This window comes from Oncorhynchus keta, chromosome 19 (genome assembly GCF_023373465.1).
Source record: "Oncorhynchus keta strain PuntledgeMale-10-30-2019 chromosome 19, Oket_V2, whole genome shotgun sequence".
Lineage (NCBI taxonomy): Eukaryota > Metazoa > Chordata > Actinopteri > Salmoniformes > Salmonidae > Oncorhynchus > Oncorhynchus keta.
In genome coordinates this window covers 57,085,663-57,333,898 of record NC_068439.1, presented here as the reverse complement: position 1 = coordinate 57,333,898, position 248,236 = coordinate 57,085,663, and the positions used below count along the sequence as shown (strand labels likewise).

General features: G+C 41.3%; 5 protein-coding genes across 13 annotated transcripts; 3 read left to right on the top strand and 2 right to left on the bottom strand.

The window, feature by feature from the left end:
- Positions 1-7,081: 7,081 nt before the first annotated feature.
- Positions 7,082-23,828, bottom strand: LOC118398537 (zinc finger protein 239-like). Of its 3 annotated transcripts, none has more exons than XM_035793982.2 (4): positions 23,362-23,828; positions 11,343-12,332; positions 9,933-10,805; positions 7,082-9,780 (listed from the first exon to the last, which is right to left on the bottom strand). In XM_035793982.2, the coding sequence occupies exons 2-4, from the start codon at positions 11,596-11,598 to the stop codon at positions 9,734-9,736; spliced, it is 1,176 nt and encodes a 391-aa protein (XP_035649875.1). In that variant the 5' UTR covers positions 11,599-12,332; positions 23,362-23,828; the 3' UTR covers positions 7,082-9,733. The 3 variants fall into 3 exon arrangements, with proteins under 3 accessions (XP_035649875.1, XP_035649874.1, XP_052326811.1); XM_035793981.2 differs by having other exon boundaries at positions 9,933-10,808; positions 23,362-23,823; XM_052470851.1 differs by having other exon boundaries at positions 7,082-7,230; positions 9,933-10,808; positions 23,362-23,823.
- A 5,495-nt stretch (positions 23,829-29,323) lies between these two features.
- Positions 29,324-44,106, top strand: serpina10a (serpin peptidase inhibitor, clade A (alpha-1 antiproteinase, antitrypsin), member 10a). The gene is made up of 6 exons (XM_035793980.2): positions 29,324-29,464; positions 31,909-32,220; positions 32,501-32,782; positions 33,253-33,526; positions 38,295-38,442; positions 43,007-44,106. Exons 2-6 carry the CDS (start codon positions 31,932-31,934, stop codon positions 43,190-43,192), a joined length of 1,179 nt encoding a protein of 392 aa, XP_035649873.1. The 5' UTR covers positions 29,324-29,464; positions 31,909-31,931; the 3' UTR covers positions 43,193-44,106.
- On the bottom strand, positions 43,829-168,764 carry ppp4r4 (protein phosphatase 4, regulatory subunit 4). Of its 5 annotated transcripts, none has more exons than XM_052470848.1 (25): positions 168,699-168,764; positions 165,205-165,278; positions 112,015-112,117; positions 111,656-111,803; positions 107,235-107,308; positions 104,368-104,474; positions 103,614-103,721; positions 89,179-89,300; positions 87,663-87,785; positions 79,589-79,752; positions 75,834-75,953; positions 69,921-69,998; positions 63,930-64,013; positions 62,946-63,128; positions 62,252-62,357; positions 61,802-61,949; positions 60,867-61,011; positions 58,704-58,742; positions 56,666-56,737; positions 55,456-55,519; positions 53,622-53,702; positions 53,135-53,225; positions 52,791-52,849; positions 49,862-50,075; positions 43,829-44,506 (listed from the first exon to the last, which is right to left on the bottom strand). In XM_052470848.1, the coding sequence occupies exons 4-25, from the start codon at positions 111,774-111,776 to the stop codon at positions 44,461-44,463; spliced, it is 2,349 nt and encodes a 782-aa protein (XP_052326808.1). In that variant the 5' UTR covers positions 111,777-111,803; positions 112,015-112,117; positions 165,205-165,278; positions 168,699-168,764; the 3' UTR covers positions 43,829-44,460. The 5 variants fall into 5 exon arrangements, with proteins under 5 accessions (XP_052326808.1, XP_035649869.1, XP_035649870.1 ...); XM_035793976.2 differs by lacking the exon at positions 168,699-168,764 and adding an exon at positions 167,186-168,648; XM_035793977.2 differs by lacking the exon at positions 168,699-168,764 and adding an exon at positions 167,186-168,647 and having other exon boundaries at positions 62,946-63,125.
- A 28,402-nt stretch (positions 168,765-197,166) lies between these two features.
- Positions 197,167-205,956, top strand: LOC118398534 (ankyrin repeat and SOCS box protein 2-like). Its single transcript, XM_035793975.2, has 9 exons — positions 197,167-197,380; positions 200,239-200,589; positions 201,771-201,940; positions 202,085-202,240; positions 202,476-202,721; positions 203,218-203,389; positions 203,496-204,084; positions 204,206-204,359; positions 204,701-205,956. Exons 2-9 carry the CDS (start codon positions 200,246-200,248, stop codon positions 204,835-204,837), a joined length of 1,968 nt encoding a protein of 655 aa, XP_035649868.1. The 5' UTR covers positions 197,167-197,380; positions 200,239-200,245; the 3' UTR covers positions 204,838-205,956.
- An 8,544-nt stretch (positions 205,957-214,500) lies between these two features.
- Positions 214,501-247,418, top strand: asb2a.1 (ankyrin repeat and SOCS box containing 2a, tandem duplicate 1). Of its 3 annotated transcripts, none has more exons than XM_035793973.2 (10): positions 214,501-214,657; positions 219,914-220,216; positions 227,967-228,136; positions 228,955-229,110; positions 229,613-229,858; positions 230,018-230,189; positions 235,904-235,951; positions 242,225-242,798; positions 243,044-243,197; positions 244,549-247,418. In XM_035793973.2, exons 2-10 carry the CDS (start codon positions 219,921-219,923, stop codon positions 244,704-244,706), a joined length of 1,974 nt encoding a protein of 657 aa, XP_035649866.1. In that variant the 5' UTR covers positions 214,501-214,657; positions 219,914-219,920; the 3' UTR covers positions 244,707-247,418. The 3 variants fall into 3 exon arrangements, with proteins under 3 accessions (XP_035649866.1, XP_035649865.1, XP_035649867.1); XM_035793972.2 differs by lacking the exon at positions 214,501-214,657 and adding an exon at positions 215,189-215,305; XM_035793974.2 differs by lacking the exons at positions 214,501-214,657; positions 235,904-235,951 and adding an exon at positions 215,189-215,305.
- The last annotated feature ends 818 nt before the right edge of the window (positions 247,419-248,236 follow it).

Below are 248,236 nucleotides of genomic sequence, written 5' to 3'. Positions count from 1 at the left end.
TTGGTGATTAAGATTTATTTGAAAGCGGTCTCATAAGCCAAACACTTCATCGATAGTCTTGACCACTTGGCGAATGCATTGGGTATGACATAAAAAAAACAGCCTTCATTGAGAGGGGAGGCTATGCTTGGTTTTTAATCAAATGAAACAAAATTGGGGGGAAAAAACACTTGTTTTGTATGATTCAAAATTCAAGGTTTAAGGTACAAAAAGCACACAGAAAAAGCAAATAACAAGAGCAAAAAGCACAGCTCTTGTTCCATGTGCATATGGGCACCGTGCGTCAAGGCTGGCTGCGCTTCCGCTATCAAAATCCATGCCATACCAACCGTTTTACTACTAAGACCAGAATTCAGTTGCTCTTAAATATCCCCACCAGGCGCATACTGGAAATTGGCACTTTGGCGCACTTTTAAGGACACACTTCAGATATTACCACCTCTCCCACCTCAGCGCAAGCGAGCTCATATAATGCAGTCAAATTACCAATCTTGGCTCTAGGGTTTGAAAATACACTGAACAAAAATATAAACGCAATATAAACGTAAAGTGTTGGTCCCATGTTTCACGAGATGAAATAAATGATCACAGAAATGTTCCATATGCACAAAAATCGTATATCTCTCAAATGTTGTGAACACATTTGTTTACATCCCTGTTAGTGAGCATTTCTCCTTTCTCCTATTAAGAAGCTGATTAAACAGCATGACCATTGCACAGGTGCTCCATGTGCTGGGGACAATAAAAGGCCTCTCTAAATGTGCCGTTTTGTCACACAACACAACGCCACATATAACTGGCCTCAAAATTGCAGACCGCATGTAACCACACCAGCTCAGGAGCGCCACATTCAGCTTCTTCATCTGCGTGATTGTCTGAGACCAGTCATCCATACAGCTGATGAAACTGTGGATTTGTACAACCGAATAATTTCTGCACAAACTGTCAGAAAATGTCTCGGGGAAACTCATCTTCGTGCTTGTCGTCCTCACCAGGGTCTTGATCTGACTTCAGTGGGCAAATGCTGGCCACTGGCTCGCTGAAAAGTGCACTTCACGGATTAATCCCGGTTTAAACTGTAAACAGCAGATAACAGACATCATGTACAGTTGAAGTCAGAAGTTTACATACACCTTATCCAAATACATTTAAACTAATTTCTTCACAATTCCTGACATTTAATCCTAGTAAAAATCCCCTGTATCAGGTCAATTAGGATCACCACTTTATTTTAAGAATGTGAAATGTCAGAATAATAGTTGAGATAATAATTTATTTCAGCTTTTATTTCTTTCATCACGTTCCCAGTGGGTCAGAAGTTTAAATAGACTCAATTAGTATTTGGTAGAATTGTCTTTATATGGTTTAACTTGGGTCAAATGTTTCAGGTAGCCCTCCACAAGCTTCCCACAATAAATTGGGTGAATTTTGGCCCATTCCTCCTGACAGAGCTGGTGTAACTGAGTCAGGTTTGTAGGCCTCCTTGCTCGCACAAACATTTCAGTTCTGCCCATACATTTTCTACAGGATTAAGGTCAGGGCTTTGTGATGGCCACTCCAACACCTTGACTTTGTTGTCCGTAAGTCATTTTTCCACAACTTTGAAAGTATGCTTTTTTTTCATTGTCCATTTGGAAGACCCATTTGCTGCCAAACTGTAACTTTCTGACTGATGTCTTGAGATATTGCTTCAATATATCCACATAATTTTTCATTCTCATGAAGCTATCTATTTTGTGAAGTGCACCAGTCCCTCCTGCAGCAAAGCACCCCCACAACATGATGCCGTCACCCCCGTGCTTCACCGTTGGGATGTTGTTCTTCGGCTTGCAATCCTCCACCCTTGTTCTTTCAAACATAATGATGGTCATTATGGCCAAACAGTTCTATTTTTGTTTCATCAGAACAGAGGACATTGCTCCAAAAAGTACAATCTTTGTCCCCATGTGCAGTTGCAAACCGTAGTCTGGCTTTTTTATGGTGGTTTTGGAGCAGTGGCTTCTTCCTTGCTGAACAGCCTTTCAGGTTATGTCGACATAGGACTCGTTTTACTGTGGATATAGATACTTTTGAACCTGTTTCCTCCAGCATCTTCACAAGGTCCTTTGCTTTTGTTCTGGGATTGATTTCCACTTTTCGCACCAAAGTACGTTCATCTCTAGGAGACAGAACACGTCTCCCTCCTGAGTGGTATGACAGCTGCATGGTCCCATGGTGTTTATACTTGTGTACTATTGTTTGTACAGATGAATGTGGTACCTTCAGGTGTTTGGAAATTGCTCCCAAGGATGAACCAGACTTGTGGAGGTCTACAATTTTTCTTCTGAGTTCTTGGCTGATTTATATTTATTTTCCCATGATGTCAAGCAAAGAGGCACTGAGTTTGAAGGTAGGCCTTGAAATACATCCACAGGTACACCCCCAATTGACTCAAATTATGTCAATGATCAGAATCTTCTAAAGCCATGACATCATTTGGAATTTTCCAAGCTGTTTAAAGGCACAGTCAACTTAGTGTATGTAAACTTCTGACCCACTGGAATTGTGATACAGTGAATTATAAGTGAAATAATTTGTCTGTAAATAATTGTTGGAAAAATTACTTGTGTCATGCACAAAGAAGATGTCTTAACCGACTTTCCAAAACTATAGTTTGTTAACAAGAAATTTGCGGAGTGGTTGAAAAACAGGTTTTAATGACTTCAACCTAATTGTATGTAAACTTCCAACTTCAACTGTATGACATGGTGTGGGCGAGCGGTTTGCTAATGTCCTTGTTGTGAACAGAGTGCCCCATGGTCAAGGTGGGGTTATGTTATGGGCAGGCATAACCTACGGACAACGAACACAATTGCATTTTATCAATGCCAATTTGAATGCACAGATATACCGTGACAAGATCTGAGGCCCATTGTCGTGCCATTCATCTGCCACCACCACCTCATGTTCCAGCATGATAATGCATGGCCCCATGTCGCAAGGATCCGTACACAATTCCTGGAAGCTAAAAATGTCCCAGTTCTTCCATGGCCTGCATACTCACCAGACATGTCACCCATTGAGCAAGTTTGGGATGCTCTGGATCGCCGTGTACAACAGCGTGTTCCAGTTCCGCCAATATAATGCAACTTTGCACAGCCATTGAAGAGGAGTGGGACAATATTCTACTGGCCACAATCAACAGTTTGATCTATGCAAAGGAGATATGCCGCGCTGCATGAGGCTAATGGTGGGAACAAGGGAGAGCTCGTTTTTTAAAAGTTTGTTGTTCTGAAAGTACAGTATATTGGAAAATATCTTAGTGGCTAGCTAACTTTTTAGTTTGGGTCCCATTATGTATTTGGCATCAGCTGATGGGACTGCTAGTTCAGTGATCCTGCTGTCCGAGGCCAGGTCTGAATAGCTATTTGGCGTAGCAGCTAGCCTATCAAGCTAGCTGGGTTTTCTTGAAGGTTTGAAACCAGCACGCGACGCGGTTAGCCATTGTAGCTGGGACTCCCTTTGACCTGCCCTGTCTGGAACTGTGAGGAGTAACAGCGTAACATATGTTGCTAGCAACCATGACAAAAGTCGGTGGGAGTACCGTTGAGGACAGTGATGTCTCTCACACGTAAAGGATCTTTTAAATGAACAAAAAGAGTTCTACAAGAAGTTGTTACAACAACAAGAAAATAGCTTCAAGTGTTTTGTCCAAATACCGGTGGATTCAACTAATACAAGAATGGAAGACCTGACCAGATAGGTCCAGGACCTGAAGAACAGTTTGCAGTTCGGGGAGTTGAAACAGGAGGAAAGCAAGATGGCAGCAATCTGTAAGTCATTGAGAGAGGACATCAGTTCTTTGTGTGAATCCATGATAACAATGATGGAGAAATCAGATTATCTCGAGGGACAATCCAGGCAGAAACAACATGATTGTGGACTGAGTTGCAGAATCTCCACAAGAGACCTGGACGGAGTCTGAGGACAAAGTGAGGGAAATGATCTCTGAGAAACTGAAGATGGACCACAGGAAGATTGAGGTGGAGCACGCCCACAGGACTGGAAAACCCACCACCCAGGTGAAAGGCCCAGACTGATAGTGGTCACGTTCCTGAGGTTCAAGGACAAGGTAGCTGTTATGGAAAGATCCAAGAACCTGAGAGGAACGTATATCTTCCTCAACAAGGACAGTCCTGAAGCTGTGTGCCAGAAGAGGAAGTAATTTATCCCAATCATGTAAGCTACCAGAGTGCGTAGGGACATTGCTTACATCCGCTATGACAGGCTCATTGTCCACCCTCCCTCCCAGAAGCCTGGAAGGGATGAGAGCCAAGCCTATGGGTTCGTAGCTTCAACCCCGCAGCGCATACACACACCAATTTATTAATGGACTGCTGAATGTATATATTTTTTTTATCTTGCTTCGTTTGCTCTTTTTAGTATTATGTCGATTTCTGATAAGCAACCCAGGAAAGTGCTGAAAATAGCCAATTTTAATACATGTAGCCTTAGAAATCAGATAACATTCCTCTATTAGCCACTTCTAATACTCAGATAATTAATTTGATGATACAGCAGTAGCAATACAAGGATATAACATCTATAGAAGAGACAGAAATGCTTATGGGGAGGTGTTGCTGTATATATTCCGAGCCATATCCCTGTAATGCTTAGAGAAGATCTTATGTCAAGTGTTATTGAAGTGTTGTGGTTGCAGGTTCACTTGTCACATTTAAAGCATTTTCTTTTGGGATGTTGCTATAGACCACCAAGTGCTAACAGTATCTAAATAATGTGTGTAAAATGCTTGATAGCATATGTGATGTAAACAGAGGTCTACTTCCTGGGGGACCTGAATATTGACTGGTTTTCATCAAGCTGTCCACTCAAGAGGAAGCTTCTCACTGTAACCAGTGCCTGTAATCTGGTTCAGGTTATTAATCAACCTACAAGGGTGTTCAATTCCATCTTTCATAGAATTCGATGGCTTATTCATCACAAAATCATGTGATGTTGGCAATTATTTTAATGATTACTTCTTTGGTAAAGTGGGCAACAACAGTGAGCCATCATATTCATGCATAAAAAAACATAATGAAAGAAAAGCATTGCAAGTTTGGAAAATGTTTAAAACATATTATTATCGATCAATAATGACTAAACTCCTGGCATTGACAACTTAGATGGAAATCAACTGAGGGTGGTAGCTAACTCTACAGCCACTCCTATCTGTCATATCTTTAATCTGAGCCTAGAGAAAAGTCTTTGTCCTCAGGCCTGGAGGGAAGCCAAACTCATTCCGCTACCCAAGAGTAGTAAAGCTGTCTTTACTGGTTCTAACAGCTGACCCATAAGCTTGCTGCCAGCTCTTAGCAAACTGTTGGAAAAAAATTGTGTTTGACCAAATACAATGCTATTTCTCTGTAAACAAATTAACAAGACTTTTATGAGAAGGGCACTCAATATGTACTGCACTGACACAAATGACTAATGATTGGTTGAAATAAATTTATAATAAGATTGTGGGAGCTGTACTATTAGATTTCAGTGCAGCCTTTGATATTATTGACCATAACCTGTTGTTGAAAAAACCCGTTGTTGAAAAGGGTTTTCTTTAACGGAGTTTCTCTAATGTCAAACATGTGAAGTATGGTGTACCGCAGGGCAGCTCTGTAGGCCCTCTACTCTTTTCTATTTTTTTACCAATGACCTGCCACTGGCATGAAACAAAGTATGTGTGTTCATGTATGCTGATGATTCAACCATATATGCATCAGCAACCACAGCTGATGAAGTCATTGAAACCCTTAAATAGTTGCAGTCTGTTTTGGAATGGGTGGCCAGTAATAAACTGGTCCTGAACATCTCTAAAACTAAAAGCATTGTATTTGGTACAAATCATTCCCTAAGTTTTCAACCTTAGCTGAATAAGGTAATGAATGGTGGTGGTCAACAAGTTGAGGAAACTAAATTACTTGGCATTACCTCAGATTGTAAACTGTCATGGTCAAAACATAGATTTGATGGTTGTAAAGATGGGGAAAGGTCTGTCCATAATAAAGATATTCTCTGCTTTTTTGACACCACACTCCAAAAAGAAAGTTCTACAGGCTCTAGTTTTGTCTTATCTTGATTATTGTCCAGTTGTGTTGTCGAGTGCTGCAAGGAAAGACCTAGTTAAACTGCAGCTGGCCCAGAACAGAGCGGAACATTTTGCTCTTCATTGTAATCAGAGGGCTGATATAAATACTATGCATGCCAATCTCTCTTGGCTAAGATTTGAGAGACTGACCGCATCACTTCTTATTTTTCATAAGAAACATTGTGTTGAAAATCCCAAATTGTTTGCATAGTCAACTTACAAACAGCTCTGACACACACACTTACCCCACTAGGCATGCCACCAGGGGTCTTTACACAGTCCTTAAATACAGAACAAATTCAAGAAAGCGTACAGTATTATATAGAGACATTATTGCATGGAACGCCATTCCATCTTGTATTGCTCAAATAAACAACAAAACTGAGAAAAGTAAAAAATAAAATAAAGCAACACCTCACAGCACAACGCCTCTCCCCTATTTGACCTAAAATGTATGTAGTTCTGTCCTTGTCTATTAATGTTCTGTATTATGTCATGTTTGATGTGGATCCCAGGAAGAGTAGCTGCTGCTTTTGCAACAGCTAATGGGGATCCTAATAAAATACCAAATACACCACATGCTGACTGGTTTTCTGATCTACGCCCCTACCTTCTATTTCCAGTCACGTGAAATACATTGATTACGGCCCAATTTATTTATTTCAATTGACTGATTTCCTTATAGGAACTGTGACTCAGTAAAGTCTTTGAAACCGTTGCATTCTGTCTTTATATTTATGTTCAGTGTAGAAGAGCACCGGCTTTAACAGGTTGAAATTGCTAATGAGCATGCGTTTGACAATTGCGCTGGTTTAAGGTCAGCTGAAAATAGAGCCTTAATACTTTCCTACAACTTCCAATCTCCTTTATTCCCCCCCTTTTATCATTTTCAATAAATAACTTTTCAAGCATGTTTTTAAGTAATAGAATCAATAAGAGAACCTGATCAGTAACATCTGTGCTGATTACATTGATATATTTATTCATTTGTGCGATAATGCCTAACTTGTATCTTTGACAAAGTTGCTTGCAGTTCTGATCCATCTGTTGAGGTGATTACATTTTACAATAACAATGTTGACAGGAATTTGCTTGGTTTTACACATCTGGAAAAATAATATATACAACCACATTAGTAAGATCATATGAATAAAATACAGTATAGCATCATCAATAAGCAATTACATGCAGTGAGCATTGAACTTCAGTCTGCTTACTTAGTGCAGTCCAATATTAGAAAAGTGGGATTAGTGAAAAGGTGCACACCCAATTTAGTTTCTCCCCCAAGTTGTGCACTTGTTCACTCCCCCCTCAAAGATTTAGTGCCATTGGATTGGTGCATGCACTGGCTTGAGGGAGTTCCCAACACATTCCCTATGTGCGTTTGTAACCAAGTGGCAGGTGGGAATTTACCACATACCACTGGGGAAAATCATAGATATATCTGTGCTATTGTAGCAACTGGGTGGCACAGCGGTCGAAGGCACTGCATCTCAGTGCTAGAGGCGTCACTACAGACACCCTGGATCGAAACCAGGTTGTATCACAACTGGCTGTGATTGGGAGTCCCATAGGGCGGTGCACAATTGGCCCAGCGTCGTCTGGGTTTTGCCAGTGTAGGCCCTAAATAAGAATTTGTTCTTGACTGACAGCATGGGGAGTGCAAAACGTGATTTTCCTGTGTTTTATATTTTTTCTACACTATGAGGTTGGAATAATACTGTGAAATTGTGATTATGCCATTTTAGCATAAGAGCTGTTTGAAGACAGCCTAAAATATCTGCCTGCTTTGGTGGGATGGAGTTTTGGCCTGCCTGGTGACATCAACAGGTGGCAAATTAGTTAATAGACCAATAAGAAAGAGAGTTCCAAACCTCTACCAATAACAGCTAGTTTTCCCCACCTAGACAGTCCTAGCAACATTCATTGCTTGAGAAATTGCTATTTGCTAAGAAGTTACTTTTGTTTATAGACAGTAGGGTACTTAATTGCTAACCAGAAATGTAATATTTAGATAAAAACGTCTGCATTGGACCTTTCAATGCAACAACACATTATTTATAAAAAGACATCTACTAATATGGGTTTTGAACACTAATCTGTTAACAAGCATGATAGCTGTACTGTTAGTTTATGGTTTACCCAGCTTGTTGGACATTAGCCAATCAATATTTTTCAACGAGTTCAAAACATGCGAATGCATCCAACTGGTATTTACGACTGCAAAAGTGGGAAATTCCCACCGCTCAGTTGGTTACAAACACAGCACAACACCAAGGGTGCATTCAGTTCGCTACAAAGTTTGCTCAGTTGTGTGACGGTTTCTATTGAACGACACGTTACCCCAAAACAGTGCACACCCATCTTCAACAGCCTTTGAGGTATGTTTACTCCCGTTTGGTGGGTGTGGTTAAGTGTTGCCTGATCAATATTGGTGTGTTCATCGGAAAATCATGCAGCAAACCCTATGGGATCTGCTCTCTGGGCAACCATAGTCACACGCGTTCATTGCAACAAACAAGCAACAAACTACGCACTCATCACTGTGTTAACGCTGGTTTCCGTCAAACAATACTTCTGGGAGATTACACGGAGCTCTGAGCTAAAAATAACACCCAAATAAACTATCAGACCAACTGATATGTTGTTACAGTGTTAAGCCCGCATGATACTAGACAACGAAAATGGTCATTGTCTGCGTTCCCTACTTCCATCCCAATTAAGTAATATTACCATATTTTTTTATTTTACCAGGTAAGTCAGTTAAGAACAAGTTCTTATTTTCAATGACTGCCTAGGAACAGTGTGTTAACTGCCTTGTTCAGGGGCAGATGAACAGATTTGTACCTTGTCAGCTCGGGGATTCGATTTTGCAACCTTTCGGTTACTAGTACAAAGCTCTAACCACTAGGCTATGCTGCGATATGGATTGTGGCAACACGTGATAGACAATTTAAATATCAATATAAAAAATTAAGCACTTTAATTAAATTAAGAGAACGACTTCCAAATAGAATACAAGATAATTTTATTAAAAAATGGCCTACAATACTGTTTCAAATGTGTATCCTACAGTTCAGGAAATTGTTCTTCACCTCTCGATGGAAAAAAATGCCATATTTTATTTAGACAAGTTAAATCATTAATGGATTACATAAATTGGAAACAAATTTATCCTACACCATGATTTTTCCAATCATAAAATGCGTAGGGTAGGCTACACTGCCATAGAGGATTTGCTGTGGAAAACAAGTAAATTAAATACTTTACTTGAGTTGTATGGAATGATTGTCAAATTGATTAAAATCACCTTGAATCTGCAAAAAAAAAACAGGATTCAATTGTTCTGATGATAATACCCAACAGAGGGCAAAATAGTCTTAAAATCAGAACTAAGAGTAAAGCTCAACATCCACTTTAGGGAGAGGTAATGGTGTCCAATAATGGTTGCAATTGAGATAGAGATTGAGATAGGTGTGTAGCTGTGTAGGTGATTTTAGCGCCAATTACTGGTTTAACTAAAGATCAGCTGGCGATAATCTGGTGGCCATCGATGGTTGCAATTGGCTTAAAGTTTTTAAGTGCAGTTTCCATTGAATTCAAGGTTGCTCACCGTTCTGTGGTACTGAATGCAAACCAGTCCATTCCTTTTAAATCTGTAAGGAGTGTGCAAGTGAACATTTCAGAGAGAAAATGAAATTGGGACTAAGAGTTTTGTTTGAACATGACAAAGCATTTAAGGCATCTATAGTTTCAAATGTAGGCTATCAATCCCAATCAGAGACAACCAGTTCAATAATTTACTTACTGAAATGTGCTGTCATTGCGAGTGACGTTGACTCTTTGTGAGTCCTCTGATGTGCTTTTAACGAGGGGGCTGAGGAGTAACTTTTCCCACACTGGGAGCAGGGGTAAGGCTTTTCTAGTTCATGTGTGCCCTGGTGTTGAGTTAATTGTCCCTTTTGGGTGAAACTCTTCCCGCATTGAGAGCATTGGTATGGTTTCTCTCCAGTGTGCATGAGCTGGTGTCTCTTCAGTGCCACCGAAAGAGAGAAATTCTTCCCGCAGAGCAAGCACTGGTACGGTTTCTCCCCGGTGTGTGTGCGCTGGTGTTTCTTTAAAGTCCCCTGGAGGGAGAAACTCCTTCCACAGTCAGAGCAAGTGTAAGGTTTCTCCCCCGTGTGTACGGTCTGATGACGTGTCAAGTGGTGTATATGAGTGAAACTTTTCTCACAGTTGGTGCACTGGAAAGGCTTTTCATTGCTGTGCGTGCTCTGGTGTCTTTTTAGGTTGGTAGATGAAGAGAAACTCTTCCCGCAGTCAGAGCACAGGAAAGGCCTCTCACCGGAGTGTGTGAGCTGGTGTTTCTTCAAATTGATTCTCTGAGAGAAACTCTTCCCGCACTCACCGCAACTGAACGGTTTCTCCTGCGTGTGCGTGCGCTGGTGGCTGTTGAAGTGTCCCAATTGTATGAAGCGTTTCCCACATTTGGAGCAGTGGTAAGGTCTCTCTCCGCTGTGCGTCCGCATGTGCTGCTTCAGGTTTCCGGACTCTGAGAATGTTTTGCCACACTGGGAACAGCAGTGAGGTTTCTCCACAGGAGCTCGCCAGTCTAGTTCCTGTATCAAACTTTTTCCACTCTTCGAGCCCCATTTAGTCTCGGTGCTGGGGCTAGGCCTCTCTGCTGTGAGGATGAGAATAATTTTGTAAACAAGTAAAAAATGTAGCATCAGCATAAAATAATAAATAAAATAACATATTTGCTAGAAGGTGTTATAACAACCGGTGTCAGCTCCCACTTCTCCCTTTTCCAGTTAGCATTTTTAGCAGCTGAAGCAAGTACAGAATCTTTCTAGCAAGAAAGTAACTTTTTTCAAATCTAATGCAGACACGTTCTTCAGAAAGGGATGCTGGCCATAATAGGAGTTGGATAGGAGTGTTTGGCGTTGACAAATGTTCTGAATGAAATTGGATGGAGCTCTATGGCAATACTGACTCAACAAAATCATGTTAATATAAGGGAACTAAATACAAAAAAAGTCTGCTTTGGGGAATCAACAGCCAAGTTGTGTTTAGAATCATGCTAAATTGTATTTTGAATGGAACATCCCCCTAAGAACTCAAATGAAGAACGTCATAATGACTTTTTAAACAACACTTCCAGTCCTACTGAAGAGTTGAAATGTCGTTTTTCAAGCCATCGCTTAGGACTACTTACCTCCACCCTCCTCAATTTTCACTGTGATAACCTCGTCCTCTTCTTCTTTCACTGTTGAAACTTCTTCCTCTTCTTTTTTAAATGTGAAAGTCAACACCTCTTCCTTCACTGTGAAAGCTTCATCCTCCTCCTTCACTGTGAATGCCTCCTTGTCCTTCATTGTGAAATCCTCCACCTGCACCGCTTCCTCCTCCTCTTTGACGTAAACATTCAGCCCCAGTGTCCCACTGTAATCATCCATCTTCTCTGAAGCCATACTAAAACCCTGCAGGGCTTATGCCTGTACAGCTGGGCTCAATACCTGGAGGGCTGCCGCAGTGTCTGCTGGGTCATGTTCAGTAGGCACACAATGGAAGACAGTGACCCGAAACAGAGTGAAATGTTGTTTAATAAGCTTGTTTGTGTTTCCTATTTTAAAATGTTTTTCTACAGTATGCGCTAATGAACACGATTCAGGTATTCCTTTTTCCGTTTTAGTCAGTGTCTAATTTAGAACAGGGCCCTGTTCAGCTGCAACATTACCGTATGCTCAGATAGACAAAATGTATTCTGCATAAAACTTTGTCATCTAGAAATGGGAATCGTCTAGAACCTATTCATTCCATTTCTATCTGTAAAGTTCAGAATGTTGCACATTAACTAATATTTTTATTTATTTATTTATTTTATTTCACCTTTATTTAACCAGGTAGGCTAGTTGAGAACAAGTTCTCATTTGCAACTGCGACCTGGCCAAGATAAAGTATAGTACATCACTGGTGTACGTTGGCCTCAAATCAATAACATTGGCTGATCAGTTAAGTGCAATGGAGAAAGGAAAACCCACAGACACTGCAGCTGCCATCAAGGACTGGTGTGACACCCGTGCAGGGCAGCCTACTCTGTCCATTGTTTGGTTCCAGTCTGGACGTTTCGGCAATGCATCAGACCACTATATAGGTTGCACCAGCAATTAAAACTCCCCCTGATGCACTGGACAGTGGACACCACCTAGGCAGAAGACATAACAGTTGGCATTGTTTATCAGAGTGTAAGCAAAGACATTTCAAGATATTGGACACTGTTCTGGCCGTCACTATTTACCACAGCCACAAATGGCTAAACCCCACCTATTTCTACAATGAATATTCAATTGATTTGAAACCTAACCCTAAACTTAGGTGCCAAGCTTATGGTCTCTGATTCAGTGGGATTGGGTTAAATGCGGAAGACACATTTCGGTTGAATGCATTCAGTTGTGCGACTGACTAGTATCGCCCTTTCCTTTAACCACACTGCTAAATCAAATTTAAAAAACACACTGCTAACCTTGACTAACCCTAACCTTAAATGAAGACCAAAAAGGTGAAAAAATGTTTTGAACTTTTACAATATAGTGGCTGTGGTAACTAGTTACAACCCTTTGTTCCCCCTAGTTTAACTTCCAGGCGTGACAAAGCTCACAAGCTAGGCTACATTATCAAGCACTGTTGCAATAACATCAATGTTTTGTTTCACCCTTTCCCTTTTTTCTGTGTTTTTCTGCATTAAAGTTCCCCAGTTTTCACCCCATACAGTAGGTGGTGGCATGTACCTAAAACCTTTGTTTGTGGACCACCATAATAGAGCCCCACAGTGGAGTCATAATACCCACAAAACCTAGCGGTCAAAACAGGGAAATTGGTTCCAATCGTTTTTCTACCATTCATTTTTTCCATGGGGGATTTTAGAAACACTTAAAATAAGGACTGTTTAGTGTAGGCATACCCTGGCATGATGTTTTGATAACCATGTAAATCTCTCTCAGACAAGGTACTTTTTATCAATATATTCAGCTCTATTTAATCCCAATTTGAAAATGCTACTTAGCATCAAAGTAGACATCATGCAAGACTACAAATCCCTGCAAGCTCCTGTCAGTCATCTCTGACAACTTTGTTAACAGGTCATTTAAAATTTACGTAAGACAGTTCACAGAATTGTCAATTCAAAGAAATGTAGCTAATCTATTCATTACTACATTTAGCTAACATTAGATAGTTAATCCAGAGATTCTTACCTTTGTCCTGATTTGGCAGTCTTATCTAGATCATCATGCCATTTGAAGTTGTTTATGATAGCTACATTAGCAGCTAAATATAATTTCCTTTTTGGGTGTTAAATACAGCCGAATATGTTAATGAAAGTCAACTGTGTAAATCTCTCTAGGACAAGGTATCTAAACGTCACGCCAGGGTAAGCCTACATGGAACGCAGCCCTTATTTTAAGTGTTTCTAAAAACCACTATGGGGGAAACTATGGCGGAAACTATTGGAAACCATGTTTTACCGCTAGGTTTTATGGGTATTATGACTCATACTGTGGTACTCTATACTATAGAAGACAGTGATTCTAAGAACTAGAACACAGAAGTTGAAACAATGTCGGACGGAATGGAAGACCTAGTTATCCATTTTATTTTTAACAGAAAAGTACTTTGATTTAGTTTTGTTTATTTATTTAGGTAGTTTGTATGAATACATGAACCCACATTGGTTCAGTTTTTTGGGAATCCTGTTTCCATCCCGGACAGAAGGTGCAGGCATGCACACTAAAGTGTGAACGCTAATATACCATAACAGAAGAAGCAGCAAGCTAGCTACAACGAGAGGATGAGAAGGATAAAAGGTTTCCGGAGTGGAGGAATATGGTCATATTCAAAATACAAGAACCATTTGCTATTTCAGCAGATGAAGGAGCGGAAAGAGCGTGGAGAAGGAAAGGAGCCGAGTGGAGAGGGAAGCGGTGTGGTGAGAAAGATTGGCGTCAAAGTACAAAAATGGGGGAAAAAAACATGCTTTCGGTAGCTCAGAAAACAAACCTGATGAGAGTGAGGAGGAATTACCTGCGGTGGCATATACGGGGAAGACCGCCGAGTTCAAGCCTCATCAGGATAATGACTAGGATGATTCTGATGCTGGCTCAGTGGGAGTGAGATTTTTTGAGAGAATAGATCCTTGCCTTCTGGCTGATCCATGGGGTGTCAGGGTGGGTGGAGAAGAGGTTGGGGAATGTTGAAAATCGGTGAAAGTAACTCGAAGTAGACTTGTGATTATTATTATTTTTGTTATTATATTTTTTTCTACCCCTTTTTCGTGGTACCAATTGGTAGTTACAGTCTTGTCTCATCGCTGCAACTCCCGTACGGACTCGGGAGAGGCGAATGTCGAGAGCCTTGCGTCCTCCGAAAAACAACACAACCAGGCCACACAGGTTGTTGAAACAATGCATACTTAAACCGGAAGCCAGCCGCACCAATGTGTTGGAGGTAACACAGTACACCTGGCGACCGTGTCAGCGTGCACTGCGCCAGGCCAGCCATAGGAGTTACTAGTGCGTGATGGGACAAGGGCATCCCTGCTGGCCAAACCCCCCCTGAACCCAGATGACACTGGGCCAATTGTGCACCACCCCATGACTCAAACCCAGAATCTCTTGTCATAGCTAGCACTGCGATGCAGTGCCTTAGACCACTGCGCCACTCGGGAGGCCGACTTGTGATTATTTTTTGTGTGTCTTCCATCCAGAGGGAGCGGGCGCTCCACACCACGTGCCTCGGAACAAGACCGGTGACATGCTTTGCTCTCCGGAACAGGGCGGCGTTGAAAGAAATTATAACTGGAGTGGCATTAAGTGTTGAGGAGGACCAGCTGACGATTGTACTGATAAGTAGGACACGTGACATCCCGACAACTTTGAGAAAGAAATACTATATCGAAGGTGCCTTGAGATGGCTATGCATATTCATGACAATGCTAGTAAGCATAGCATCTTTCCATTGAACACAGGCGGTTGATGTCAACACCTCATCGAATATTCAAAAAAGTAATAAAATAATTAAATGCATCCACCAATCCAAAGAGGAAGAGGCGGGAGCTTGACAGCCTACCATTCCGCTTTGTGGACAACAAAACCAACTGTTAGAGTGGAGACATACAGTACCAGTCAAAAGTTTGGACACACGTACTCATTCTTTATTTTTACTATTTTCTACATCGTAGAATAGTGAAGACATCAAAATGTTGAAATAACACATATGCAATCATGTTGTAACCAAAACAAAACAAAAAAGTGTTAAACAAATCCAAATATATTTTATAAATTTACATTCTTCAAAGTTGCCACCCTTGATGACAGCTTTGCACATTCTTGGCATTCTCTCAACCAGATTCACCAGGATTACGTTTCGAACAGTCTTGAAGGAGTTCCCACATATGCTGAGCACTTGTTGGCTGCTTTTCCTTCACTCTGTGGTCCAACTCATCTCAAACCATCTCAATTGGGTTGAGGTCAGGTGATTGTAATCTGATGCAGCACTCCATCACTCTCCTTCTTGGTCAAATAGCCCTTACACATCCTGGAGGTGTGTTGGGTCATTGTCCTGTTGAAAAACAAATGATAGTCCGACTAAGCAAAAACCAGATGGGATGGCGTATCGCTGCAGAATGATGTTGAAGTCATGCTGGTTGTGTGCCTTGAATTCTAAATAGAATCGCTGACAGTGTCACCAGCAAAGCACCCCCACACCTTCTCCTCCATGCTTCATGGTGGGAACCACACGTACAGTGGGGCAAAAAAGTATTTAGTCAGCCACCAATTGTGCATGTTCTCCCACTTAAAATGATGAGAGAGGCCTGTAATTTTCATCATAGGTACACTTCAACTGACAGACAAAATGAGAAAAAAAATCCAGAAAATCACACTGTAGGATTTTTTATGAATTTATTTGCAAATTATGGTGGAAAATAAGTATTTGGTCAATAACAAAAGTTTATCTCAATACTTTGTTATATACACTATTGGGGCAATGACAGAGGTACATTTTTTTCTGTAAGTCTTCACAAGTTTTTCACACACTGTTGCTGGTATTTTGGCCCATTCCTCCATGCCGATCTCCTCCAGAGCAGTGATGTTTTGGGGCTGTTGCTGGGCAACATGGACTTTCAACTCCCTCCAAAGATTTTCTATGGGGTTGAGATCTGGAGACTGGCTAGGCCACTCCAGGACCTTGAAATGCTTCTTACGAAGCCATTCCTTCATTGCCCAGGCGGTGTGTTTGGGATCATTGTCATGCTGAAAGACCCAGCCACGTTTCATCTTCAATGCCCTTGCAGATGGAAGGAGGTTTTCACTCAAAATCTCATGATACATGGCCCCATTCATTCTTTCCTTTACACGGATCAGTCGTCCTGGTCCCTTTGCAGAAAAACAGCCCCAAAGCATGATGTTTCCACCCCCATGCTTCACAGTAGGTATGGTGTTCTTTGGATGCAACTCAGCATTCTTTTTACCAAAAAGTTATATTTTGGTTTCATCTGACCATATGACATTCTCCCAATCTTCTTCTGGATCATCCAAATGCTCTCCAGCAAACTTCAGACGGGCCTGGACATGTACTGGCTTAAGCAGGGGGACACGTCTGGCACTGCAGGATTTGAGTCCCTGGTGGCATAGTGTGTTACTGATGGTAGGCTTTGTTACTTTGGTCCCAGCTGTCTGCAGGTCATTCACTAGGTCCCCCCCGTGTGGTTCTGGGATTTTTGCTCACTGTACTTGTGATCATTTTGCCCCCATGGGGTGAGATCTTGCGTGGAGCCCCAGTTCGAGGGAGATTATCAGTGGTCTTGTATGTCTTCCATTTCCTAATAATTGCTCCCACAGTTGATTTCTTCAAACCAAGCTGCTTACCTATTGCAGATTCAGTCTTCCCAGCCTGGTGCAGGTCTACAATTTTGTTTCTGGTGTCCTTTGACAGCTCTTTGATCTTGGCCATAGTGGAGTTTGGAGTGTGACTGTTTGAGGTTGTGGACAGGTGTCTTTTATACTGATAACAAGTTCAAACAGGTGCCATTAATACAGGTAACAAGTGGAGGACAGAGGAGCCTCTTAAAGAAGGTCTGTGAGAGCCAGAAATCTTGCTTGTTTGTAGGTGACCAAATACTTATTTTCCACCATAATTTGCAAATAAATTCATTTAAAAAAATCCTACAATGTGATTTTCTGGATTTTTTTCTCTCATTTTGTCTGTCATAGTTGAAGTGTACCTTTGATGAAAATTACAGGCCTCTCATCTTTTTAAGTGGGAGAACTTGCACAATTGATGGCTGACTAAATACTTAGTATATAAAAAAATACATACTTCTGTGTATTGATTTTAAGAAAGGCATTGGTGTTTATGGTTAGGTACAGTCATACAAACGATTCTGCTTTTTTCGCAAATGCGCTTTTGTTAAATCATCCCCGTGTTGCATTGATTATATGCAACGCAGGACACGCTAGATAAACTAGTAATATCATCAACCATGTGTAGTTAACTAGTGATTATGATTGATTGATTGTTTTTTATAAGATAAGCTTAATGCTAGCTAGAAACTTACCTTGGCTTCTACTGCATTCGCGTAACAGGCAGGCTCCTTGTGGAGTGCAATGAGAGGCAGGTGGTTAGAGCGTTGGACTAGTTAACTGTAAGGTTGCAAGATTGAATCCCCAGGGCTGACAAGGTAAAAATCTGTCGTTCTGCCCTTGAACAAGGCAGTTAACCCACCCGTTCCTAGGCCGTCATTGAAAATAAGAATGTGTTCTTAACTGACTTGCCTAGTTAAATAAAGGAGTATAAAAATAAATAGGCAAAATCGGTGTCCAAAAATACAGATTTCCGATTGTTAAGAAAACATGAAATCGGCCCCAATTAATCGGCCATTTCGATTAATAGGTCGACCTCTAGTCCAAAGGATAGATTTCCACAAGTCTAAAGTCCATTGCTTGTGTTTCTTGGCCCAAGCAAGTCTCTTCTTATTATTGGTGCCCTTTGGTAGTGGTTTCTTTGCAGCAATACGACCAGGAAGGCCTGATTCATGCAGTTTCCTCTGAGACGTGTCTGTTACTTGAACTCTGAAGCATTTATTTGGGCTACAATTTCTGAGGCTGGTAACTCTAATGAACTTGTCCTCTGCAGAAGAGGTAACTCTGGGTCTTCCTTTCCTGTGGCGGTCCTCATGAGAACCAGTTTCATCATAGCCCTTGATGGTTTTTGCGACTGCACTAGAAGAAACTTGTTGTTTCTTTGCTTATTTGAGCTGTTCTTGCAAAAATATGGACTTGGTCTTTTATCAAATAAGGTTATCTTCTGTACACCACACCTACCTTGTCACAATACAACTGATTGGCTCAAACGCAATTAGAAGGGAAGAAATTCCACAAATTACAAGGCACACCTGTTAATTGAAATGTATTCCAGGTGAATACCTAATGAAGCTGGTTGAGAGAATGCCAAGAGTGTGCAAAGCTGTCAAGGAAATGAGGTGGCTACTTTGAAGAATCTCAAATATAAATATATTTTGATTTGATTTACATTGGTTACTACATGATTCCAGTGTGTTTTTTCATAGTGTTGAGGTCTTCACTATTCCTCTACAATGTAGAAAATAGTAAAAATAAAGAAAAACCCTTGAATGAGTAAGTGTGTCCAAACTTTTGACTGGTACTGTAGGTATCTCATCATTACATCCAAATCTCTGATGAGCTTGAATTTGGCAGGTCGTGTAATGGTAGAAGGGGATGCAATGTTTGATTCTGTTGGCGCGAGTTAAGTTGGTAAGAATAACTGAACGATGTTAATAAATAAGAATGAAGCTAAAAAATCTGAAGTTAGAATTGAATTGCAGTTTCTGGTTGGAGTACGTTTCATGAATAAGGATTTTTATTTGGGAGACCCGTTTGTAGTTACGAAGAGAGTGAAGGAAGAATTGTGAAAGGTGGAGTTGGTCAGATTGATCAGGAGTAGTATGGTGCTTGCCTACGGAGCTGTGAGGGGAACGGCACCTCAGTACCTCCAGGCTCTGATCAGGCCCTACACCCAAACAAGGGCACTGCGTTCATCCACCTCTGGCCTGCTCGCCTCCCTACCACTGAGGAAGTACAGTTCCCGCTCAGCCCAGTCAAAACTGTTCGCTGCTCTGGCTCCCCAATGGTGGAACACACTCCCTCACAACGCCAGGACAGCGGAGTCAATCACCACCTTCCGGAGACACCTGAAACCCCACCTCTTTAAGGAATACCTAGGATAGGATAAAGTAATCCTTCTCACCCCCCTTAAAAGATTTAGATGCACTATTGTAAAGTGGCTGTTCCACTGGATGTCATAAGGTGAATGCACCAATTTGTAAGTCGCTCTGGATAAGAGCGTCTGCTAAATGACTTAAATGTAAATGTAAATGTTGGTGTTTCATGTGTATTGAATAAGCAAAAGGAGAAAGCTCTGTGGCTCTTTAAACTTTCAATGTACAAAGTGGAGAGTTATGATTTTTAGAGTAAGGCACCGAAGAAAGGTGTCATATCTGGTGTCTCACTGGATCGAAGCTTCATGGTTTAGGGACAACATGCCGGGAATAGTTGGGGCACGTTGATTAACACGTACTGTGAATGGAAAGAAGGAAAGGCTTTCTGTACTGTATATGAAGTTGTATACGTACAAAAGCCAATACAATATAATTTTTCAAGTAAGGCCATGTGTCAAGTATTTGCAGACGGAATATCAGTTTGAGTCTGAGGATGCACGATGCTGCAATTGTGATGGGAATCATGTTCCAGAGAAGGAGGTCAAAGTAGTAAGGATCAAGGCTGTCGAGTAGGTCTGTGAAAATTGTTGAAGGAGAGAGTAGACGTGAAAGAGACGTGGAGACGTCAGAGATAGCCAGACTTGTAAATGGGCTATGGAACAGAAGTTGTGTTTATGAGAAACGCCATCAGTGTGTGCTTTGCAAGCAATGTAGAGGATGAAGGCGCGGCAAGAGCGAGGTGAACGGATAGACATGGTTATGGACAGTGAGGAAGGAGAGCCGAGTGTAGTGGGAAGATGTGTGTTGAGGAAGAATGGTGTCAGACATGATAAAGAAGAATCTGGACCAGTAGGAGTGGAATTTTGGGAGGAAGTGGATCACTTGCCTTTTGGCAGATCCATTTGTGGTTTCATGGTGGGTGAGAAAGGATTTGGGTGAAGTTGAATCCGTGAAGGTAACCTGCAGTGGACTTGTGATATTTGTTTGTGTTTCTTCTGACTAGAGGGCGAAGGCACTCCGTGTCACACAACTTGGGTCTAGATCTGTTTCTTGCTTTGCTCTTAGGAACAGGGCACCATTGAAAGGAGTGATTTATGGGGTAGCGTCATGTGTGGAGGTGGTACAATTGAAGTTGAAAATTCTTGTTGTTTGTGATGCCCACTGTTTGGTACGACGCAGACCCGGTGGGGAGCATGGTGAAACAGTCATTGTCAGTCCTTTTGAGTTGAGTCTCTACCAGACAAAGTCATATTAGGATATATCAGTTATACTGTTAGAGCTTTTGTGACGAATCCACTGAGGTGTTTCAGGTTTATGGCCATCTTGCAGCAGTGTGTAGGAGGGAGATGTGGGAAGTGTGCTGGAGGGCATGGGACAGACGATTGTGTAGTTTAGGTGGATAAAGTTGCGTCAATTATAGGGGTGCTCATGTTGCTGGGGATCGGAAGTGTCCGGTGCAAGACAGGCAGATTTATGTGGACAGAGTCAAAGTAGTGCAGAGGGTGTCGCATGCAGAGGTTGGATCAATGGTGAGGGATCCTGAGAGGACCCCTGTGAGTAGTAGATCTGTGCCTGTACAGAGGGATAGGGTAAGGAGTGAGTTATGCTTCAGTAAGCTTGGCTTCTTAGATGTCATAGCAATGGTTAGCAACTGTATCGCAGAAATGGAGCATAAATCACAGAAAATATATGTGGTGGCAGCTGCAGAGAAGTGTTTGGGTATTTGAGATTTGACTTCAGAAGTGTTACGGGGTGTGTTGAGGGGTGGTGTCCCATCCTCGCAGGCTGTTGGCATGGGCAGGAGCAGATAGGGTCAAAGTAGTGGAATGGGGTAGTGGGTTTTTAATCAGCGTAGGTGGCAACTGCAGAGAAGTACCTGGGTGTATGAGATTTTACTGCAGAAGAGTTAATGTGGTAAACGTGGTATGTGGTAAATAGTGGTAAACACACTACATGACCAAAAATTGGTGGACGCCTGCTTGTCAAACATCTCATTCCAAAATCATGGGCATTAATATGGAGTTGGTCCCCCCCTTTGCTACTATAACAGCCTCTACTTTTCTGGGAAGGCGTTCCACTAGACGTTGGAACATTGCTGCGGGGACTTCCAATCTGCCACAAGACCATTAGTGAGGTCGGGCACTAATGTTGGGCAATTAGGCCTGGCTGAGGTCAGGGCTCTGTGAAGGCCAGTCAAGTTCTTCCACACCAATCTCGATAAACCATTTCTGTACGGACCTCGCTTTGTCGTTTTGAAACAGGAAGGGGCCTTCCCCAAACTGTTGCCACAAAGTTGGAAGCACAGAATTGTCTAGAATGTCATTGTATGCTGTACTATTAAGATTTCCCTTCACTAGAACTAAAGGGCCTAGCCAAAAACAATGAAGAACAGCCCCAGACCATTATTCCTCCTCCACCAAACTTTACAGTTGTCACTATGCATTCAGGCCGGTAGTGTTCTCTTGGCATCTGCCAAACCCAGATTCGTCCGTCGGACTGCCAGATGGTGAAGCGTGATTAATTTACTCCAGAGAAAGCATTTCCACTGCTCCAGAGTCAAATGGCTGCGGCAGGGTAGCCTAGTGGTTATAGCATTGGACTAGTAACCGAAAGGTTGCAAAGGTTGCAAGTTCAAATCCCCGAGCTGACAAGGTACAAAATCTGTCGTTCTGCCCCTGAACAGGCAGTTAACCCACTGTTCCTAGGCCGTCATTGAAAATAAGAATTTGTTCTTAACTGACTTGCCTAGTAAAAAAAAAAATAATAATAATAAATTCCAGTTGATGTTTGGCATGGCGAATGGCGATTTTAGGCTTGTGTGCTGCTGCTCGGCCATGGAAACCCATTTCATGAAGCTCCCGGTTAACAGTTATTGTGCTGACATTGCTTCCAGAGGCACTTTGGAACTCAGTAGTGAGTGCTACAACAGAGGACAGATTTTTATGCACCATGCACTTCAACACTTGGTGGTCACGTTCAGTGTGGCCTACCACTTCGCTGCTGAGCCGTTGTTGCACCTAGATGTTTCCACTCCACAATAACAACAGTTACAGCTGAACGAGGCAGCTCTAGCAGGGCAGAAATTTGATGAACTGACTTGTTGGAAAGGTGGCATCCCATGACGATGCCACGTTGAAAGTCACTGAGCTCTTCAGTAAGGCCATTCCACTGACAATGTTTGTCTATGGAGAGTGCATGGCTGTGTGCTCGATTTTATACACCTGTCAGCAACGGGTGTGGCTGAAATAGCCAAATCCACTAATTTGAAAGGGTGACCACATACTTTTGTATATATAGTGTAGGTGTTAAGATTAGTTGGTGGTGCATTTTTTTCCTTCTCCTTTTAGGAACAGGAATAATGAAGAGATTTTCATGTAGGCAGGCCGTAACTGGCCTCACACTTCAGTACAGTAGGTGGCAGTGTATGCACTATGAAGATGGATTGGATCCACCAACCCAATCCCAAAGAAGAAGAAAAAACAGCAAATATAATACTTGGCCTATGCAGTGGTAGTGGAGGGTAAAAACACTTTTACTCACCTTTTTATTTTGCGCTACAGTTTACACACCTTTTGCGGAAAAATGCATTAAAAGTACAGCAAGTGTTACTGTTTCACCGCGACCGACAAATCAGAGTTTACCACCTATTAGTTATTTACCACTACACTACATCGGGCCTATATTGATTTCCAAAACGAATAAAACATCGATATCAAGCTAACAAATCTAACGTTAGCTAGTTAGTTAGCTAAATAACTCGTCTAGCAAGGACACAATCAGTTTACTATCCAACTTAACCGCATTTACCATTGAGTTAGCTAGCAACAGTTCATGTTTCTAGCTAGCTAACGTTAGCAACCTAGCCAAGTAACGTTAGCTAGCTTGCTAAATTGTTAACGTTACACAAGTAAAACTACTCACAAATGAAGGAAACGTTACTTACTTGAGCAAACAAACGTTGTATTCCAATCTACTACATGAACAGATAACTAAAAATGCTCAAATATCTACTGAATGGGTGTCGCTAATATAAAGAATAGTGAGGAGGAGCTCCGCGGAACCTTAGTGTCCGGAAGTAATTTAGCCATTCATTGTTGTCATTGCGATTTGTGCAGTTGCTATTTTCTCGAGTTTTCTCGTGCCAATTAAATCGTTACATTCCTGGATTACGCATTATATGAATAAAGGCCGATTTAATGAACAAATAAGAGAGTCAGTTAAAAAAGGTTAAGGATACATGACTGTGTACATATATGGTTGTGTTGGGAAAATCCCTAAATATGCCATCGAGCCAAGCGGGGAGAGGCTGCCCGTTGTCCCAGTTACAAGACGAGTCAGATAAATTCAGCCAGTGCTTAGGAGGTACCAGAACAAAAAGTGTGCACGCACGAGAGGAAAATAATAAACTCAACAACAAAGCATTGTATGCATGTCATCGCATTTGAGCCTGTGTAGACTATGTGATTTTAACAGAAGTACCGTGAATTTTGGTTAGTCTTGTTCATCCAAAACATATTTTGTTTTGGGGGATATTTTACTAATACCGTACAGTAGGTGGCGGCAATACACCGAGTGTAGTCTGCCAATAAAACGAAAAAAATATATAAGAATAAATAGCTCATTGTACGTGCATATTGCAGTAGGGCGTAACAGAAGTTGTACACATGGGGAAACCTTTTTAGTAGCCTTCGGTCAGGGAGAAATATGGCCTATATTATACAATGATGCTTCATTTTACATGACTGGAGACTTTGGCAGAATCGTTAATATTGCACAAATGATTGAAATAACACTGACAAACTGAGAATCTGAGGCTGAATGTCGTCAGCATGCTGTTCACTTAAAGATTTGCCGCTCGTTCCCAACTGTAGGCTATGCAATCCACAGCTAGGCAATTTTTCATTTTTTTAAGCTAATGATCCTCTGTGGCTAAATTATAGGCCTTCTCATGGTGTAGTAGGCTATTCTGAATTGTTACATTTCTTTCTGAACAGTCAGCAGTAATTATATAACTTTGGCAAATGTATTCAATTTATCAGGGGTGCTGCAGCTCCTCCAGAACCTAAAATAATGCTAATTTAATCATTCTCTTATTTGTTTAAAATGCAGTGGTAAACATTGGATTCATGGTGATTTACATATCTTACAGTCTTGTACCCTTAAACCTTTTAAAACGGACTATAGTATTTGTTGATTAAATTTGACTTTATTTATATAATGAGTAATCCAGTAATGTCACGAGTTAATTGACACATGAATACTCTAGAAAATAGCAACTCTACAGATCCAATTAATACAATGAATATCTAAATTACTTCCACTCCTCAGCACTCTATTTCCAAATGTTCGGTGGTGATAAAAACGACTTTATATTGAAGGAGTGCCTTTGATTCCACGGCCTGCACATGCGTAGTTCGGCCTGAGACGCCCGTTAGACGCGAAGACTTGTTCATGTGCATGAGCTTAGCTAGCCAACATCGCTTACAAGTGTGATTGGGGATTTCGATTGGAGAAGCAGTTTTAGCATATCTTCATACTGTACTGTCTTTGGTGGTACCTTCACCTATTGCGTTTTCAAACCGGTCTTTTATACTGGATAGCTAGTAGCCAATAGCTAGCTTTTGGGAAAGACAATTCCACAGGCTTTTGGAACGAAAGAACAGTTTAATAGTATTGTTTTTATTTAACAAAAATGTGTCAGTTTGTCACTTTCATGAGGTTGGAGTGATAATATTTTCAACAGCTTAAGCCATTGGCTCGAACCTAGATTGTGCCTTTAGATTTCGAGAAAATTAACATCTAAAGAAAAGTGGTTGATTTCTAAAACCCCAAACCCCGCCCTGATTGCTGCAGTCCTAACACGTTATGTTTGCTCCTCAGCCCTCTTCCCAACCACTTTCTCTCCCGGGAAACCCAGTCAAAACCGGATGCAGTTTGATTTGTACATTTATTTGGTTATTAACTACAAATCAATACATAAAGCACACGAGGGAACACAAGCATACATAGATGACAAACAATGGACAATCGAGCTCGGGGGTACAGTATCACATTACAATTACACAAGGACCTTAATAAGGGACATACATATACTTACAATTCTAACAGCTTTTTTTGTTAGTAGAGTACTTAACTGTCTTAAAATACAGTTCAATTTCTTTTTGTAGGGTAAGATAATGTTTTTTTGTTTGTAAATTTACATTTCTGTATATGAAATTTGGCCAAAAGAATAATGCAATTAATTACATAAAAATGTTTCAGCTTATTTCTATCACATGTAAAGAATCCAAGCAGTACATCTCTCCACAATAGTGTAAAATCTTCATAAATGTGTTCAATTATAAATCTACTGATGTCTTGCCACAATTTTCTTACATGAATACAATGCCAACAAGTAGGTATGTGTGTGGCAACATCCAAACTTTTTACCAACATATATTATCAATAAATCCATACAACATCCTGCTGAAACAAGGTTCGTAGCGCTCTGTTGTTGAATGGACCAAAAGAGAAACAAATCTTTCCTACTGATGAGTCAACAGGGTCAATAGAAGGTAGGCTCTGAGGGTCAGGTCTTGACACATTCCTGAATAACAGAGCAACACCTGAGGGAATGGCATCTAAAACAATTGCAAAATATTTAGGTGTTACAGGGACCTTGTAAAGTGATAAGAATTCCTTATAACTGAGTAAAAGACCCTCTGCATTTACCAGTTAGCTCACCAATCGGATATTATTTCAGAACCAATATTCTAAAAACAAATAAGTATTTTTATACAGTATATCCCGATTATTCCATATATAATATCTGTGTGGAGAAACATTGTGTTTATAAATTAAGGACCATGACAAGAAAACCTGCCGATGAAAAGCAGAAAGTTTCACTGGAATTTTGTCAATATTATAAGTATAATTGCAAAACAACATGAAGTTAAGGACACCAAAAGTAGAGAAGACACAATGAGGAATAAAATTCCAGATAGAAGTGGGTCTTCTTAGGAATTGTTTTATCCAATTGATCTTAAAGGTATTATTTTAAGTAGTAAAGTCCAGAAAATTCAGTCCACCTTTGTCATAAGTGTTCATTACAACAGTTTTTCTAATGTAATGGGTACGCTTTCTCCAAAGAAAGTTGAAAAGCATCTGGTCTATCTCCTTGCTTATTTTACTGTCAAGATATAAAGAGAGAGCGCCATATGTTAGTCTAGAGATACCTTCGGCCCTGGTTATTAGGACTCTACTTTTTAAAGCTAAGTCCCTCTATAGCCATTGATTTAGCTTCTTCTGGGTATTTTTAATAATAGGGTTAAAATTTAGTAAGCCTCTAGAGTTTTGATCCTTTGTAATGGTTATGCGTAAATATGTAAGTTCTTACCATAATATGAAGATGTCACACAATATTTGACAGCTATGAGTTCACAGTTATTAATGTTAAGATATAGACCAGACGCTTTGGAATAGGATTGTATCACATTGATCGATATGGGAATTTGGTTAGCGTCTTTCAGAAAAAGTGTAGTATCATCAGCCTTATAATAATTTCTTTACCACCTATGGAAATACCTTGTACAGGACTATTATTTAAAGAATTCGCAAGAAGTTGGGTGATTAATAAAAACAGGTACGGGGAGATAGGACAACCTTGCCTAAATCCTCTCGTTAACTCAAATCTAGGCGAGGTGCCATATTTCAATTTGATAGAGCTGTTTCCCATTTGCATAGAGTCTTAATAGCCTTACAGAAAATAATCCCCAAAGCCAAGTCTCTCAAGGGAGTGGAAGAGAAACTGATGCTCTACTGTGTCAAATGCTTTATAAAAATCTAATAATAATATGAAGCTATCCTCAGTTATTAGGTCTGAGTAGTCAAGTACAGTGCCTTGCGAAAGTATTCTGCCCCCTTGAACTTTGCGAACTTTTGCCACATTTCAGGCTTCAAACATAAAGATATAAAACTGTATTTTTTGTGAAGAATAAACAACAAGTGGGACACAATCATGAAGTGGAACGGCATTTATTGGATATTTCAAACTTTTTTAACAAATCAAAAACTGAAAAATTGGGCGTGCAAAATTATTCAGCCCCCTTAAGTTAATACTTTGTAGCGCCACCTTTTGCTGCGATTACAGCTGTAAGTCGCTTGGGGTATGTCTCTATCAGTTTTGCACATCGAGAGACTGACATTTTTTCCCATTCCTCCTTGCAAAACAGCTCGAGCTCAGTGAGGTTGGATGGAGAGCAAAATTATTCGGCCTTGTGAAGTTGATATGACTCACAATTCAACGCAAACTGTTGTCACGTGTCAAACTTCATTTTGGGAATGTCAGACAAAATTTTGACATTAGTTTGCTTATATAGGACGTTGCTTCTCCGATCATCACTCCCCTTGCTTATATATATATCGTAGTGATGAGCCTATAACACTTCGCTCGCTTTATACACATAATGTTTTGAATTCTGAAATGTATTTGAATAAATTACCAAACTATAAAACTATCTAGCCAGCTATGGGTAACTGTAGTTAGCTAGGTACATTCATAGCTTTAGGTTGGTTGTTTTTAAACTCAACTTCAAGATTTCCACCAAGGACGTTGCTTCTCCGATCATCACTCCCCTCGCTTGAGCAAGGGACATTTAAGGTACACTCGGAGGTAAAACGTCATTCAATGGCTAAGAGCTGTCTACTTTGAATATGGACTGCAACCAATGAGTCAGATATTTCACCGGATGTATAAATGTGAAGCATCCGGTTGGCGTTTCCGTTCATTACCAAATATGTTTATGATAGGAAGCACAGTGGACGGAAGTGGGAGAAGATGGATCGAGATGGACTTTGGCCTATATTCTGCACATTTTCTCATCGACAAAACATTTGATCTCCATACAGTTTTCTGTTTCCAAACTAAAATCTGTACCAAACAGAGTGGACTGCATTTTATAGACATTACACTTTGCCAAAGTTGAAAAAAAAAAATGATAGTCCTGCGCACTAGGAATAATTTTCTCCCCATTAGAAATGACAGGGTCTGGTTTATCCTGGCGTTGTTATAAAAATATTTGATACCACTGTGAAGCAGGCAAGAATAACTATGTACTTCCGGGTCATGGATATTTGGAATCCTTCAGAATAAATGTCGCGTCCTGTTTACTTTGTAAAATAATAATTAGTGCGAAAATGATGGAAAATGTGCACAATTATTTATATATTTCATACTAGTTATCATACAAAGAATAATTAAAAGTATTTCTATAAGATAATATGTTTATTTGTTTAAGCCTAATTGGTCAACATTGTTTGTTGTCTGTGTACTCCTATCATTTATTGCGCCGTACAAAATTATCTGTAGCTTGTGTCACAGTAAAAGGGAGTCCATTCTACTCAGGAGCACTCCTAGTTTCCAAATCCACAGAGTTTACACCAAGAGGAGTGTCGCTGCTCATTTGGCAGCCCATAAAGAGTGACCAATCAGCTTAAATTCAATAATTTTTTCATACTGCAAATACATATTGCACCATGCACAATTATGTGTACGTTGTGTCTCCATAAAAGGAGTGTCCATTTTACTACGTCCAATATGAATGGGCTAATTAACAATGGGATTGAAAGTGTTTTCTAAAGTTGATTATTATAATTATAATGTTATTTATAATATTGTTATTACTGTTTTATTAACAGTATCATTCAAAATCATGTTTTATTTGTATTACTGTTGTTACCTTGATAACTATCTAGTAATCATCACTTTTAATGCTGTTAAAAATATTGTCAATAGTATAATATTATTGGTGTTATAAAGGAGATTCACTTTATTCCTGTTTTCATATTGTTAAACTGCTAACATTTCCTCATACATTTGTACGAATTCCTACTCTTTGTATTCTTCTTTGCATTACTTTTACTTTGAAGGAAAATCGCTGAGTTCATGGCCTTATTCTTGCTCGGTCTTGTTAATTCCTGCCTGCGGAACAGAGGTCTTCACAGACGTATTTTTTTGTTATCTGTGACGTTATCCTGATCAATTTCCAGGCAGGCTTTTTAGTGCAAAAGTAAGTATTCTATCATCCTTTCTATTTTAAAATATGAGTTGCTATTCAGTGTCGCATCATATTGGGTGAAGAAACCCCACTCGTTACACCCATGCTATTGAAATTGCCTACGCATAATAATATTATTGCCAGGTCTCTTGCCATAACTCAAATTAATGTACATTTTAAAGCTAGATTAGGGTTCCATTTTATTTTATACAACGATATCACGATGTTTTGATGCACTCTTGCGTAATAGCCGCCTATTTGTCTATTCTTGAATGGTTTAAATGGTTGTGGAATGTGCACATAAATAGCACACCAGCTCCCAAGATCAGGGCCATAATCTGTTAAATATCCCCCAAAATCAATTCAAAAAGGTACTTTAATAAAGGTCAACAAGCCTGATACAACCTACCAGCCCATCCTATTTTTGTCTCAGTAGCTTGGTTTCCATCAATGATTTGTATATACACTAGATGACTGATAGGGGGCGCTGTGTTGAAGCCACCACGCCTCCATCTTGGCACTCTTTGGAAGCAATAAAAATGCATTTATTAATGTCTTCATTCGTTTTTGCCACATGTATTATATTACAGACACCTTAATGCATACTTTAAAATTATGTTATGTGTTGCTAAGCATACACAACAATATATAAAGATATTTTCCTTAAAGTCTATATATTTGAGATGACTAATGGTATATGTCATTTTGTCCTTAAAACATTTAATTTAAATAATGTTCATTCCTATGGAGGACCTTTCCTACTGGGGAATGCCAATATGGCTGACTAACTGGTGGCTTCAAAGCCTCAGTAGTCCTTTGTAGCTCAGTTGGTAGAGAATGGCACTTGTAAAGCCAGGGTAAGGGGTTTAATTCCCAGTACCACCCATACTTAAAATGTATGCACGCATGACTGCAAGTTGCTTTTGATAAAAGCGTCTGCTAAATGGCATATATTATTATTATTATATTAATGTCCAATACATAGCACAGTATCCATCTGATTGGAGATACAATTTCATACAAATATTCTAAAATCAGCATAGAGAAAATAGTCTTGACACAACTGTGGGAAGCATTGGAGTCAACATGGGTCAGCATCCCTGTGGAATGCTTTTGACACCTTGTAGAGTTTATGCGCCAACGAATTGAGGTTGTTCTGAGGGAAAAAGAGTGCAACTCAATATTAGGAAGTTGTTCCTAATTTTTTGTATGGAGGTTGGAATAATACTGTCAAATTGTGAAAATGGATAATGCCCTTTAAGTATAAGAGACATTTATTTTACGGCCTGCCTGGTGACATCAGCAGATGGTAAATTTAGTTAATAGACGAATAAGAAAGAGTTCCAAATCTCTCTGCCAATAACAGCTAGTTTTCAGTTTCCCCTTCCCCACTCAGACCACTCTCAGACATTCCTAGCAAAATTCATAATTGAGAAAATCCTCTTTGCAAAGAATCATTTTTTAAATATATTTTTTTAACATTTTAATTTAAAAGAATCACAGTAAGGTACTTAATTGTTACCCAGAAGTGACTGGATATTCTTTAAAAAAGGCTGCATTGGACCTTGTCGGGAAGAGTGAGGTGTGCCCAACTACAGAAGTGGGAGTGCACGCTCTGGCAGTCTTCCTAACTGCTCCACTTGAGCGAGGTCCAGCCTGCAGTCTTGTGTCAGTCAGTTGATTAGGGAATGCCTTGCAGGTGTGCTGATTTAGTAATCCTGCACAGGTGTGTTGGGTGAGCATAGCTGTGGCGCAGTCTTTGGCTGGCCTGGTGCTGAAGATAGTTTAGCAATGTGGAAGGCTGCACTGAGTGCCACTGTTCACTGTGCTGCAGCCAGTGCCGCTGTCCATAGTGATGCACTGGGAGTCCTTCAGCCACGCCCATGCCCATGTCTTTCACAGTGCCACAGACCTTTGAAGAAAAATGAAGGATTTCAGCACACAAAGAAAATAATGCAGTTAAACAGGACAGACTTAGGTACAAGGTACGCATTAAAAAAGTATCAACTGAAACGCAAGTGAACTCCATTGAGATTTATGAAGTGGAGTTTACTCAGCTACTCTGGACACTGACAGTTGTTTATCCCATACTATACACAGGATCCTAGTTGCGGTCCCAAAGCTACTGTAGCACTGTCTGCATTGCCCATCAAATAAATGTATCATTTGTAATATGTAGGTACTTTACTGTCCTAATAACATATTGTAATTTTAATAGCCTAGTACATAATTACATAAATATTAAAAAGATAGTGGACCCCAAAATCAAAAATGTTCAGATAATTCTCAGCTCAATTTTAGACTATTTGTTTTGTATGAAAATGTCAGGCAACCTTTGATTTTGGAGTGTACTATACCTTTAACGCTAGACTAATTAAATGTTTATGTGTTAGTGTTGAACTTAACTTGCTGAGGACACTTTGCTTAAAACATGTATATTTTGTTTCCATTGCGAGCTGAGAAAAGCGGAGGAAGAACCATGACGTCCAGACTCCTCCCCCTCCTGGCGTGCATCCCACTCCTCGCCATGCCACTTTTGGCACAGGAGCCCAGCGCTGGGGAAATCCAGGACCTGAGCACCAGAAATGCTGACTTTGCCGCCCGGCTGTACCGTGCCATTGCTAGCACCACTGATGACAACGTCCTTCTCTCCCCATTCACCGTATCTCTGGGTTTAGCTGCATTGATGAATGGCGCCAACGGCTCTACACGCGAGCAACTCCTTCAGGGCCTGAGTCTGAATGCTCTCGACCACCTAAGGATCCCAGGTATTTAGCCCTAGAGAATAGAGATGCAGACCAGTAAGTGGGAGGGTGGTGGTGGGTTCAAATCCCAGGCTAGAGGAGGAAACAAACCAGTTACCGAAGAGTTCCTGGTATCAGATTATTTTGCCGTTGTGCCCTTGAGCATGGCACTTCACCTCAAAAAAGTTACATTGCTCTGCGGCTGACCCTGTATTGTTTCCATAATTGTTCTGTTTGTTTGTGTTTGTCTGAAATATAAAAAAAAAAAATACAAATGTACATTTTCAATTGTTTTCTATGCCAGAACTGTTCCAGAGTGTCCGGGATAGCATGGCCCAGAGTGGGTTTGTGAACCAGGGTATCGGCATCCTTCCCCGCCAGCAGTTCAAAGTGGACTCGACCTACCGAGACGTTGTGCAGACCAAGTATGGAGGAAATGTCCAGGGGCTGGACTATAGCGACGGGGCTGCCAAGGACACCATCAACCAGTTTTTCTACACCTACACCAGGGAGCAGGTGAAGGAGGTGGTCAGTGCCATCGACCCTCAGACCCAGATGATGCTAATCACTGCCATTTTCTTTCAAGGTGAGGAGTAGGCACAGGGGTTCAGTAGAACATGGTGCTTGCAACTCCAGGGTAATGTGTTCGATTACCTGGAACACCATACGCAAAAAAGTTGTTTTGGATAAAAGCGTCTGCTAAATGGCAAATGTTATTATTGTTGTTATTATTATATTATACAGTATTTTACACCTGTATTTTATGACCTTTTGTAAACATAACCATGCCCCCAGGCTGAAGTGTCTGAGAATGAGATTATTGTAAGCACAGTCTGTTTATAAACATATCTTTCCAGGTGACATGTACTGCCATGGTGCATATAACAAGGCACCTCGCATCTACAAATGCTCTGTTTGCACTGCTTTTTGTGGGTGATGCTGTGCTGCTCCCAGCCTTGTTCGTGTGTAAGTGAGGTTGGGTATTGTGACATCAACACGTATATCAGTTGTGACAGCAACATGATGTTTGATTCCCTTTTCTGTTTCTCTCACCAGGCCAGTTTGCCCTCACCTTCAATACCAGCTTCACCCAGGACGAGCGCTTCTACGTGAACAAGTACAAAATTGCCATGGTTCCCATGATGTTCCGCTCCGACAAGTACCACCTGGCTTACGACCGCTCTCTCAAGCTGGGTGTCCTGAAGCTGCCCATGACGGGCGGCGCCGCCATGCTGGTGCTTCTGCCCGACGAGGATGTGGACTACACGTCCATCGACGAGGAGATCACGGGAGAACGCTTCCAAGGCTGGCTCAAACAACTCAAGAAGACGTAGGTTGAATTGGACTACAACATTGGAATGGGTTGCTTATATGAGGTTCATGGGTCGTTCAACCTAACAATGCATCAGATTGTGCTGACACCGTTTCTGTAGTTAAAAATAAGATTAGTATTCCTGAAACATTATTTTGTTGAAATTTAATTTGATCTGAGAAATTAAGCTATTTGATTGCACCCAATTTTGCCATTTTCATTTCTAGGATTCAAATCATTTTCAATAAATATAGTACCTAACTTCCAATTTGGACCAAAATTCTTCCTAACTTTGGTAGAGTTCTATTTTCGTCTGGTGTTAAGTCAGCGCAATTTTCAAAGGCACGCTAGTTTGTGATTTTGACCTGATAAAGCCAGCGCTCTTCAATTTTCAAACCCTAGTGCCAGGATTGGTAATTTACCTGTCTTATACAAGCGCGCTGATGTGGGAGGGGTGGCAATATCTGAGGTGTATCCTTAAAAATGTGCTCCAAAGTACCAATTTCAGTATGCGCTGGTGGGGATGTTTAAGACCAACCGAAAGCAGGTCTTAGCGGCAACGTGGTTAGTTATGCCATGGATTTTGACTACAGAAGCTCCGCCTATCCAGCTGTGATACACAGTGCCCATATGCACATGGAACAAAGATGTGCTTTTTGTGTCCGTAAACCGTATTTAGAAACAGAAAACACAAACAATGTTTTTTGTTGTTATGCCCAATGCATTCACCAAGTAGTCAAGACTATCAATATGTGAGACCGCTTTAAAATTAATCTTAATCACCAAAGCTTTAATAAAATATATAGATTGTCAGCAGCAAAAGAGTGATTAGACATCCTCCTTTCTATCTATGGAGGTTATTTAGCCAGGTCTTGTTATTATTTTGGTTGTGCGTAAAAACCCCTCCATGTAGGCTATACAGTGCATTCGGAAAGTATTTAGACTTTTTCCACATTTTGTTGCGTTGCAGCCTTATTCTAAAATGGATGATTTTTTTTTTGTCCTCAATCTACACACAATAACCCATAATGATGAAGCAAAACAGATTATAAAACCCCCCTGAAATATCACATTTACATTAGTATTCAGACCCTTTACTCAGTACTTTGTTGAAGCACCTTTGGCAGAGATTACAGCCTCGAGTCTACTTCGTTATGAAGCTTGGCACACTGGTATTTGGGGAGTTTCTCCAATTCTTCACGGCAGATCCTCAAGCTCTGTCAGGTTGGATGGGGAGCGTCGCTGCACAGCTATTTTTCAATCGGGTTCAAATCCGGGCACTGGCTGGGCCAGTCAAGGACATTCAGAGACATGTTCCGAAGCCACTTCTATGTTATCTTGGCTGTGTGCTTAGGTTCATTGTCCTGTTGGAAGGTGAACCTTCACCCCAGTCGGAGGTCCTGAGCGCTCTAGAGCAGGTTTTCATCAAGGATCTCTCTGTACATTGCACTGTTCATCTTTCCCTTGATTCTGACTAGTCTCCCAGTCCCTGCCGCTGAAAAACATCCCCACAGCATGATGCTGCCACTGCAATGCTTCACCATAGGCATGGTGCCAGGTTTCCTCCAGAAGTAATGCTTGGCATTCAGGCCATAGAGTTTAATATTGGTTTCATCAGACCAGAGAATCTTGTATCTCATGGTCTTAAAGTCCTTTAGGTGCCTTTTGACAAACTCCAAGTGGGCTTTCATGTGTCTTTTACTGAGGAGTGGCTTCCTTCTGACCACTCTACCATAAAGGCCTGATTGGTGGAGTGCAGCAGAGATGGTTGTCCTTCTGGAAGGTTCTATCATTCCCACAGAGGAACTCTGGACGTCTGTCAGAGTGACCATCAGGTTCTTGCTCACCTCCATGACCAATGCCCTTCTCCCCACCGATTACGCAGTTAGGCTGGGTCGGCCAGCTCAAACTTATTTTATTTAAGAATGATGGAGGCCACTGTGTTCTTGGCGACTTTCAATGTTGCAGACATTTTTTGGTACCCTTCCCCAGATCTGTGCCTCAACGCAATCCTGTCTCAGAGCTCTACTGACAATTCCTTCCATCTCGTGGCTTGGTTTTTGCTCTGACATGCACTGTCAACTGTGGGACCCTATATACAGTGGGGAGAACAAGTATTTGATACACTGCCGATTTTGCAGGTTTTCCTACTTACAAAGCATGTAAGAGGTCTGTAATTTTTATCATAGGTACAATTCAACTGTGAGAGATGGAATCTAAAACATAAATCCAGAAAATCACATTGTATGATTTTTAAGTAATTAATTTGCATTTTATTGCATGACATAAGTATTTGATCACCTACCAACCAGTAAGAATTCCGGCTCTCACAGACCTGTTCGTTTTTCTTTAAGAAGCCCGACCGGTTCTCCACTCATTACCTGTATTAACTGCACCCTGTTTGAACTCGTTACCTGTATAAAAGACACCTGTCCACACACTCAATCAAACAGACCTCAACCTCTCCACAATGGCCAAGACCAGAGAGCTGTGTAAGGACATCAGGGATAAAATTGTAGACCTGCACAAGGCTGGGATGGGATACAGGACAATGGGCAAGCAGCTTGGTGAGAAGGCAACAACTGTTGGCGCAATAATTAGAAAATGGAAGAAGTTCAAGATGATGGTCAATCACCCTTGGTCCTTGGCTCCAGGCAAGATCTCACCTCGTGGGGCATCAATGATGTAAGTCGCTCTGGATAAGAGCGTCTGCTAAATGACTTAAATGTAAATGTAAATGTAAATCATGAGGAAGGTGAGGGATCAGCCCAGAACTACACGGCAGGACCTGGTCAATGACCTGAAGAGAGCTGGGACCACAGTCTCAAAGAAAACCATTAGTAACACACTACGCCGTCATGGATTAAAATCCTGCAGCGTACGCAAGGTCCCCCTGCTCAAGCCAGCGCATGTCCAGGCCGTCTGAAGTTTGCCAATGACCATCTGGATGATCCAGAGGAGGAATGGGAGAGGGTCATGTGGTCTGATGAGACACAAATAGATATTTTTGGTCTAAACCCGCCGTGTTTGGAGGAAGAAGAAGGATGAGTACAATGCCAAGAACACCATCCCAACCGTGAAGCATGGAGGTGGAAACATCATTCTTTGGGGATGCTTTGCTGCAAAGGGGACAGGACGACTGCACCGTATTGATAGGAGGATGGATGGGGCCATGTATCGCGAGATCTTGGCCAACAACCTCCTTCCCTCAATAAGAGCATTGGAGATGGGTCGTGGCTGGGTCTTCCAGCATGATAATGACCCGAAACACACAGCCAGGGCAACTAAGGAGTGGCTCCGTAAGAAGCATCTCAAGGTCCTGGAGTGGCCTAGCCAGTCTCCAGACCTGAACCCAATAGAACATCTTTGGAGGGAGCTGAAAGTCCGTATTGCCCAGCAACAGCCCCGAAACCTGAAGGATCTGGAGAAGGTCTGTATGGAGGAGTGGTCCAAAACCCCTGCTGTAGTGTGTACAAACCTGGTCAAGAACTACAGGAAACGTATGATAAAATGAGAATTAATTACTTAAAAATCATACAATGTGACTTTCTGGATTTTTGTTTTAGATTCCGTCTCTCACAGTTAAAGTACCTATGATAAAAATTACAGACCTCTACGTGCTTTGTAAGTAGGAAAACCTGCAAAATCAGCAGTGTATCAAATTCTTGTTCTCCCCACTGTAGACAGGTATGTATCTTTACAAATCAATGTCCAATCAATTGAATTTACCACAGGTGGACTCCAATCAAGTTGTAGAAACATCTCAAGGGTGATCATTGGAAACAGGATGCACCTGAGCTCAATTTCGAGTCTCGTAGCAAAGGGTCTGAATTATTATGTAAATAAGGTATTTCTGTTTTTGTATTTTTATACATTTGCAAACATTTCGAAAAACCTATTTTCGCCGTGTCATTATGGCATATTGTGTGTAGATTAGACATTTTTATTTAATGAAATTTAGAATAAGGCTGTAACGTAGCAAAATGTGGAAAAAACAAGCCGTAGTAGGCCACCCTTACTCTACGATAACAAAAGTGGTTCAACACTAAAGCACCTGGTGTCTTTCTTATCCTGGTGATGCATTAAGCTAAGTGTCCTATCCATAAAAGGTTTCTAAATGGTCTACTCATGCATACTCCACTTGGCTTGTATCCGTCACCATTTCCAGAGTGCCACTTGTCCGGTTACCAGAGGAGTGCTCCTTCAAGCACAGGCTATTCAGATAATTTCAGTCCTATAACGCCTTATCAATGGTAGGCCTAGGCTATATTTTGCTTATTGAGAACGTGCCTCACACATACAATACCATTTACGGGAGCTTATAGTATTTTTTTATTTGAGAAGTGCAATGCGTAAAGGCCTATACTCGTTGAAGCCAAATGGGTTTTGTTACTGTAGTTTATGCTATTTAGTAAACTGTAGTATGAATCTACAATGGACTAGGATGAGAATATTCTGTGCCGCCAGCCGAATTGGAGTTGATGAAAAAGTTAGGCATAAATATCACCCCAACAAAAATGCTAACCTCCCGTTATTGGTAATGGTGCGAGGTTAGCATGTTTTGGGGGCATGAAAATACCCTCAAATAAAAGGTGTCAGTCGCCTCCATATGAAACATTTGATCTCAAATCCAAAATGCTGGAGAATAGAGCCAATGGTGATACAGCAAATGCTGGAGTATATATTATAATAATTTACTAATTTCCTTTAAAGAATTTCAAACACTCAACCATTGGCCATATGACCCATTCCTAATGATTATGATGTTACTTCCTGTGCTTTGCAGAAGGCTGGAGGTGCAGCTGCCTAGATTTATACTGGAGCAGTCATACTCCCTGCAGAAGGTCCTGCCAGGCCTCGGGATCAGCGAGGTCTTCCAGGACAGCGCTGACTTCTCTGGCATCGGTGGGGAAACGGGCCTGAGGCTCTCTGAGGTCAGTGTGTGTGTGTGTGTGTGAGCTGGTGTTTCTCCATTAGTGTGTGTGTGCATCTGTCATTGAGTGTGCATATCTGTGTGTTGTTCATCAGTGTGTATGTGTTTCTCCCTCATGTACGTGTCTGTCAGTGTGTCTCCATAAGTGCGTCCACCACTGTGTGTTTGTATGTCACTTGACGGCCTCTTGCTCAAGTGTTAGACTGAGATAATGGAGGAGTGATAGATACCCACTGTGGGGTGGGTGGGGGACTAAAAATAATTTGAGATGCATCCCACTTCCTGCGGTGTTTTGAATGTCCACCTGTGGTTACTTTACACTGCTTGGGTTAATTGTCTCTGTGAAAGGGAAGACAGGAATAGGCATCTTGCTGAAGGCCTGCATTTCGTGGTGTCCTTATTGTCTAAGCAAGGTCTCTTGGTAACTTGTGACCACTGAGAACGACTTTTTGCTAACAGAAAATGAAAATCTTCATAATATTCCCAAAGCAATATGTCTCATCAGAGCCTCAAGTGAATACAAGTGAGTTGCTACAAAATCATCATAAAATGATTAAAATAAAAATATATTATGTGATAATGTATATCAGTGCATTCCCAAAGTTAAATTGGCAAACCGATTTCTTTGGTAACATTATTCTCAGACTGTCATGCATTCATTCACAGTAAAGACAAAGCCTTCCAGAGTAAGTCAGGTCAAGATTAGTACATTTAAAAAGGTTAGTATGTTTTAAAAAGGTTAGTACGTTTTAAAAAGGTTAGTACGTTTAAAAAGGTTAGTACATTTTTTAAAAAACATTTCAAAAGGTTAGTACGTTTAAAAAGGTTAGTACATTTCAAAAGGTTAGTGCATTCACATCCGGTAAGCGTGTGAACATCTGGTATGACACGAGGGAGAGCTCGGTTTGTTGTATTGAACATTTTGAAAGTCTAAAAAAGATGTGGTTACTAGCTACCTTTTTGAAGTTGAATCCTGTGATGCGGTTAGCCGTAGTTAAAGTATTTACTCCTCTAGACTTTTTCCACATTTTGTTGTGTTACAAAGTGGGGTTAAAATTGATTTAATTGTCTTTTTTTGTCAACAATCTACACAAAAAAGTCTATAGTCAAAGTGAAAGTAAAAATGTCATTGATTTTACAAACTATAGAAACACCTTTGGCAGCAATTATTTTCTTTTTGAGTGAGTCTCACCTGGATTGTGCAATATTTGCCCATTATTATTCTTACAATCCTTCAAGTTCTATCAAGTTGGTTGTTGATCATCGCTAGACAGCCATTTAAATCTTGCCATAGATGTTCAAATAGATTTAAGTAAAAACTTTAATGAGGCCACTCAAGAACATTCAACGTCGTCTTGGTAAGCAACTCTAGTGTAGATTTGGCTGTGTGTTTTAGGGTTATTGTCCTACTGAAAGGTGAATTATTCTCTGTGTCTGTTGGAAATCTGACTAAACCAGGTTTTCCTCTAGGATTTTGGCTGTGCTTAGCTACATTCCGTTTCTTGTCATCCTGAAAAACTCCCCAATTCTTGCCGATGGCAAGCATACCCATAACATGATGCTGCCACCACCATGCTTTAAATTATGGAGACTGGTACACAGTGATGGGTTGTGCTGGATTTGCCCCAAATATAACACTTTGTATTTAGGACAAAAAGTAAATTCCTTTGCCACATTTTTTACAGTATTACTTTAGTGCCCTGTTGCCAACAGGATGTGTCTTTTGTGATATTTAAGTTTGTCATTAAGGTTAGTGTTTTGTAGTAACTATAATATTGTTGTCCCATCCTCAGTTTTCTCCTATCACAACCATTAACTATTTAAAAATCACCATTGGCCTCATGGTGAAATCCCTGAGTGGTTGTCTTTTTCTCCGGCCACTTAGTTCGGAAGGAGGTCTGTATCTTTGTAGTGACTGTTGAATATCCACTTGTATTGATCATATCTTCACTAATGCTGAAGAGCTTTGCTCCAAAGCAATATCAGTTTCCATTCCCGGCTGTAGTGACCATAAAATTGTGGATTTAACAAGGAAATCCAAAGTGCCAAATGTTGGGCCTAAAGTCATTTATAAGAGATAATACAAAATGTTTCCTCAGGATTTGTTTGTGGAAGACAATGTATGTTGGTTTGATGTGTATGAGGAAGTGAATCCAGATGCAGCACTGCAAGTTTTTGTAAAAGTATTACTGCCAATTGTTTATAAGCATGCACCTGTTAAGTAACTAACTTTGAGAAATGTTATAGCCCCCTGGATTGATGATGAATTGCAAAATTGTATGGTTCAAAGAAATTCTGCAAAAGAGGTGGCAAACACGTCGGGCTGCTCAGCTGATTGGTTGACATACTGTAAATTGAGAAATGTGACTAAACTTAACAAAAAGAAGAATATATTATATTACCAAACACAGATAAATGACATAAAACACAATGGAAAAAAACTTTGATATACCTTAAATAATATCATGGGTGGAAAACCCAATTAATCTTCATTGAAGTTGATGGTTCATTTATAACAAAATCTTTCGATATTGCCAGTCATTTCGATGACTATTTACAGACTCCACACTGACTGAGGAGTAGTATTAAGGATCTTCCTTCTCTCAAGCGACACGCATCTTTTTATTGCTGAATTACTGAATTGCTATTTCATTAGTGATACTCAGTAGTGAAATGACAACATTGAACCATCATACAGTATTTTTGTACAAAATATCTAATGAAAGAGAAAGATTGCTGTTTTGAATTTGGTCAAGTTAGTGTGGGAGAGGTGGAAAAACTATTGTTATCAATAATGATAAGCCACCAGGTATAGACAACCTTGATGGGAAACTATTGTTATCAATAGTTATCAATGGGGTGGCAGGGTAGCCTAGTGGTTAGAGCGTTGGACTAGTAACCTAAAGGTTGCAAGTTCAAATCCCCGGCTGACAAGGTACAAATCTGTCGTTAAGCCCCTGAACAGGCATAAAGGTGTGTGTTTAACTATACTTGTGGGGACCAGAAGACCCCACAAGTATAGTAAACCAAATTCAAATTGACAAACGGGACATTTTTGTTAGTCCCCACAAGGTCAAATGCTATTTCTAGGAGGTTAAGGTTCGAATTACTGTTAGGTATAGAATTAGGTTTTGGGGTTAAGGTTAGGGTAAGGGAAAATAGGATTTTGAATGGGACTGAATTGTGTGTCCCCACAAGGTTAGTTATACAAGACTGTGTATCTGTCCACAGGTGTGGAAGGAAGCTAAAGTAATTCCACTGCCTAAAAAATAGTAAAGCACCCTTTGCTGGCTCTAACAGCCCCCCAATCAGTTTTCTGTCTGTTCTTATTAAAATGATGGCAAGGATTGTGTTTTGCCAAATACAATGCTATTTTTACATCAACACATAGCCTTCAATTCATTACAGTTTCATCTCTTAACAAAAGGAAAAGAAACCAATGAATACATTTACCCAATAAATGTATGTAAAATGTAGTTTCCCCAACCCTGACTTTGAATACCAGTGCTCGAAGACCTAAACCAACTGGAGTTGTACCTAAAGGGTGGGACCATTGAGCAAGTTGAGGAAGCTGAACTCCTAGGTATAACATTGGATGGTCAAGTCATACTGACAAAGTTGTTGTGAAGATTGGGAGGGGTATGTCTGTTATAAAAAGATGTCATGCATTTTTTTACACAAACCAACTGTAGTAGTTGTTCTGGTCTTGTCCCATCTTGATTACTGTCCTGTAATATGGTCAAGTACAGCGAAGAAAGACCTAGCAAAGCTGCAGCTGGCTTAAAACAGAGCAGCACACCTTTAGGTGCCTTTTGGCAAACTCCAAGAGGGCTGTCATGCACCTTTTACTGAGGAGTGCCTTCTGACCTCATGGCTTGGTTTTTTGCTCTGACATGCACTGTCAACTGTGGGACCTTATATAGACAGGTGTGTGCTTTCAAAATCATGTCCAATCAATTGAATGTACCACAGGTGGACTCTAATCAAGTTGTATAAACATCATGGATGATCAATGGAAACAGGATGCACCTGAGCTCAATTTTGAGTCTCATAGCAAAGGGTCTGAATACTTATGTAAATAAGGTATTTCTAATACATTTGCCAATTTCGCTTTGTCATTATGGAGTATTGTGTGTAGATTGACGAAAAAAAAAAAGAATTTTTTTTAAAATAAGGCTGTAACGTAACAAAATGTGGAAAAAGTCAAGGGGTCTGAATACTTTCCAAATGCACTGTATGTTGTTGTGTTTTACATTTGTGTGACTTTCCTTGTCTATCAGTGTTTTGTTACTTGTTATGTTTTTTGTGGACCCAAAAGCTAATGGGGGATCTAAATAAACAAGGGAGCTGCATTTTCTAAAGGCCATCATTAGGCTTCCATCAGCCAGTTGTCTATTAGCGCTATCATGCCAACGTCATGACAATGGCAATTGGCTTGACCAGGATACTGGACAGCAATGGAGTAGGCAAGAGCACAAACAGATCTGGGGCCAGTTAGCAGCATTATTCACTTTCCTGACATCTTAACCATACAATCCTTTCTTAGCTTTATTCTGTGGTTTCAGGTTGTGCACAAGGCGGCCATCACCGTGGATGAGACCAGCAGCACCGGGAATGTTCATGCCCCGAACATCTTCGCTAGTCTACCTCCTCGGCTCACCGTCAACCGGCCTTTCCTCTTCCTCATTTACCACCAGGCCACCAGCAGCATTCTCTTCATGGGCAGGGTGATCGACCCCACCAAGAAGTAACTGCAACCATAACCATTGTGTCATAGGTGTTTGTGGTTGAGTAATAACACTGTAACTAATGGTCTTGTCTGCCTGTATTGTCCTCTAATAAACACTCAAGTTGCAGGGCACCATAGGAGTCTGTGTAGATAATATTAATGCATCCATTTGGTGAACTATAGGTCATATTCAGATATAGTGACACTTGAGGTCAGATTGCAATTGGACAAAATGTCTAGTTTTCAGTATTTGCATACCAATATGCTGAGCAGTTATGTAATTGCCTTCATCTTAAGTACTACTCTCCTTCTCTGTTTTGCTCCCTCCCTTTACGAGGCTTAATTTGTCATTTTAAAAGGCGCTGAACATGTTTTGCCTGCTGTACTCTAAAATTATAACATTTGCACTATGTAACCTAAAGGGACCAATTGTGTTTAAAACAGAACAAAGGACTAACAAACTCTGTGGTGTTTTCCGGGACACAGATTAAGCCTAGTCCTGGACTGAAAATTACTTTAGGAGATTCACCATTGAACATGCTTTTTAGTCCAGGACTAGGGTCAATCTGTGTCAGAGAGAATCTGCCCCAAAAAGTCATTCACTGACTTATGCTTTATATTAGAATAAGAAAGTAAGTAAATTGAGCTCATTATCATGTCACATATTCAACACAGGTTTATTGATTGGGTGGTGAGGGTTGGCATGGGTGGATCACTCAGGCGCTTCAGAGGCACCAGGCACAATCTCATTGGTGGGATGGAGAAATTCCGGTACCAATCACAAGTGTTGGATCATATAGTCATAAAAACTGCTTTGTTTTCTTCAATAGCCATTTGGGAAAATATAAAACATAAGAGAAGAGACTTTTCAAAGCATGCTATAATACAGAAAAAAATTGCCAATAAATAAAGGTACAAATAAAATGCATACTGTTACATATTTTGTTTGTAATTACTAATTGTTTGTGAAATGGAACGAGTTACGAGTATTTGTGGAATAAGGCAGAGATGGGTTCGATGTCAGTTCTGTTTCCCATTGGCGTAATTAAGACTCCGGACGTCTTTCCCCCGCAAGCCAATGTTGAAGTGTTTATTAGGGTTTGTTTGTCATTTGGAACCTGAAGCAGGGGGAGGACAGATGCACACTTTTGACAACTTGAGATAGATGAAGGAGGATGACCATCAGAGCAGGGGTGTAGTGATCGTGGCCACCCGGTTCTTCACAATGCCTTGACCTCAAGGTCATCGCCGGGGACTAAGGGGTCTGTCATCGCCCCCATATAGCCAGCTTCACTCCCTCCCCGACTGCATACCGAAAGAGTTGGACTTCCTTTGTCTGGAAAACAGAACAGAATACAGGAGGTGCAGGTAAGCATTGGGTAAACAAGTTAATAAGTAGTAAACAAGGAGTGACCTATGCCAAATCGACACCTAGCTCCCGCCCCTACATATGAGTTGGGCAATTTCTCCTGGCAAAGGCTGGTATGAGTGCAGGTTCTGATTATTTGAATCGGGGGTGTTAAAGCTGAGAGGATGAGGTGTATGCAATATGGTACAAATTCCACCTGGCCAATCTCATCCCAAAATCATGGGCATTGTTATGGAGTTGGTCCACCCTTTGCTATAACAGACTCCACACTTCTGGGAAGGCTTTCCACTAGAATTTGGAACATTGCTATGGGGACTTGCTTCCATTCAGCCACAAGCACTAGTAACGTTGGGCACTGATGTTGGGTGATTAAGCCTGGCTCACAGTCGGCGCTCCAATTCATTCCAACGGTGTTTGATGCGGTTGAGGTCAGGGCTCTGTGCATAACACTCAAGTTCTTCCACACCATATACAGTCATGGCCAAAAGTTGAGAATGACACACATATTAATTTTTGTCAGATGTTACTATGGAATACTGAAGTATAATTACAAGTATTTCATACGTGTCAAAGGCTTTTATTGACAATTACATGAAGTTGACACAAATAGTCAATATTTGCAGTGTTGACACTTCTTTTTCAAGACCTCTGCAATCCGCCCTGGCATGCTATCTATTAACTTCTGGCCCACATCCTGACTGATGGCAGCCCCTTCTTGCATAATCAATGCTCACCATGAAAATGTGAAAATGTATATCTGTGTCATTCTCACGACTGTAGATTGCAAAATAGTTGGGAAGAGATTTTTAATGATTCCATGGCACATGTTTTAGGAACTTATACACAAAATGCTGCCGGATTCAAAACTTAGAATTTCTCAATTTAAATTATACCAAATTCTTGCAACCAATTGTTTTGGTACTGTCCATATGTAGCTTGTTTTTGGTCACAGGTTCAGGAATGGCTGAAGAATTGCAACATTTACCTGGAGCTAACTCTGGAAATAACACTGCTCTGTGATTTGAAAAGTCAGTCAATTTATCAATAATATAACACTTTTAACAAAAAATGTCTCTTTAATTTACAATCTGTAGGAACTATGAGAATAGAAAGGTTCAGAATTGTTGTGAAATATCATCAACATTGAAAAATATATGGCAACTAGAAATCTAAACTGGATGGTGTTCAGAGATAGATGGGTGGGGTTGAGTGGAGAATGTGTTTTCACTGCACCAGAATTCAATGGCGGTGAGCTTTACACCCCTCCAACTGATGCTTGGCATTGTGGTGATTTTAGGCTTGTGTGTGCGGCTGTTTGGCTATGGAAACTCATTTAATGAAGCTGCTCGACAAACAGTTTTTGTGCTGACGTTGCTTCCAGAGGCACTTTAGTACTCACTAGTGAGTGTTGCAACTGAGGACAGATGATTCTTACACTTGCCGGTTCCATTCTGTGAGCTTGTGTGGCCTACCACATCGCGGCTGAGCTGTTGTTGCTCCTAGATATTTCCACTTCACTATGACAGCACTTACAGTTGACCAAGGTAGCTCTAGTAGGGCAGAAATTTGACGAACTGACTTGTTGGAAAGGTGGCATCCTATGACGCTGCTACTTTGAAAGTCACTGAGCTCTTCATTTTAAGGCCATTCTACTGACAATGTTTGTCTATGGAGATTGCATGTCTGTGTGCTCGATTTTATACACCTGTCAGCAACGGATGTGGCTGAAATAGCCAAATTCACTAATTTGAAGGGCTGTCCACATATATTATAAACTCAGCAAAAAAGGAAACGCCCCTTTATCAGGATCCTGTCTTTCAAAGATAATTCGTAAAAATCCAAATAACTTCACAGATCTTCATTGTAAACAGTTTTGTGTATAATATAACACTGTTTCCCATGCTTGTTCAATGAACCATAAACAATTAATGAACATGCACCTGTGGAACGTTCATTAAGACACTAACAGCTTAAAAACGGTAGGCAATTAAGGTCACAGTTATAAAAACTTAGGACACTAAAGAGGCCTTTCTACTGACTCTGAAAAACACCAAAAGAAAGATGCCCAGGGTCCCTGGTCATCTGCGGAAACGTGCCTTAGGCATGCTGCAAGGAGACAGATGTGGCCAGGGCAATAAATTGCAATGTACGTACTGTGAGACGCCTAAGACAGCACTACAGGGAGACAGGACGGACAGCTGATCGTCCTCGCAGTGGCAGACCACGTGTAACAACACCTGCTCAGGATCGGGTACATCTGAACATCACACCTACAGGACAGGTACAGGATCGAAACAACAACTGCCCGAGTTACACCAGGGACGCACAATCCCTCCATCAGTGCTCAGACTGTCCACAATAGGCTGAGAGAGGCTAGACTGAGGGAGGCCCTCACCAGACATCACCGGCAACAACGTCGCCTATGGGCACAAACCCACCGTCGCTGGACCAGACGGGACTGGCAAAAATTGCTCAGCACTGACGAGTCATGGTTTTGTCTTACCAGGGGTGATGGTCGGATTCGCGTTTATCGACGAAGTAATGAGCGTTACACCGAGGCGTGTACTCTGGAGCGGGATCGATTTGGAGGTGGAGGGTCCGTCATGTCCACCGAAAAGCCAAGATCTCAATCCCATTGAGCACGTCTGGGACCTGTTGGATCGGAGGGTGAGGGCTAGGGCCATTCCCCCCAGAAATGTCCGGGAACTCGCAGGTGCCTTGGTGGAAGAGTGGGGTAACATCTCACAGCAAGAACTGGCAAATCTGGTGCAGTCCATGAAGAGGAGATGCACTGCAGTACTTAATGCAGCTGGTGGTCACACCAGATACTGACTGTTACTTTTGATTTTGACCCCCCCTTTGTTCAGGGACACATTATTCAATTTCTGTTAGTCACATGTCTGTGGAACTTGTTCAGTTGTTGAATCTGGTTATGTTCATACAAATATTTACACATCTTAAGTTTGCTGAAAATAAACGCAGTTGACCGTGAGAGGACATTTCTTTTTTTTGCTGAGTTTATATACAAAAGTATCTACACAAGTACTGAGGGTACTGGGCATGGGTCGATTTGGGATTGGAAAGTTCGCTTCACTGGAGTTCCTAAAAGTCACTTAGACTGATATCAAAGGTCACGTTGAAAGATGTGCCGTTGAAGATTGTTTGGATTGTTTAAATGCATTTCCAAAAAGTCACTGACAATTTGTGTACTCATCATAAGTTAAATAATGCATGTGTCAGATGGAGTCTATTGCAATTTCCAAAATGCATTACCATTTTGGTTTGGATTTGGTATTTGTGTGGATAGACTCACAAAGTGTAACTATAGGTGTGAGTGCAGATATCTGCTATATTGACAGAATCGTGGGGATTGTGTAATCATCCAAAAAGACAACAGTTCAACAGAGTCATGTTCATTAGGGCACGCATGGGAAATCTTTCAAAAATGTTTTTCAACATAAACAAAAAGTCCACATAAACCATCCCTGTTTCAGTCTGATTTTCCCCCAATTTGGTGCCTAATGAACACAACCCTGGTAATAACTGACTAACTGCAATAAGGCAGGACATTCTTTTTGGCCACACTTTACATGACATAGGCTTTAGACCAGAGGAACTACAGTACAAGTGGAATAACCCATATATTTATCCTGCCTTCTAAGAACATGCTGATGTGCAGTACTTACCACATTTGCCCTCACTTGTTTGTCTTTGCGCTCACATTTTGCCTTGTAAAACAGAATTGGGGGTGGTAAGTGCTGTTACCTGCCTTTACTTCTAATCACATAAGTTAAAGTTATTCCTAATAAACTTATACTACTAAACCTGAAATGATGCCCATGTAATGTAAAGGTTTGTGTTGCCTTGTTTTATAAAGCATCTGTATAGTGGACTTGGTGGAAGATGAGCGTCAATGCTTAGCCCCCCCCCCCCTACCCTTTCATGTATATCTAAATGGATAAATTGGGTGTTAGCATTAGCAATATGAAAACAGATTAATCTTGCCCTGTGACTGACTAGGTTGAAATGATCGCCATATTTCTTACACCTATCCCATCCTTTCAGATCTTCACAAGCGCCAAGGGGAAGTGGTCACCAACCATGGTCCTGGAGCGTTAAAGGGTCCAGCACAGCACTGGCATACCTGATTCTACTAACCAACTGCTTATCCAAGGTAAATCAGGCGTATCAGGTCCACCTTGTAGCTCTCTAGGGCAGTGCTCTCCTATGCTGGTCCTGGGGACCAACAGTGTACTTCGTAGGCTTTTTCTCCAGCACCTACATACCTGATTTTACTTATCTCCAAAGCCAAATCAAATCAAATGTATTTATATAGCCCTTCGTACATCAGCTGATATCTCAAAGTGCTGTACAGAAACCCAGCCTAAAACCCCAAACAGCAAGCAATGCAGGTGTAGAAGCACCACTTGATTAGGCAAATCAGGTTTGTTAGTGTTGGGCGAGAACAAAAGCCTGTAATCCATATGGGTCTCTCCTTGGACCAGGCTTAGTGACCACTGGCCTAGAGGGTTGACTAGACCAGAGGCTGTAGGGGGTGGACTTTGAGTAACCCTATTTCACTGTTACATCACTATGTAAACAACGACTGTATAAGCGGGGTAAACAGTTGCAAGTTACATTTTTAGCACCATAAAATACTAAAAGTGAACTGGTTTGTCCCAACTCTGTTGCTCTAAAATGCATTCATTTAATGTTTTATCTCTTTCCTCAGAGTTAAGTTGTTCACAGGAATGTCTCGCTTGCTAAATAGTAACAACTCGCTACTCTTTGGAACCTGGGGTGTATTTGCTTCACTGCAGTTCCAAAAAGTCACTTAAGACTAATATCAAAGAAGTCACGCTGAAAGATATGCCGTTCAAGTTGGTTTTGATTGTGTCAATGCAAAAAAATCACTGACATAATTTGTGTACTCAGAGGTAAAATAATGCATTGGTTTGGGATGGTGTCTATTGCAATTTCCAAAATCCATTTACTTTGGTTTGGATTTGGTATTGTTGTGGATTCAAATCATGAAGGAGCCAACAAGCTATAGGTGTGAGTGCAGATATCTAAACTTGATGAACTAATATCTCCTATTGAACATGGGGTGTATGCATTAGTTCACACCGTAGAAAAACGTTTTTCAACGAAAACCAGAGTTTCATATTGGACAAGTTCAGGTTGCCCCCTCCCCGTTTCGGTCTGTTTGGTTCCTAGTGAACACATCCCTGGCGGGCACACAGTTTTTCAAACGGTGATGCCGTAGTAAAATAGGGTTATTGGAATTGGACGGAGGACGATGAGTGCTGAGAGAGGACCTACATGGAGAGTTTTCTGGACTGGGTGTCCTTGCTCCCGTTGGTGGAGCGGTGGTCCAGGGTGCTGCTGCGGTGCTGGTGTTGGTGCGGGTGGTCCACCAAGGTGTTGGTGGTGTTGCTGCGGATCAGGACGGGCATGGAGGAAGCCGAGGGAGTTGGAGACAGCACCGACGACGCTGCTGCCACGCTGAAGTGGTGCGACCGCAGAGCCTCGTCCGCTGCAACACACACACAGGAAGTGATGAGGTGACTGATGATGTGACAGACTAAGTGATGAGGTAACCACAGGAAGTGACACAGTGGAAAATTTGGATTTAAAATAATTGTTTATTTATTCATGCTAATTTAGTTGACAGGGAGAGAGCACATGCTCCAGGGCTCTCCAAATCAGGGGTTTGGAAGGTCACCTGAGTCTGTATGTATTTAGGGAATAGTTCACTCCAAAAATTAGATAGGGCTGATCTTTTCTGTAATTTGGCATTGACATCTGTACATTTGTCCTCATGTTTATAATCTGATGGGCTGGAATGTGGACACCATACCGATTGAGGTTTACAAATGGTTATCAAGGAATTGTGTTCATATTTCTGTATTTATTTATTTAATATCGGCACTAAAATCAGATGAGTTGCACTAAAATAGGAGTTGCACTTACAAGAATGACCCAGCTTTTTGGGGTATTGCATTACTTTAACAGAAGGATCACACATGGTTACATTTAATTTAATTTGTTGTAATATTCTAGGAAGGTTCTCCGAATGATTTGACATTGGGAATGTTCTCAAAAAGTTCAAAGAACTTTAAGAAACAATGTTCTTCTGAGGGAATGTTTCAGTACTTTCAGGATAACGTTTCCAACATGGTTCTTTTTGAAGTCATGTTCTCAAATTGTTCAGAGAACTTTAAGAAACAACATTCTTCTGTGGGAATTTCAGTACTGCCACAGAACATTTCACTAAAAGTTCCCATGTTTAATGTAATATTTTTTACTACATTCTGGGAACATTCCAAAAAATTGTGTGACTTAAGCGATGTTCTCAGAACGTTCAGAGAATGTATATTTCATGTCAGTTCTTACCAATATTCTGGGAATGTTCTAAAATATGATATTCTACACATTGACGTCAAACTTTAAAGGTCCAATGCAGCTGTTTTTATCTGAATATAAAATAGTTTTGGGGTAAACTTACTGTGATTGTTTTCAATTGAAATGGTCAAAAATAACATTTTGCTAGGACTGTCTGGGAGTGGTCTTAGATGGGAGGGGAAAACTGAAAACTAGCTGTTATTGGAAGAGGTTTGGAATTCTTTCTTCCTGGTGATATCACTAGGCAGGCCAAAACACCATCCCACCAAAACAGCCTGAAATATCAGGCAGTCTTTTCAAACAGCTCTTACACTAAAAGGGCATTATTAATTTTCACAATTTCACAGTACTATTCTAACCTCATATTGTGGAAATATATATAAAAACACAGGAAATCACATTCTTGACTGCACTGGGCCTTTAGATTTTGTTCTCACAACATCAAAACTTTCCATAAAAACCACAAGAAAACGTTTGTACAGTGTTAATAGAATGTTATTTAAAAACAATACCATTCCCTTTCTCAGCTTCAACAAAACTCTATCCTACAGTATATCTTGTTAAGTGTGTTCAGGTGCTTTGGTCGTGCCCACTAATTGGCCACACCTGAACTTAATGAGTGAATAAACAAAAATGAACAGCTTTGTATGCGTAACAAAACATGGCACGCTGGTGCCAACCTGGTGGCGCAGGGGACTAATTCCATGGATAGAGAAGATAAGATCATAGAATCAAATCTCACTGATGCTGTGCAGTGGTGTAAAGTACTTAAGTAAAAATAATATAAACTACTACTTAAATATTTTTTTTAGGGTATCTGTACTTTACTATTTATATTTTCACTTCACTACATTCCTAAAGAAAATTATGCACTTTTTACTCCTTACATTTTCTCCGACACCCAAAAGTAATCGTTAAATTTTGAAGAGAATATCCCTGGTCATCTCTACTACCTCTGACCTGGCGGACTCACTAAACACAAATGCTTTGTTTCTGAATGATGTCTGAGGGTTGGAGTGTGCCCCTGGCAATCTACAAATGAGAAAAACACGAACAATTGTGCCATCTTGTTTTCTTAATATATGGAGTTTGAAATTATGTATACTTTTATTTTGATACTAAAGTACATTTTTGCAATTACATTTACTTTTGATACTGTAGTATATTTAAAACCAAATACTTTTAGAACTAAAACTAAATACTTTTACTCAAGTAGTATTTTACTGGGTGACTTTTACTTGAGTGATTTCCTATTAAGGTATCTTTACTTTGACTCAAGTATAATTATTGGGTACTTTTCCCACCACTGATGAAAAATGTACGTGTTTGAATGATTAATGCCAAAGAAAATAAATGTATGTGTGTTTAGAGTTTAAAAACGTTGACACAAAATAAATATTTTTTTAGTGAAAGAAAAAACTAGTTTTTTAGTTTAAAAAAAAACTTTAAATTTTGTTCTTAGTGTTAAGAAAATGTTCAATAATAACCATAAAACTTTTATAACATGTAGAGAACGTTCTCAGAATGTTATTTCAAATAACCTACAATTTCCATTCTCAGAGCCTCAATAAAACCTCCCAGGAAAAACTTTAAAGTAACTAGAGTAAAACATTCTCAGAACCTCCCTGCAAACTAAAAACAAACTGTTGTTTTTAGGTCGCTTTTGTTGTCAGAATGTACTTTTTTGTTTTACCGGTTAAGAAATGTAGTGCTTTGTTCCCGGAACCAATCTGAAACCAACAACAAAGGTTGGTTCCCACAACTTCCAAGGAACTAGCTGGGAAAAATAGGATGATTTGCACTAAAATAGGATGAGCAATGCACTAAAATAGGAATACTTGATTACCATTCATAGGAAGCAAGTTCTTCCCTTTTCCAGGACAGCTTCCTGAATCCTTGACCTTTCTGGGGAGGAAAACCAAGAAGGAAGAACGTGTCAAGACAATAACAAGTGGCTAAAACATATACGTGGTCCCATAAATATAAATGTTACTGGAATGTGTGTGTGCGTGCGAGATGTATTTTCTTAAAATAACAATCGAAAAGCATAGCTGTTCCTATAAAGAGTATTTCTTTAAAATAAATCCATACATTTATGTTTGATTAAATATATTATATCAAAATATATTTCAGCAAAATTATATAGTGATGTTTTGGGTTAGGGATATGGTTGGACAGGGTACTACTTACAGAGTTTTGTCTGGATTAGCCATCTTGGGTGTAGTAGGGTGGCTGCTAAGCGACCGACTCCGTGCCAGTTTGGCCTTCCTCAACTCTTTACCTGTAGATTCATCATCACCATGATCAAACACTATCTCCACCAAGTTGAACAGGATAGCTTACTGGCTCATATGCTTTTTGTCTTGATTCACTCAGTTGAAAGCGCTTTGTCGTGTGCAACAATCTGCTACTGTTGCTGTGGGAACAGAGTTATCAAAACCCTTACAGTTATGCTAGAATGGCATACATTTCTATCCATGGTCAAGGAAGTGCTTTGGTAACACTTTACAATAAATTAAATCTTCAAAAATGTGTGTTTACAAATAATAAAATACAAATGTATTAATTGTTCATAGAGTTAATAAATGCTTATAAGGTGTTGCCAGTGTTTCTCTCTCCCACGTTGACACATTTCCCAATTGGAAAAATAAAGATATTGATTGATTCCCAATCTTACCGGAGGAGGTGGACAAAGTGGCCCCGGACGTGGATCCAGACAGGCCCTTGGTCCCTGACAACCCTGTCTTACTGTCCCTCCCTGCCAACACAGCCACCCACACAGTCACAACATGTCACAGGGCACCATGTCTCAATGAATTTGAGATCTGTGTATTATCTATAATACAGTTGAAATCAGAAGTTAACATACACCTTAGCTAAATACATTTAAACTCAAGTTTCGAAATTCCTGACATTTAATCATGTCTTAGGTCAGTTAGGATCACCACTTTATTTTAAGAATGTGAAATGTAGAAATAATAGTAGAGAGAATGATTTATTTCAGTTTTTATTTATTTCATCACATTCCCAGTGGGTCAGAAGTTTACATACATTCAGTTAGTATTTCGTAGCATTGCCTTGCAATTGTTAAACTTGGGTCAAACGTTTCGGGTAGCCTTCCATAAGCTTCCCACAATAAGTTGGGTGAATTTTGGCCCGTTCCTCCTGACAGAGCTGGTGTAACTGAGTCAGGTTTGTAGGTCTCCTTGCTCGCACACACTTTTTCAGTTCTGCCCACACATTTTCTATAGGATTTAGAGCTTTGTGATGGCCACTCCAATACATTGGCTTTGATGTCCTTAAACCATTTTGCCACAACTCTGGAAGTATGCTTGGGGAAGTATGCTTTGGAAGACCCATTTGCGACCAAGCTTTAACTTCCTGACTGATGTCTTGAGATGTTGCTTCAATATATCAACATAATTTTTCAGCCTCATGATGCCATCTATTTTGTGAAGTGCACCAGTCCCTCCTGCAGCAAAGCACCCCCACAACATGATGCTGCCACCTGCGTGCTTCACGGTTGGGATGGTGTTCTTCGGCTTGCAAGCCTCCCCCTTTTTCCTCCAAACATAACGATGGGTATTATGGATAAACAGTTATATTTTTGTTTCATCAGACCAGAGGACATTTCTCCAAAAAGTATGATCTTTGTCCCTATGTGTAGTTACAAACCGTAGTCTGGCTTTTTTATGTCGGTTTTGGAGTAGTGGCTTCTTCCTTGCTGAGCGGCCTTTCAGGTCATGTCGATATAGGACTAGTTTTACTGTGGATATAGATACTTTTGTACCGGTTTCCTCCAGCATCTTCACAACGTCCTTTGCCGTTGTTCTGGGATTGATTTGCACCTTTCACACCAAAGTACGTATTTCTAGGAGACAGAACGCGTCTCCTTCCTGAGCAGTATGGCGGCTGAGTGGTCCCATGTTGTTTATACGTGCGTACTATTGTTTGTACAGATGAACGTGGTACCTTCAGGCGTTTGGAAATTGTTCCCAAGGATGAACCAGACTTGTGGAGGTCTACAATTTTATTTCTGAGGTCTTGGCTGATTACTTTTGATTTTCCCATGATGTCAAGCAAAAGCACTGAGTTTGAAGGTAGGCCTTGAAATAGATCCACAGGTACACCTTCAATTGACTCAAATGATGTCAATTAGCCTATCAGAAGCTTCTAAAGCCATGACATCATTTTATGGAATTTTCCAAGCTGTTTAAAGGCACAGTCAACTTAGTATATGTAAACTTCTTGACACACTGGATTTGTGATACAGTGAATTATAAGTGAAATAATCTGTCTGTAAACAATTGTTGGAAAAATTTACTTGTGTCATGCACAAAGTAGATGTCCTAACCGACTTGCCAAAACTATAGTTTGTTAACAAGAAACTTGTGGAGTGTTTGAAAAAAACGAGTTTTAATGACTCCAACCTAAGTGTATGTAAACTTCCGACATCAACTGTATATTAGTAAGAATCTCAAAGCAGATGTGTGATGTGTGTGGGAACGTACGTTTCTTTTCTGTGTGTTTTTCACTGGTGAGCTTGGCTTCGCTCTGCTGTCGCTCTAGCTGTTCCTGTGGTGGACGAGAGTAGCGACTCAAAGGGTTAAAAAAAAAGAAACAACGGCAGTTATTGCAATCTGTAAAATGTAAACACAACTGTGACATATTCATCATATTAGAGGTCTTGTTTTGACACAATAACATTATGGTAGCTAGCAAAATAGTGTTGATGCAGTTGCTAACTAACTGTAAATAGCTGTAGCAAGCTATCAAACTAACTTGGCTAATGGTGGGGCCAACTATTTATTATACTGTATTAATATATTTATTTATAGTTAACTAGCTAGATACTGCACCACTCTTTACTAGCAAACACAATGCTAATAAAATTATAGGTTACTAATTACCTTAGGTTATAGATTAAAATTGTTTTACATGTTGACATTTGAAGTTTCTTTGTGCCTTGTACAACCAAGCCCATATATCCCCCTTCAAAAGACCCCTTCCTTGCTGCTTACTGCTATATTTACAACTAAGAATTGTGACAAAATAAACTATCACAACAACCAGGAATAGATACCAAGGCCAAGGACACACACACACACACACACACACACACACACACACACACACACACACACACACACACACACACACACACACACACACACACACACACACACACACACACACACACACACACACACACACACACACACACACACGAGAGGGTCACCTCTGAAAAAGTTTGAATACCACTGGACTAGAGCAGGGTGCTAGAGGAATTGAATAACAGGACATCAATCCATCTCTTTATAAATAAAGAGAGTCAAAAAAGCTTTCTGAAGAAAGGAATGAAAATAGAATCTTTGAAAAGGTTAATTCATGCACGGGTATGGATGTTAAAAATACCAATATTGTTCTGATCAAAGACGCATGTTTGCTTGTTTTATTTTCCACTAATAATAAACTGACAGTGCTGTACGCATAAAAGGGGGCTTATAAAATATTAGTTCTACAAATAACAAGAACAAGGCGATGTTTGGTGACATAGTGCTACGTATTGACAGGATGGTGTAAAATCCCTCACCATCTTTAGAAGAGGGTTAATAGTACATACACTAACAAGCTTAACTTGTGTGTGTGTGTGGTGCTATGAGTTACTGCCCCAAAATCTACATTGTATAAAAATAAGTTGTTTTTATATAAGTCCCTCACCATCTCCAGCAGTAGAGTCTCTTCCTTCTCCTTCTTCTGGTCTAGTAGATCTCTCTCGTGTCTCTTATGGTACTAACATGGAAAAGTACATATTATACTGTATTCAAATCAGACCTGTGGTAGCACTTCCATGTTGTAACAATAGAAAGCAACCTTTCGGGATAATAGAGCTGTACTCGGACCCCTCAACTTTTTTCACATTACAGCCTTATTTTAAAATAGAGTAAAAAAATGTTTTATCCTCAGCAATCTACAGACAATACCTCATAATGACAAAGTGAAAACAGGTTTTCTGCAGCATTGAAAGTCCCCCAAAACACAGTGGCCTCCATCATTCAGGCCAAAGAGTTCAATCTTGGTTTCATCAGACCAGAGAATCTTATTTCTCATGGTCTGAAGGAGACTTTTTGTGCCTTTTGGCAAACAGTCATGTGCATTTTACTGAGGAGTGGCTTCAGTCTGGCCACTCTACAATAAAGGCCTGATTGGTAGAGTGCTGGGGTTGTCCTTCTGGAGGATAGACTTATGGTCATATTTGCCAAATGGAGGGCGAGGGAGCGCGTTGTATGCGTCTCTGTGTGTGGAGTAAACGTGGTCTAGAGTTGTTTTCCTCTGGTTGCTTCAAGTGACATGCTGGTTGAAATTAGGTAAAACAGGATTTAAGTTTGCCTGCATTAACTAGGAGCGCCGCTGCTGATCACTAGGAGCGGCGCTTCTGGATGAGCATTTTCTTGTTTTCTTATGGCCTTATCCAGCTGGTTGAGTGCGGTCTTAGTCCTAGCATCGGTTTGTGGTGGTAAATAGATGGCCTTGAATAATTTAGATGAACTTTCTTGGTAGCTAGTGTGGTCTACAGCTTATCATAAGCTACTCTACCTCAGGCGAGCAATACCAGACGTAGCTTCCCTTCTCTGTCCTGTCGATGCATGGAAAATCCCGCCAGCTCTATATTATCCGTGTCGTCGTTCAGCCACAACTCGGTGAAACATAAGATATTTAGTTTTTAATGTTCCGTTGGTAGAATAGTCTTGATTGTATAGCATCCCTTTTGTTTTCCAGTGATTGCAAGTTGGCCAATAGAAAGGATGGTAGTGGAGGATTATGCACTTGCCTATGAAATTCTCAGAAGCCCCCTCTTTCTCCGTCTTTTCTTCACTCAAATGACAGGGATACTCGTTAAAGAAAAAGTCTTCGTCCAGTTCAAGGTGAGTAATCGCTGTTCTGACGTCCAGAAACACATTTCTGTCATATGAGACAGTAGCAGCAACATTATGTACAAAATAAGTTTAAAAAACAAGTTACAAACAACGTGAAAAAACTAACAAAATAGCCATAAAACGGCAGCCATCCCCTCCGGTGTCAATCATGTCAAATCAATTGAATTTACCACCCGTGGACTCCAATCAAGTTGAAGAAACATCTGAAGGATGATCAATGGAAACAGAATTCACCCGAGGTAAATTTCTCATAGCAAAGGTTTTGAATACTGGTTTTGAATTTTTATTACATTTGCAAACATTTCTAAAAACCTGTTTTCGCTTTGTCATTGTGTATTGTGTGTAGACTTTAGATTTTTATTTATTTAATACATTTTAGAATAAGTCTGTAAAATAACAAAATGTGGATAAAGGGAAGGTGTCTGAATACTTTCCAAATGAGCCTGGAGCAAATAAGGGTTAAATGCCTTGCTCAAAGGCATGTTGACAGATTTTTCACCATGTGGGCTTGGGTATTCGAACCAGCAACCTTTCAGTTACTGCCCAATGCGCTAACTGGTAGGGTCTAACCGCCAGGCTACCTGCTGCCCACCATATCAATACAATAAATTAAAATGTAAATACAACTGGCGACACCTCGTCATTTTTGCAGAGAGGTTTTTGAAACGACAGATTTATAGTAGCTTGCAAAATAGTGTAGAAACGGTTGCTAACTAACTGTAAGCAACTTTAGCTGACATGCTTATAGGACATTGCTATCTGCTACATAACCATTCTTCCAAGTATTCTAAAAAGAGTGAAGAAAGTAAGGGATTACTTACAGGTTCTGTGATGTCCATTTTGTCTAATTCCAGCACTGTCTAAAAAAATAAATAAAAAGAATGTTTACATATATATATATCTATATATATATATATATATATATATATATATATATATATATATATATATATATATATATATATATATATATATATATATATATATATATATATATATATATATATATATATATATATATATATATATATATATATATATATATATATATATATATATATATATATATATATATATATATATATATATATATATATATATATATATACATATATATATATGTGTGTGTATATATATATATATGTGTGTGTGTGGTATATATATATATATATATATATATATATACAGTGGGGCAAAAAAGTATTTAGTCAGCCACCAATTGTGCAAGTTCTCCCACTTAAAAAGATGAGAGAGGCCTGTAATTTTCATCATAGGTATACTTCAACTATGACAGATAAAATGAGAATCCAGAAAATCACATTGTAGGATTTTTTATGAATTTATTTGCAAATTATGGTGAAAAATAAGTATTTGGTCAATAACAAAAGTTTATCTCAATACTTTGTTTTATATACCCTTTGTTGGCAATGACAGAGGTCAAACGTTTTCTGTAAGTCTTCACAAGTTTTTCACACTGTTGCTGGTATTTTGGCCCATTCCTCCATGCAGATCTCCTCTAGAGCAATGATGTTTTGGGGCTGTTGCCGGGCAACACGGACTTTCAACTCCCTCCAAAGATGTTCTATGGGGTTGAGATCTGGAGACTGGCTAGGCCACTCCAGGACCTTGAAATGCTTCTTACGAAGCCACTCCTTCGTTGCTCGGGCGGTGTGTTTGGGATCATTGTCATGCTGAAAGACCCAGCCACGTTTAATCTTCAATGCCCTTGCAAATGGAAGGAGGTTTTCACTCAAAATCTGACGACACATGGCCCCATTCATTCTTTCCTTTACACGGATCAGTCGTCCTGGTCCCTTTGCAGAAAAACAGCCCCAAAGCATGATGTTTCCACCCCCATGCTTCACAGTAGGTATGGTGTTCTTTGGATTCAACTCAGCATTCTCTGTCCTCCAAACAGAGAATGTCGAGTTGAGTTTTTACCAAAAAGTTATATTTTGGTTTCATCTGACCATATGACATTCTCCCAATCTTCTTCTGGATCATCCAAATGCTCTCTAGCAAACTTCAGACGGGCCTGGACATATACTGGCTTAAGCAGGGGGACACGTCTGGCACTGCAGGATTTGAGTCACTGGCGGCGTAGTGTGTTACTGATGGTAGGCTTTGTTACTTTGGTCCCAGCTCTCTGCAGGTCATTCACTAGGTCCCCCCGTGTGGTTCTGGGATTTTTGCTCACCGTTCTTGTGATCATTTTGACCCCACAGGGTGAGATCTTGCGTGGAGCCCCAGATCGAGGGAGATTATCAGTGGTCTTGTATGTCTTCCATTTCCTAATAATTGCTCCCACAGTTGATTTCTTCAAACCAAGCTGCTTATCTATTGCATATTCAGTCTTCCCAGCCTGGTGCAGGTCTACAATTTTGTTTCTGGTGTCCTTTGACAGCTCTTTGGTCTTGGCCATAGTGGAGTTTGGAGTGTGACTGTTTGAGGTTGTGGACAGGTGTCTTTTATACTGATAACAAGTTCAAACAGGTGCCATTAATACAGGTAACAAGTGGAGGACAGAGGAGCCTCTTAAAGAGGAAGTTACAGGTCTGTGAGAGTGAGAAATCTTGCTTGTTTGTAGGTGACCAAATACTTATTTTCCACCATAATTTGCAAATATATTCATGAAAAATCCTACAATGTGATTTTCTGGATTTTTTTTTTTCATTTTGTTTGTCAGAGTTGAAGTGTACCTATGATGAAAATTACAGGCCTCTCTCATATTTTTAAGTGGGAGAACTTGCACAATTGGTGGCTGACTAAATACTTTTTTGCCCCACTGTATTCCATAAATAAATCTGCCGTTTCCAGCTACAATGGTCATTTACAACATTAACAATGTCTACACTGTATTTCTGATCAATTTGATGTTATTTTAATGGACAAAAAATTTGTTTTTCTTAAAAAAACAAGGACATTTCTAAGTGACCCAAATTGAAATAGTACTCAGTAATATCATCCACCCCTCCCTCCCTCACCTTGCGGACGGTGGCCACCACATCCTTGTCCTTCTCCCGACAGAGTAGCTTGCGGACGCAGAACTCCAGCTGTTGCAGGAGGTGTTTGTCTGCAGGCAGCCTGATGGTGGACCTCAGCTGGGGCAGCATGTGGCACAGCTTATACCTGGGTCATGTTTATTCGGCACAAAACAGGAAAAACAATTCTAACAGGGAGGGCACAACCTGAGTGTGTCCAATAAGAACGTAGATTTTCATTTTCTGTTGCAAAACATTTGGCAAGGGAGTGCTTACTGAACATGACCATGGCCAATATACATGGCATACTCAGAGGATGGATTTCTCTAAAGCTCCATAGTACTAAGATCATCTTTCAACCATTGCCTACAACAGCACGCAACGTTAGATGTCCCACCACGAGAGAAAATGTAATAATAATAATAATACATGTACAAGCGGATGTGTGGTGAGCTTGTACAAGAAATGGCTGCCAAGAAATGGATGCCATTGATGATGGATGAGGTGTCTCCGTATGAAGTAAAGCATCTAGAAAAGCACTCAAAAAATCAAATTAAGGAATTAAAGGAGCAACCTGGGATTGGTTTTGACTTTTAAATGAATTATATGTAGCCATTTACTCTTGAAGAATATACAGTAACTTATAAATTACTCATGGGCTTAGTTCAACTGTCGTACCCCAACGGAACCCAAAATATAAGCATGTTTCACTCCATTATTTGTGAACAATTTCATTCTAAACAAATCCGGTATAGCCTCAAAACATGGTTAAATGGATGACGTCCATGAATCCATAACTCCGTACAGGAATTTGAGAGTATTACATTTCTCCATGCCCATTCTTCAGATGTTCACCAAAAAAAGTGGTGGGACAGACGTTTGTCGTTTGAATCCCTGCTTGTCCTTATAAGTAACTTATTAATTACTGAATCCAGTACCTGACGTTGGCTACAGGGTCATTGACCAGCTCCAGAGCCTGGATGAGGAAGTGTTTGCAGAAGTAGGCCTTTGAGAAGAGCTCCATGGCAATCTCACACAGGTCCAGGTAGCGAAGCCTGTTCCAGTAACTTCTGCCCTGAGCAAGCTCTGCAAACGAGGGGGAGGGGAGGGGGAGAAGGCAGGATATACATTACATTACAAAAGTCACACAAACTAACACGTTTGCGCAAAACATTAGGAGTCATTTCTTTTGTTCTAGGTAACACCGTTGGGGAATTGGGAGCCATTTGCTTAGAAAATCTATCATGGCACAGGCACAGGTACCTGTGTCAACACTTTTTCCGTATAGACGTCTGCATTGTATTGTTTATTTTTGTCAACCTTGTCGGCAAACAAAATAGATAGATGTATAGACAGACAGACTTATTGACAGACAGACAGACACAGACCTTGCAGCACTTTGCCGATGATCTCTTGCCGCTGCTCCTGCTTGCGGTTGTAGCGTAGGAACATACACAGCGTCCTGGCCGCCTCTCTCTGGACTGGGAGAACATTCTGGCAACAACATGGAGTAGACACACTTAGTGAGCAGAGACAAAGTGTTTGTCCCAAATGGCAGCCGATTCCTTTGATAGTGCAGTGCACTATGAAGGGAATAGGGTGCCACTTGAGATATATCCTCAGCCTGCTGTTAACACAATGTAGGATTTCCATTTTATAGTTTCTATCTCTTCTATCTCTTGTGGGATAGTTGAATAAAGTTCTATCCTACATCAACTCATCTAATACCAGAGATGAACACATCGTTGAACAATGAAACATTGTGTTTTTCATTGGGAATTGATGTCAGAATAGAATGTACCCGGGTCGTACACTGTACAATGCAAGAATGTGTAAGGTCATTGAGCTGAAGATTAGGCATTGGCTCAGGGAGCTAACACAAGTCTTAGGCAAGGTTACTCAGGTCTCAGGCTAGTTCATCTACGTATGTGTGTAGCTACAATATGTATAAAATATGTGACTGGCATGGCAGCCATAACTCTAACCCTAACCCTGAGCTTAAACCAAACCCTAACTATAATCAATTACGTAATTCAAAGTGAGTTTGTCCATTTAGATTCTCCCTATGTATACTAGTCTCACGTTGGTGGTGACGATGGCGAACATCCTCTGTAGGAAGCGGAAGTAGATCTGGTCGGCGGAAACAACACGGGGCAGGCAGGCATAGCGTTGCAGCAGTCTCTCATGCACCCGCCAGCGGAGCGACAAGGCAGCCTTCTGCTCGGCCGCTGCCAGCGCCGGGACCAGCTCGGGGACAATCAGCTGCTGGACCCACCATCGGGAGTTAGGGGAGACCGGTGGGAGAGGGAAATGAAGAAGGGCATGGAGGAAGGGGGAGGCACAAAGTGTACAAGAAAGAGGGGTGAGGTTGAGAGGGGAAGGAGAGACAAAAGGCATAGAGGAGGTGGGGTAGACAAAGGGAGAAGGAGGGAGAGAAAGAGATGGAAGTGTGTAGATAAGAGTTAAAAGATAATATGGTAAGAGAGGTGCAGACAGAGACAGAGGGTGGAGAAATACAATAATGAGTAGAGAGGGGGCGGGGGGAGAGAGGGAGCACAGAGATAAGAAAAAAATTGAAAAAAAGATTGAGATACAGAAACATCGCCAGAGTGAGAAGATGACAAAGAGAGGAAAGATAAAACGAACGAAACAACACAGAGTGAAACATTAGAGAGAGTATGAGAGGTGGGACATAGGTTATTATTATTTTATGAGATAAACAGTTGTGTACGCACAACTAGTAGGTTCAGGGTTTTAAAAAGTCTGAAACATAGATACCCACACACATGTTGAATAAGACTGGGAGCATTCAATCGTGTGCATGTATATATCTTTATATATGATAGCTGCACCACACAGAATCAACCAGCAGAGGGGGTTAGCTCATTCACAAAGACTACTAGACCTGGGTAAGTATCCACAAAGCTGCTCAGAGTAGGAGAGCTGATCTAGGATCAGTTTAAATCATGATAAGATTATATGGACAGATCCAAGATCAGCATTCCTACTCTGAGATATTTTGTGGATACAGGCCCAGAGCAGTAGACCATAGACGGGGGTACGTACCTTGCTCTCAGGTCCTGGCCCTTCTCCTCTCGATGTGGCCAACTCCAGAGTCTCCTGAAGGTGGCTTAGCAATGCATCTAATACCTGCACAGAATAAAAACATCATCATCACTATCATGATTGTTGTTGTCATCTTCATAATCAACGTCATCGTTATCAGCATCATCATCATTAACATCATGGTCTTCATAATTGTCTTAATCAAATACCGACCTTATTACCTTCCAAGAGAATTACCTTTGGTTATAGTCACAGCCATGTATATTCCCCCTCAAGCCAATTCCATGACTGAACTACACTGGACTTTGTGGTGCAAACTGGAAACCATACACCCTGAGGCAGCATTTATTGTAGCTGGGGGTTTAAACGAAGCAAATGCTACCGAAGTTCTTTCAACCCATTGACTGTAGTACCCGCGCTGCAAAAACACTGGACCACTGTTACTCCTCCTTTGAGAGGCTAGTTAAGGATCATATCACCTTTACTTTACTTGACACCCTAGACCCAATTAAATTTGCATATTGCACCAATAGATCCACAGACGATGCAATCGCCATCGCACTGCACACTGCCCTATCCCATCTAGACAAGAGGAATACCTATGTAAGAATGCTATTCATTGACTATAGCTCAGCATTCAACACCATAGTACTCTCCAAGCTCATCCTTAAGCTTGGGGCCCCGGGTCTGAACCCTGCCCTGTGCAACTGGGTCCTGGACTTTCTGACGAGCCGGCCCCCGGGTGGTGAAGGTAGGAAACAAGACCTCCACGTCGCTGATCCTCAACACAGGGGCCCCACAAGGGTGCATGCTCAGCCCCCTCCTGTACTCCCTGTTCACCCATGACTGTGTGGCCAAGCACGCCTCCAACTCAATAATCAAGATTGCAGATGACACAAAAGTAGCAGGCTTGATTACCAACAATGATGAGACAGCCTCCAGGGAGGAGGTGAGGGCCCTGGCGGAGTGGTTGGTGCCAGGAAAATAACCTCTCACCCAATGTCAACAAAACAAAGGACTTCAGGAAACAGCGTGGACTTCAGGAAACAGCAGAGGGAGCACACCCCTATCCACATCGACGGGACCGCAGTGGAGAAGATGAAAAGCTCCTTGACATACACATCACTGACAATCTGAAATAGTCCACCCACACATACAGTGTGATGAAGAAGGCGCAACAGAGCTCTTCAACCTCAGGATGAAGAAATTCATCTTGGCCCCTAAGATCCTCACAAAATTTTACAAAAGTGCAATTGAGAGCGTCCTGTAGGGCTGTAACAACGCCTGGTACAGCAACTGCACAGCCCGCAACTGCACAGCCCGCAACAACAGGGCTCTCCAGAGGGTGGTGCGGTCTGCCCAACGCATCACAGTGAGCACACTGCCTGCACTCCAGGACACCTACAGCACCCGATGTCACAGAAAGGCCAAAAAGATCATCAAGGATGTCAATCACCCGAGCCACGGCCTGTTCACCCCGCTGCCATCCTGAAGGCGTGATCAGTACAAGTGCATCAAAGCTGAGACCGAGAGACTGAAAAACAGCTTCTTCTCATGGCCATCAGACTGTTAAACGGCCATCACTAGCTGGCTACCACCCTGTTATTCAACCCTGCACCTCAAAGGCTGCTGCCCTATGTACAGTTGAAGTCGGAAGTTTACATACACTTAGGTTGGAGTCATTAAAGCTCGTTTTTCAACCACTCCACAAATTTCTTGTTAACAAACGGCACTTTTGGCAAGTCGGTTAGGACATCTACTTTGTGCATGACTTGTAATTTTTCCAACTATTTTTTACAGACAGATTATTTCACTTATAATTCACTGTATCACAATTCCAGTGTGTCAGAAGTTTACATCCACTAAGTTGACTGTGCCTTGAAACAGACTAGAAAATTCCAGAAAATTATGTCATGGCTTTAGAAGCTTCTGATAGGCTAATTGACATCATTAGAGTCAATTGGAGGTGTACCTGTGGATGTATTTCAAGGCCTACCTTCAAACTCAGTTTCTTTTAGACCTCCACAACTTTGGTTCATCCTTGGGAGAAATTTCCAAACGCCTGAAAGTACCACGATCTGTACAAACAATAGTATGCAAGTATAAACACTACGCAGCCATCATACCACTAAGGAAGGAGACGCGTTCTGTCTCCTAGAGATGAACGACCTTTGGTGCGAAAAGTGCGAATCAATCCCAGAACAACGACAAAGGACCCTGTGAAGATTTTTTATTTATTCTATTTTACCTTTATTTAACCAGGCAAGTCAGTTAAGAACATATTCTTATTTTCAATGATGGCCTGGGAACAGTGGGTTAACTGCCTGTTCAGGGGCAGAACGACAGATTTGTACCTTGTCAGCTCGGGGGTTTGAACTCGAAACCTTCCGGTTACTAGTCCAACGCTCTAACCACTAGGCTATGCTAACCACTAGGCTATGCAGGATGGAGGAAACAGGTACAAAAGTATCCATATCCACAGTAAAACGAGTCCTATATCGACATGACCTGAAAGGCTGTTCAGCAAGGAAGAAGCCACTGCTCCAAAAGTGACATAAAAAGCCAGACTACGGTTTGCAACTGCACATGGGGACAAAGATCGTACTTTTTTGAAAAATGTCCCCTGGAACTGTTTGGCCATAATGACCATCGTTATATTTGGAGGAAAAAGAGGTAGGCTTGAAAGCTGAAGAACACCATCCCAACCGTGAAGTATAGGGGTGGCAGCATCATGTTGTGGGGGTGCTTTGCTGCTGGAGGGACTTGTGCATTTCACAAAATAGTCGGCATCATGAGGAAGGTCAATTATGTGGATATATTGATGCAACATCTCAAGACGTCAGTCAGGAAGTTAAAGTTTGGCAGCAAATGGGTCTTCCAAATGGACAATGACCCCAAGCATACTTCCAAAGTTGTGGAAAAATGACTTACAGACAACAAAGTCAAGGTGTTGGAGTGGCCATCACAAAGCCCTGACCTCAATCCTATAGAAAATTTGTGGGCTGAACTGGAGGCCTACAAACCTGACCCAGTTACACCAGCTCTGTCAGGAGGAATGGGCCAAAATTCACCCAACTTATTGTGGGAAGCTTGTGGAAGGCTACCCAAAACGTTTGACCCAAGTTAAACAATTGAAAGGCAATTTTACCAAATACTAATTGGGTGTAGGTGAACTTCTGACCTACTAGAAATGTGATGAAAGAAATAAAAGCTTTAATAAATCATTCTCTACTATTATTCTGACATTTCACATTTTTTAAATAAAGTGGTGATCCTAACTGACCTAAGACAGGGAATTTTTACTAGGATTAAATGTCAGGAATTGTGAAAAACTGAGTTTAAATGTATTTGGCTAAGGTGTATGTAAACTTCTGACTTCAACTGTACATAGACATGGGATCACTGGTCAGTTTAATTATGAAACACTAGTCACTTTAATAATGTTTACGTACTGCTTTACTAATTTCATATTTATATGCTGTATTCTATTCTACTGTATTTTAGTCAATGCCAGTCCGACATTGCTTGTCTTAATAGTTATATATTTCTTTATTCCATTATTTTACTTGCAGATTTGTGTGTATTGTTGTGAATTGTTAGATACTACTGCACTGTTGGAGCTAGGAACATAAGAATTTTGCTAAAAAAGCAGTGCCACATAAACAACCCAGAGTTACACATGGGATAAAAAAAATATACAGTCAATAACACAATAGAAAAATCTGTATATAGTGTGTGCAAATGAAGTAAGGAGGTAAGGCAATAAATAGGCCATAGTGGCAAAGTAATTACAATTTAGAAATTAACACTGGAGACGTGCAGATGAGGATGTGCAAGTAGAAATACTGGTGTGCCAAAGAAAAACAAATATGGAATGAGGTAGGTAGTAGGTTGGACGGGCTATTTACAGATGGGTTGTGTGCAGCTGCAGCGATCGGTAAGCTGCTCTGATAGCTGATGCTTAAAGTTAGTGAGGGAGATTTAAGTCTCCAACTTCAGTGATTTTTGAAATTCGGCCCAGTTATTGGCAGCAGAGAACTGGAAGGAAAGGCGGCCAAAGGGGGTGTTGTGAAATATACCTGCTGGAGCACGTGCTACGGGTGGGTGTTGCTATGGTGACCAGTGAGCTGAGATAAGCTGGAGCTTTACCTAGCAAAGACTTATAGATGACCTGGAGCCAGTGGGTTTGGCGACGAATATGAAGCGAGGACCAGCCAATGAGAGCATACAGGTCGCAGTGGTGGGTAGTATATGGGGCTTTGGTGACAAAACGGATGGCACTGTGATAGACTGCATCCAATTTGTTGAGTAGAGTGTTGGAGGATATTTTGTAAATGACATCGCCGAAGTCAAGGATCGGTAGGATAGTCAGTTTTACGAGGCTGCACAGTACTGTCTTTATCGATGGCGGTTACGATAGGACCTTGAGTGTGGCTGAAGTGCACCCATGACCAGCTAGGAAACCGGATTGCATAGCGAGAAGGTACAGTGAGATTCGAAATGGTTGGTGATCGGTTTGTTAACTTGGTTTCCCAAGACTTTAGAAAGGCAGGGCAGGATGGATATAGGTCTATAACAGTTTGGGTATAGAGTGTCTCCCCCTTTGAAGAGGGGGATGACCGCGGCCGCTTTCCAATCTTTAGTAATCTCAAACGATACGAAAGAGAGGTTGAACAGACTAGTAATAAGGGTTGCAACAAGGCGGAGGATAATTTAAGAATAGAGGGTCCAGATTGTATAGCCCAACTGATTTGTAGGGATCCAGATTTTGCAGCTCTATCAGAACATCAGCTGTCTGGATTTGGGTGAAGGAGAAGCGGGGGGAGCTTGGGCGAGTTGCTTCTGGGGTTGGGGTAGCCAGGTGGAAAGCATAGCCGGCCTTAGAGAAATGCTTATTGAAATTCTCGATTATCGTGGATTTATCGGTGGTGACAGTGTTTCCTAGCCTCAGTACAGTGGGCAGCTGGGAGGAGGTGCTCTTATTCTTCATGGACTTTACAGTGTCTCAAAACTTTTGGGATTTAGAGCTACAGGATGAACATTTCTGTTTGAAAAAGCTAGCCGTTGCTTTCCTAACTGCCTGTGTATATTGGTTCCTGACTTCCCTAAAAATGTGCATATCGCGGGGACTATTCGATGCTAGTGCAGTAATGCGCAGTGGTCTAAGGCACGGCATCGCAGTGCTAGCTGTGCCACTAGAGATCCTGGATCGAGTCCAGGCTCTGTCGCAGCCGGCCCCGACCGGGAGACCTATTGGGCGGCGCACAATTGGCCCAGCGTCGTCCGGGTTAGGGGAGGGTTTGGCCGGCAGGGATGTTCTTGTTCCATCACGCACTAGCGAATCCTGTGGCAGGCCTGACGCAATGCACGCTGACACGGTCGCCAAATGTACTGTGTTTCCTCTGACAATGCTTCCGGGTTAAGCGGCATTGTCTCAACAAGCAGCGCGGCTTGGCTGGGTTGTGTTTCGGGGGACACATGGCTCTCAACCTTTGCCTCTCCCGAGTCCGTACGGGTGTTGCAGCAATGGGACAAGACTGTAAACTACCAATTGGATACCACGAAATTGTGGAGAAAAAGGGGTAAACGTTTTTTATACAAAATAATAATAAAATAGCACATTTTAAAAATGCATATATATAAAACCCCCTCTAGTGTAAATGACATAGCTCCGTTCAGATTATTTGTTTGATCATAAATGAGCATATAATAACCCACCAACAATAACAAGTATCTCTTGAACCGTTCAATCTAGACAGAAAATCAAATTTCACATGTCCTTGCTATCCTATCCATCGTTCTATCAATCAATCTGTCCATGTACCTACTTTTTACACTATAACCAGTCACTACCATTACTACTGAAGTTCCTACCAATACCATAAGGTATTTATGGTTGTGAAATAAGTTAAGACAAGCTAGCCAGCACTTTTCTAGTTTACTACATATTTCAAACATACTTTAAACAAAATGAGATTCTGCGTGTCTCACCTCAAGTGAGTCGTCCTGCAGTAACACAACCAGCTCCTTGTGAATGAAGTGGACATTGGGGCCCAACAGCTTGACAATCTGAGCGATCATAGGGAAGAAGAGGGGAGAAGAGAAATTGTGAAGTTATGTGTTGGCATACACAACCAGATTTTGAGGTCAAATCCATTTCTATTTCAGGGAATTAGACTAATCGATTCAGACTACATCAAATTGGAATTCAGGCTGTCAAACTCCATTGGGTTCTGTCAGTGTGATCTATCACATTTTGAATTGTTCTGAAATGTAGCACACAGAAATTACTTTTGGATGAGGATCTGGGACTTACATAATATTTGTAGCTAATATAACTCAAGAAACATGCTATCAAATTTGGTATATTTGTTCAGCCGCAAGGCATTGGGGGGTCTTTTTGTCCTTGCCATGGATTGGCTAAAAAAAAAACATTTTCACTGCATTGACCATCTTATAGTCAAATCATGCAGGTGAGCTGGTCCTACTCTTTTTGTCCATTTTCAGGTATTTTGTGTTGAAAAACTGAGAACATTGAGCGTAACACGTCAACCCTGTTACCCATTGATACAGTGGGGCAAAAAAGTATTTAGTGAGCCACCAATTGTGCAAGTTCTCCCACTTAAAAAGATGAGAGAGGCCTGTAATTTTCATCATAGATACACTTTAAACTATGACAGACAAAATGAGGAAAACAAATCCAGAAAATCACATTGTAGGAATTTTTATGAATTTATTTGCAAATTATGGTGGAAAATAAGTATTTGGTCAATAACAAAAGTTTCTCAATACTTTGTTATATACCCTTTGTTGGCAATGACAGAGGTCAAACGTTTTCTATAAGTCTTCACAAGATTTTCACACACTGTTGCTGGTATTTTGGCCCATTCCTCCATGCAGATCTCCTCTAGAGCAGTGATGTTTTGGGGCTGTTGCTGGGCAACACGGACTTTCAACTCCCTCCAAAGATTTTCTATGGGGTTGAGATCTGGAGACTGGCTAGGCCACTCCAGGACCTTGAAATGCTTCTTACGAAGCCACTCCTTCGTTGCCCGGGTGGTGTGTTTGGGATCATTGTCATGCTGAAAGACCCAGCCACGTTTAATCTTCAATGCCCTTGCTGATGGAAGGAGGTTTTCACTCAAAATCTCACGATACATGGCCCCATTCATTCTTTCCTTTACACGGATCAGTCATCCTGGTCCCTTTGCAGAAAAACAGCCCCAAAGCATGATGTTTTCACCCCCATGCTTCACAGTAGGTATGGTGTTCTTTGGATGCAACTCAGCATTCTTTGTCCTCCAAACACGACAAGTTGAGTTTTTACCAAAAGGTTCCATTTTGGTTTCATCTGACCATATAACATTCTCACAATCTTCTTCTGGATCATCCAAATGCTCTCTAGCAAACTTCAGACGGGCCTGGACATGTACTGGCTTAAGCAGGGGGACATGTCTGGCACTGCAGGATTTGAGTCCCTGGCGGCGTAGTGTGTTACTGATGGTAGGCTTTGTTACTTTGGTCCCAGCTCTCTGCAGGTCATTCACTAGGTCCCCCCGTGTGATTCTGGGATTTTTGCTCACCGTTCTTGTGATCATTTTGACCCCACGGGGTGAGATCTTGCGTGGAGCCCCAGATCGAGGGAGATTATCAGTGGTCTTGTATGTCTTCCATTTCCTAATAATTGCTCCCACAGTTGATTTATTCAAATCAAGCTGCTTAACAATTGCAGATTCGCAGACATGGCCGGGTGGTGCCAGAATAACAACCTATCCCTCAACGTAACCAAGACTAAGGAGATGGTTGTGGACTACAGGAAAAGGAGCACCGAGCACGCCCCCATTCTCATCGACGGGGCTGTAGTGGAGCAGGTTGAGAGCTTCAAGTTCCTTTGTGTCCACATCAACAACAAACTAGAATGGTCCAAACATACCAAGACAGTCGTGAAGAGGGCACGACAAAGCCTATTCCCTCTCAGGAAACTAAAAGGATTTTGCATGGGTCCTGAGATCCTCAAAAGGTTCTACAGCGGCAACAGCGAGAGCATCCTGAACAGTTGCATCACTGCCTGGTACGGCAATTGCTCGGCCTCCGACCGCAAGGCACTGCAGAGGGTAGTGCGTACGGCCCAGTACATCACTGGGGCAAAGCTGTCTGCAATCCAGGACCTCTACAACCAGGCGGTGCCAGAGGAAGGCCCTAAAAATTGTCAATGACCCAAGCCACCCCAGTCATAGACTGTTCTCTCTACTACTGCATGGCAAGCGGTACCGGAGTGCCAAGTCTAGGACAAAAAGGCTTCTCAACAGTTTTTACCCACAAGCCATAAGACTCCTGAACAGGTAACCAAATGGTTACCCGGACTATTTGCATTGTGTGCCTCTCCCAACCCCTCTTTTACACTGCTGCTACTCTCTGTTTATCTTATATGCATACTCACTTTAATTATACTTACATACTACCTCAATTGGCCCGACCAACCAGTGCTCCCGCACATTGGCTAACCGGTCTATCTGCATTGTGTCCCACCACCCGCCAACCCATCTTTTTATGCTACTGCTACTCTCTGTTCATAATATATGCATAGTCACTTTAACCATACCTACATGTACATACTACCTCAATAAGCCTGACTAACCGGTGTCGATATACCTGCCTGACTCTGATTTGGATAACGACTCTTTACACTCAGAGACTCGTACTATCCATCTCCTGTGTCTGCATCTGGGTCTTAGCCTGAGCCGTGATAATACGAACTGGCCGTTAGACTGGGGATGAAAACCAGAAGACAGGCTGGCCGACGACCCAATGAGGATGCAGAACACCTTCCAGAACCGAGATGAGAACTGAGGACAGCGATCGGAGACCATGACAACCGGAAGTCAATGGATCCGGAAGACGTGCTGCACCATGAGCTGGACCGTCTCCTTAGCTGAGGGCAATTTAGGAAGGGGGATAAAATGGCCGGCTTTGGAAAACCTATCCATCACCGTAAGGATGGTGGTGTTGCCCTCTGATACAGGGAGACCCAGCCCAAGGATATATGGGACCAGGTTCCGGTGAGGAACAGGGAGTGGTTGAAGGAGGCCAGCAGGAGCTTGCCGCGGAGTCTTGTTCTGGGCGCACACAGTGCAGGCGGTAATGAAAGCGGAGACGTCAGGAACCATGGTGGGCCACCAAAAATGTTGTTGGAGCGAGCCAATCAGGACCTGAAGACGAGTCTTCGTTGCCTCATCTCCACCAATCCCACCACCTGGAGCCAGGAATTTATGTGGATGGATTATGCCCGCAAAACCCTTTCCTGTTCTGCTACTGGTCTCTCACCTTTTGAGTGTTCCCTGGGATATCAGCCCCTGGTTTTCCCGGAGGAAGAGGTCAGCATACCTTCTGCCAAGATGTTTGTCCGTCTCTGTCGCCGTACCTGAAAGAGAGCCCAGGCCGCCTTTCTCAAGATCACCTCCAGGTATCGCTGACAGGCGGACCGCCACCAGAACCCTGCTCCCCGCTACTGTCTTGGGCAGAAGGTATGGCTTTCCAATCGGGATCTGCCCCTCCGGATGGAGTACCACAAACTTTCCCCCCTGTTCTATCGGCCCTTTCCCCATCTAAGGTCCTTAGCCCCTCTACTGTTCGCCTTCTGTTGCCCCGCACCCTCCGAATACATCCCACTTTCCATGTATCTAGAATTAAACCCCTATCTCACAGTCCTTTGTCTCCTGTTTCCAAACCCGTCTCACAGCCCTTTGTCTCCTGTTTGTTTGTTGCTAGTTTGTCTTGTCCCGTCAAGTCCTACCAGCGTGCTCCTGTGTTTCCCGAGCTCTAGTTTTTTCTTTTTCTAGTCTTCCCGGTTCTGACCTTTTCTGCCTGTCCTTACCCTGAACCTGCCTGCTGTCCTATACCTGCCTGACTCTTTTTTGGATTATAACTCTTTGCCTGCCTTGGCTTCCGATTGCCTGCCTGCTTTACTGAAATAAATTCTGAGACTCGTACTATTCGCCTCCTGTGTCTGCATCTGGATCTGAGCAGTGCTGTGTTTTTTTTGCAGTATTACTTCAGTGCTTTGTTGCATGTTTTGGAATATTTTATCCCGTATATTTGTATTCTTTTCACGGTCATTTAGGTAATTCCGGTGCATTCGGGAAAGTATTCAGACCGTTGAGATTTTACACATTTTGTTACATTACAGCCTTATTTAATACCCAATAATGACAAAGCAAAAACAGGTTTGCTAATTTAATTAAACTAAAATATTACATTTACCTAAGTATTCAGACCCTTTACTAAGTAATTTGTTGCGATTACAGCCGCGATTCTTCTTGGGTATGACGCTACAAGCTTTGCATACCTGTACTGGAGGAGTGTCTCCCATTCTTCTCTGTAGATACTCTCAAGCTCTGTCAAGTTGGATGGTAGCGTCACTTCACAGCTATTTTCAGGTCTCTTCAGAGATGTTCGGGCTCAAGTCCGGACTCTGGCTGGGCCACTCAAGGACATTCAGAAACCTGTCCCGAAGCCACTCCTGTGTTGTCTTGGCTGTGTACTTAGGGTCGTTGTCCTGTTGGAAAGGGGAACCTTCGTCACAGTCTGAGGTCCTGAGCACTCTGGAGCCTGTTTTCATCAAGGATCTCTCTGTACTTTAATCCGTTCATCTTTCCCTCGATCCTGACTAGTCTTCCAGTCTCTGGCTCTAAAATAACATCCACACAGCATGATGCTGCCACCACTGCTTCACCGTAGAGATAGTGCCAGGTTTCCTCCAGACGTGGCGCTTAGCATTCAGTCAAGGTGTTCAATCTGGGTGAGAGAATCTTGTTTCTTAAGGTCTGTGAGTCCTTTAGTTGCCTTTTGGCAAACTCCAAGCGCGCTGTCATTTGCCTTTTACTGAGGTGTGGCCATTGAGTAGCCAGATTGGTGGAGTGTTGCAGAGACGGTTGTCTTTCTTGAAGGTTCTCCACAGAATAACTCTAGAGCTCTGTCGGTTCTTGGTCCCCTGCCTGGCCAAGGCCTTTCTCCCCACGATTGTTCAGTTTGGCCGGGCGGCCAGCTGTGTTCTTGGGGACCTTCAATGGTGCAGAATTTTTTTTGGTACCCTTCCCCAGATCTGTGTCTCGACACAATCCTGTCTTGGAGCTCAACGGACAATTCCTTCAACCTCATGGCTTAGTTTTTGCTCTGAGATGCACTGTCAACCATGGGACCCTGAGCAGTTTCCTTCCCGTCCAGCAGCTCAGTTTAGAAGGTCAACTGTATCTTTGTGTCTTAACTTAACCATGCTTAAAGAGATATTCAATGTCTGATTTGTTATGGTTCCCAATCTACTAATCACTGCCCTTCTTAATTAGGGTTTTGATAAGCTACCTGGTCTTTGTAGTTGAAACGGTGCTTGAAATTCAATACTTGACTGAGGGACCTTACTGATGTTGTAAGTATGGGGGGCAGAGGAAGAGTTAGTCATTCAAAAATAATGTCAATCCCTATTATTTCACACAGAGTGAGTCCATGTAACTTACTGTGTGATTTGTTAAACCTAAAGAAAAGGGTTGGATACTTAATTGACATCTATATTTTAGTTATTAAATTGTTAGTAATTAGATTATTTTGTGTAGATCAATGACAAAAAAAAAATCACAATTCAATCTATTTCAATCCCACTTTGTAACAACAAATTCTGAAAAAAATCCAAGGGGGGACACTTATGATACCCACTGTACATTCAATAGCTCCTCTCTGTCCCTCTCTGTTGCACACAACACACTTCCATTCCCCCTGTCACAAGGGGAGTTTTTTTTACAAAACTAAGTAATGACACAAATCACATTGGCAGTCTATCAGAGTTATGGACATTCTTTATGTATTTTATTGACAGAACAGAATAAGCCAGTGTCCAAACAGCAGCCACCTTACCTCGTGGAAGCCCTCGGCCATTGTGCGTCGCACCGTGATCTCAGGGTCATGACACAGACTGGAGAAGGTGGGGTAAAGCTCCGTCAGGAAGTGGTTGGGGTCAGCGAATAACACCATGGCCTGAAGAAAAAGTGATGTCACAGGGAGTGATAACAAAATGAATCCCTATGCCCTATGCACTTGTGGAAATCTGAGATACATTTTTTGCCATAATCAAAATGGAATCTTCTACTCCCCAAGGCTAGTATAACCACATAATGCAAGCATCCTTTTATTTACTAAGATTCAGTAGAAACTTTGTAGAACATACACAATAATGCAATTGGCTGGAGTTAATATTTTGAATATAAAGTTCTTATCTACAAGTACTAGGAGCAGTAAGTCTTGTATAGTGTGTGTGAACAACACTCTTTTGAATTAAAACAATTCCATACTAAAATGGTGAATAGACACAAATGCAATTAACTTCGTGACAGTTTCCCTGATGCTTGCCTTCTCTTTTGAGACAGTTGGCAAGGTTCAACTCTGCAGACAGCTGGGTCGAGGTCATTGGCCACCAAACGGAAGGAAACGGGAAGGTATTTACACATTTTTACCCCCTTTTTCTCCCCAGTTTCGTGATTACGATCTTGTCTCATTGCTGCAACTCCCCAACAGACTCAGGAGAGGTGATGGTCGAGTCATGCGTCCTCCAAAACATGACCCGCCAAACCACGCTTCTTAACATCCGCTCGCTTAACCAATGTGTCGGAGGAAACACTGTTCAACTGACGACCGAACTCAGGCTGCAAGCACCCGGCCCACCACAATGAGTCGCTAGAGCGCGATTAGCCCCCGGTCACGACCAGTAATGACACTGCCTGGGATCGAAACCCAGACTGTAGTGATGCAGTGCCTTAGACCGCTGCGCCACTCGGGAGGCCTTCGTTTTCATATTCTGTTGCAAAACGTTTTGCTGCAGTGTGCCCGAATCACCACGACCTTGAACTGCCACCACAGTTAGTCCCAAATGATACATTATTGAGGGCTTGAGCGAAGCGGGCACACCTAGGCTGCATACCAATTGGCACCCTATGCCCTACATAGTGCACTACTTTTGACCAGAGCTATAGGCCCTGGTCAATAGAGTGCTATTTGTGATGCACAGACAACTAGCTGGACCAGGGGAGGAGAACCTCCCTGCCTGTGGGAACAAAAGAGCTGTGGACAAGGCCTCTCATCAGGCCTATTGTTACAGGCGTCTCCTCTACCCTCCTGACCCCATTACATGGGCTGTGCGTGTCTGTATGAGTGTATGATGATATGCGTGTGTGTGTGTAACTCTAAAGTCCCATGACCATGGGACAACAATTTTTACTTCCACGTGCTGACAGAATATGGCAGACACACTATATTCAGCAGGTCAGGAGGGGGATCCATGTGCTAAAAATACACACGTGCCTGACTCGTGAAAACACATGCAGGTATAGTGCATTCGGAAAATATTCAGACTTCAGACCCCTTGACTTTTTCCACATTTTGTTATGTTGCAGCCTTATTCTAAAATGGGTTAAATAAAAAATCCTCATTAATCTACACACCCCATAATGACAAAGCGAAACAGGTTTTTAGAAATTTTTGCTATGAGATTCGAAATTGAGCTCCACTGCATCCTGTTTCCATTGAACATCTTTCAGATGTTTCTACAACTTGATTGGAGTCCACCTGTGTTAAATTCAATTGATTGGACATGATTTGGAAAGGCATACACTTTTTCTTTATAAGGTCGCATAGTTGGCAGTGCATGTCAGAGCAAAAACCAAGCCATGAGGTCGAAGGAATTGTCTGTAGAGCTTCATAGTTGGCAGTGCATGTCAGAGCAAAAACCAAGCCATGAGGTCGAAGGAATTGCCTGTAGAGCTTCATAGTTGGCAGTGCATGTCAGAGCAAAAACCAACCAACCAGCTTCGAGACAGGATTGTGTCGAGACACAGCTCTGGGGAAGGGTACCAAAACATTTCTGCACCATTGAAGGTCCCTAAGAACAAAGTGGCCTCCATCATTCTTACAATGGAAGTTTGGAACCGCCCAGCCAAACTGAGCAATCGGGGGAGAAGGGCCTTGGTCAGGGAGGTGTCCAATAACCTGATGGTCACTCTGTCAGAGCTACAGAGTTCCCCTGTGGAGGTGAGAGAAACTTCCAGAAAGACAACCATCTCTGCAGCACTCTACCAATCAGGCCTTTATGGTAGAGTGGCCAAACAGAAGCCTCTCCTTAGTAAAAGGCACATGTCTCCCAGTCCCTGCAGCTTGGAGTTTGCCAAAAGGCACCTAAAGACTCTCAGACCATGACAAACAAGATTCTCTGGTCTGAGGAAACCAAGATTGCCAAGCATCATGTCTGGAGGAAACCTGGCACCATCCCTACAGTGAAGCATGGTGGTGGCAGGATCCTGCTGTGGGGATGTTTTTCAGCGGCAGGGACTGGGAGACTAGTCAGGATCAAGGGAAAGATGACCGGAGCAAAGTTTTTTAAAATTGATTTAACTAGGCAAGTCAGTTAAGAACAAATTCTTATTTTCAATGACGGCCTAGGAACAGTGGGTTAACTGCCTGTTCAGGGGCAGAACGTACCATGTCAGCTCAGGGATTCGAACTTGCTACCTTTCGGTTACTAGTCCAACGCTCTAACCACTAGGCTAGAGATCCTTGATGAAAACCTGCTCCAGAGTGCTCAGCACCTCAGACTGGGGCGAAGGTTCACCTTCCAACAGGCCAATGATCCTAAGCACACAGCCAAGACAATGCAGGAGTGGCTTTGGAATGTCTGAATACTTAAGTAAATGTGATATTTCAGTTTTTATTTTTTTCATACATTTGCAAAAATGTTAACCTGTTTTTGCTTCGTAATTATGGGGTATTGTGTGTAGATTGATGGGGGAAAAAGATTGAATCCATTTTAGAATAAGGCTGTAACGTAACAAAATGAGGAAAAAGTTGTGGGTTCTGAATACTTTCCGAATGCACTGTATACAGTACTGTACACTAGGGCTGTGACGATACCAGTTTCGCTATATTTTTTTCATGGCAAAAATGAAAACACGAAGCGGACCAAACTCTTTGGTCCTTTAAAAACCTGCTGTTTGTAAAATGTTGTGTGCTTTAACTTGGAAAATAAATACATTTGACTCTGGATGACAACATAATGATGTTTGTTTCCAACATTAGGGCTGTTTTTCTAAAGAAGTTAATTATGCTTCATGTTTTCTTTCCTTGCCACGATACAAACGAGTATTGCGATACTGTTTTGTTTTCCGACCCTACTATACACTCTTTAAAGTCCACAACACATGCACGCCACGTGCATGTGCGTGCACACACACACACTATTGGCAAGACTATTTCAGCTCTACAATAGTGTATGGTGAGTTAAATAACTGGCTTTAAGGCACACTATTCCCCTCTATAGACTCAAAAAGTTCAAGCTTTATAAAGCTTTTCAACCTTGTAAGGTGTTTGCAACATGTAGCCGCACCACTTAAGACATTTTTATAAAAAACTAAGCCACCAATATGGCAACAATCACCAAGAGTTGACCAGAAGCATTTTCAAACAGAGGCAGAAAGACAGATGGTACAGTTACAGACTTGATTCCTTCAAACCCGCTGCTAGACTTCAGAGACTGTTCCAAGAGTGGGAGGGAGGGTTGGTAGGAAACTTGTGTGTGTGTTTGCATGCGTATATGTGTGTGTGTGTGTTGGTCAGCAGTCACTCACGGGGAAGTTGTAGGCGCAATTGCGTCGCACCAGGGCGTACTTGCTCTCCAGCTCCAGCGGATAGACCTGGTTGTCCGAGTGTCCGTTTTCATGCTGCAGGCCCAGTACACACAGCTTCTTATAGAACTCCAGGAACCACAGGTGCTGCTCCTCTGTGAAAGACGCTGCAGGAGAGAAGAATTAGGACCATATAGGAACAACTCTAGCAGACAAGAATCAGAATCACACAAAGGGACCTGTGTGTGTTTATGTAGCCTGACCTCACGGTCATGGGTCTCCCGGTTGCGGTCGACTGCGACACAGCCTGGGATCAAACCCGGGTCTGTAGTGAAGCCTCTAGCACTGCGATGAAGTGCCTTAGACAGCTGCATCACTACTATTTATATTGTTGACAACTTTTACTTTTACTTCACTACATTCAGAAAGAAAATAATGTACTTTTTACTCCATACATTTTCCATGACACCCAATAGGACTTATTACATTTTGAATGCTTAGCAAGACAGGAAAATGATTCAATTCACACACTTAAGAGAACATTCCTGGTCATTCCTACTGCCTCTTATCTGGCGGACTCACTGAACACAAATTCTTCATTTGTAAATGATGTCTGAGTATTGGACTGTGCCCCAAGGTATCCATAAACAAAAAATGAAAAATACAATTGTGCTGTCTGGTTTGATTAATATAAAGAATTTTAAATTATTTATACTTGTACTTTGACTTTTGATACTTAAGAATGTTTAAAACCAAATACGTTATACTTTTACTCAAGTAGTATTTTACTGGGTGACTTTCACTTTAACTTGAGTAATTTTCTATTAAGGTATCTTTACTTTTAATCAAGTAAAACGGACTTGATGGAAAGGTTGCGGCCTATGACGGTGCCAGGTTGAAAGTCACTGAGCTCTTCAGTAAAGCCATTCTACTGTCAATGTTTGTCTATAGAGATTGCATGGCTGTGTGCTTGATTTTACACACCTGTCAGCAACGGGTGTGGCTGAAATAGCTGAATCCACAAATTTGAAGGGGTGTCCATATACTTTTGTATTACCCATTTGCCAAATTTAGTACAAAAAGGACTGTATTTAATTTTTAAAAGTATTGTATTTATGTCTACATTCAAGTGGTTCAAAATTCAAAAGGCACTCGCACATCTGAGCTATCTTTTTTCTCTGTGCATGGTAACAGTTGAATAACATGAGAAAAAAGAAGAAGCCTGCACACTGCTCTTGATAGGTTCACTGCTCTTTAAAAAGATTTATCGGCCTCAAGGCCTTGGTCAGAGCTTTGTGATTATTATTTTTATTTTTTTATGTAGACATAGCTCCACCCACATCCATTCCAAATCAAATCAAACTTTATTGGTCACATACACATGGTTAGCAGATGTTAATGCGAGTGTAGCAAAATTCTTGTGCTTCTAGTTTGCAGTAATATCTAACAAGTAAACTAACAATTTCACAACAACTACCGCATACACACAAGTGTAAAGGAATGAATAAGAATATGTACATACACATATATGGATGAGCGATGGCCGTGCGGTATAGGCAAGATGCAGTAGATGGTATAGAGTACAGTATATACAGTTGAAGTCGGAAATTTACATACACTTAGGTTGGAGTCATTAAAACTTGTTTTTCAACCACTCCACAAATTTCTTGTTAACAAACTAAAGTTTTGGCAAGTTGGTTAGGACATCTACTTTGGGCATGACACAAGTAATTTTTCCAACAATTGTTTACAGACAGATTATTTAACTTATATTGCTGTATCACAACTCCAGTGGGTCAGAAGTTTACATACACTAAGTTGACTATGTCTTTAAACAGCTTGGAAAATTCCAGAGAATGATGTCATGGCTTTAGAAGTTTCTGATAGGCTAATTTACATAATTTGAGTCAATTGGAGGTGTACCTGTGGATGTATTTCAAGGCCTACCTTCAAACTCAGTGCCTCTATGCTTGACATCATGGGAAAATCAAAAGAAATCAGCAAAGACAAGTCTGGTTCATCCTTGGGAGCAATTTCCAAACGCCTGAAGGTACCATGTTCATCTGTACAAACAATAGCACGCAAGTATAAACACCATGGGACCATGCAGTTGTCATACCGTTCAGGAAGGAGATGCGATCTGTCTCCTAGAGATGAATGTACTTTGGTGCGATAAGTGCAAATCAATCCCAGAACAACAGCAAAGGACCTTGTGAAGATGCTGGAGGAAACAGGTACAAAATAATCTATATCCACAGTAAAACAAGTCATATATCGACATGACCTGAAAGGCCGCTCAGCAAGAAAGAAGCCACTGCTCCAAAACCGCCATAAAAAAGCCAGACTACGGCTTGCAACTGCACATGGGGACAAAGATCGTACTTTTTGTAGAAATGTCCTCTGGTCTGATGAAACAAAAATGGAACTGTTTGGCCATAATAACCATCATTATGTTTGGAGGAAAAAGGGGGCTGCTTGCAATCCGAAGAACACCATCCCAACAATGAAGCACGGAGGTGGCAGCATCATGTTCAAGATTTCAGTCAGGAAGTTAAAGCTTGGTCATAAATGGGTCTTCCAAATGGACAATGACCCCAAGCATACTTCCAAAGTTGTGGCAAAATGGCTTAAGGACAACAAAGTCAAGGTATTGGAGTGGCCATTACAAAGCCCTGACCTCAATAACATAGAAAAATGGATGGCAGAATTGAAAACGCGTGTGCGAGCAAGGAGGCCTACAAACCTGACTCACTTACACCAGCTCTGTCAAGAGGAATGGGCCAAAATTCACCCAACTTATTATGGAAAGCTTGTGGAAGGCCTCCCAAAACTTCAACTGTACATATGAGATGAGTAATGTAGGGTATGTAAACATTATATAACGTGGCATTGTTTAAAGTGACTAGTGATACACTTGTTACATCCAATTTTGAATTGCTAAAGTGGCTAGCGATTGAGTCAGTATGTTGGCAGCAGCCACTCAATGTTAGTGATGACTGTTTAACAGTCTGATGGCCTTGAGAGAAGCTTTTTTTCAGCCTCTCGTTCCCAGCTTTGATGCACCTGTACTGACCACGCCTTCTGGATGAGAGCGGGGTAAACAGGCAGTGGCTCGGGGGTTGTTGTCCTTGATGATCTTTTTGGCCTTCCTGTGACATCGGGTGGTGTTGGGGGGCAGGTAGTTTGCCCCTGGTGATGCGTTGTGCAGACATCACTACCCTCTGGAGAGACTTACAGTTCTGGGCGGAGCAGTTGCCGTACCAGGCGTTGATACAGCCTGACAGGATGCTCTCGATTGTGCACCTGTAAAAGTGTGTCAGTGTTTTCGGTGACAAGCCAAATTTCTTCAGCCTCCTGAAGTTGAAGAGGCACTGTTGCAGAACTTAAAACTATGCCGAGGAACTTACAACTTTCCACCTTCTCCACTACTGTCCCGTCGATGTGGACAGGGGGGGTGCTCCCTCTGCTATTTCCTGAAGTCCACGATCTTCTCCGAGTTATGTTGAGGATGAGTGTGAGGTTATTTTCCTGACACCACACTCCGAGGGCCCTCACCTCCTTTCTGTAGGCCGTCTCGTCGTTGTTGGTAATCAAGCCGACCACCGTAGTGTCGTCTGCAAACTTGATGATTGAGTTGTAGGCGTGCATAGCCACGGAGTCAAGGGTGAACAGGGAGTACAGGAGAGGGCTGAGAACGCACCCTTGTGGGGCCCGAGTGTTGAGGATCAGCAAGGCGGAGATGTTGTTTCCTACCCTCACCACCGGGAGGCGGCTCATCAGAAAGTCCAGGACCCAGTTGCACAGGGCGGGGTCGAGACCCAGGGTCACAAGCTTAATGACGAATTTGGAGAGTACTATGGTGTTAAATGCTGAGCTGTAATCGATGAACAGCTTTCTTACATAGGTATTCCTCTTGTCCAGATGGGTTAGGGCAGTGTGCAGTGTGATTGCGATTGGACCTATTGGGGTGGTAAGCAAATTGGAGTGGGTCTAGGGTGTCGGGTAGGGTGGAGGTGAGATGATCCTTGACTAGTCTCTCAAAGCACTTCAAGATGACAGAAGTGAGTGTTAGCTCAGTTACCTTAGCTTTCTTGGGAACAGGAACAATGGTGGCCATCTTGAAGTATGTGGGAACAGAAGACTGGAATAGGGATTGATTGAATATGTCCGTAAACACTCCAGCCAGCTGGTCTGTTCATGCTCTGAGGATGCGGCTAGGGATGCCGAGTAAATGTTTTACTCACGTTGGCCGCAGTGAAGGAGAGACTGCAGGTTTTGGCAGCGGGCTGTGTCAGTGGAGCTGTATTGTCCTCAAAGCGAACAAAGAAGTTGTTTAATTTGTCTGGGAGCAAGACGTCGGTGTCCGCGACGGGGCTGGTTTTCTTTTTGTAATCCGTGATTGACTGTAGACCCTGCCACATACAGTGGGGAGAACAAGTATTTGATACACTGCCGATTTTGCAGGTTTCCCTACTTACAAAGCATGTAGAGGTCTGTCATTTTTATCATAGGTACACTTCAACTGTGAGAGACAGAATCTAAAACAAAAATCCAGAAAATCACATTGTATGATTTTGAAGTAATTCATTTGCATTTTATTGTATGACATAAGTATTTGATACATCAGAAAAGCAGAACTTCATATTTGGTACAGAACCTTTGTTTGCAATTACAGAGATCATGCGTTTCCTGTAGTTCTTGACCAGGTTTGCACACACTGCAGCAGGGATTTTGGCCCACTCCTCCATATAGACCTTCTCCAGATCCTTCAGGTTTCGGGGCTGTCGTTGGGCAATACAGACTTTCAGCTCCCTCCAAAGATGTTCTATTGGGTTCAGGTCTGGACACTGGCTAGGCCACCCCAGGGCCTTGAGATGCTTCTTACGGAGCGACTCCTTAGTTGCCCTGGCTGTGTGTTTCGGGTCATTATCATGCTGGAAGACCCAGCCACGACCCATCTTCAATGCTCTTACTGAGGGAAGGAGGTTGTTGGCCAAGATCTCGCGATACATGGCCCCAATCCATCCTCCTATCAATACGGTGCAGTCGTCCTGTCCCCTATGCAGAAAAGCATCCTCAAAGAATTATGTTTCCACCTCCATGCTTCACGCTTGGGATGGTGTTCTTGTGGTTGTACTCCTCCTTCTTCTTCCTCCAAACACGGCGAGTGGTGTTTAGATCAAAAGCTTTTTGTCTCATTAGACCACATGAACTTCTTCCATTCTTCCCCTGGATCATCCAGATGGTCATGGGCAAACTTCAGACAGGCCTGGACATGCGCTGGCTTGAGCAGGGGGACCTTGCGTGCGCTGCAGGATTTTAATCCATGACGGCGTAGTGTGTTACTAATGGTTTTCTTTGAGACTGTGGTCCCAGCTCTCTTCAGGTCAATGACCAGGTCCTGCCGTGTAGTTCTGGGCTGATCCCTCACCTTCCTCATGATCATTGATGCCCCACGAGGTGAGATCTTGCATGGAGCCCCAGACCGAGGGTGATTGACTGTTATCTTGAACTTCTTCCATTTTCTAATAATTGCGTTGTTGCCTTTTCACTAAGCTGCTTGCCTATTGTTCTGTAGTCCATCCCAGCCTTGTGCAGGTCTACATTTTATCCCTGATGTCCTTACACAGCTCTCTCTTCTTGGCCATTGTGGGGAGGTTGGAGTCTGTTAGTTTGAGTGTGTGGAAAGGTGTCTTTTATACAGGTAACGAGTTCAAACAGGTGCAGTTAATACAGGTCTGTGAGAGCCGGAAATCTTATTTATTTTTTTTTTTAATTTTACCCCTCTTTCTCCCCAATTTCGTGGTATCCAATTGTTGTAGTAGCTACTATCTTGTCTCATTGCTACAACTCCCGTACGGGCTCGGGAGAGACGAAGGTTGAAAGTCATGCGTCCTCCGATACACAACCCAGCCAGCCGTACTGCTTCTTAACACAGCACGCATCCAACCCGGAAGCCAGCCACACCAATGTGTCGGAGGCTACACCGTGCACCTGGCAACCTTGGTTAGCGCGCACTGCGCCCGGCCCGCCTCAGGAGTCGCTGGTGCGTGATGAGACAAGGACATCCCTACCAAGCCCTCCCTAACCCAGACGACGCTAGGCCAATTGTGCGTAGCCCCACGGACCTCCCGGTTGCGGCCGGTTACGACAGAGCCTGGGCGCGAACCCAGGGACTCTGATGGCACAGCTGGCGCTGCAGTACAGCGCCCTTAACCACTGCGCCACGCGGGAGGCGAGAGCCGGAATTCTTACTGGTTGGTAGGTGATCAAATACTTATGTCATGCAATAAAACGCAAATTAATTACTTAAAAATCATACAATGTGATTTTCTGGATTTTTGCTTTAGATTCCGTCACAGTTGTACCTATGATAAAAATGATAGACCTCTACATGCTTAGTAAGTAGGAAACACTGCTGATTTTGCAGGTTATCAAATACTGTATGTCTCGTGTCTGAGCCATTGAATTGCGACTCTACTTTGACCCTATGATCGCCTTGCAGAGGGAATATCTACACTGTTTGTATTCGGTCATGTTTCCGATCGCCTTGCCATGATTAAAAGCAGTGGTTTGAGCTTTCAGTTATGCGTGAATGCTGCCATCAATCCACGGTTTCCGGTTGAGGAAGGTTTTAATAGTCACCGTGGGTACAACATCACCGATACACTTGCTAATAAAGTCGCTCACCGGATCAGCGTATTCTTCAATGTTGTTGTCTGAGGCCATCCGGGACATATCCCAGTCCACGTGATCGAAGCAATCTTGAAGTGTGGAATCAGATTGGTCGGACCAGTATTGAACAGACCTGAGAATGGGCGTTTCCTGTTTTAGTTTCTGTCTATAGGCTGGGAGCAACAAAATGGAGTCGTGGTCAGATTTGCCGAAAGTAGGGCGAGGGAGGGCTTTGTATGTGTGCGGAAGTTAGAGAAGCAATGATCCAGAATGCTGCCAGCCCGGGTCGCGCATTCGATATGCTGATCAAATTTAGGGAGCCTCGTTTTCAAATTAGCTTTGTTAAAAACCCCAGCTAAAATACATGCAGCCTCAGGATATATGGTTTCCAGTTTACGTAGAGTCCAATGAAGTTCTTTCAGGGCCGTCGAGGTGTCTCTGGGGGGGATATACACGGCTGTGATTATAATCGAAGAGAATTCTCTTGGTAGATAATGCGGTCGGCATTTGATTGTCAGGAATTCTAGGTCAGGTGAACAAAAGGACTTGAGTTTCTGTATGTTGTTATGATCACACCACGACTCGTTAATCATAAGGCATACACGCCCGCCCCTCTTCTTACCAGAGCGATGTTTGTTTCTGTTGGCGCGATGCATGAAGAAACCGGGTGGCTGTACCGACTCTGATAACATACCCTAAGTGAGCCATGTTTCCGTGAAACAGAGAATGTTACAATCTCTGATGTCTCTCTGGAAGGCAACCTTTGCTCAAATTTCATCTACCTTGTTGTCAAGAGAATGAACATTGGCGAGTAGTATACTCGGGAGCAGTGAGCGACGTGCCTGTCTACGGAGCATGACCAGAAGGCCGCTCCGTCTGCCCCTTCTGCAGTGCCGTTGTTTAGGGTCGCCTACTGGGATCCGATCCATTGTCCTGGGTGGTGGTCCAAACAGAGGATCCGCTTTGGGAAAGTCATATTCCTGGTCGTAATGTTGGTAAGTTGACATTGCTCTTATATCCAATAGTTCTTCCCGGCTGTATGTAATAAGACTTCAGATTTCCTGGGGTAACAATGTAAGAAATAATACATAAAAAAAAAAAAAATGCATAGTTTCCTAAGAACGCGAAGTGAGGCGACCATCTCTGTCGGCAACATCATACGTAGCGTCCATGCATCGAATGGGGTTGGAGTTGAGGGAAAAGAAAAGTGTTACCAAATATAACAATGTGCATTTCATAAATATTCAAAAAAAGTGTGTACATAAAACGTAATGAACACGTCTGTAAAACCACATTGATGACATCGACCCATTCAAGTGGTAAAAGTTCATTGTGACATGAATATGGAGAAAAGATACCCTACTAGGGTGTGGTGCCTGGCCTTAAGAGGTCTGAAACCCACCTGAGAGTCCGTGACAGAGCTTGCCATACTGAAATGACAGCGAAGCCAGCACCGCCTCATCAGCTTTAAAGCACTTTTCACAGAACGTCTTCACCAGCGGAAAGATAACACGCGTCCTGTCGTCTAAAAAGTGAGGGGGAGAGAAGAGAGAAAGACAGTTTGACATGACGGGGCTGCCTCCCAATGCAACGGGCATCTGGAAGAGGGAGGACAATCGGAATTGTCAGCCCTCGTACACACAGTGGCCGCATTCCATTCCAAAACAAAGCAATTATTTTCAACTCAATATGACGTTATCACTCATCATGCGGCCATGGAGTGTTTTCTCTGCCCTGTCAACTTGCCTGGGCAGATCTGAAAGGATCTAGAAAGATGAACATAATAGGTCCGGGACTCCACGTAGCGAATTGAATGGTTAGGTGGAACCGAATCTGATTGATTATACACTAATCAGTCCATTTTGGATCTGCAATGGTGAGTCGTCTAGTATTAAGGGGAAGGTAGCAAGTTTTCAAAATGGAATACGGCCCATGTCCTTGATGCCCCGACATGCGTGCAAAAGCCTTGTGAAGAGATAGAAGACTGACAGCTTAGTTGGAGCCAGTTTGCCAACTACTGTAACGAGTATAGTATTTGCATATCAAAGAAACTCTGCGGGTGCAGGGGTGTCTTGGAAGAGTGTCGCTAAGCCAGACAAGTAAGTGTTTCGCACAGACAATGTAGAGACAAGGTTGTGAAGTGCATTGGTTTTAATGAGCCAGGTTCATGTCTGTAGTAGACTCTGGTTCTTGGGAATCCCAAGGGTTGCATATTGTTTTTGCAGAGCACAAGCACACCATATACAGCTAATCAAGGGTTTGAGTATTAGTTGAGTAGTGAAATCAGATGTGCTTGTGCAGAGCTAGAACAAAAAATATGCAACCCTAAGATAGATGTTAGGTAAAAAAAAAAATTTGATCAATAGGAATATCAAAACCATTGAATAGGATCATTATAACCATATTTTCTGTAAGTGCTTTTATAAAGCTTTTCCAGTCAAAATACTGCTTTGGCTTAAAGACTTTTCCGGAACAATATGAACGTGTGGGCGTCTGTCCTCTCTTGGAACATCAATGAGTAGAAAATTGCCAGCGAACAAGAGCCGCCAGATCGGGAGTAGTGTGGGCTGCTTGCGAGGCACGCTATATAGTAAGAAGACAGAAGTGTAAGTTGAATGTGAGAGCAACATGGCCACAGAGATGGCTATGTAGGCTGTACGAGGGTGTAGCACGGCCTGCCACGCAGACAGAAGTATGTGGGCTGAATGACGTTACCGTACCAGCAGTGGAAAAGCCATGTAGGCCGGCTGTGTGAGGGTGCAGGGTAATCACATAGTTTGTATGAGGTGGTGAGATTGTAGAAGGTTTTTTGTGTGAGAGGTGAGAATGATTGAGGTGATAAGGTTGTAAGAGTTTTATATGAGGCGATGAGGGTGCATGACATAGGTGATGTCGTGTCATTGTATGAGGTTTCTCACCACTGTCGAACATTTCCAGCAGGTTAATGATGGTGTCGAAGGCGGCCAGGCGCACCGTGCTCCCCTCGTCCCGGGCCAACTCTACGAGCTCAGGCAGCACCGCCGCCTTGGTGTGGTCCAGTCTGAGACACCAGAGGAGAAAGAGGAGACACAATTATATAACAAACACACATTCCCATTAAAGGGATCGTTTGAGTTTCCCCAAAATCAAAGTTCAATCATTTCATTCCTCAGAATGCATGGAAAATGGACTTGTGTGGCAAGAAAACAAATTGTGATATGAGTAAGATGGCAAAAGAGTTCTGTTCACCAACCTCCCTTTGTTTGACCAAACTTTAGGCAAACTTCCGCTTCTACAAGCTAGAAACTTGAACGTGGCTTCTAAAATAACATTATCAAAAATAGACAACCGACTGCTCAGAAACAACCAGGAAGTCACAGCCGGTGATTGTCAAGCAAATAACTGTCGGTCTCACAGTAATTGACCGCTAATTAACATAAACACATTTTGCATCTCCTGGCTTCCACACATAGCCTCAGTCTAATAAATCCATGTAATATAGCCTACACCTTCCCAATAAATCCATAATTTATTTTAGACAGTTCTAAAGAAGCATATTTCAGAAGAACAGAATAGCATATGCTGAGTTGTCCTTATGTTAGGCCCTGATCTGGCTATGCCAAATGGCTATGGGCTACACTAGTTCATTTAGCAGACAAGGTTTGCTTATAAATCCATGCCATTATTTTATAGTATGAAGAATACAATTGAACAAAGCTGAATAAAATATAAATATTTATGTGTTGAGCGGTTAACAAAGAAATAGGTATTCCTATATGCTTAATTTAGAGTTAATAACGTAACTTTAGTTGTTCTACGAACAATACATTGTAAGGCTGCATGATGAGACTAATGAAGATTTGAAAAAAGTTTCTATAAAAGGCATGAGCTTTGCTACATTTTTTTGTGCAGGCGGTACACACTCTGTACACACTCACACAGCTCTCCATCACGTGATCGGGTCTTCCTCACAGAATACAAGTTAAGACAGACACATCCAAGGTGAATATTGAAGATATTGGAAGAACTGTCCACATTCACTTTTCGTCAGCCAACAAGATGAGTAGGTCTAACAAACAGGAAAAGTACTAGTCTATGTCAATCTACTATGCACCTATTAGATTATGTGAGACAAATAAATATTCCAAACAGTTGTGGGATGCGATAGATCCCAAATTAATAAAAAAAAATAGCATCATAAAAAATGTTTTATGCAACAGTCAATGAACAGGCAGAGTTCCTCTGTCCAGTGTCTGTGTTCTTTTGCCCATCTTAATATTGTCTTTTTATTGGCCAGTCTGAGATTTGACTTTTTCTTTGCAACTCTGCCCAAAAGGCCAGCATCCCGGGGTCGCCTCTTCACTGTTGATGTTGAGACTGGTGTTTTGTGGGTAATATTTAATGAAGCTGCCAGTTGAGGACTTATGAGGCATCTGTTTCTCAAACTAGACACTCTAATGTACTTGTCCTTGCTCAGTTGTGCACCGGGGCCTCCCACTCCTCTTTCTAATCTAGTTAAGAGTCAGTTTGCACAGTTCTGTGAAGGGAGTAGTACACACTGTTGTACGAGATCTTCAGTTTCTTGCCAATTTCTCGCATGGACTAGCCTTCATTTTTCAGAACAAGAATAGACGGACAAGTTTCAGAAGAAAGTTATTTGTTCCTGGCCATTTTGAGCCTGTAGTCGAACCCATAAATGCTGATGCTCCAGATACTCAACTAGTCTAAAGAAGGCTAGTTTTATTGCTTCTTTAATCAGAACAAATGTTTTCAGCTGTGCTAACATAATTGCAAAAGGGTTTTCTAATGATCAATTAGCCTTTTAAAATGATAAACTTGGATTAGCTAACACAACGTGCCATTGGAACACATGAGTGATGGTTGGTTATAATGGGCCTCTGTATGCCTATATAGATATTCCATTAAAAACCAGCCGTTTCCAGCTACAATGGTCATTTACAACATTAACAATGTCTAACACTGTATTTCTAATCAATGTGATGTTATTTTAATGGACATAATTAGCTTTTCTTTCTAAAACAAGGATATTTCTAAGTGACCCCAAACTTTTGAACGGTAGTGTATATAGGGCAGCAGCCTCTAATGTGCTAGTGATGGCTATTTAACAGTCTCATGGCCTTGAGATAGAAGCTGTTTTTCAGCCTCTCGGTCCCAGCTTTGATGCACCTGTACTGACCACGCCTTCTGGATGATAACGGGGTGAACAGACAGTGGCTCGGGTGGTCGTTGTCTTTGATAATCTTTTTGGTCTTCCTGTGACATCGGGTGCTGTAAGTGTCCTGGAGGGCAGGTAGTTGCCATTGATGATACGTTGGGCACACCGCACCACCCTCTGGAGAGCCCAGTTGCAGGTGGTGCAGTTGCCGTACCAGGCGGTGATACAACCTGACAGGACGCTCTCAATTGTGCATCTGTAAAAGTTTGAGTGTTTTAGGAGACACACCAAATTACATTTACATTTACATTTAAGTCATTTAGCAGACGCTCTTATCCAGAGCGACTTACAAATTGGTGCATTCACCTTATGACATCCAGTGGAACAGCCACTTTACAATAGTGCATCTAAATCTTTTAGGGGGTGAGAAGGATTACTTATCCTATCCTAGGTATTCCTTAAAGAGGTGGGGTTTCAGGTGTCTCCGGAAGGTGGTGATTGACTCCGCTGTCCTGGCGTCGTGAGGGAGTTTGTTCCACCATTGGGGGGCCAGAGCAGCGAACAGTTTTGACTGGGCTGAGCGGGAACTGTACTTCCTCAGTGGTAGGGAGGCGAGCAGGCCAGAAGTGGATGAACGCAGTGCCCTTGTTTGGGTGTAGGGCCTGATCAGAGCCTGGAGGTACTGAGGTGCCGTTCCCCTCACAGCTCCGTAGGCAAGCACCATGGTCTTGTAGCGGATGCGAGCTTCAACTGGAAGCCAGTGGAGAGAGCGGGATGACGTGAGAGAACTTGGGAAGGTTGAACACCAGACGGGCTGCGGCGTTCTGGATGAGTTGTAGGGGTTTAATGGCACAGGCAGGGAGCCCAGCCAACAGCGAGTTGCAGTAATCCAGACGGGAGATGACAAGTGCCTGGATTAGGACCTGCGCCGCTTCCTGTGTGAGGCAGGGTCGTACTCTGCAGATGTTGTAGAGCATGAACCTACAGGAACGGGCCACCGCCTTGATGTTAGTTGAGAACGACAGGGTGTTGTCCAGGATCACGCCAAGGTTCTTAGCGCTCTGGGAGGAGGACACAATGGAGTTGTCAACCGTGATGGCGAGATCATGGAACGGGCAGTCCTTCCCCGGGAGGAAGAGCAGCTCCGTCTTGCCGAGGTTCAGCTTGAGGTGGTGATCCGTCATCCACACTGATATGTCTGCCAGACATGCAGAGATGCGATTCGCCACCTGGTCATCAGAAGGGGGAAAGGAGAAGATTAATTGTGTGTCGTCTGCATAGCAATGATAGGAGAGACCATGTGAGGTTATGACAGAGCCAAGTGACTTGGTGTATAGCGGGAATAGGAGAGGGCCTAGAACAGAGCCCTGGGCCACCTGGTAGGAGCGACCTGTCAGGTAGGACGCAATCCAAGCGTGGGCCGCGCCGGAGATGCCCAACTCGGAGAGGGTGGAGAGGAGGATCTGATGGTTCACAGTATCGAAGGCAGCCGATAGGTCTAGAAGGATGAGAGCAGAGGAGAGAGAGTTAGCTTTAGCAGTGCGGAGCGCCTCCGTGATGCAGAGAAGAGCAGTCTCAGTTGAATGACTAGTCTTGAAACCTGACTGATTTGGATCAAGAAGGTCATTCTGAGAGAGATAGCGGTAGAGCTGGCCAAGGACGGCACGTTCAAGAGTTTTGGAGAGAAAAGAAAGAAGGGATACTGGTCTGTAGTTGTTGACATCGGAGGGATCGAGTGTAGGTCTTTTCAGAAGGGGTGCAACTCTCGCTCTCTTGAGGACGGAAGGGACGTAGCCAGCGGTCAGGGATGAGTTGATGAGCGAGGTAAGGTAAGGGAGAAGGTCTCCGGAAATGGTCTGGAGAAGAGAGGAGGGGATAGGGTCAAGCGGGCAGGTTGTTGGGCGGCCGGCCGTCACAAGACGCGAGATTTCATCTGGAGAGAGAGGGAGAAAGAGGTCAGAGCACAGGGTAGGGCAGTGTGAGCAGAACCAGCGGTGTCGTTTGACTTAGCAAACGAGGATCGGATGTCGTCGACCTTCTTTTCAAAATGGTTGACGAAGTCATCTGCAGAGAGGGAGGAGGGGGAGGATTCAGGAGGGAGGAGAAGGTGGCAAAGAGCTTCCTAGGGTTAGAGGCAGATGCTTGGAATTTAGAGTGGTAGAAAGTGGCTTTAGCAGCAGAGACAGAGGAGGAAAATGTAGAGAGGAGGGAGTGAAAGGATGCCAGGTCCGCAGGGAGGCGATTTTTCCTCCATTTCCGCTCGGCTGCCCGGAGCCCTGTTCTGTGAGCTCGCAATGAGTCGTCGAGCCACGGAGGCGGGAGGGGAGGACCGAGCCGGCCTGGAGGATAGGGGACATAGAGAGTCAAAGGATGCAGAAAGGGAGGAGAGGAGGGTTGAGGAGGCAGAATCAGGAGATAGGTTGGAGAAGGTTTGAGCAGAGGGAAGAGATGATAGGATGGAAGAGGAGAGAGTAGCGGGGAGAGAGAGCGAAGGTTGGGACGGCGCGATACCATCCGAGTAGGGGCAGTGTGGGAAGTGTTGGATGAGAGTGAGAGGGAAAAGGATACAAGGTAGTGGTCGGAGACTTGGAGGGGAGTTGCAATGGGGTTAGTGGAAGAACAGCATCTAGTAAAGATGAGGTCGAGCGTATTGCCTGCCTTGTGAGTAGGGGGAAGGTGAGAGGGTGAGGTCAAAAGAGGAGAGGAGTGGAAAGAAGGAGGCAGAGAGGAATGAGTCAAAGGTAGACGTGGGGAGGTTAAAGTCGCCCAGAACTGTGAGAGGTGAGCCGTCCTCAGGAAAGGAGCTTATCAAGGCATCAAGCTCATTGATGAACTCTCCGAGGGAACCTGGAGGGCGATAAATGATAAGGATGTTAAGCTTGAAAGGGCTGGTAACTGTGACAGCATGGAATTCAAAGGAGGCGATAGACAGATGGGTAAGGGGAGAAAGAGAGAATGACCACTTGGGAGAGATGAGGATCCCGGTGCCACCACCCCACTGACCAGAAGCTCTCGGGGTGTGCGAGAACACGTGGGCGGACGAGGAGAGAGCAGTAGGAGTAGCAGTGTTATCTGTGGTGATCCATGTTTCCGTCAGTGCCAAGAAGTCGAGGGACTGGAGGGAGGCATAGGCTGAGATGAACTCTGCCTTGTTGGCCGCAGATCGGCAGTTCCAGAGGCTACCGGAGACCTGGAACTCCACGTGGGTCGTGCGCGCTGGGACCACCAGATTAGGGTGGCCGCGGCCACGCGGTGTGGAGCGTTTGTATGGTCTGTGCAGAGAGGAGAGAACAGGGATAGACAGACACATAGTTGACAGGCTACAGAAGAGGCTACGCTAATGCAAGGAGATTGGAATGACAAGTGGACTACACGTCTCGAATGTTTAGAAAGTTAAGCTTACGTAGCAAGAATCTTATTGACTAAAATGATTAAAATGATACAGTACTGCTGAAGTAGGCTAGCTGGCAGTGGCGGCGTTGTTGACACTACACTAATCAAGTCGTTCCGTTGAGTGTAATAGTTTCTACAGTGCTACTATTCGGGGGCTAGCTGGCTAGCTAGCAGTGTTGATTACGTTACGTTGCGTTAAAAGAACGACAATAGCTGGCTAGCTAACCTAGAAAATCGCTCTAGACTACACAATTATCTTTGATACAAGGACGGCTATGTAGCTAGCTATGTAGCTTGCTACGATCAAGCAAATCAAACCGTTGTGCTGTAATGAAATGAAATGAAAATGTGATACTACCTGTGGAGCGAAGCGGAATGCGACCGGGTTGTTGTTGGCTAGCTGTTAGCTGTTAGCTGTTAGCTAGCTAGCAGTGTCTCCTACGTTAAGGACGACAAATAGCTGGCTAGCTAACCTCGGTAAATTAAGATAATCACTCTAAGACTACACACTCTAAACTACACAATTATCTTGGATACGAAGACAGCAAAGACAACTATGTAGCTAGCTAACACTACACTAATCAAGTCGTTCAGTTGAGTGTAATAGTTTCTACGGTGCTGCTATACGGTGGGCACTGTTGCGCCTTCTTCACCACACTGTCTGTGTGGGTGGACCATTTCAGTTTGTCAGTGATGTGTACGCTGGGGAAGATTTTCCACCTTCTCTACTGCAGTCCAGTCGATGTGGATAGGGGGGCGCTCCCTCTGCTGTTTCCTGAAGTCCACAATCAGCTCCTTTGTTTTGTTGACGTTGGGTGAGACGTTACTTTCCTGGCACCACACTCCCAGGTCCCTCACCTCCTCCCTGTAGTCTGTCTCATCATTGTTGGTAATCAATGACGAGACATTGATTACCAATGTAATCAAAGGGCGCGCCCGTCAGGGAGTCCAGGACCCAGTTGCACAGGGTGGGGTTCAGACCCAGGGCCTTGAACTTAATGATGAGCTTGGAGGGTACTGTGGTGTTGAATGCTGAATTCTATAGTCAATGAACAGCATTCTTACATAGTTATTCCTCTTGTCCAGATGGGATAGGGCAGTGTTCAGTGCGATGTGGATCATCGTCTGTGGATCATATCAGACTATTCTTGATTTAAACTTGTCTTTACATATACTAAATAATATATATACATATATATGTGACATTTGTTTTGATTTAGAATGGACCATTATCATGCACCTGTATCGAAATAGGGGCAGAGGGAAAAATTACATGTCATCTATGCACTTAAATAGAGAATGGAGGACGCTTTTCCCCGTGGTTTATTTTTATGCCAGCCAGGTAGGCTATAATCCTGTTGTAAAAATAAACAATGTGTTTAATATTAGGAAAGCTGAGAAATAAATATAGTAGGCCTAGACTATAGAAAGCTGATGGGCTCCTCCTCTCTTTATTAGTGGCCATCACTCTGTTTTCTCCTGCAATTGCATAGAAATGTTGAGCAACATGAGCTTATGGGCTCTCATGAAGCGCCCGATTAGATTTCAAATACATTTGCAATGTCAGTGTGATTAGAGGGACAATAGAATGCTGAGTACCAGGAAAGATAGCAAGTTCGGTAGGCTACTAATGACCAGCAGCAGCATGAGAGCTTGGAGAAGCCTAATTACCGTGACTAAACGGTCATGTGGAATTTGACTGCCTTCATGAGGCGGTAATACGGTCGCCGCAACAGCCCTAGTCATGGCTGATCCACATGAGATCTCTCAACCAAAAGGGGTATCCATCGAAGCAAGCTATATCTACTCAGGGTTTTCTAAATCTAAACAGTTTCAAATTCCAGCTCAGGCTTAATCGTACTTCAACGGTGGATATCGGTCGACCGCCTGCGCTTAACTGCATAATGGCTAGTCAAACGCCAAACTCTTCATTGAGACAATGGTGAAAAATAAATCCATGGGCGAGTCAGTGCCACATTTTCATTTCAGCTGAAATCAAAAGGATTTTTTTCATGATCTTGCCAATTCAACAGGATATTGTGTGAAACAGGCTTTTAATTCACTAGGGTAGGGGGCAGCATTCGGAATTTTGGATGAAAAGCGTGCCCAAATTAAACTGCCTGCTACTTAGGCCGAGAAGCTAGGATATGCATATAATTATTAGATTTGGATAGAAAGCACTCTAAAGTTTCCAAAACTGTTAAAATAATGTCTGTGAGTATAACAGAACTGATATGGCATGCGAAAATCCAACCAGGAAGTACTATTATTTTGAAAGGCTGTTTATCTATTGAAAGCCTATCCACCATACAAATACTTAGGACCCAGTTCATGATATCTATGGCTTCCTCTACACGTGGCCAGTCTTTAGGCATGGTTTCAGGCGTTTACTCTGAAAAATGAGGGAGATACAGCACTTTCAATGAGAGGCCAGTGGAAATGTCCAGCCATGAGTCCTGTTTCTCCTTTTCTATTCAAATCAAAATCAAATCAAATTTATTTATATAGCCCTTCGTACATCAGCTGATATCTCAAAGTGCTGTACAGAAACCCAGCCTAAAACCCCAAACAGCAAGCAATGCAGGTGTAGAAGCACTGTGGCTAGAAAAAACTCCCTAGAAAGGCCAAAACCTAGGAAGAAACCTAGAGAGGAACCAGGCTATGTGGGGTGGCCAGTCCTCTTCTGGCTGTGCCGGGTGGAGATTATAACAGAACATGGCCAAGATGTATTGACGAAGCTTTTGTCCGGTTGAAATATGATTTATTATTTATAACAAAAACAACCTGAGGATTGATTTTAAACATCGTTTGACATGTTTCTACTAACTTTTATTGTACTTTTGACTTTTCGTCTTGATGTTGAGAGCGCGCATTGTGCCTTTGGATTTCTTAACTAAATGCACAAACAAACATAGAGGGACATAAATAGGGACATTATCGGAAAAAAACGAACATTTATTGTCTAACATGGAGACCTGGGGGTGCCACCAGATGAAGATCATCAAAGGTAAGTGATTCATTTTAATGCTATGTTTGACTTTTGTGAGCCCTCTCCTTGGTTGGAAAATGGCTGTATGGTTTTTGTGGCAAGGCGCAGACCTAACATAATCGCGTCGTGTGCTTTCGCCGTAAAGCCTTTTTGAAATCTGACACAGCGGTTGCATTAAGGAGAAGTTTATCTTTAAATGTATGTTAACTTGTATCTTAGATCAATGTTTATGATGAGTAATTCTGTAATTTGATGTGGCTCTCTGCACTTTCACCGGATATTTGTTTGAGACAATGCATTTCTGAACATAACGCACCAATGTAAACTGAGATTTTTGGATATAAATATGAACTTTATCGAACAAAACATACATGTATTGTGTAACATGAAGTCCTATGAGTGACATCTGATGAAGATCATCAAACGTTAGTGATGAATTTAATCGCTATTTCTGACTTTTGTGAGCCCTCTCTTTGGCTGGAAAATGACTGTATGGTTTTCTGTGACTAGGCTCTGACCTAACATAATCGCATGGTGTGCTTTCTCCGTAAAGCCTTTTTGAAATCGGACACTGGTTGGATTTACAAGAAGCTTATCTTTAAAATGGTGTATAATACTTGTATGTTTGAAGAATTTTAATTATGGGATATCTGTTGTTTTGAATTTGGTGCCTTGCAATTTAACTGGCTGTTGTTGAGGTGGGACGCTTCAAGTTTAAAATGCATTCAGTCATTCCTACTAGAGTTGAAGTCGGAAGTTTACATACACTTAGGTTGGAGTCATTAAAACTCATTTTTCAACCACTCCACAAATTTCTTGTCAATAAACTAGTTTTGGCAAGTCTGTTAGGACATCTACTTTGTCCATGGACACCAGTCATTTTTCCAACAATTGTTTACAGACAGATAATGTCACTTATAATTCACTGTATTCACAATTCCAGTGGGTCAGAAGTTTACATACACTAAGTTGACTGTGCCTTTAAACAGCTTGGAAAATTCCAGAAAATTATGTCATGGCTTTAGAAGCTTCTGATATCTGACATAATTTGAGTCAATTGGAAGTGTACCTGTGGATGTATTTCAAGGCCTACCTTCAAACTCAGTGCCTCTTTGCTTGACATCATCGGAAAATCAAAAGAATTCAGCCAAGACCTCAGATAAAAAATTGTAGACCCCCACAAGTCTGGTTCATCCTTGGGAGCTATTTCCAAACAGCTGAAGGTACCACGTTCATCTGTAGAAACAATAGTACGCAAGTATAAACACCATGGGACCACACAGCCGTCATACCGCTCAGGAAGGAGACGCGTTCTGTCTCCTAGAGATGAACGTACTTTGGTGCGAAAAGTACAAACCAATCCCAGAACTACAGCAAAGAACCATGTGAAGATGCTGAGGAAACCGGTACAAAAGTATCTATATCCACAGTAAAACGAGTCATATATTGACATAACCTGAAAGGTCACTCAGCAACGAAGAAGCCACTGCTCAAAAACCGCCATAAAAAAGCTAGAATACGGTTTGCAACTGCACATGGGGACAAAGATCGTACTTATTGGAGAAATGTTCTCTGGACCGAAGAAACAAAAATATAACTGTTTGGGCATAATGACCATCGTTATGTTTGGAGGAAAAAGGGGGAGGCTTGCAAGCCGAAGAACAACATCCCAACCGTGAAGCACGGGGGTGGCAGCATCATGTTGTGGGTGGGCTTTGCTGCAGGAGGGACTGGGTCACTTCAGAAAATAGATGGCATCATGATGAAGGACAATTATGTGGATATATTGAAGCAACATCTCAACACATCAGTCAGGAAGCTTGGTTGCAAACGGGTCTTCCATATGGACAATGACTCCAAGCATTCTTTCAAAGTTGTGGCAAAAATGCTTAAGGACAACAAAGTCAAGGTATTGGAGCGGCCATCACAAAACTCTGACCTCAATCCCATAAAACATTTGTGGGCAGAACTGAAAAAGCGTGTGGGAGCAAAGAGGCCTACAAATCTGACTCAGTTACACCAGCTTTGTTAGGAGGAATGGGCCAAAATTTACCCAACTTATTGTGGGAAGCTTGTGGAAGGCCACCTGAAACGTTTGACCCAAGCTAAACAATTGCAAGGCAATGCTAACAAATACTAATTGAGTGTATGTAAACTTCTGACCCACTGGGAATGTGATGAAAGAAATAAAAGCTGAAATAAATCATTCTCTCTACTATTATTCTGACATTTCACATTCTTAAAATAAAGTGGTGATCCTAACTGACCTAAGACAGGGTATTCTTACAAGAATTACATGTCAGGAATTGTGAAAAACTGAGTTTTTAAATGTATTTAGCTAAGGTGTATGTAAACTTCCGACTTCAACTGTATATGTCATATATTTTAACATTATAATTTTCTTAAATAAAAAAACATTTGATCAATTGTCTTCGTCAAATGAAGGGGATGATGACGCAATCTTTGCAAGAGGGAGGGAATATTATTTCATTGGTCCTCAACATATTGGCTCAGTCATTTCAGTGGAGTTACCTGTGAGTTAGCCTCCCCCAGAGCAGGTTAGTTCTGAATAATTCATTGCCATAGAAAGTTACCTGGCTAAAAGGTGAGCCACTTTCGTATGACCGGTCATGCAGAGTTGAACTCAGAGTTGACCAAAGTTACCTCGCCAACTCCTCACACCTGCTTTGTAGTATACCCCTCTGAGTAATCCAACAAGCCTGGGGCAGGTTACACCATTTTGTCATGAAAAAAAGTACAATGCTCCTTGTAGCACCACCTGATGGGCACTGGAAGAAAATGCACTCCCTAATCTCAAAACGTATCTGGACGAACAATGAAACAAGAATTAAACTCTCCATATTACAGAGACAAAAGCCTCCCGAACTTCCAATGGTACTCTTGGTCATTTTCTCTGCATTCTCGCTACTTGGCTAAATCCAGAAACTTGCTTGTCATGGCATCCAATAGAATAAAGATGTGTTCACCAACACAGATAACAAAACCTTATCTATTCCAACGTAGCTCTGAAACAATCTAAATTAAGAATCGGCTCTATTATTTCTCACTTCATTTCTGTTTGGCGTACATTCTCTGTGCATTCCAAGATATACAAAAGTACAACCTGCCTGGCACCTCATTACTTTTCTACTTACAATTACATTTTGCTATGCACGCTCATGGGGTATCTTGGAAAACAAAGCCTCACCTTCATCCCTTTCATAAAGTACTGCTTGGAAAAAGAGGTCTCGTCTCTGCAATGAATTCCCGTCTAGTAAAGTCCTTATCCAAGCCGCTTTCAATTGACAAATTGTGGAAAAAAAAGATCTAAAAACATCCAACAATGTTCTTAATTGGCAAACAATATGGCACAATATATCTCTATCTTCCAGAAATCCAAATCACCAAATTATTCACTTTAATTTTGTTCCCAGAATGTACTTTACTCCCCGGAAATTCTATGACCTTAAAGCCAAACCATCACCCAATTGTACTCTATGCTCTAATGACACCCAAGGTACCTTAATCCATATGATGTGGGAAAGCCCGGGGGTAAAATCATTCTGGAAGATGATCTTCCCTGTGCTCTTTAATGCAACCTCATTCTTGAATTATTATTTATCTTTCTTTAGTTTTCTCCCCCTTTTTTCATATTAATATACTTGACTGTCAATGGATAATAAATGTATATAGAAAATAAGGTTGACACAAATACAACTACAAATACAAGCATGCTGATGCCATTCACATCGAGATGCCGAGTCAGAGCTGCCAATTTCATTTATTTTAGGGTGCAAAGCTGATGTCATGTTTTGCTGCATCTCTTTTATAAAAACAATACTATCATTATGAATGCTACGAACATGAGTCACTGCCTATTTGCTGTGTTTATTTTGCCTGTTATCCAACAAGTGTCAAAAAAAGGAAATGGACTTGACTTTAGTTTAAGACCACTGCTGATGTATGGAAACATGATACTATTTTATTGTGAACTAGGCTATCCCTAAGTGTAGGAGCTAAGAAGAATAGAATCTCCCTCCCCCAACATTGGCAATGTAAAACAGCACATTTCATTTCCAAAAGATCAATGAAGGATGACAAGAGAATCAAGTTACAGAACATGTCATGTCAAGGTTACAGGGTTGTGTTGGTGACTGACACATAATACACCTTCTCCTTATTAGTCAATCACCCTCTGACAAAATACATATTCTGATAACTCACTGTTGCAGTTGGTGGCCTGCGATACTCCAATACCAATATTCACCGGTGGGTTTGACAGTAACTAACGCTAGCACATACTGTATTAATGTAGCACTGTTAAAGGGATAGTTAACAAAATAAAACTATTTTAGTATTGTTTTAAAGTTTGATGGACTAATGAACAAAACACGAAAAGATCCATTCAAAGAATCAGGTCATTTGTTTCTGTGCACCAATTAGTGTTGGTGTTTCAATTCATTGCACCTGTCAGTAGCGCAAATATTTTCTATTCAACTAATGGATCAATATCTATATATGTTATCCAAGGAGAACATCTCTATGAGGATGGGGATAAGAAATAAGACATAATAAAATATCAGGAAAGGGGAGACGATAGGACAAATGATAATGAGATGCACTCTAGGGGCTGGTTTCCTAGACATCAGATTAAGCATAGTCCTGGACTTAAAAGTATGCTCAATGAAGATTCTCCATTGAAAGTGTTTTTTGTCCAGGACTGGGCTTAATCTGTGTCTGAGAAACTAGCCCAAAGAATATACTGCACACTTAGGATGCCCAGTAGTGTGCCGTCCTGTGAGTTTCTCTATTTGGTCAATATGTATCCATTAGTTGTAGTGCCACTAAGCATTAATACCAAAGTAAGCACTACCTTCCCCCTGCCACTTTCCTGATTGCAAAATAAAGCATTTGCTACACAGGTAACTGGGCAGCATTTTATAAATCGTTTTTCTTGACTGGGCCGGTTGTTCCCAGGGGGCTGCTGCAGTCTATCAGGGTTGATAGTGTGTGGTTGTCAAATGACACCCTATTCCCTATAGTGGGGGCCCATAGTGCTCTGCTCAAAAGTAGTGCGCTATATAGGGAATAGGGTGCCATTTGGGACACAGTGTTTCTGCTGCATTCCATGGAGAGAGGCAAACTGAATCTGCGGGAGCTCTGGGAAACTGGACCATGTTTATTAAGCACCAAACAGAAGAAAACTGAATGAAACATGGAGGGACAATCTGGTTTTGTCCAATAAGAAACGTTCATATTTGTTTTCTGTTGAGTGCCCTAATTAACACGACCCTGACTGATCCTCTACCACAGAGAGAAATGGATTGCAGACCCTCTGCAGTGTGCCTGCTATCCGGGGAGGGGGAGAGGGGGCTGCGATAAGCCTGCTTTTACAGTCATCTGTTGGAGGCTCATGATAGGAAAAAAGAACCCCCCCACCCAACACATAAGCTTCAACTGAAAGCAAAGCTTCTAAGAATTGTTTTCGTATTCAAACAAAAGTTCAGGAGTATTTAGTCTCGCATCCTCAGGTCAACACTGTTCAATTTAACCGTTATGTCTTTCGGTTTGAATAATGTGACTGTTTCTACCAGTGGAGTCTTGTGGGTGGAAAAATCAGAGGAGGAGCACAATGTAATGGCTGGAATGGAAAGGTATCAAACACATAAAACACATGGAAACCATTCCATTTATTTCATTCCAGCCATTACAATGAGCTCTCCTACGATTTTAATGTGACACCATACAAAGCTGTTTTCTAGATTATTTGAAAGGATTATTCTCCTCTTTTTATCTTCTCTGTTCTTTTCTTTTACCCGATTCCTCTGGCGATGTTCTCCAGCTGGCGACACATGCAGGAGCGCACCTCGTACTCCACATCCTGGCACAAGGACCTCACCAGGGGCAGGAGGTCCTTCTTCACTCTGCCAAAAGGGGTTCATACAATTTTGGGGCATATCAAGAGAAATCAAATTATTATTGATTATTGGAAAGCTGTCCCAAAGGGCACAATATAGAGTTTTTTAAAAGGCTATTTTAATTTAAACTAATTTAGATGAGCTGTGAAATTATTGTAACTAATTTAGCCTAGAAGCTATGGGTCCTACATCTATTGTCTGGGCCAGGGGTGGGCTCGCCAGCCAATTAAATGCGGCCTATGGGGGATATTTTTATTGTTGTTTGGAGAAATTATTATTTTGGGTTGGAAAAACAACACTCCAGGCCACACTTGAAAGTCTAAAAGTAGATAGAAAGTATGTAGACATATATTTTTAAATAATTGCCCCTTTTCTGGCCAGAAAATTGATTTTGACAAACAAATGTGTGGCCCATGGTTGAATTTTAAAATCCTGATGTGGCCCTAGAGCCAAAAAGTTTGCCCACCCCTGGTCTAGACTTTCTATCATTAACTAATTAATCCTACCGTAGCATCTATGGCCCCTACATCTATTTAACTAATTGAATCAAGACATTTTCTTACAGAAAAATAAGCATTTAATCATGACATTCCCTTGTAGAAAAACAAGCATCAGACCTTCTGTTTGGTGATTGAGCAAGATACAAACTCACATGGGAGACTCAAACTTGCAGGCCACCTTCCCCAGGATACGACAGCTGGCTAAACGGGCCTGCAGGGACTGAGACAGCTGAGCTTTGGACACAAGCGGGCTGAGGATCTGCATGATCAACCAATGGGTACAGGCTATTAGGGTGTTAGGGAAGGAACAGCCTGTTTAAGGACACCATGGGTTGTATCCCAAATTACATCCTATTCCATTTATAGTGCACTTTTTTACCAGGGCTCCATAGGGACCCATGCTAAATTATGTTGTCAAGTTTAGTTTCCTAACTAACCACAGTTCTTTACAAGTAATTGTGGCTGACTTGAGTTGTCAGGCACAGTATTGTCATACTGAGAAATGATAGCCAACTTAGTTTCTTCCAATGGCACTGTTCCATTAGAATCCATCTTAATTCCCCATATAAGATATACTAATGGTTATACAGTCATTGGCATTAAAAAGCTAACCTGTACTGCAGGGTAGTATAAAACAATTGCCTCAAACTGGATGTATCTGCATCGTCAGGGGCTTATTTCAGAAATGTATTTCATAACATGGGTTATTGTTAAATGACTGCTAATGAACATGGTGCTTGGCATCTCCCTGTGAGAGAGTTTGTCATATTTACAAATGGACCTTGGCACAGCAAGGCATTTTGAAAAAGTACGGTTTTAATGCCCAGAAATATGCCCAGAAATTCCTTAGAAGCCTGGTATAATTCTCAGGTAAGATACTATGGGACGGTTTCCCAGACACTGAGTAAGCCTTGTTTTGGACTAAAAAGCAAGCTGAATGGAGAATTACAGTAACACATACAAGAAACACATTTAAATTAATCAAATGAGATGCAACAAAATACAAAAGAATCTAAATGTCAGGGAGTTGAGGAAAAATGGAGGTGAATGGAGGTGAATGCAAATTCAGTATATTCAATATAACTAGGACTATTCAGCCAGGTCCAAAATTATTGGTACCCTTTTTTATTTTACCTTTATTTAACCAGGCAAGTCAGTTAAGAACACATTCTTATTTTCAATGACGGCCTGGGAACAGTGGGTTAACTGCCTGTTCAGGGGCAGAACGACAGATTTGTACCTTGTCAGCTCGGGGGTTTGAACTTTCCGGTTACTAGTCCACCTTCCGGTTACTAGTCCAACGCTCTAGGCTACGCACTAGGCTACGCTGCCGCCCCTTGATAAAGATGAGCAAAAAAAATACTACATAAAATAAATAATACAAATACAATATTTTTAGGGGGGGAGTTTAAAAGGTAATATATATTTTCTTCTCACAAACATAAATTATTGGCATCCCTGTTTTCAAAACCTCAACTTGGGAGGATAACGGCACTTTTTCTAAAGTGTTTTATGAGACTGGAGAACACATTGGGAGGGATCTTGGATCATTCCTCCATACAGAATCTTTCCAGATCATTGACATCCTTTGTCTGCGCTTATGGACTACCCTGTTCAATTCATAACAATAAGGTTTTCAATTGGGTTCAAGTCCAGAGACTGAGATGGCCATTGCAAAATTGTGATTTTCTGGTCAATTAACCATTCCTTTATGGATTTTGATGTGTGCTTGGGGTTATTAATATATATTATATAAGATACTTTTAGCATTCAAAAGTAAGTGTGACAATTAACCACCATTACAAACCTGAGTGTTATAATGTTTGGGGTTGGGCAATAATCTATCCTACACAAATGCGCATAGTCTGATTTTGGCTACGCTACTTTGAAGCAAGGTAAGACATACCTCATAATATGAAGTAAAACATACAGGTTTCAAACAATTAAGTATATGTTTTCAAAATGCATACGGTCTCCAGCTCAGATTGCAAGGTAGCGTGCCTACCGTGTTGCCTATGCGCATAAATGGTGAATGGAACACACAGTTCAAATTAAAAACTGTATCTCTTTTTAATCGCTGTCATCAAAACACCGTTTTTAACACGCGATTGCATTTAGAACTTTTGCACAATGATTCAATGATGACAATTTAGCATTAACACTGGAGTGATAGATAATGTGCAAGTAGAGATACTGGGGTGCAAAAGAGCAAGAGGATAAATAACAATATGGGGATGAGGTAGTTGGGTGTGTTATTTACAGATTGGCTGTGTACAGGTACTAAACTGATCTGACAGCTGATGCTTAAAGTTAGAGAGGGAGATATAAGACTCCAGCTTCAGTGATTTTTGCAATTCGTTCCAGTCATTGGCTGCAGAGAACTGGAAGGAAAGGCAGCCAAAGACAGTGGTGGCTTTGGGGATGACCAGGGAAATATACCTGCTGGAGCGTTCTATGGTGACCAGTGAGCTGAGATAAGGTGGGGCTTTACCTAGCAAAGACTTATAGATGACCTGGAGCCAGTGGGTTTGGCGACGAATATGTAGTGAGGGCCAGCCAACGAGAGCATACAGGTCGCAGTGGTGGGTAGTATATGGGGCTTTGTTGGCAAAATGGATGCCACTGTGATAGACTACATCCAGTTTGCTGAGTAGAGTGTTGGAGAATATTTTGTAAATGACATCGCCGAAGTCAAGGATCGGTAGGATAGTCAGTTTTACAAGGGTATGTTTGGCAGAATGAGTGGAGACTTTGTTGCGAAATAGGAAGCTGATTCTAGATGTAATTTTGAATTGAAGATGCTTAATGTGAATCTGGAAAGAAAGTTTACAGTCTAACCAGACACCTAGCTATTTGTAGTTGTCCACATATTCTAAGTCAGAAGCTTTCAGAGTAGTGATGCTAGTCATGCATTTTGTTTTACTAGCATTTAAAAGCAGTTGGAGGCCACGGAAGGAGACAGGAGCTTGTATGTGTTACGTTAATGTGTTAGCTAGTGTACATTTCAGGTTGTTGTTACCTCCTGTCTGATGGTTTCCTTTGGTAAAGCATCGATTGCAGACAGCAAAGTTTCCAGCCATGCGTTGCTCACCACTGTCGAAGAGAAACAGAGAAAAAGTGACAGTTTAAAAACACTGAAAATTGCTACCAATGTTTAATAATGATTCCAGGGCCTTTGAAGTTTCGAAATGGAACATCCCTGTGCCAAAGAGTATGATGCCCTGCCAACCTACAGCCCACCAGTGACGGTAAGTCACAACGGTTAAGCTCTGTCACGAATTCAAACTGCTGCATTCACTCCCTCGCTCACACTGTGGGCAAAATGCCAGGCAGACACTAGCTACATTCAACAGATCTGTGAGAAGAAGCTTTCATCGACTGTAATCCTGGAACAGTAGGATGTTGAAATGAAAACCTGAGTGAGCAACAGGCTTGTTCCTCTCGTGCCAACAATGGCTAAAGATTGATTCCTGCCAAGTAAGGTGCCACATGAATTGTACACAAGCTTAAAGCATGCTATTTGAGACTTTTGAAGGGATGTTACTTAACGTTCAACCTAAAGTTACATTTGAGCTAGGACAGGAATACTGCAAAGCTGAAAGCGGGGTTGTGTAAGTCTGGCTGTATCCAACTCGCCCGGTTGTTACTATACAACCCACAAGTCTCTGCAATGTCTTGTTTTGAACAGGCTTAAATTGCCACTGGAAGATATTACACACAAAAAAAATACCCAACTTTATGTCCTGCCAAAACATTACATTGTTTACATTCAGGGTCCAACACTAACTTTTTTCTTACTGGCCCAATTGAGCCAACAGAATTTCAACGGGCCTGGACATGGTGTAGTTTTAAATGAATTGGTGTTATGCAGGACCTATAGATTGGCATGCTTCTTTATATATTCAGCAATTAATAGGCTACATTTGGTTATTATGATTCCGCTTAGATGTTAAGTCCCCTATTTAGGGGGCTTTGAGTGGTTCTGGACTGGTTTGGATGTACAAAGCGCTCTGTGAACATCGTAGGGTCATGTGTCTTATAGTGCAAGAAAGCCCCATCTCTCTGCTCCCACTCTCCCAGTGGGGATGACTTGAAGAGTCAGGTATCAGACCCCACATTTGCATAGGGACGTGTCACATTTCCGGGCCTATCCAGATAAAGGAACGATTCCCTGTGTCTGTGAAACTTACAGCTTCGCTTGCAATAGTGCATAATAAACGGGAGAATCTAGTAGATGCAACAATACTAGTTTAATCTCGCCGTGATATTCTCAGCAGCAATTAGATCTCTCAACCTAAGTAAATAACGTAATAGAATTGAACAAGACCACTTTCTCTTGGTCACAGATGGACAAAACCACTTTGTGCTTAAAGCTGAATTAACGAGTATGCACACATTTAAACGGTGTCTCTGTGCTGCTCAGTGGACGTTTAGGAGAAAATTCTCTGTCTGCAGTTATATTAAATAGTGCCAATATTGTACTAAATATGACCATATTTATTTTACACATAGTATAAGATATCACATTTCGTATAAGTCATTTATAATTTCGTTGTTACTACATTTAGAAAGGATTTCAGTAATTTCAAGACTTTTGTTGAATAGGAAAAAAATACATGATTCTCCATATTTTCCTACTATTTGTACTACATTAAGTTCTTGAGCTTCAGCAATTTATATACATATATTTTTACCAGAAAGGTGAGCTCCAGACCTTTCAAAAACTATGCAAATGTAGCAGTTAGTGTTTATGGCCACCTCATGAAAAATGTTTACGTTTGGGTATGTCTATTTAGGTGGAAATCCATGCATCGTCTGATATTTTTTGTAGTTGTATTTGTAAAATATGTATTCTGTTTTAAATCATTATTATTTATTTTTGTACCCCAATTTCCAGGTACCCAAATTGGTAGTTACAGTCTTGTCCCATCGCTGCAACTCCAATACGGACTCGGGAGAGGCAAAGGTCGAGAGCCTTGCCGAAACATGACCCCACCAAGCAGCACTGCTTCTTGACACAATGCCCGCGGAAGCCAGCTGCACCAATGTGTCAGAAGAAACACCGTACACCTGGTGACCATGTCAGCGTGCATGAGCCCGGCCCGCCACAGAAGTCGTTAGAGCATGATAAGACAAGTACATCCCGGGCAATCAAACCCTCACCTAACCCCGACGGCGCTGGGCAAATTGTGCACCGCCTCGTGGGTCTGCAGGTCCCGGCCGGCTACGACACAGCCTGGAATTGAACCAGGATCTGTAGTGACACAGCTAGCACTGTGATGCAGTGCCTTAGACTGCTGCGCCACTCGGGAGGCCTGTGCATCGTGTTATTTTAACCAATTATGCATACAGTTGAAGTCGGAAGTTTACATACACCTTAACCAAATACATTTAAACTCAGATTCTCACAATTCCTGACATTTAATCGCAGTAAAAATTCCCTGTCTTAGGTCAGTTAGGACCACCACTTTATTTTAAGAATGTGAAATGTCAGAATAATAGAAGAGACAATTATTTATTTCACTCAATTAGTATTTGGTAGCATTGCCTTTAAATAGTTTAACTTGGGTCAAATGTTTCGGGTAGCCTACCACAGGCTTCCCACAATAAATTGGGTAAATTTTGGCCCATTCCTCCTGACAGAGCTGGTGTAACTGAGTCAGGTATGTAGGCCTCCTTGCTCACACACACACTTCTTCAGTTCTGCCCACAAATTGTCTATAAGATTGAGGTCAGGGCTTTGTGATGGCCACTCCAATACCTTGACTTTGTTGTCCTTAAGCCATTTTGCCACAACTTTGAAAGTATGCTTGTGGTCATTGTCCATTTGGAAGACCCATTTACGACCAAGCTTTTATCATCCTCAAATCAAATCAAATTTTATTTGTCACATACACATGGTTAGCAGATGTTAATGCGAGTGTAGCGAAATGCTTGTGCTTCTAGTTCTGACAATGCAGTAATAACCAACAAGTAATCTAACTAACAATTCCAAAACTACTGTCTTATACACAGTGTAAGGGGATAAAGAATATGTACATAAAGATATATGAATGAGTGATGGTACAGAGCAGCATAGGCAAGATAAAGTAGATGGTATCGAGTACAGTATATACATATGAGATGAGTATGTAAACAAAGTGGCATAGTTAAAGTGGCTAGTGATACATGTATTACATAAGGATGTAAGTAGATGATATAGAGTACAGTATATACATATGCATATGAGATTAATAATGTAGGGTATGTAACATTATATTAGGTAGCATTGTTTAAAGTGGCTAGTGATATATTTTACATCATTTCCCATCAATTCCCATTATTAAAGTGGCTGGAGTTGAGTCAGTGTCAGTGTGTTGGCAGCAGCCACTCAATGTTAGTGGTGGCTGTTTAACATTCTGATGGCCTTGAGATAGAAGCTGTTTTTCAGTCTCTCTGTCCCAGCTTTGATGCACCTGTACTGACCTCGCCTTCTGGATGATAGCGGGGTGAACAGGCAGTGGCTCGGGTGGTTGATGTCCTTGATGATCTTTATGGCCTTCCTGTAACATCGGGTGGTGTAGGTGTCCTGGAGGGCAGGTAGTTTGCCCCCGGTGATGCGTTGTGCAGACCTCACTACCCTCTGGAGAGGCTTACGGTTGTGGGCGGAGCAGTTGCCGTACCAGGCGGTGATACAGCCCGCCAGGATGCTCTCGATTGTGCATCTGTAGAAGTTTGTGAGTGCTTTTGGTGACAAGCCGAATTTCTTCAGCCTTCTGAGGTTGAAGAGGCGCTGCTGCGCCTTCTTCACGATGCTGTCTGTGTGAGTGGACCAATTCAGTTTGTCTGTGATGTGTATGCCGAGGAACTTAAAACTTACTACCCTCTCCACTACTGTTCCATCGATGTGGATAGGGGGGTGTTCCCTCTGCTGTTTCCTGAAGTCCACAATCATCTCCTTAGTTTTGTTGACTGATGTCTTGATGTTCCTTCAATATATCCACATAATTTTCCTGCCTCATGATGCCGACTATTTTGTGAAGTGCACCAGTTCCTCCTGCAGTAAAGCACCCCAACAACATGATGCTTGCCACCCCCGTGCTTCACGGTTGGGATGGTTTTCTTCGGCTTGCAAGCCTCCCCCTTTTTCCTCCAAACATAACGATGGTCATTATGGCCAAACAGTTATATTAGGGGCGATACCATTTTATGTTTTATGGGTACATAATCACGATAGGACAAAGGCTGACATCGCCAGACCTTACTGCCTTGGTTTTTGTCAAATCAGTCTGGTTTGGCATAAGTTATTTGCTTACTAATGCCATGCTAATGACACGTTGAAGACAACTTTAACTTCCTGCCATGATCTTGTCGAATCAGTTGTGGTAGCCTGTCATAAGTTATTATCATCACGACTTCTTATGACATCTCTTATGTTATGCTTATAAGAACCATGCTGACCTGTGTCCCGGTGGTCCAGGTTAAGTAAAACGATCTGTAGGATGGAGTGGGTGTGCGTCTGGATGAGGACAATGTCATCCTGGAGCAAGGTCAGGAAGGAGCCTGCCGCCGCTAGCTGCATGTCTGCCCCGGCTACGTGCAGTACTTCCTGTGTCAGAGGGCGAGAGGGTTTAGAAGTGGGGAAGGGTTAGGAGTGAAGAGGTTAATTGATCATTTGTTACTATGGACATGTAGTCACAAGACACACCAAAAAGGAATAATTATAATTTCATGGACATTTGTTATTAGTTAATGTTTCTATTCAGTCATAAAATGTCGGTTTTACAACAGTACAGTGGTTAATATGAATATTGGCCCACCCGAACTTTTGGCACTACCCGTCGGAAGGTCTCTGCTGGATTTTGACGCACCAGGTTTGGCAGGTTGATGATTACACTGGCTCTCTGGACATCCTGACCTGAGCTGGAGAAAGACAACCAAAGAACAGAGCACAGCTATAGCAAGCATGTTACATTTCTTGTAAGAATTGGGGGTGAATGCAACCATACAGTACACAAACAGTGTTCATCAATTAATACTTTGCTAACACACATACACACACACTGACACATACATACACCCACCATATACGATGCTGCTACTTTTTACTCTTATTATTATCTATCCTGATGCCAGCAGCATACAACTTTACAGCTAGCAGCATACCACCCTGCAGCTCACTGCTGGTTTAGCAGCATACCACCCTGCTGCACACTACTGGCGTAGCTCTGAAGCTAAGTAGGGTTGGTCCCTGGATGGGAGACCAGATGCTGCTGGAAGTGGTGTTGGAGAGCCAGTAGGAGGCACTTTTTCCTCTGGTCAAAGAAAAAAATATCCCAGGGCAGTAGGATGGGATGTCCTGACTCTCTGTGGTCACTAAAGATCCCATGGTACCAATCTTAAGAGTAGGGGTGTTAACCCTGCAGTCCTGGTTAAATTCTTGATCTGGCCCTCATGGCCACCTAATCATCCCCAGCATCCAATTGTCTCATTAATCTCCCCTGTAACTATTCCCTCGGTTGTTGCTTTAAATGAGAATTTGTTCTCAGTCAAATTAGCAGGTAAAATAAGAATTAAATAAACAAGTTCATTCCTACGTATATGGTATTGGTAATCATTGTATATAGCTTCATTCTTGTGTTTTTATTTATCGTGTTCTTTTTCTTATCTAACGCTGCATCGTTGGGAAAGAGCTTGTAAGTAAGCATTTCACTGTAAGCTCTGCACCTGTTGTATTGGGCACGTGATGAATACAATTTGATTTGATTGGCAGTCAATTCATTTCATGTCCAGTCAATACAGGAAGTGAACTGAAATTCAAATAGTAATCAATAAAAAAGCTTAAATTAGGGTCGCAACATTCCATCCACTTTCCCCAAATTTCGGTCACTTTTTGGGAAACCTGGGAACTTTCTGGATTTGCAACCCTAGCTTTGATGCTGTCCACCTAGAAAACAATTGTATTGATAAGGTATTAGTTTATGTTAGTATTATTTTATTATATATTATTAGCTTTGTTTATTTTTCTCAATCAGAGCTAAACTTGGGACTCTTTTGTTAGGTGTGGAAGATGGCACCACCAAAGCGACACGCTGCTGACCATTTATATCATACGTAGAGTTTTATTTTTCAGCGGGACAATGACACAAATGCTAATGCCAAAGACACACCAAGGTGTTTAGTGTTCCTGTGTGGTCTAGTCCCTGTCCTGACTTAAATGTGCTTGATGATTAGACACAAGCTTTGAATATTGTTGTTCATCAATGATTCCCAACCGCATTTACTGAGCTTGAGCAATTTTGACAAAAACAATGCCTTCAGTAAGTATTCATACCCCTTGATTTATTCCACACTGTGTTGTTACAGCCTGAATTCAAAATGGAGTTTAAAATATATATTCTCATCCATCTACACACAATACCTCATAATAACATAGTGAATACTTGATTTTAGAAATTTGTGCAAATTTATTGAAAATGACATAGAATCACCTTCGGCTACGATTACAGCTGTGAGTCTTTCTGAGTAAGTCTCTAAGAGCTTTGAACACCTGAAATGTACAATATTCGCACATTATTATTTAATTTTTTAAATTCTTCAAGCTCTGTTAAGTTGGTTGTTGATCATTGCTAGAAAGCCATTTTCAAGTCTTGCCATAAATTTGCAAGCTGATTTAAGTCAAAACTGTAACTAGGCCACTCAGGAATATTCAATGTGGTCTTGGTAAGCAATTCCAGTGTAGATTTGGCCTTTGTTTTAGGTTATTGTCCTGCTGAAAGGTGAATTTGTCTCCCAGCGTCTATTGGAAAGCCGACTGAACCAGGTTTTCCTCTGGTATTTGCCTGTGCTTAGCTCTATTTAGTTAATGTTTTTTTATCCTGAAACACTCCATAGCCTTTGCCAATGACAAGCATACCCATAACAAGATGCACTTGTGATACATTTAGATGTGATACATTGAGGATGTGGGGTTGGTTGTGTAGATCTGCAGAAAGAAAATCTAATTTAATCTTGTTTTAGATTTACTTTGAAGGCAGCAAAAATTTGAAAAACAGTGCTAGGGGTGTGTAGACTCACTAGGCACCGTATATTTGCTTTAAATGTTCAAATGTTGTTCAAAGTCAATAGGTGAAGTTGCAGAGTTGCAGAGTTGCTTTGATGTGATAGCATTGTTGTTTAGATGTTTTCTTCCCACTAATTAGGCTATTTTCTGATTAACCATATTGTCTATCCACTAGAAATATAGATCTTGGATCAGGCTAATGAGACCATGAGGCTATAAGAGATTGGATTCATCTCACACACCACCAGTGAGCTGATCGATTTCAAGCTCATTGATCCTGTTAGCTCGGGGAGAACCGGGACGAAAGTAACACGGGGCAAAAGTAACTAGCCAATTGTCTCAGATAACACAGAAGCTAACATGTTGTAGTGAAGCCAGCACGTTCCTAATGCGGAGGACAACCTTCCTGCAAAAAAAACCAGCAGAGTCTGACTATGTTTCGCCGAGTTCTGTGAGCGAAACAGGAGGAAAGCAGCATCTAAAATTCCTAATTTAACATTGGAGGGGGAAGGTTTTACAACTATGTCTCCAGAAGATTGCTTACAAGCATGAGCGAGCAGTTTAAAAAAAAAAAAGGATATATTGCCTGGGCTACTGGGGGAGGTTGAGGCCTTAAAAACAGGAATTTATTACAGTAATAAAATGATGGAAGAAATACGAGCGTAAAATAAGATATTGAAAACTACCATGAACTCCCTTAAAGACACCACAGAGAGGCTACAGTATTATAATAAAACAATGAAATCCTAATTACTTGATCTAAAGTGCAGAAGTATGAAAAATAATATTGTTATAATGGGAATAAAGGAGGACGAAAACTATCAGTCAACAGAGGGAAAAAATCAGTGTTCATGAAACGTAATCTCAAGATGACGGACGAACAGGTGGAAACAATTGATTTTCAAAGAGCTCACCGTTTCAGTGGCAGAGGAGAGTGAAGGCCCCGCCCGATCGTAGCTATGCTAAACCACTACAAAATGAAAATTGCCTTGTTCCAACAGGGTTGGGATTTGAAGAACACCCCATTCTCTATTAATGAACAATTTACTCATGAAATAGTGGAAAGACGACGTGCCCTGTACCCCACTTTCAAAGGGCTCTGAGCAGAGAAGAATAATGTTTGTCTAGTGGTGGATAAATTATAGGTAAACAACCAAAATGTTCAAGGACTAGTAGATTACAACTTGGCTATGAGTGATAGCTACCTCCTGTTGAAGTAATCCCCGATACATATTTGCACCGCATTACACTGTACAAATATGGATTCATTTGTTTTTTACAAAAACATTTTATTTGTATTTTTTTGGCATGAAAAATTAAAAAAAATATTTAAAATTATTTTATTTTTTAAAATATTCATGCCGTATGGAACCGTGGACTATGTGGACTTAACACAAGGTTGGACTTATTTTAGTTTAATTGAACTTGGGTATCATTATGGTAAGTGGGAAAATTAGTAAAGCAAGTTATAATTGTAATGGCTTTGCAGGTCAAAAAAAGACTATACATTTTTACATGGCTAAAAGAGAAAGAATATATCTATTGTTTACAGGAAACTCATTCTACAAATATAGATGAGATTGGGAGGAAAAAGGACAGAGGGAAAAATATATTTTTGTCATGGGCAAAGAAACTCAAAACGGGTGATTATACTAATTAATACAAATTTTGATCCGATAGTGCAAACTGATCAGCAAGGAAGGTGAATTATTTTAAATATGCTATTGAACCAAAAACAGATTTGGATAATTAATCTATATGGGCCAAATAAGGATGATCCACACTTGTTCGAAACTATAATGTCTCTCTCTGTGCGTCAGCCTCTCTCCTTTGCTGTGTCGCTCTAAATAATATACTCTAGACAAGTATTCATTACCTTCAAGAATAGACTTTTGTCGAGTGGCCTTGTTGGCAGAGGGGTAGTTAATAACGAGGCGGGAACAGGGAACAGCCTTGCCGGCTGTCCCGGCTCCGACCTACACTAGCAATATGAAATAGTGGATGCATCCTGGATTGGCACGCTTATGCGCCCTGGTAAAAAGTAGTGCACTATATAGGGAATAGGGTGACATTTGGGACAGAGAGAAATGTGGTAGCGGCTGTTGAGGTTGTTGATTGTGGGGACTGTATTGTCCAGAGCCTGGAGATTTAGTGCTGTTTATGTAGTGTTTCAAAAGGTGGAGGCAGGATAGCACTTTGCGGTACCATACGCGATCTGGGGTGGGGGGTCGGCATGAGAATGACTTAATCAATTAAAGGGCAGGAGCTGAGCGCATGGGGTAACAGGAGCTGACGCCCGTAGGGCAGCGCTTTGATCTCTTCGGTGTGCTCTGGGGCCCTATAACGATACACCTGGAAGCCCTTCAGAAAGTAAAAAGACACACGCACATTTGTAATTAGGCTTGACTGCTGAATGAGCAATGCAAGGCGGACTTGGGTTACATTTGACAAATGGAGGTAGGCTTCGGGCCCTGCCCCGGGTGAATATTCTTGCAGCTATTTTAACAGAAGGGGGAAAGACTGTAAAATGGAAGACCCGTTTTGAGTTGTGTTAACCATATAAGCCTACAGTAAGTGGCATATCATCGCTAAAACAAAGACACCTCTTTTCGGACTAGTAGGCATAAGGATGCACCAACACGAAAATTCTGGTCAAATATTTTTGGCCTTGATGATCATGATCGCAGCTACAATTTTTACTGTAATTTTTTGACACTTTGTAAAAGTTACACAATGGGGGCAGAACATTTGTGGGATGTTTTTATTTTGGGACATGAGTGGACATCACATTTGGTTTAGGCAACAATATAGGCCTAAAAATGATTGTCCCACAATATCAGCATAGAAATATAGCAATATGAAGGCCGATATATTGTGCGTCGCTAATATCGGTCACACCTTTTTTGCCAGCCCCCCATGACATTCCTCAGTCCAGCTAAAGGGATCAATAGAGTGTGGCTTGGTTTTTCTAGTGGCTTTGTAATTAGAGTGTCCGCCCTGAGATCCTACAATACTTATAATACAATACTGGCCCTGCATGTAGAAAACAAATGGGGGAGGAAGAGAGAGAGATTTATTTTCCCTTTCTTACTTAAACTATTTGCACATTGTTACAAAACCATACATATATAACCATAATACATTTGAAATTTTAAAAAATGTACATTTGTGAGTGTAATGTTTACTGTTAGTTTATTTCACTTTTGTTTAGTATCATTTCCACTTGCATTGGCAATATAAACATGTTTCCCATGCCAATAAATCCCTTGAATTGAATTGAAAGCGAGAGAGAGCATGAGAGAGAATTCACAGAGCTTCTTAGTCATTGTCTCCCCACAGGTTACTATGACACAGTCCACAGGCCATGAAAACATAAAATTGGAAAAACAAAGGGAAAGCTTTGCCAACACCCAACATCCATCTACATGAAGAGTCAACCTAAGCACTGCAATAAGCACGCTAACAAGCCAAACACTTTGTTTGAATAACTTGATCTACTAAATCAACTAATGATCCACAGATACAGTCAATGTGATTAATGCATGTAAATTCAAATGTAGTCTAATGTCAACGAGGGGTTAGTAGGTAAACTTATTCATGTATTTTTATTTAACTAGGCAAGTCAGTTAAGAACAGATTCTCATTTACAATGACGGCCTACACCGGCCAAACCCGGACGACGCTGGGCCAATTGTGCGCCGCCCTATGGTACTCCCAATCACAGCCGGTTGTGATACAGTCTGGAATCGAACCAGGGTGTCAACTTGCACCTAGTTGTTGTAGTATTTTAATAGAGAAAAATCAATGCATGACCCTTGGTAAATTAGTAGTTTGATAGCTTTGAAGGGAACAATCTACCCTACATAAAGTATTGCACAAACCAGTCATTTACTGACATGATGGACCCATACAAACATAGAGGAATATACGCAAACACAGACATGCACAACAAAACAAAAAGACTGCCTAAATAGGCTAGTGTCTCATGTAATTTGTCTACAGCATCAAGCCTATGGTTAAAAGGCACGTAGCCTATTAGCAACAGCATAGGCACCCATATGACATTATCATACACACCTAATTCTTAAAATCATCAACAATACTGACATGTCTCCATATGACAAAACCATGTAATCAAACTGACAACTGACTTCCAGCGGACTTGTCACTTTCTCCGGAGTGAGCAGAGCTTAAGCGCCACTTGATCAAGTGTATTCGGCGTGAGGCGCGTGCATTGAATTCTTGAAAATGAAACCTGAGCAAAATTTTACACTGAGCAGCGCGAGCCTCTCACAGAGTCATGCTGCTTACGCCCAAGTTTAATAGAAATGAATGGGATCGTCTCACACTCTGTACAAGTTAGACTTGCAGTGTAGCAGTCCTGTTACAGTCAACACACCAAAGTTCACTTTTTGGGAATCGATAAACAGTTGCTTTCTCGCAGGATCTGTTCGAACTATGGCACTTTGATGTACTTTACTGACCTATCGTTAACCCCCACTTCCCAAGGCTTCATATTAAGGAACTGTGACTGAGGAATGGATAGTTGGAGTTAAAAAGTTGGCCATTAGTTCAAATAAAATCAAAGTGTATTTTGTCATGTGTGCCAAATACAACAGGTGTAGGTAGACCTTACAGTGAAATGCTTACTTACAGGCTCTAACCAATAGTGCGAAAGAAAAAGGTGTGTGTGTGTGTGTGTGTGTGTGTGTGTGTGTGTGTGTGTGTGTGTAAGTAAAGAAATAAAACAACAGCAAAAAGACATTTGAAAATAACAGTAGCAACGCTATATACAGACACCGGTTAGTCAGGCTTATTGAGGTAGTCTGTACATGTGGGTATGGTTAAAGTGACTATGCATATATGATGAACAGAGAGTAGCAGTAGCGTAAAAGAGGGGTTTGCGGGTGGAGGGTGGTGGGTGGTGGGACACAATGCAGGTAGCCTGGTTAGCCAATGTGCGGGAGCACTGGTTGGTCAGGCCAATTGAGGTAGTATGTACATGAATGTATAGTTAAAGTGATTATGCATATAAGATAAACAGAGAGTAGCAGCAGCGTAAAATAGGGGTTGGGAAGGGGGAACCCAATACAAATAGTCCGGGTAACCATTTGGTTACCTGTCTTATGGCTTGGGGGTAAAAACCGTTGAGAAGCCTTTTTGTCCTAGACTTGGCACTCCGGTACTGCTTGCTATGCAGTAGTAGAGAGAGCAGTCTATGACTGGGGTGGCTGGGGTCTTTGACAATTTTCAGGGCCTTCATCTGACACCACCTGGTGTAGAGGTCCTGGATGGCAGGCAGCTTTGCCCCAGTGATGTACTGGGCCGTACGCACTACCCTCTGAAGTGCCTTGCGGTCGGAGGCTGAGCAATTTCCGTACCAGGCAGTGATGAAACAGGTCAGGATGCTCTCGATGGTGCAGCTGTAGAACCTTTTGAGGATCTCAGGACCCCTGCCAAATCTTTTTAGTTTTCTGAGGGGGAATAGGCGTGCCCTCTTCACGACTGTCTTGGTGTGTTTGGACCATTCTAGTTTGTTGGTGATGTGGACACCAAGGAACTTGAAGCTCTCAACCTGCTCCACGATAGCCCCGTCGATGAGAATGGGAACGTGCTCGGTGCTCCATTTCCTGTAGTCCACAACCATCTCCTTAGTCTTGGTTACGTTGAGGGATAGGTTGTTATTCTGGCACCACCCGGCCAGGTCTCTGACCTCCTCCTTATAGGCTGTCTCGTCGTTGTCGGTGATCAGGCCTACCACTGTTGTGTCGTCAGCAAACGTAATGATGGTGTTGGGGGTTGTGCCTGTCCATGCAATCGTGGGTGAACAGGGAGTACAGGAGGGGACTGAGCATGCACCCCTGGGGAGCTCCAGTGTTGAGGATCAGCGTGGCAGATGTGTTGCTGCTACCTACCCTCACCACCTGGGGGTGGCCCGTCAGGAAGTCCAGGATCCAGTTGCAGAGGGAGGTGTTTAGTCCCAGGTTCCTTGGCTTAGTGATGAGCTTTGAGGGTACAATGGTGTTGAACGCTGAGCTGTCGTCAATGAATAGCATTCTCACGTAGGTGTTCCTTTTGTCGAGGTGGGAAAGGGCAGTATGGAGTGCAATAGAGATTGCATCATCTGTGGATCTGTTTGGGCGGTATGCAAATTGGAGTGGGTCTAGGGTTTCTGGGATAATGGTGTTGATGTGAGCCATGACCAGCCTTTCAAAGCACTTCATGGCTATGGACGTGAGTGCGACGGGTCTGTAGTCATTTAGGCAGGTTGCATTTGTGTTCTTGGGCACAGAGACTATGGTGGTCTGCTTGAAGCATGTTGTTATTACAGACTCAATCAGGGACATGTTGAAAATGTCAGTGAAGACACCTGCCAGATGGCCAGCACATGCCCGGAGCACACGTCCTGGTAATCCGTCTGGCCCCGCAGCCTTGTGAATGCTGACCTGTTTAAAGGTCTTACTCACGTCGGCTACGGAGAGTGTGATCACAGTCGTCCGGAACAGCTGATGCTCTTATGCATGCCTCAACGTTGCTTGCCTCGAAGCGAGCATAGAAGTGATTTAGCTCATCTGGTAGGCTAGTGTCACTGGGTAGCTCGTGGCTGTGCTTCCCTTTGTAGTCTGTAATAGTTTGCAAGCCCTGCCACATCCGACGAGCGTCGGAGCCGGTGTAGTATGATTCAATCTTAGCCCTGTATTGAGGCTATGACTGTTTGATGGTTCGTCGCAGGGCATAGCCGGATTTCTTGTAAGCTTCTGGGTTAGAGTCCCGCACCTTGAAAGCGGCAGCTCTACCCTTTAGCTCAGTGCGAATGTTGCCTGTAATCCATGGCTTCTGGTTGGGGTATGTATGTACAGTCACTGTGGGGACGATGTCCTCAATGCACTTGAGTGAAAAGCCAGTGACTGATGTGGTGTATTCCTCAATGTCATCGGAAGAATCACGGAACATGTTTCCAGTCTGTGATAGCAAAACAGTCCTGTAGTTTAGCATCTGCTTTATCTGACCATTTTTTTTTATAGACTGAGTCACTGGTGCTTCCTGCTTTAATTTTTGCTTGTAAGCCGGAATCAGGAGGATAGAGTTGTGGTCAGATTTACCAAATGGAGGGCGAGGGAGAGCTTTGTACGCGTCTCTGTGTGTGGAGTACAGGTGATCTAGAATTTCTTCCGCTCTGGTTGCACATTTAACATGTTGATAGAGATTTGGTAGAACTGATTTGTTTCCCTGGATTAAAGTCTCTGGCCACTAGGAGCGCCGCCTCTGGGTGAGTAGTTTCCTGTTTGCTTATTTCCTTATGCAGCTGGCTGAGTGCGGTCTTAGTGCCCGTATCTGTTTGTGGTGGTAAATAAACAGCCACGAAGAGTATAGCTGAGAACTCTCTAGGCAAGTAGTGTGGCCTGCAATTTATCATAATATACTCGACTTCAGGCGAGCAAAATCTAGAGACTTCCTTAGATTTCGTGCACCAGCTGTTGTTTACAAATATGCACAGATCGCCCACCCCCCTCGTCTTACCGGAGTGTGCTGTTCTATCCTGCCGGTGCAGCGTGTATCCCGCTAGCTGAATATCCATGTCTTCATTCAGCCACGATTCCGTGAAACATAGGATATTACAGTTTTTGATGTCCCATTGGTAGGATATTCGTGATCGTACCTCGTCTAGTTTATTGTCCAATGATTGCACGTTGGCGAGTAATATTTACGGTAACGGCAGCTTTCCTAGTTGCCTTCTGCGGGTCCAGATGAGGCATCTGGCTCTTCTTCCTCTGCGTCGCTTCCTTTTGCGAATAATTTGGAGGTCTGCCCTGTGGGGTGTTTGGAGAATATCGTGTGAGTCCTGCTTGCTGTTGTTGTTGAAAAAATCTCTGTCTAATCCGAGGTGAGTGATCACTGTCCTGATATCTAGAAGCTCTTTTCTGCCGTAAGATATGGTTGCAGAAACATTATGTACAAAATAATGTACAAATATTGCGAAAAAAACACATTGCACAATTGGTTAGGAGACCATAAAACGGCAGCCATCTCCTCCGGCGCCATTTTCCAATAGCTGCGCATATTGAGCATAAGTGCTAAAAACTGATTGGAATGCGCAAGACACGGAGAGGGGAGGTTGAACGGCTAGGCCCTTTTATGACATGCTGTGTGTGTGTGTTGTGAGATTGACACCTCAGGTCTGGCTGAGGTTAGCGTGAGATTGCGCACTCTCTTCGCGTCAGTCTATTGCTGCCTCACAGGCTCGCGCTAACTCTTGGGGGCTATCACTTTTCAAAGCGCTGTCTGAATGTGATGAAGAGGAAGCTGTGCACTAAAAGGCAACAATGCGCTCACTGTGCCATCCTTGATGTCAACCATACACATTTATTGACGCAGTTCTAGTGACCAGGCAAATCCATTCTTCTCTAAACTCTTGGGCAGGGATAAAAAGCATGACTATTCCTTTCATGCCTAGGCATCGCCTAATCCTCCAGCAGGGAAAAAAGAGCAGAGACAGAGGGAGAAAGCGCGCGCGAGAGAGAGGGAGAAAGCATGCGAGAGAGAGAGAGAGAGAGAAAGCACGCGAGAGAGAGAGAGAGAAAGCGCGCGAGAGAGAGAGAGAGAGAGAGAGAGAATGAGGCAGATAAGAGGCACAAAGGTCATCTGCAGAGGTTGGGAGGGTCAAAAAGTTATTACCCCAGTGGAGTAAATTGCATTCCATCTATTGTTAATGTTACATTCCCCAGTTTCTATGTTTTGGGTATGTATGTGTGCATTTCAGGAAATGGCTTCCTGGATTCATAATTTACAATTACAACCAAATACATAAAATAATTTCCTCATTCAAGAAAACCAAGACATGCTTATCTATAAACTTGTAAGGCTAAAATATGCAGGTTTCAGGGAAGATCCGTTGACAGCATGGGAGTTATTTGCCAATTAGGCTACTCTAAGAATATGTTTTTACATTGACATTCAAAATTGTTCATGTAATTTTGACAGACTTATTTCTCAACTCCCAATAATGAGCACTTGAGAGGCGGTTTTACAATAGGAGTATGTGCAATTGGTTTATTAACACTATAAAACTTTTCCCTGTAAATGTACAGCATTATACTGGCAGCAGAGTTGCCAGGTAAATACTGTAATGTTGCTTTACAATAAGAAATTACACAATTACAGTAATTGGCTGGCAACTCTGCTGCCAGTTTAATGCTGTTTGCTAAGAGCTGGCAGCAAACTGATAGATCTGCTGTTAGATCCAGTAAAGGCTGCTTTAACACTCTTGGGTAGCGGAATTATTTTGGCTTCCCTCCAGACTTCAGGACAAAGACTTTCCTCTAGGCTCAGATTAAATATATGACAGATAGGAGTGGCTATAGAGTCAGCTAACACCCTCAGTAGCTTTCCATCCAAGTTGTCAATGCCAGGAGGTTTGTCATTATTGAACAATAACTTTTCCACCTCTCCCACACTGACTTTACACAATTCTAACTTGCAATGCTTTTCTTTCATTATTTTTTTTATGCATGAATACGATGGCTCACTGTTCATTGTTGGCATTTCCTGCATAAGTTTGCCAACTATGTCAATGAAGCAATCATTCAAATAATTGGCAACATCAAATAGTTTTGATGAATAAGCCATCTGATTCAATGAAAGATAGATTTGAATGTGTCTTTCTTCCCATAATTTAAAGTACTCAAGTGTTTTTGTTCATCAATTCTTTATATCATTGATCTTGGGTTCATAATGTAGTTTATTTTTTTCTGTTGAGTTTAGTCACATCATTTCTCAAATTTGCAGCAAGTCAGCCAGTCAGATGTGTAGCCAACACAGCCAATCCTTATTAACAATATCTGACCAACACATTTTTTACATCCTCCACATAAGAGGCACAGCAAAATATTTTGTATGATCTCATACACTATTTTAGGCCCAGCATTTGGAACTTAGGCGTTCCTGGATATAGACACTATATTTTGATCACTGCATCCAATGAGTACGGATACAGTATTAGTAAAAATGTGATTGATACATATGGATGATCTTGTTCCTGTAGTGTTTGATTAATAACCTGAACCAGATTACAGGCACTGGTTACAGTGAGAAGATTCCTCTGAGTGGACAGCTTGATGAAAAACAGTCAATATTCAGGTCCCCAAGAAAGTAGACCTCTCTGTTTACATCACATACACTATAAAGCATTTCACACATATTATTTAGCTACTGACTGTTAGCACTTGGTGGTCTATAGCAACACCCCAAAAGAAAAGGCTTTAGATGTGTCAAGTGAACCTGCAACCACAACACTTCAATAACACTTGACATAAGATCTTCTCTAAGCATTACAGGGATATGGCTCTGAATATACAGTGCCTTGCGAAAGTATTCGGCCCCCTTGAACTTTGCGACCTTTTGCCACATTTCAGGCTTCAAACATAGATATAAAACTGTATTTTTTTGTGAAGAATCGACAACAACTGGGACACAATCATGAAGTGGAACGACATTTATTGGATATTTCAAACGTTTTTAACAAATCAAAAACTGAAAAATTGGGCATGCAAAATTATTCAGCCCCCTTAAGTTAATACTTTGTAGCGCCACCTTTTGCTGCGATTACAGCTGTAAGTCGCTTGGGGTATGTCTATCAGTTTTGCACATCGAGAGACTGAAATATTTTCCCATTCCTCCTTGCAAAACAGCTCGAGCTCAGTGAGGTTGGATGGAGAGCATGTGAACAGCAGTTTTCAGTTCTTTCCACAGATTCTCGATTGGATTCAGGTCTGGACTTTGACTTGGCCATTCTAACACCTGGATATGTTTATTTATGAACCATTCCATTGTAGATTTTGCTTTATGTTTTGGATCATTGTCTTGTTGGAAGACAAATCTTCGTCCCAGTCTCAGGTCTTTTGCAGACTCCATCAGGTTTTCTTCCAGAATGGTCCTGTATTTGGCTCCATCCATCTTCCCATCAATTTTAACCATCTTCCCTGTCCCTGCTGAAGAAAATCAGGCCCAAACCATGATGCTGCCACCACCATGTTTGACAGTGGGGATGGTGTGTTCAGGGTGATGCGCTGTGTTGCTTTTACGCCAAACATAACGTTTTGCATTGTTGCCAAAAAGTTAAATTTTGGTTTCATCTGACCAGAGCACCTTCTTCCACATGTTTGGTGTGTCTCCCAGGTGGCTTGTGGCAAACTTTAAACAACACTTTTTATGGAAATCTTTAAGAAATGGCTTTCTTCTTGCCACTCTTCCATAAAGGCCCGATTTGTGCAATATACGACTGATTGTTGTCCTATGGACAGAGTGTCCCACCTCAGCTGTAGATCTCTGCAGTTCATCCAGTGTGATCATGGGCCTCTTGGCTGCATCTCTGATCAGTCTTCTCCTTGTATGAGCTGAAAGTTTAGAGGGACAGCCAGGTCTTGGTAGATTTGCAGTGGTCTGATACTCCTTCCATTTCAATATTATCGCTTGCACAGTGCTCCTTGGGATGTTTAAAGCTTGGGAAATCTTTTTGTATCCAAATCCGGCTTTAAACTTCTTCACAACAGTATCTCGGACCTGCCTGGTGTGTTCCTTGTTCTTCGTGATGCTCTCTGCGCTTTTAACGGACCTCTGAGACTATCACAGTGCAGGTGCATTTATACGGAGACTTGATTACACACAGGTGGATTGTATTTATCATCATTAGTCATTTAGGTCAACATTGGATCATTCAGAGATCCTCACTGAACTTCTGGAGAGAGTTTGCTGCACTGAAAGTAAAGGGGCTGAATAATTTTGCACGCCCAATTTTTCAGTTTTTGATTTGTTAAAAAAGTTTGAAATATCCAATAAATGTCGTTCCATTTCATGATTGTGTCCCACTTGTTGTTGATTCTTCACATCTTTATGTTTGAAGCCTGAAATGTGACAAAAGGTCGCAAAGTTCAAGGGGTCCGAATACTTTCGCAAGGCACTGTATACTGCAACACCTCCCCATAATAATGTATGTCTCTTCTATAGATGTTATACACTTGTATTGCTACTGCTGTATAATCAAATTAATTATCTAAGTGAGTCTCAAAATTGCTAATATACGAATGTTCTGATGTTAGCAAGTTGTTGATTTCATTAACCTTATTTCTAAGGCTACTCATTAATATGAGCTATTTTCGGCCCTTTCATGTGGAGATTATCAAAGATAGACATAATATGGAAAAGAGCAAACAAAGCAAGAGAAAAAAAAAATTCAGCAGTCCATTAATCAATAGGTGTGTGTGTGTGTGCTGTGGGGTTGAAGCTACGAACACATAGGCTTGGTTCTCTCATCCCTTCCAGGCTTCTGGGAGGCAGGGTGGATAATAGGCCTGTCCCCATGAGCTCTGGCAGTTTTCATGGCTGGGATAAGTTCTTTGGTCTTCTGGCGCGCAGCTTCAGGATAATTATTGCTGAGGAAGATAAGTTCCTCTCAAGTCCTTGGCTCTTTCCAGAACAGCTACCTTGTCCTTGAAACTCAGGAACTTGAGTTTGGTTTTCCAGTCCTGTGGGTGCGCTCCACCTCAATCTTCCTGTGGTCCATCTTCAATTTCTTCAAGATCCTTTCCCTCACTTTGTCCTCAGACTCCGTCCAGGTCTCATGTGGAGATTCTTCAATTCCGTCCACAACCATGTGCCTTGATTGTCCCTCGAGATTTCTCCATCATTTTTATCATGGACTCACAAACAGAACTGATGTCCTCTCTCAATGATCTACATATTGCTGTCATCTTGACGCTCTCCTGTTTCAACTCATCGAGCTGACTCTGGGAGAACTACAAACTGTTCTTCAGGTCCTGGACCTCTCTGGTCAGATCATCCATTCTTTTATTAGTTGAATCCACCAGTATTTGGACAAACACTTGAAGCTATTTTCTTGTTGATGTAACAACTGCTTGTAGAACTCTTTCTGTTCGTTTAATAGATCTTTCACCTGTGATAAAAAGACACCACTGTCCTCAACGGTACTCCCGCTGGATTTGGTCTTTGCCATGGTAGCTAGCAATGAAGGTTACACTGTTACTCCTCGCAGTTCCAGAAAAAGGGAGGTCACAGGGAAGATTGAAAACAACAATGAACAACAGGGACAGCCACAAACCCGAGACAATCCGCAGTCCCAGCCACAAATGGCTAAATGGCTGCGTTCAAGCCCTCAAGAAAACCCTGCAAGCTTGATAGGCAGCTAGCTAGCAGCTAGGCTAGCTGCTACGCCAAATAGCTCCTCAGACTCGGCCTTGGTCGGCAGGATCACTGGACATAGAGTAGCAGTCTCAGCAACTGATGCCAACTGCGTTGCGGGATCCAAACTCAAAAGTTAGCTAGCTACTAAAAACCTTCCAATACACTTTCAAAACAACAAACTTATCTCTAGATTAAACGTGACAGATTTAAGGATTTTAATATAACTTGCACTTTTAAAGGCCTTAAAAAGTCATCCAGAGACTACAGGGCAAAACAGACCAAGGACATTGCAATTACTTAGCCATTAAACATTTGAGGCTTGCTTCCACTCCAATATGTCCTTTATTCAAATGTAATTGGTTGGACATTACTACCACATATCAGTTCAATTGGAAGAGCACTCTCTCACAGGTGCAACAAATGTAGCCTCTACAAGGCACGTCTCAAAATATGTTAATGAGACAGAAACAACAATACTATGCACCCACTAGTTGTCACAAGGTTTTGGCACTCCAAAAATATTGTTGGGTACTGTATTCTGTGGAGTGGAATTACAGTACCATTTGAAATACAGTACTTCTTTACAGAAATGTGTATATTGTTAAACCAACATTTAATTGGAATTTATGGTATAATTTACCAGGTACGCTTAAAATCACCCAGAGTGATTGTCTGAGCTTCATGCGTCTCACCTGACAGCATGAGGTTGGCCCCTGAAACTGAAAATGTGAATCTACAGTAGGCATAAGCTATTACTGTAAATAAATCCAGTATGTTAAAATAAATTTAAGGGAGGCTTCCAATTACAGTTAATAACAGTATTTTTCTGCATTTTACCCATAATGCAATACAATCCACAGTATTAATTCTGTAAAACACATGATTGGTATTTTACTGTGCAATCTACAGTTTTACAGTGAAAGGACCCGTTCATCAACTGCATGTCGGCAATTTGGGGATATTCAAGAGTGCCGGCGGAAGGTTTTTAGGACATCGGACATGACAATGATATTAATACATGCATAGCTAAATACCGAGATAACTAGCCAGGCTACACAATATGTGTTCAATTGGCTATCTAGTTAGGTTTATGTTTCTCTCTCTCCCCTTGGGCTCACTCGCATACACTCTCTATATATATTTGTCACATGCGCTGAATACAACTCGTGGAAACTTTACTGCCCTTCCCAACAATACAGATTTAAAACATAAAACAGTAACACAAGAGGAATAAAATACACAAGAATGGAGCTATATACAGTTGAAGTCGGAAGTTTACATAACCTTAGCCAAATACATTTAAACTCAGTTTTTCGCAATTCCTGACATTTAACCCTAGTAAAAATTCCCTGTCTTTGGTCAGTTAGGATCACCACTTTATTTTAAGAATGTGAAATATGTCACGGTCTACATAATAACTGGACCAAAGCGCAGCATGATCTGGGTTCCACATCTTTTTATTTCTAAGTGAAACTCACAGCAAAACCAAAACAATAGACCTCAAAAAGAAACGTGAAGCTAACAATAGTGCTAACAAGCAACTATCCATAGTCAAGATCCCACAAAGCACAATGGGGAATGGCTGTCTAAATATGATCCCCAATCAGAGACAACGATAAACAGCTGCCTCTGATTGGGAACCATACCAGGCCAACATAGAAAAATAAATCACCAAGATGACCCACCCTAGTCACAGCCTGACCTAACCAACATAGAGAATAAAAAGCTCTCTATGGTCAGGGCGTGACAACATAATAGTAGAGAGAATGATTTATTTCAGCTTTTATTTCTTTCATCACATTCCCAGTGGGTCAGAAGTTTACATACACTCAATTAGTACTTGGTAGCATTGCTTTTAAACTGTTTAACTTGGGTCAAACATTTCGGTTAGCCTTCCACAATAAGTTGGGTGAAGTCTACAATTTTTTGCTGAGGTCTTAGCTGATTACTTTTGATTTTCCAATGATGTCAAGCAAGGAGGCACTGAGTTTGAAGGTAGGCCTTGAAATACATCCACAGGTACACCTCCAATTGTCTCAAATTATGTCAATTATCTTCTAAAGCTATGATATAATTGGCTGTTTAAAAGGCACAGTCAACTTAGTGTATGTGAACTTCTGACCCACTGGAATTGTGACACAGTGAATTATAAGTGAAATAATCTGTCTGTAAACAATTGTTGGAAAAATTACTTGTGTCATTCACAAAGTAGATGTCCTAACCGACTTGCCAAAACTATAGTTTGTTAACAAGAAATTTGTGGAGTGGTTGAAAAGCGAGTTAATGACTCCAACCTAAGTGTATGTAAACTTCCGACTTCAACTGTACAAAGATTACCAGTACCAGATCAATGTGCAGAAGTACAAGGTATTTGAGGTAGATATGTACATGAGTAAAGTGACTGGGCATCAGGATAGATAATACACACAGGTGATGCACACATGAGAGCTGGGACGATGAAACAAAAATGATTGACACCGACCATAAAGGACACTTATTGTTCATTATGGTAAGCAGCCTATACTGGAGAATTTGAAGAAAAATGAAATTATAGGACAATTAATGGCTACAACGATCAAACTAGTAGTTTATAGGATAATCTTCAAAAAACTGGTGCACATTAATGATAGAAACGTATCATTATATTTATCGTTATTGCATCAATTCAGGCAATTTATCGCATTGTGGATATATATATATATATATATATATATATATATATATTTGCATACATCATGCCTTTTGATGGATTTTCATGACCGTACGAACCCGGTTTGCTGAGAAGAAATCAGCTATAACTTTGCAAATAACTCACTAATTTGCAAGGAATATCAACAACATAAATGCAGCTCTGTGATTTGATCTCCAAAGCATATCTCGCAACTGCGAATGATTTGAAAGACCGCTCCTGCCTATCAGTGCCATACAATTATACTATGATGCGCTCTACAGAAATTGGGAGAACAGCAATACAGCTTCCAGAGGACACTCTGATCCCAATTCGGAGTAATTATTTGATATTCTGCTTGTCAGACTTTTTTACCTGGCTAGGGACGTGGACAAGGGTTAATGCCGAGCCCTGCCCATTATTCTGTTCTAAACTACTGTTATGATACTGTGATATAATTTAGGCCTATGGTAAAGGCAGACTTATGAATGGGGTGAGCTGGGGAGGGCGGAGGGATAAATAAAAGTACTGTTTCATAAGAAGCATTCAACTTCCAATGTTCTCCAATATAGCTGCATTTTTCATGCACTGCACAGCCTTTACTATCAGTGATAAAGTAAATCTAATTCTCCACTGCTTTAGTTAGGTCAATTCCTGACAGTACAGAGGGCCAGTTGGGGAGAGATGCCAAGCACTGCAGCGAATCTGACTTGTGACCCTGCTGAAGCTTCACTCTCTCCAGGCAGCAGTCTGTTGTTACGCATTACTGGCCACAGCTTTGTATCTGGCAGGCTCCAGAGCTGTGCTCCAAATGGCACACTACTCCTTATACAGTGCACTATTTTTGACAAGAGCCCTGTGGACCCTGGTAAAAAAAAAAGTAGTGCACTATGTAGGGAATAGGGTGCCATTTGGGACCCAGACCAGCGCTCTATAGCCTTTCCCATAGGACGTCCATGGACAGGTGGTGTCTCAGGCAGCCGTAGCTATAGCGGGGAGAATCTCCCACTTCTCTCTTACACCAGAGACTTCGTGGAATTTCTCTAATTAGGCTAATAAGTCTAAGGGCTCCATTCAATCAAACCTTCTGTGAAGTATTATTGAGTAGTAGCATACAGTCAAAATATATATTTTTCCCTGTGGTCATATCAAATTGTATAATGATTTTGGGGTAAACAGACATCAATTAAGTAGATGCTTCCAGTTTTCCTTACCGAAAATAACAGCGTAAAAGCTTCACACATCTTGCCGCAAATAGGCTCCATTTAAATGGGCAGCCCAATTTGGATCTTTTTTTCACTAATTTGTATTTTGTCCAATCAGATCTGAAAAAGATCTGATGTGAAAAGATCTGATGTGATTGGTCAAAAGACTGTGTAAATACAGCAATAGTGTGTCTTAGTCTCTGTGCATAATCCCTGGAGCAATAGTGGACACACTGGTGTGTGACAATTCCTGCATGGAGTGGATGGTCAGGGGGCCAGAACATAATTACAAATAATTTGTAGATTGGAAATTGACCGCAAGAAACCCAAACAGATATAACATTTGACTAAAACAATTTCAAACCTTGCTTATTTGCTGCCGTCTTTTATGACCCCCTCAATGCACAGGGGGACAAATAAAATCAACTGCGGGTCACCAGTTGGGGAACCCTGTGCTAAGGTATAAAAACCGAACCCACTCTATGCACACACCAATGCGTGCAGATAGTCGCATGATAGGCACGTATAAGCAAACTTTTTCAAAATCACGTATCGTAATTGTGCTTGTTTATTCACAAACCCATACGAGAATCAAGCTGGTCCCATTTTTCATGAACTGAAATAAAAGATCCCAGAATTTTTCCATACGCACAAAAACGAGCTAGTGAAACATTTCTCCTTTGCCAAGATAATACATCCACCTGACAGGTGTGGCATATAAAGAAGCTGATTAAACAGCGTGATCGTTACACAGGTGCACCTTGTGCTGGGTACAATAAAAGGCCACTCTAAAATGTGTAGTTTTGTCACACAACGCCACAGATGTCTCAAGTTTTTAGGGAGCATGCAATTGGCATGCTTACTGCAGGAATGTCCACCAGAGCTGTTGCCAGAGAATTTAATGTGAATTTCTCTACCATAAGCTGCCTCCAAGGTCATTTAAGAGAATTTGGCAGTACATCCAACCGGCCTCACAACCGCAAACGACGTCTAACCATGCCAGCCCAGGACATCCACATTCGGCTTTTTCACCTGTGGGATTGTCCAAGACCAGCGACTTGAACGGTTGATGAAACTGAGGAGTATTTCTGTCTGTAATAAATCACTTGTGTGTGGAAAAACTCTTGATTGTCAGGGCCTGACTCCCCAGTGGGTGGGCCTGGCTGCCAAGTGGCTCTCCCAGGCCCACCCATTGCTGCACCCTGCCCAGTCATGTGAAATCCACAGATTAGGGCCTAATGACTTTATTTCAATTGACTGATTTCCTTATATGAATTGTAATTCAGTAAAATTGTTGTTGCATGTTGCATTTATATTTTTGTTCACTATAGTAGGCTGAATTTGTGATGTATATATTTTTAAGCATTTTACTGAATAAGGCCTACTGGAATTAAAAAGTAGGCTAGATGTGATCTATTCAAAATGACAAAACTATGCTATAGACCAGGCCTGGGCAATTATTTTCCATGGAGGGCCACATTAGAATATATTGTTGCCATCGTGGGCCAGAAGTATATTACAGGATTATACATGTGTATGACTGTGTTGACAGAAATAAACCACATCCATGTTCTCATTTTTGGTAGGTAGTTTAAGTATTAAACATGCAGTGAACTACACGGACGGAAAAGTACCCTGTACATTCAGCCCCATGGACAGAACTCTTGTTAATAACGGGTATGCACAAAAACACAAGAAAAAGAGCTCAACATTACATTTAAACTTCTCAATCAGTGTGAGGAGTGAAGTCTCTGATGGGCATTGACTAGAGCAGTGAAGTCAGGTATAGTTTCTGAAGTCACTATGCGCAGGATTGCTAAGAGGTGAGTCAGTGAGAGATGATCTGACTTGTTATATTCATCACTGAAAATGTCTGTTCTCATACATAGGTTGACCCAAACAGTATAAAAATCTTCTAAACATGACTCCTGTTCATCGAGAGATGCATAGAACCTCATCAGTGACATTGTTTTGAGTAGTTCTCCAATCACTGCATCAGACTGAAGATAAACTCAAGTTACAGGTCAGTGGGAGCGTTATCCACATTGATGGTGAAAGGAAAGGAAACCAACAGCATGTCATTTTCCTCAAAACGATGAGAAAACTCACCGTTCAAAGCACGTAGCAGCGATATATACTTCTCCCACTGGTCATCTGATAGGGAGGTGTCAGAAGGTGGGTGAGATTGTTGGCTTCTACTTGGCTGGTCAGGAGAATTGATTTTCCCTTGAAGGCTTTGACAAGGCTGTACATCTGATGTGCAAAAAGGCACTTCCCTTGTAGTTTGGAATTCAGTTCATTCATGAGGGCCATGATGTCCACGGTGAAGGCAAAATTTGAACCATTCTTACGTTTGTGTGGTAGGGGAGAACTGCATGACCCAACTCTGTCACTTCCAACAGTAAGACAAACTTCCTGTGGTTTAAAGATTTTGCTCTTATGAAGTTTACCACTTTAGTGACTGTATCATTCAGCTCAGCTCCTTGATCTTGTGTCCTTTTCAAAAGGCGTTTTTTCCTGTCAAATTTGGGCACCAGTCAGTGGTCACACTAGATAACTTTTCAAAACTCAGTCCCAGCTTTGCCACACATTTAACATTATCCTCATCCAATAAATATGTCCCTGTTGTTGTGCTCTTCATTGGCTGCACCTTTGTAATTTCAGAGTCTGGGGTTATGCCTCATAAGAATATCAACAACTGCGCCGTGTCATGTGCATCACTGCTATCATCGAGGACCAAGGAGAAATAGGTGAAATCCTTTACCTTGTGTTTCAACTGCGTAGCCTAGTGGTTAGAGCGTTGGACTAGTAACCGTAAGGTTGCGAGTTCAAACCCCCGAGCTGACAAGGTACAAATCTGTCGTTCTGCCCCTGAACAGGCAGTTAACCCACTGTTCCCAGGCCGTCATTGAAAATAAGAATATGTTCTTAACTGACTTGCCTGGTTAAATAAAGGTTAAAAAATAAAATAAATAAATAAATAAAAAAAATTCCATATTCTCTGCGATGTCCTCAACATGCCGTGTCACGGTTCGTCTTGACAACGAAACATGTTCAAACAGCTCTTTCTCGTCAGGGCAAAGTATTGCTGCAGAGTCAATAAAAAATAATTAAATGAATTCGCCCTCTGCGAATGGATTGCTATGTTTAGCAATTTTGCAGTAGGGTTAGGACAGTACATACAGTTGAAGTTGGAAGTTCAAATACACTTAGGTTGGAGTCATTAACTCGTTTTTCAACCACTCCACAAATTTCTTGTTAACAAACTATAGTTTTGACAAGTCAGTTAGGACATCTACTTTGTGCATGACACAAGTCATTTTTCGGACTGATTATTTCACTGTATCACAATTCCAATGGGTCAGAAGTTTACATACACTAAATTGACTGTGCCTTTAAACAGCTTGGAAAATTCCAGAAAATTATATCATGGCCTTAGAAGCTTCTGATTGACTCAAATGATGTCAATGAGCCTATTGGAGGTGCACCTGTGGATGTATTTCAAGGCCTACCTTCAAACTCAGTGATCGTACTTTCCTCTGGTCTGATGAAACAAAAATAGAACTGTTGCCATAATGACCATCGTTATGTTTGGAGGAAAAAGGGGGAGGCTTGCAAACCTAAGAACAACATCCCAACCATGAAGCACGGGGGTGGCAGCATCATGTTGTGGGGGTGCTTTACTGCAGGAGGGACTTGTGCACTTCACAAAATAAATGGCTTCATGAGGAAGTAAAATTACGTGGATATATTGAAGCAACATCTCAAGACATCAGTCAGGAAGTTAAAGCTTGGTCGCAAATGGGTCTTCCAATTGGACAATGACCCCAAGCATACTTCCAAAAATGTGGCAAAATGGCTCAAGGACAGCAAAGTCAAGGTGTTGGAGTGGCCTTCACAAAGCCCTGACCTCAATCCTATAGAACATTAGTGGGCAGAACTGAAAAAGTGTGTGCGCTCAAGGAGGCAAACCTGACTCAGTTACACCAGCTCTGTCAGGAGGAATAGGCCAAAATTCACCCAACTTATTGTGGGAAGCTTGTGGAAGGCTACCGAAACGTTTGAAAAGTTAAACAATTCAAAGGCAATGCTACCAAATACTAATTGAGTGTATATAAACTTCTGACCCACTGGGAATGTGATGAAATAAATAAAAGCTGAAATAATGATTTCTCTACTATTATTCTGACATTTCACATTCTTAAAATAAAGTGGTGTTCCTAACTGACCTAAAACAGGATTTTTTTTTACTAGGATTAAATGTCAGGAATTGTGAAAAACTGAGTTTAAATGTATTTGGCTAAGGTGTATGTAAACTTACGACTTCAACTGTATATGCGGAGACAATCTTCCCAGCTCTGCAGATTCTGCTGCGAGGAGGCAGAGTCATTAGATCATTTATTTTGGTACTGTCCATATGTAGCTCTTTTTTGGTCACAGGTCCAGGAATGACTGAAGAATTGCAACATTTACCTAGAACTAACACAGCAGATAGCAATACCGGGTGATTTGAAAAGTCATAGTTAATCGATCAATAATATAATTATTTTAGCAAAAATGTTGATCTTTAATTTACAATCTATAGATGCTATGAGAATAGAAAGGTTCAGTACTTTCATGAAGCATCAAAGCCGAGTTGAAAAATATATGGCAAATAGAAATCCAAAATGGATAGCGTTCAGAGAGATATATAGATCTATTTTTTTTCACCTTTATTTAGTCAGGTAGACAATATAGTGGGACAAAAAAGTATTTAGTCAGCCACCAATTATGCAACTTCTCCCACTTAAAAAGATGAGGCCTGTAATTTTCATCATAGGTACACTTCAACTATGACAGACAAAATGAGAAGAAAGAAAATCCAGAATATCACATTGTAGGATTTTTTATGAATTTATTTGCTAATTAAGTATTTGGTCAATAACAAAAGTTTCTCAATGCTTTGTTATATACCCTTTGTTGGCAATGACAGAGGTCAAATGTTTTCTGTAAGTCTTCACAAGGTTTCCACACACTGTTGCTGGTATTTTGGCCCATTCCTCCATGCAGATCTCCTCTAGAGCAGTGATGTTTTGGGGCTGTTGCTGGGCAACATGGACTTTCAACTCCCTCCAAAGATTTTCTATGGGGTTGAGATCTGGAGCCTGGCTAGGCCACTCCAGGACCTTGAAATGCTTCTTACGAAGCCACTCCTTCGTTGCCCGGGTGGTGTGTTTGGGATCATTGTCATGCTGAAAGACCCAGCCACGTTTCATCTTCAATGCCCTTGCTGATGGTAGGCTTTGTTACTTTGGTCCCAGCTGTCTGCAGGTCATTCACTAGGTCCCCCCGTGTGGTTCTGGGATTTTTGCTCACCGTTCTTGTGATCATTTTGACCCGACAGGGTGAGATCTTGCGTGGAGCCCCAGATCGAGGGAGATTATCAGTGGTCTTGTATGTCTCCCATTTCCTAATAATTGCTCCCACAGTTGATTTCTTCAAACCAAGCTGCTTACCTATTGCAGATTCAGTCTTCCCAGCCTGGTGCAGGTCTACAATTTTACATTACATTTACATTTAAGTCATTTAGCAGACGCTCTTATCCAGAGCGACTTACAAATTGGTGCGTTCTGGGATTGATTATGACATCCAGTGGAACAGCCACTTTACAATAGTGCATCTAAATCTTTTAAGGGGGGTGAGAAGGATTACTTTATCCTATCCTAGGTATTCCTTAAAGAGGTGGGGTTTCAGGTGTCTCCGGAAGGTGGTGATTGACTCCGCTGTCCTGGCGTCGTGAGGGAGTGTGTTCCACCATTGGGAGCCAGAGCAGCGAACAGTTTTGACTGGGCTGAGCGGGAACTGTACTTCCTCAGTGGTAGGGAGGCGAGCAGGCCAGAGGTGGATAAACGCAGTGCCCTTGTTTGGGTGTAGGGCCTGATCAGAGCCTGGAGGTACTGAGGTGCCGTTCCCCTCACATCTCCGTAGGCAAGCACCATGGTCTTGTAGCGGATGCGAGCTTCAACTGGAAGCCAGTTTGTTTCTGGTGTCCTTTGACAGCTCTTTGGTCTTGGCCATAGTGGAATTTGGAGTGTGACTGTTTGAGGTTGTGGACAGGTGTCTTTTATACTGATAATAAGTTCAAACATGTGCCATTAATACAGGTAACGAGTGGAGGACAGAGGAGCCTCTTAAAGAATAAGTTACAGGTCTGTGAAAACCAGAAATCTTGCTTGTTTGTAGGTGACCAAATACTTATTGTCCACCATAATTTGCAAATAAATTCATTAAATGTGATTTTCTGAATTTTGTCTGTCATAGTTGAAGTGTACCTTTGATGAGAATTAGAGGCCTCTCTCATCTTTTTAAGTGGAAGAACTTGCACAATTGGTGGCTGACTAAATACTTTTTTGCCCCACTGTATACACACAGTTGAAGTCTTAAGTTTACATACACCTTAGCCAAATACATTTAAACTCAGTTTCACAATTCCTGACATTTAATCCTAGTAAAAATTCCCTGTCTTAGGTCAGTTAGGATCACCACTTTATTTTAAGAATGTGAAATGTCAGAATAATAGTAGAGATATTGATCTATTTCAGCTTTTATTTCTTTCATCACATTCCCAGTGGGTCAGAAGTTTACATACTAATTGTGTATTTGGTAGCATTGCCTTTAAATTGTTTCACTTGGGTCAAACATTTGAGGTAGCCTTCCACAAGCTTCCCACAATAGGTTGGGTGAATTTTGGCCCATTCCTCCTGACAGAGCTGGTGTAACGGAGTCAGGTTTCCTTGCTCGCATACGCTTTTTCAGTTCTGACCACACATTTTCTATGGGATTGAGATCAGGGCTTTGTGATGGCCACTCCAACACCTTGACTTTGTTGTCCTTAAGTCATTTTGCCACAACTTTGGAAGTACGCTTGGGGTCCATTTGGGGGTCCATTGTTCATTTGGAAGACCAAGCTTTAACTTCCTGCCTGATGTCTCCAGATGTTGCTTCAATATATCCACATAATTTTCCTTTGTCATGATGCCATCTATTTTGTGAAGTGCACCAGTCCCTCCTGCAGCAAAGCACCCCCACAACATGATGCTGCCACCCCCGTGCTTCACGGTTGGGATGGTGTTCTTCGGTTTGCAAGCCTCCCCCTTTTTCCTGCAAACATAACAATGGTCATTATGGCCAAACAGTTCTATTTTTGTTTCATCAGACCAGAGGGCATTTCTCCAAAAAGTGCGATCTTCATCGCCATGTGCAGTTGCAAACCATAGTCTGGCTTTTTTAATGGTGGTTTTGGAGTAGTGGTTTCTTCCGTGCTGAGCGGCCTTTCAGGTCATGTCGATATAGGACTCTTTTACTGTGGATATGGATACTTTTGTACCCGTTTCCTCCAGCATCTTCACAAGGTCCTTTGCTGTTGTTCTGGGATTGATTTGCACTTTTCGCACCAAAGTACGTTCATCTCTAGGAGACAGAACGAGTCTCCTTCCTGAGCGGTTTGACGGCTGCGTTGTCCCATGGTGTTTATACTTGCGTACTATTGTTTGTACAGATGAACGTGGTACCTTCAGTCGTTTGGAAATTGCTCCCAAGGATGAACCAGACTTGTGGAAGTCTACCATTTTTGTCCTGAGGTCTTGGCTGACTTCGTTTGATTTTCCCATGTCAAGCAAAGAGGCACTGAGTTTGAAGGTAGGCCTTGAAATACATCCACCGGTACACCTCCAATTGACTCAAATGATGTCAATTAGCCTATCAGAAGCTTCTAAAGCCATGACATTATTTTCTGGAATTTTCCAAGCTGTTTAAAGGCACAGTCAACTTAGTGTATGTAAACTTCTGACCAACTGGAATTGTGATACAGTGAATAAGTGAAATAATCTGTCTGTAAACAATTGTTGGAAAAATTACTTGCGTCATGCACAAAGTAGATGTCCTAACCGACTTGCCAAACCTATAGTTTGTTAACAAGAAATTTGTGGAGTGGTTGAAAAACTAGTTTTAATGACTCAAACCTAAGTGTATGCAAACTTCCGACTTCAACTGTACATAAACAAATTAAAATGCCATTGTGTTCATTCATAAACACAACCAAACAATGATTTTTGCGATAACATATGACATTTATTTGTAACAATGTCATGAAGACACGTCATTGGCTTAGATACGGGGGTATCAAGGCCCGACATTTTAAGTGTTAAAGAACTACAACGGCTAAATTTAGCCACTACTAGCGAACAATCAATTAATATTTGTTGTAGTTGTTTAAATCCTGACCTTCCCCTTTAAACCCTCTGCCCACACCAAATCAAGGACACACACACACAACCCTGTCTGTCGACATACAAATCTCTAGTCAGGTATACTGGTCTGCTTCAACTTCTGAAGTGTAACGAGCCAACAGGAGAAGTTAAATTGTTCTGAAAGAACTAGTTTGCTTCCCATGGGAGTGGAGGGTGCCTCATCAATCTGCTCCCTTAATTAGCTCAGAGATGGAAGAGCCCTTCGTTTTGTAGATTAAAGAGAGGGAGGGGATAACGAGAGGGTTAGCTCTACACCACATCCTAGGCATAGGCAGTGCAATAGATAGATCAGTGTTTCCCCTATACCATTGATTGTATGGCAGGATGGGTTCCCCCAATGACCAAAGCGTGGCTGTTGCCATTAGCCTTGTGCCCAGTGAGATTATTATTATTTTTTTAACAAACACTGACTGTCACTGCAATTCTATACAGTGCGCATACAAATGCAACCCAAACGGACCATTATTATATACATGCAGTGGCCAGTTTATTAGGTACACCACGCTGTTCACTAAAATGGTTCGCTCATGCAGACAGTGAGACACGTGGCTGTGGTTTGCTATATAAAGCAGGCAGACAGGCATCCAGTAACTGTTTAATTGAACGTTAGAATGGGCTAAACGAGTGACCTAAGCAACGCTGAGCGTGGTATGATTGCCAGGCACACCGGTTCCAGTATCTCAGAATAGGGCTTATCACGCACGACAGTGTCTAGGGTTTACCGAGAATGGTGCGACAAAACAAAAAACATCCAGTCAGCGGAAGTCCTGTGGGCAAAAACAGCTCGTTGATGAGAGGTTGAAGGAGAATGGCAAGAATCGGGCCACAAACAGGCAAATAACGGCACAGTACAACAGCGGTGTCCAGAACAGCGTCTCGGAACGTACAATTCGTCGGTCCTTGTCATGGATGAGCTATTGCCACAGATGAGCTATTGCCACAGATGACAACACCGGGTTCCACTTCTATCAGCTAAAAACAAGAAGAAGCGGCTCCAGTGGGCGCGCGATGACCAACACTGGACAATTGAGGAGTGGAAAAACATTGCCTGGTTCCTGTTGCCACATTCCTGTTGCCACATTCCTGTTGCATCATGCTGATGGCAGTCAGGATTTGGCGTAAGCAGCATGAGTCTATGGCCCCATCCAAATCAAATCAAATGTTATTTGTCACATACACATGGTTAGCAGATGTTAATACAAGTGTAGCGAAATGTTTGTTTCTAGTTCCGACCATGCAGTAGTATCTAACAAGTAACATAACCTAACAACTACCGTATACACACACAAGTGTAGAGGAATGAAATATACGAATGAGTGATGTCCGAACAGCATAGATGTAGTAGATGGTATAGAGTACAGTATATACATATGAGATGAGTAATGTAGGATATGAAAACATTATATGAAGTGGCATTGTTTAAAGTGGCTAGTGATACATTTAATTACATCAAGATGGCAAGATGCAGTATATGGTATAGTATATACATATGAGATGAGTAATATAGGGAATGTAAGCATTATATAAAGTGGCTAGTGATACATTGATTACATACATTTTTCCATTATTAAAGTGGCTAGAGTTGAGTCAGTATGTTGGCAGCAGCCACTCAATGTTAGTGATGGCCGTTTAACAGTCTGATGGCCTTGAGATAGAAGCTGTTTTTCAGTCTCTCGGTCCAAGCTTTGATGCACCTGTACTGACCTCGCCTTCTGGATGATAGCGGGTTGAACAGGCAGTGGCTCGGGTGGTTGTTGTCCTTGATGATCTTTTTTGGCCTTCCTGTGACATCGGGTGGTGTAGGTGTCCTGCAGGACAGGTAGTTTGCACCTGGTGATGTGTTGTGCAGACCTCACTACCCTCTCGAGAGCCTTATGGTTATGGCCGGAGCAGCTGCTGTACCAGGCAGTGATACAGCCCGACAGGATGCTCTCAATTGTGGACCTGTAAAAGTTTCAGTGTTTTAGGTGACAAGCCGAATTTCTTCAGCCTCCTGAGGTTGCGCCTCAGTTTGTCCGTGATGTGTACGCCGAGGAACTTAAAACTTTCCACCCTCTCCACTACTGTCCCGTCAATATAGATAGGGGGCTGCTCCCTCTGCTGTTTCCTGAAGTCTACGATCATCTCCTTTGTTTTGTTTATGTTGAGTGTGAGGTTATTTTCCTGACACCACACTCCGAGGGCCCTCACCTCCTCCCTGTAGGCCGTCTCGTTGTTGTTTGTAATCAAGCCTACCACTGTAGTGTCGTCTGCTAACTTGATGATTGAGGTGGAGGCGTGCATGGCCACGCAGTCGTGGGTGAACAGGGAGTACAGGAGAGGGCTGAGAACGCACCCTTGTGGAGACCCAGTGTTGAGGATCAGCGGGGTGGAGATGTTGTTATCTACCCTCACCACCTGGGGGCGGCCCGTCAGGAAGTCCAGGACCCAGTTACACAAGGCGGGGTGGAGACCCAGGGTTTCGAGCTTAATGACGAGTTTGGAGGGTACTATGGTGTTAAATGCTGAGCTGTAATCGATGAACAGCATTCTTACATAGGCATTCCTCTTGTCCAGATGGATTAGGGCAGTGTGCAGTGTGATGGCGATTGTGTCGTCTGTGGACCTATTGGGGTGGTAAGCAAATTGGAGTGGGTCTAGGGTGTCAGGTAGGGTGGAGGTGATATGGTCCTTGACTACTAGTCTCTCAAAGCACTTCATGATGACGGAAGTGAGTGCTACAAGGCGGTAGTCATTTAGCTCAGTTACCTTAGCTTTCTTGGGAACAGGAACAATGGTGGCCCTCTTGAAGCATGTAAGGGACAGCAGACTGGGATAAGGATGGTCCTGCCTGATGTAAACGGTACAGGCTGGTGGTGTAATGGTGTGGGGAATGTTTTCCTGGCACATGTTAGGTCCCTTGATAGCAACTGAACAATGCCTGGAAATAATTCAGGCTGGGGGTACGACCCAGTACTAGAAAAAAACTGGCCAGTGTTTTTATGCTTCTTTATAATCCTATGTATAACCACACATAGGATGCTGTATATAGCATTTTAACATATATAAAACAAAAGACTCCAGAGATAAATAATATTTGTCAATCTGTTGCTGCTGTTTGCATAATTCAGTCACCTAATAATCCCCAGTTTACAATTGGCTCATTCATCCCCCTCCTCTCCCCTGTAACTATTCCCCAGGTCGCTGTAAATGAGAACGTGTTCTCAGTCAATTTACCTGGTAAAATAACGGATAAATAAATAAAGAATATGCCGGTAACTTAATCCAAGATAATAATTTGAAAAACTCTAAATAACAAAAACATAAGTAGGTTGTAACATTTAAACTTAAAACATGTTTAAAAATGGTAGAATTCTGCATGGATCACTGGTGCAATTGAAAGCAGCAATTGCTGCATCATGGTGCGCTCAAAATGTCTTGCAGCCGAGTAGGCTAGCCAGACCACTGTTTAAAGTGAATACACCGAACATCAGGTTGTTATTTCATAAAGTAGATGACTCAACTGTTGACTAATTTATACTTGCGTGTGTGTCCTACTGTCCTTCAATAGGCAAGACAAACTCATTTCCACGATTTCACCAGTATCAAAATCATAGCACGTTTTTAGACTCATTTAGTAGTTCCTACTTGATGAAGTAGAATCCTGTTGAAAAATGTAAATTACTAAAACATAAGTTGAAAATTAGAAAAAATACAATGCTATGACTGCGAAGAAATTGACAGACTTTCAGCATGCTTACAGAAAAGGGCACTCAACATGTACTGCACTGACACAAATGACAGATGATTGGTTGAAATAAATGTATAATAAGAAGATTGTGGGAGATGTACTGTTAGATTTCAGTGCAACCTTTGATATTATTGACCATAACCTATTGTTGAGAAAACACATTTATGGCTTTCCAACCTCTGCCATATAGTGGATTCAGAGCCATCTATCTACTCAGCTGAATCTGGTAGTGAATGGTGTGGCTATTGAAAAAGTTGAGGAGACTAAATTACTTGGAGTTACCTTAGATTGTAAACGGTCATGGTCAAAACATATAGATTCAATGGTTGTAAAGATGGGAGAGGTCTGTCCACAATTAAGAGATGCTCTGCTTTTTTGACACCACACTCCAAAAAGCAAGTCCTGCAGACTCTAGTTTGATCTTATCTTGATTATTGTCCAGTCAGGTGGTCAATTGATGCAAAGAAAGACCTAGTTAAGTTGCAGCTGACTCAGAACAGAGCGGCACATCTTGCTCTTCATTGTAATCAGAGGACTAATATAAATACTATGATTACCAGTTTCTCTTGGCTAAAAGTTGAGACACTGACTGCATCACTTATTATTTATAAGAGACATTAATGCATTGAAAATGACTAATTGTTTGCATAGTCATCTTACACACAGCTGACACACACCAGACATGCCAACAGTGGTCTTTTCACAGTCCCCAAATCCAGAACAAATTCAAGAAAATGTACAGTATTAAATAGAGCCATTATTGTATGGAATCCCTTCCATCTCATACAGTTAAAATGAACAGCAAACCTAGTTTAAAAGAACAGATAAAGCTAGACGGGCACAACGCCTCTCCCTATTTGACCTAGATATTTATGCGATTGTATTGATATGCAGGATATGTATGCTGGATATAAATGGATTTAGTTCTGTACTTCCAACTGTTCTTGTCTATTAATGTTTTGTATTATGTCATGTTTCATGTTTTGTGTGAATCCCAGAAAGAGTAGCTTCTGCTTTTGCAACAGCTAATGGGGACCCTAATAAAATGCCTCCCAAAAAAATACAAAATATTGCTACTGCTTACTGTTGTCATGTTTTTTTGAATTATAGCCGAATGTCAAAACACAGATTTTAAAATGTCCAAATTCATAGTCAATATGCTGAAATAAGTAATGATATGTTGAAGACCAATACATAAAAACTACTCTCCACACACACACGTCACACTTGTATTTTGCTAAATTAGTACCTTAACTGCTCATGCACCAAAATTTACCAAGCAGTCAACTCCAGACTGTAATAGATGGTGCAAATTAATCACTCACATCGATATAGTACTGAAATCAATGGAACTGGGACAATAACTGCGGCGACAAGTACCATTTGTGCTCTTCTAAAAGACAAACGCCAACCAACTTGGGTATGCTACATTTAACTGTCGTTAGATGAGAACCTGTGGTAGGCTTTTATCAACTCGTCTCGATATGGGCAAATGTTTACAGTAGATGGCCAATACGAAATAGGAAACGCAACACTTTTTTAATTGGATAATTTAAATGAATAATCCCTTTAAATATTTACAGGAGTTCATTTGAGTAATATCTTGACGGTAAAATGTGTGTATTAGCTTGTGGCCAGCGACTTTCTATACAGAGAAAGTTGCAAATTGTCTGTGCCATTTGAGTTTGAAAATGAGTACCAAATGAAATATATATCTGACTTAAGCAATCGATTTAGTGTCAGCGTGATGACAATACACTTTTCTAATAATATACCCATATATTCCACAAAATGTTATGTGGTGAAATTGTAAGCTTGTGTTATTTAGGAACACATTGTCCACTATAGGGAGATTAGCATAATATAAAAATGTCATGTGTCAAAGTCATTCAATATTTTAATACACAGAGTACATAAAACATTAAGAACACCTGCTCTTTCCATGACAGACTGACCAGGTGAAAGTTATGATCCCTGTTACTCCCTGTTAAATCCACTTCAATCAGTGTAGATCAGGGATGTGCAACTTTGATGGGTGTGGGGGCCACAACAACAAAAATAACTCATCATTAGGAGCCTCAGTGGAACGTCACCTGCCCAATGCATAGTGGCAACTGTAAAGTTTGGTGGATGAGGAATAATGGTCCTTTGGCTGTTTGTCATGGTTCAGGCTAGACCCCTTAGATCTAGTGAAGGGAAATCTTAGCTATATAGCATAAAATTACATTCTAGACGATTCTGTGCTTCCAGCTTTGTGGCAACAGTTTGGGGAAGGGCCTTTCCTGTTTTAGCATGAGAATGCCCCTGTGCAAAAAGCGAGGTCGATACAGAAATGGTTTGTCGAGATCAGTGTGGAAGAACTTGACTGGCCTGTACAGAGCCCTGACCTCAACCCCATCAAACACCTTTAGGATGAATTGGAACGCCAACTGCGAGCCAGGCCTAATTGCCCAACATCAGTGCCGACCTCACAAATGCTCGTGGCTGAATGGAAGCAAATCCCCGCAGAAATGTTCCAACATCTAGTGGAAAGCTTTCCCGGAAGAGTGGAGGTTGTTATATCAGCAAAGGGGGGACCAACTCCATATTAATGGCTATGATTTTGGAATGAGATGTTCAACAAGTCATGTAGTGTACATTGAAATAAACAATGACATTAACCCGATTGGTATTTTACCATTTATTTCTAGAAAACGTGCAGTATTTTGTTGATGGAGTTGTTGTAACTTGCTTGCTAGATAGCAAGGTTATTCCATTCACAAACACCACGCATGATCTATGTGAGTGGGCCAATTCGCTTGTACTTAGATTGCTGACAATCTGCCAGATGGTGAAGCATGATTCATCACTCCAGAGAACACGTTTCCACTGTACCAGAGTCCAATGGCGGTGAGCTTTACACCACTCCAGCCGACGCTTGGCATTGTGCATGATGATCTTAGGCTTGTGTGTGGCTGCTCGGCCATGGAAACCCATGTCATGAAGCTCCCGACTAACAGTTTTTTGTGCTGACGTTGCTTTCAGAGGCAGTATGGAACTCGGTAATGAGTGTTACAAATGGTTTCCACTTCACAATAACAGCACTTACAGTTGACTGGGGCATTTCTAGCAGGTCAGAAACTTGACGAACTGACATGTTGGAACGCTGGCATCCTTTGACGGTGCCACGTTTCATATGAGCCCTTGGGCTTCCAACCACACCTGCGCAACGGTTTTAGATAAAATGATCTGTATTGTTGCCTATCAGTTGTTTTCTTTGGTGCAAATAAATAAAACGTATCATGCAAATATTTTTATATTCCGCAAATATTATTAGATTAACTGTTTTGTACAGAACATTATCAGACTCAAGTTACAAATGCTGGTAAACGCTCAAATACATTTAGTTTAAATATTTTCACAAAAGTAGTGCACCGAGTCTTTATTAGCAGTTTGGGACCTTTCTACTTGAAAAATCTATGGCATTACCTAGCAATTAATATTTTTTTTAAAGAATAATGGGCAAATGTTGAAACAATCCAGGTGTGGAAAGCTCTTAGAGACTTACCAAGACAGACTCACATCTGTAATTGCTGCCAAATGTGATTGATTCTAATATGTATTGACTCAGGGGGTTGAATACTTATCAAATAAGATATTGGTGTTTTTTTCCCCCATATATTTTTACAATTTTACTTCCACTTTGACAGTAGAGTATTTTGTGAAAATCGTTGACAAGAAATGACAATTGAATCCATTTTAACCTCACTTTGTAACACAACTTTAAAAAGGAAAAAGTCAAGAGGTGTGAATACTTTTTGAAGGCACTGTATATCTTAAAATGACTGCGTTTTAATTAATTTGACGATGCAAATTTGAAGCCCATTCGGAGCAAACAAAACTGGGATACTTACCCTAGGTGCTTTCTAGCCACAGTTTAACTTTGTTTAAACAATGTCCAATCCAGGTAGAGTCAATAGACACTCATAAATACCGTAGTAAGCTTAAGGTCAGGCTTCCAGTTTCATAACTCGTAGTTAACATGTCAACCCACTCTTGTCCTCATGAAACATAGATGAGAGATACAACACAATCGGTTTCTTTCTCACCGCATCTAATCTCTCTTGAACAGGAAATATCAACTAAATTATTAATAAATGTCCAATGCAGGCTCCAGAAACCACACCTAACACTTCATGGATATCTGAAAGAACTGGACAAGTATAAACATTTTGGTGGTAGCTGCAACTTAGACTAGGTCGAATTTTCCCCATATTGCTTATACTAATTCACTCCTCAGATCTACACTTGTGCCGAGGAGCTGCACGTGGTTTCGGGACAGGAACTTTACTCCTTTGCTTATATGTACAGTAAACTAGCCACCTAATAGCCTTAAATTACCCTGCTCACAAACTGATGAAAAAAAGCACAGTATCTCCCTCCCTTTAATTGTGAATGGTATGGGGAGTTAATTGTTAGACAAATGGACTGGAGGATAGGATGTTGGGATGACTCGTTGGGGAATATGATCAAACCTGAACTCTATCACTCCTGTAATTAGAGCCCAGCACATAAAACTTTGATGGACCTAAAAACATCCATTACATACTAGCAACAGTGTGGCCACAGCTTGACCAGGATCTTGTTCTTTTGAGTGATGGTTCTAGACAGGAAGAAGACAAGTCAAGGCGAGGAACAGGTGACTCCTCACACTCTGACGTCCCCAAAGCGGGACACGGCCGGCTAACTCTGTCGGGGAAATTTGGCATCAAACGCCATCACTCCCAGAATGCAATATGAATGGCCCCGCGGGACATTGCCGAGGCGGCGAAGAGAAGACTGAAAGAGACGGCGATACGCTGAGATTAACGATCTTATCAGCAGATAAAAGTTAAGGATGGGTCAGTACGAGTTCTTGATACGCTTCACAGGGCCAGTTATAACCTACCTGCATCTGGAGCTGATACAGTGCATTCGGAAAGTATTTAGAACCCTTGACTTTTTCCACATTTTGTTATGTTACAGCCTTATTCTAAAATTGATGAAATATTTTTTTTAATGCCCCATAACAAAAGCAAAAACTGTTTTTTTTTTTTTTGCAAATGTATTCAAAATAAAACACTGAAATATCAAATTTAAATAAATATTCAGAACTTTTACTCAGTACTTTGTTGAGGCACCTTTGGCTGCGATTGCAAGCCTCGAATCTTCTTGGATATGACGCGACAAATACACCTGTATTTGGTGAGTTTCTCCCATTCTTCTCTGCAGATACTCTCAAACTCTAACGGGTTGGATGGGAAGCGTTGCTGCACAGCTATTTTCAGGTATCTCCAGAGATGTTTGATCGGGTTCAAGTCCGGGCTCTGACTGGGCCACTCAAGGACATTGAGGCTTGTCCCGAAGCCACGCCTGCATTGTCTTGGCTGTGTACTGAGGGTCGTTGTCCTGTTGGAAGGTGAGCCTTTGCCCGAGTCGGAGGTCGTAAGCGCTCTTGAGCAGGTTTTCATCAAGGATCTCTCTGGACTTTGCTCCATTCATCTTTACCTCGATTCTGACTAGTCACCCAGTCCCTGCCTCTGAAAAACATCCCCACACAGCATGATGCTGTCACCACCATGCTTCACTGTAGGGATGGTGCCAGGTTTCCTCCAGATGTGACACTTGGCATTCAGGACAAAGAGTTCAATCTTGGTTTCATCAGACCAGAGAATATTGTTTCTTATGGTCTGACAGTCCGTTAGGTGCCTTTTGGCAAACTACAAGCAGGCTGTCATGTGGCTTTTACTCTACCATAAAGGCCTGATTGGTGGAGTATTGCTGAGATGGGAGAACCTTCTAAAAGGACAACCATCTCCACAGTGGAACTCTGGAGCTCTCTCAGAGAGACCATCGCGTTCTTGGTCACCTCCCTGACCAAGGCCCTTCTCCCCCGATTGCTCAGTTTGGCCGGGCAGCCAGCTCTTGGAAAAGTCTTGAAGGTTCCAAACTTCTTCCATTTAAGAATGATGGAGGCCACTGTGTTCTTGGGGACCTTCAATGCTGCAGAGATCTTTTAGTACCCCAGATCTGTGCATTCGACAAAATTCTGTCTCGGAGCTCTACGGACAATTCCTTCGACCTCATGGCTTGGTTTTTGCTCTGACACGCACTGTGAACTGTGGGACCTTATATAGACAGGTGTGTGCCTTTCCAAATCATGTCCAATCAAGTGAAGTTACCACAGGTGGACTCCAATCAAGTTGTAGAAACATCTCAAGGATGATCAATGGAAACAGGATGCACCCGAGTTAAATTTCGAGTCTCATAGCAAAAGGTCTGAATACTTACGTAAATAAGTAATTTCTGTTTCGTTTTTCACTTTGTGGGGTATTGTGTGTAGATTGACGAGGAAAAACATTTAATCTATTTTAGAATAAGGCTGTAAAAGTAACAAAAAATGTGGAAGGGAAGGGGTCTGAATACTTTCCGAATGCACTGTATATATTATACTAGCAATGCTAGCATTGTAAATTAGCTTACTTTTGATATTTTGCGCTTCTGAAGAGGAAGGAGTGGTTGTTTAAAAAAAAAAAATCTATGTCTACTCACAGCCAATCAGCCAGCGGCTGCTGGCAATCAGCACTCCACTCATACTTACTTTTCCAATATGACCCAGGCTCTCGTTAACAATGTGAGCGAGGCCTGGAAGCCAAGGCTACAATACAAATAACCGTGTCTGATTTTACTTGTCAAACCAGGCCCATGTGAATGTTCGTTTGTCAATAGGGGCCATGCTGTTTTACATACTAGCCTGTACAATTTTGAGTAGAGACCTTGGTCCATAGATGTTATATATCAAGTTTTGTGTAGATTAGTCATTTGGAGCCAAAGGAGTAGCATTTTATGTGTTGTGTGTCCATTATGGCAGCCCTTATGGGTCTTTGAGGAAACGTTGTTCCTTGTGAGGAGAGGGACCTACAGTATGTACTGAATTCCTTGACTCTACGTTTCAAGGGGAAAGGGGCGTGAGCTTTCCAAGCTTAATCATATGTTATAGCGCCACCATGTAGCCAATTGGCATGCCATTGTATAAGGAGGTGTGGCCCATGGCCCTTTAACATCATGCAAGGTTGCATACTGCTACGCCTGGGTATTTTATTTATTTAACCTTTATTTTGACAGGGAGTCATGTTGAGACTAAGGTTTATTTTACAAATTAGCCCTGTAACAAAGATACACACACAATAAATACAAACACAATAAATACAAACTATACAAAATGCAACAGAATTACAAGAAAAAAAGATGAAGAAAAAAACACATTATTTTGTAAAAAAGGTATTGAATCAGCAGTCTGAATTGTCCTAGAGGCACTAATACAGGGATCTCCAACCATTTCTAGCATGAGAGCTAAATAATTTAACAGTGAACCAGGAGTACTAATGTGATTCCTGAAATGCAGAGCATATTGATAGAGTATTTGTTCTAAACTGAAATTATATTTTTGTTACATTGTTTGCTAGCTCAGCGGATTAGTGGTTATAGCTAACCCTAACCCTTTACTACATATTGACAGTGAATTCAGAGTCATTCAGTGATTAGTTACAATAAAAACAATTTTACCAGGTTCCCGTGAAGCAATTGTAATGACAGTCCACCACAACATACCCAAAGAGTTTCCTGATTAGCAAAGGTTAGTCTGTGTTCAATTTAATTGTCTATGAGAAACAGTTTGAGATCATTGTGAGGGTTTTAGCCAGTAGTTGAATGGGGAATTGGGCTTCCCGGGAAAACATTGAACAAGGTTGCAACACTAATCGTGGGGGCGGAGCTTAGTGAAGGGACATTTATACAGAATTTGTGATCATTCCACAAATAAGATGCAAAAAAACTAAAGGCTGTTTTACCCAAGTCTGCAGAGCCCGAAGGAATTCCTAGAGTTAGCCATCCCTGGCGACCAGGTATGGTAGCTCGCACGTCTAAAGGGATGTTAGGCACAGCAAGTTTTGTTAAATAGCTTTCTAAATTAAGAGAGTAATGTATCGACCTACGTGACATCAAAGAGGGTTAACCAACTTACTGATAGAGAATGCAGTGACGTGTAGTAAACCTGTCATCCGTAATAAAGCACAGTGCGCTATGATAAACTGCATCCAACAGCTTTAATGAAGTGGCAGCTGTATTCATATTGACGATGTCGCCATAGTTTAAGAATGGTAGGAACGTCGACTAAATTATCTACTTTCTACTATTTAGTGAGAGGTGTGACCTATTGATATAGAAGTAGCATTTTTTTCTCAGCTTCTTAACTAACTCATATCTAGATGCCAAGATATTTGTAAACAGGAGAAGATCAAAGTAAGCAACATCCAAAGTATATACAGTGGGGCAAACAAGTATTTAGTCAACCACCAATTGTGCAAGTTCTCCCACTTAAAAGATGAGAGGCCTGTAATTTTCTTCATAGGTACACTTCAACTATGACAGACAAAATGAGAAGAACAAAAATCCAGAAAATCACATTGTAGGATTTGTAATGAATTTATTTGCAAATTATGGTAGAAAATAAGTATTTGGTCAATAACAAAAGTTTCTCAATACTTTGTTATATACCCTTTGTTGGCAATGACAGAGGTCAAACGTTTTCTGTAAGTCTTCACAAGGTTTTCACACACTGTTGCTGGTATTTTGGCCCATTCCTCCATGTGGATCTCCTCTAGAGCAGTGATGTTTTGGGGCTGTTGCTGGGCAACACGGACTTTCAACTCCCTCCAAAGATTTTCTATGGGGTTGAGATCTGGAGACTGGCTAGGCCACTCCAGGACCTTGAAATGCTTCTTACCAAGCCACTCCTTCGTTGCCCGGGCGGTGTGTTTGGGATCATTGTCTGCCCTGCCCAGTCATGTGAAATCCACAGATTAGGGCCTAATGACTTTATTTCAATTGACTGATTTCCTTATATGAACTGTAATTCAGTAAAATTGTTGTTGCATGTTGCGTTTATATTTTTGTTCACTATAGTAGGCTGAATTTGTGATGTATATATTTTTAAGCATTTTACTGAATAAGGCCTACTGGAATTAAAAAAGTAGGCTAGATGTGATCTATTCAAAATGACAAAACTATGCTATAGACCAGGCCTGGGAAATTATTTTCCATGGAGGACCACATTAGAATATATTGTTGCCATCGTGGGCCAGAAGTATATTACAGGATTATACATGTGTATGACTGTGTTGACAGAAATAAACCACATCCATGTTCTCATTTTTGGTAGGTAGTTTAAGTATTAAACATGCAGTGAACTACACGGACGGAAAAGTACCCTGTACATTCAGCCCCATGGACAGAACTCTTGTTAATAACGGGTATGCACAAAAACACAAGAAAAAGAGCTCAACATTACATTTAAACTTCTCAATCAGTGTGAGGAGTGAAGTCTCTGATGGGCATTGACTAGAGCAGTGAAGTCAGGTATAGTTTCTGAAGTCACTATGCGCAGGATTGCTAAGAGGTGAGTCAGTGAGAGATGATCTGACTTGTTATATTCATCACTGAAAATGTCTGTTCTCATACATAGGTTGACCCAAACAGTATAAAAATCTTCTAAACATGACTCCTGTTCATCGAGAGATGCATAGAACCTCATCAGTGACATTGTTTTGAGTAGTTCTCCAATCACTGCATCAGACTGAAGATAAACTCAAGTTACAGGTCAGTGGGAGCGTTATCCACATTGATGGTGAAAGGAAAGGAAACCAACAGCATGTCATTTTCCTCAAAACGATGAGAAAACTCACCGTTCAAAGCACGCAGCAGCGATATATACTTCTCCCACTGGTCATCTGATAGGGAGGTGTCAGAAGGTGGGTGAGATTGTTGGCTTCTACTTGGCTGGTCAGGAGGATTGATTTTCCCTTGAAGGCTTTGACAAGGCTGTACATCTGATGTACAAAAAGGCACTTCCCTTGTAGTTTGGAATTCAGTTCATTCATGAGGGCCATGATGTCCACGGTGAAGGCAAAATTTGAACCATTCTTACGTTTGTGTGGTAGGGGAGAACTGCATGACCCAACTCTGTCACTTCCAACAGTAAGACAAACTTCCTGTGGTTTAAAGATTTTGCTCTTATGAAGTTTACCACTTTAGTGACTGTATCATTCAGCTCAGCTCCTTGATCTTGTGTCCTTTTCAAAAGGCGTTTTTTCCTGTCAAATTTGGGCACCAGTCAGTGGTCACACTAGATAACTTTTCAAAACTCAGTCCCAGCTTTGCCACACATTTAACATTATCCTCATCCAATAAATATGTCCCTGTTGTTGTGCTCTTCATTGGCTGCACCTTTGTAATTTCAGAGTCTGGGGTTATGCCTCATAAGAATATCAACAACTGCGCCGTGTCATGTGCATCACTGCTATCATCGAGGACCAAGGAGAAATAGGTGAAATCCTTTACCTTGTGTTTCAACTGCGTAGCCTAGTGGTTAGAGCGTTGGACTAGTAACCGTAAGGTTGCGAGTTCAAACCCCCGAGCTGACAAGGTACAAATCTGTCGTTCTGCCCCTGAACAGGCAGTTAACCCACTGTTCCCAGGCCGTCATTGAAAATAAGAATATGTTCTTAACTGACTTGCCTGGTTAAATAAAGGTTACATTTTTTATTTTTTTTTTTATTAAAAAAATTCCATATTCTCTGCGATGTCCTCAACATGCCGTGTCACGGTTCGTCTTGACAACGAAACATGTTCAAACAGCTCTTTCTCGTCAGGGCAAAGTATTGCTGCAGAGTCAATAAAAAATAATTAAATGAATTCGCCCTCTGCGAATGGATTGCTATGTTTAGCAATTTTGCAGTAGGGTTAGGACAGTACATACAGTTGAAGTTGGAAGTTCAAATACACTTAGGTTGGAGTCATTAACTCGTTTTTCAACCACTCCACAAATTTCTTGTTAACAAACTATAGTTTTGACAAGTCAGTTAGGACATCTACTTTGTGCATGACACAAGTCATTTTTCGGACTGATTATTTCACTGTATCACAATTCCAATGGGTCAGAAGTTTACATACACTAAATTGACTGTGCCTTTAAACAGCTTGGAAAATTCCAGAAAATTATATCATGGCCTTAGAAGCTTCTGATTGACTCAAATGATGTCAATGAGCCTATTGGAGGTGCACCTGTGGATGTATTTCAAGGCCTACCTTCAAACTCAGTGATCGTACTTTCCTCTGGTCTGATGAAACAAAAAATAGAACTGTTGCCATAATGACCATCGTTATGTTTGGAGGAAAAAGGGGAGGCTTGCAAACCTAAGAACAACATCCCAACCATGAAGCACGGGGTGGCAGCATCATGTTGTGGGGTGCTTTACTGCAGGAGGGACTTGTGCACTTCACAAAATAAATGGCTTCATGAGGAAGTAAAATTACGTGGATATATTGAAGCAACATCTCAAGACATCAGTCAGGAAGTTAAAGCTTGGTCGCAAATGGGTCTTCCAATTGGACAATGACCCCAAGCATACTTCCAAAAATGTGGCAAAATGGCTCAAGGACAGCAAAGTCAAGGTGTTGGAGTGGCCTTCACAAAGCCCTGACCTCAATCCTATAGAACATTAGTGGGCAGAACTGAAAAAGTGTGTGCGTTCAAGGAGGCAAACCTGACTCAGTTACACCAGCTCTGTCAGGAGGAATAGGCCAAAATTCACCCAACTTATTGTGGGAAGCTTGTGGAAGGCTACCCGAAACGTTTGAAAAGTTAAACAATTCAAAGGCAATGCTACCAAATACTAATTGAGTGTATATAAACTTCTGACCCACTGGGAATGTGATGAAATAAATAAAAGCTGAAATAATGATTTCTCTACTATTATTCTGACATTTCACATTCTCAAAATAAAGTGGTGTTCCTAACTGACCTAAAACAGGATTTTTTTTACTAGGATTAAATGTCAGGAATTGTGAAAAAACTGAGTTTAAATGTATTTGGCTAAGGTGTATGTAAACTTACGACTTCAACTGTATATGCGGGAGACAATCTTCCCAGCTCTGCAGATTCTGCTGCGAGGAGGCAGAGTCATTAGATCATTTATTTTGGTACTGTCCATATGTAGCTCTTTTTTGGTCACAGGTCCAGGAATGACTGAAGAATTGCAACATTTACCTAGAACTAACACAGCAGATAGCAATACCGGGTGATTTGAAAAGTCATAGTTAATCGATCAATAATATAATTATTTTAGCAAAAATGTTGATCTTTAATTTACAATCTATAGATGCTATGAGAATAGAAAGGTTCAGTACTTTCATGAAGCATCAAAGCCGAGTTGAAAAATATATGGCAAATAGAAATCCAAAATGGATAGCGTTCAGAGATATATAGATCTATTTTTTTCACCTTTATTTAGTCAGGTAGACAATATAGTGGGACAAAAAGTATTTAGTCAGCCACCAATTATGCAACTTCTCCCACTTAAAAGATGAGGCCTGTAATTTTCTTCATAGGTACACTTCAACTATGACAGACAAAATGAGAAGAACAAAAATCCAGAAATCACATTGTAGGATTTTTAATGAATTTATTTGCTAATTATGGTAGAAAATAAGTTTTGGTCAATAACAAAAGTTTCTCAATGCTTTGTTATATACCCTTTGTTGGCAATGACAGAGGTCAAATGTTTTCTGTAAGTCTTCACAAGGTTTTCACACACTGTTGCTGGTATTTTGGCCCATTCCTCCATGCAGATCTCCTCTAGAGCAGTGATGTTTTGGGGCTGTTGCTGGGCAACATGGACTTTCAACTCCCTCCAAAGATTTTCTATGGGGTTGAGATCTGGAGCCTGGCTAGGCCACTCCAGGACCTTGAAATGCTTCTTACCAAGCCACTCCTTCGTTGCCCGGGTGGTGTGTTTGGGATCATTGTCATGCTGAAAGACCCAGCCACGTTTCATCTTCAATGCCCTTGCTGATGGTAGGCTTTGTTACTTTGGTCCCAGCTGTCTGCAGGTCATTCACTAGGTCCCCCGTGTGGTTCTGGGATTTTTGCTCACCGTTCTTGTGATCATTTTGACCCGACAGGGTGAGATCTTGCATGGAGCCCCAGATCGAGGAGATTATCAGTGGTCTTGTATGTCTTCCATTTCCTAATAATTGCTCCCACAGTTGATTTCTTCAAACCAAGCTGCTTACCTATTGCAGATTCAGTCTTCCCAGCCTGGTGCAGGTCTACAATTTTGTTTCTGGTGTCCTTTGACAGCTCTTTGGTCTTGGCCATAGTGGAATTTGGAGTGTGACTGTTTGAGGTTGTGGACAGGTGTCTTTTATACTGATAAGTTCAAACAGGTGCTTTGCGGGTACTATTTAATGAAGCTGCCAGTTGAGGACTTGTGAGGAATCTGTTTCTCAAACTAGATACTCTAATGTCCTCTTGCTCAGTTGTGCACCGGGGCCTCCCACTCCTCTTTCTATTCTGGTTAGGGCCAGTTTGCGCTGTTCTGTGAAGGGAGTAGTACACAGCGTTGTAGGAGCTATTCAGTTTCTTGGCAATTTCTCGCATGGAATAGCCTTCATTTCTCAGAACAAGCATAGACTGACAAGTTTCAGAAGAAAGGTCTATGTTTCTGGCCATTATGAGCCTGTAAACTACCCCTCAAATGCTGATGCTCCAGATACTCAACTTGTCTAAAGAAGGCCAGTTGTATTGCTTCTTTAATCAGAACAAATGTTTTCAGCTGTGTTAACATAATTGCAAAAGGGTTTCCTAATGATCAATTAGCCTTTTAAATGCTAAACTTGGATTAGCTAACACAACATGCCATTGGAACACAGGAGTGATGGTTGCTGATAATGGGTCTCTGTAGGCCTAGTCATTTAACACATTAACAATGTCTCCACTGTATTTCTCGTCAATTTGGTGTTATTTTAAATCGATAAAATATGGACAAAAAACAAGGACATTTCTAAGTGACCCCAAACTTTTGAACAGTAGTGTACGTGGTTGCGAAGGGTATCAGTGTCTTAACAGCATGATTTGCCAAGGAAAGAAACTCTGAGAGCAGCCCTATCCAGAAATCTGATTAAATTCAATTTTCACAGAACCACTTGTTGCAATTTCGATGAGGCTCTCTTGTTCAGATATCGGTGGACTGAGGCAGGGCATGAAAGGAATCACAAATCCAGTTGTGTGTCATCCGTTTCAGGAAAGTACCTGGGTAATTGTGCACCCAGCTCACTCAGGTGCTTCGCTATATCACATTTGACATTGTCCGAGTCCATTTGCACACAAAAAAAATTGTATAATGATGGAAAGACCTGTGTGTTGTCTTTGTTATTGCAGGCAGAAAAAAGCTCCAACTTCTTAATCATAGCCTCAATTTTGTCCCGCACATTGAATATAGTTGCGGAGATTCCCTGTAATCCTAGATTCAGATCATTCAGGCGAGGAAAAACATCACCCAGATAGGCAGTCGTGTGAGAAAATCGTCATCATGCCAGCGGTCAGACAAGTGAAAATGATGGTCAGTAAAGAAAACTTTAAGCTAGTCTCTCAATTAAAAAAAATGTGTCAATACTTTGCCCCTTGATAACCAGCGCACTTCTGTATGTTATAAAAGCATTACATGGTCGCTGCCCATATCATTAGATAGTGCAGAAAATACACAAGAGTTCATGGGCCTTGCTTTAACAAATTTAACCATATTCACTATTGTGTCCAAAACGTCTTTCAAGCTGTCAGGCATTCCCTTGGCAGCAAGAGCCTCTCGGTGGATGCTACAGTGTACCAAAGTGACATCGGGAGAAACTGCTTGCACGCACGTTACCACTCCAGTATGTCTCCCTGTCATGGCTTTGCACCATCAGTGCAGATACCAACACATCTTGACCACCAAAGTCCATTTGATGTCACAAGCTGTCCGGTACTTTACAAATATCCTCATGTTGTCCTGGTTTCCAGTGTTTTGCAGAAGAGGATGTTGTCCTTAACTGACCCCCCATAAACATAACGGACATATACCAGGTGCTGTGCCAGGCCTGCCATGTCTGTTGACTCATCCAGCTGTAACGCATATAATTCACTGGCTTGTATGCAAAGGAGTAATTGCTTCAAAACATCTCCTGCCATGTCACTGATGAGTCGTGAAACAGTCTTGTTTGATGAAGGCATTGTCTGTATAGTTTTTTTTTTGCCTTTTCCCCCAGCATTGTCCCAGCCATATCCACAGCGCAGGAAGAATTAAGTCCTCCACAATAGTATGGGGCTTGCCTGTCCTCGCCACTCGGGAGCTCACCATATAAGACGCTTCTAGCCCCTTCTCATTAATGGTATCTGTTGCTTTTATACATGTCTTACTACTCAGAAACTGTCTTTATTCTCACTCAAAACTCCAGTGGCTTATTTTTCTAAATGGTCATGTTTTGTTTTTAAATGTCTGCGCAAGAGGGAAGGTTTCATTGAGTTGTGAGATAGTACTTTTGCACATATGGACATATGCACTGTGGCTGAGGAAAGGCACTACTCCCAATATAAGTGAACCCCAAATCAAAGTAGTTCGGTGCTTTCCCGGGTAAGGGGGCAGTAGCTCTTCGGCTGCATCAGATTCACAACTGTCAGTGTCCATGTAGGCTAGGATAACAACAAATGTAGAATTACTGATGCTAGCAGTGGATGAGCTCGTGGAAGCAGAACAACCCGTGTCATCAACAGGTGCATGTGTAGTACCTCTGGTAGTAGCAGTACTACCAGTAAAGCTGTTATGTGTCTCTATGGATGCGGGCCTTACTTTTAAACATTTATCCATTTTCGAGCAGACGGAGTGAGCAGCAGCTACGTTTGGGGACCGTTAGTGGAATGTTCCAGAAGGCATTTCTGCCAAAAAACATGCGACATACACCTAGTTTCCTGAAACAAGTCACAAATATATACAAGCATGTGCCTTTCCAAATCATGTCCAATCAATTGAATTTACCACTGGTGGACTCCAATCAACATGTCAAGGATGATCAATAGAAACAGGATGCACCGGAGCTCAATATCGAGTCTCATGACAAAAGGTTTTGAAAACTTATGTAAATAAGGCATCTGTTGTTTTTCTTATTATACATTTGCAAACATTTCTAAAAACCTGTTTTGCTTTGTCATTATGGAGTATTGTGTGTAGATTGATGAGGATGTATTCTTGTTTTAATCTATTTTAGAATAAGGTTGGAACGTAACAAAATGTGGAAAGAGGGAAGGGGTCTGAATACTTTCCAAATGCACGGTACAGTATATACTCCACAGGAGTCAAATTGATCAAATTGATACTTACATTTTTTTTTAAATACTTTAATTTCCATATTTGAGATAGCTGCACTTATTCCTCATTCATCTCTACTATATCTTGACATACTTCATTATGTTAATGTCTTTCCTATGAAGGGTTAAACTATTTTTCATTGTAATTATGTGAAAGGGTAAAAAAAAGTTTTATAACCTACCAATGGCACAGGGTTCACACCTTCGTCAATTTCTTGTCAGATCGAAAATCACCTCTGGCTAGACAGCTGCATTTCTCATGTGCCACACAGATACTGAACAATATTGTCACTGGGGGGTACCCGTGCTTACTCAGGAAGTAAACAAACTCAGCATGACCGGTGAAAGTTTTTAAGACCTTAATTATGTTTATGAATTTAAGACCTTTATTATGCCATGTGATGTGATCACATGTAATGCTCTGGTTAGCAGAACAACGCATCATTGCAGTTCATAAGAGAACGTGCGTACACCTGTAACGGATCACTCACACAGATAGATTAAGATAGCCAGCCAGCTTACGAACATAAACACACTTCGGAAACAGTAGGAAGTGCATGAACATGTTATTATGATCGCGTTATGCAGTGATGCTGACTAGTGAGTCCATAATCATTTTATGAACGCGTATGTAACAGTCACATCCGTTACACTTAGAAGGAGTACTGACAAAGATAGAAAGGCAACCAATTACACATCCCCTCAGCCCTTGATGAAAGTTATCTTTGCATAGAAAATGGGAATACATTCATACTCTAAATGCATCTACAATAACCTTTTTGAAAAATGTTAAGGATGTGACACCGCCGGTCCAAATGAGCGTTCTATCTTTACTAGCACTCAATGGACTAAAATGTGTTTGATATTGTTTCATTAACCTTCTGACTTTGTCAGAAACACAGGAGGACAGGTTAAGTACCAAAACAAGTTCTGTGAGCCATTGCCAAAAGCTATTAAATATGGTTTTTTCATGCTCAGATTGACATTACCATTGAATTTCCCCTTACGGAAGAACAATAATAATAACCAACGCCAACAAATACAATAGGATTTCTCACAGCTATGCTGCTTGATCCCCTATAAATCCAATGTCTTACTCAGAGCTCCAAATAAATCAAGGTCATTAGAAGGGGACACATGCAGACCTAGCAGACGGCTAACTTAGCATCGCACAGTGATCTCCACACATTCCCTAAGAACTCAAGAAGCGACAAGCTAGCTTCTTGCTCCAGAACTTTCCACAGTTGACTCAAGTGTGTTGTTATGTTAGGAGAATGCAGATTCGAATGTTGGGTCTGCAGTGGCAGAGATGGACCCCTCGACACACAATCAATATGGAATGACAGACAATGTTCAATGGTTTGTAAACTCCCACATTTTCCAAACAAATAAGACTTCTCCATGCGAATCATTTGGCAACTAAGTTGTAGCCAAGATGTCCAGTCAGGCATTTTCATTTGGCAACTTGAAGCCTAGATGTCCAGACAGGGATTTCCCTATGTTCATTAGCTACAGCAGCGTTTCCATTACAGTTGAAGTCGGAAGTTTACATACTCTTAGGTTGGAGTCATTAAAACTTGTTTTTCAACCACTCCACAAATTTCTTGTTAACAAACTATAGTTTTGGCAAGTCGTTTAGGACATCTACTTTGGGCATGACACAAGTAATTTTTCCAACAATTGTTTACAGACATATTATTTAACTTATAATTCACTGTCACAATTCCAGTGGGTCAGAAGTTTACATACACTAAATTGACTGTGCCTTTAAACAGCTTGGAAAATTGCAGAAAATTATGTCATGGCTTTAGAAGCTTCTGATAGGCTAATTGACATCATTTGAGTCAATTGAAGGTGTACCTGTGGATGTATTTCAAGGCCTACCTTCAAACTCAGTGCCTCTTTGCTTGACATCATGGGAAAATCAAAAGAAATCAGCCAAGACCTCAGAACAGAAAAAAATGTGAAGACCTCCACATCATCTTTGGGGGCAATTTCCAAACGCCTGAAGGTACCACGTTCATCTGTACAAACAATAGTACGCAAGTATAAACACCATGGGACCACGCATCCGACATACTGCTCAGGAAGGAGACATGTTCTGTCTCCTAGAGATGAACGTACTTTGGTGCGAAAAGTGCAAATCAATCCCAGAACAACAGCAAAGGACCTTGTGAAGATGCTGGAGGAAACAGGTACAAAAGTATCTATATCCACAGTAAAGCGAGTCCTATATCAACATAACCTGAAAGGCCGGTCAGCAAGGAAGAAGCCACTGCTCCAAAACCACCATAAAAAAAGCCAGACTACGGATTGCAACTGCACATGGGGACAAAGATCGTACTTTTTGGAGAAATGTCCTCTGGTCTGATGAAACAAAAATAGAACTGTTTGGCCATAATGACCATTGTTATGTATGGATGAAAAGGGGAGGCTTGCAAGCCGAAGAACACCATTCCAACCGCAAAGCACAGGTGCGGCAACATCGTGTTGTGGAGGTGCTTCGCTGCAGGAGGGACTGGTGCACTTCACAAAATAGATGGCATCATGAGGAAGTAAAATTATGTGGCTATATTGAAGCAACATCTCAAGACATCAGTCAGGAAGTTAAAGCTTGGTCGCAAATGGGTCTTCCAAATGGACAATGACCCCAAGCATACTTCCAAAGTTGTGACAAAATGACTTAAGTAAAACAAAGTCAAGGTGTTGGAGTGGCCATCACAAAGCCCTGACTTCAAACCAATAGAACATTTGTGGGCAGAACTGAAAAAGCTTGTGCGAGCAAGGAGGCCTACAAACCTGACTCAGTTACACCAGCTCAACAGGAGGAATGGGCCAAAATTCACCAAACTTATTGTGGGAAGCTTGTGGAAGGCTACCCGAAATGTTTGACCAAAGTTAAACAATTGAAAGGCAATGGTATCAAATACTAATTGAGTGTATGTAAACTTCTGATCCACTGGGAATGTGATGAAAGAAATAAACGCTTAAATAAATCATTCTCTACTATTATTCTGACATTTCACATTCTTGAAATAAAGTGGTGATCCTAACTGAGCTAAATTCAGGGAATTTCTCCTTTGATTAAATGTCAGGAATTGTGAAAAACTGAGTTTAAATGTATTTGGTTAAGGTGTATGTAAACTTCTGAATTCAACTGTAGGTGTTGAGACCTGATTAGAAAATGGGGTCGCGAGAGATATAAAAATGTGGTCATGGTAGGGATGTTAACGGTTAACCGTTAATTGGTGAAAATAAATTTGACCGGTCCTGCTATCGGTCTATAGAATCATTTGCATAATTTAGAGGAAGTAAATTTGCATGTGTGTATTTTTGTTAGTCGTCATGTATCTTATCACATATGCACAGCATACAGAGCCTAGTTTGAGGAATGGAATGGCCCATCACTTGTCAGACATCAGCTCCTCAAAAAGCTGGTACTAGAGTGAAATGTGCTTTTATAAGCCCAGTCATTGAGCGGAAATAACAATTCCAAATGTAATCGTGTGTTAAAAACTGTTTTGATGACCACGATTAAAAAGAGATCGTATTTGTATTTCTCAATCTCAACTCGTAATTAAAGTGCTACTCCCATTCACCATTTGAGTGCATAGGCTATATAGTCAATGGTAGGCATGCTATCAGCGAGTCACCCACCACTTTGCAATGTGAGCTTGAGGCAGTATAATTGTTTGAAACCTGAACGTTTTACTTTACTTCAAATAATGATGAATGTCTTCCCTTGCTTCAAAGTAGCCTAGCCAAAATCCAACCATAGAAACGTGGAGGCAATTATTTTACAGAGACTTCCTCTTGCCATTAACCAGCATTTCTCTCCTGTTCTATTGGTTTTCATATGAACTTTCTTTCATTGTCCAGAAGCCAAAGGCACAATCCTAGTCATATTAGCAACCCATCATAGTTGTTGCTTTTAGAATCCCCCTCTTTCTAAGAGTCTCTGTCACTTATGGAAATGCATGCTTAAGGTGTGCTGTTTAGTAGGCCTGGGCGGTGTACCCTATATACCGTATACTGTGGTATTTGGCAATAGCCACGGGATCGTATTTCAATACCATTGAAACTATTTATTTGAATTTCTTCAATAAATGTTCATATTTGTGGCTAGCTACTATTACAGTAAATACCTGCAGTCAAGTTGTGCAATACATTAGGAGATAAAGCTGATAGGTGAAATGAAGAACACTGTCACATTATGAAGCTTACCATAGTTCCCCAGAACAGTTGATCCTGTCAAGTGTTTGTTTGTAAATAGCACAACAGGAGAAAGTGGGAGAAGGTGAGTCCAGCTGTGTAGACAGGGGTCGCATTTTATATTGAAAGTGAACAGTGTTTTTTTGCTTCAATAGAGTGACCAGGGACATGCAACTACACATTAACGCAACAAATTCAGCAAAAAATAGCTTCATTGTCATCAGATGACAACAGAAGTGCAACGCTAGAAATCTTACAATGAAAAAGCAAGGTATTTTTTGCAAAGACAATGCATGGCTATCATATTTCTAATATTTATCATAGAAAGAATGTAGCCAGCTACATTTCCTAATGTTTCGCTTGAAGTTAATTTAGCCTTTTACCGGAGAAAAGTAGACTGGCTACACCAAGAAAGGTACAGGAGAAAAGTCAAGAGTGGTGTTGATAGAATGCCCATTTGTAAATTCTCATCTGAGTGGAGAAGTGCAAGTGAAGCACAACATTTCTCTGATGCTGAGCAGAAATTACAATAAGAAGCATTTTAGATCTGCGTTAACAAAAAGCAGCAAGATATTTCTTAGGCGTTTTATATTTTTTCCCTGCGTCAAAATCGAAGAATTCTGCTTTAACACGGCCTCTAATTTAAACTTGCTAGTTATCTAAGTAAGTGGCTGAATTAATAAAGTGAAGTGGCATCCTAATGTGTTAACTTTCTGCAGCATTTGAAAAGTCAAGGCCCTTTGGATGAGTTCTTTTGATTTCCTTGTATTTTTTTAAATAATCTGTTCTTGCCCTGTCCATGGAAATTCACTATTACTTGTGCTAATTTTGTTAGCATTCCGGTAATAGACAACCAATGGGCTCCCCCTTGTGTACTAAGCCAGTAATACTGTAAATCCTGGGATGAGACAAGGACTGTATGACAATATGAAAATCTGGATACCCCCAACCCTACTGTTTACAACTGTGATTTCACGCAAATTGCATTTTGGCAAATGTTTACAGCAGTTGCATGTTCATATATAGACTATAGCCTTTTGACTAAGGCAATAGGCTTGCTGTAGTTGCTTGTTTTGATGAAACTCTTAATGAAAAATGTCCTTTCTTTGTACACCTGCAGAGTATTTTCTGTTGGTATTGTCATTTTACTGCTTGGTAAATATTTAACCATTTGTTGACCGGTTCATGAGGGTCGGTTAGTCAGAAGCTAAATTGAACGAAACCCCTGAGCTAATGTTTATTGCAGACATCAGATAATAGCTCCACCTTGCCCTCTGACCACATTACTTCGGCTACACCTATTCAATCATTTCAAAACATTTTCATAAGGGTCTAGAGACTGTGATTAAAAATGACTGTGGTCTCTTACAATAGCCCTCCATTCCCCTTTACCTGAGGAGGTAGACCGCCCGCTCAATGTCATTCAAATCCTCGTCCACGGTCAGCTTCTCTATCTCTTCAGCAGTCTGAAAGTAGAACAGTAGACAGAAGGTAATGAGAGATTAATCAGCTCAAGCCAAATAAAAACAGACATTGGACAACTTTATAAAGGACACGTCGCCATCTACAAAACCACTGTGCTGCCGCTCAAATCGATAACTAAGTAACTTATGAGGATGCTCACCCACTAGGCACGAACGTCAATTTAACCTTTATTCCACATTGGTTCAATGTCATTTCATTGAAATGATGTGGAAACAATGTTGATTCAACCATGGTGTGCAAAGGGACTCCATTATGTGAATGTGTGTGTGTGTGGGAGGGAAGGTTAACTACATTCTGTCTGCGTCTGTCGCTTCACTGGCTCTACCACTGTGACTGGGCATCCTATTGTACTAGTAATGACCTGTTTACCCAGACTTGAGTGGGGGAGGAGGGGGGCAAATTCTGGGTTGATGTGGTGAGGGCTGGACAGGATTCTGATCACGGTTCTAAATTGACTCAGCGAGTCATAAGGAAGGGGGTTGCAGTGAGGCACGACAGACTGACTGCAGTTATTTCTCTCTGTCCCTGTTTGCTTGCGTGGGAGAGTGTGCGTGGGGGACCAGGGGGAGTGTGGGTGTGTGTGTGCGTAGTCTCTTACGTTGAAGCTTCTCTCATTATCTGAGCCGCCTCACTCTGGATCCTCCTCGACACAGAAAAAAAAGAAAGCGAAGCACAGAAAACACACGCCCACCTCTGAAGCAGCAGCCATGCATACAGAATAAGATAGTTAAAGTAGACTAAACCCTTTCCTCAGTACCTCACTGTCAGCCTAACAAGTATTTAAAGAGAGGAAGATGAGAAAGATGGGACTCTAACCCTTTATACATTCCCTAAGGTTGTCCATGTTTTAATATCACATTTGCACCAAGAGGATCCACAAACTACAGCAGGGAGAATTTAAAATAAAATTAAAATGCTTGCGGGCAGCCTCTTGCCAACCCCTGAACTACAGCATAGAGGAGGGTGACTATTTTTGATGGAGAGGAAATCCTTGACTGTTCTGCAGATACTGTCCGCAGTGGAGGAGCGGGCAAGTGAGGGGGAGAAAGAGAGCCAGTGATGCAAACAGCTGACAGAAGCTGCGTCACAGGAGAAAGCAAACGTGTGGGCAACCCCATTACATAGTCGGTTCTTGTAGTGTTTTCTGCTGCATTCAAAGCAACTGGGAATTCGGAAAGCACCATTCAAGACAACTGGGACCTTGTGAAAAAAAACTAGGTCAAATCATAAAGTCAGTGATCTTCAGGTCGGAAAGTCGGACCTCTAGAAAGCGAGCTTTTTTCCCCCCCGAGTTCCCAATTGTCTTGAACGTATTGACGTCGACAGTCGGCGATTGCCTAATTCCCAGTTGTTTTGAACGCGGCTTTGGTTCGTGCAAGTTGCGATTTCACAGGGGTAGCCTACACTGATGCTGATATGATAACTGTCGCTGCCGTGTCGCCAGGCTACAGTGCGATAGCATGTTCCATTGACTATTTGTGCGAGGAACTCAAAGTTATGATATAGGCAAAGTCATGATAATGGCTAAGTGTAGGCAGGTGCCTATGTTCTGCTGTAATAAAGCAGAACCATAACTAAAAAGAAAAGGAAAATACAAATGACAGATGTAGGTAGCTATGTTGACAATGCTTATTGTCACCTTCATATACATTTTCATATACATATAGGCTATTCGTAACATTAACAAACCTAGGCTTTGATATCAGAATATCTAATCATAGCCTATAATCCTGTTTTTAGTGATGTATGAAATTATTTCAATTACATTTCTACAAAGACAATTTTCTGAGAAAAAGGCATACAAAACATCACGCGGAATATAGTGAACAAATAGTAGAAGATCAATATTTCAAACATAACGTTAGCTATGCACTTTCTTGTCAAATACCTTTAGACTCCTGCGTATAGGTCTTTCGATGAATGTTAAGTCTTGTAGATCGTCTACCTGACCAAACAGGCTGGACTGGTTCAAAGTCATTTTGCTGACGAACATCTGTGTTTTTAGTCTCCTTTTTGGAACAGCTGTCGCAAGTGTTAAAGCCTTGTCATGGTCATGGCTCCAAACTGTGAATGTGTAAGATGAATTCTTTGATTTGGGGAAAGCTGATCCACCCACGAGAAAGCGTATTTGATGTTAGCTAACGTTACTGCCTTGGAACTTGATGGGTAACAGTGGTGATAGATGATGCTGAGTAACGTTAGTTCCAAGCACATCCGAAAAGCATGATCATCTCCCTCTCTGATTTGATAGCTTTCTATCTATGTTTAAATAATGAAAAAATGCTGTAGTTATGCTTAAATCTCACAAGGTGAGATGTCACCTAATATCCCACCTTGTCACCTACTATCGCAAACAGTGATGCACTCAATTCCCACGAAAAGCTCTCAACTGGTTTGGTTTGGCTACCTAGCTAGCTTTTTAGAATAACACGACCTACGAGCTTGCTAATGTTCCCTGGTGCACTTAGAGACGTCGTTTATTATCTTGAAATAACTAGCTAGCTACAGTACTTCATAGCAGAAGTAATGTTTCAAAGTTCACTTCCTATATTAGAGTAGTTTCGACCTGTTCCAAGTGACAGAATGATGAAGTCCTTTTCGATGGATGAAAGTGATTCATTGCTGCTGACTAATAAACAGCTGAGACAGACTTAGCCAAAGCAAAACTATACATGTAAACCGAAAAATAGTTTGCCAAAATAGCTAACGTTAGCTAGCTATCTCACAACAACATAACTACCAAAGCTAAGCTTTGAAATCCCATCTACCCACAGTTGCTACCAAGATTCAATTTAGCCTACAAACGTAACGTTAGCTTGCGAAAACGTTAATACTGTAGCTAGCCAGGTTGAGTTTAACTGAAGTGAAGTGAGTAGCATATTATGCCCTTTCGCTGTGCTAAAAACATTACTATCAACAACAGAAAAATATAGCTCTACTCCAAGCTAACAACAACACGATGTTATAGTTTACGTGTTCATTTGCCAGACACCTTGAAAATCTCTCTCTCGGCCCTGTAATGTTCAACATAATCCACGCACACGCACATACTGTTTACACCACGGAAACGCACTGCAGCGACTAAAGAGGTTTCCATGGCGACGACATGCCACAGTGCCTGGCTGAAAGAACGTATTGCACCTCTCATCAAATTCTAGTCCAGTACCAGCTATAAAAGATTGAAAATAGTTCGATTTGGTATAGAAGCGTGAAAATTGCCACACTTGTATACTTTTTTGCGCTGAAAAAACCCTGATATAATACAATTTCAGCAAAGCCTCTGGTCGGCCTTTAGCGTCATCTGTACGTCAATGTGAAAATGCAGTTACCTGCTTTTACGTTTTGGGTCTAGATCAGCCTTTCTTAAAGTAATGGGTCACGATCCAAAATGAGTCGCATACCTGTTAATGGTGGGTCGCCACGTGTCAGAGTAAATGTATAATTATCTAATTGATTACTGGAATTGATTTGACCATGTGCAACTGCACTCATTGTTCAGTGCGCTCTATGTTTAGCAGCGGTCTCTGCTAAATTTGGCAGCTGCGCAAGTGGGAGATGCCCGTGTGCTTCGCGGTTTACCAGATCTTTTTTTGCAGTTTTCTTGAAGATCCCTCCGCGACCCACACGCTGCAGCGCTGTCGTTCAGCAGCAGATGAATCGCTGTCAGCCACTGATTTATCATTCCCATTCGCCATCACTCACCGCTCTCACCAAATGGACTCAAGATAGCCAGAAGTTCTGACTGAGCTCAATCGTCATGAAACGCAAATACAGCGATGAGTTTCTCTCTCTTGGTTTCATACACACTTTGAGAAATAACGAGGAGCACCCACAATGTGTTTTGTGGGGGAAGTGCTTAGTAATGAGCAGTGGCGACCCGTCATTCAGGGCATTCAGGGCAGACATTCTGTCGCTGTACATTTCAAAAGTGCTGAACACATAGTTATATTGACTACGTCCATCTTACTGTATGTAGTATGTCTTAATCTAAATTATGGAATGCCTCTTATCCGCTCATCGTTCCCTTATGCCATAGTTTGTAAAGCTCAATTGTCAGTAGAAACCACATTTGTTTAAACAAGTCAGCCATATCAGCTATGTTTTTTTAAAGACACTAAACAAGGCTGAATTAATTGTTTCCCTGCCAGACAAGGCTCCGGCTGATAGTCAGGTGTAGCTGTAGTAAGGATTCACTCCACTGTGCTGGAAAGCTCTGCTGTTGGTACAACTTTATGCAGGCCATAACAGTTTGTGGGCACCACTTTTTGCCGTTATAGAGCAGTTAATGTATTGTTTAGTGTTGTGTAGTGTCTTTGCTGGCATGGAGCAAACTTTTATTTTTTTGCCCCATCATGATTTGCATGCTAAAATCGCCACTGGTAATGAGTCTCTCAAAACAAACAAACAAATAAAACGACACGTCCTGTCCAAACATCCACAGCATGACGGTAAACCCAGGGAGTTATTTTAGAACAGGGCAGAATGCTTCAGGAAACAGTACTTTGACAGTGGAAAAGAAAGTCAGTTAGCAAGGTATTGTTGTCATAGATTGGAACTGTTGCTATTGAAATACAAGTAATCATTTTTATTCTGAACTGGAATAAAACTGATTGAAGCAAGATGCTTTTTGAGGCAAACACACTCACACAGTTCTGAGTTGCTCATCCACAGCAGGAAGTGGTCTCCTGCCTGACTGCGAAAACACTAGATGTTCTGATCCAGTTTGGCACCACATACCTTTGCGAGCCAGGGTTCTCAACTCTGGCATACTTCAAAAACAATTACAGAAACAGACTCAGTGCTGAGCATGACCTCCAACACTGTCAAAACCCAGAATAGACGTGTTTGTTGAAAACTTCAACCTGTGTGATTTTATCGATCAGTTTATTCCAATTCAGAATGAACAAATAGTTATGATATTTTAACAGCAACAGTTCCAACCTAGACTTTTTTTTCAACAATACTTTCTACAGTAAGATGTACAGTAGGCCTGATCATTTTTCATCTGTACTGTTACTGAGCCTGTGTGTGTGTGTGTGTTCTGTTATACTGTGTGTGTTCTGTTATACAGTACATCTGTACATCTGTGTGATGTAATCAAGCAGTTTATTCCAGTTCAGAATCACATTTATTCATTGTATTTTAACAGCAACAGTTCCAACCTAGACAGATATATACGAGTGTTTTTAATGGGGAAAAATAAACATGAATAGCTATTTATGAGAATTTAATTGTTATTTGTTTTTGTCTATATTGCATTTGTTTAAGGCATAAGGGTAATGAAATGTACCAATATTTACGCATTGTTGCATATTTTCAAAAGCGGGTGTAACGGTCGTCGTATGAAGGAGAAGAGGACCAAGGTGCAGCGTGGTATGTGTCCATATTTTTTAATAAATAACTTGAACACTGAACAAAAACAATATACCGACAACCGAAAACAGTTCTGGCTGGTGCAGACACACAACAGAAAACAGAAAATAATCACCCACGAAACACAATAGAAAACAGGCTACCTAAATATGGTTCTCAATCAGGGACAACGATTGACAGCTGCCTCTGATTGAGAGCCATACCAGGCCAAACACAGAAATACCAAATCATAGAAAAACTAACATAGACAACCCACCAAACTCACGCCCTGACCATACTAAAACAAAGACATAATAAAAGAACTAAGGGTCAGAACGTGACAGCAGGTCCCAGGAAAACACAATATCTAATTTGTATCCCAGGCTGAAAAAGTTTAAGAACCCCTGGTTTAGATGGCCCCAAAATAGTTTAAAATGTTTGTATGGGACTTTGTTCCTACCATGATGAATGCAACAATTATGAAGAACCATCCAAAATTACAGTACAATTGTGATATTCACTCTTTCAAAGTGGTGTATTAAACACAAAGTTACCATATCCTCCCTGAAGTCTACTGGTTACAATGACACATACTATGATATTATATACTGTGTCACTTTTAGGAAATGTGACAGGAAACACGTCCTGTACACGTCACTCTAGGCAAAATCATAGGAATGCATTATGTCCAGCAGGTTGATAGGTAACCCATTTGAACAAAATGCTTTTATGATGAAACAACAACACTTCTACAAAAGGCCAGGATGTGTCTAACTAAAGATGTTTACTTATATTGTCATTGCACATTTAACCTATTACACTGTAAGGCAGCTGTTTCCAATATGGCCGCCAACCAGCTCCAAATAGAACAGGTTTCACAAAGCTGTATTTACATAAATAATGCCCAATGATGTCCTAAAATGTTGAGATGTGGAGAACACAATGAAATGGCTTAAATATGCCATATATACATTCATACAGTGCATTCAGAAAGTATTCATACCCCTTGACTTATCCCACATTTTGTTATGTTACAGCCTGACTTCAAAATATTAAAAAATCTCACCCATCTACATACAATACCCCATAATTTCATTTTTTTTAAATGCTAGAAAATGTATTGAAAATGAAATACAGAAATATATCATTTACATAAGTATTCACACCCATTTGCTATGAGACTCCAAATTGAGCTCAGGTGCATCCAATTTCCTTTGATCATCCTTGTGATGTCACTACAACTTGATTGGGGTCCACCTGTGGCCAATTAAATTGTTTGGACATGCTTTAGAAAGAAACATACTTCTCTATATAAGGTCCCACTGTTGACAGTGCATGTCAGGGCGAGGCAGGAAGATGGCGGACAAGACAGAAAAAAACAAAAAAAAGGATGAAAGTGGAACATATTATGAGTAAATATGGAGTGGGGGTGTGCACAAGCCTGATGAAGGAGAAGATGGCAGACAATAAAAAAAGTGTAATATGTTTTGAGTGAATAAGGAATGGAGGATCACACAACATTTTCGGAAGAGCTAGAGAAGGAAATTGAATGTGATGAGAGTGAGGATTAATTAAATGCGGTGTAGGTTCAGTGATGACTGCTTAGAAGGTGATGAGTGTAGAGAGAAGTTGTGTGGTGAGGAATGTTGGCATCAAGTGCAAAAGAGGGATACGTGCTCTAGTAGTTCAGCGATGGAACATGACGAGAGAGGATGAGATACCTACAGTAAGGACCGCCGAGTTCTAGCCTTGTCCTGATGATGACAAGGATGATTCTGGCCCAGTGGGATTGAGATTTGTGGAAAGAATGGATCCCTGTATTCTGACATCTATATGTGGTGTCAGGCTGGGTGGAGAAAAGGTTGGGGACTTTTGAGTTGGTGTAAGTAACACGAAGTGTATGGTTTATTGTGTTTCTTCTGCCTTGAGGGAGCGGGCGCCCAGGACCACCTGACTAGTGACAAGAACTGTGACTTGCTTTGCTCTCTGGAGCATTGAAAGGCATGATAACTGGAGTGTAAATTAAGTGTTGAGGAGGATCAGCTGAAATGGAAGATTCCCGGTGTCTGTGACTCCCGACATTTGGTGCGACACAGACCCAGTGGAAAGAGTGGTGAAACGCAGAAGACATTGTCTGTCCTACTGAGTTTTGATGCAGAGTCTTTGCCTGACAAGGTCAAGTTAGGATGTATCAGTTATCCAGTGAGAGCTTTTGTTCTGAAAATACTATGGTGTTTTAAGTGCCAAGCTTATGGTCATTCCTAGATGCGAAAAGTGTGCAGGAGGGCATGAGATGAAGGAATGTGTAGTACCGGTGGAGAAAGTTGCTTGTTAGCTGTGGGGGTCCCATTGGGCTGTAAATTAGAGATGTCCGGTGAGAGAAAGGCAGGTTGAGGTTGCCAGGGTCAGAGTAGTACAGAAAGTGTCGTATGCTGAAGCAGTTTAGAGAGTGGTAGAGTAAGATGGGTACAGGGTGAGGGATCTTGAGCAGAGTAGGCAGAGACCAATAGAGACGGATGGGCATAATATGTGCTTCAGTAAGGTGGGTTTCTTAGCATTCATAGCCATGGTTGTCAAGCCATGGTTGTCCTGCATAAATGGAAAGTAAGTCACAGAAAATAGAGGCTGTGGTGGCAGCTGCAGAGAGGTCCTTGGGATTGCAAAGTTTACTGCAGTGTTGCAGGGCGTGTTGAGTGGTAGTGCTCTGTCCTCTCAGACCGTTGGCCTGGAGTAGGATTAGATAGGGTTGAAGGGTGAATTGGGGAGGTGTATTCTTTAGTGAAGACTAATAGTTGGCAGGGGGATTTTCCTTTTCCCCAATATTGATTTACCGGAATATAATGTATTTAGGCCTCACACTCTAGTACAGTAGGTAGCAGTGTATGCACCTAAAAGTTGGACGAGATCCGCCAACCCGATTCTAAAGAAGAAGAAGTGCATGTTAGAGCAGAAACTATACCAAGTAACTGTCAGTAGATCGCAGAGATATAATTGTGAGGAGGCATATCTGGGGAAGGGTATAAAACTATTTCTAGTATTGAAGGTTTCCAAGAGCTCAGTGGTCTCCATCATTGGGAAATGGAAAAAATATGGAACAACCCAGACTCTGCCTAGAGCTGGCCGTCCGACCAAACTGAGCAGCTGGGCAAGAAGGACCTTGGTCAGGGATGTGACAAAGAATGCAATGACCCCTCTGACAGAACTACAGAGTTCCTTGGCTGAGATTGGAGAACCTGCCAGAGGGATAACAGTCTCTACAGCACTTCACCAATATGGGAGAGTGGCCAAAGGGAAGCCACTCCTGAGAAAAAAGCACATGATAGCACACCTGGATTTTGCAAAAAGGCACATGAAAAACTCTGAGAGCATAAGGCAAAATATTATGTGGTCTGATGAGACAAAAATGTAAATATTTGACCTGAATGCAAAGCGCTATGTCTGGAGAGAAAAAAATCATAGTGGTGGCAGAATCTGCTATGGGGATACTTTTCAGCGGCAGGGACTGAGAGACTGGTAAGGATAGAGGGAACAACGAATGGAGCCAAATACAGGCAAATCCTTGATGAGAACCTGCTTCAGAGTGCAAACAAGCTTAGACTGGGTCAAAGATTTAAGTTCTAACAGGACAATGACCCCAAGCATACAGCCAAATCAATGCTTGAGTGGTCCAGCCAAAGCCCAGACTTGAATACCATTGAATACGCATCTAACTTAACAGCTTGAGAAAATCTGCAAGGAAGAATGGGAGAAAATCCACAAATACAGATGTGCAAAACTGATATACCCAAGACTCAAAGACATACCCAAGACTCAAAGCTGTATTCGCCGCCAAAGGTGCTTCTACAAAGTATTGACCCAGGGTTGTGAAATTATTCCATTTGCACTGTTCCAGACATTATTATGAGCCGTCCTCCCCTCAGCAGCAGATTTTTATTTATTTTTACCCCTCACATTTCAGCCCCATCTAAAGCTTTGTTCACACTGCAGGCCTTAATGCTGAAATCAGTTTTGTTTTTCAAATCCGTTTTGGACTACTGACTGTCCAAACAGCAAGTCACAAGTGACCAAATCAGATGTGTGTGTGTTCAGACAGCAGTAATTTGCTGACAAGGCTAAGCTAGTTGACATAGTAACGACAGGCATGTGTGCAGTGATGTAGGCTGATTGGTGGTGGTGCTGGTGTTTCCTATCACTCAGAAGTTATGCCGCAAGCTAAGGTGACAACAATGCCTGCCATAGACATTTCCCAATTGCATTGAATGTTCAAAATCATAGGGTAAGAACACTTTTAAAGCCTCAAAGGATAAGATGATCCAACTTTCAAAACAAATTGTTTTTGGCTAGCCACAGCAGTCAAAAAATGTTGAATTAGATCTGTGGATGAGAATGATATGTAATGCGTCCCAAAATAGGGCTTTCATATTAAGCAATATTGTAAGCGTTGTCTTAATTTAAATCAAGAAGGATACATCTATGATAAACCATTCTTAGCATATTGCTTAATATGAAAAACAGTTTTGGAACATGTTATCTACAAGTATCACTGAACATTTTATCATTCCAGTGATGTCTTAAAGGGGTCATCTGCCGTTGGTACATCCATTTTTGGACATTTAAATTAACGTTATGCATTCGGAAAGTATTCAGAACCCTTGACTTTTTTCACGTTTTGTTACGTTACAGAATTATTCTAAAATTGCTAAAATAGTTTTTTCCCCCTCATAAATCTACACACGATACCCCATAATGACAAAGCAAAAACAGGTTTTTAGAAATGTTTGCAAATTTATAATCATAAAAAACAGGTGAAAATGCTCTAATTTAGCCCCGGGGAGCTGGATGGCAGCCATATTGGGAAATTGCTGCATATGGTGTAATAGGCTAAATCTACAATGGCACTATACAGTGCATTCAGAAAGTATTCAGACACATGAACTTTTTCAACATTTTGTTACATTACAGCATTGTCCTAAAATTGATTAAATCATGTTTTTCCTCATCAATCTACACATAATACCCCATAATGCCAAATCGAAAACATGTTTTTAGAAATGTTTTCAAATTTATAATAAAACATAAACACCTTATTTACATAAGTTAAGACCCTTAGCACTGAGACTCGAAATTGATTATCCTTGAGATGTTTCTACAACTTGATGACAGCCTGCTTGGAGTTTTCCAAAAGGCACCTAAAGGTCTCTCAGACCATGAGAAACAAGATTCTCTGGTCTGGTGAAGCCAAGATTGAACTCTTTGGCCTGAATGCAAGCGTCATGTCTGGAGGAAACCTGGCACCATCCCTATGGTGAAGCATGGTGGTGGCAGCATCATGCTGTGGGGTTTTTCAGCGGCAGGGACTGGGAGACTAGTCAGGATAGAGGGAAAGATGAATGAAGCAAAATACAGAGGGATCCTTGGTGAAAATCTGCTCCAGAGCGCTTAGAACCTCAGACTGGGGTGAAGGTTCACCTTCCAACAGGACAACGACCCTAAGCACACAGCCAAGACAATGCAGGAGTGGCTTCAGGACAAGTCTCTGAATGTCCTTGAATGGCCCAGTCAGAGCCTGGACTTGGACCTGACAAAGCTTGAGAGGATATGCAGAGAAGAATGGGAGAAACTCCCCAAATACAGGTGTGCCAAGCTTGTAGCGTTATACCCAAGAAGACTCAAAGCTGTAATCGCTGCCAAAGGTGCTTCAACAAAGTACTGAATACTTATGTAAATGTAATATTTCCTTTAAAAAATATATAAATTAGGAGAAAAATTCTGAAAACCTGTTTTTGCTTTGTGATTGTGGGGTATTGTGTGTAGATTGCCAAGGAAAAAATAAAATTAAATACATTTTAGAATAAGGCTGTAACCTAACAAAGTATGTAAAAAGTCAGGTCTGAATACTTTCCGAAGGCACTGTATATATTCTGAATCAGGGTAGGATGGAGAAAAATCCATACATTTTTGTTATTGTTGAAATTTAGAATGGTTCATTTTGGGGGGATTTCAATATTCAATAGGTACTGGACCAAGCAACAACAAAAAAAAAAACACCAATTGTTGTTGTTGAAATGTCATTTTTTTTCAATCATCAATAGCTCTGAAACAAAGTGTGCCATCTATATGAAATTATATACTCTGAATTAGGAGAGGATCGAGAAAAATCCATACCTTTTTTTGTTGTTGAAAATTTGGTTGATTTATTCTGGGTGGGGGGAGGGATTTCTATCTTCAATAGGTAACCATGTTTGCCATGACTATGAAAATGGTATATTCTTGTTACGTCTGTCGTTAGATGAATTAGACCAAGGTGCGGCGTGGTAGGCGAACATCTTACTTTTATTATTGTATTTGTTAAGCACTTTAAAATGAGCCCCTTGTAAGAAATGTGTTCCATATATAAAGTTTGATTTGATTTATAAGTTTTCAACAAATAATTGTAGAGCAAAGGTCCACTAGAAATGTATAATGGAAATGTGGGGTGAGCGTCCCAAATGGCACCCTCATTCCTACATAGTGCACATTGACCCTAGCAATACTTGGTGCACTATGTAGGGAATAGTGGTCAAAAGTAGTGCACTATGGTGGGAATAGGGTGCAATTTGAGACACAACCACGTCCTCTTTTACTAACAACTTACATGAGCATGGCCGATAGCCCCATTTCACAGCTGTCAGTACTCCTTCCTGCACACTCACCAAGTCAACACTTTACTGATACATTTCCACATCTGTAGTGCCTTCAGAAAGTATACATACCCCTTGACTTATTCCACATGTTATTGTGGTACAGCCTGAATTACAAGTGTATTAGAACATATATATCTCACCTACTTGCACAAAATACCCCATAATGACAAAGTGAAAACATGTTTTTAGACATTTTTGCTAATTTACAAAAAAATACAGAAATATCTCATTTACATAACATTATTCAAGCTCTGTCAAATTGGTTGGTGATCATTGATATACAGCCATTTTCAAGTCTTGCCATAGATTTTGAATCCAGAAACCTACCAAAGTTGTCTTGGTAAGCAACCAAAAAAAGACTGAACCAGGTTTTCCTCTTGGATTTTGCATGTGCTTACTGTAGCTCTATTCCGTTTCTTTTTATCCTAAAAGCTGATGACAAACATACCCATAACCAATATTCTCTCTAAGCTGCAGTCGTGCGCAGGCGCGCAGTAGCCCCGAGACTGCCAAGCAGCTCCCACAGGACTGCCACGCAGAACAAATATTAGTCCACAGAGAGAAGCACGAGATTGAACTGCACTAAACTTTCTAGAGCTGTGGTCACCAACCAGTCGATTGTGATTGACTGGTTGATCTCCAAGGCCTCCCTAGTCCATTGCCAAACATTTATGTAATAAAAAATCAACAATAAAGACTCTTTTTTTTATTAGTCTCATGCTGTTGGTGGTAGGTGAACACGATTCAGCTGCCCTGTGGCCGGATAGAGAACGGTTGCCATTTTTAACCATTTCATGTGTCTAAAGGTACAAACTGTCTTCCTGGTGGCCCAGAGAGCAAATGGCTCAGATGATTGTGTCTGCAATAATGTAGCAGGCAAAAAAAGAAAGCTACAGCAAAGTTGATATGTTTGAAACCACAACTAGAGAGAGACTGTCAACTAATACAGAAAAAAGCTCTTGGTTTTATGAGCGAGTTCATGTTTAAGTTATTTCTCACTCTCAGCACTTTGTATTCAATACTTTTTATAAGCCATAAAATGCACTTTCTTCCTATTTCCTCCCAGCACTACAACAAGCACTGCAGCAGTAATGAATGAGTAGGAAAATGTATCTATTCTGCCCTTGAGTTGCGTTCCCATGCAAAACTAGACAGATAGCTAACAACTAAGTCTTCAATAAAACTCCCAAGGCGTGACTTTTCTTGAATGAATATATTGAAAACGTTTGTTGTGAAACTGCAAAATACAGAAAAGAATATACTTTAGTGTTCAATTCACACCGACATACTGTAGCTGTACATTAAACACAAAGCAGGCGCTAAGGTACCATGCATCTGGCATGATGCCAAACCATATAGCTAATTGTTAACCATATGGTAATTGCTCCTTTCATTACTCTAATAATGTATAACGATCTATGTAGAATAACAAAGCATATTACACTAAAAACAGTAACAAAACTACAGTATTGTATATTTTACAGTTCGTTTGCATGACGCATGAGCAAAGTAATACAGCTAACGACATACACAAAAGGCATTGCACTTTGTGAGTAAATGCAACCAACATTAACTCTATCAATAACAAGATTATCATCATTAGCTAAATGCTTGAATCGAACTTACAAACAAATATTTTTCCAAGGCTGAAGCGTGACAAGAAATAACTACATTGAAAGACCTGCACCGTAGCGTTGTTTGTAGCTGCTTCTATGCGTGCAAAACAAATTCTGAACTTCCCGTTTGCGTTGACTCTCTAAGTACCAGAAAGCGCCACTAGGGGGCAAATAACACCATTGAACACAATGAAAATCCAATTTAACCATTGTAATAAAATAATCTGTTACCTTCTAACAGGATGGCAGCACAGTATCTATAGTCTTGCGTTGTTATTATTAGCAGCTTTGGTCTTTTTTAATATCAAGGAATATTTCACTTTTTCTGTTCATAAGAGCAACAACATGAATTTGTACATGAGGCAGAAATAATGTGGTGCGACTCAACTTTACCCATCAGCTGGAAGACAGTGTACCTTTTTGGTCAGTGTCAGTGGAGGAAAGAGAGAGCGGATGGATGTTGAGAGGCGGACCCTCAGTCTGCTGCTCTCTCCCACCGCTGAGACTGTCCATCAGATTCAGGCACCGTCAGCCCAGTAAAACACAAATAAAAAGTGAATTATTTAAATGTAGGATTCTATTGCATTGACACGCACCACAGCCTTTACTCTACACAGACCAGTGCGGCGTAAACAATCAGAGCTGCAGTAGGCCTATATGCAAATAGACCATTGCCATATATGGATCTGTACTATTTACTTTGAACTGGACTGTGTTTACAGCATGAGTGGTTGTGAGTAGATGTGCTTGTTTTGAGATCAAAGCGAGTGCTGCATGTAGCCACGTGTGCACATTTTGTAATAATGCATTTATTTTGTAAAGGTTTCTTGCATCAAACAACACAACAACATTTTCAGTCCCCTCCTTGTCTGAAGGACAAGTGGATAAACAGGTAAATGTCAAGACCTGCATGTTTTTTTTTCAAAAGTTTCATGGAATGTAGACCTACATTGAACACTGTAGGCTGAATGATAGAACAGCTATTTCTATGTTAAAATGTTATGGATTTTCTAATTTTCTCCATTGTGTTTGATGGTAGGCCATTCTGGTAGGCCTACATTATGATCAAATAGTCACTGTGCCCTACTTGGCCACTGTTAAAATTGTAACTTAAAGCGGGTACAGCCTCAGTGTTCACAAATCAAATCAAATCAAATCAAATTGATTTATATAGCCCTTCGTACATCAGCTGATATCTCAAAGTGCTGTACAGAAACCCAGCCTAAAACCCCAAACAGCAAGCAATGCAGGTGTAGAAGCAACATTCAAGTTGCTCAGCAGACCTGAAATTTGTCAATAACAATTACAGGGAACATTGCTCATCACATAATGCAGCCCCCACCAAACTTGAAAATATGGAGAGTGGTACTAAGTAATGTGTTGTATTGGATTTGGCCCAAACATAACATTTTGTATTCAGGACAAAAAGCTAATTGCTTTGCCAATTTTTTTGATGTGTTACTTTAGTACCTTGTAAACAGGATGAATGTTACTCTGTACAGGCTTCCTTCTTTTCAGTATTGTGGAGTAACTACAATGTTGTTGATCCATCTTCAGTATTTTCCTATCACAGCCATTCAACTCTGTAACTGTTTTAAAGTCACCCTTTGCCTCATGGTGAAATCCTTAAGCTATTTCCTTTCTCTCCTGCAAATTAGTTAGGAAGGACGCCTGTATCTTTGTACTGACTTGGTGTATTCATACAGCAGCCAAAGTGTAATTAATAACTTCATCATGCTCAAAGGGATATTCAGTGTCTGCCCTTTTCTATTTGACCCATCTACCAATAGGTGCCCTTCTTTGCGAGACATTGGAAAAACTCACTGGTCTTTTTGGTTGATTGCGTGTTTGGAATTCACTGCTCGACTGAGGGTACAGATGTACATGTGTATGTGTATGTGTGGGGTACAGAGATGAGATAGTCATTCAAAAATCATTTTAATCACTATTATTGCGCTCAGAGTGAGTCCATGCAACTTATTATGTGACTTGTTAAGCACATTTTACTCCTGAACTTTTTATTAATTTGTAAAAATGTATCAAAACATAATTCCACTTTGACATTATGGGGTATTGTGTGTAAGCCAGTGGCACAACATCTCAATGTAATACATTTTAAATTCAGGCTGTAACACAACAAAATGTGTAAAAGGTCAAGGGGAGTGAATACTTTCTGAATGCATTGTACATTCTCTTGAAGGTTTTTCTTTGACTATACTGCCACCTGGTGTATGAATAGATTACTGTACTCAGTACATGGATAAAAAGGTAAAGAGAAGCTTCATAGGTCTACATTTCCAATAAGAATTTGGTAGTTGGCTTGCTTTGATGATAGTGATTTGCAGCTTGTGCTTTATAATTCATTCTTATTACTCAGGGCATTTTTTAAAATAAAAATCTTACTACTTGAAACCCATCGTCATCTTGGCTTCAGTAGCATTCTAAACTAAGATAATTTACAACCAAACTACTGGGTGCCATGCGTTGGTTGTTTTGGTTGTGTTATCACTCAGTAAGATGGAGGATTGCTATATAGCCTATTCTGGGATTTGTTCATAACTGCCTGAAAGCATCAGATTAAATAATAACATTAAAACAACTAGGAATTACAGTGCATAGTGAAAGTCTACACACCCCTTGCACAGTCTTCACATTTTGCTGCCTTAAAATTAAACAACTTTTCCCCCCTAATGATTTACACAACCTACTTTCATATTGTCAGTGTGAAGAAAAAGGATAGAAAATGTTCCAAATTAATTCAAAATGGAAAACTAGGATGTCTTGATTGCCTATGTCTTCACACCACAGAGTTAATACTTAGTGGAAGCAACTTTGCCAGCCATTACAGCTGTGAATCATTTTGAATAAGATTCTACTAACTTTGCACAATGCTTAGGGCAACATATATCCATGTTGTCCACACACACACATTGATGGACAGCAATTTTCAAGCAGATTTAAGTCAGGACTGAGACTGGACGACTCAGGAACACTAAACACCTTTTGGAAAGCCATTCTGGTGTGTCTTTGGCATTACAATTACCAGGGTTAGGTATTCAGAAGACTGAGGCAGATTTTCCTCTAACTTTTATCTGGGCTTTGCACCTTTCACATTTCTTTTGGTCCTGACAAACTCCCCAGTCCCTGCCGGTGACAAGCATACCCATAACATGATACTGCCAACACAGTTGAGAGCAGAATGTGTAGATTGGAAGGTTAAACATCCAATTGATTTACTTTTTAGATTAAACTTTAAGGCATAAAAAAATCAGTGCTTCCTCAAATACAAAAGTAATCAAACAGGCGTCGTAACATAATTTAAGAGATATGTGATCATGAGATAAACATGCTATCCAAACAGAAATGCATGGGATGTGTGCAGGGCCAGATTACCGAAAGGTAAAAAAATATATAATTGAGTTAATAAACTCGCATACAAACATGGTCTCTTTTTTGTTTTCTTGAGTAAGGCAGCTCCAAATTGTAGGTGTTTCATTCTAACACAGTGCTAGAAAATACGGAGCGTTGCGTCGTGATTGGCTCACTGTTCTGTCACTCATGGAGACACTACGTCACCACAAAGTTTAAGGGTAGACCTCGAAAATTCTAGCCTATTGGGTGCTGCCATAGAGTTACATTAGACGTGACCATCCAAGAAGGCGCAAGATAAAATTACGTCAAATCACGCTATATCTACAGTAGCGTTGTTTGGACTGATCATGTCAACATTATACTTTCAAAATCTTAGCTAGCAGTCATCATCATGAATCAAGTCAACAATCTACTGGCAAATCCTTTTTAATCCTTGTCATATGAAGATAAATAATTAAGAGAAATTAGAGATAAAATGTGTCGGTGCTCATCGGCCATTGGACATTACACAACAAGTTGGAAATCGCAAATTCAACAATGAGTGGTTTGGAAGGAATCAGTGGCTAACTGCAAGCATTGCAAAGCAATCATTAGCCAGCTATTCAGTGGAATGGCTGTGGCTGTGTGGTCCCAAGTCTAAGATTAAGGGTATTTTTTCAGAGTTTAAAATTATAAACATTCAACATTGGCCATGCTGTCATTGAAGCATGATTTGTGCCGTGCTCAAAACAACTTTTAACTCGAACTGCAAAATCTTTAGTGAGTTCCAGGAATCTGTTATCTCGGGAAAAACGAGCTACGACTGGGAAAATAGATTTTGAACTTTCATCCAACTCGAAATTGTAAATCAGGAACTCAGGCCTCTTTCTAGAGCTACGACCTGAATATCACTGACGTCATCATGATTCAACTTTTTTTTCTGGAGTTCCCAGTTGTCTGGGACCATAAAGCACCATAAATGCTAGACTTTGAACAGTTGATGACATTTTCCCATGCAGGATCTGTTCAAGTGAGCACAACACAACAAAGTGAGTCTAAAAATGTCTTGTATGCTGCTGCATAAATTATGTAATATGCCAGGGAGATATGTATACTGTAGCTAAGAAAGTAACACTAAGTGTATGTTGTGTAGTAAGTTGTTAGTAGCCCATGTGCCTCACCCTAATAATTTGGTCCCTTTTCACCTCTAATTTTGCTTTCATTGTCTGCTTGTCTACTTATATGCCCCAATTATTTATCGGTTCTGACTTGGTGTACAGGGAGAACGGCCCATGTTCTGAATTCTGTCGCTGTACATTTAAAAAGTGCTTAACAAATAGTTATATTGACTACGTCCCTCCTAGCTCGCTCATTAATGTCTTAATCGAAATTACGGATAGCCTCTTATCCGCTTGTCGTCCCCTCATGCCATAGTTTGTACATCTCAATTGTCAGTCGAGACCACGTATTTAAGCAAGTCAGCCATATCAGTATTTTTCTTTTAAAGGCAATAAATGAGGCTGAATGAACTGTTTCGCAGCCAGACAAGGCTCCGCTGATAATCAGGTGTAGCAGTGGTATAGTGCAATTAATATTGTTTAGTGGTGTGTTGTGTAGTGGATTTGCTGGCATGCATCCCAGATTCTTTTTTGCCCCACCAAGATTTACATGCTAAAATCGCCACTGTGTGACGACCTAATGAGTTGAATATTGGAGATCATTACAGCCAAAATGATTTTCTTTTCATCCCGCTATGTAAAAAAAAGCTGATTTAAACTAGTTTTGTTCAGCTAATAAGATGAAAACATTACTTCAAACTACTTTTGGGTACCTTGTTAACATTTCAGCAATATGAACGTTGCTACGTTTCGGAAATAGCAAAGAAAACATGTAATCTGTTTGACACATTAATGTGACTTACAGATCAAAGTAATTTAATTTCCACTCCGTTCGTATGCAAATCAATTTGATTCATACTCTGGCTTGTCTTGTTGACATGTTTCTTTTTTTTTTAGCTCCCCTCGCCTTGTCTTGTCTATCCTCCATTATGATATAGTTTTTCCTATCTTGCATAGCTTATTAGTACACCCTCGTGGTTGAATATACTGTATATGTACCTACTGTAGGTCCTAGGAAATACAACAATGAATAATGTTGAACTAACAAAAAGCATCAAGGGATACGTTACAATTTACAACAATGAACACCTTGTGAAACAGATGAAAACCAACCAGGCAATATTTAAGATTTAAATATATACATTTTAATCTTTTAGTGGTACAGGTGTGTCACTCATTTTCACAGATTTTGTAAACACTCACATGGCAATCACAGACTGAAATACTCCATTCTGATGTGTGAAATAGAGAGGAGATGGATGCTGTGTGGGTGGGTAGTTCTGCCTGTCACTTGTTGTCAACAGACAGCCAGTCTCAAAAGGGGGACTTGAAGAGGGAGACTGCGAAGTCCAGGCACTGCTGCTCTCTTTGTGTGTTTGCACTGCTAGTGTTTTTAGTCCATCTGTGTATCTCACATTATGTGCCCAGTATGTTACAGCAAGCAAACTTTTTTGAATTCAGCTTGAAATAGACAAACCATTGAAACCCTTTCCGTGATTATAGTGACTGTGTTATGTATGGGTTATGAATGTTTTATGAAGTCCTTATGTAGCTACCCTCCAAATAAAGTGTTACCCTGTATATAATATTCAGTATATTATTATTATTATATTGTATTACACATGAATACAAATAAGTATAATTATAATACGTATAGTTGATATTAGTGACTCATTAATTCCTCCCACAGTTACATCATGGCCACTGGCAGTTTGTTCATGCCAGAGTCAGCAGGGTACAGGAGTCTGGGCATTGACGATTACAGCTTTTACAGTAGCTTGTTGGATGAGGAGCTGCTACAGCTGGCTGTGGAGAGGAGCTTGGCTGGTGCCCAGAGAACTGGGGGCCTGATGAGATCCTCCACATCAGCTGTATCTGGCAGGAATCCACTCTCCCCCAACCCATCTGGGCATTCCCTAACAATGTGCCCCCTCTTGCCAACCCCGGCCCTCCTAATTCACACAGGTAAGCCTGCATGAAATTTCAACTGCAGGTAAATTGATTACTTTTCTATAACCTTTTAGAAACATAACATTTCAAACATTTGTGTGGTTAAGGTAATTGTGCAGTTACTTCTGATAAGTAGTAACAATAACAAATACAGTAATATTCAATATTCAAATCTGTGTTTAATGGAAACTTTCCTGGTTGAGCAAGGGTTCAAAATGGACAGAAAAATACTTATTAAAGAGGTATTACTAAAAACATCTCTCAGAGGGCCTATGAGATCAAATGTATTCTTAGTTATGAAGTGACATGAATTTGGCTTACGTAAACTAATATCAGTTGACCATATTTATTGCTTACAAATGGAAAGCTTGCCCTAGATTGCCAGTGCATACTTGCTGGCATGAAAACATGGACCACTATGTACACCGCATGAACTTTCCCTTGGCATGCTGTACACAAGGCCATACCCCCCGTGACAACTGCTATTACACAGTCCATGTTTAAGGGCTGAGTCCAAGTGGCATCAGTCCAAGTGGGTGGCCCTGGCTCTGAATATCACATGCCAGTAAGGGGAAAACAAAATATTTCATTAGACTAGGTCAGATTCCTACTGTAGGTCAGACACAATTCAGAGATTTGTGCTCAGCAAAAACATTTGAAGCAACAGTGGTGACAAAGTTTTACAGATTAAATAGTTTATGATATGTTATTAATGTTTGAGGAGGAGAGGGGCCAATAAAGCGCAAGTATTGCTAAAGTACTCCAAATTATTAGCACCCAGGAGGTGGGGTTGTATCGACATGGTCACCCTATTGGTGTAGCACCGGGACAACATTACTATGTTCCCTGCCACTGTTATGATCTGTATAAGATGTCTGTCTCTGCTGGAAAACCTCATGGACAATGGCTGTGATGCCGCTTCCTGTTTTCAGTGCAAGTATGGCTGCAGACCACACCCGTTGGTTGAGGACAGTGTGTACCTGGGCGCCTGTTTGCAGGTAGATTCAATATTGTGGGCATAGACCATAAAAAATAAGGGTTGTGGGTGATGTTTCCCAATGTTTTATTCAAATAGGCCAAGAAAGATAACACTACTTCAACTATTTTAACATAAATAATAGTTTATTTTAACTGGCTCAATATACATACTGTCTTTATACAGTACTTTAGAAATAATTCATACCCCATGACTTATTATACATTTTGTTGTGTTACAGGCTCAATTAAACAATGGATTTAAAAAACCAAGAGTTTTGAAAATGACACAAATGTTCATTTCTAGAAGGTTTGCAGCTTCAGTGTCTTTAGATATTTTTGTCAGATGTTACTATGGAATACTGAAGTATAATTACAAGAATTTAATATTTGTCAAAGGCTTTTATTGACAATTACATGAAGTTGATGCAACAAGTCAATATTTTCTGCGTTGACCCTTCTTTTTCAAGACCTCTGCAATCCCCCCTGGCATGCTGTCAATTAACTTCTGGGCCACATCCTGACTGATGGCAGCCCATTCTTGCATAATCAATGCTTGGAGTTTGTCAGAATTTGTGGGGTTTTGTTTGTCCACCCACTTCTTGAGGATGCCCACAAGTTCTCAATGGGATTAAGGTCTGAGAAGTTGCCTGGCCATGGACCCAAAATATCAATGTTTTGTTCCCCGAGCCACTTAGTTATCACTTTTGCCTTATGGCAAGGTGCCCCATCATGCTGGAAAAGGCATTGTTCATCACCAAACTGTTCCTGGATGGTTGGGAGAAGTTGCTCTCGGAGGATGTGTTGGTACCATTCTTTATTCATGGCTGTGTTCTTAGGCAAAATTGTGAGTGAGCTCACTCCCTTGGCTGAGAAGCAACCCCACACATGAATGGTCTCAGGATGCTTTACTGTTGGCATGACATAGGACTGATGGTAGCACTCACCTTGTCTTCTCTGGACAAGCTTTTTTCTGGATACCCCAAACAATTGGAAAGGGGATTCATCAGAGAAAATGACTTTACTCCAGTCCTCAGCAGTCCAATCCCTGAACCTTTTGCAGAATATCAGTCTGTCCCTGATGTTTGTCCTGGAGAGAAGTGGCTTCTTTGCTGCCCTTCTTGACACCAGGACATCCTCCAAAAGTCTATGCCTCACTGTGCATGCAGATGCACTCACACCTGCTGCCATTCCTGAGCAAGCACTGTACTGGTGGTGCCCCGATCCCACAGCTGAATCAACTTTAGGAGACGGTCCTGGCGCTTGCTGGACTTTCTTGGGCGCCCTGAAGCCTTCTTCACAACAATTGAACCACTCTCCTTGAAGTTCCTGATGATCCGATAAATGGTTGATTTAGGTGCGATCTTACTGGCAGCAATATCCTTGCCTGTGAAGTCCTTTTTGTGCAAAGCAATGATGACGGCACATGTTTCCTTGCAGGTAACCATGGTTGACAGAGGAAGAACAATGATTCCAAGCAGCACCCTCCTTTTGAAGCTTCCATTCTGTTATTCGAACTCCATCAGCATGACAGAGTGATCTCCAGCCTTGTTCTCATCAACACTCACACCTGTGTTAATGAGAGAATCACTGACATGATGTCAGCTGGTCCTTTTGTGGCTGAAATGTGGCTGAAATGCAGTGGAATTGTTTTTAGGGGATTCAGTTCATTTGCATGGCAAAGAGGGACTTTGCAATTAATTGCAATTCATCTGATCACTCTTCATAACATTCTGGAGTACATGCAAATTGCCATCATACAAACTGAGGCAGAAGACTTTGTGAAAATGAATATTTGTGTCATTCTCAAAACTTTTGGCCACGACTGTACACACAATACCCCATGATGACAAAGTGAAAACTATTTTTTAGAAATGTGGCACATTTATTGGAAATGAAATACAGACATAAAGTATGTATTAGAGATATGAAACAGCAAAATTGTAACGGTTCTCTTGGGGTGAAGTAGAGGCGGACCAAAATGCAGATGAGATAACTAACAAAAACAACAAACGTGAGAAAACCTAAAACAGTCCCATCTGGTGCAAACACAAAGACAGGAACAATCACCCACAAACACACAGTGAGACCCAGGCTACCTAAATATGGTTCCCAATCAGAGACAATGACTAACACCTGCCTCTGATTGAGAACCATATCAGGCCAGACATAGAATGCCCACTCAGATCACACCCTGACCAACCAAAACATAGAAACATACAAATCAAACTATGGTCAGGGTGTGACAGTACCCCCCCAAGGTGCGGACTCCGGCCGCAAAACCTGAACCTATTGGGGAGGGTCTGGGTGGGCACCTGTCCGCGGTGGCGGCTCTGGTGCTGGACGTGGCCCCCACTTCACCGTAGTCTTAGTCCCCCACCTTGTCCGCTTCCGTGGCCTCCTAGCCACGGCGACCCTACTTAATGACTCCACTGGACTGAGGGGCGGCAGCTCGGGACAGAGGGGCGGAAGCTCGGGACAGAGGGGTCGGAAGCTCGGAACAGAGGGGCGGAAGCTCGGGACAGAGGGGCGGAAGCTCTGACGCCTCTGGGCTGAGGGGCTCTGGCGCCTCTGGGATAAGGGGCTCTGGAGCCTCTGGGCTGAGGGGCTCTGGCGCCATATCAGGCCAGACATAGAAATAGACAAACAAGACATCCAACATAGAATGCCCACTCAGATCACACCCTGACCAACCAAAACATAGAAACATACAAAGCAAACTATGGTCAGGGTGTGACAAAAATACTAATCCTCGTTTAATTTGCATGACATTTAGCCACTGTCTCCTGTATTCCTGACCTTGGCTCTAGAAAATGACTCCTCCATATTTATTTATCTGGCAGATAAACATGCCTCTTTCAAACAATTCAGAGTGAAAGATAGTTCAGAAGAAAACCAAGGGTTTGATCTATCGGAGCTCTTTCAGGGGAAAAATCAAAGGACATCTGACTCTGTAGTAGGCTGTCAATTTTTCTTACAATTGAAAACATGTACAATCTAGATTAAGAAAGCTAAATCAAGCTACTTTTAAGCTCTATCTCTGACTGGTAATCCTTCTAAAGTTTGGAATGGTAGATGCACTAAAGCTTACAAATTCCTCTTTTTACCTGCCTAAGCAAGTTCTGTCTGAACTTGCTCAATGTATATCAACTAGAACTCAATTTGCATCTACTGATGGTGTTAAATTAGGTTTCCTGGATATTACGAAAGTTGTCACGCAGGGGTCGATTTTGGGTCCTGTACTTTTTTTATTGTTTACATTAACAATATCGATTTGTCTGTAAAAAAATTGTAACTTGTACTTGTATGCCGATGATACTGTGGTGTTTTTGCTTTTGCCCCCACGGTTGACCAGGCTCTACCTGAACTACGGTCTGCCTTCATTGTATTAAAGAAAAACTTTATTGACCTGAAATTAGTATTTAGTGCAGGCAAAACTAAATATATATGTTGTTCTCTAGAGCGCATAAAAATAACTCTGATGATTTAAGCATATGTACTTTGGATGGTGTCCATATTGATCGTATCCCTGCATACAAGTATTTGGGTATCTGGATAGATGAAAATCTGTCTTTTAAAAAGCATATCGACAAGTTAGTTAAGAAGCTGAGAATAAAACTTAGCTTCTTTTATAGAAATAGGTCCTGCCTCTCGATAAATGATAGAAAGCAGATTATTCAGTCAACGTTCCTATTGGTCCTTGACTATGGAGAAATCTACTGTATATGAACACAGCTGCTACTTCATTAAAGCCGTTTGATGCAATTTATCATAGCGCTCTGCACTTTATTACAGGTGATAATTTTAGCACTCATCACTGCATTCTCTACCAGGAAGTTGGTTGGCCCTCTTTGATATAATGTAGGTTGATACTTTGCTATGTTTTCAATTGTATAAAGCCCTTTTTAGCAAAAGTCCCACTGTACCTAACATAATTACTAAACTTTAGATGTAAGAGTTACCACATCCGGTCTCAGGGATGGCTAACTCTGGAAATTCCTTTGGTCTCTACTGAGTTAGGTAAATCAGTTTTGACTTTGTTTGCACCTTATTTGTGGAACAATCTTCAAAATGTTCAGAAATTCGAAGTTTTGGTGCCTGTAGGGCAATTCAGAATGCTAAAAGATAACCTTTTTACCAATTAATGTGTTTGTTTTTTATGACCGTGTTTTTCTTTCTGTTTGCATTTTGTATTGATATTAATGTGTGTATTTTCTGCAATTCAGGGCTCATCTGTAAAAGAGACCTTGGTCTTAGTAAAATAAAAGGTCAAATAAATAAATATTGAAAACGGGTGCCAATCATTTTGACTGCTTTCTATTCGATTACTTGCTAAACAAAATCTCTTTCTCTTAGCAATTGCATTAGTATAAAATAATATAAATTCCTCATTTTTTTGAGCTTACAACATACTTCAGTATTTGTTTGATTAATTTTATACAGTCATTTTTGCTAATCTTTATCAAGGGTGCCAATAATTATGGACCTGATTGTACATGTTGGCCTCCACCCTTCCACCCTTTAATCCAGCATCATGTTTCCATTTTTGTGTTCATCTTCTAGCCAACAACAACAATAACAAAACAACAATAACACATCAAACTAATAAATGTGAAAAACTTTTCATCACTTGTGCAGTGGTCTTCCTTAATTATTATGTCTACTGTATACATATTTCTTGCAGTCCACCAATCCACCTCAACTTTGCAGTTATATTGATTCTAATGTACAGTACCAGTCAAACGTTTGGATACACCAACTCATTCAAGGGGTTTTCTTTATTTGTACTATTTTCTACATTATAGAATAATAATGAAGACATAAAAACTATAAAATAACACATATGGATTGATGTCGTGACCAAAAAAGTGTTAAACAAATCCAAATCTATTTTACATTTGAGATTCTTCAAAGTAACCACCCTTTGCCTTGATGACAGCTTTGCACACTCTCTCTTGGCATTCTCTCAACCAGCTTCACCTGGAATGCTTTTCCAACTATCTTGAAGGAGTTCCCACATATGCTGAGCACTTGTTTGATGCTTTGTCTTCACTATGCGGTCCAACTCATCCCAAACCATCTCAATTGGGTTGAGGTCGGGTGATTGTGGAGCCCAGGTCATCTGATGCAGCACTCCATCACTCTCCTTCTTGGTCAATAGCCATTACACAGCCTGGAGGTGTGTTGGGTCATTGTCCTTTTGAAAAAATAAATGATAGTCCCAGTAAGCGCAAACAAGATGGGATGCCGTATCGCATCAGAATTGTGTGGTAGCCATGCTGGTTAAGTGTGCCTTGAATTCTAAATAAATCACAGACAGTGTCACCAGCAAAGCACCCCCACACTATCACACCTCCTCCTCCATGCTTCATGGTGGGAACCACACATGCAGAGATCATCCATTCACCTACTCTTTGTCTCACAAAGCCTCGGCGGTTGAAGCCGAAAATCTCAAATTTGGGCTCTTCAGACCAAAGGACAGATTTCCACCGGTCTAATGTCCATTTCTCATGTTTATTGGCCCAAGCAAGTCTCTTCTTCTTTTTGGTGTCCTTAAGAAACGGTTTATTTGCAGCAATTCAACCATGAAGGTCTCCTCAGAACAGTTGATGTTGAGATGTGTCTGTTACTTGAACTCTGTGAATCATTTATTTGGGCTGCAATTTCTGAGGCTGGTAACTAAAATGTATTTATCCTCTGCAATGAATAGATGTGTCCAAACTTTTGATTGGTACTGTATTTCAGAGCAGTTGATAGTAAAGTTGCATTAAATACAATACACTATCACCTTGTGTTATTTTGATACTGTATTTTAACATTTAATTAACAAAAAATAAAACATTAAGATCTATTGATGGCATAGCCTATGTCTTCACACCCCAGAGCTAATACTTGGTGGAAGCACCTTTGTTAGCTGTTACTGCTGTGAATCATTTTGGATAAGATTCCACCAAATTTGCACAAATCTAAGGGCAACATGTATCCATTATTTTTGTCAAAATTGCTCAAGCTCACTAAATTTAAACAAATTATTTGGTTGGAAATCGTTGATGGATGGCAATATTCAAACCATGTCTCTGATTTTCAAGCAGGACAAAATATTATAGCATATAGTGGTATTGTACAACTGAGGTAAGTGTCTAGTCACAGTGAAACTTAATTTCCATTTAGTTGAGTGATGAACAAGACTTGGAAGTTGGGCAACAGAATGGGAAGAAAAGTTTCAGCACACCTGTTCCCACGAACTGATGCGTTTTTAATCCAAATAGACAACATTTCAACAGTTATTGATTAGTGTTCGTGTGTGGAAGACCAACAGGTCGACATTTCATAGTGCCGTTAAGCTGAGACATTGTAACATTGGCAAATCTGCTGGTACTCAAGATGTACAGTACAATACAGCAGCATCTATCTTCAGAGCTTGTGCTGTTAGGTGACCAAAACTGGGACATGCTTAACACCCCGGCCATCCTACAATCTGAGCTTGATGCCCTCAATCTTACACAAACTATCAATCATCCTAACCAACCTGCCAAATACACCTCTGCTGTCTTCAACCAGGATCTCAGCAATCACTGCCTCATTGCCTGTGACCGTAATGGGTCTGCGGTAAAACGACCACCCCTCATCACAGTCAAACGCTCCCTAAAACACTTCAGCGAGCAGGCCTTTCTAATCGACCTGGCCCGGTTATCCTGGAAGGATATTGACCTCATTCCGTCAGTAGAGGATGCCTGGTTATTCTTTAAAAGTGCCTTCCTCACCATCTTAAATAAGCACACCACATTCGAAAAATGTAGAACCAGGAACAGATATAGCGCTTGGTTCACTCCAGACCTGACTGCCCTTGACCAGCACAAAAACATCCTGTGGCGTTCTGCATTAGCATCGAATAGTCCCCGCGATATACAACTTTTCAGGGAAGTTAGGAACCAATATACACAGGCAGTTAGGAGAGCTAAGGCTAGCTTTTTCAAACAGAAATTTGCATCCTGTAGCACAAACTCCAAAAAGATCTGGAACACTGTAAAGTCCATGGAGAATAAGAGCACCTCCTCCCAGCTGCCCACTGCACTGAGGCTAGGAAACACTGTCACCACCGATAAATCCGCGAAAATTGAGAATTTCAATAAGCATTTTTCTACAGCTGGCCATGCTTTTCACCTGGCTACCCCTACCCCTGTCAACTGCCCTGCGCCCACCAGAGCAACTTGCCCAAGCATCCCCCATGTCTCCTTCACCCAAATCCAGGTAGCTGATGTTCTGAAAGAGTTGCAAAATCTGGACCCCTATAAATCAGCCGGCCTAGACAATCTGGACCCTCTCTTTCTAAAATGATCCACTGAAATTGATGCAATTTCTAGCCTGTTCATCCTCTCTTTCGTATAGTCTGAGATCCCCAAAGATTGGAAATATGCCGCGGTCATATCCCTCTTCAAAGGGGGAGACATTCTAGACCCAAACTGCTACAGACCTATATCTATCCTACCCTGCCTTTCTAAGGTCTTGGAAGGCCAAGTTAACAAACAGATCACCGACCATTTTGAATCCCACCTTACCTTCTCCGCTATGCAATTTGGTTTCCGAGCTGGTCATGGGTGCACCTCAGCCACGCTCAAGGTCCTAAACGATATATCATAACCGCCATCGATAAGAGACTATACTGTGCAGCTGTATTCATCGACCTGGCCAAGGCTTTTAACTCTGTCAATCATCACATTCTTATCGGCAGACTCAACAGCCTTGGCTTCTCAAATGATTGCCTCGCCTGGTTCACCAACTACTTCTCAGACAGAGTTCAGTGTGTAAAATTGGAGGGCCTGTTGTCCGGACGTCATGCAGTCTCTATGGGGGTGCCACAGGGTTCAATCCTCGGGCCAACTCTTTTCTCTGTATACATCAATGATGTCACTCCTGCTGCTGGTGATTCTCTAATCCACCTCTACGTAGACGACACCATTCTGTATACTTCTGGCCCTTCTTTGGACACTGTGTTAACAAACCTCCAGGCGAGCTTCATTGCCATTACAACTCTCCTTCTGTGGCCTCCAACTGCTCTTAAATGCAAGTTAAACTAAATGCATGCTCTTCATGCATGCGATCGCTGCCCACGCCTGCCCGCCTGACTTAGAATATGTGGACAACTACAAATACCTAGGTGTCTGGTTAGCCTGTAAACTCTCCTTCCAGACTCACATTAAGCATCTCCAATCCAAAATTAAATCTAGAATCGGCCTCCTTCTCTCATGCTGTCTAACATACCTTCGTAAACCTGACTATCCTACCGATCCTTGACTTCGGCGATGTCATTTACAAAATAGCCTCCACCACTCCACTCAGCAAATTGGAAGCAATCTATCACATTGCCATCCGTTTTGTCACCAAAGCCCCATATACTACCCACCATTGCGACCTGTATGCTCTCGTTGGCTGGCCCTCGCTTCCAATTCATTGCCAAACCCACTGGCTCCAGGTCATCTATAAGTCTTTGCTAGGTAAAGCCCCGCCTTATCTCAGCTCACTGGTCACCATAGCAGAACCCACCTGTAGCACGCGCTCTAGCAGGTATATTTCACTGGTCACCCCCAAAGCCAATTCCTCCTTCGGCCGCATTTCCTTCCAATTCTCTGCTGCCAAAGACTGGAACGGACTGCAAAAATCACTGAAGCTGGAGACTCATATCCCCCTCACTAGCTTTAAGCACCAGCTGTCCTGGTCCCCATACTGTTATTTTTTATTTTTTATTTTGCTCCTTTGCATCCCAGTATCTCTACTTGCACACTCATCTTCTGCACATCTACAGTGGGGCAAAAAAAGTATTTAGTCAGCCACCAATTGTACAAGTTCTCCCACTTGAAAAGATGAGATAGGCCTGTAATTCAACTATGACCGACAAAATGAGGAGAAATAATCCAGAAAATCACATTGTAGGATTTTTAATGAATTTATTAGCAAATTATGGTGGAAAATAAGTATTTGGCCACCTACAAACAAGAAAGATTTCTGGCTCTCACAGACCTGTAACTTCTTCTTTAAGAAGCTCCTCTGTCCTCAACTCGTTACCTGTATTAATGGCACCTGTTTGAACTTGTTATCAGTATAAAAGACACCTGTCCACAACCTCAAACAGTCACACTCCAAACTCCACTATGGCCAAGACCAAAGAGCTGTCAAAGGACACCAGAAGCAAAATTGTAGACCTGCACCAGGCTGGGAAGACTGAATTTGGAATAGGTAAGCAGCTTGGTTTGAAGAAATCAACTGTGGGAGCAATTATTAGGAAATGGAAGACATACAAGATCACTGATAATCTCCCTCGATCTGGGGCTCCACGCAAGATCTCACCCCGTGGGGTCAAAATGATCACAAGTACGGTGAGCAAAAATCCCAGAACCACACGGGGGGACCTAGTGAATGACCTGCAGAGAGCTGGGACCAAAGTAACAAAGCCTACCATCAGTAACACACTACGCCGCCAGGGACTCAAATCCAACAGTGCCAGACGTGTCCCCCTCCTTAAGCCAGTACATGTCAAGGCCCGTCTGAAGTTTGCTAGAGAGCATTTGGATGATCCAGAAGAAGATTGGGAGAATGTCATATGGTCAGATGAAACCAAAATATAACTTTTTGGTAAAAACTCAACTCGTCGTGTTTGGAGGACAAAGAATGCTGAGTTGCATCCAAAGAACACCATACCTACTGTGAAGTATGGGGATGGAAACATAATGCTTTGGGGCTGTTTTTCTGCAAAGGGACCAGGGCGACTGATCCGTGCAAAGCAAAGAATGAATGGGGCCATGTATCGTGAGATTTTGAGTGAAAACCTCCTTCCATCAGCAAGGGCATTGAAGATGAAACGTGGCTGGGTCTTTCAGTATGACAATGATCCCAAACACACCGCCCGGGCAACGAAGGAGTGGCTTCGTAAGAAGCATTTCAAGGTCCTGGAGTGGCCTAGCCAGTCTCCAGATCTCAACCCCATAGAAAATCTTTGGAGGGAGTTGAAAGTCCGTGTTGGCCAGCAACAGTCCCAAAACATCACTGCTCTAGAGGAGATCTGCATGGAGGAATGGGCCAAAATACCAGCAACAGTGTGTGAAAATCTTGTGAAGATTTACAGAAAACGTTTGACCTCTGTCATTGCCAACAAAGGGTATATAACAAAGTATTGAGATAAACTTTTGTTATTGACCAAATACTTATTTTCCACCATAATTTGCAAAGAAATTCATTAAAAATCATACAATTTGATTTTCTGGATTTTTTTTCTCATATTGTCTGTCATAGTTGAAGTGTACCTATGATAAAAATTACAGGCCTCTCTCATCTTTGTAAGTGGGAGAACTTGCACTATTGGTGGCTGACTAAATACTTGTTTGCCCCACTGTACCATTCCAGTGTTTAATTGCTATATTGTAATTATCTCGCCACTATGGCCTATTTATTGCCTTACCTTCCTTATCCTACCTCATTTGCACCCAATGTATATATAATTTTACTATTGTATTATTGACTGTATTATTCCATGTGTAACTCTGTTGTTGTTTGTGTCGCACTGCTTTGCTTGATCTTGGCCAGCTCGCAGCTGTAAATGAGAACTTGTTCTCAACTAGCCTACCTGGTTAAATAAAGGTGAAATAAAAATATATTAAAAATTAAAAATTGACAGCCTTGGGAGAAACCTGGGCCTTTCTCCACAATAGTGTGTGTTTTGCACAAGTTTATGTTTGGTTTCCCCCGTTCTCTAGGCACTTTAAGTGTCAGCATCAACCGTGCCATATCTGAAGTAGGGCATTCCTATTCTGAGCGACACATGGAAGCAAAGTTTGCCATCAAGGGTCAGCTTTTCAAAGAATGAAATCAAGACCCCCTTTGGAATATGTCAATAACATTGAGCTGCTGCTTTTTCTTCATTCGCCTGGAGGACAACACAGAGTGTAAGACATTTTCAAATCCTCATCCCCTCACGAGGACTGCAATCTGATAACTGCTGGTCTACTGTTAAAGTGTTTTGACTGCACACTGCAGGCACTACAAAGTAGGTATAGCATGCCAGTAGGGTTTGTATTCCTTTAACCTTACTCAAGTTGCCTTCAGTCACATTACTTTTTGCTTATGTTAACAGCCATGTTATTACTCAACTGTATAGGGACAGCATGCATGCTTTCATCAATTGCACTTTACACTAAGTTGCCTTTAACCACATGATTTTGTTTATTTGGTCACCAGCTACAATGTTATTATTAAGCTGTAACCGCAGATCCAAAGAACAATGGTACACAAAACAATGACTTTGCGGAAATTAATGGTTAAATTACTGTTTATAATTGTATAATAGCATAGTTACTGTAGAGAAATCACATCAAGACAAGCCATGAATCAACCTAAGCATGTGGTATACAGTTTATGATTCTCTCATTTCAATTTATGAAATGATTAACTCATTTGGAGGAATATGATGTAATGCGATTGGTACCGCTGTCTTACTCTATCATAACCAAAAACTAAGGACATTCTTCACCATTAGTTTTGTTTTTGTTGTCATAGGTTAGCTTTTGGCTAAAGTACCCTCCCGTCGGTTTGATATAGGATTAATATATAATATAATAATATATGCCATTTAGCTGACGCTTTTATCCAAAGCGACTTACAGTCATGTGTGCATACATTCTACGTATGGGTGGTCCCGGGAATCGAACCCACTACCCTGGCGTTACAAGCGCCATGCTCTACCAACTGAGCCACAGAAGGACCACTAAGGACAGAAGGATTACTATTGTATGATGTGCTGATTTTTGGTAAATCCCAGTACTAACACTTATCAAGAGCTTGGTTTCTAAGTTAAATGTACGAAAGAATATTAGGGCCAAGTGAAGCGATAAATAACCAGTGATGTGATTTTATTTGTTGCATGGATAGTACTTTAAAAACTCAAAATGCTTGAAATAGTTGAAATTGAGAATAAAGTTTACATTTTTTAATTAAGTCAAAATTTCATTTTGTGAATAAAGTTATTTTTTTCTCTTCACCTGGCCCTAATACTCTTCTGTAAAATTGTGTTAGTGCTAGGTAAAAAAAGAAAAGTGAAATAAAATCTTATTTGTCACATGCGCCGAATTCGTTTTGTGTAGACCGTGAAATTCTTAGATTTAAAAAATAAAAGTTACTTTTACAAATAAAAGTAACAAGTAATTAAAGAGCAGCAGTAAAATAACATAGCGAGACTATATACAGGGGGCTACCAATACAGAGTCAATGTGCGGGGGCACTGGTTCGTTGAGGTAATATGCACATGTAGGTAGAGTTATTAAGTTGACTATGCATAGATGATAACAACAGAGAGTAGCAGCGGTGTAAAAGAGAGGGGGGGGATTCTACCAACCTGTAGAATGTAAATAGTCTGGGTAGCCATTTGACTAGATGTTCAGGATTCTTATGGCTTGGGGGTAGAAGCTGTTTAGAAGCCTCTTGGACCGCTTGCCGTGTGGTAGCAGAGAGAACAGTTTATGACTAGGGTGGCTGGAGACTTTGACAATTTCTTGGGCCTTCCTCTGACACTGCCTGGTATAGAGGTCCTGGATGACAGGAAGCTTGGCCCCAGTGATATACTGGGCCATACGCACTCCCCTCTGTAGGGTAGTTGCCATACCAAGCAGTGATGCAACCAGTGCCCTCAATGGCGATGCAACCAGTGCCCTAACAGGATGCCCTCAATGGTGCAGCTGTAAAACCTTCTGAGGATCTGAGGACCATGCCAAATATTTTCAGTCTCCTGAGGGGAATAGGTTTGGTCGTGCCCTCTTCGCAACTGTCTTGGTGTGCTTGTTAGTCTGTTGGTGATGTGGACACCAAGGAATTTGAAACTCTCAACCTGCTCCATTACAGCCCCGTTGATAAGAATGGGGGTGTGCTCGGTCCTCTTTTTCCTGTAGTCCACAATCATCTCCTTTGTCTTGATCACATTGAGGGAGAGGATGTTGTCCTGGCACCAAACGGCCAGGTCTCTGACATCCTCCCAAAAGGCTGTCTCGTCATTGTCGGTGATCAGGCCTACCACTGTTGTGTCATCAGCAAACTTAAAAATGGTGTTGGAGTCGTGCGTGACCGTGCAGTCATGAGTGAACAGGGAGTACAGGAAGGGACTGAGCATGCACCCCTGAGCGGCCCCTGTGTTGAGGATCAGCGTGGCAGATGTGTTGTTACCTACCCTTACCACCTGGGGGCGGCCCGTCAGGATGTCCAGGATCCAGTTGCAGAGGGAGGTGTTTATTCCCAGGGTTCTTAGCTTATTGATGAGCTCTGCGGGCACTATAGTGTTGAACGCTGAGCTGTAGTCAATTAAAATAATTATCACATAGGTGTTCCTTTTGTCCAGGTGGGAAAGGGAAGTGTGGAGTGGGATTGAGATTGCATCATATCGTGGATCTGTTACGATGGTATGCAAATTGGAGTGGGTCTAGGGTTTCTGGGATAATGGTGTTGATGTGAGCCATGACCAGCCTTTCAAAGCACTTCATGGCTACAGACGTGAGTGCTACGGGCAGTAGTCATTTAGGCAGGTTACCTTCGCTTTCTTGGGCCCAGGGACTATGGTGGTCTGTTTGAAACATGTTGGTATCCACACTATGTTCACAACACTGACTTTGCAAAAGGTTTTATCCTCAATCTTTAAACTCAAAAATGTTTTGAATTACCTCTTTGGCAATAGCACATGCAGTACGCAATATGTCTCACAGTCTTGACATTCATATATAAATATTAAAAAATAGTTTTAGCAGTTTTACTTTGACATGCACGTGCTGTTAGTGGTATTGGTTGCATACTGAATCGTGTTTTAAAAGTGTAGTTCAGTTTTAGTGAATTTCATTGTCATGACTTTTGTATCCTTGCAAATAGATCAACCATGGCTGTGGCAAGCATGTCCATTCCTGGAAGGATGGGCACCCCTAGAGGTCTTGATGACTACAGTCTTTACAGCGCCCTGTCAGATGAGGAGCTGATGCAGCTGGCGATTGAACGCAGCCTCACTGAGGAACACAACTCCATTAACGCCATTCAATCATCCCCACCTGTGTATTGGCAACCCAATTACCAGCCAAACCAATTTACCACCAACGAATTTATGACTAATGTCAGGCACCCCTCTGCAACAAGGCACATGTATGACTTTCCCAGAGCCAACCCGAACCCAGCCAACCCACCTCCAAACCCCTCACCTGCAAACCCACCTTTAGCAGACCAGATTATGTGAGTCTGTCAACCCTTTATCTTATTTTAACAATATGTATGCCAGATAGGATGAGTATAAATACAGCAGGTTTATTATAATTCCAAAATGCCAAACATACAGTACAAATCAGTTGGTGGGTGACAGCTCTCTCTAACAGGGACAGCAGTAACACAGGGGTTCCACAATAGTGTCTCCTGATGAGGATAATGTTTACATGACATGAGATACACTGAGTGTACAAAACATTAGAAACATCTGCTCTTTCCATGACATAGCCTGACCAGGGAAATCCAGGGGTAAGCTATGATCCCTCATTGATGTCACCTTTTAACCCCCTAGAGTCGATTGACACACCGGTGTGTCATTCTAAGTTACATAACAAAAACATCCCAGCAGTTTTTCTTGCATTGGATGCGTCTCAATCCACCGCATCCGCCAGTGTTGCACTTCCGCATCTGCGGCGAAAGGTGGGAGAACTAGAGCGGTGTCATACCATGCGACATTCACGAAAATTTGTCTTCTCACAAAAACGGCTGTAGCATCTGAACGGTTTGACCTACAAACTGTGGAAAGGGGAGACTCTCACGAACACGATGGTGTTCTCCGGTTTTTTCTAAAATTCAGACAATTGAGACATGGATTGTGTATGTTGGGCCATTCAGAGGGGGAATGGGGAAGATAAAATATTTAGGTGCCTTTGAACAGTGTATGGTAGTAGGTGCCAAGCGCACCGGTTTGAGTGTAGAGTCCATGTCTCAACGAATTGAGGCTGTTCTGATAAAAGAGGGTGCAACTCAATATTGGGAAGGTGTTCCTAATATTTTGTACACTCAGTGTACACTGACTATACCAAACATTAGGAACACCTTTCTCATATTGAGTTGCATCCCCCCTTTCGCCCGCAGAACAGCCTCAATTCATCATGGACTCTACACGATGTCGAAAGCTTTCCACAGGGATGCTAGCCCATGTTGACTCCAATGCTTTGCACAAAAGTTGTCTGGATGTCCTATGGGTGGTGGACCATTCAAGATACACACAGGAAACTGTTGAGTATAAAAACCCAGCAGCGTTGCACTTCTTGACACAAACCGGTGCACCTGGCACCTACTACCATACCCCATTCAAAGGCACTTACATTTTTTAACTTGCCAACATTTTATGACCATTTTCCCCTTAATCTTTGTCCATGCCTTAGAGATGTGAGACCCCTGGTGCCTGTGATTGAGAATGGTGATTTAAAGGCCTTAAAAGAAATAGTGAAATGCAATCCAAAGAGTCTCTTTGTACCAAATGAGGATGGATGGATTTCTCTACACGAAGCTGCATATTACGGTCAAGAAGAATGCCTCAAGATTATATTAAGAGGTGAGGGTGAAACAAAGAAAAGTGTAATTGAGAATGGTTTCTAGTTTTTAAACCATTATTTTATCTTCCTGAATCTCAGGAAGACCCTTTATCAGTACGTGCTGATTGTTTTTAACGTGCTTGGGTCTGTTATATTTCCCACAGCCCATCCTGGGATAGTGAACACATGTGGTACATGCAATCAGACCCCACTTCTTTTGGCTGCCATCTTTCACCATGTGAATTGTGTGGAGTGCCTTCTAGACAGAGGTGCAAATCCCAACATTGCCAATAACGATGGAGAAACACCACTCTTGAAAGGTAAATAACTGATTTCAAAGCTGTTCTGTCAAGAGGTCCAATAGTCAACAGTGTGATAGGAAACGCAGCCAGGTTGTCTGTATGACTCAACTCTGTGTTAGCTCTGGGGCGAACACAAGTTTTGAGGTCTCAAGCTAGGTTACTGGTCATACCGGTGAAGTCTACCACTGTTTATGTTTTACAACAGCAAATCCAACCAAAGTTATCTGTGTTGTTTCTCACATTCCGTTTTCAGCTTGTGGGAAGCCCAATGCAGAGATTGTAGACCACCTCCTAAAGTATGGAGCCTCAGTGAACAAGGCTTGCGTTCAGGGTGTGACACCTCTCCATGAAGCAGCCGGGCATGATAACGTGGAAATTTGCCAGATGTTGTTGGATGCCGGTGCCAAGCTTAATGCAGCCAATATCTACGGGATAGACCCTTTCTTTACGGCAGCACAGAACGGGGGAGTGAAGGTGTTGTCTTTCCTGATTAGCAAAGGTAAAGTTTTCAAATTTTGACAACCAACTTAAAGATTATTTGAATTGATTATATTAAATAAGCAATATCACTTTATCCATCCTCAAATCATGTCAATAATGTCCAAAGTCATGAAACAGGTCATGACAAGCCCTTATTGAATACACTTTTGGGAATGCATGACCCTTTATGACTTTGAACGGCACAGTGTCTGTGTGCAAACACATACAATTGTTGATCCATTAAATAGTCCCAATGGCATGACAATGAAATCCTACAACCCAAACTGAACCTGAAAATGACTTCTATGTTCAAAACCTATTGGGTTTCCTAGTATCGGATGCCTATATCTTGAAGAAAGTATTCCATTCCTTACAACGCCATGAATAGATTAAAAAATAACCAACGAATTGAGGCTGAGCATCCAGACGATCTGTTGCTGGGGGTGTTACAGTGTTGTCACTTTTCCAGTATTTCAACATTGTATTCATTTGGACTATTCTCCTGTGTATTGTAGGGGTTGATATGAACTGCCAGGCATGTGATGGGGCAACACCCTTGTACGAGTCAAGTAAGAATGGTCACAAGGAAGTTGTGGAACTGCTTCTATCTCAGAAAGCAGATGCAAACCGAACAACCAAGTCTGGCCTCCTGCCTCTTCATGTTGCTGTCCAGAAAGGACATTTTGAGTGAGTGCAGTGAATTAATTGATTGGTTAATTCAAAGCATTGATTTCTCTTTGAAAAAAATAATAATTTAAGTGTGAAAAGTGATCTCTTTGCTTCCCTTTTGTAGCATTGTATCCATGCTGATCCCTGCCACAAGTAAGGCCAAAGTTCAATGCAGTGGCATCAGTCCCCTCCACCTGGCTGCTGAGCACAACAGGGACTGGATTCTAGAAGTGCTTATCAAGGGAGGATATGACGTCAATCTCCAGCTGGAAGAAGACCGATCCAAAATGTATGAGGACCGTCGCAGCACAGCGCTCTACTTCGCTGTCGCCAACAACAACCTAGAGGCCGCAGAAATGCTTCTGGAGGCCGGCGCTAACCCCAACCTTGACATGTTCAACCCTCTTCTTATCGCTGTGAGGCGGGGTTGCATGGAAATGATCACAGTGCTGGTGGAGCATGGAGCTAACATGAACGCATCCATCCTCACACACCCCTGCTCCTTCCCGGCAGTAGTCATGCTCGGTATGAAGTATTCACAAATCCTGAAGTATCTGATGGACAATGGCTGCGATGCCCTTTCCTGTTTCGACTGCACATATGGCAGCAAGCCACACCCACCCCTGAAAACTTTAAGTAGAGGCAGAGGCTTCACTGAAACTTTGCGCTACGCTACCGATGAGGACGAAGCTCCAATCAACATGTACATCCAGGTAGGTTGGGTTAATATGCAATACAGACAGTTTGCTGGTCTATTAGTTTCCAATTCCATCTCAGCTCAATACACCTATTATTGGCTGTTGTTTGAATCGAATTTGAACCCTTTATTTTCAGTTCTGTGAGACGATCAACGATCCGACGATAAGTTGCTGGGCTGGACCCATCATAGACACGCTCCTAGATTATGTTGGCCATGTGAAACTCTGCTCCCGGCTGATTGAGCACCTGGATAGCAACCATGACTGGGCAGGGATCAAAGTGAAAGCAAGTAAGTGAGCTTATGACAGCGATCTCCACTAATAACAGAGCTTGGAGTATTTCATTTACCATGATATAATCATTAGGGTCTGGGTTCACTTAGGGTCAATTACCTTGAGAAATTAGCATGTATCGCAAAGTTTCGTTGCAAATTAAGCATGGGTGTCAATGGGATATGTCTGCATAATGTCAGGTTGCTCATGAGTATTTATTTTCTAAGGTTATGCCCTTATTTTTGTACTGTTGCATACTTGTTACCTTGCCTATTCTCATGTGTCTTAACCAGATAAATATGTTGCTCTCCAATCGCACAGTCCCTTTAATAAGCAACTTCTTTGCACTTTCTTTCAGTGCCACCATATTCACTGATGAAGCTGTGTAGGCTGAAGATCCGTCAGCAGGTTGGAATCCCCAGACTGAGGCACATTGACACCCTGCCCCTCCCACCAATACTAATCAAGTTCCTTAACTATAAAAAGGGAGATTGACTGAATGTCTAAAATCTATTTTTCATTTGTCGATTCCATGATTCGTCTCCAATAAAAAAAAATGTATATTGTATAAGCCAAATGAGATGAAGAGGGAATGTATCTTTGCCCAGTTGCATGCTGTTTAATAGGCTTGATTTGATATTAGAATGGCAAGAATAACATTTTAATGAACCTATTGTACATTGTATGTATACATTTAATATTTTAGAGGTACACTCTTAGCATCTTTTTTCTATCTAGAACCTTAAAGGTTTCCCCGGCTGTCCCCATAGCAGAACCCTTTAAAGAACCCTTTTTGGTTGCAGGAAGAACCCTTTTGGTTCCATGTAGAACCCTTTCTACAGAGGGTTTTACCTGTAACCCAAAAGGGTTCTACCTGGAACCAAAAGAGATTATCCTATGGGGACATCCAAATAACCATTTTGGAAGCCTTTTTTCGAAGAGTGTAGAATCCTTGGGTTTGGTTAGCAACAGCCACACTGACTCTTATGGCCTACTAAATTCATGTTTACCCTGCGCAGTGAGATTTTTTTTACACTAACAGAAAGTGAAATTGCTTCGTAGATGTGACGGCATCGGAGAATAAAGCACAGCTTGGAACGCTTCTTGGGCAATCAGATCAAATTATCAATACGGAACCATCTGTTTTATAATTGAAGTGATATAGTTATTTGTATTGTGTAGTTTGGTTGGTTGCCATAGGTGGGTGGAGCTATTTCAGTGTTTTATTTAAACTTTAAAAAAATAAAAAATAGACTGAAGTAAAATTATTGATGGATACTGCAGATTGACAGATGTATTATGACTCATGCAATGCTAAATGCTATCACCAGTGCTTGCTTAAAGCATTAAAGCACAGCCATACAATGTCTAAAAACAAAAACAAACACTGTAAACAAAGTCTTAAAATTTTGTTTAAAAAGTAAATTATTTTATTTGATCTACTACAGTAGTTGAGGTCAGAGTTGACGTGCATCAGGCTGTATATATCTGGTGTTCAAACAATGTAATATGAAATTAAATTATAGTTTTGATGTTGATTGGGAACTTGTAGAAAATGTACAGTCTGTGTTTTGTATTTGGACAAAATAAAAAAAATAAACAAGGTTGAGTATCTGAAAATGAGTTTGTTTTATGTGTCTGTGTGTAACGGTTTTCTAGGTGTGAAGGAGAGTCGGACCAAAATGCAGCGTGTAGATTGCGATCCATGTTTTAATAAACAAACGTAACACAAATCTAAATACAAACACTACAAAAAAAAACAATAAATGTAACGAAAACCAAAACAGCCTATACTTGTGTACACTAACACAGACAGGAACAAGGACACTAAGGACAATCACCCAGGACAATCACCCAGGACAAACTCAAAGAATATGGCTGCCTAAATATGGTTCCCAATCAGAGACAACGATAAACACCTGCCTCTGATTGAGAACCCCTCCAGACAGCCATAGACTTTGCTAGATCACCCAACTAGCTACAAACCCAATATATACACACCACATACAAAAACCCATGCCACACCCTGGCCTGACCCAATACATGAAGATAAACACAAAATACTTCTACCAGGGCGTGACACTGTGTGTGCTTAGGACATAATGTAAAAGAGGGGCGGAACAAGAATAAGGGGAAGCCTTCAGACCAAGTTGACCTTTGACCAACTCAGGTAAACAACTTACATAGCATCATCTTGTACATCATATTGACCTTTTCTTTGAAGTAAACTTTCAAACATTATCCCTTATTATAATTCAGATGAAGTCTTAGAAATGCATAGCTCTACTAAACACTATTCGAAATTGTAAGGTTCGACGCTGGAGATGAGAAGCAAGTTCAGGGAGTGAACATTTACTGGAAAATGGACATCAAACCAAAACAAGAACAGTGTATGGACAGGGGGTACGAAATTACATAAAGACAATAATGCTGACATGGGGAACAGACAGATATAGAAGGGCAATCAATAAAGTAATGGTGTCCAGGTGAGTCCAATATTGCGCAGCTGCACGTAATGATGGTATCAGGTGTGCGTAATGAAGGGCAGCCTGGCACCCTCGAGTGCCAGAGGGGAGAGCAGGAGTGACAGAAATACCATCGTGAAGTATTTCAGGAATGTCTCGTGTCAGCTTGGGAGACACAAACAAGTTTGCTAACACTTCTTAAGTTACCTGTTATGTAATGCATTATAAATACATTATTGATATTTATGCATGTATAAAGGTGAGTTTGTTTTAAGGAACTATTAGTGCAATATAGGACTTGCTATGAACCTGTTTCGCAATAACTTGATCTGTTGAGCCAGTCCTTGCAATCAGTTTCATCTCGAATAATGGTTTTATTCTCCAGACTCCAAGCAGCAAACCAAGTGGCAGGGTGGCCAATAATATATCAAACAAGAACTGTGACTTTTAGCTTCATTTATGTTGCCTGTTCATTGTTACAGGTGGAGTTTCAGTTTTTAAGAACCGGGTTACACCTTGCCTGAATTGATTCTGGGAAATGCTTCTCTATGCAAGCTTCAAACATCCTACCCAATTAACAATAGTTGGTCCCACAATCACCACCTCTTTGCATATTAAGGCTACCCAGCAATGGGTTCCTTTACTGCTAGTATGCAAGGTTCATCTGGCACCAGTGTGTGCTTGGTTAGCACCCAGTTTCAAAACGCCTTGATCACACTGACAGCGTCTTTGCATTTTGGTACACCAGAAGTACATTAATTTCCAATGGAACGCTGAGTTTGCCTTGCAGCATTGCAATGCAGAGGCAGTTGAAGTGCGTTGTGTGGTGCATATATTGGATTTATCGAACATATGCATCAAACTGTATGCATAGAATGCTTGACAGAAATGGTAGCAGAAGGAGAATGTTGAACTTTTGTTGCACACATATCCAGATGATAATCCGTACCATTTTGCACAATGACACCGTCGGTGTGATTGAGGGGTAACACTTTTACTATGGTTGTTGAAACAGTGCCTGATCTCAACCTCATTATCTGTGGTTGTTGACCCCAGTTGACCCTCAAGGACAGGTTTTGCTATGGATGCTTCCCATCCATGTACTTTTGGGGGATTTTCAGGCTCATTGTCTGCTGTTCATTGGTTTACATCACGGCTAATTGGTTTGTAGGTAGCCAGTGGTGTAAAGTACTTCATTAAAAACACTTGAAAGTACTATTTAAGTAGTTTTACAGCATGCGTGTGTAACAGTATAACTTTAGACCGTCCCCTCTCCCATTCCCGGGCACGAACCAGGGACCCTCTGCACACATCAACAACAGTCACCCACGAAGCATCGTTGCCGATCGCTCCACAAAAGCCGCGGCCCTTGCAGAGCAAGGGGAACTAATACTTCAAGGTCTCAGAGCAAGTGACGTCACCGATTGAAACGCTATTTAGCGCACAACGCTAACTAAGCTAGCCGTTTCACATCCGTTACACGTGCTTGAGTTCTACGTACAAGCATAGATATTATTTCATCTAAACACATCAGCAAATGTTTGTATCTGGCACTCAGCGCACCATGCTTGATTGAGGAATGTCACATTATCAAATTACACTCATGCTTATAGAAGTGGCGGTCATTCATCAACACACCTTCTCATATTGTAACAATGTGAGGCACTCAGCATATCAGCATTGGGCCGGGACTTTTAGCAGGTGCCCATATCTTCCCGCATTTCGGCATGCACTATTTGGTTTTGGTATTTCATTAGGATCCCCATTAGCTGTTGCAAAAGCAGCAGCTACTCTTCCTGGGGGTCCACACAAAACATGAAACCTGACATAATACAGAACTTTAATAGACATGAACAGCTCAACGACAGAACGTCATAATTATTTTAAAGGCACACTTAGATTACATATCAATAAATGCACAAAAACTATCTAGGTCAAATAGGGGTGAGGCGTTGTGCCAAGAGGTGTTGTTTCATCTATTTTTTAAAAAATCAGGGTTTCTGTTTATTTGAGCAATATGAGATGGAAATAATGACTATATAATACTGTACACTTTCTTGAATTTGTTCTGGAATTGGGGACTGTGAAAAGACCCCGGTGGCATGTCTGGTGGGGTAAGCATGTGTGTCAGAGCTGTGTGTAAGTTAACTATGCAAACAACTGGCTCAAATTGGTCATACGTAGAAACATTTAAAATGGTATTCAGAGATACAGAGATACACCATGCCATATCATACACAACAGTTAAGGAACAATGGGAAAGTAATTTTGCTTTGAAAGTTGATAAACTTGTGAACTCACTTCTGAGAAAATGGCCTTTTCGAATCTTTTGGTACTATTACTGGGAGAGAGGAGAGGAGGCGATAGATTCATATGAGGAGTTCATGGCTCTGTTCAAATGCAACTTTGATCATAAACCGGAGGGCAGAGAGGGGGGTGAGCGCCGACTCCAATTAAGGCAGGGGGACCAGACGGCTGCCGAGTATGCGCTCACCTTCCAGACAGTGGCAGCATCCAGAGGATGGAACAAGCTGGCACTTCGTACACTATTCAGAAGAGGTCTGTGCGAGGAGGTCCAGACGGAACTGGCCTTGTTGAGACGACAATCTCTCCTTGGACTCACTCATTGCGATGGCCATCAGTCTGTACTCTCATTCCTTCCTTCCTTCCTTCCTTCCCTCCCTCCCTCCCTCCCTCCCTCCCTGCCCCATCTCTTTCAACCAAACCGTTTTTCAATTCCTCATCAATCAATGGAGCTTTAACAGTTCTAACAGTCAGTATCTTACCCAAGATGGCATAGCAGTCAGACGTCCTTTGTCCTCGTCAGAAACTAGCCAGAAGCTAGCCAGAAGCACAAACCACGGTTTGTTGTCATCAGCTATCCTTTAGCTCGAAAAGCTATCGGCAGTTTTGTACAACGCGACTTAGACCAGAACATACCAGATCTATTTTTCTCTCCATATCCCCAGATTTCAACCACAAGCTCTGGACATTTACACCTGGATCTTGCAGCTAGCTAGCTGCTATCCGTGTGACTATTGGCTTACATCGATCCCGGAGCAAACATCACTTATTCCAGTGCTTGCCAGCGGAAGAGTTCCATCAGCCACTCCTGGATTACAATCACCTATCTGGACCCGTTATACCTCCAACGCGGAGCCCCACCGGGCCTTCACGACTGGACTACCGACGTTATCTGCCCAAGGGAGTTATCCAACTGGCCCCTCCATCACAACATTACCTGAACGCCCATCTGCTACCCGCTAATCGTTAGCTGTCTTATTGGCTGCTATCTGAATAGGTCTATCGGACAATTTTTCTTGGGTCACTATAACTATATCTATATTGCCAATTGGATTGATCCCCTCTACCACACGGAACCCCACTAATCTACCGACAGAAACGCACGAGGTGGCTAAAAACAGACCTCCATCCTATGCTAGCTTGCTACCGATGGCCCGGCTAGCTGTCTGAATCGCCGTGACCCCAACCAACCTCATTACTCACAGGACCCTTATGACCACTCGACTAACCATGCCTTTCCTTAATGTCAATATGTCTTGTCCATTGCTGTTCTGGTTAGTGTTTATTGGTGTATTTCACTGTAGAGCCTCTAGCCCTGCTCACTATACCTTATCCAACCTTTCAGTTCCATCACCCACACATGTGATGACATCACCTGGTTTCAATGATGTTTCTAGAGACAATATCTCTCTCATCATCACTCAATACCTAGGTTTACCTCCACTGTATTCACATCCTATCATACCTTTGTCTGTACATTATACATTGAAGCTATTTTATCGCCCATAGAAACCTCCTTTTACTCTCTGTTCCAGACGGTCTAGATGACCAATTCTCATAGCTTTTAGTCGTACCCTTATCCTACTCATCCTCTGTTCCTCTGGTGATGTAGAGGTGAATCCAGGCCCCGCAGTGCCTAGCTCCACTCCTTTTCCCCAGGAGCTCTCTTTTGAAGACTTCTGTAACCGTAATAGCCTTGGTTTCATGTATGTTAACATTAGAAGCCTCCTCCCTAAGTTTGTTTTATTTACTGCTTTAGCACACTCTGCCAACCCAGATGTTCTAGCCGTGTCTGAATCCTGGCTTAGGAAAACAACACAAAATTCTGGAATCTTCATCCCTAACTACAACATTTTCAGACAAGATAGAACGGCCAAAGGGGGCGGTGTTGCAATCTACTGCAAAGGTAGCCTGCAGAGTTCTGTCCTACTATCCAGGTCTGTACCCAAACAATTTGAACTTCTACTTTTAAAAATCCACCTCCCTAATTACAAGTCTCTCACCGTTGCCGCCTGCTATAGACCACCCTCTGCCCCCAGCTGTGCTCTCAACACCACATGTGAACTGATTGCACCCCATCTATCTTCAGAGCTCGTGCTGCTAGGCGACCTAAACTGGAACATGCTTAACACCCCAGCCATCCTACAATCTAAGCTTGATGCCCTCAATCTCACACAAATTATCAATGAACCTACCAGGTACCACCCCAAAACCATAAACACGGGCACCCTCATAGATATCATCCTAACCAACTTGCCCTCGAAATACACTGTTTACAATGCTGTTTACTACAACCAAGATCTCAGCGATCACTGCCTCATTGCCTACATCCGTATTGGGTCAGCGGTCAAACGACCTCCACTCATCACTGTCAAACGCTTCCTGAAACACTTCAGCGAGCAGGCTTTTCTAATCGACCTGGCCAGGGTATCCTGGAAGGATATTGATCTCATCCCGTCAGTAGAGGATGCCTGTTTTTTAAATTTTTTTAAATGCCTTCCTGACCAACTTAAATAAGCATGCCCCTTTCAAGAAATTTAGAACCAGGAACAGATATAGCCCTTGGTTCTCTCCAGACCTGACTGCCCTTAACCAACACAAAAACATCCAATGGCGTTCTGCATTAGCATCGAACAGCCCCCGTGACATGCAACTTTTCAGGGAAGCGAGAAACCAATATACACAAGCATTTAGAAAAGCCAATGCTAGCTTTTTCAAGCAGAAATTTGCTTCCTGCAACACAAACTCAAAAAAGGTTTCTCAAATGATTGCCTCGCCTGGTTCACCAACTACTTCTCTGATAGAGTTCAGTGTGTCAAATCGGAGGGACTGTTTTCCGGGCCTCTGGCAGTCTCTATGGGGGTGCCACAGGATTCAATTCTTGGACCGACTCTCTTCTCTGTATACATCAATGATGTCGCTCTTGCTGCTGGTGAGTCTCTGATCCATCTCTACGCAGATGACACCATTCTGTATACTTCTGGACCTTCTTTGGGCACTGTGTTAACAACCCTCCTGGCGAGCTTCAATGCCATACAACTCTCCTTCCGTGGCCTCCAATTGCTCTTAAATACAAGTAAAACTAAATGCATGCTCTTCAACCGATCGCTGCCTGCACCTGCCCGCTTGTCCAACATCACTACTCTGGACGGTTCTGACTTAGAATATGTGGACAACTACAAATACCTAGGTGTCTGGTTAGACTCTCCTTCCAGTCTCAAACATCTCCAATCCAAAGTTAAATTTAGAATTGGCTTCCTATTTCGGAACAAAGCATCCTTTACTCATGCTGCCAAACATACCCTTGTAAAACTGACCATCCTACCCATCCTCAATGTAATTTACAAAATAGCCTCCAATACCCTACTCAATCAATTGGATGCAGTCTATCACAGTGCCATCCGTTTTGTCACCAAAGCCCCATATACTACCCACCACTGCGACCTGTACGCTCTCGTTGGATGGCCCTCGCTTAATATTTGTCGCCAAACCCACTGGCTCCAGGTCATCTACAAGACCCTGCTAGGTAAAGTCCCCCCTTATCTCAGTTCGCTGGTCACCATAGCAGCACCCACCTGTAGCATGCGCTCCGGCAGGTATATGTCTCTGGTCACCCCCAAAACCAATTCTTCCTTTGGCCGCCTCTCCTTCCAGTTCTCTGCTGCCAATGACTGGAACGAACTACAAAAAACTCTGAAACTGGAAACACTTATCTCCCTCACTAGCTTTAAGCACCAGCTGTCAGAGCAGCTCACAGATTACTGCACCTGTACATAGCCCATCTATAATTTAGCCCAAACAACTACCTCTTTACCTTCTGTATTTATATATTTTGCTCCTTTGCATCCCATTATTTCTATCTCTACTTTGCACATTCTTCCACTGCAAATCAACCATTCCAGTGTTTTACTTGCTATGTTGTATTTACTTCGCCACCATGGCCTTTTTTTGCCTTTACCTCCCTTATCTCATCTCACTTGCTCACATTGTATATAGAATTATTTTTCTACTGTATTATTGACTGTGTGTTCGTTTTACTCCATGTGTAACTCTGTATTGTTGTATGTGTCGAACTGCTTTGCTTTATCTTGGCCAGGTCGCAGTTGTAAATGAGAAGTTGTTCTCACCTTGCCTACCTGGTTAAATAAAGGTGAAATCAAATAAAAAATAAACTCAATAAAAATCTTGCTCAGCTAGCGTTTCACGTGGATTTCTGTCATACCTTGTCCCATAGACTCCTTACAGGGTAAGGAAACCAATGTAATTTTCACACTTATATTTCCACTTTGATACTGTAGGCAAAACCGGGCAACTGGTAGCCTACTGGCTAAGGATGTTGGGCTAGTAACCGAAAGGACACTGGTTCAAATCCCAGAGTTGACTAGATCTGTCAATGGGCACTTAACTCTAATTGCTTCTGGATTAGCCTGGATTTAGTGGCTGCTAAAAGAAAAAAAGTATATAATTTGTGTTTTCTGTCAACGCCAGGCTTTCTGCAACAGTATTTAACTTCTTGTTCTGCACCACAACAAACAATTAAGCAAGTACTTTACTAACCCATAACCATAGTACTGAGGTTAGTGCTAAACTAACCCCCAAGCTCTACACTCAACAGGGTATTAAAAGACTTACTGATGATACAACTGTAACTCTAGTGGCTGGTATTCTGGAATCCAGCCTGTGGGGTATCTGTGACCTTTCCCTCATACGAGAATACATGTAAAGTGTACAAGGTTCAGAATTAAACTAACACATGATGCAGATTGGCCTGCCAACACAATGGGAAGGTTACCTTGTCAATAAACGTGACCCTTTTTTGTTGTCGTCTAAAAATAAGGAACAGGCATCCGCAATGAATTTTAACACCTCTTTGCAGTGATTGTAACACAAGACAATACCAGACTACTCAACATAAGGAACAAGTCGCAACAACAAAACCGGACCCAGATTCAGCAGATGATTGACCTAGCACAGGAGGACTACAATCCAAAACACTGTACTTGGGACTACTCACACCAGTTGGTTTACATTGAACACAGACAATATCACTCAATTCTAATATGTATGAATTTGGATGAGTCACATTACCTGATGAAGATACTCACCACATTATTATTAGACAAGATGGGATGCTGGCCGTTTTGCTAGCTCCTCCTCAACCTTGCTATTTTTTGTGTGTAAGGATTTCACTGTACCATTTACACTCACTGTGTCCTGTGCACGTGACAAATAAACGTGTTTAATTTATTACGCCAAGACTTCCAACTATTTGTTCTGTTGTTCAGTACTATCCGTCCCTCTTCAAAAAAAAACTGGGCCAGCTCCCCCCCAGGAGCATTCTGAGCTATGAAGGAGGTGGATGAAAATTTGACCCTCCCCTCCGCCCTATCAGATGCCTCAAGAAATATCCCAGACTGCTCGATCAGAATCCCAGTTTCAGAAACCTCCACTGACAGAGAAGTGGAGAAGTCTTCGTAGGGGAGACTAACCAAAGAGGAAAACTTGGACACTTTTTTTTAGGAAAACAGTAAAAGTTTGGGAGAAAGGTAAGACATAGTTTTATGTAAAATTGTTATTTGACAACGTTGGTGCACTCTTATTTTTTTGTTAGCTATTGACATTTTTTCTACATGGACCCAATGGTAATGAGCATTTTAGAAATATTATTAGAAGTAGTACACTCCATTAGTTATTTCAGAAATCCTTTAATTATTAGAAGGGGAGCATATCCTCATTTCATTGTCCAATCCTAACATAATTCCAGCATTAGCCAACCTAAATACAACATTCAATTTTGTTCTTCTTCAAATCTATCGATTTGAATGACATGTAAGTCGCTCTGGATAAGAGCGTCTGCTAAATGACTTAAATGTAATGTAAATGTGTTCAAAGGGAGTTCGCCTTAATTGACAAGCCCACCTGTACATATGTTCCTTTACTTTGCTCTTGCAGTTTCTGCCTGCCAGCCAATGTTCAGAAGTGAGTACATTAATACATATGTACTTGAGAGCCTAAAACAGTCCTGTGCAATGGACCCATGGGATTTTGGTTTGCAGGTCTATTTATAAACTGTATCTACATTGCATGCAGGGCGATATTTGCGAATGGGCTAATGGGATACTGTAGCTGTCTTATGACTTGCAAAACACATCTTATATGGAGCAAATGATACGCCGCCCTTCAACTGGGCACTTGTAAGTATGTAGGGCAACTTATTTGGCAATAAGGTGTGTTGAAGACTATGCCTGATTGTTTGAATGAATTAATGAATGAACAGTACGTGACAAAACAATTTATAGAACAGAGTATTTATTTTCTATTTTTCTAAGTATTTTTCACTTCAAATGCTGAGTGTGCTTGTTCTAATTCCTTACTTGAGAAATAGTGGTGTCTAAAATGACTGACATCCTTGATAAAGATGAGCAATAATGACTGTATAAATACTTCAAATACTGAGCTACAGTATATTGTATGCTCAAAGAAATTGGGGAACTTATATTATTTTATTCACTTGCTCAGAGAAAGAGATTGTTAAACAAGTTGTATTTCTTCCCTAAAATGTAGGGTTCAAAATTATTCACACCCCTAAAGAGTCTTGTGAATAAGGTAGTAAAAGTTTGGCATCTGGTCCCATATTCCTAGCACGCAATGACCATATCAAGCTTCTGACTCTACTAACTTGTCGGATGCATTTGCAGTTCGTTTTAGTTGTTTCAGATTATTTTGTACCCAATAGAAATGAATGATAAATATTGTATTATATTATTCTGGAGTCACTTTTATTATAAATAAGAATAAAATTTGTTTCTAAACACTTTTACATTAATCTGAATGCTACCATGATTACGGACAATCCCAACTGAATCGTGAATAATGATGAGTGAGAAAGTTAGAGGGTCAAAGAGGTGGCAGGGTAGCCTAGTGTTTAGAGTGTTGGACTAGTAACCGGAAGGTTTCAAGTTCAAGCGGACAAGGTACAAATCTGTTGTTCTGCCCCTGAACAGGCAGTTAACCCACTGTTCTTAGGCTGTCATTGAAAATAAGAATTTGTTCTTAACTGACTTGCCTAGTGAAATAAAGGTAAAAAAAAAAAAATCATATCCCCAAGACATACTAACCTCCCCTGTTATTGGTAAGGATGAGAGTTTAGCATGTCCTTGACCCTTTGTAACTTTCTTACTCATTATTATTCATGATTCATTCAGGATTACATTAATGGAGAAGTGTTTATATACATATTATTTATAATGAAAGTGACTCCAGAATGATACAATAGATTATTTATCATTAATTTCTATTGGGCACAAATACTAAGCTTTTGAATCTTTAGAGGTGTCAATTTTTACCCCTACATTTTGAGAAACAATGTTTAACAAGTAATATCAATCTCTTTTTCTGAGCAATAGTAAAAGTGTAAAAACACATTTCCCATTTTATTGGGGAGCATACAATATTTGCAAAGAACTGTAAAGGTTTGAAAATGATGATTCTACAGTATATTCGGAAAGTATTCAGACCCTTTGCTATGAGACTCAAAATTGAGCCCAGGTGCATCTTGTTTCCATTGATCATCCTTGAGATGTTTCTACAACTTGATTGGAGTCCACCTGTGATAAAATAGATTGATTGGACATGATTTGGAAAGGCATAGACCTTTTCTTTATAAAGTTAACAGTTAACAGTGCATGTCAGAGCAAAAACCAAGCCATGAGGTCGAAGGAATTGTCCGTAGAGCTCCGAGACACGATCGTGTCGAGGCACAGATCTGGGAAAGGGTACCAAAAATGTTTTGCAGCATTGAAGGTCCCCAAGAACACAGTGGCCTCCATCATTCTTAAATGGGAGAAGTTTGGTACTACCAAGCCTCTTCCTAAAGCTGGCCACCCGGTCAGTCTCAGCAATCAGGGGAGAAGGGCCTTGGTTAGGGAGGTGACCAAGATACCGATGGTCACTCTGACAGAGCTCTAGAGTTAGTCTGTGGAGATGGGAGAACCTTCCAGAAGGACAACCATCTCTGTAGCACTCCACCAATCAGGTCTTTATGGTAGAGTGGCCAGATGGAAGCAATGCCTCAGTAAAAGGCACATGACCGCCCGCTTGGAGTTTTCCAAAAGGCACCTAAAATAACTCTCAGACCATAAGAAACAAGATTATCTGGTCTGACAAAACCAAGATTGAACTCTTTGGCCTGAATGCCAAGACAGTGCAGGAGTGGCTTCGGGAAAAGTCTCTGAACGCCTTTGAGTGACCCAGCCAGAGCCTTGAACCCGATTGAACATCTCTGGAGAGACCCTAAAATAGCTGTGCAGCGACACTCCCCAACCAAACTCCCCAAATACAGGTGTGCCAAGCTTGTAGCGCCATACCCACAAAGAATTGAGGCTTTAATCACTGCCAAAGGTGCTTCAACAAAGTACTGAGGAATGGGTCTGAATACTTATGTACATGTGATATCAGTTCTTTTTTTTATAAACATTTGCTAAAATGTCTTAACAGTTTTTGCATTGTCATTATATGGTATTGTGCTTCTTTTGCATGTTATTTTGGCATTAATACTTGTCACATATCAGTTTGCAAACAATGTAAAAATAAATAAATATATAATTGAGTTAATAAAGCCGCATACAAACAGACAGCTCCAAAATGCAGGTGTTTCAGCCTAGCTAGGTGCTTTCTGTGGTGGTGGGGCAGGCCAGCAGAAAACAGGAGCATTGCACCGTGATTGGCTCAGCATTGCACCGTGATTGGCTCAGTGTTCTGTCACTCATGGGGACACCGTCACCTGCCTTTAGTAAGGGTATACATCAATAATGTGAGCCCTTTGGGTGCTGCCATAGAGTTACATTAGTAGTGCCCTTCCAAGAAGGCTCAAGGTCATTGGCCACAGAAATGATGTCAATTCACGTTATATGTACAGCAGCTTTGATTGATCATGTCAACATCTTACTTTCACAATCCTAGCTAGCAGTCATCATCATGAATCAAGTCTACTGGCAAATCCTTTTTAATCCTTGTCATATGAAGAGAAATAATGAAGAGAAAATATAGTTAAAACGTATCAGTGCTCATCGGCCATTGGACATAAACATTACACAACAGTTTGGAGATTTCAAATTCAACAATGAGTGGTTTGTAAGGAATCGGTGACAGTGGCTAACTGCAAGCTTTGCAACTGGGAAGTCAGGAATAATACCTTTTGAACAGTCATTCAACTCGGAATTGTAAATCCGGCATCTTTCTCTTTGGTGACAAAATTTACCCATGAAGGACAGCCGTGACACTTTCCTGTTCAAGCACATCACAACATGAGTCCAAAAATGTCTTATGTTGCTTCATAAATTATGTAGGATGCCAGTGAGATATGTATACTGTAGCTAAGAAAGTAATACTAAGTGTATGTTGTGTAGTAAGCTGTTAGTAGCCCATGTGCCTCACCCTAATAAATAAATTGGTCCATTTTCACCAACACGGTATTGTAAACACATTGTTCGTGGCTGGTGTGTGCTTGTTTGCAAATGTTTTGTGTATTTATTTATTTATTTTTTCACCTTTATTTAACCAGGTAGGCTAGTTAAGAACAAGTTCGCATTTGCAACTGCGACCTGGCCAAGATAAAGCATAGCAGTGTGAACAGACAACACAGAGTTACACATGGAGTAAACAATTAACAAGTCAATAACACAGTAGGAAAAAAAGGGGGGGGAGTCAATATACATTGTGTGCAAAAGGCATGAGGAGGTAGGCGAATAATTACAATTTTGCAGATTAACACTGGAGTGGTAAATGATCAGATGGTCATGTACAGGTAGAGATATTGGTGTGCAGAAGAGCAGAAAAGTAAATAAATAAAAACAGTATGGGGATGAGGTAGGTAAAAATGGGTGGTCTATTTACCGATAGACTATGTACAGCTGCAGCGATCGGTTAGCTGCTCAGATAGCAGATGTTTGAAGTTGGTGAGGGAGATAAAAGTCTCCAACTTCAGCGATTTTTGCAATTCGTTCCAGTCACAGGCAGCAGTATAGCTTTGACAGTGCTAGTGATAGTAGTACACTGTAAGAACGGTCCATGTTCTGAATTCTGTCGCTGTACATTTCAAAAGTGCTGAACAAATAGTTATTGACTACGTCTCTTGTCGCTCGCTCATGAATGTCTTAATCAAAATTACGGATTGCCTCTTATCTGCTTGTCGTCCCCATATGCCATAGTTTGTACATCTCAATTGTCAGTAGAAACCATATTTGTTCAAGCAAGTCAGCCATGCCAGCTATGTTTCTTTAAAAGGCAATAAATGAGGCTGAATTAACTGTTTCGCTGCCAGACAAGACTCCGTTGAAGCCAGGTGTAGCAGTGGTAAGGTGTTGGGACTGCTTTATGTAGGCCTTAACAGTTTACGGGCAGTTTGTCAACGTTATAGTGCAATTAATGTATTGTTTAGTGTTTTTATTGTTTGCCCCACCAAGATTTAAATTCTAAAATTGCCACTGAACCCAGGACAAAATTATATATTGATATCCCTACCCTGTAAGCAGTATGGACAGGTTAGACAGCAGTCTATGCTTTAGTTTTATTTACCTGGCCAAGTTTTTTTGTAATATCCCTGATATTAGCATTTTCACACTTCCATGTCCAAGTCATCTTAAATTAACATAATTTAACTACGCAATTAAAACCAATATGTAATTTTGTAATTTGGGTAAAATAATATTTTTGCTTGGTGTGCTTAGGAATGGGTCTCGCAAGATCCAACTTGGTGGACATAATGCATAATACGTAACTGCATGCTCTCTTTTTCTCTCGAGATTTAACATGGCAGTTGCCAGCATGGCCATGCCTGGCTCCACAGCGGGCCCCACGCTGGGTTTTGATGACTACAGTCTCTACAGCAACCTGTCAGATGATGAGCTGATGCAGCTGGCTATCGAACGCAGCCTCAGTGAGACCCATGATGCCACTGCACCGGGTGAAGCCAGCAACACCACCACAGCTCTAGGAAGAAGAACAGGCCAGTATAGGGCAAATCCACCCCCAACCAGACTGATCCCACCAAATCCACCAAGGCAGGAATCAAGCCATAGGCCGCCTACTGCCAAACCAACTGACGCGTATGTACCAGCTGAAAAGATCCCTCATTGTTTTTCATGAACCACATTATCCACTGGGTCATTGGGACAGCCTTTACATTAAGATGTAGGCTACAGATGCTATACACATTTCTTGACACAATTACATGTTATTTGCAGAATTATGCACGACTGACTGTTTTCTTAAATTAATGACTTGGTTAACGTGACTAAACTATCTACCTGCTAATACTGCTAGCCGGCAAACCAAGAGGCCCCGAGTATGGGTTGTTGACATACGACACCTCGATAACATGCTGTACTCATTGCTTCCCGTAGGGCCACGTGCAAAACACCTGTCCTATCATATCTCATGGCACTGTGTTCTTACTCAACGGGAATTTTAGGAATAGATCCAAGTAGCAGTCTGAAGTTCATATGCCACCATGGAGGGAAATAGCAACTAATGAAAACAAGTCTTGGTGTAGAGTTGGACGTACTGTTGCAGGCTCTAATACGGTAGCTATGTCACGTTACAGTATTGGCAGGACAATTTTTGGATGATGTGTGTAAATTGGTGTTCTAGCATCTAGGGAAATTGTTAAAAAATGTATAATAATTGTGCCCACCAACTGTACATGTTGGATATTAACATACTATGCATATGTTTAAAGTCTACCCCTTAGAAAAGCATTCAGAGAAACACTTGAAGGGAGATATGAACTAAAATTGTGATAGTGGACAGGTATTTTAGAAGTAATAAGAGCAATGAGAATTGATTAAGGAATCAAACAATTCACTTTTCAAGAAACACGCATTATCTATTGAGTTTACGATCCCTCCATATTAGTTTAGTTAATTTTAAAGTACACATTTGCAGCAGTCAGCTGTATTACTGAGTATTCACCCCTCTTGGATTTTTGCACATTTTTGCACATTTTGTTACAAAGTAGGTTGAAATGGATATAATTGTAATTTCTTTTTGGGTCATTGATCTACCCAATACTCTAATATCAAATCATTTTTATATACACTGAACAAAAACATGAACACAACATGTCGAAACAGTCCTGAAATGTAAAACAAACATTACAACAGGAAACAATCACCTATAACTCAAAAGTGAAACCAGGCTACCTAAGTATGGTTCTCAATCAGGGACAACGATTGACAGCTGCCTCTGATTGAGAACCATACCAGGCCAAACATAGAAATCCCAAAACATCGAAAAAGGAACATAGACAACCCACCCAACTCACGCCCTGACCATACTAAAACAAAGACAAAACAGAACTAAGGTCAGAACGTGACAGATTGGCCATGTACAGGTACAGTGATCGGTAAGTTGCTCTGACAGCTGATGCTTAAAGTTACAGAGGGAGATATGACTCCAGCTTCAGTGATTTTTGCAATTCATTCCAGTCATTGACAGAAGAGAACTGGAAGGAAAGGCAGAGAAGGATGGGTATGACCAGTGAAATATACCTGCTGGAGCGGGTGCTATGGGTGGGTGTTGCTATGGTGACCACTGAGCTGAGACAAGGTGGGGCTTTACCTAGCAAAGACTTATAGATGACCTGGAGCCAATGGATTTGAAGACGAATATGTAGTGAGGGCCAGCCAACGAACGCATACAGGTTGCAGTGTTGGGTAGTATATGGGACTTTGGTGACAAAATGGATGGCGCTGTGATAGACTACATCCAGTTTGCTATGTGTTGGATGCTGGAGGCTATTTTGTAAATGACATCGTCGAAGTCAGGGATCGGTAGGATAGTCAGTTTTACAAGTGTATGTTTGGCAGAATGAGTGAAGGAGGCTTTGTTGAGAAATAGGAAGCCGATTCTAGATTTAATTTTGGATTGGAGATGCTTAATGTGAGTCTGGAAAGAGAGTTTGCAGTCTAACCAGACACCTAGGTATTTGTAGTTGTCCACATATTCTAAGTCAGAACCGTCGAGAGTAGTGATGCTAGTCGGGCGGGAGGGTGCAGAAAGCAATCGGTTGAAGAGTATATGCACTTAGTTGTACTTGCATTTAAGAGCTGTTGGAGATCACGGAAGGAGTGTTGTATGGCAATTGAAGCTCGTTTGGAGGTTTGTTAGCACAGTGTCCAAAGAAGGGCCAGATATATACAGAATGGTGTCGTCTGTGTAGAGGTGGATCAGAGAATCACCAGCAGCAAGAGCGACATCATTGATATATACAGAGAAAAGAGTCGGCCCGAGAATTGAACCCTGTGGCACCCACATAGAGACTGCCAGAGGTCCGGACAACAGGCCCTCCGATTTGTCACACTGAACTCTATCTGAGAAGTAGTTGGTGAACCAGGCGAGGCAGTCAATTGAGAAGCCAAGGCTATTGAGTCATAAGAATGTGGTAATTGACAGAGTCAAAAGCCTTGGCCAGGTCGATGAATACAGCTGCACAGTACTGTCTCTTATCAATGCCGGTTATGATATCGTTTAGGAACTTGAGCGTGGCTGAGGTGCACCCATGACCAGCTCAGAAACCAGATTGCATAGTGAAGAAGGTATGGTGGGATACAAAATGGGAATGTATGGGAATTAATGGGAATATATGGGAATTAATATTAGTACCATTTAAATGTAGATGTTTTTTGCATTGGATATATTTACCATATCATATGGAGACAGAAACATAAGCATTTTATCTTGTCATAAGTAGACATAATTGCAAATGATTACATCCTTCCAATAGAAATTTTAAAAACTATTTCGTTACGAATTGAACTTTAATTTAATGAGTTGACTCTTCACATGGGAGGGTTTCACTGAACAAGAAAATATACGTAATATTATATCAGGCTCAAAAAGCCTAAAATTTGCCTGGGTGGCCACCAATTTTTTAACCCTTGTATTGGTCAGCCTGTTGCGTGCGTGTTCCCAAACAAGGACCAGTTGCGCTCTGAAGAGACTGATGTTGGTGGGATTTGGAGAATGATGGAGGCAACAGGGGAAAGAGCCTCAGATCCACAAAGCCCCTTCCACCAGGTAGCTGAGGAGATATGCGAGCATGACTGCCATATTGCATCTTCATCCGAAAGCTCTTGCTTGGAAGTGTACTTCGCCAGACTGCCAAGAACCTTGCCCTCTTCCAGGCCGAGGTGGCGAGACACAGTAGGGATGAAACCATAGGCCTTGATGTGAGGGTAGGACGCCTCAACCGTAGACCAAGCAGCCTTCATGTTCACAGCATTATCTGTCACCAGTGCAAATACCTTCTGTGGTCCAAGGTCATTGATGATTGCCTTCAGCTCATCTGCAATATAGAGATTGGTGTGTCTGTTTTCCCTTGTGTCTGGGCTCTTGTAGAATACTGGTTGAGGGGTGGAGATGATGTAGTTAATTATTCCTTGCCCACGAACATTTGACCACCCATCAGAGATGATTGCAATACAGTCTGCTTCCTCTATGATTTGCTTGACCTTCACTTGAACTCTGTTGAACTCTGCATCCAGCAAATTAGTAGATAAAGTATGTCTGGTTTGAGGGGTGTATGCTGGGCGACGAACATTTACAAATCTCTTCCAATACACATTGCCTGTGAGCATCAGAGGTGAAACAGTTGCAAACACAGCTCGAGCAAGACATTTATCAGCATTTCTCTGACTTCATTCCTCCATTGAGTCAAAAAACATATGATTCCAGGAGGACTATGAGCTGTTGCTATCGATAAGGTGTCTGATTCATCATTTTCACCTCGAATAGAAGTAGAGGGACTTTTGTCAGAGGTTGCTTGTTGTGAGCGCTGAGGGAACTTTATGCACTTGGCCAGATGATTCTGCATCTTTGTTGCATTCTTCACATATGATTTGGCACAGTATATGCAAATGCACACAGCTTTTCCTTCTACATTAGCGAAATGTCTCCACACATCAGATAGTGCCCGTGGCATTTTACTGTAAAGATAAGAAAATAATGAGTAAAAAAAGTTACCAGTTTAAATAATTTCTAACTTGGCTCTTCTAAAGGCAACAAATGTCCAACTTTAGGGGGTCTCTAAATATACCGAATTTGACAGAGACCCGTGCTGACAGCAAGATGCATCAATCTCACATCATACTCTTTTTGGCCAAATGGCATCAGATACATGGGCTGCATATACTAAGAGAGAGGCGCTGTTTCACTCGCTCAGATGCTTTCAGCCACTTTGCAAATTGAAGGAAAATTAAGAAACATGATATGATAGTTTTGTATTTATTTTTATTGTTCACATTTTGGGGGAGCATGGCTTGCCTTGGCATCCATCAATACACATCTCTGTAGTAGGCCATATGACCATCGCTGAAGGTCATTTACACTTATGGTGTTTGGAAAGAGACATCTGTTTACATTCATCAAATGGAGCATGCACAGTTGGATGCTGGAATTATTTTGATGCTGCAGGTATCCTACTTTTTTAAGTGATTTGTTTAACAATCAGATGAAAACATCATGACTGGTTGTGTTCATGCCACAAATGTAATACATTTTTACCCTTACATTACGTCTTTGCGATAAGGCCCCTTATAGAGGCTCCCTCGGATTTCATGGTATCATTCACACTCTGGACGCATTTCTACATTCTGTGGTTAAAAGGCTAAGGCTGTGTGATCAAACCACCAGTTCCTCCCCTGGAGGCCTACTTTACGAACACATATTTTTTCCATAGCTGCTGCTTACCCTCCCTCTCCCTTTAGTACTTCTCAATCGTGAATTATAATTCTTCACGCTCTTCACATGCCTGCTAACCATTTGATCTCAATCAGTTTCATGGGAACATGAATTAATATTTTCTTGAATTATGTAGTGTTGCATCGTGAGTGAATTTTAGAGCAGGCCTGGTGGCATGCGCTGAGAGAGAAATGAGAACATTCCAACTATCATCCTAAATGTGATAAGACATTTGGTGGTGCTTTTGTGTTAACAGTAATGTTATACTATGCTATTAAAGTTGGTTATGTTATGCAGAACACAAATGAATCATTATGTGATCATGACATTGATTTAGCTTTGATGTAACTTCATTAAAAGAGCACCCTGCAGGCTCTGATATGTTAGTGATGGGAAGGAAGACAAGGAAAAGAATACCCCCAAAAATGTAGTAAAAAAACATCTCATTGCAAAAAAATGTATACTTGAAATATTTGGAATAATAAAGAATACAAAAAAATAATAATAATTTAAAAAAATTATATATATATATATATATATATATATATATATATATATATATATATATATAGTTTAGTTCCCCATATGTGTGAAGTGGGTTCAAAATAATAACGATGATGATGATAATAATAATTAATAACAAATGGCACTATTTTTTGTTGTATTATTTAAACAACAACACTATTTTCACATACTTTATATAGACACTATGGTGCTGGAGATAATGAACATAAGTTTGAAAAGTAGTGGAATTCCCCTTTAAATTAACCAATACATTTACAATTGTTAAAGGAATTAAATCGCTCTGTTTTAATACCCAATTAAAATGAAACACTCTGTCAATTCATAAGGATTTGTAATTCCCTTATTCTATAATGATAGACAGAGCCCAGTCTTAAAATCAGACAGCAGAGTTTATTCTCAAAAGTACTGAGTACATACACATTTTACCACAGGTTATAAACTGAAAATGACGTCAGCGTTTTCTAAATTTTCCATCTCTTCTTGACACTGGTAGAAAGGCTCTATAGCTCTCAAGCCTTCCCTCCTCGTCTAGAGCCAAGGTCAGCCAGTGTAGATAAGCATTCTAGTCAGTCTGGAGATATAGTTCATTCATTTATACCAAGGAACAGACCGTCATTGTTCTAAACTCTTGACCACATTCACACACACATTATTTTCAGTACTGGGATCAAGAAAAAAAACTCATACATATACAGAATAGTATTCTGATTAGTACATATACAGTAACATAATAGTATTCGGATTAGTACATATACAGTAACACACTAGTATTCTGATTAATCAGTTCTGATTGAAATGTATACATAATTAGTCATCATTGATAAAAAATTCCCTTAACAACAATGTATTAAATTGAGATTTTGTGTAACTGGCCTACACATAATAACCCATTATGTCAATGTAGGATTATGGTTTTAGAAATGTTTACTAATTAATAAAAAATGAAAAGCTGAAATGTTTTGAACCAATAAGTATTCAACCATTTCGTTATGGCAAGTAAAAATAAGTTGTAAAAAAAATGTGATTAACAAGACACATACTAAGTCGCATGGACTCGGTGCTTAACAAGTAATACATTGCATGGACTCACTCTGTGTGCAATAATAGTGTTTAACATTGTTTTGTTATGACAACCTCATCTCTGTTCCCAACATATACAATTACAGTATCTGTAAAGTCCCTCAGTCGAGCACTGAATTTCAAACACAGATTCAACCACTAAGACCAATGGAGCTTTTCCAATGCCTCACAAAGGGCACCTATTGGTAGACGGGTATAAAAAAAGACATTGAAAATCTCTTTTAGCATGGTGAAGTTATTCATTACAATTTGCATGGTGTATCAATACACTCAGTTACTGCAAAGATACAAGCGTCTTTCCTAACTCAGTTGCCAGAGAGGATGTAAACCAGGGATTGGCGACTTTAAAACATTTACAGAGTTTAAATGGCCGTGATAGGAGAAAACTACAATGTTGTTGATCCATCCTCAGTTAATACACAATGCTAACTTAAATGATAGAGTGAAAAGAAGGACGCTTCTATAGAATAAAAAATATTCCAAAACGTGCAAAACTGTTTGCAATAAGGCCCTAAAGTTAAACTGCAAAAAATGTGGCAAAGAAAGGAATTTTATGTCCTGAATACAAACCGCTTATTTTGGCAAATCCAAAACAACACATCACTGAGTACCACTCTTCAAATTTTAAAGCATTGTGGTGGCCGCATCATGTACCATGGGTATGCTTGTCATCAGCAAGGACTAGGGAGTTGTTTCGGATAAAAATAAACTTAATAGAGCTCAGGCAAAATCTTAGAGGGAAAACCTGCGTGTGTCTGCTTTCCAACAGACACTGGGAGACAAATTAAACTTTCAGCAGGACAATAACCTAAACCACAAGGCCAAATATACACTGGAGTTGCTTACCCAGACAACATTGAATGTTCCTGAGTTGCCTAGTTACAGTTTCGACTTAAATTGGTTTGACAATCTATCGGAAGAGTTAAAAATGGATGTCAAGCACAAGAGGTTGGTGGCACCTTAATTGGGAATGGGCTCGTGGTAATGACTGGAGCGGAATCAGTAGAATGATATCAAATACATCAAACACATGGTTTCCAAGTGTTTGATGGCATTCCATTTACTCCATTCCAACCATTATTATGAGCTGTTCTCCCCTCAGCATCCTCCACTGCTGTCTAGCAATGATCAACAACCAACTTGACAGAGCTTGAGTTTTTAAAATAATAATGTGAAAATATTTTACAATCCAGGTGTGCAAAGCTCTTAGACTCTTACCAAGAAAAATGCACAGCTTTAATCGCTGCCAAATCGCATGTTTTGACTCAGGGGTGTGAATACTTATGTAAATTAGATTTCAGCATTTCATTTTTTTATTAAATAAAACATCTTTTCACTTTATCATTATGGGGTATTGTGTAGATGGGTAAAAAAGTGAATCTATTTTGAATTCAGACTGTAACACAACAAAATGTGGCATAAGTCAAGGGGTATGAATACTTTCTGAAGGCATTGTATGTGGACTAGGTGAAAAAGGGTAAGTGGATGATGGTGGGTATGTTTGCCTATTAGAGAAGAGGACACTATTGTGAAAGCCATCCTGAACGGTGATGTGACTACGTTACGAGCTATGGCTAAAGACACCGGGAATAACATACTGCGGCCTGACAAGTATGGATGGATCCCGCTGCACGAGGCTGCATATTATGGCCAAGACCAGTGTGTCAGGGTTCTTCTTGGGGGTAAGTGCAATTCAAAACTCCATAGATGTACATAGTGATGCAAAGTCATTCATTGGATTATTGTTGTCCTTTATGGTTTAACAATGGATATTTTCTGGGCTCACGCCAATTTTTTATTTATTTTTAACATTTGAATGCAATAGTAGTCCATACCCAATAGAACACCCATTTTAACCTTAAAAACGCCAACATGTTTTTTTGCTCAAAAGCACTAATGTGGTCCATTTTATTTTACCCCAAATTGGTATTCATTGCAAAAAAACACTGTCTGTCAAGCATTAACACTTTTCATTCATTAACCTTTTGTAATACATGTAAATAGATATATATTTTCAGGGTATATACATTTACAACTGTGCCAAATGTTGTGCATTTACCACAAAGTTCACTATTGAGCCCATATTTTCAGCTTAGCCATGCACCATTAATAATACTGAACTAGCAACCTTTCTGTTACTGGCCCAATGCTCCAACCACTACGCAACGTGCCACCCCTCACTAGTATACAAAATAAATATAATTTTTCATTCCTCCATATTAACACAGAACTCATGATACGTATATTATATTTTTTTGTCTGTAAGTAGTTGGTTGACAAAGTAAAAAAACATTCAAAAGGATTAAAAAAAGTCTTTCGAAATGATGTTATTCTAAATTTACCCCTGTGGGCGCTTTTATGGTTAACATTTCATTACAAAGTATTTCACAGTTTTCCATGTAAATGCCAGCTAAATAGCTGACTTTAAAAAAACTGTATAAAATAAAGAAAAAACCTAGTCTCATGTTTGTCTCCTGTGTTCTTCTTTCCACTTTTCAAGCTCAACCTGGAATGATTAACAAATGTGACCTGAAAGGCCAGACTGCTCTTATCTTGGCGGTGGGCAGGGAAAGGGTGGCCTGTGTAGAGGCGCTTCTGGAGAAAGGGGCAGACCCAGAACTCGCCACAAAGGAGAGAGAGACCCCCCTCTACAAAGGTAACACATTTGCCTTAGAGACCTACTAAGACCTATATCTTCCAACCTGTTTGTCATTATCCTTTTGTTCTAAACGTAGTAAGTCATAGACTACTTGACTGATAGTAAAATAACTTGTTGGGCAGCAACAATGTGAGAAAACCTTGGCTGAAAAACTTGCCTTTGGGTTGGCTGGGCTGTAGATTTGAAAGAAAATCACTGGTATAAGAAACATGGTGGTGGAATATCCCTCCAGACCATGCCTACAGCGATTGAATGTTTTACATTTGTGGGGAGTACTAGTGAACAAGTGCACACTTCCGGAGAAAGGAGAGGTGATTGGAAGACCAATACAACTACACCCAAAATCTGCCATTACATATTCGCTCTCCCAGTACCTGCAAGCTGTACCCTGGGAATAACCTCAAACCCTTGTTTAGGAAACACTGCCTACCATGACTAACAAAGGCTGGGAAATCTTCCATTTCTCCCCTGTCTGTCAATCTTTGACCGTATTCCACAGCTTGTGAAAAGGAGAATGCTGAGATTGTGGCCATGCTTCTGAATCACGGTGCTGTGGTGAACAAACACTGCATCCAGGGCTGGACGGCTCTCCAGGAGGCTGTGAGCCGCAACAGTGTGGAGATATGTGAGATGTTGCTCAAGGCCGGGGCTAAGCTCAGCCCAACCAACATGTACGGTATCACGCCCCTGTTTACTGCAGCCCAGAGTGGATGCGTGGAAACACTTCGATTTCTCATTAAACACGGTACGATTTTCCCCTCGAAAAGCGGGTGAATTCTGTAGGCCAAATGACATTACACCGAATTGAGACAGTCCACACACCACATAGAGCTGTTATGGAGCTCTAACCATGGATCTTTGGTTGACGTTTCTTACTGTATGTCACACTGAATATATGTTGTAGGTGCTGATATCAACAGCGAGGCCAGCGATGGGGCCACAGCTCTGTATGAGGCGGCTAAGAATGGCCATGAAGACATTGTGAAGCTTCTTCTTTCTCAGAATGCTGATGCCAACAAAGCGGGCAAGAAAGGACTTCTGCCACTACATATCGCTGCCCAACGAGGAACTGATGGGTAGGCGCAATTAGCTTCAATAACCTTGAAATATGGGAAGACATCCCCGCACAGTACACTTAAAGAGATAGTTTGCCCGAATTACAAAATTACATTTTGGTTTACCCTTTACCCTGTGAGCAGTCTGTGGACGAGGTATGACAGCAATCCATGTTTTGTTTACCTGGCCACTGTTTCCAAGTGCTGTGGCACATATCCAAGGCAATGCTACCGATATTAGCATTTTTCGCACTTCAAGTCCAAATCAGCTGAATGAAGTTACTTACAGATTATTTTTGATGCTGTATGTCTCATTATATGAGAGGCACAGTGCCTTCAGAAAGTATTCATACCCTTTGTCTTATTCCACATTTTGTGTGTTAAAGCCTGAATTCAAAATGGATTAAATATTTTTTTTTCTCTCACCCATCTACACGCAAAACCCCATGACAACAAAGCGAAACCATGTTTTAAGAATTTGTCAAATGTATTGAAAATTAAACACAGAAATATCTCATTTACATAACTATTCACACCTCTGAGTCAATACTATGTAGAAAAACCTTTGGCAGAGATTACAGCTTTGAGTCATCTTGGGTACGTGGGTATCAGTTTTGTACATCTGGATTTGGGGATTTCCCCCCTTGCAGATTTTTTCAAATTCTGTTAAATTACATGGGGAGAGGAGGTGAACAGTGTAATGTAGTGAACATTATGCCATAATCCAGTCTGTGTATTTGTACTGTGGGATTCCAGTTCCATGTTTTTACAGTAGCCAAACAGTGATATGCCATGTGAGCCATGTGTTGTCAGTACTTGCGAGCAAAGTTAAACTAAAGTATACGAATGCTCAGACCTCAGTTCTTACAAACATAAGCAATCTAAACAGCGATCGTTACCATTGGCGACGAGTGAAACGCGCAAGAGAAGAATGCAATATACAAGACAAACTACGTACCTATGTGAGTAAACACAGACAGCAACAACAGCCTAGCTAGCATCATATTCAGCTAACATCGTACATTACGGTACAACACCACGATAGCTAGAGCACAACTCAATCGGCTCGAGGTGGAAAAAATGGATCAACAGATTCAAGAATTTTCTAGTTGCATTAGACATTGCAGATAACACACAGAAAATGGCATTACTGTTACACTATGCAGGGTCGGATGTGTACGGTATACTTTCTTATTTTTTAAATATTTATTTCACCTTTATTTAACCAGGTAGGCTAGTTGAGAACAAGTTCTCATTTGCAACTGCGACCTGGCCAAGATAAAGCATAGCAGTGTGAACAGACAACACAGAGTTACACATGGAGTAAACAATTAACAAGTCAATAACACAGTAGAAAAAAAAGGGGGAGTCTATATACAATGTGTGCAAAGGCATGAGGAGGTAGGCGAATAATAAAAATTTTGCAGATTAACACTGGAGTGATAAATGATCAGATGGTCATGTACAGGTAGAGATATTGGTGTGCAAAAGAGCAGAAAAGTAAATAAATAAAAACAGTATGGGGATGAGGTAGGTGAAAATGGGTGGGCTATTTACCAATAGACTATGTACAGCTGCAGCGATCGGTTAGCTGCTCAGATAGCTGATGTTTGAAGTTGGTGAGGGAGATAAAAGTCTCCAACTTCAGCGATTTTTGCAATTCGTTCCAGTCACAGGCAGCAGAGAACTGGAACAAAAATGAGGTGTTGGCTTTAGGGATGATCAGTGAGATACACCTGCTGGAGCGCGTGCTACGGATGGGTGTTGCCATCGTGACCAGTGAACTGAGATAAGGCGGAGCTTTACCTAGCATGGACTTGTAGATGACCTGGAGCCAGTGGGTCTGGCGACGAATATGTAGCGAGGGCCAGCCGACTAGAGCATACAAGTCGCAGTGGTGGGTGGTATAAGGTGCTTTAGTGACAAAACGGATGGTACTGTGATAAACTGCATCCAGTTTGCTGAGTAGAGTGTTGGAAGCCATTTTGTAGATGACATCGTCGAAGTCGAGGATCGGTAGGATAGTCAGTTTTACTAGGGTAAGCTTGGCCATGAGTGAAGTGAAGGAGGCTTTGTTGCGGAATAGAAAGCCGACTCTTGATTTGATTTTCGATTGGAGATGTTTGATATGAGTCTGGAAGGAGAGTTTGCAGTCTAGCCAGACACCTAGGTACTTATAGATGTCCACATATTCAAAGTCGGAACCATTCAGGGTGGTGATGCTAGTCGGGCATGCAGGTGCAGGCAGCGATCGGTTGAAAAGCATGCATTTGGTTTTACTGCAAGAGCAGATGATGACTATGTTACAGCTGTAGCCAAGCTCAATGCAAATTTCTGTCTAAAAGTCAACACAGAAAATGGAACCTACGTTTTCAGACAAGCAAGACAAAATGAAAACGAAACCTTGGATGCTTACCACACACGATTGAAGCAATTAGCATCCACTGGATGGGGCTAAAATATGTTTCAATGGCTCTCCAACAACTACTTGATACAGGCAGCGCACAAGAGATGTCAGATAAACAAGCTGCAGGCATGGAGAATGCTCATTCAAAATCACAAAAATAACTTTCAGTGTGCACTGTGCAAAATAAAAAATATAACAAAAGCCAGGGCTACAAAAATGAAAGCGACAAAAGTCAAAACAGAATACGCAATAACTGTGGAGAAAAATTCCCACAACGAAGGAGGACAAACAAATTGCCCTGCAAGTGGGAAAAAACGGAAATGTGGAAAGTTGAATCAAAAAATGCTGTAGATCACAAAACACCAAGTCCACTCCTCCAGTTGCTGAAAAACGAACCCAACAGCGTCCGAAACACGAAATGCATAAAGTGCAGTCACAAGACGACAAAAAGACACAAAAACAAGACACCTCACCAAGCTCTGATGATGATTATGTGTATGTTGTGTGTACACTACAGAAACCATCCCAACCACACATCCAAGTTACCATTTTGAACACAACTGTGGATGTTATTTTTGATTCAGGTGCAAGCGTTAACATTGATGTCACATGTGACAAGTTAAAGCCCAGCTGTGAATTAAAACAGGCTAAAACAAACATCTTTGCTTATGGCTCCGAACCACTTCCACTGAGAGGAAAATTCACAGTACCAGTCTGCTCCAAGACTAAGATGGTGGATACCACTTTCTATGCAGTCAAAGGTGACTCTGGCTCACTACTTCGCTGTCAGACAGCAACAGACCTTGGACTTCTGAAAATAATAAACTTTCGGACCACTCCAAGTGAACCAGCTGATGGTTAATTCATAAGCCAGTTTACAAACGAATACAATGACCTCTTCCAAGGCATTGGAAAACTCAAAGACTTTCATGTGAAGCTGCACATTGATGACACAGTTCAAACAGCAGTACAACCACACAGGAGGATTCCTTTCCACGTGAAATAAAAAGTTCAACAGGAGCTTGACACACTACAAAGCCAAGACACCATTGAAAAAAATCAGCGGGCCAACGCCATGGGTATCACAGACCAAAACCCAAGACCCCTGGTAAAAGCCTGATCCTCAAAATGTCCCGGAAGTTTGCAGTCTACTTTGTATGATACAATACTGCTCACGGTTCATCCCAGACTTTGCAACAACCACACAGCCTCTTTGTGAGCTCACAAGAAAAGATCACACCTGGTGCAGCACACGACGACATCCTACTTTGACCCAGCCAAGAGGTCGACACTGTTAGTTGACTACGGCCAAGATGATTTCGGTGCCATACTAAGTCAGCACAACCCTACAAGTGACAAAGACGTCCAGATCATCGCATATGCCAGCGGAGCGCTTTCAGAGATTGAATAGCGCTACTCACAAACCGAGAGAGAAGCTCTGGCGATCATCTGGGCATGTGAACCCTTTCACTTGTATCTCTACGGAGCTCACTTCACGGTCCTCACAGACCATAAACGAGTAGAGCTTATCTTCAACAACCCAAAAGCCACACCCCCAGCGTGACTTGAGCGATGGAGACTGAGACTACAACCCTACAGCTACACTGTGAAGTACAAAGCCAGTAAAAATAACCCCGCCGAATACATGTCAAGACATCCCATCGCAGGGGAAACAGCACAAAGAACCTTTTGCATGGCAGACAAATATGTGAACTTTATCATTGACAACACAGTTCCCAAAGCTGATTCTAACAGAGGTGCAAGAAGAAACAAAGACTCAGCTCTACAGAAGGTGATGTGCCTATTGTCCACAAGAACTTGGCAAGATTCACTACATGACACACAAGATGTTGATTTCCAAACATTAAAAGCACTCTTTCGCATGAGACATGAACTAACAATCAATGCACAAGAAAACATCCTTTCTGAGAGGAACACGGCTCGTTCTTCCAGCCTTTCTCCATAACAAAGCAATCAACCTAGCTCACACAGGACATCTAGGTATTGTGAAAACAAAACAGCTACTGAGAGAGAATGTTTGGTTTCCAGGCATGGATGACATGGTAGAAAAAGCAATTCAGCACTGCATTCAATGTCAAGCTGCCACTGCAGGAAATCATATGGAACCACTGTCTATGTCGAAACATTGACAAAGTACCTGAGATTGTAAAAATGGACAATGGACCTCCCTTCAATGGACAGTCCTTCACAGATTTCAGCCACTACCTTGGATTTAAACACAGAAAGATAACACCTTACTGACTGAGAGCTAATGCTGAAGCAGAACGCCTAATGAGAACACTCAAGAAGTCTGTCACAGTCACAAACTCTGAAGGAAAGCCTTGGAAACAAAATCACAACAGTTTTCTGAGAAACTACAGCGCAACCTCTCACGGAACTAATCAACAAGAAAGAAAACTTTGCACTACACTTCCCACAATGCCTCACTTCGCACCAAACATCAAGCTACGTGACATGCAAAGCAACATATGAAAGAGACTGCTGACTACAAGAACCGAGCACAAACCTCGACAAACCTCAAACCAGGAGACATGGTACTCTGCTGTCAGCATGTCAAAGGAAAACTCACGACTCCCTAAAATCCTAAACCTTACAAAGTCATGAGAATCAAAGGATCGATGATAACGGTGGCACGCTCTGGATGTCTGGAAACCAGAAACTCATCCTTCTTCAAAACGCTCCCACCGTCTCAATGATGAAGACCACTGTGCTCTTGGAAACTTTCAACACTAGACATTTTTTTATACTCTTCCCCAGATATATGCCTCATCACAATAAAATCTTGGAGATCTACGGACAGTTCCTTGGACTGTCAACTGTGGGATTTTATGTGTGTTTCTTTCTAAATCATATACAAACAATTGAATTGACCACAGGTGGACTCCTATCAAGTTGTGAAATCTCAAGCGTGATCAGAGGAAATTGGATGACCCTGAGCTCAATTTGGAGTGTCATAGCAAAGTGTGTGAATATTTAAGTAAATTAGATATTTCTGTACTTTATTTTCAATACATTTGCAACATTTCTAAAAACGTGTTTTCACTTTGTCATTATGGAGTATTGTGTGTAGCTGGGTGAGAGAAAAAAAAACGATTTAATCCATTTTGAATTCAGGATGTAACGGAATAAGTCAAGGGGTATGAATGCTTTCTGAAGGCACTGTATGTTTATTCTCAATTTCCATTTTACAAATAGCCTACACCAGGGATAGCCAAATTATTATAATTATGTTGCGTACCCCTGGCCTACATATTATTATCATTATTATTATTATATATATTATCATACATTGTTGTATTGTTTCCAGAAAAACCCTGCTGACCTATGACTTCTACAATTATGACAAGTCAGTTAAGTATGTCTGACTGGAGTTACCAATGAAGTTGTGGTAGATAAGCGCTCCTTTAATCCTTTAACATGTGACATTAACCCAAGCTTTGCTCAGTAGAATATTTATTTATTAGTTATTAAAATGTTTCTTGGTCCTCTGTAATATTGTTGTATATTAATATTTTCATGTTTTCTGTAACCATTGCTTTGTTTATGGAGGTTTACTTTGTGTTAGCTTTTTAATGTGTTTTTCTTGTCATTAATGTCAGTAAATGTAATCATTCACACTCAATCCATTGAGTGGCATGATGTCCATGATGTTCATCCCTTGTGGTCAATGTGTGTGGTATGACAACACAATGATCTAAGTTTTTAGCGTTATAGCAAGCTGTCAGTTTACAGTATCAGAGGAGGCCTGCTCACACAAAGTGAGTTGGATGTTGGAAAACAGCTCCAAAGCTGATAAATCGATTCACCATCTGGTCCCAAAAATGTTTTGGGCCATGAATGGCTACCTCAACATGCAATCTTTCATAGGGGTCAAAGGTCATACATATATGCATTTTGGGGTATATCGAGCCAAATTGGACAGCATTGGGATGTGCTCTATTATCACAGGGTAACCCGATGATAACTACACCAAACAAGATCAGTCCCAGCAGCCTATTTTCAACATGGCCACCACCATAACTGAATAAATAATTGGTGTAATAAGATCATAATGAGTGCACCAAACTTTACATGAAGCTAGGAAAAGCCTAAACATTGATGGCTTGCTATTGTACACATTTTCCAATATGGCCACCAAACGGCTCCATTGATTTTAATTGGATTGGTCTAACATTGACACAACTCTTTTAGTAATACTGTCGGTAGAATGTGCCCAATAATAATTATTCCTTCATTAATTATTCCTTTAACATTCCTTTATCAGCCTGTGAACATTCTATTGCATAGACTCACTACAACAAGATATATAAAGGTTTTGGAAAACATAGAAAGCACATTTCTTGGAGAGGATATCACATATAAATCTAATCAGGGGCTTGTAGGGAACAATTTACTATCAAACCTTTGCCTCACTAAAGTGGACAAATTGTTCCACTGACACATGGATTATAACTTCCAAACCAGCAAGATGGAAAGACGTTACATTCCATATATTTAGCAAAAGATAATGTTTTAAAAGTGCAAACAACTTCAGTTTGTTCCTATGCAAGATGCCATCTTGTCTATAGAAATATAATGAATCATTCTACATTATGTGAGCTTGCCACAGATAACCATTCTGATTGTTTACTGATGACGCAATTCAAGTTCAGGAGGATACGTTCAGGTAACCTCGGTCCAACGCTGTGATTTCAAAAATGCATGAAAATGCAAAATGTTTGTTGAATGCATTAAATTAATATAAATATATAATATATAAATGAACAAAAATATAAACTCAACATACAACAATTTCAAAGATTTTACTGAGTTACAGTTCATATGAGGAAATCAGGCAATTGAAATAACTAAATTAGGCCCTAATCTGTAGATTTCACATAACTGGAAATACAGATATGCATATGTTGGTCACAGATACCTTAAAAAATGGGCCTCACAATCTCGTCACGGTATATCTGTGTATTCAAATTGTCATTAATAAAATGCAATCATGTTCGTTATCCGTAGCTTATGCCTGCCCATACCATAAGGCCGGTTGGTCGTACTGCGAAATTCTCTAAAATGAGATTGGAGCCTGGTTATGGTAGAGAAATTAACATTAAATGATCTGGCAACAGCTCTGGTGGACAGTCCTGCAGTCAGCATGCTAGTTGTACACTTCCTCAAAACTTGAGACATCTGTGGCATTGTGTTGTGTGACAAAACAGCACATTTTAGTGTGGCCTTTTATTGTCCTTTTATTGTATACAAGGGTCATCTGTATAATGATCATGATGTTTAATCAGCTTCTTGATATGCCACACCTGTCATTTGGATGGATTATCTTGGCAAAGGAGAAATGCTCACTAACAGGGATGTAAATAAATTTGTGCACAACATTTTATAGAAATAAGCTTTTGTGCGTATGGAACATTTATGGGATCTTTTATTTCAGCTCGTGAAACATATGACCAACACTTTACATATATTTTTGTTCAGTGTAATTAGGACAACTCTAGATTTCTCTGTCGTCTTCTTCTTATTGTATTTCTTCCACCTGCTCTAGAGTTTCAACAATTTAAGCTATTAAATAGTCCAGACTGCCCCAACTTAGATTGCTTGAGAAAATATTTTTGACAGCATTTATACTTTTTGAACTACAACCATATTTAAATAAGCTCCCAATGCATTTCAATGTCAAAGGTCACTAAACTCTATCACCATTTATCAACTCCAACTCAACGTTAAAGGGATACTTCGGGAATTTCGCAATGAGGCCCTTTATCTACTTCCCTAGAGTCAGAAGAACTCGTGGACACCATTTTAATGTCTCTGATTGCAGTTTGAAGGAAGTTGCTAACTGGAGCTAGCGTAATTGTAAACTAGAGTTGGCACAAAGACTATGGGTATCTGTGTCAGAGTCTATGTGATGTGGGTAAGTCGGAGTCAGGAGCAGGACACAGAGATGAGTAATAATAGTGACTTTACTCAAATATAATCTTCCAACAAGGAGAACAAAAATCCAGAAACACATAATGGGAACCAGGTGTGTACAATACAGACAAAACAAATGGAAAAAGAAATGTAGATTGGCGGAGGCTAGAAAGCTGGTGACGTCGACCGCTGAATGCCGCCCGAACAAAGAGAGGCACCAACTTCGGCGGAAGTCGTGACAATCTGCTAGCATGCTAGAACTATAACCATTTTAAATGTACATAGCTATTTCAGTCTGTTTTCAGCCTGTTTTGGTAGGATGGAGTTTTGGCATGCCTGGTGACATCTCCAAGTGCTAAATTAGTTAATAAAATAGTTTCAAATCTCTATGCCAATTACAGCTACTTTTCAGTTTCCCCATCCGCACACAGACCACTCCCAAGACAGAACAAGCAAAATTCTTGATTGAGAAATTGCTATTTGCTAAGAAGCTATTTTTGTTTATTTTTTACCATTTTAAGGTACCTAAAGTGATAGCTCACCCAAATCATCTATAAGTGACTTTGTTAAGCATTGTAATACATTTTTCCATACTTTCAGATGATTTGTACATGATGCACGAAAATATTGTAATATCGGTCCCATGATTTCAATGTGGGTTTTTGCCACAAATGCGAATACATTTCATACCTTGTCCATAGACTGCTTACAAGATAAGGAAACTAATATGTAATTTTGTAAACTTGAACTATCCCTTTAAAGCAGCAATGTGTAACTTTTTGGGCGACCTGACAAAATCCACATAGAAATGTGAGTTATAGATCTGTCATTCTCATTGAAAGCAAGTCTATGAAGCAGTAGATCTGTTCTGTGTGTGCTATTGCTATGCCTCCCCTTATCAAGTACATTTTTTGTACACCAGCTTCACAGCTGAATGTAACGGAGTTCTTCGTTTGTCGAAAGAGAGTCGGACCGAAATGCAGCGTGATGGTTACTCATGACTTTAATAGAAAAAAAGTGACACATGAAATAACGATACAAAATAACAAACGGAACGTGAAACCTAATTACAGCTGGTGAAACTACACAGAGACAGGAACAATCACCCACGAAATACAAAGCGAAACCAGGCTACCTAAATACAGTTCCCAATCAGAGACAACGAGAATCACCTGACTCTGATTGAGAACCGCCTCAGGCAGCCAACACCCCTACTCAGCCGCATTCCCAATAATACAAAAACCCCAATACGAAATACAACAACATAAACCCATGTCACACCCTGGCCAGACCAAATAATTAAAGAAAACACAAAATACTAAGACCAAGGTGTGACACTGAAAATACAATATTTTTGGTTACGGAAAGATTAACTATACTATACTTGCTTTTTTGTCACATGAACTGAAATTATGCAACTTATTCAAATTTTAGCAAAAAATAAATGTTTGCGTAATTTTGCGTAATAATTTCTGCAATCATTAATTGTTGCCTATATAACGCTAGTGCTTAAATAATCATTAAATATCTTCTTGTGGACTAAAAGTCAGATTCACTCCAAATGTGGTCTTTGGACATCACAATAGTCCCTAAAGAGTTTCAGAACATAAAATTGATATGCTACAATACGCTAAAAACACCCTTATTGTCATGAACACTAGGACCAAATTAAACATTTTGAATGTATGCCCATGGTACATTTCTTAACTTAGTTTGAGGAAATCTAAGGGATTGGTAAAAAGATGACTGAGTTATTGACAAATCAAAAATCAGATTTTAGGTGTACATTTAAACCCCTGTAAAATGGCTCCACAGTGGCTTTTCAACTTGAAACGTGTCATCGCTATCATGGACATCCCTAAGATTTTTTGATGTCTCAAAAAACAAAAAATTATTAACAACTCATTTGCATATGTACCATAATTGCTGGACTATTAAGCGCACCTGAATATAAACCGCACCCACTGAATCATTAAAAAATATGTATTTTGTACATAAATAAACCGCACGTCTATAAGCCGCAGGTGCCTACCGGTACATTGAAAAAATGAACTTTACACAGCCTTTAAACGAAACACGGCTTGTAACAAAAATTAAACAGTGGCCTACCAAGAAAGTCATTGGTCACTATCTTCCTCCTCCTGTGCACTGAAACCACTGAAGCCATCTCCTTAGGTGTCGGAGTTTAATAGCCTCAGAATTGCTTCATCCGATGTTGGATCGTTTCCATTGTCACTCTCCTCACTTTCATCCGGAGGCAAATACCCCGCTGAGCTCATGCTGCCCCTTCAACACGCAGCAGTCCAGCCTTTCGAAAACCCGTTGATGATAGTGGATTTTTTGACAATGCTCCACGCTGTCAGGACCCACTGGCAGACTTGACCATAAGTTGCTCTTCGCATGCGGCCCGTTTTAGTGAAGGATTTCTCCCCACTTGTCATCCAAGCCTCCCATTGAACAAGGAGCGCCACCTTAAATGCACGATTTACACTGATGCCGAGTGGCTGCAAATACTTTGGGCCATCTGCTTTTCTTCCCTCTGAAAGCTTTTGTTGTCTTTTTGCACTGAGTCAGTTCCTCACGCTGTTTTCCAACGTCTTATCATCGACTCATTAAGGCCAAGCTCCCGTGCAGCAGCTCTATTTCCTTTTCCAACAGCCAGATCGATCGCCTTCAACTTGAAAGCTGCATCATATGCATTTTCTCTGTGTCTTTGCCATGATGAGGGTGACAAAATTACTACCATAATCAGAATGATGGGAAGTTTGAGCGTGCGCGATTTACGTCACATTACGTGACTGTGCTCAGTTTTTTGGCGGCATGAATCTTGTGAAAGCGGGAAAAATCCATAAATTAGCCATGTCATTGTATAAACCGTGGGTTTAAAGCGTGGGAATAAAGTAGCGGCTTATAGTCCGGAAATCACGGTAACACTAATGCTGAAAATCATCTGCAATCATCTTTCCTCATGAACCATACTTCAGATTCACTCCAGATTTTGTGTTTAGACTCATTACATCAGTCTTTAATGGTTTTGAGAAAAAATAGTTGCTATATTCTAATATGGGAGTATTGTACCTATAGATTCAGTGAAGTAGCCTCTAATGAATTTGAGAAATATAACCAACCTACAGCACGAGACTAAACTTAACTTGCGTCATCCTTGTGGCATTGCGAGATAAACATGGTAATGCTTTCACTGATTCCACATAAAGGAAGATAGTTTCTACATGATAGAGTGCTTGCTTTGTTATTCAACTGATCTTTTGACCTTTCTGTGATCCAGTGAACCCTGTTCATTGCTGCTTGCAACCACATGTTATATATTTTTTAAATAATGATTGTGCTCTCCCCCTTGCCTCTATCCTTTACACTACCCTACCCCCTAGTTTATATTTCCGACTCTACCGACTTGCCTCTCACTTGCACATTCCTCCAGGAGTCCGCACATCAACTGGAAGAAACAGAAGTTAGAAAGGGATTCCCCACGAATTTATAATGCTACAGTAATCATTCAGTTCATAGAGCACACAATTCCGGTTGGAGGATACCCACAATCAGAAGGGTAAAAACCAGGGATGGAATTCTCCATCTGGGAATACTCCAACTGGGATTTCTGAAAAACGTGGATGTTTTGGGGGAATTTTGCAACCCTACCCCTTGATCCTCAACTCTGGGCACCCTCTAATTTCCCCTGTGTGGTTTTCTATTTCAGTATCGTGTCATTGCTGATCAAAGCCACCAGCAAGTCCAGAGTGAATCGCAGTGGCATCAGTCCCCTCCATCTTGCCGCCGAGTGCAACAGGGATGAAGTCCTGGAGGTCCTAATCGAGGCCGGCTACGATGTCAATGCCATGCTGTCAGAGGACCGCTCCAAGATGTACGAGGATCATCGCAGCACAATTCTATACTTTGCCGTTGCCAACGGCAATGTGGAAGCAACCACCATGCTTCTAGAAGCCGGTGCCAACCCCAACCTAGACACCTTCAACACGCTACTGGTGGCCGTGAGGCAGGGTAGTATCGAATTGGTCACTTTGCTGGTGGAGCATGGGGCCAACGTTAACGCCTACGTCCTGACTCACCCCACCTCATTCCCGGCCACTGTCATGTTCAGTATGAAGTACCTGTCCATGCTGAAGTATTTGATGGACAATGGCTGTGATGCCCACTCCTGTTTTAGCTGCACTTACGGCAGTGGTCCACATCCACCCATTCAAGAGACATCTGAGAGGGATGACTTGCGCTACAATAACGATACACGCAGGAATACTGGGAAAGCTGTTCAGGTAAACAAAATGTACATGGGAGTTAAATAGGTTGGTATAGTTATTATACGACATAGTAGTACTAATTATACCACAGCCAGGTATAACAGCTATAAGTACTATGTAACAATGTTTACCTACACTGTAATCTCCTATGTAACTGTCATGCTGTCATGTTAGCACAGGTATTTGGAACATTTTCTTGTGGGGACTTAAAAATACAATATACCATAGCCTACCATCGCTTTTTGTCTTTCCATCAATAGTTCTGTGAGATAATCTCAACTCAGGCAATAAACCGCTGGGCAGGACCCATCATAGACGTACTCCTGGATTATGTTGGCCATGTGAAACTCTGCTCCAGACTTACTGAACACCTAGATAGCTTTGGGGGCTGGGAAGCCATCAAGGAGAAAGCAAGTGAGTGTCCCCAGACTTGCAAACAAGCACAGACACACATACCCATACTGTACACACACACACACACACACACACACACACACACACACACACACACACACACACACACACACACACACACACACACACACACACACACACACACACACACACACACACACACACACACACACACACATACAGACACAGACACTCTTAGAAAAGTGCTGTCTCGAACCTTTAAGGATTCTTCGGCTGTAGGAGAACCCTTAGAATAACAATTTTTGGTTCCAGGTAGAATCCTTTTGGGTTCCATGTAGAACCCTTTCTACAGCGTGTTTTACATGGAATTTAAAAGGGTTATACAGTTGAAGTCGGAAGATTACATACACTTAGGTTGGAGTCATTAAAACTATTTTTTCAATCACTCCACTAATTTCTTGTTAACAAATTATAGTTTTGGCAGGTCGGTTAGGACATCTACTTTGTGCATGACAAAAGTAATTTTTCCAACAATTGTTTACAGACAGACTATTCCACTTATAATTCACTGTATCACAATTCCAGTAGGTCAGAAGTTTACATATGCTAAGTTGACTGTGCCTTTAAACAGCTTGGAAAATTACAGAAAATGATGTCATGGCTTTAGAAGCTACCGATAGGCTAATTGACATAATTTGAGTGAATTGGAGGTGTACAATTTTAAAGGCAAGGCTACCAAATACTAATTGAGTGAATGTAAACTTTGACCCACTGGGAATGTGAAGAAAGAAATAAAAGCTGAAATAAATCACTTTCTACTATTATTCTGACATTTCACATTCTTAAAATAAGTGGTGATCCTAACTGACCTAAGACAGGGAATTTTTACTAGGATTAAATGTCAGGAATTGTGAAAAACTGAGTTTAAATGTGTTTGGCTAAGGTGTATGTAAACTTCCGACTTCAAATGTATCTGGAACCAGAAATGTTTCTACATGGAACCAAAAAGGGTTATTCTAAGGGTTCTCCTACAGCCAAAGAACCCTTAAGGGTTCCCCTACAGCCAAATAACCCTTTTTTCTTAGTCTATTACACAACAGAAGGTAGAATTTTGGTGTAGCGGTATGCGTGGTATGCGTGGTTGATAACCAGGGTTCAATACCAGCCTGTTACAGTGGTGCCGTGACCTGGATCCCAGAGCTCATGTCTAGCAGCTGCTGGGGTTACTTCTGTGATGAGGGGGATGTCATGCACGCGTGCACACCCAGCCACACACACCAATGCCCAAACAGGCACTTATTTTGAGTGACTTGTGCACATCTTATATGTATACTGTTTATATAATGTACAAGCGTCACATATTACCGTATCTGTTGCCATTGTCTTACAGCGCCCCCGCGTCCACTGATGCAGCTGTGTAGGCTGAAGATCCGGCAGCAGGTTGGACTCCACAGACTGAGGTGCATCAACAAACTGCCCCTCCCACCACGAGTAATCAAGTACCTTAACCACGAAGAGCGCAAACAAGAAGAGTTTTGTGCATTCTAGAGAGTGACATCATAGTCAAAACAAGAGATGACACAGGGAATGCCGCACAAAATTGATTGACATAATCAGTGTTTATGGTGTGAATATTTTTACTGATATTTGAGCAGTAATGTAGAGTACAGTTACATTTCACAATTAAACTTTAAGATCAGACTTTAATTTAATAAGCTCACCCGACAGGTAGACTTACCAAAGTTGGTAGCATTTTATTTGACTGTTGTAGACATTACTTTTATTTTAATTACTAGGTATTCACAAGTACATGGTAAAATGGTAATTATAGTAATATCATATTAATTACTTGTTTGTTTCAGTGAGACCAACTGAAGCAACATTTTTAAACAAATATTGAAATGGGTTTGTGTCAAGTTTAGAAAATGTACATGTTTAAGTGTACAGTAATTTTGGGGCGTTATAGGACCCTGTAAGGCAAGCTTTTATGAATTTGTGATATTTTTTCAACCTTAGTTGAGACTTCATAATATTGTTATTCAGAATAGTCTATTCAATTTCTCAATGAAATATAAAAATGAAATAAATACACAAATGGATTTTTGTGTATTTTCTGCCTATTTGATTGCACAGTATTTTTGGGGAAATATGGTCCTTCTGTAGCTCAGTTGGTAGAGCATGGCGCTTGTAACACCAGGGTAGTGGGTTCGATCCCCGGGACCACCCATACGTAGAATGTATGCACACATGACTGTAAGTCGCTTTGGATAAAAGCGTCTGCTAAATGGCATATATTATTATATTAATATTTTACTCTTTTAGGCTACCTTATATGTACAGCTGAAGTCAGAAGTATACATACACCTTAGCCAAATACATTTAAACTCAGTTTTTCACAATTACGGAAATTTAATCCTAATTAACATTCCCTGTCTTAGGTCAGTTAGGATCACCACTTTATTTTAAGAATGTGAAATGTCAGAATAATAGTAGAGAGAATTATTTATTTCTGCTTTTATTTCTTTCATCACATTCCCAGTGGGTCAGAAGTTTACATACACCCAAGTAGTATATGGTAGTGTTGCCTTTAAATTGTTTAACTTGGGTCAAACCTTTCGGGTAGCCTTCCACAAGCTTCCCACAATAAGTTGGGTGAATTTTGGCCCATTCCTCCTGACAGAGCTGGTGTAACTGGGTCAGGTTTGTAGGCCTCCTTGCTCACACACGCTTTTTCAGTTCTGCCCACACATTTTCTATGGGATTGAGGTCAGGGCTTTGTGATTGCCACTCCAATACCTTGACTTTGTTGTCCTTAAGCCATTTTGCCACAACTTTGGAAGTATGCTTGGGGTCAATGTCTTTTTGGAAGACTGACTGATGTCTTGAGATGTTGCTTCAATATATCCACATAAATTTCTCTCCTCGTGATTAAATCTATATTTTGAAGTGCACCAGTCCCTCCTGCAGCAAAGCACCCCCACAACATGATCCTGCCACCCCCGTGCTTCATGGTTGGGATGGTGCTTTTTGGCTCGCAAACCTCCCCCTTTTTCCTCCAAACATAACGACGGTCATTATGGTCATGGCCAAAACGTTCTATTTTGTTTCATCAGACCAGAGGACATTTCTCAAAAAAGTACGATCTTTGTCCCCACGTGCAGTTGCAAACCGTAGTCTGTCATTTTTATGGAGGTTTTTGAGCAATGGCTTCTTCCCTGCTGAGCAGCCTTTCAGGTTATGTCTATATAGGACTCGTTTTACTGTGGATATAGATACTTTTGTACCCGTTTCCTCCAGCATCTTCACAAGGTTCTTTGCTGTTGTTCTGGGATTGATTTGCACTTTTCGCACCAAAGTCTCTATCTCTAGGAGACGCGTCTCCTATCTAAGCGGTATGACGGTTGCATGGTCCCATGGTGTTTATACTTGCGTACTATTGTTTGTACAGATGAACGTGGTACCTTCAGGCATTTGGAAATTTCTCCCAAGGATGAACCAGACTTGTGGAGGTCTACAATTTTTTTTTCTGAGATCTTGGCTGATTTATTCAGATTTTCCCATGATGTCAAGCAAAAATGCACTGAGTTTGAAGGAAGGCCTTGAAGTACATCCACAGGTACACCTCCAATTGACTCAAATGATGTCAATTAGCCAATCAGAAGCTTCTAAAGCCATGACATCCTTTTATGGAATTTTCCAAGCTGTTTTAAGACACAGTCAACTTAGTGTATGTAAACTTCTGACCCACTGGAATTGTGATACAGTGAATTATAAGTGAATTACTTGTGTCATGCACAAAATAGATGTTCTAACTGACTTGCCAAAACTATAGTTTGTTAACAAGAAATATGTGGAGTGGTTGAAAAACAATACTTTATGACTCCAACCTAAGTGTATGTAAAATTCAGACTTCAACGGTTTCAGTATATACGTTGTGTTTTTGTAAATATGACATTTTTACAGTTGAACTTATGCCAAATATAGGAGTTGAACATTAAGGTTTACAGCATTTTCTGAGAGTAAATTTCACAGGAGAGATTGAGAATATGAGAACAAAGCACTATATTTAATTTGATATGTGTAAATAGATTCCAATTTGTGTATTTGCAGTATTCTGTATGACATCTGAGGTACGGGTCACCTTTTTCTAATATTTGGGTATATTTCTTTAGAAGGTGACCTCCATGTACTTGTATTTCCGATCATGGAAACAATTCAATCTTGTGTCTGTGGAAAAAATAAACATCATTTGAATATCAATTTCTATGGGTTGATCATTAGTCATCAAATAATCCATTAGTCCAGTAATTAACCATTTAGAAAATGATTGTATTCATTGGGATATGCAATAATTACATGTTTGCGTTTCCAGTTTTAAGGTCTAGCATTCCTGAATAAATAATACTTGTTGATTAGAATGTGTGTGTGTGCATGCTTGCACTTCACTTCAGACAAACTCCTCATGACGGAGCCAAATGACTTCACAGCGATTGCTCTATGGATAAAGTTGTGTTTATACCTTCATCCCTCTTGCCCTCTAGCGTTGGACAGAACTACTTCTGTAGATCACAGGAGGTTGGTGGAACCTTAATTAGGGAGGACGGGCTCGTGGTAATGGCTGGAGAGGAATTGGTGGAATGGTATCAAAGACACTACAAGAACAAAAGTATATGGACACCTGGTCGTTGAATATCTCATTCCAAAATCATGGGCATTAATATGGAGTTGGTCCCCCCTTTGCTGCTATAACAACCTCCACTCTTCTGGGAGGCTTTCCACCAGATGTTAAGATATTGCTGCAGGGACAGCTACAAGCATTAGTGAGGTCAGGCACTGATGATGTGCAATTAGGCCTGACTCGCAGTCAGTGTTCCAATTCATCCCAAAGGTGTTCAATAGGGTTGAGGTCAGGGCTCTGCAGCCAGTCAAGTTCTTCCACACGGATCTCGACAAGCCATTTCTGTATGGACCTCGCTTTGTGCATGGGATCATTTTCATGCTGAAACAGAAAAGAGCCTTCCCCAAACTTTTGCCACAAAGTTGCAAGCACAGAATGGTCTAGAATGTTATTGTATGCT

Bases quoted from the DNA above. Each gene is read 5' to 3' on its own strand.
- LOC118398537 (XM_035793981.2), bottom strand. From the start codon at position 11,598: ATGGCTTCAGAGAAGATGGATGATTACAGTGGGACACTGGGGCTGAAT. The intron at 10,809-11,342 runs GTAAGTAGTCCT...TCATCCTCACAG, and splicing joins GAAAATTGAGGAGGGTGGAG to CAGAGAGGCCTAGCCCCAGC. The intron at 9,781-9,932 runs GTAAGTAAATTA...CACTCCTTACAG, and splicing joins CGCAATGACAGCACATTTCA to ATTTAAAAGGAATGGACTGG.
- LOC118398534 (XM_035793975.2), top strand. From the start codon at position 200,246: ATGGCTGTGGCAAGCATGTCCATTCCTGGAAGGATGGGCACCCCTAGA. The intron at 202,241-202,475 runs GTAAATAACTGA...TTCCGTTTTCAG, and splicing joins AGAAACACCACTCTTGAAAG to CTTGTGGGAAGCCCAATGCA. The intron at 204,085-204,205 runs GTAGGTTGGGTT...CTTTATTTTCAG, and splicing joins CAATCAACATGTACATCCAG to TTCTGTGAGACGATCAACGA.
- serpina10a (XM_035793980.2), top strand. From the start codon at position 31,932: ATGACGTCCAGACTCCTCCCCCTCCTGGCGTGCATCCCACTCCTCGCC. The intron at 32,783-33,252 runs GTGAGGAGTAGG...TTCTCTCACCAG, and splicing joins CACTGCCATTTTCTTTCAAG to GCCAGTTTGCCCTCACCTTC. The intron at 33,527-38,294 runs GTAGGTTGAATT...TGTGCTTTGCAG, and splicing joins CTCAAACAACTCAAGAAGAC to AAGGCTGGAGGTGCAGCTGC.
- ppp4r4 (XM_035793976.2), bottom strand. From the start codon at position 167,290: ATGTTCGTCAGCAAAATGACTTTGAACCAGTCCAGCCTGTTTGGTCAG. The intron at 107,309-111,655 runs GTCAGCATGGTT...TCTCTTCGACAG, and splicing joins CCTGGACCACCGGGACACAG to TGGTGAGCAACGCATGGCTG. The intron at 104,475-107,234 runs GTAACAACAACC...TTGATCATGCAG, and splicing joins AGGAAACCATCAGACAGGAG to ATCCTCAGCCCGCTTGTGTC.
- asb2a.1 (XM_035793972.2), top strand. From the start codon at position 215,268: ATGGAGCAAATGATACGCCGCCCTTCAACTGGGCACTT. The intron at 229,111-229,612 runs GTAACACATTTG...CGTATTCCACAG, and splicing joins AGAGACCCCCCTCTACAAAG to CTTGTGAAAAGGAGAATGCT. The intron at 235,952-242,224 runs GTATGTCTGACT...TTTCTATTTCAG, and splicing joins AATTATGACAAGTCAGTTAA to TATCGTGTCATTGCTGATCA.